General features: G+C 46.0%; 4 protein-coding genes and 4 pseudogenes across 18 annotated transcripts, besides 12 other annotated features; 1 reads left to right on the forward strand and 7 right to left on the reverse strand.

Moving 5' to 3' along the window:
- On the reverse strand, nucleotides 6375-7399 carry OR7E103P (olfactory receptor family 7 subfamily E member 103 pseudogene; annotated as a pseudogene).
- Nucleotides 22291-22904: an enhancer, noted in NCBI's record as "H3K4me1 hESC enhancer chr4:4144249-4144862 (GRCh37/hg19 assembly coordinates)". NCBI's record gives its function as "activates a minimal SCP1, AML or CMV promoter by ChIP-STARR-seq in naive H9 embryonic stem cells {active_cell/tissue: H9 hESC(naive)}" and the evidence as "EXISTENCE:reporter gene assay evidence [ECO:0000049][PMID:30033119]".
- Nucleotides 25342-27564, reverse strand: UNC93B4 (unc-93 homolog B4 (pseudogene); annotated as a pseudogene).
- Nucleotides 33457-33958: an enhancer, noted in NCBI's record as "H3K4me1 hESC enhancer chr4:4155415-4155916 (GRCh37/hg19 assembly coordinates)". NCBI's record gives its function as "activates a minimal SCP1, AML or CMV promoter by ChIP-STARR-seq in naive H9 embryonic stem cells {active_cell/tissue: H9 hESC(naive)}" and the evidence as "EXISTENCE:reporter gene assay evidence [ECO:0000049][PMID:30033119]".
- Nucleotides 33959-34458: an enhancer, noted in NCBI's record as "H3K4me1 hESC enhancer chr4:4155917-4156416 (GRCh37/hg19 assembly coordinates)". NCBI's record gives its function as "activates a minimal SCP1, AML or CMV promoter by ChIP-STARR-seq in naive H9 embryonic stem cells {active_cell/tissue: H9 hESC(naive)}" and the evidence as "EXISTENCE:reporter gene assay evidence [ECO:0000049][PMID:30033119]".
- On the reverse strand, nucleotides 36248-37272 carry OR7E99P (olfactory receptor family 7 subfamily E member 99 pseudogene; annotated as a pseudogene).
- On the reverse strand, nucleotides 54168-54820 carry OR7E43P (olfactory receptor family 7 subfamily E member 43 pseudogene; annotated as a pseudogene).
- Nucleotides 68495-106698, reverse strand: OTOP1 (otopetrin 1). Its single transcript, NM_177998.3, has 6 exons — nucleotides 106231-106698; nucleotides 92637-92773; nucleotides 85841-85899; nucleotides 82217-82347; nucleotides 76935-77872; nucleotides 68495-68742 (listed from the first exon to the last, which is right to left on the reverse strand). Exons 1-6 carry the CDS (start codon nucleotides 106631-106633, stop codon nucleotides 68572-68574), a joined length of 1839 nt encoding a protein of 612 aa, NP_819056.1. The 5' UTR covers nucleotides 106634-106698; the 3' UTR covers nucleotides 68495-68571.
- Nucleotides 105828-106448: an enhancer, noted in NCBI's record as "H3K27ac-H3K4me1 hESC enhancer chr4:4227786-4228406 (GRCh37/hg19 assembly coordinates)". NCBI's record gives its function as "activates a minimal SCP1, AML or CMV promoter by ChIP-STARR-seq in primed H9 embryonic stem cells {active_cell/tissue: H9 hESC(primed)}" and the evidence as "EXISTENCE:reporter gene assay evidence [ECO:0000049][PMID:30033119]".
- Nucleotides 107070-107690: an enhancer, noted in NCBI's record as "H3K27ac-H3K4me1 hESC enhancer chr4:4229028-4229648 (GRCh37/hg19 assembly coordinates)". NCBI's record gives its function as "activates a minimal SCP1, AML or CMV promoter by ChIP-STARR-seq in primed H9 embryonic stem cells {active_cell/tissue: H9 hESC(primed)}" and the evidence as "EXISTENCE:reporter gene assay evidence [ECO:0000049][PMID:30033119]".
- TMEM128 (transmembrane protein 128) lies at nucleotides 115311-127992 on the reverse strand. Of its 4 annotated transcripts, none has more exons than NM_001297552.2 (5): nucleotides 127875-127992; nucleotides 125971-126112; nucleotides 120090-120248; nucleotides 117596-117704; nucleotides 115311-116023 (listed from the first exon to the last, which is right to left on the reverse strand). In NM_001297552.2, exons 1-4 carry the CDS (start codon nucleotides 127969-127971, stop codon nucleotides 117605-117607), a joined length of 498 nt encoding a protein of 165 aa, NP_001284481.1. In that variant the 5' UTR covers nucleotides 127972-127992; the 3' UTR covers nucleotides 115311-116023; nucleotides 117596-117604. The 4 variants fall into 4 exon arrangements, with proteins under 4 accessions (NP_001284481.1, NP_001284480.1, XP_005248091.1 ...); NM_001297551.2 differs by having other exon boundaries at nucleotides 115311-116025; XM_005248034.4 differs by having other exon boundaries at nucleotides 115311-116846.
- Nucleotides 127334-127960: an enhancer, noted in NCBI's record as "H3K27ac hESC enhancer chr4:4249292-4249918 (GRCh37/hg19 assembly coordinates)". NCBI's record gives its function as "activates a minimal SCP1, AML or CMV promoter by ChIP-STARR-seq in primed H9 embryonic stem cells {active_cell/tissue: H9 hESC(primed)}" and the evidence as "EXISTENCE:reporter gene assay evidence [ECO:0000049][PMID:30033119]".
- Nucleotides 128263-128372: an enhancer, noted in NCBI's record as "active region_21227". NCBI's record gives its function as "activates an Ori minimal core promoter by ATAC-STARR-seq in GM12878 lymphoblastoid cells {active_cell/tissue: GM12878}" and the evidence as "EXISTENCE:reporter gene assay evidence [ECO:0000049][PMID:35858748]".
- Nucleotides 136809-137309: an enhancer, noted in NCBI's record as "H3K4me1 hESC enhancer chr4:4258767-4259267 (GRCh37/hg19 assembly coordinates)". NCBI's record gives its function as "activates a minimal SCP1, AML or CMV promoter by ChIP-STARR-seq in primed H9 embryonic stem cells {active_cell/tissue: H9 hESC(primed)}" and the evidence as "EXISTENCE:reporter gene assay evidence [ECO:0000049][PMID:30033119]".
- Nucleotides 139291-139585: an enhancer, noted in NCBI's record as "tiled region #9855; HepG2 Activating DNase matched - State 1:Tss". NCBI's record gives its function as "activates a minimal TATA promoter and a strong SV40 promoter by Sharpr-MPRA in HepG2 cells {active_cell/tissue: HepG2}" and the evidence as "EXISTENCE:reporter gene assay evidence [ECO:0000049][PMID:27701403]".
- On the reverse strand, nucleotides 147470-169923 carry LYAR (Ly1 antibody reactive). 4 transcript variants are annotated; one of them, NM_017816.3, is made up of 10 exons: nucleotides 169805-169923; nucleotides 166288-166341; nucleotides 163390-163564; nucleotides 161552-161666; nucleotides 159411-159518; nucleotides 159216-159299; nucleotides 154136-154538; nucleotides 153352-153438; nucleotides 148299-148384; nucleotides 147470-147792 (listed from the first exon to the last, which is right to left on the reverse strand). In NM_017816.3, the coding sequence occupies exons 3-10, from the start codon at nucleotides 163509-163511 to the stop codon at nucleotides 147658-147660; spliced, it is 1140 nt and encodes a 379-aa protein (NP_060286.1). In that variant the 5' UTR covers nucleotides 163512-163564; nucleotides 166288-166341; nucleotides 169805-169923; the 3' UTR covers nucleotides 147470-147657. The 4 variants fall into 4 exon arrangements, with proteins under 4 accessions (NP_060286.1, XP_011511807.1, NP_001139197.1 ...); XM_011513505.2 differs by having other exon boundaries at nucleotides 169372-169923; NM_001145725.2 differs by lacking the exon at nucleotides 169805-169923 and adding an exon at nucleotides 169755-169790.
- Nucleotides 149170-149347: a silencer, noted in NCBI's record as "fragment chr4:4271128-4271305 (GRCh37/hg19 assembly coordinates)". NCBI's record gives its function as "represses an EF-1alpha promoter that drives an FKBP-Casp9 reporter gene in an ReSE screen in K562 erythroleukemia cells {active_cell/tissue: K562}" and the evidence as "EXISTENCE:reporter gene assay evidence [ECO:0000049][PMID:32094911]".
- Nucleotides 167872-168410: an enhancer, noted in NCBI's record as "H3K4me1 hESC enhancer chr4:4289830-4290368 (GRCh37/hg19 assembly coordinates)". NCBI's record gives its function as "activates a minimal SCP1, AML or CMV promoter by ChIP-STARR-seq in naive H9 embryonic stem cells {active_cell/tissue: H9 hESC(naive)}" and the evidence as "EXISTENCE:reporter gene assay evidence [ECO:0000049][PMID:30033119]".
- Nucleotides 168411-168948: an enhancer, noted in NCBI's record as "H3K4me1 hESC enhancer chr4:4290369-4290906 (GRCh37/hg19 assembly coordinates)". NCBI's record gives its function as "activates a minimal SCP1, AML or CMV promoter by ChIP-STARR-seq in naive H9 embryonic stem cells {active_cell/tissue: H9 hESC(naive)}" and the evidence as "EXISTENCE:reporter gene assay evidence [ECO:0000049][PMID:30033119]".
- A 96-nt stretch (nucleotides 169924-170019) lies between the features above and the next one.
- Nucleotides 170020-201552, forward strand: ZBTB49 (zinc finger and BTB domain containing 49). Of its 9 annotated transcripts, none has more exons than NM_145291.4 (8): nucleotides 170020-170121; nucleotides 179696-179866; nucleotides 181758-182860; nucleotides 185907-185953; nucleotides 192810-192883; nucleotides 195405-195487; nucleotides 195578-195739; nucleotides 200409-201552. In NM_145291.4, the coding sequence occupies exons 2-8, from the start codon at nucleotides 179715-179717 to the stop codon at nucleotides 201083-201085; spliced, it is 2298 nt and encodes a 765-aa protein (NP_660334.3). In that variant the 5' UTR covers nucleotides 170020-170121; nucleotides 179696-179714; the 3' UTR covers nucleotides 201086-201552. The 9 variants fall into 9 exon arrangements, 7 of the variants coding, with proteins under 7 accessions (NP_660334.3, NP_001317554.1, XP_005248008.1 ...); NM_001330625.2 differs by having other exon boundaries at nucleotides 170020-170082; NR_138481.2 differs by lacking the exons at nucleotides 185907-185953; nucleotides 192810-192883.
- Nucleotides 201553-228612: the final 27060 nt, after the last annotated feature.

Genomic DNA, 228612 nt, shown 5'->3' on the forward strand with positions numbered 1-228612 from the left:
TCTGCCCAGCGCATTCTCCTGTTTGTCCTGAGGAGGAGAAAACAAACAAGGCTCCCGACCGTCCCTCAGCACTCACTTGAATGTGTGGCCTGCCCCTCCACACCTGTGGGTATTTCTAGTTGGGTGGGACGAGAGACTGAGAAAAGAAATAAGACACAGAGACAAAGTATGGAGAAACAACAATGGACCTAGGGGACCGGCGCTCAGCATACCAAGGATCTGAACCGGTAAAGGCCTCTGAGTTCCCTCAGCTTTTATTGATTATTATTTTTATTATTTTAGCAAAAAGGAATGTAGTAGGAGGGCAGGGTGATAATAAGGAGAAGGTCAGGAACGAACATGTGAGCAATACAATCTAAGTCATAAGGAAGTTCAAGGGAAGTTACTATGACTGGACGTGTCTCTAAGCAAGATTTATGTTTCTCTCCATGCAAACATCTCAGTGGAGTAAAGAATAACAAGGCAGCATTGCTGCAAACATGTCTCACCTCCCGCCATAGGGCGGTTTTTCTAGCATCTCAGAATTCAACAAATGTACAGTGGGGTTTTATACCGAGACATTCAGTTCCCAGGGGCAGGCAGGAGACAGCGGCCTTCCTCTCTCTCAACTGCAAGAGGCTTTCCTCTTTGACTAATCCACCTCAGCACAGACCCTTTACTGGTGTTGGGCTTGGAGACGGTCAGGTCTTTCTCCTCCCACGAGGCCACTTTTCAGACTATCACATGGGGAGAAACCTTGGACAATACACCGCTTTCAAGGGCACGGCTCCCTGAGGCTTTCCACAGTGTATTGTGCCCCTGGTTTATTGAGACTAGAGAATGGCGATGACTTTTACCAAGTATACTGCTTGGAAACATCTTGTAAACAAGGCACGTCCTGCACAGCCCTAGATCCCTTAAACCTTGATTTCATACAACACATGCTTTTGTGAGCTTCAGGTTGGGTCAAAGTGGTTTGTTCAAACTGACTGGGGAAAAGCTACAGATTAACAACATCTCAGCAAAGCAATTGTTGAAAGTACAGGTCTTTTTCAAAATGGAGTCTCTTATGTCTTTCCTTTCTACATAGACACAGTAAGAGTCTGATCGCTCTTTCTTTTGCCTACACTCACTGAACTGCCCTTCCCCTCTGCTGGGCCATGACCATGGACAACAGGTCCACTGTCCTCCCTGCGTGGTGCACCATGGAGGCTCAGACTCCGTCCTCGAGGCTGGCAAGAAGACAGGGTAAGACATGAGCCTCCTGATACAGGTGATGTCTGTGGAGCCCACAGGACTGCAAATTCACACTGCAGGGCTGGAGGCATAGACTGACTATTTACTATTCTGTGCCCTGGGGGTTCAAGGCACAGAGCTCCTCATTAGCCAAAGTCGCCCAAGTTCCCCAACCACGAAGGATTTCCTCATAATAATGCAAGAAAAAGAAGATAAAAGTGAGTGTCCATAGAAGTGTGGGGCTCTTCCTCTAATCAGGAGAAAGCTGATGTGTATTCTTCGCTTCTTTCTTTTCTTTTTAAACATCCAACTGCTTTAATTTTCATCTCTTATTATGGGAAAATATACCACGTATAAATATTAAAAATTATAAATATATATTAGTTCATATAGAATGGCCAGTATAAACATTTACAATTTCCACTCTTTTTCAGTTTGCAGTTTTATGACATTAAGTATTTCACTTTGTTTAGCAACCATCACCGTCATCGTCTCCGGAACAGTTTTATCTTTCAAAATGGAAATTGCACCCATTCACCAAGCTCTCCACTCCTCTCTCTCGCCCGCCCCTGGGGGTCACCTTTCTAGTTTGCAACTCTATGAGTTTAACTACTCTAGACACTTGATAGATAAGTGGAATCATACCGTGTTTAATTTTCTTGTTTTGGAGACAGAGTCTTTCTCTGTCACCCAGGCTGGAGTGCAGTGGCGTGATCTCGGCTCACTGTAACCTCCACATAGTGGTTTCAAGCGATTCTTCTGTCTCAGTCTCTGGAGTAGCTGGGATTACAGGCGTGCGCCACCACGCCCAGCTAATTTTTGTATTTTAAATAGAGACCATATTGGCCAGGCTGGTCTCGAACTCCTGACCTGAAGTGATCCCGCCTGGCTCAGCCTCCCAAAGTGCTGGGGTTACAGGTGCGAGCCACTGAGCCTGGGCGTGTTTATCCTTTTGGGATTCATTTATTTCACTGACGATAATGTTTGCAAGGTTCATCCATATTGCGGCCTGCGTCAGAAGTGCCTCTCTGTTTTTTTTTTTTTTTTGGTTTGTTTTTTGTTTGTTTGTTCGTTTGACTTTGTTTTGTTTTGTGTTTCCATGGAGTCTCACTCTGTCGCACAGGCTGGAGTGCAGCGCCACAATCTGGGCTCACTGCAACCTCCGCCTCCCGGGTTCCAGCGATTCTTGAGCCTCAGCCTCCTGAGTAGTTGGGAGTATAGGTACACGCCACCACGCTCGTCTCATTTTTTGCATTTTCAGTAGAGACAGGGTTTCACCAAGATGGCCAGGCTGGTCTTGAATTCCTGACCTCAGGTGATCCGCCCACCTCGGTCTTCCAAGACGCTGCGATTACAGGCGTGAGCCACCACACCGGCCAGAAGTGCCTGCCTTTTGAAGGCTGAATAGTCTTCCATTGTATGAAGGAACTGCAGTGTTCTTTTTCATTCATCTGTCCACGAACCCTTGGGTTGCTTCCACATTTTGGCTGTTGTGAATAATGCTGCTATGAACATGGGTGTACACAAATCTGTCTTCCACTCTTGGCTTCTAATTCTTTTTGGTAGGTACCCACAAATGAAACTGCGGGAACATCTGATCATTCTGTTTCTAATTTTTCCAGTAGACGCCATACTATTTTCCCCGTTCCTTCATGGTTTTACATTCCCTCCAAACATATTCGAGCATTCTTACTTCCCTCTAGTCTCACTAATGCTTGTTTGTTTATCATATCCATCCTAATGTGTGGTATGACATTCTTGGTTTGATTTGTGCTTCCCTATGACGAGTGACTTTGAACATCATTTTAGATGCTTATTGGCCATTGCTATATCTTCTTTAGGGACACCTCTACTCGAGTCTTCTGACCATTGTTGATGGGATACTTTGGGTTTCTTATTGTTTAGTTCTAGCTATTCTTTATATATGATGGATATCAGCTTCTTTTCAGATATATGCTTTGCAAATCTTTTTCCTAATCCATGGGTTATCTTTTCACTCAGTTCACAGTGTTTTTTTTTGCTGCACAAAAGTGTCTGTCATTTAGATGTAATCCAAGGAATCTAATTTTCTTTTGTTGCCTATGCTTTTGGTGTCATCCCAGAGAATATTGTCCAATCTGATGTCATGAAAGCGTGGCCAATGTTTTCTTTTAGGCGTATGATACTTTTAGCGCTTGGCGTGAGGTCTTTGATCCAGTTTGTGTTAATTTTTGTACCTGGTGTGACAAAGGGTCCACCTTCATTCTTCTGCATGTGGAAATCAAGTTTCTCCAACAACATTTCTTGAAAAGGCTGCTTTTCCACCAATGAGCTTTCTTAGCACTCATGTGAAAAATCATTTGAACATATAGGTGAGAAGTTATTTCTGGGCTCCAACAGAAACAAACAACAACAGACAACAGATAAAGATACAGCATGGGCCGGGCGGGGTCGCTCACGCCTGTAATCCCAGCACTTTGGGAGGCCGAGGCCCGTGGATCACCTGAGGTCAGGAGTTGAAGACCAGCCTGACCGACAGGGAAAAACCCCCATCTCTACTACAAATACAACATTAGCAGGGCGTGCTGGCACATGCCTGTAATCCCAGCTACTCGGGAGGTGGAGGCAGGAGAATCGCTTGAACCCAGGAGGCAGAGGTAGCGTTGAGCCAAGATTGCGCCTTGACACTCCAGCCTGGGCAAAAAGAGCGAAACTCCATCTCAAAACAAAAAACAAAAAACCAGCATGATTTCAAGAGCAAAGCTTAAAAACCAGCATAATGAGAAAGTTAGGAAGCTTCTTACCAAAGCATCTGGAAATATGCAAGCAATTCTTGTGAACTAAAATTTTCATACTGTACTATCAAACACTAGAACTCACTTATTCCATCTTTCTGTATTTTGGGACCCAATTATCCACTTGTCTTCATTCCCTATCCCAGCCCTTTTCTTCCTAGCGTCTGCTGATCACCTTTATACTTTCCATCTTCCTGAGATTCCTTTTGTGTGTAGATGTGTGATGCAGTCTCTTTCTGTTGCCCAGGTTGGAGTACGCAGGCACAATCAGTGCTCACTGCAAGCTCTGCCTCCCGAGTTCAAGCCCTTCTTGGGCCTCAGCCCTCCGAGTAGCTGAGACTACAGGCACGCGTCACCACGCCCGGCTCATTGCTTGTGTTTTCCATAGGGACGGGGTTTCACCATGTTGGCCAGGCGGGTCTCGAGCTCCTGGACTCAAGTGATCCGTGCGACTCGGCCTCCCGGAGTGCTGGGATTACAGGCCTGAGCCACCACACCTGGCAAAGGTGTCCTTCTTTCTTCCTACATAGAAGTGAGGACATGAGGTGGCTCACGCCTGTAATCCCAGCACTTTGGGAGGCCGAGGCGGGCAGATCACAAGGTCAGGAGATCGAGACCATCCAGGCTAACACGGTGAAACCCCGTCTCTACTAAAAATACAAAAAATTAGCCGGGCGTGGTAGCGGGCGCCTGTAGTCCCAGCTACTCGGGAGGCTGAGACAGGAGAATGGCGTGAACCCGGGAGGCGGAGCTTGCAGTGAGCCGAGATCGCGCCACTGCACTCCAGCCTGGGCGACAGAGCGAGACTCCGTCTCAAAAAAAAAAAAAAAAAAAAAAAAAAAAAAAAAAAAGAAGTGAGGCATGAAATATGTGTAATTCTGTGCCTGGCTTATTTCATTTAATATACAGACCTGCAATCTCATCCATTTTGTCTGCAGCGGAGAGGAGTTTCTTCCTTTTTAGGCTGAATAATACTTCACTGGGTGTGTATACCACAGTTTCTTCATTGAAACAAATTTCTGAAGAGTAAATATTTTTAAAATGTCTCGGAATCTGAAACCTCAGGGATACTGTGCCCATTTTATTCTTTTCTATTTCCCATCTTATGTATATGCAAGTGTATAACAAAGCAACAATCAATGTGTGTATAAATCTACAACTTCAACAAATGTAAAATGTAAATGCTGAGTGGTGGCTGGGAGCGGTCGCTCATGCCTGTAATCCCAGCACTTTGGGAGGCGGAAGCGGGCGGATCACCTGAGGTCGGGAGTTCAAGACCAGCCTGACCAAAATGGAGAAACACTGTCTCGATTAACAATACAAAAAAAAAAAAAAATTAGCCAGGCATGGTAGCGCATGCCTGTAATCCCAGCTACTTGGAAGGCTGAGACAGGAGAATTGCTTGAATACGGGAGGCAGAGGTTGCAGTGAGCCGAGACCGTGCCATTGAACTCCAGCCTGGGCAACAAGACGGAAACTCTGACTCAAAAAATAAGGAAAAGAAAGAAATAGAAAATGCGAAATGGTAAGAAAAAACAGCATAATAAACATTTGTATGGTGTTGATGGACAATGCATTTGAAGATAATAATTGAAGAAATCATATTACAATTAATTTCTGTTCTCACTCATTGGAGCTTGATGCCTCTAAAAACTTCGTCATTGGAACCACCTCTGGTGCTTTCAAAGAAAAAAAAAAATCCACATATTCACACAGGTGCAAGGAAATCAGAATCTCAGGTATTGAGACCCAGGCCTCATCATTTGTAACCTCCCCAGGTGAGTTGACTCAAAACCAAGATTGAGAACGGCGACATAGATCTCTCCACATAACCTGCCTAAATAGATTCTCTAGAACCAGTTTATAAAGAAATTCCACATGAACTGTGGAAGAGGATATGAATTTGATGTACAGTATGTCCTCACTTAACATCTTTGAAAGTCTCTTGGAAACTTCACCTTGAAGCAAAATTATGTATAGTGAAACCACTTATTTTTCATCAACAGTGTAACTACACAACTTTGAACAACCAATGGTGTTGGACGACCTCCTGTACATTGTTTCCATAAAGTCAGTTTTCAGGGAATTCCAAAACTAAGTGAGGACTTCATGTATATAAAAAGATGGTTGTGATTTCACCTGGATGGCAGGGTTATTGCTCAGAAACTAAAGGAGGCCACCTAGGTATAGAGGATTCTGTCACGAGGTTTCTGCTAAACAAAGGATCCCAGAATCCTCACCCATTCCAGTGAAAGTCATAACGAAGAAAGCAATATTCACAAAGGAAATGCGGAAAGGAATAAAAGCCATCAAGCCACAAAAATAATGTGACTAAGGGGCAGGATTTGCAGATGTAGAGATTTAATGCGGTTGCCCTTTCTCACCCACACAAGAAAAAGGATGGAACAGATCATGAGATTCGACTGTTCTGGGGCGCAGCCTCCGCAGGGCACTTTGTATGTCCCTGTTTCTCAGGCTGTAGATAAAAAGGTTCAGCATGGGGGTGACCACAGCGTACATCACTGATGCCACCACACCATTCCTGGGGGGTGGTGACACAGCTGAAGTCAGGTACATGCCAATGCCTGTTCCATAAAATCAGCAAGCAACTGCCAGGTGAGAGCCACAGGTGGCGAAGGCTTTATACTTCCCATCTGACGATGAAATCCTGAGAATGTAGGGGACGATTTTATAGTAAGACCAAAGGATCCCTGAAATGGGAAGAAAACCAAACATAGTATTATCGAAATATATGAATATGCTATTGATGACGCTGTCAGAACAGGCAAGTTTGAGAAGTTGAGAGGGGTCACAGACAAAATTAGAGACTTCCACATTCTTGATGATGGTGAATTGTAACACAATCCAGCTATGCAGCTGGGAATCCAACAGGCTAAGGAAAAAGGACACCAAAATGAAGAAGACACAGAGGTGAGGATTCACGATGACTGGGTAGTGCAGAGGATGACAGATGGCTATAAAGCAGTCATAGGCCATCACAGTCAGGAACATGTCTTCTATACATGCAAAAAGGACCAAGAAAGACATCTGCGTCAGGCAGCCCGCATGAGAGATGACTCTGCTATGCGACTGCATTCCACAATCATCTTGGGAACCGTGGCCGAGGTGAAACCGATGTCAGCCCAGCACAGGTTGGAGAGGAAGAAGTACATGGGGGTGTGGAGGGGGGAGTCAGAGCGGACAGCCAGGATGCTGAGCAGGTTCCTCAGCACCGTGACCAGATACATGGACAGGGACAGGGACAGCAAAGCGAGGACCGGCTGCAGTTCTGGATCCTCTGAGAGTCCCAGGAGGACGAATTCTCAGACATCTGTGAGATTCCGTGGCTCTGTGTCTCTTGGACAACTTAAGAAGGAAAGATGATTGGAAAAATAAAAGATAAAAACCAGCCCTTAATGCTGGATGCAATTCACAAGGAACATTTTCACACTTGCGGACCATACACCGCCAGCAATGTTTCTCAGTTGTGACAATTCCAAAAAATATCAGAACTATTACGTGATTTACTTTTTTGCTATGCAAGGCTTTCTGTACATACTACTTTAGAGAAAATCCACTGAAGAATATTAGAAGACCAAAACGTCATATATAACAAATCCGTGATCTCAGTAAAATACGGCCTACTCTTTTCAGACAAAATACAATGCAATGACCATGTCCTTCTCTCTTGAAGAAAAACACCTCAGTCTAATTGAAAGAAATTAAGAAGCCGTGAAATACACTCTACTTTATTCTGACACGGTGCTACAACTTCCATTGATGTAGAATATGCAAAAGGATGACACAAGAGCTAGGACCCCACTATCTGAAAACGAAATCAAACCTTATAGTTTTCAATCGGAAGACCTTTTCACATGCCTGTTACTTTTAGTATTTATTATCATCCTTCGGTTTTCTGACATCATTTCTTCATAAAAGTACATGCACACTCAAAGACGGGAGCTGTGTTTCCAAATGAATTGAATCTATAACTCTTGGCCCACCACCATGGCTCACACCTGTAATCCCAGCACTTTGGGCGGCCGAGGCTGACGGATCACCTGAGGTTAGGAGTTCCAGACCAGCCTCGCCAACGTGGTGAAACCCCGTCTCCAGTGAAAATAAAAAAAAATTAGCCGGGCGTGGTGGCTGGTAACCCTAGCTACTCGGGAGGCTGAAGCAGGAGAATCCCTTAGAACCTGGTAGGCAGAGTTTGGACACCCTGTGATAGGATTTTTGATATCCTAGGGAGATATTGCTCCTGACAGCAGAGTGGGCGTACACCCTGTGATATTATTTGTAATATCCTAGAAAGATATTGCTCCTAATATCACGGTGGCTGTACACCCTGTGATCTTAATTGTAGTATCCTACAGAGATATTACTCCTAGTAATACAGTGGGTGTACACCCTGTGATATTATTCATAATCTATTACAGAGATATGACTCCTGATATCACAGTGAGTGTACACCATGTTTGTACACCCTGTGATCTTATTTGTAACAACTTAGAAAAATATTACAGCTAATATCAAAGTGGGTCTACACACTGTGATGTTATTTGTTATCTACCAGGTAGATATTACTCCTAATATCACAGTGAGTGTACACCATGTGTGTACAGACTGTGAAATTATTCCTAATACCCTAGGAAGATATTACTCCTCATATCACAGTGGGTGTACACCGTGAGTAATATTTTTTCTAATATCCAGCGGGGGAGAGGATGATATTGCTTCCAATATCACAGAAGGTGTACACCCCTCTGTGATATTGTTCCTAATATCCAGGGAAGGAGAGGATGACATTATTCGCAATATCACTGGGGGTGTACCACCTCCCGTCGGGATATTGTTCTTAATATCCAGAGGTGGAGAGAATGATGTTACTCCCAATATCACAGCGGGTGCACACCACCCCTGTTTGTAAACACCCCCTGTGATATTGTTCCAAATGGCCTGTGAAAGAGTAACCATGACTCCCATTATCGCGGGGGGTGTTCAGCCCTTATGATATTGTTTTCTAACATCCAGGGAAGGAGAGTATGCTATTACTCCCAATATCGCAGGAGTTGTACACCCTTTTGTGTTTTTTGGTCCAATATCCAGGAAAATAGAGGATGATATTTCTCCCAATGTCGAAGTAATTCTAGAGCACCCCTGTGATATTCTCCCTAATATCCAGAAAGTAAGAGAATGACATTACTCCCAACAGCGTAGGAAACGTATCCCCGCGCTGTGGTATATTTCCCAGTATCCAGGTGGGGACAGGATCATATTACTTCCAATGTCGCAGGGTATGTACACCCCCTCTGTGATCTCGTTGCTAACATCCAGGTTTGGGGAGGACGACATTACTCCCAATATCGCAGGGGGAGTACACCCCCCCGTGACCTTGTTAGTCATTTCCTGGGTGGAGAGGATGATCTTACTCCCAATATCGCAGGGGGTGAACACACCCCTTCGAAAATCTTCCTATATTCAGAGGGAGAGAGGATGATATTACTCCCAGTACTGCAGGGGGTTTATACAGCCCTGTGATACTCTTCCTAATATCCGCAGGGAGAGAGGACGATATGACTCCCAATATCGCAGTGGGGGTACACAACCCTGTGATATTGTTCCTAATATCCAGAGCGAAAGAGGATGATATGACTGTCAATATCACAGAGGGTGTACACCCCTCCTGTAATATTGTTCTGAATACCCTGGGAGGGAGCGGATAAGGTTATGTTGAATATCACAGGGAATGTACACCCACCCCTGTAATACCCTTCCTAATGTCCAGGGGAAGAGAGGAAAATTTCACTCCCAATATCAGAGAGGCAGTACACCCCAACCGTGATGTTGTTCCCAAAATGCAAGGGGGAGAGGATGATACTACTCTCAATATCGCAGGGCTGTTCACATCCCCAGGGACAGTTTTTCCTAATATCTAGGAGAGAGACAATTATGTGACAGCAAAGGTCGCAGGGTCTGTACATCCCTTCCTGATATTGTTCCTAATATCCAGGGGGAAAGAGGATGTTATCAAACATGAAAGGGGGTGTACATCCCCCACCCCTACGATATTGTTCTTAATAATCGTGAGGGGAGAGGATAATATTACTCCAAATATCGCAGGGGTTGTTCACCCTTTTGTGTTTTTGTGCCCAATATCCAGGAAAATAGAGGATGATGCTACTCCCAATGTCAAAGTAATTGTACAGCACCCCTGTGATATTCTCCCTAATATCCAGAAAGGAAAAGAATGATATTACTCGCAACAGCGTAGGAAACGTATACCCGCGCTGTGGTATCTTTCCCAGTATCCAGGTGGGGACAGGATCATATTACCTCCAATGTCGCAGGGTGTGTACACCCCCTCTGTGATCTCGTTGCTAACATCCAGGTTTGGGGAGGAAGACCCAGTCCTCCACCCACCCAGAGTAGGTACGCCCAAGAACTAGTACATACTTGTTACCTCCACACTTTGACATCTCTGTGAAGTCCACCTGGAGACCTTCAAATGGGGCTGCTCCATAAGCTCATATGCCAGGTGGAACGGCTGGACCTTGCCTCGCATCATGCAGTCGGCAGGTAACACACCGCTGCCTCACAGTTTTGGCAAGGGCTGACAAAGGTGAGATGTAGAACAGCCAGTACAACTGCAGCTCCTAGCAGCTGTGGCGCAGCTACTCTCCCATCTGGTAACCGAATCCATCCTTCCTCCATCACTTGTCCTTCCCTCTACCTGGAGAAAGTCCTTTTCTTCTTTAGAAGAAGTAGGGCCAAGATCAGGTGCTTGAGGGAGCACTGATGCCCCGAAGGGGGCAGATGCTGCTTTTCCAGCCTCTGAGTCAGCGCGGGAATTCCCCAAACCCAGCAAGATGGAAGCTCGCTGGTGTCCTCTGCAATGCATAATTGCCACCTTGTGGGGTTTCCATACTGTTTCTAATCATTGCAAGATTTCTTGTTGATATTTTCTGTCTTTTTCCCCAGAGTTCAATAGGCCCTTTTCTTTCTATCATGCTCCATGCACTTGAACGGTTCAAAAGACATACGGAGAATCAGTGTAAATGTTGACAGTCTCACCCTCACTGAGTTCTAAGGCCCGAATGAAAGCAATGAGTTCAGCTTTCTGGGCTGACGTGGCCTGGGGCAATGATCTGGCTTCAACAACAGTGTCCAGGGTTATCACTGCTTACCCTGCACCTCTCTCTCCTTGGGGTTGAAGAAGCTGCTCCCATCCACGTATAGTTCCCAGTCTATGATGCCCAAGGCTGGCCCCGGAGGTCAGGTCTGCTAGAGTCAATTGTGTCCAACACTTCTACACAACCAGGCTCGACAGGGCTCTCTGATACCAGGAGCAAGGTGGCGGGGTGTAGGCTGTTACAAACTTCAATGGTTATACGGGGATTTTCACAGAGCAAAGTTTGGTACTTGGTGAGTTTGGCATTCATTAGCCAATGATGTCCTTCAGTATTCATTAAAGTCACCACAGCATGGGGGGCCTTTCTGTTCAGGTTCTGCCCAAGAGTCAGCTTATTTGCTTCTTGTACTCGCAGGGCAGTTGCTGCCAAAGCCCTCCAACAAGGGGGCCATCCTTTAGAAACCCTGTCTAGTTGTTGAGAGAGGTAGGCCACTGGCCTCTCCCTGGGCCACACAGTTTGGGTTCAAAGTCCAGCTGCCATCTTTTCTCTCTCTGATGCATACTATGGAGAAGGCTTTGTCATATCGGGTAGCCCCAGGGCTGGGGCTGACCTAAGTTTCTCCTTTAACTCATGAAAAACTTGCTATTGTTGGAATCCCCATTCAAAAAGTTCCCGGTCCCCGCCCCCTTGGTGACCTCATACAAAGTCTTGGCTAATACTGCAAAGTTTGGGATCTGCAGTCTACAAAACCCCGCAGCTCCTAAGAATTCTCTCACCTGCCTTCTGCTCTTAGGCTCTGCTAGATTGCAAATGACCTGCTTTCTTTCTGATCCCGGGCTGCGTTCCCCCTGTCGGATAGTATATCCCAAGGAACGTACCTGCTGTCGGCAGATCTGAGCTTTCTTCTTGGACACCTTACACCCACAGTCATCCAGGTGTCGACGTAGGGCAATCCGTTCCCTTGGCGCACCCGACTGCCGTGGGGTGTCCCAGCAAAAGCTCATCAACCTAGCGGAGCAACACGCAGCCTAGGTCTCTGGTGGGAAACTTCTGGAGGTCTCTAGCCAACGCCTCCCCGAAGATGGTGGGGGAGTTCTTGAACCCTTGGGGAAGACCTGTCCAAGTGTACTGAGTAGTGACACCTGACTCCGGATCTTCCCACTGAAAGGCAAACAGCTTCTGCCTCTCAGGGGCTAATCTGATAGGAAAGAAAGCGTCTCTCAAGTCCAAGCAGGTGAACCAGCTGTCCTCAGCTGGCAGCAACCCCACCAATGTGGAAGGGCTAGGTACTGTTGGATGGAAAGTCAGGGTAGCTAGACTAAGCAAGCGCGAATCCTGTCCCGGGCTGTAGTCCTTGGTCCATGGCTTGGGAACAGGCAGGAGGGGAGTATTCCGTGGAGACTGACAAGGAACTATCATACCAAAAGTTCTTAGGTGCTTAAGATGGACCTGGATACCTTGAAGAGCTTCTCTGGGGACCGGGTCCTGTTTTTGCCTAAGCGGCTGGGCCCCAGTCTTAACTGGCCAACCCTGGAGGGTTGTCTTCTGCCCATACTCTTGGCCACCGCTTAGCCAGAGCTGGTCTTCTCTCTTGGCCCGGCTCAGTTCACAAAAGTCTCCATTCCTCCTCTCGGGGGACCGTAAGTGTCATAATGACTCCCGTGGCGGGTAACTTTAGCAGCAAAGAGCTGTGTTCTGTCAAAGAGAGAGCAGCTCTCAGCTTGCTAAGCAAGTCCCTTCCCAACAAGGGCAAGGGACAGTCAGGCATGTACAAAAACTGATGAATCACTTGATGTCCTCCTACAGTGCAAGTCCCAGGCAAGCAGAAAGCTTGCTTTGCTGAAATCCCCGTGGCTCCGGTGACGTCAAGAGTCTTTCTGGATAAGGGGGCGACCGGGGCGGTTACTAGCGAATGTTCAGCACCGTTATCTACAAGAAAATCAATGTCTCTACCATCGACTGTCATTCTGACCAGAGGCTCTTTGGGGACACTTGGGCCCGGTCTCCCTCAGTCCAATAACCCTTCTGCCAGGTTGAGCCGGGCCCCTTCCTCCTTGTCCGGGGCCTCCTGCTCTGAGTCTCCTTGTTTTCTTTTGAGCTGAGGGCATTTGTTCTTCCACTGTCCTATTTCTTTACAATCAGCATACTGGTTATGCTGCAAACTCTGACAGCCAAGCTGAGTTTCTTTCCCAGGGCCCCCCTTCCCTTGCTTCTTTGGGGGGACAGCTCTGATTGCTGCAGCTAACAAACAGGTCGGCATTTCACCAGGCCTGACCTTCATTCTCTTTGCGCTTTCCCTCGCGGCTTACTGCATCCCTGTTTACAAACACCTGCTTAGCTATTTCTCATCAATGTGATGTATTCATCCCTGCAAGCCCAGCCTGCTTCTGCAGTTTTCTTCTAACGTCTTCCGCGCTTTGACGGACTAAAGCCATGTGAATCATGCGCTGATTTTCAGGGTTATCGTGATCAAGGGGAGTATACATACCATAGGCCTCTCACAGTCTCTGGTAGAATTGTGCTGGACTTTCTTCTTTTCCCTGAATGACCTCAGAGACCTTGTTAACGTTTGTGGCCTTCTGAGCTCCCCTCTTGAATCCTTCCAAGAGAGCTTCCCTGTCTCGGTTTAGCCTTTGCATATCCTCTCTTTCATGTGGGCCCAACTGGGGGTGGGTTCCTGGTAACGGGGTCCTTCCATACTCTTGGGGGTTTTGATAATCAGCTGGTGCATGTTCCTCTAGCCACTTAGTTGCTGCGTGGAGCCCTCTCTGCCTTTCGCCTTTCATCTCTCTTAAAGAGGAACATGAGCAACCGGTGGCGATCAGCCCAGGTGGGGTTGTGGGTCTGGATAACAGTTTGGAGTAAATCAATTAGGGCTTGCGGCTTTTCGCTCTAGGACAGGGTATTGTTTTCCCAGTTGAGAAGGTCGGCAGAGGTGAAGGGCTTTTACACAAAAACACGCTTCTCCACCACGTGACCATCCTCCTCTCTCCCAGTATACTGCTGCTCTCTCAGGGGCATTTGGATCCCCGTTTTGGGTCATAAACGAGCTGCCGAGGGAGGGGTGGAATGGCGCAATGTTACTCACCGCAATTAATAATCTCAATTATTAATTGATACTGATAATTATCAATATTAATAACTGATCATATAATTCTTAAAATCAATACCAATAATAATGATAATTCGTATTAAAGAGTTATACTGACGATAACAATAAATGATGAATATTAATGATTATTGACGCCTGGTTTTAAAGAGTGATATTGATATTATTCATTAGAAAACTGTCATATTAGCTCCTAATAATTAACATTAATATTAATAATCTGAACACTATTTTTAGCAATGATTTCTTAATATTTATATTAATATTGGTAATACATATTCATGTTAATAAATGAGGAAGAATTAATATGAATATTATCCCTAATACCGCAGTGGGTGTACACCCACCTGTGATATTGTTCCTAATGTCCAGGGAGGGAGAGAGCATGATATGACGTTCAGTATCGCAGTAGGTGTACACCCAACCGGTGATATTGATCCGAATATCATCTCCAGGGGGTGGCGTATGACGTTACTCCCAAGATAGCAGTGGGTGTGCATCCACCCGGTGATATTCCTCCTAATATTCCCGGAAGAAGAGAATGCTATTACTCCCAGTATCTCAGGAAGTGTACACCGCTTCTGTGACATTGTTCCTAATATCCGGAGGGGGAGAGGGTGATATTACTCGCAATATCGCAGGCTGTGTACACCCACCCTCTGATATTGTTCCTAGCAGCCAGGAAGTGAGAGGACGATATGACTCCCCATACAGCAGGAGGTGTACACCGATCCTGGGATATTATTCCTAATATCCACGGAGAGGAGAGGCTGATATGACTCCCAATATCGCAGGATGTACATCCAGTCTGTGATATTGTTCTTAATATTCAAAGGTGGAGAGGTTGATATTACTCCCAATATCACAGAAAGTGTACAAACCCGTGTACTATTGTTGCTATTATCCAGAAGAAGAGAAGATGATATCACCCCCCAATCGCAGGAGGTGTACACCTACTCTGTGATATTTTTTCCAACGTGCAGGGCAGGGGAGGATAATACTCTTCTTCACAGCACAGGGTGTGTACAGCCCCACTGTGATATGGTCCTTAATATTCCAAGGCGGAGAGGGTGATCTTACTCCCAATACCGCAGAAAGTGTACACAACCGCAGTGATATGGTTCCCATGATCCAGGAGAGAATAGGATGATGTTACTTTCAATATCGCACGGGGTGGACACGCCCTCAGTGATATTGTTTCTAATTTCAACGTGGGAGAGGATGATACTACACGGAATGCCCCTAGGGGTAAAAACACTCCTGTGATATTGTTCTTAATATCAAGGGGAAAGAGGATGCTATTACTCCAAAGAGCGCAGAGGATGTGCACCCGTCTGTGACATAGTTGGTAATTTCCAGAGGCGGAGAAGATATTACTGACAATAACGTGAACAAGCTGTGTGACCACCGTGGACCGTCATATCCAGGGGGGAGGGGGGGGTGATATGACTGCCCGCATCACGGGGGCCTCACCCCTTGCGATGGGGGTCCTAAGAGCCAGGGGGGGAAAGGGGCTGGCTCTTACTCCCCGTACGTTGGGGTGGGGCCTCACCCCCCTGCGATGGGGCTCCTAAGAGCCAGGGGGGGAGTGGGGCTGGCTCTTACTCCCCGTATCGCAGGAGGTGTGTACAACCCCTGCGATATTGGGAGTAATATCATCCTCTCCCCCTGAATATAAGAAACAATATCACATGAGGATGTACACCCCCTGCGATATTGGAAGTAACATCATTTTCTTCCCCTCCGGATATTTGGAACAATATCACAGTGGGTGTGTACAGCCCCTGCGACATTGCCGCTAGTATCTTCCTCTCCCTCCCAGGATAGAAGGAAGAATGTCACAAGGGGGTGTACCCCCCTGCGATATTGGCTGTAATATCTTCCTCTCCCCCGCAGCCCTTTAGGAGCAATGTCACACAAGGGGTGTACACCCCCTGCTATATTGGGAGTGATATCATCCTCTATGTCCCTGGATATTAGGAACAATATCCCTAGGGAGTGTACACATCCTGCAATATTCAGACTAATATCATCCTCTCGCCGCCTGAATATTAGGATCAATATCACAAGGGTGGTGTGCACCCCCGGCGAAATTGGAAGAAATATCATCCTCTCCACCTTTGGATGTTAGGGTCAGTATCACGGGGGAGGTCTCCGCCCCCTGCGATATTGGGAGTCATATCATCCGCTCCCACCCAGGATATTAGGAACAAGATAACCGAAGGGATGTACATCCGCTGCGCTATTTTCAATAATGTCATCCTCTACCCCTGGCTATTAGGAGTAACATCATAGAGGGGTGTACACTTTCTGCGATACTGGGAGTAATATCCTCTACCTCACGGATATCGGGAACAGTTCTATTAATTATTAATATTAATGGCTATAATAACAATTAATAGTAATCATCAATATTAATAATTACAGTAGAGACATTAAAACAGTACGGTTGAAAAATATTAATGGTTACTATTAATAATTAATAGCAATATCACTATTAATAATAAAATAATGATATCATTAATTAATGTTACTTCAATCAATCATAAGTGATGTTGGTAATAAAACAATTAATATTAAGATTAATAACTAATATTAAAAGTGACATAAATATTAATAATTAATTTTAATCATGTATAATCATATCTTGAAAATAATAATGATTAATAACATTATACTGTTAATTAATATTACCATTGATAATTATTAATAAGACTGATGTTTAATAATTCATAATATTATTACTGCTAATACCGCAGGGGGTGTACACCTACCTGTGATATTGTTCCTAATATCCAGGGATGGAGAGCATGATATTAGTTTTCATATCGCAGTAGGTGTACACTCACCCTGTGACACCGATCCTAATACCCAGCGGGTAGAGTATGACATGACTGCCAACATAGCAATCAATGTACAGCCACGCGGTTATATTGCTCCTAATATTCACGGAAGAAGCGTATGATATTACTCCCAATATCGCAGGGAGTGTACACCTCTTCTGTGATATTCTTCCTAGTATCCCGAGGGAGAGAGGGTGATAATAATTCCAGCATCACAGGCTGTGTTCACCCAGCCTGTGAAATTGTTATTAATATCCTGAAAGGGAGAGGATGATATTACTCCCCATAATAGATAGATATGACTCCCCATAATAGAGCAGGAGGTGTACAACCACCCTGTGATATTCTTTCTAATATTCAGAGGCCGAGAGGTTGATATTACTCCCAATATCGCAGGAAGTGTACACCCCCGTGTGAGATGGTCCTTCATAATATTCCAAGGCGGAGGGGATGATATGACTACATATATGGCAGAAAGTGGACACCCCCCAGGGATATTGTTCCCATGATCCTGGAGGGAAGAGGATGATATTACTTTCAATATCACAGAAGGTGGACACGCCCCCACTGATACTGTTTCTAATTGCAGCATGGGAGAGGAGGATATGACACGCGATATCCGAGAGAGTGGAAAAACCCCTGTGATACTCTTCTTAATATTCAGAGAGGAAGAGGATGATATTACTCCCAATACAGACGGGTGTACACCCTCTGTACACCGAGGGTATATAGCCGTCTCTGAAACAGTTCATAATCTCCAGAGGGGGAGATGATATTGCTCACAATATGGTAAAGAGGCTGTGAGTCCACCGCGGATCCTAAAAACCAGAGGGGGAAAAGGTGCTGGCTCTTACTCCCCGCATTGCGGGGGGTGCCTCACCCCCGTGCGATGGGGGTCCTAAGAGCCAGGGGGGGAGGCGGCTAGCTCTAACTCCCCTCATCGCGGGAGGTGCCTCACCCCCCTGCGATGGGGGTCCTAAGAGCCAGCGGGGGAGAGGGGCTGTTCCCTACGTTGGGGCACTGAGGTCCCTGTTTTCTTGCAAGCTGCCATCGGGGACCACTCTCGGCTTCCAGGGGCCCCCTTGTAGGTGGCACCATGGCCACTTGCCCTACTCCAAGCCTGCAGAAGAGCGCCTCTCTGCCGTGTCCCTTTCTTTTAAAAGACTTGCCTGACTTGTTCAGGTCCATTAGGTAGCGTCCCATTTGATTAGCTCAAAAGTACTGTAGCCCATCACATTCACTCACAGGAGGGCATTAGCGGGGTGTGGACACCAGAGAGTGAGAATGTCTCAGGCCAGTTTAGCATTCAGTTGGTTGGCCAGGTTCAGTGGCTCACGCCTGTAATCCCAGCACTTTGGGAGACCGAGGCGGGCAGATCACCTGAGGCCAGGAGTTCGAGACCAGCCTGGCCAACATGCTGAAACCCAGTCTCTACTAAAAATACAAAAATTAGCCAGGCGTGGTGGTAGGCGCCTGTAATCTCAGCTACTTGGAAGCCTGAGGTAGGAGAATCGCTTGAACCTGGGAGGTGCAGGTTGCAGTGAGCCAAGATCGTGCCATTGCACTCCAGCCTGGGCGATACGGCGAGTCTCAAAAATAAATAAATGCGAAGGCTGCTGAGCACAGTGGCTCATGCTTATAATCCTGGGACTTTGGGAGGCCGAGGCAGGAAGACTGCTTAAGGCCAGGAGTTTCAGTCTAGCATGGACAACACAGTGCAACTCTATCTCTAAGTAAAATAAAATAAAATAAGATAAAATAAAATAAAATAAAATAAAATAAAATAAAATAAAATAAAATAAGTAAAAAAGAATTCAGTTGGTTAAAAGAAACTCACTAGGTCCAGCCCACAATCAAGGGATGGAAATTACACAAAGTTGTGAAGAGTCGAGGGTGGGAGATTGCTGACAGCCCTTATAGCAGCTGCCTATCTCACATACCTGTTGGACAGCTTCTCTCTCCTAGCTGGGGGTATTTGGAGCGGGTGTCGAATCCTGCTCTTTTGTATGTCTGTTGCCTTTTCTCGCGGTGATGTGTTTCCTGTGTGTTCTGTAATTTTGGATCGTGAGCTGAGCTTCAGAGGGGCTTTATGTGGGGAATCCTGGGTGGCCAGGTTTGAGGGAGCCACCTAGAGAGGTTTTCTATTTGGCCTTTCCAGGGGCCCCAGGGTACCACTAAGCCAAGGCAACTTTTTTTTTTTGAGACAGAGTTTCACTCTTGTTGCCCAGGCTGGAGTGCAGTGGCGCAATCTCAGCTCACTGCAACCTCTGCCTCCCAGGTTCAAGCTATTTTCCTGCCTCAGCCTCCTGAGAAGCTGGGATTACACGCACACGAGGCGTGGCTAATTTTTTGTATTTTTAGTGGAGACGGGGTTTCACCACGTTGGCCAGGCTGGTCTCGAACTCCTGACCTCAGGTGATTCACCTGCCTCAGCTTCCCGAAGTGCTGGGATTACAGGCGTGAGCCACCACGCCCGGCCCAAAGCAACTTTTTAGTGTTAATTTCTCAACTCTGGCATTCCTAGACCACACAGGTAGCATGACTTCATTGTAGGAGTTCCACATTTACATAAGAGAGGCCTGAAAATGCAACGATCTCATGGGAAACTTGTCCACCACCTAAAGCTCAAATTTTCTCACCTCTCTCTGTTCCCCTGGGTGGAAATGTTTCTGTCCCTTTCTCTAAAGGTGTTGCATTTCTGTGGCCCCAACTTCATCATGCTTGACTGTAACCCTCACCCCCTGCCTTGTAAGGGCTTCCAACACTCAACCCAGCCCTGCCCTCAGGCAGTTGCAGCACCAGCTCCTCTGTCCCCACCTTGCTTCTCACTCCCCTCTTCACTTCTGCCCTTAGGGGACTTAACTTATTTTCTGAAGAACTCAGCTATATATTTATTTTATTTTATTTTATTTTATTTATATATTTTTTGAGATGTAGTTTCACTCTTTTGCCCAGGCTGGAGTGTAATGGCGTGATCTTGGCTCACTGCAACTTCTGCCTTCCGGGTTTAAGCGATTCTCCTGCTTCAGCCTCCTAAGTAGCTGAGACTACAAGCCCCTGCCACCCCTCCTGGCTGATTTTTGTATTTTTAGTAGAGATGGGGTTTCACCATTGGCCAGGCTGGTCTCGAACTCCTGGCCTCAGGTGATCCGCCCGCCTCAGCCTCCCAATGTGCTGGAATTACAGGCGTGAGCCACCATGCCCGGCCTCAGCTCTATAGTTAAAAGGACATTTGTTTCTTACCCAGCATTCCTAGGTGTTTTGAAGAGGGAGACTTCTCAGGTTATCTAACCTGCTACTGAGAACTTAAAGATAGGGAAAATCTTGGACTGGAGATTCTTGGAATCACATAAGTGAAAAATCCCAGCCGGGCGTGATGGCTAACGTCTGTAATCCCAGCACTTTGGGACGCCGAGGCAGGTGGATCACCTGAGGTCAGGAGTTTGAGACCAGCTTGGCCAACATGGTGAAACTTCGTCTCTACTAAAAATACAAAAAAATTAGCCTAGCTTGGTCGTGGGCGCCTGTAATCCCCGCTACTCGGGGGGCTGAGGTAGGAGAATTGCTTGAACCCAGGAGACGGAGGTTGCAGTGAGCTGAGATCACACCCTTGCACTCCAGCTTGGGCAACAAGAGTGAAACTCCGTTGCAAAAAAAAAAAAAAAGAAAAGAAAAAGAAAAATCCCCACAGTGCACATGGCCAAAATCACAGAGTTGCTTTGGGAGCGAGGGTGGCAATCAGACAAGGAGGCCATGACACTACCTGCTCGTCCACTCAGGGTTCCAGAACCTCCACCCAGTCACCTTATCCAGGGGTGATGGAGACAGGGGAGGTGCCACCTACGCCAGTGTCATCTCTTACAATGAGCTCTTCTCCTGCTCGAAAAGAGCCAGCCTGCTGAGCTTGCTGCCAGGGCCCGTCACACTGCCTGCGCTGTGTTTCCCGTCGCACAGCCTGTGATGTGTGTTTCACGTCGCACGGCCTGTGATATGTGTTTCCCATCATGTGTGCACGTGTGTTGTCATGTAGTGTCTGTCACAGGTGTTACCCATCATGTGTGTTTGCATGTTGCATGTGTGTGTCCTATCAGGTGTACATGTGTGTTGTCTGGCACATGTCAGCATCTGGGCATTCTCCGTGTGCCAGGAGCAGCCGGGTGGCCTGTGAAGCCTTCTGATGGGAAATGCCCAGATAGGAAGAGCACAGCCAGGAGCCAAGCCCCTGAGTGGCCACTCCATGTGCCTGGATCACCTTCAAGTCTGCTCAACATCAGAGCCTCTGTTCCTTGGCACCATGGACATTGGAATTGACTCGGAACTGGGAAGAGCTGTAGGCCCAGTATCCAGGCACCCGCTGCCCTTTTGCCCAGCATCCCAGGGGCCCACACCCTTCCAAATATCACCTTGCCCTCCATTCAGAGGTGAATCATCCCAGCGTCAGGTTGCCCAACTCCGACTGGTTTTGCTGGAGGCTGCCTGGAGGATGTCGCCAGCCACCTCCAGAGAACACTCAGTCTACAGATGCTGAGGGGGAACTGGAAGCACACAGTGCTGGCCTTCACCCAGCTTACAGTGACACCTTGGGACCGCTTCTGAGTCTGCTTTTCACTGAAGGTCGGCGTGAGGAAGGCAGCGTTCCCTCCCAGATTTAGAAAATGTCAAGTCTCCCGCCGCACCCTTTTGTGTTTCTTACAGGACCTGGGGCACTTGCTGCCGCCACACTAAGGGCTCCAACATGTTCCCTCACACACTCAACAGAGAAGGAACCTGTGGCTCAGATGGCAGACTCCCTGTCCAAGGCCACAGAGTCTGGCCCCAGGGACCACTAGAGGCTTCAAGAACCAAACTCACATGAGGGCAGAGAGGAGAGATGGGGCAAGTTTAGGGCTGGGAGAATCCATAGAGCGATGCTGAGGCAGGCATGGAGCCTGGAGGTATGGACGAGGGTCTCGCCAAAGTCAAGGGTAGAGAGGCTGTGGGGAGTGAGGAATGGTGTGGGCCAGCCCTGGGCCTGCTGGGGTGCAGCTGGGGGCTCCATGGCCCTCCCACGGCACCCACTTGTCCTCACCCAACCGTTCAGAGCTCTTCATGGCGGGGGTGTCCCTCTCCTCTGGCCACAAGAGGAGCGGGTGGAGGAACGGCACCTTCAGGCCTTGTAGGGGGTCTGCCCCTCCACCAGCCTGTTTCTCGTGGGCATCGCAGCTGAGGCTGTAGCCTGGAAAGGGTAGTAACCGAGCGTACCTGGCCTCCAACCACCACTTCCAAGGCCCCTACTGGGCACAGGGTGACCCCACCGTGGCTCGGAAGTGGACCCTGTCTGACGCGGGGGTGGTCGCTGGAGGGCCGAGGATGCCTACACAGGCCCCTGGAGGGTGTGCCTCGGGAGTCTGTCTCGCCCTCTGGACCCATGGGGGACCAGCAACGCCGTCACACCCTCCTCTGTCTCTGCCAGCCGCTCCCCCGCTCCCTTCTCCTGGCTGGGGCTGGCAAAGGCAGGCAGGTATGGGGGGGCGGGGCCTCAGGAGGGAGGAAGGGCTGGAGGGCGGGGCCTACGGACACCTCGCCCCGCCCCCACTGGGGCTACGCACTCCCCACACCCCGCGGTCCCCCTAGGTCAGGGCCTCCCACCACCGCACCCAGAGGCCGGGCCAGCCGGGCGTGCACCCCAGGGGCGCTCCGTCCCCGGCGGCCTGGGACTCCCCAGTCAGGACAGTACAAAATCTCTTCATTGCTCATTTTCTGTAAAAAATCGTGGCTCTCGGCGGACCCTGGGGATAGGAGGTGCAAAGCGCGCTCACACGCGGCCCGGGTCCGCGGCCGAGAGCTGGGGGGTCTGGAGCGGGGCCGGGTCGCAAGAAGACCCTGACCCTGCTCCGGGGCTGGGGCGCGTGCTAGGGGCCCGCGGGGTTTCAGCTGTATTTTCGAACCCCTGTGCTTGGCCGAGGGGTTCCCAAGGCTCCACTCCGCCTTGGAGGGGGCTGCGGAAGCCCGGAGGTGACACGGGCTCTGGGAGGGGCGTCCCCAACGTGGGGGAGGGGTGACAGGGGCCTTTGAAGACAGCGCGGGACTAGGAGGGGGTGCCCCCGACCTAAGTCGTGGTAAACTGAGGCCGGCGAGGAGGGAGGCTGAGTCCGGGGACCAGGCGGCCCCTCGCTGCTCCTCGGGCCAGTCGCCCCCCTGCGCCTGTTCGTACGGGCAGGGCCGGCGGCCGAGTCCAGCGGGCTCGGGGCCAGGCCGGGGTCCCGCGGGCGGCGCCTCCTCCTCCGCGGCGTCCCCATACTCGCCCTCCGCGTCGCTCTCGTCCGAGTTGTCCTCCTCCAAGTAGCGGTCACCGCGCACCTTGTGCTGGGGCCGCGGGATGTGGGGCTAGCGCGGGGCCATGCCCCGCCGCAGCTTCTGCTCCATCCGCAGGTAGGAGACCGCGGCCGCCACCAGCGTCACCAGCAGCACCGCCAGCTTAACCTGGGCGTAAAGAGAGGGATGCCAGGGACCCGCGGCCGCCTCGCCCCGCACCTTCCTCGCCTATGCCCCTCGCTGAGATAGGCCCTTCCCTCCTCCGGGAGCCTCCCCGGCCACGCGACCCTCAACTTCTCCAGCCGCTCCACCCACGCTTCCTGGACCGCCTCCTGCAGGCGAGGCTCACATCCAGCACTGTCCCTTACAGTCGCCATGCCCCTGGCGACCTCAGTGTCCCACGCTGTAAGGGGACAATGCAAATCCCTTTGCCTCATAGGGTGCATGTGCCAGTGTTGATAAAGTGCTGGCCACAGGCCCTGCCTTCCCAGGGCTCACAACACTGTGTCCCTGACACACCCGTGGGCTGTAGTGATGCTCTTCATGGGGTTTTGACTATAACCCGCAGTCAGGAATGATTTCACACCATAGCTCAGTACACACACACATATCTGTATGCATACTTCCTGCTCTTTTCTTTTCTCCAGACACGGTCGCTCCGTTTCCCCACCGCGCCCCCTCCCTCCCTTCCCCCACCCACTGCTGGAGCGCAGTGGCACGCTCACTTCAGCCTCAATCTTCCAGGCTCAAGCCATCCTCCCACCTCAGTCTCCCAAGCAGCTGGAACTACAGGCACGCGCCACCACCTCCAGCTAATTTTTAAATTTTTTGTAGAGACAGGGTCTCCTATGTTGCCCAGGCTGGTCTTGAACTCCTGGCCTCAAGCAATCCTCCTGCCTCAGCCTCCCAAAGTGTTGGGATTACAGGCGTGACATGCCCAGCCCACTCACTGCTTTTCTTTTTCCTTTTTTTTTTTTTTTTTGGGAGACAGAGTCTCGCTCTGTCCTCCAGGCTGAAGTGCGGTGGCGCGATCTTGGCTCACTGCAACCTCCGTCTCCCAGGTTCAAGCCATTCTTGTGCCTCAGCCTCCAGAGTAGCTGGGATCACAGGGACGTGCCACCATGCCCAGCTAATTTTTGTGTTTTTAGTAGAGACAGGGTTTCACAGCCTGTTACCCAGGCTGGTCTCGAACTCCAGACTTCAGGTGATACAGCCACCTCAGCGTCTCAAAATGCTGGGATTACAGGCATGAGCCACTGCTCCCAGCCCACTCCCTGCTATTTTTAGTTCTATTTTTATTTTCATTTTTTGAGACGGAGTTTCGCTCTTGTTGCTTAGGCTGGATGGAGTGCCAAGGCCCCGTCTCGGCTAACTGCAACCTCTGCCTCCCAGTTCAAGCGATTCTCCTGCCTCAGCCTCCCGAGTAGCTGTGATTACAGCCATCTGCCACCACGCCCGGATAATTTTTGTATTTTTAGAAGAGACGAGGTTTCACCATGTCGGTCATGCTGGTTTCAAACTCCCTACCTCAGGCAATCCACTCGCCTCGGCCTCCCAAAGTGCTGGGATTACAGGCGTGAGCCACCGTGCCCAGCCTTTAGTTCTATTTTTAAAAAATGTTTAGCAACTGGGACTTGCTAGACCGAGCCACCATCTTTTGGGAGCAGAGCATGAGGAGCCTGCTCCCCTTCAGGCCATGAAGGGAGACAGACCCAACATCTGGACAACAGGGTACCAAACAGCCCACAGGATGGCTGTGATGCACCCACAAATCCCCTCAGAGATGGGCAAACTGAGACTGGCTGGAGGTGGGCCAGTAAGTGGGGTGCTGAGTTGGGGGCCACCCAGTGGGCTGCAGGAATGGGGCCTTGGCCCAGAGACTGGCTTGGGAAGGGGTGGCGTTTAGGAAGCTGTGCAGCCAGGGCAGGGGCTAAGGAAGTACCTGTCACTGGGCATGGGGCCCCCAACCCTGCCCAGTCTCACCTTCATGTGCAGGCTCGAGCCCAGGTACACGGGGAAGATGGCCACAGCCTGCCACCAGTGGTAGATGTGAAGATGAAGTCCTGTCTCTCCTTGTCTTCTTACAAGATTCCCAGGAGTGCTGCAGGCAGGCAGTGCAGGGCAGTCAGGGGATAGGTGTCACCTGGGGCCTGGGGATGCCTAGCTACCATCTATGAACTTTATTAAGCCCTGTATGTGTCCCAGCCCGGGACCAGAGAGCACCTAGAAAGTGCTGTGAGCCGGTCCTGGCCTGCCCCCTGGTGGAGACCCTGGTCACCACACTGCTCATACGCTAAGCAGAAGTAGGAGCAGGTGCGCCGGGCTGTGTGGATGCAGGTGGTCCCGCTCCGCACCACATGCGTGGCCTCAAAAGAAGAAAGCTCTGTGCTTAGTCATGTCCTGTCCCCAACCCCAGGTGTGCAGTGCCAAGCTTGCAGGCGCTGTTTCTCCTTCTCAGCCGGGACTAGAGAGATCGAACTGTTTGCAGCTGCCAACTCTGCAAATCAAACCTGAAGCTAAGCATGGAAAGGGGGGCTTCCCTTCCAGTGAGTCCTCCCAGGGTGGGCAACAAGAGTAATGGATTGGGAGTCAGAAGATGCACACTCGTTCTCAGGACTGTAATGTTGTCTCCGTGGGTGATTTGGGTACTTAACTCCCCAGAGCTGCTTTTCCCAATGGTGACATGAGCCTATGCCTATTGTGTGCTGTGTTCTGAAGTTCTAAAGTGAGAAAGTGGGCATGGCACCTGCCAAATCATAGGGGCCACTATTAACACCTTCACCAGGCACTCAGGACATGAACACTCCTGTCTTGGGGCCCTGCAGGGTGACTTTACCCCCACAGTGCTGCTATGAAGAGATAAGGATCCCCCAGGGTTCACCAGAGGAGATGGGATATGGAGCTGGGCAGAGGGGATGCCATGACCAGAGAGGGCACAACATGGGTCCAAGATACCCAGGATGGACTCGGCCCAGAATTGGCTATCCTTGGGCAAAACGGCCAAGAGACTGTGGTGCAGTATGAGGCTCCAGCCCCTGCTACAGACAGAGACACCGAGCCACCCTCTGCCCTGCCAGGAGCAGGCATGACCTCTGCCACTCCACACCCCCAAGGATGACGTTCAAACCTGTTCTTAGATTCGGCCCATCAGAACAGACACTGACATGGATGTCCCGCAGGACTGTGCCTATGTGTGCTAGCTGTGTGTCACTGCGTGTGCCCATCTGTGGGCAGGGAGCATCCTGGAGCTGAACATGGGCCCACCCGCTGCCTTCTGCAAACAGGGCCCTGTTCCCCAGCAGCCCAGACCTGGTGCCTGGACTCTGGTACTGAGCAGACTGGGTTGGGGCTGCAGGCCTGCTCCTCTCTATGCAAAGGCCCATGTCTGTATCTATGCCGTGGATGTACAACAGGCCACTTGCTCCTACCACATGCTCCGTGAGGCAGAGACCAAAACATCTGCTCCAAGTGTCACGAAAACTATGCCAGGTAAGCCCTGTCCCCTGGTATGAAAAGGGAGAATCCCTGATGTGTTTTTCACACTATCCCTAAGGGGTGTCCACAGAGCCCCACACCTGCCCCCTGTAGCCAAGAGATTTCACACTGACCCTCCAGTGTTGATGGGGCCCTGTGCCCGCCCTGGGGTATTAACGGAATGTCCATGGCGTGGAACCCCCACACCTGTCTCCAGGCTGTCCACGCCCTACCCATCTGCCCCCAGTGTGTCCATGAAACTTCCCTTCCACCCCCGGAGTGTCCACAGGAAGCCCCACCTGCCTCTGCCATGTCCACAGGACCCTATGTGACCATGGGACCCCATATCTGTCCCTGGGATGTCTATGTCTAGCCAACCACCCACAGATAGCCATAAAGCATCCTGCCCCGCCCCCCCCCCCCCCCAGTGCCCACAGCTATACTCACTGCTGAGTTCAGTCTTGTTCAGGGTGCTGCCCACGCCCCAAAGGGCAGCTGCCACACAGAGGATCCAGCTGTGTTGCAGGACCCGAGGCACAGGGGCCCAGAAAAAGAGGATGAAGGTGAGCAGCAGGTGCACCCCTGCTGCAGCCACGAGGGGCACTGGGCGTGGCAGCCACAGGCCCAGCAGGCCCAGGAGTGAGGCGGCTGAGGCGCCCAGGCTGTAAGCCACGAAGACGTAAGCCAGCCGCTCCAGCCCCACCGAGCACACGCCATAGCCCTGCGGGGGGACAAGGGGTGAGTGTTGAAGTCCGGAACAGCCCAGACCCCAGTCTCAGCCCTCCCCACATCGCGGGGGGTGCCTCACCCCCCTGCGATGGGGGTCCTAAGAGCCAGGGGGGAGAGGGGCTGGCTTGTACTCCCCGCATCGCGGGGGGTGCCTCACCTCCCTGCGATGGGGGTCCTAAGAGCCAGTGGGGGGAAGAGGGACTGGCTCTTACTCCCCGCATGGCCGGGGGTGCCTCAACCCCCTGCAATGGGGGTCCTAAGAGCCAGGAGGGGAAGAGGGGCTGGCTCTTATTCCCCGCATCGCGGGAAGTGTGTACAACCCCTGCGATATTGGCAGTAATATCATCCTCTCCGCCTGAACCTAAGAAACAATATCTCAGGAACATGTACACCCCCTGCGATATTGGAAGTAACATCATTTTCTCCCCCTCCGGATATTCGGAACAATATCACAGTGGGTGTGTACAGCCCCTGCGACATTGCCGCTAGTTTCTTCCTCTCCCTCCCAGGATAGAAGGAAGAATGTCACAAGGGGGTGTACACCCCCTGCGATATTGGGGGTAATATCCTCCTCTCCCCCGCTGCCTATTAGGAACAATGTTACACAAGGGGTGTACACCCCCTGCTATATTGGGAGTGATATCATCCTCTCTGTCCCTGGATATAAGGAACAATAACCCTAGGGAGTGTACACCTCCTGCAATATTCAGACTAATATCATCCTCTCGCCCCCTGGATATTAGGATCAATATCACAGGGGTGGTGAGCACCCCCGGCGAAATTGGAAGAAATATCCTCTCCACCTTTGGATGTTCGGAACAGTATCACGGGGGAGGTCTCCGCCCACTGCGATTTTGGGAGTCGTAACATCCGCTCCCACCCAGGATATTAGGAACAAGATGACCGAAGGGATGTACACCCACTGCGATATTTTCCATAATGTCATTCTCTACCCCCTGGCTATTAGGAGTAACATCGTAGAGGAGTGTAACGCTTTCTGCGATATTGGGAGTCATATCCTCTCCCCCACAGATATCAGGAACAGTTTTATTAATTATTAATATTAATAAATATAATAACAATTAATAGTAATCATTGATATTAATAACTACAGTGGAGACAGTAAACCTTAATGTGGATAAAAATATTAATGATTACAATTAATAATTAACAGCAATATCAATATTAATAATAAAATAATGATATCACTAATTAATGTTACTTAAATCCATCATAAGTGATGTTGGTAATAAAACAATGATTAATATTAATATTAATAACTAATATTAAAAATGACATTCATAGTAAGAATTAATTTTAATCATGCATAATCATATCTTTAAAATAATCATTAATGACTAATAAAATTATACTATTAATTAATATTACCATTGATAATCATTAATGAGACTGATGTTTAATAATTCATAGTATTATTACTCCTAATACAGCAGGGGGTGTACACCTACCTGCGATATTGTTCCTAATATCCAGGGATGGAGAGCATGATATTAGTTTTCATATCGCAATAGGTGTACACTCACCCTGTGACACTGATCCTAATATCCAGCGGGTGGAGTATGACATGACTGCCAACATAGCAATGAATGTACAGCCACCCGGTGATATTGCTCCTAATATTCACGGAAGAAGCATATGATATTACTCCCAGTATCGCAGGGAGTGTACACCTCTTCTGTGATATTGTTCCTAGTATCCCGAGGAGGAGAGGGTGATAATAATTCCAGCATCGCAGGCTGTGTTCACCCACCCTGTGATATTGTTATTAATATCCTGAAAGGGAGAGGATGATATTACTCTCCATAACAGATAGATATGACTCCCCATAATAGAGCAGGAGGTGTACACCCACCCTGTGATTTTCTTCCTCATATTCAGAGGCCGAGAGGTTGATATTACTCCCAATATCGCAGGAAGTGTACACCCCCGTGTGAGATGGTCCTTCGTAATATTCAAAGGCGTAGGGGGTGATATGACTACATATATCGCAGAAAGTGGACACCCCCCAGGGATATTGTTCCCATGATCCTGGAGGGAAGAGGATGACATTACTTTAAATATCACAGAAGGTGGACACGCCCCCACTGATATTGTCTCTAATTGCAACGTGGGAGAGGAGGATATGACACCGAATAACGCAGGGAGTAGAAATACCCCTGTGATACTGTTCTTAATATTCAGGGAGGAAGAGGATGATATTACTCCCAATACAGACGGGTGTACACCCGTCTGTGAAATAGATCACAATTTCCAGAGGGGAGATGATATTACTCACAATGTGGTAAACAGGCTGTGAGTCCACCGCCGATCCTAAAAACCACGGGGGGAAGAGGGGCAGGCTCTTACTCCCCGCATCGCGATGGGTGCCTCACCCCCCTGCGATGGGGGTCCTAAGAGACAAGGGGGGAAGAGGGGCTGGCTTTTACTATTCCTGAGGGAATAGTTTAGAGGGACTCATTCCCTGCTACCGTGGGTGAGATGTCTATGAAAAGGACAACCAGTGGGGGAGGGTAGCAAAATTTTGAAGTAGATTTCTGAGATCCCCAGCACAACCAGGAACAGAAACTCCACACTCTGCTGAGCGGATAGTTTGCACATTGGTCTCCTCCCATCTGCCCACCGCACTCTCCTGTTTGTCCTGAGGAGGAAACAAAACAAGGCTCCCAACCGTCCCTCAGCACTCACTTGAAGGTGTGGCCCGTCCCTCCACACCTGTGGGTATTTCTAGTCGGGTGGGATGAGAGACTGAGAAAAGAAATAAGACACAGAGACAAAGTATGGAGAAACAACAGTGAGCCTAGGGGACCGGCGCTCAGCATACGAAGGACCTGCACTGGCACAGGCCTCTGAGTTCCCTCTGTTTTTATTGATTATTATTTTTATTATTTTAGCAAAAAGGAATGTAGTAGGAGGGCAGGGTGATAATAAGGACAAGGTCAGCAACGAAGAGGTGAGCAATAGAATCTATGTCATAAGGAAGTTCAAGGGAAGGTACTATGACTGGACGTGTACGTAAGCCAGATTGATGTTTCTCTCCACCCAAACATCTCAGTGGAGTAAAGAATAACAAGGCAGCATTGCTGCAAACATGTCTCACCTCCAGCCATAGGGCAGTTTTACCCCCATCTCAGAATTGAACAAATGTATAATCGGGTTTTATACCGAGACATTCAGTTCCCAGGGGCAGGCAGGAGACAGTGGCCTTTCTCTCTCTCAACTGCAAGAGGCTTTCCTCTTTGACTAATCCACCTCAGCACAGACCCTTTACTGGTGTCGGGCTCGGGGACGGTCAGGTCTTTCTCCTCCCACGAGGCCACTTTTCAGACTATCACATGGGGAGAAATCTTGGACAATACCCCTCTTTCAAGGGCAGGGCTCCCTGTGGCTTTCCACAGTGTATTGTGCCCCTGGTTTATTGAGACTAGAAAATGGCGATGACTTTTACCAAGTATACTGCTTGGAAACATCTTGTTAACAAGGCACGTCCTGCACAGCCCTAGATCCCTTAAACCTTGATTTCATACAACACATGCTTTTGTGAGCTTCAGGTTGGGTCAAAGTGGCTGGGGCAAAGCTACACATTAACAACATCTCAGCAAAGCAATTGTTGAAAGTACAGGTCTTTCTCAAAATGGAGTCTCTTATGTCTTTCCTTTCTACATAGACACAGTAACAGTCTGATTGCTCTTTCTTTTGCCTACACTCACTGAACTGCCCTTCCCATCTGCTGGGCCATGACCACGGAGAACAGGTCCACTGTCCTCCCTGTGTGGTGCACCATGGAGGCTCAGACTCCGGCCTCAAGGCTGGCAAGAAGACAGGTTGAGACATGAGCCTCCTGATACTGGTGACGGGAGTGGAGCCCACAGGACTGGAACCTCACACTGCAGGGCTGGAGGCACAGACTGACTATTTACTATTCTGTGGCCTGGGGTGCTCAAGGCACAGAGCTCCTTATTAGCCAAAGTCACCCAAGTTCCCCAACCTCTAAAGATTTCCTCATAATAATGCAAGAAGAAGAAGAGAAAAGTGAGTGTCCATAGAAGCTTTGGGGCTCTTCCTCTAATCAGGAGAAAGCTGGTGTGTATTCTTCACTTCTTTCTTTTCTTTTTAAACATCCAACTGCTTTAATTTTCATCTTTTATTATGGGAAAATATACCACATATAAATATTAAAAATTATAAATATATATTAGTTTATATAGAATGGCCAGTATAAACATTTAGTTTCCACGCTTTTTCAGTTTACAGTTTCATGACATTAAGTACGTTCACATTGTTTAGCAACCATCACCGCCATCGTCTCCGGAACAGTTTTATCTTTCAAAATGGAAATTGCACCCTTTCACCAAGCTCTCCACTCCTCTCTCTCACCCACCCCTGGGGGACACCTTTCTAGTTTGCAACTCTATGAGTTTAACTACTCTAGACACTTGATAGATAAGTGGAATCATACCGTGTTTAATTTTTTTGTTTTGGAGACAGAGTCTTTCTCTGTCACCCCGGCTGGAGTGCAGTGGCGTGATGTCGCCTCACTGCAACCTCCACATCGTGGGTTCAAGCGATTCTTGTGTCTCAGTCTCCCGAGTAGCTGGGATTACAGGCGTGCGCTACCACGCCCAGCTAATTTTTGTATTTTTAATAGAGACCATATTGGCCAGGATGGTCTCGAACTCCTGATCTGAAGTGATCCGCCTGGCTCAGCCTCCCCAAGTGCTGGGGTTACAGGTGCGAGCCACAGAGACTGGGCGTGTTTATCCTTTTGGGATTTATTTATTTCACTGACGATAATGTTTTCAAGGTTCATCCATGTTGCGGCCTGCGTCAGAAGTGCCTCTCTGTTTTTTGTTTGTTTGTTTGTTTGTTTGCTCATTTGACTTTGTTTTGTTTTGTGTTTCCATGGAGTCTCACTCTGTCGCACAGGCTGGAGTGCAGCGCCACAATCTGGGCTCACTGCAACCTCCGCCTCCCGGGTTCCAGCCATTCTTGTGCCTCAGCCTCCCGAGTGCTTGGTACTATAGGCACACCCCACCACACTCGTCTGATTTTTTGCATTTTCAGTAGAGACAGGGTTTCACCAGGATGGCCAGGTTGATCTTGAATTCCTGACCTCAGGTGATCCACTCACCTCGGTCTTCCAAGACGCTGCGATTTTAGGCGTGAGCCACCGCATTGGCCAGAAGTGCCTGCCTTTTTAAGGCTGAATAGTCTTCCATTATATGAAGGAACTGCAGTGTGCTTTTTCATTCATCAGTCCACGAACTCTTGGGTTGCTTCCACATTTTGGCTGTTGTGAATAATGCTGCTATGAATATGGGTGTACACAAATCTGTCTTCCACTCCTGGCTTCTAATTCTTTCTGGTAGGTACCCACGAATGCAACTTCGGGAACATCTGATCATTCTGTTTCTAATTTTTCCAGTACACGCCATACTATTTTCCCCGTTCCTTCATTGTTTTACATTCCCTCCGATCATATTCGAGCATTCCTACCTCCCTCTAGTCTCACCAATGCTTGTTTGTTTATCATATCCATCCTAATGTGTGGTATCACATTTTTGGTTTGATTTGGGCTTCCCTATGATGAGTGATTTTGAACATCATTTTAGATGCTTATTGGCCATTGCTATATCTTCTTCAGGAAGACGTCTACTCGAGTCTTCTGACCATTGTTGATGGGATGCTTTGGGTTTCTTGGTGTTTAGTTCTAGCTGTTCTTTATATATGATGGATATCAGCCTCTTTTCAGATATATGCTTTGCAAATATTTTTCCTAATCCATGGGTTATCTTTTCACTCAGTTCGCAGTGTTTTTTGCTGCACAAAAGTGTCTGTCATTTAGATGTAATCCAAGGAATCTAATTTTCTTTTGTTGCCTATGCTTTTGGTGTCATATCCCAGAGAACATTGATCAATCTGATGTCATGAAAGCGTGGCCAATGTTTTCTTCTAGGCGTATGATACTTTTAGCGCTTGGGGTGAGGTCTTTGATCCAGTTTGTGTTAATTTTTGCACCTGGTGTGACATAGGGTCCACCTTCATTCTTCTGCATGTGGAAATCAAGTTTCTCCAACACCTATTCTTGAAAAGATTGCTTTTCCACCAATGAGCTTTCTTAGCACTCATGTGAAAGATCATTTGAACACATAGGTGAGAAGTTATTTCTGGGCTCCAAAAGAAACAAACAACAACAGACAACAGATAAGGATACAGCATGGGCCGGGCGCGGTCGCTCATGCCTGTAATCTGAGCCTCTGGGAGGCCGAGGCAGGCGGATCACCTGAGGTCAGGAGTTGAAGACCAGCCTGACCGACAGGGAGAAACCCCCATCTCTGCTACAAATACAACATTAGCTGGGCGTGCTGGCACATGCCTGTAATGCCAGCTACTCGGGAGGTGGAGGCAGGAGAATCGCTTGGACCCAGGAGGCAGAGGTTGCGGTGAGCCAAGATTGCACCGTGACGCTCCAGCCTGGGCAACAAGAGCGAAACTCCATCTCAAAACAAACAAACAAAAAAAAAAAACAAAACAAAAAACCAGCATGATTTCAAGAGCAGAAAGAGAAGAGCTTAAAAACCAGCATAATGAGAAAGTTAGGAAGCTTCTTACCAAAGCATCTGGAAAGATGCAAGAAATTCTTGTGAACTAAAATTTTCATACTGTACTATCAAACACTAGAACTCACTTATTCCATCTTTCTGTATTTTGGGACCCAATTATCCACTTGTCTTCATTCCCTAACCCACCCCTTTTCTTCCCAGTGTCTGCTAACCACCTTTTTCCACCTTCCTGAGATTCCTTTTGTGTGTAGGTGTGTGATGGAGTCTCTTTCTGTTGCCCAGGTTGGAGTACGCAGGCACAATACGGCACACTGCAAGCTCCGCCTCCTGAGTTCAAGTGCTTCTTGGGCCTCAGCCCTCGGAGTAGCTGAGACTACAGGCACGCGTCACCACGCCCGGCTCATTGTTTGTGTTTTCCGTAGAGACGGGGTTTCACCATGTTGGCCAGGCAGGTCTCGAACTCCTGGACTCAAGTGATCCGTGCGACTCGGCCTCCCGGAGTGCTGGGATTACAGGCCTGAGCCACCACACCTGGCCAAGGTTTCCTTTTTTCTTCCTACATAGAAGTGAGGACTTGAAATATTTGTCATTCTGTGCATGGCTTATTTCATTTAATATACAGACCTGCAATCTCATCCATTTTGTCTGCAGCGGAGAGGAGTTTCTTCCTTTTTAGGCTGAATAATACTTCACTGGGTGTGTATACCACAGTTTCTTCATTGAAACAAATTTCTGAAGAGCAAATATTTTTAAAATGTCTCGGAATGTGAAACTTCAGGGATACTGTGCCCATTTTGTTCTTTTCTATTTCCCATCTTATGTATATGCAAGTGTATAACAAAGCAGCAATCAATGTGTGTATAAATCTATAACTTCAACAAATGTAAAATGTAAATGCTAAGTGGTGGCTGGGCGCGGTCGCTCATGCCTGTAATCCCAGCACTTTGCGAGGCGGAAACGGCCGGATCACCTGAGGTCGTGAGTTCAAGACGAGCCTGACCAAAATGGAGAAACACTGTCTCTATTAACAATACAAAAAAAAAAAAAAAATTAGCCAGGCATGTTAGCGCATGCCTGTAATCCCAGCTACTTGGAAGGCTGAGACAGGAGAATTGCTTGAATATGGGAGGCAGAGGTTGCAGTGAGCCGAGATCGTGTCATTGAACTTCAGCCTGGAAAACAAGAGTGAAACTCTGACCCAAAAAATAAGGAAAAGAAAGAAATGGAAAATGCGAAATGGTAAGAAAAAATGGCATAATAAACATTTGTGTGGTGTTGATGGACAATGCATTTGAAGATAATATTTGAGAAATCATATTACAATTATTTTCTGTTCTTACTCATTGGAGCTTGATGCCCCTAAAAACTTCATCATTGGAACCACCTCTGGTCCTTTAAAAGAAAAAAAAAATCCACATTCTCACACAGGTGCAAGAAAATGAGAATCTCAGGCATTGAGACCCAGGCCTCATCATTTGTAAGCTCCCAAGGTGAGTTGACTCAAAGCCAAGATTGAGGAACGGCGACATGGATCTCCACATAACCTGCCTAAACAGATTCTCTAGAAGCAGTTTATAAAGAAATTCCACATGAACTGTGGAAGAGGATATGAATATGATGAAGAATATGTCCTCACTTAACATCTTTGAAAGTCTCTTGGAAACTTCACCTTGAAGCAAAATTATATATAGTGAAACCACTTATTTTTCATCAACAGTATAACTACACAACTTTGAACAACCAATGGTGTTGGAGGACCTCCTGTACATTGTTTCCATAAAGTCAGTTTTCAGGGAATTCCAAAACGAAGTGAGGACTTCTTGTATATAAAAAGATGTTTGTGATTCCACCTGGATGACAGGTTATTGCTCAGAAAGTAAAAGAGGCCACCTAGGTATAGAGGATTCTGTCATGAGGTTTCTGCTAAACAAAGGATCCCAGAATCCTCACCCATTCCAGTAAAAGGCATAACGAAGAAAACAATATTCACAAAGGAAATGGGGAAAGGAATAAAAGCCATCAAGCCACAAAAAGAAAGTGACTAAGGGGCAGGGTTTGCAGATGTAGAGATTTAATGTGGTTGCCCTTTCTCACCCACACAAGAAAAAGAATGAAACAGATCATGAAATTCGACTGTTCTGCTGAGCAGCCTCCGCAGGGCACTTTGTATGTCCCTGTTTCTCAGGCTGTAGATGAAAAGGTTCAGCATGGGGGTGACCACAGCCTACATCACTGATGCCACCACTCCATTCCTAGGGGGTGGTGCCACAGCTGAAGTCAGGTACATACCAATGCCTGTTCCATCAAATCAGCAAACAACTGCTAGGTGAGAGCCACAGGTGGCGAAGGCTTTATACTTCCCATCTGATGATGAAATCCTTAGAATGGAGGGGACGATTTTATAGTAAGACCAAAGGATCCCTGAAATGGGAAGAAAACCAAACATAGTACTATCGAAATATATGAATATGCTATTGATGACGCTGTCAGAACAGGCAAGTTTGAGAAGATGAGAGGGGTCACAGACAAAATGAGAGATTTCCACATTCTTGATGATGGTGAATTGTAACACAATCGAACTGTGCAGCTGGGAATCCAACAGGCTAAGGAAAAAGGACACCAAAACGAAGAAGACACAGAGGTGAGGATTCACGATGACTGGGTAGTGCAGAGGACGACAGATGGCTACAAAGCAGTCATAGGCCATCACAGTCAGGAGCATGCCTTCTATACATGCAAAAAGGACCAAGAAAGACATCTGCGTCAGGCAGCCCGCATGAGAGATGACTCTGCTATGCGACTGCATTCCACAATCATCTTGGCAACCGTGGCCGAGGTGAAACCGATGTCAGCCCAGCACAGGTTGGAGAGGAAGAAGTACATGGGGTTGTGGAGGGGGGAGTCAGAGCGGACAGCCAGGATGCTGAGCAGGTTCCTCAGCACCGTGACCAGATACATGGACAGGGACAGGGACAGCAAAGCGAGGACCGGCTGCAGTTCTGGATCCTCTGAGAGTCCCAGGAGGAGAAATTCTCAGACCCCTGTGTGATTCCGTGGCTCTGTGTGTCTTGGACACCTTGAGAAGGAAAGAGGATTGGAAAAATAAAAGATAAAAACCAGCCCTTAATGCTGGATGCAAGCAATTCACAAGGAACATCTTCACTCTTGCGGACCATACACCGCCAGCAATGTTTCTCAGTTGTGACAATTCCAAAAATCTCAGAATTATTACGTGATTTCCTTTTTGGCTATACAAGGCTTTCTATACATACTACTTTAGAGAAAATCCACTGAAGAATATTAGAAGACCAAAACATCATATATAACAAATCCGTGATCTCAGTAAAATACGGCCTACTCTTTTCTGAAAAAATACAATGCAATGACAATGTCCTTCTCTCTTTAAGAAAAAGATCTCAGTCTAATTGAAAGGAATTAAGAAGCCATGAAATACACTCTACTTTATTCTGACACCGTGCTACAGCTTCCACTGATGTAGAATATGTAAAAGGACGACACAAGAGCTAGGACCCCATTATCTGAAAACGACATTGAACCTTATAGTTCTCAATCGGAGATCTTTTCACATGCCTGTTACTTTTCATATTTATTATCATCCTTCAGTTGTCTGACATCATTTCTTCATAAAAGTAGATGCACGCTCAAAGATGGGAGCTGTGTTTCCAAATGAATTGAATATTTAACTGTTGGCCCAGCACCATGGCTCACACCTGTAATCCCAGCACTTTGGGCTGCCGAGGCTGATGGATCACCTAAGGTCAGGAGTTCCAGACCAGCCTAGCCAATGTGGTGAAACCCCGCCTCCAGTGAAAATTAAAAAAAAATTAGCCGGGCCTTGTGGCGGCTAACCCTAGCTACTCGGGAGGCTGAAGCAGGAGAATCCCTTAGAACCTGGAAGGCAGAGATTGGACAACCTGTGATAGGATTTTTGATATCCTGGAGAGATATTGCTCCTGACAGCAGAGTGGGGGTACACCCTGTGATATTATTTGTAATATCCTAGAAAGATATTGCTCCTAATATCACAGTGGCTCTACACCCTGTGATATTAATTGTAATATCCTACAGAGATATTACTCCTAATAATACAGTGGGTGTACAGCCTGTGATATTATTCATAATATATTACAGAGATACGACTCCTGATATCACAGTGAGTGTACACCATGTTTGTACACTCTGTGATCTTATTTGTAACAACTTAGAAAAATATTACAGCTAATATCAAAGTGGGTGTACACCCTGCGATGTTATTTGTCATCCACTAGGTAGATGTTACTCCTAATATCACAGTGAGTGTACACCATGAGCGTACAGACTGTGAAATTATTCGTAATACCCTAGGAAGATATTACTCCTCATATCACAGTGGGTGTACACCGTGAGTGATATTTTTTTCTAATACCCAGCAGGGGAGAGGATGACATTGCTTTCAATATCACAGAAGGCGTACACCTCCCTGTGATATTGTTCCTAATATCCAGGAAAGGAGAGGATGACATTATTCGCAATATCACTGGGGGTGTACCACCTCCCGCCGGGATATTGTTCTTAATATCCGGAGGTGGAGAGAATGATGTTACTCCCAATATCACAGGGGGTGTACACCACCCCTGTTTGTAAACACCCCCTGTGATATTGTTCCAAATGGCCTGTGAAAGAGTAAACATGACTCCCATTATTGCGGGGGGTGTTCAGCCCTGATGATATTGTTTTCTAACATCCAGGGAAGGAGAGTATGCTATTACTTCCAATATCGCAGGGGTTGTACACCCTTTTGTGTTTTTGTGCCCAATATCCAGGAAAATAGAGGATGATATTACTCCCAATGTCGAAGTAATTGTACAGCACCCCTGTGATATTCTTCCTAATATCCCGAAAGGAAAAGAATGATATTACTCCCAACAGCGTAGCAAACGTATACCCACGCTGTGGTATCTTTCCCAGTATCCAGGTGGGGAGAGGATCATATTACTTCCAATGTCGCAGGGTGTGTACACCCCCTCTGTGATCTCGTTGCTAACATCCAGGTTTGGGGAGGACGACATTACTCCCAATATCGCAGGGGGAGTACACACCCCTGTGAAAATCTTCCTATTTTCAGAGGGAGAGAGGATAGTATTACTCCCAGTACCGCAGGGGGTATCCACAGCCCTGTGATACTCTTCCTAATATCCACAGGGAGAGAGGATGATATGACTCCCAATATCGCAGGGGGTGTACACAACCCTGTGATATTGTTCCTAACATCCAGAGCGAAAGAGGATGATATGACTCTCAATATCGCAGAGGGTGTACACCCCTCCTGTAATATTGTTCTGAATACCCTGGGAGGGAGAGAATAAGGTTACATTAAATATCGCAGGTAATGTACACCATCCGCCTCTGATACCCTTCCTAATGTCCAGGGGAAGAGAGGAAAGTTTCACTCCCAATATGACAGAGGCAGTACACCCCACCTGTGATGTTGTTCCCAATATCCAAGGGGGGAGATGATGATACTACTCTCAATATCGCAGGACTGTTCACATCCCCAGTGACATTTTTTCCTAATATCTAGGGGAGAGAGAATTATATGACAGCAAAGGTCGCAGGGTCTGTGCATCCCTTCCTGATATTGCTCCTAATATCCAGGGGGGAAGAGGATGATATCAAATATGAAAGCGGGTGTACATCCCCCACCCCTACGATATTGCTCTTAATAATCGTGAGGGGAGATGATGATATGACTCCAAATATCTCTGGGGTTGTTCACAACCCCCTGTGATATTGTGTCTGATGGGGGAGAGAAAATCATATTACTTCCAATATTGCAGGTGTTGTGTACCCCACCTGATATATGGCACCGAATATCCAAAGAGGGACAGGATGGTATTCATACCAATATCGAAGTGTGTGTACACGCCCCTTGTGATATGGTTTTTAATATCCAGTGGGCGGGAGGATGATATTAGTCCCAACATCCCAGAGGGTGTACACTACCCCTGTGATAATACTGTCCCTAACTTCCAGAGGGAAGAGGATGATATCACTCCCAATATCTCAGAAGTTGTACATCCCCCTTGATATTGTTCGTCATATCCACAGAGGAGCAGGATGACATTCCATTGAATTTCGCGACCGGCGTACACGCACAGTGTGATATTGTTCCTAATATCCAGGAAGGGAGAGGATGATATTACTCCCAATAAAGCAGTGGGTGTACATCACCCCAGTGTTATTGTCTCTAATATCCGGGGCCAGGGTAGGTGGGGAGAGGAGAACATTCCCTCAAATTTAGCAGTTGGTTTGACGCCCCTTCTGGTGTTGTTTTACATATCCAGCGGGGAAGACAATAGTACTATTTTTGATAGTCCGATTCGTCCACTGCACCTTTCCGGAATGCTGAGGTCGGGAGGCGGCATGCATTTTCCGTGTGATTCCCAATACCTTTGCCGTCTTCTGTAACAAGGCAGCCAAAAACGCAGGCCCCTTGTCTGAGCCGATCCGTAAGGGCGGTCGAAATCTAGGAATCAGGTCTCGAAGAAGCACACGGGTTACTTCACGAGCTTTCTCAGTTAGCGTTGGATAAGCCTCCACCCACCCAGAGTAGGTACACACAAGAACTAGTACATACTTGTTACCTCCACACTTTGGCATCTCTGTGAAGTCCACCTGGAGACCTTCAAAGGGGGCTGCTCCATAAGCTCCTATGCCAGGCAGAACGGCTGGACCTTGCCTCGCATCATGCTGTCGGCAGGTAACACACCGCTGCCTCACCGTTTTGGCAAGAGCTGACAAAGGCGAGATGTAGAAATACCGGCCTAACAACTTTTCCAGTGACTCCTGATGTCGATGGGTGGTTTCTTGCACAGCCAGTACAACTGCAGCTCCTAGCAGCTGTGGCACAGCTACTCTCCCATCCGGTAACCGAATCCATCCTTCCTCCATCACTTGTCCTTCCCTCTACCTGGAGAAAGTCCTTTTCTTCTTTAGAAGAAGTAGGTCCAAGATCAGGTGCTTGAGGGAACACTGCTGCCCCGAAGGGGGCAGATGCTGCTTTTCGAGCCTCTGAGTCAGCGCGGGAATTCCCCAAACCCAGCAAGGTGGAAGCTCGCTGGTGTCCCCTGCAATGCATAACTGCCACCTTGTGGGGTTTCCATACTGCTTCTAATCATTGCAAGATTTCTTGTTGACATTTTCTGTCTTTCCCCCAAGAGTTCAATAGGCCTTTTTCTTTCTATCACACTCCATGCACTTGAAGGGTTCAAAAGACATACCGAGAATCAGTGTAAATGTTGACAGTCTCACCCTCACTGAGTTCTAAGGCCCGAATGAAAGCAATGAGTTCAGCTTTCTGGGCTGATGTGGCCTGGGACAACGATCTGGCTTCAACAACAGTGTCCAGGGTTATCACTGCACACCCTGCACCTCTCTCTCCTTGGGGGTTGAAGAAGCTACTCCCATCCACGTATAGTTCCCAGTCTACTGATGCCCAAGGCTGGCCCCGGAGGTCAGGTCTGCTAGAGTCAATTGTGTCCAACACTTCTACACAACGAGGCTCGACGGGGCTCTCTGATACCGGGAGCAAGGTGGCGGGGTGTAGGCTGTTACAAACTTCAATGGTTATACGGGGATTTTCACAGAGCCAAGTCTGGTACTGGGTGAGTCTGGCATTCGTTAGCCAATGATGTCCTTTAGTATTCATTAAAGTCACCACAGCACGGGAGGCCTTTATGTTCAGGTTTTGCTCAAGAGTCAGCTTATTTGCTTCTTGTACTCGCAGGGCAGTTGCTGCCAAGGCCTTCCAACAGGGGGGCCATCCTTTAGAAACCCCGTCTAGTCGTTTAGAGAGGTAGGCCACCCGCCTAGGCCTGGGCCCCACAGTTTGGGTTCAAAGTCCAGCAGCCATCTTTTCTCTCTCTGATGCATACAGTGGAAAAGGCTTTGTCAGATCGGGTAGCCCCAGGGCTGGGGCTGCCAGAAGTTTTTCCTTTAACTCATGAAAGCCTTGCTGTTGTTGGGATCTGCATTCCAAAGGTTCCTCGTCCCCGCCCCCTTTGTGACCTCATACAAAGTCTTGGCTAATACTGCAAAGTTTGGGATCCACAGTTTACGAAACCCCACAGCTCCTAAGAATTCTCTCACCTGCCTTCTGCTCTTAGGCTCTGCTAGATTGCAAATGACCTGCTTTCATTCTGATCCCGGGCTGCGTTCCCACCCGTCAGATAGTCAATCCCAAGGAACGTACCTGCTGTCGGCAGATCTGAGCTTTCTTCTTGGACACCTTACACCCACAGTCCTCCAGGTGCCAATGTAGGGCATCTGTTCCCTTGGCACACCCGACTGCCGTGGGGTGTCCCAGCAGAAGGTCATCAACCTACTGGAGCAACACGCAGCCTAGGTCTCTGCTGGGAAACTTCTGGAGGTCTCGAGCCCACGCCTCCCCGAAGATGGTGGGGGAGTTCTTGAACCCTTGTGGAAGCCCGGTCCAAGTGTACTGAGTAGTGACACCTGGCTCCGGATCTTCCCACTGAAAGGCAAACAGCTTCTGCCTCTCTGGGGCTAATCTGATAGGAAAGAAAGCGTCTTTCGGGTCCAAGCAGGTGAACCCGCTGTCCTTAGCTGGCAGCAAACCCAACAATGTGGACGGGTTAGGTACTGTTGGATGGAAAGTCAGTGTAGCTTGATGAAGCAAGCGCAAATCCTGTACCTGACTGTAGTCCTTGGTCCGTGGCTTGGGAAAAGGCAGGAGGAGAGTGTTGCATGGAGACTGACAAGGAACAATAATTCCAAAAGTTCTTAGGTGCTTGAGACGGACCTGGATACCTTGAAGGGCTTCTCTGGGGACCGGGTCCCGCTTTTTCCTCACCGGCTGGGCCCCAATCTTAACTGGCCAATCCCGGAGGGTTGTCTTCTGCCCGTACTCTTGGCCACCGCTTAGTCAGAGCTGGTCTTCTCTCTTGGCCCGGCTCAGTTAAGAAAAGTCTCCATTCCTCCTCTCGGGGGAACATAAGGGTCACAATGACTCCCGCTCCGGGTAACTTTAGCAGCAAAGAGCTGTGCTCTGTCAAAGAGATAGTGGCTCTCAGCTTGCTGAGCAAGTCCTTTCCCAAAAAGGTCAAGGGACAGTCACGCATGTACCAAAACTGATGAATGACTGAATGTCCTCCTACAGTACAAGTCCAAGACAAGCAGAAAGCTTGCTTTGTTGAAACCCTCATTGCTCCGATGACGTCAATAGTCTTTTTGGATAAGGGGGCGACCGGGGCGGTTACTAGCGAATGTTCAGCACCGCTATCTACAAGAAAGTCAATGTCTCCACCCCCGACTGTCATTCTGACCACAGGCTCTTTGGGGACGCTTGAGCCCGGTCTCCCTCAGTCCAAGAACCCTTCTGCCAGGTTGAGCAGGGCCCCTTCCTCCTTGTCCGGGGCCTCCTGCTCTGAGTCACCTTGTTTTCTTTTGAGCTGAGGGCATTTGTTCTTCCACTGTCCTATTTCTTTACAATAAGCACACTGGTTACGCTGCAAACTCTGACAGCCAAGCTGAGTTTCCTTCCCAGGACCCCCCTTCCCTTGCCTCTTTGGGGGGGCCCCTCTGATTGCTGCAGCTGACAAACAGGTCGACGTGTCACCGGGCCTGACCTCCATTCTCTTTGCCATTTTCCTTAGGGCTTACTGCATCCCTGTTTACAAACACCTGGCTAGCTATTTCTAGTAATTGTGATGGATTCATCCCTGCAAGCCCAGCCTGTTTCTGCAGTTTTCTTCTCATGTCTTCTGCGCTTTGACGGACTAAAGCCATGTGAATCATACGCTGATTTTCAGGGCTATCGGGATCAAAGGGAGTATACATACGATAGGCCTCACACAGTCTCTCGTAGAATTGTGCCGGACTTTCTTCTTTTCCCTGAATGACCTCAGAGAGCTTGTTAACGTTCGTGGCCTTCTGAGCTCCCCTCATTAATCCTTCCAAGAGAGCTTCCCTGTCTCATTTAGCCTTTGCATATCCTCTCTTTCATGTGGGTCCAAATGGGGGTCTGTTCCTGGCAACTGGGTCCTTCCATGCTCTTGGGGGTTTTGATAATCAGCTGGTGCATGTTCCTCTAGCCACTTAGTTGCTGCTTGGAGGACTCTCCGCCTTTCTTCGCTGTTAAAGAGGAACACGAGCAACTGGTGCCAATCAGCCAAGGTGGGGCTGTGGGTCTGGATAACAGCTTGGAGAAAATCAATTAGGGCTTGTGGCTTTTCGGTATAGGGCGGTGTATTGTTTTTCCAGTTGAGAAGGTCGACACAGGTGAAGGGCTGGTAGCCAAAAGCACGCCTCTCCACCACGTGACCATCCTCATCTATCCCAGTATACCGCTGCTCTCTCAGGGGCATTTGTGTCCCCGTTTTGCGTCTCAAACGAGCTGCCAAGGGAGGGGTGGAATGGCGCAATGCGACTTACCGCAATTAATAATCTCACTTATTAATTGACACTACTAATTATCAATATTAATAACCGATAATATAATTTTAAAAATCAACACCGATAATAATGATAATTAATATTAGAGAGTTATACTAACGATAACAATAAATGATTAATATTAATGATTAATGATGCCTGATATTAATAACTGATATTGACCTTATTCATTAGAAAACAGTCATATTAGCCCCTAATAGTTAATATTAATATTGGGAAAACTTTTTATTAGCAATTATTTAATATGAATATTAATATCGGTCATTCATATTCATGTTAATAATAAATGAGGAATAATTCATAGTAATATTACTCCCTAATACCTCAGTGGGTGCACACCCACCTGTGATATTGCTCCTAATGTCCAGGGAGAGAGAGAGCATGATATTACGTTCAATATCGCAGTACGTGTACACCCACCGGTGATATTGATCCAAATATAATCTCCAGGGGGTGGAGTATGACGTTACTCACAATATAGCACTGGGTGTGCATCCACCCGGTGAATTTGCTCCTAATATTCACAGAAGAAGAGCATGCTATTACCCCCAACATCGCAGGAAGTGTACACCCCCGTATGAGATGGTCTTTAAAAATATTCCAAGGAGCAGGACATGATATGACAACATATATGGCAGAAAGTGGACACCCCCAAGGATATCGTTCCCATGATCCTGGAAAGTAGAGGATAATATTAGTTTCAATATCACAGAAGGTGGACACGCCCCCAATGATATTGTTTCTAATTGCAACGTGGAAGTGGAGGACATGACACCCGATATCCCAGGGAGTAGAAACACCCCTGTGATATTGTTCCTAATATTGAGGGAGGAAGAGGATGATATGACTCCCAATACAGACCGGTGTACAACCTCTGTACACAAAGGGTGTACACCGGTCTGTGAAACAGTTCAAAATCCCCAGAGCGGGAGATGATATTACTCACAATACGATAAACAGGCTGTGAGTCCATCGCGGGTCCTAAGAGCCAGGCGGGCAAGAGGGGCTGGCTCTCACTCTCCGCACCGGGAGTACATCCCCCCGTGACCTTGTTAGTCATTTCCTGGGTGGAGAGGATGATCTTACTGCCAATATTGCAGGGCTTGAACACACCCCTGTGAAAATCTTCCTATTTTCAGAGGGAGAGAGGATGATATTACTCCCAGGACCGCTGGGGGTTTCCACAGCCCTGTGATACTCTTCCTAATATCCACAGGGAGAGAGGATGATATGACTCCCAATATCGCAGGGGGGGTACAGAACCCTGTGATATTGTTCCTAATATCCCGAGCGAAAGAGGATTATATGACTCTCAATATCGCAGAGGGTGTACACCCCTCCTGTAATATTGTTCTGATTACCGTGGGAGGCAGAGGATAAGGTTACGTTGAATGTCGCAGGGAATGTACACCCTCCCCCTCTGATACCCTTCCTAATGTCCAGGGGAAGAGAGGAAAATTTCACTCCCAATATCACAGAGGCAGTACACCCCACCTGTGATATTTTTCCCAGTATGCAAGGGGAGAGGATGATACTACTCTCAATATCGCAGGGCTGTTCACATCCCCAGGGACATTTTTTCCTAATATCTATGGGAGAGAGAATTATATGACAGCAAAGGTCGCAGGGTCTGTACATCCCTTCCTGATATTGTTCCTAATATCCAGGGGGAAAGAGGATGATATCAAACATGAAAGGGGGTGTACATCCCCCACACCTACGATATTGTTCTTAATAATCGTGAGGGGAGAGGATAATATTACTCCAGATATCCCAGGGATTGTTCACCCTTTTGTGTTTTTGTGCCCAATATCCAGGAAAATAGAGGATGATGTTACTCCCAATGTCGAAGTAATTGTACAGCACCCCTGTGATATTCTCCCTAATATCCAGAAAGGAAAAGAATGATATTACTCGCAACAGCGTAGGAAATGTATACCCGCGCTGTGTTATCTTTCCCAGTATCCAGGTGGAGAGAGGATCATATTACTTCCCATGTCGCAGGGTGTGTACACCCCCTCTGTGATTTCGTTGCTAACTTCCAGGTTTGGGGAGGAAGACCCAGATCTCCACCCACCCAGAGTAGGTGCGCCCAAGAACTAGTACATACTTGTTACCTCCACACTTTGGCATCTCTGTGAAGTCCACCTGGAAACCTTCAAAGGGGGCTGCTCCGTAAGCTCGTATGCCGGGCGGAACGGCTGGACCTTGCCTCCCATCATGCTGTCGGCAGGTAACACACCGCTGCCTCACCGTTTTGGCAAGGGCTGACAAAGGTGAGATGTAGAAATACCGGCCTAACAACTTTTCCAGTGACTCCTGACCCCGATGGGTGGTTTCTTGCACAGCCAGTACAACTGCAGCTCCTAGCAGCTCTGGCGCAGCTACTCTCCCATCTGGTAACCGAATCCATCCTTCCTCCATCAGTTGTCCTTCCCTCTACCTGGAGAAAGTCCTTTTCTTCTTTAGAAGAAGTAGGTCCAAGATCAGGTGCTTGAGGGAGCACTGATGCCCCGAAGGGGGCAGATGCTGCTTTTCGAGCCTCTGAGTCAGCGCGGGAATTCCCCAAGCCCACCAAGGTGGAAGCTTGCTGGTGTCCCCTGCAATGCATAACTGCCACCTTGCGGGGTTTCCATACTGCTTCTAATCATTGCAAAATTTCTTGTTGATATTTTCTGTCTTTTCTGCCAGAGTTCAATAGGCTCTGTTCTTTCTATCATGCTCCATGCACTTGAAGGGTTCAAAAGACATACCGAGAATCAGTGTAAATGTTGACAGTCTCACCCTCACTGAGTTCTAAGGCCCGAATGAAAGCAATGAGTTCAGCTTTCTGGGCTGACGTGGCCTGGGGCAATGATCTGTCTTCATCAACAGTGTCCAGGGTTATCACTGCATACCCTGCACCTCTCTCTCCTTGGGGGTTGAAGAAGCTACTCCCATCCACGTATAGTTCCCAGTCTACTGATTCCTAAGGCTGGCCCCGGAGGTCAAGTCTGCTAGAGTCAACTGTGTCCAACACTTCTACACAACCAGGCTCGACAGGGCTCTCTGATACCGGGAGCAAGGTGGTGGGGTGTAGGCTGTTACAAACTTCAATGGTTATACGGGGATTTTCACAGAGCCAAGCATGGTACTGGGTGAGTGTGGCATTCATTAGCCAATGATGTCCTTTAGTATTCATTAAAGTCACCACAGCACAGGAGGCCTTCATTTTCAGGTTTTGCCCAAGAGTCAGCTTATTTGCTTCTTGTACTCGCAGGGCGGTTGCTGCCAAGGCCCTCCAACAGGGGGACCATCCTTTAGTAACCCCGTTTAGTTGTTGAGAGAGGTAGACCACCGGCCTCGGCCAGGGCCCCACAGTTTGTGTTCAAAGTCCAGCAGCCATCTTTTCTCTCTCTGATGCACACAATGGAGAAGGCTTTGTCAGATCGGGTAGCCCCAGGGCTGGGGCTGCCAGAAGTTTTTCCTTTAACTCATGAAAGCCTTGCTGTTGTTGGGATCCGCATTCCAAAGGTTCCCAGTCCCCGCCCCCTTGGTGACCTCATACAAAGTCTTGGCTAATACTGCAAAGTTTGGGATCCACAGTTTACAAAACCCCACAGCTCCTAAGAATTCTCTCACCTGCCTTCTGCTCTTAGGCTCCGCTAGATTGCAAATGACCTGCTTTCATTCTGATCCCGGGCTGCGTTCCCACCCCTATCGGATAGCAAATCCCAAGTAATGTACATGTTGTCGGCAGATCTGAGCTTTCTTCTTGGACACTTGATACCCACACTCCTCCAGGTGCCGGTGTAGGGCATCTGTTCCCTTGGCACACCCGACTGCCGTGGGGTGTCCCAGCAGAAGGTCATCAACCTACTGGAGCAACACGCAGCCTAGGTCTCTGCTGGGAAACCTCTGGAGGTCTCGAGCCCACGCCTCCCCGAAGATGGTGGGGGAGTTCTTGAACCCTTGGGGAAAGTTGGTCCAAGTGTACTGAGTAGTGACACCTGACTCCGGATCTTCCCACTGAAAGGCAAACAGCTTCTGCCTCTCTGGGGCTAATCTGATAGGAAAGAAAGGGTCTTTCGGGTCCAAGCAGGTGAACCCGCTGTCCTCAGCTGGCAGCAACCCCAACAATGTGGACGGGTTAGGTACTGTTGGATGTAAAGTCAGTGTAGCTTGATGAAGCAAGCGCAAATCCTGTACCGGCAGGTAGTCCTTGGTCGGTGGCTTGGTAACAGGCAGGAGGGGAGTGTTGCATGGAGACTGACAAGGAACAATAATTCCAAAAGTTCTTAGGTGCTTGAGACGGACCTGGATACCTTGAAGGGCTTCTCTGGGGATCGGGTCCTGTTTTTGCCTCACCGGCTGGGCCCCAGTCTTAACCGGCCAATCCTGGAGGGTTGTCTTCTGCCCGTACTCTTGGCCACCGCTTAGCCAGAGCTGGTCTTCTCTCTTGGCCCGGCTCAGTTAAGAAAAGTCTCCATTCCTCCTCTCGGGGGACCTTAAGCATCATAATGACTCCCGTTCCGGGTAACTTGAGCAGCAAAGAGCCGTGCTCTGTCAAAGAGATAGTGGCTCTCAGCTTGCTGAGCAAGTCCCTTCCCAAAAAGGTCGAGGGACAGTCACGCATGTACCAAAACTGTTGAATGACTCTGTGTCTTCCTACAGTACAAGTCCGGGACAAGCAGAAAGCTTGCTTTCCTGAAACCCCCGTGACTCCGATGATGTCAATAGTCTTTCTGCAAAAGGGGGTGACCGTGGCGGTTACTAGCGAATGTTCAGCACCGCTATCTACAAGAAAATCAATGTCTTTACCCCCGACTGTCATTCTGACCAGAGACTCTTTGGGGACAGTTGAGCCCGGTCTCCCTCAGTCCAATAACCCTTCTGCCAGGTTGAGCCGGGCCCCTTCCTTCTTTCTGGGGCCTCCTGCTCGGAGTCACCTTGTTTTCTTTTGAGCTCAGGGCATTTGTTCTTCCACTGTCCTATTTCTTTACAATGAGCACACTGGTTACGCTGCAAACTCTGACAGCCAAGCTGAGTTTCTTTCCCAGGACCCCCCTTCCCTTGCCTCTTTGGGGGGGCCCCTCTGATTGCTGCAGCTGACAAACAGGTCATCGTGTCGCCGGGCCTGACTTCCATTCTCTTTGCTGTTTTCCTTAGGGCTTACTGCATCCCTGTTTACAAACACCTGGCTAGCTATTTCTAGTAATTAGCTAGCAGTAACAGCTAATTCTAGCCTGTTTCTGCAGTTTTCTTCTCATGTCTTCTGCGCTTTGACGGACTAAAGCCATGTGAATCATACGCTGATTTTCAGGGCTATCGGGATCAAAGGGAGTATACATACGATAGGCCTCACACAGTCTCTCGTAGAATTGTGCTGGACTTTCCTCTTTTCCCTGAATGACCTCAGAGACCTTGTTAACGTTTGTGGCCTTCTGAGCTCCCCTCATTAATATTTCCAAGAGAGCTTCCTTGTCTCAGTTTAGCCTTTGAATCTCCTCTCTTTCATGTGGGTCCAAATGGGGTCGGTTCCTGACACCTGGGTCCTTCCATACTCTTGGGGGTTTTGATAATCAGCTGGTGCATGTTCTTCTAGCCACTTAGTTACTGCTTGGAGGACTCTCCGCCTTTCTTCGCTGTTAAAGAGGAACATGAGCAACTGGTGCCAATCAGCCAAGGTGGGGTTGTGGGTCTGGATAACAGCTTGGAGAAAATCAATTAGGGCTTGTGGCTTTTCGGTATAGTTCTGTGTATTGTTTTTCCAGTTGAGAAGGTTGACGCAGGTGATGGGCTGGTAGCCAAAAGCACGCCTCTCCACCAAGTGACCATCCTTATCTATCCCAGTATACCGCTGCTCTCTCAGGGGCATTTGTGTCCCCGTTTTGGGTCGTAAACGAGCTGCGGAGGGAGGGTGGAATGGTGCAACGTGACTTACCACAATTAATAATCTCAATTATTAATTGACACTAATTATCAATATTAATAACTGATAATATAATTTTTAAAATCAATACCGATAATAAGGATAATTAATATTAGTTATACTAATGATAACAGTAAATGATTAATATTAATGATTAATGATGCCTGATATTAATAACTGATATTGATCTTATTCATTAGAAATATTAGCTACAAATAATTAATATTAATATTAATAATCTGAAAATATTATATTAGCAATTATTTCTTAATATTAATATTAATACCTGTCATTCATATTCATGATAATAATAAATGAGGAATAATTCATACTAATATTACGCCTAATAACTCAGTGGGTGTACACCCACCTGTGTTATTGCTTCTAATGTCCAGGGAGGGAGAGAGCATGATATTACGTTCAATATCGCAGTAGGTGTACACCCAGCCGGTGATATTGATCAGAATATAATCTCCAGGGGGTGGAGTATGACGTTACTCCCAATATAGCACTGGGTCTGCATCTACCCCGTGATATTGCTCCTAATATTCACGGAAGAAGCATCTGATATTACTCCCAATATCGCAGGAAGTGTACATCCCCATGTGAGATGGTCCTTCAAAATATTCCAAGGCGTAGGGGGTCATATGACTACATATGTGGCACAAAGTGGACACCCCCCAGGGATATTGTTCCCATGATCCTGGAGGGAAGAGGATAATATTACTTTCAATATCACAGAAGGTGGACACGCCCCGACTGATATTGTTTCTAATTGCAACGTGGGAGAGGAGGATATGACACGCGATATCCCAGGGAGTAGAAACACCCCTGTGATACAGTTCTTAATATTCAGGGAGGAAGAGGAAGATACTACATTCAATACAGACGGGTGTACACCCTCTGTACACCGAGGGTGTACACCCATCTGTGAAACAGTTCATAATCTCCAGAGCGGGAGATGATATTACTCACAATAAGGTAAATAGGCTGTGAGTCCACCGCGGATCCTAAAATCCAGGGGGGCAAGAGGGGCTGGCTCTTACTCCTTGCATCGCGGGGGGTACCTCACCCCCCTGCGATTTGCATCGTCATATCCAGGGGGCGAGAGGGGGGTGATATTTCTCCCCGATTTTTCCTAGAATCCTGTTTATACTGCCACCCTCGGTTGACACCCTGGGACACTATCTTCCATATTCTAGCAAGATGCAGCTGCTAAAGTCGCAGGGGGTATACACCCTTCAATATTATTCGTAATTTTGTAGGGGAATGTTCAACCTGATGTCACAGGACTGTGTACACTGTGATATTATTCCCAATATTCTAGCTTTAGCTTCATAATAATGTCACTTTGTATGTCCATCTGGTGCTGGTATTCTTATTCTCCTAAGTGGAGGTTGCCTTTATTGTCACATGGGGTATGTTCCTTTTGATATTATTCATAATGTCCTAGATGGATGTCACCCCTTATGTCACAGGGGGTGTACATCTTGTCAAATTACTCGTATTATCCTCATAAAATGTCACTCCTCATATCACAGAGGGTGTACACTCTGTGATATTGTCGTCATATTCTAGGGAAATGTTACTGCTAATGTCACAGGGAGTGTAGACCCTGTCCTAAAATTCCTAATATCCTAGCGGGAGTTCACTGCTTATTTCACAATGCGTGTACACCCTTTGATATTATTCGTATTGTCCTGCATTGATGTCCCAATGCAGGTACATTCTCTGGTCGTATTCGTTATATCCTCGGGGTATGTTACTTCTAATGTCACACGAGGTGTATTCCCTGTGTTCTATTTGGTAATATCCTAGGGCAATTTTACTTTTAATGACACAGGGGGTGTACACATTGTGATGTTATTTGTGATATTCTAGAAAGATGTTACTCCTAATATCACAGGGCTTTACACCCTGTGATAGTATTCATAATTTCCCAGTGGTCTATACTCCTATTGGCACAGACGATAACACCCTGTGACATTATTCGTAATATTCTAGCGAGATGATACTCCTCATGTCACAGGGGGTGTACACCCCGTGTTATTATTCTTACTATTCTAGGGGGACGTTACTCCTAATGTCACAGGGATGTACACCCTGTGATATTATTCATAGTGTACCAGAGGGATATTAGCGCTAATGTCACGATGCGTGTACACCTTGTGATATTATTTGTCATATCCTAATGTCACAGGAGGTGTGTTCCGTGTGATATTCTTTCTAACATCCTAGACGGATGTTGCTCCTAACGTCACAGGGTGTGTACATCTTGTCACATCATTCACAATATCCTAAAACTATGTTATTCCTCAGGTCACAGGGGGTGTTCACCCTGTGATATTTTTCATCATTGTTTTGTGGGATGTTACTCCTAAAGTCACACGGGGTGTACACAGAGTCACACAGTGATATGAGTTGTAATATTCTATAGACATATTACTCGTAAATCACAGGGGCTGTACCTCCTGTGATATTATTCATAATATTCTAGGGAAATGTTGCTACTATTGTCATGGGGGTGTACACCCTGTGATATGACTCGTCATATCCCAGCGAGATGTTACTACTGATGTCCCAATGCCTGTACACCCTGTGATATTATTTGTAATATCCCAAAGAGACGTTACTACTAAGGTCACAATGCATGTGCACCCTCTGATGTTATTCGTTATATCCTCGGGGGATGTTACTCCTAATGTCACAAGGGGTGTACTCCCTGTCATATTATTCATAATATCCAAGGGGGATGTTATTTTTAATGTCACCTGGGGTGACATGATGCGTTAAGAATGCGTATTCAACCCCTGTGATACTATTCCTAATATCCTAGTGGCATGCTCTTCCGAATGTCACATGGGGTGTACACCATGTGTGTACACCTGCTCTGATATTATTCGTAATATCCTAGGGGAATGTTACTCCTGATGACACAGGTGGTGTACACCATGTGTGTACCCCTTCTGTGTTATTATTCATAATATCCTAGGGGGATGTTTCTCTTAATGTCACAAAGAGTGTACAAAATGTCACAGGAGGTGTACACGTTGTGACGTTATCTGTAATACCCTAGAAGGATGTTACTCGTAATATGTCACAGGGGTGTACATGCTTTGATGTTATTTATAATCTCATAGAGCGATATGACTTCAAATATCACAGTGGATGTTCACACATAGTGTATACCCTGTGACAGTATTCATAATATAGTAGGGAGACACAACTCCTGATATCACAGTGCGTGTACCCCGTGTGTGTACACCCTTGATATGAGTCGCGATATCCAGGGTAAATATGACTCCTCATATCACACAGTGTGCACACCCTGTGATATTTTTCATCCTACTTTAGGGAGATATTGCTTCTAATATCACAGTGGGTGTACCCCACGTGTGTGTACTCTGTGACAGTATATTCTATATCCTAGGGAGGTATTACTCGTAATGTCACAGTGGGTGTTCACCCTGTGATATCATTCTTGTTTGACCTTGCTGCCTTTTTTAACCCACACTACAAAAGGAATGGAACAGATAAGAAGGTCTTGAGATTAGACCGTGCTGCCGTGCGGCTGCCGCAGGACACTTTTAATATCCCTGTTTCTCAGGCTGTAGATGGAGGGGTTCAGCATGGGGGTGACCATCTTGTACATCAGTGAGGCCACTGCAGCCTTTCTCAGGGAAGATGACACATCTGAACTGAGGTACCCTCCAATGCCTGTTCCATAAAATCAGCAAAAAACTGACAGGTGAGACCCACAGGTGGAGAAGGTTTATACTTCCCACCTGATGACGAAACCCTCAGAATGGAGGAAACAATTTTAGAGTAAGAGAAAAGGGTCCCCGAGATGGGAAGGAAACCAAATACGGCAGCAGGGAAATACATGATGATGTTATTGGTGAAGGTGTCACAACATGCAAGATGGGGGAGTTGAGAAGGATCACAGAAGAAATTAGGAATTTCCACATCCTTGAAGCAGGTCATTTGTAAGGCAATCATGTTGTGCAGCTGGGCGTCTAAAAGACCGAGAAAAAAAAAAGACAACAAAAGTAAGAAGCCACAGAAACACGGGTTCATGATGGCTGAATGATATAGAGGGTGACAGATGGCTACAAACCGGACATAGGCCATCACATTCAGGAGCATGTGTCTCTTCCATGCCTCCAAAAATGGCAAAGAGAGACATCTGAGTCAGGCAGCCTGCATAGGAGATGACTGCTGTGAGATTGGATGTCCACAACCATCTTGGGGACCGTGGGGGAGGGGAAACCGATGTCAGGCAAGGACAGGTTGGAGAGGAAGAAGTACATGGAAGTGTGGAGGTGGGAGTCAGGGCTGACGGCCAGGATGATGAGCAGGTTCCCCAGCACCGTGACCAGGCACATGGACAGGAACAGCCCAGCAAGGACCGGCTGCAGTTCTGGATCCTCTGAGAGTTTGAGGAGGAGGAATCGAGAGACATCCGTTACATTCTGTGGGTCTGTAGAGTTTGGACACCTTTTGCCTAGAAAAGAGGGTTGAAAAATCGGAAACAAGTAAACCAACACCCAGCATTGTGTCTGCATTTTGGATAGAAGCAATTCACAAGTCATGTTTTCAGATTTCAGAGCAATCCACTCAGCAATATTTTGCAGTTCTGACAAACTCAATTGTCTTCTCATGCTTTCTTCATTGATTTCTGTGCTATTCACTTGCTGTACACACCTGCCTTAGAGACACTAGATTCAAGAATGTTCCAAGAACCAGATCATCATATCTAACAAATTCGTAATTGCTAGAAAATACAGCCTATGTTTTCCGAAGAAAAATATGTAATGAAACCGTTCTCTTCACTTTAAGAAAATGGTTATCCTAATTAAAGGAAATTAAGAACTCAAATATTTTATTTGATTCGAAAAGATTGATACAAATTCCCTTGATGTAGAACATTTGTAAACACTGTATAACAGCTGAGACCATGCCATCTGGAAATGAAATGAAAGTTGATAGTTCCTCAGCAGAAAATAGTTCCACATGCCAGTTAGGTCCTAGTGATTTCGTCATTACGTTTTCTGACTTTTCTCTTTCAAGAGAGTAATTGCTTCCTCCAATCTGTGGGTCTTGTTTTAAAATTCATGGAAGCTATAACTCCTGTCCTTAGCTTAGGTGGACTTGGAGTTCTCATCAGAAAGTTTGGCCGGACGCCGTGGCTCACGCCTGTGATCCCAGCACTTTGGGAGGCGGAAGAGGGCAGATCACGTGGTCAGGAGATCAAGACCATCCTGGCCAACATGGTGAAACCCTGCCTCTATTAAAAATACCAAAACGTCACCCGGTATGGTGGCATGCGCCTGTAGTCCCAGCTACTCAGGAGGCTGAGGCAAGAGAATGGCTTGAACCTGGGAGGCAGAGGCTACAGTGAGCCGACATCACACCACTGCACTCCAGCCTGGGCAACAAGAGCAAAACTCCGTCTCAAAAAACAAACAACAAAAAGAATCAAGTAAGTCGAAGTCACACGGATGACAGCCAATTTTTGTGAACCAAGGAAGCGTCAATTCAATAATTCACATCGATTGTTACTTTTGCTATCTCCTATGTGCCAAGCAAGATATCGGCTCTGGGGAATCAGAAACAAAAGAGACTCACTTGTTCCTCACAATACTCAGTACTTACTGAGATAAGGACAAAATAAAATGTCCTGTCTGGAATGCAGGGAAACCAGAACTTTGGCTCAGGGGATATTTCTGTTGAATTGTGTGGAGTTGAAGCTTAAAATATTAACGAATGTATCTAAAATTCACTTTGCCTTGACTTTATGCATCCATCACATAGAGATCACGCAGCGGGCACCCACGATCTGTTTAATCATCGCTCGCTTCCATTGGATCAACTAGAAATCAACTCAGATGAGAGTGCTGAGTCCAGGCTGGAGTGCAGTGCAGTGATCTCGGCTCACTGCAACCTCCGCATCCCAGGTTCAAGCTATTCTCTTGCCTCAGCCTGCCCAGTAGCTGAGAATACAGGCGCTCGCCACTACACCCAGCTCATTTTTTTCTGTTTTTAGTAGAGACGGGGTTTCACCATGTTGGCCAGGCTTGTCTTGAACACCTGACCTTGTGATTCGCCTGCCTCAGCCTCCCAAAGTGCTGGGATTACAGGCGTGAGCCACCGCGCCCAGCTTCAAAATGTTTTAAGCAGAGCTCAGAGGTCTTAACCACAGGCACATCAGAGGAGCATTTTTGAACTGGTTTCCAGCTTCCTCAATAGGAATGGAAGCCAAACTCCGAATTGATGACTCCTTTGAGGAAGTCGAGAGCTGTAAGGAAAGCCAGGAACAGGGGCAAGGGAGAGATGCGTCCCGAATGATCCTGTGCCAATTCTTTCTGGAATCTTTGACACAGTGATTGTGGCACCCACTGGTCTAGCTGTGGTCTCCAAGGAACCCCCAAAGGGAAGGGCACAGTGAGCAGGGGCATCGTCCTGAGTGACAAGGATTTGAGAGGGCAGGTTGGATGCAGGGAGAGGACTGGCCAAATGCCATGTGTCTGGCCTTAGACTGCCTGGTTCAAGTTGGACTTCACCCTTTTTGACTTCAAGATCTGGTGCAAGTTCTATGAAAATGCGTTGCTCCTTTTCTTGTCTGTAAAATCATCATGAAATGTGCACTCATAACTGGGAGACTACGCAGATGAAATGAAACAAGCTGCATAGAGCACAGAGCTCAGAGCCTGTCCTTTAGGAAGCCCTCAGTTAAGGGTTCATGATGCCATGGTGTCTGTCATGATCCTCTATCCTCATCATCACCTTCATCATCTTTTTGTTGTTCTGAGGGAACAGTTTAGAGGGACTCATTCCCTGCTATCATGGGTGAGATGTCTATGAAAAGGACAACCAGTGGGAGAGGAAAGCAAAATTTTAAAGAAGATTTCTGAGAGAGACCCCCCACCACAACCAAGAACAGAATCTCCACACTCTGCTGAGCTAACAGTTTGCACATTGGTCTCCTCCCATCTGCCCACCACACTCTCCTGTTTGTCCTGAGGAGGAGGAAACCAAACAAGGCTCCCGACCATCCCTCAGCACTCACTGAACCGCCCTTCCCCTCGGCTGGGCCATGACCACGGAGAACAGGTCCACTGTCCTCCCTGCGGGGTGCACGTTGGAGGCTCAGACTCCATCCTCAAGGCTGGCAAGAAGACAGGGTGAGACAGAAGCCTCCTGATACAGGTGATGGGTGTGGAGCCCACAGTACTGGAATCTCACACTGCAGGGCTGGAGGCACAGACTGACTATTTACTATTCTATGGCCTGGGGGGCTCAAGGCACAGAGCTCCTCATTAGCCAAAGTCACCCATGTTCCCCAAACTCTAAGGATTTCCTCAATATTGCATGAAGAACAAGAGAAAAGTGAGTGTCCATAGAAGCTTTGGGGTTCTTCCTCTCATCAGGAGAAAGTTTGTGTGGATTATTCGCTTCCTTCTTTTCTTTTTAAAGATCCAACTGCTTTCATTTTCAGCTTTTATGATGGGAAAATATACCACGTATAAATATTAAAAATTATAAATATATTTTATTTCATATAGAATGGCCAGTATCAACATTGACAATTTCCACTATTTCTCAGTTTACAGTTTAATCACATTAAGTACATTCACATTGTTTAGCAACCATCGCTGCCGTCATCTCCAGAACAGTTTTATCTTTCAAAATGGAAATTACGCCCATTAACCAAACTCTCCGTTCCTCTCTCTCGCCCACCCCTGGGGGCCACCATTCTATTTAGCAACTCTATGAGTTTAACTACTCTAGACCCTTGATATAAGTGGAATTATACTGTGTTTAATTTTTTTTGTTGCTGTTGTTTTGGAGACAGAGTCGTTCTCTGTCACCCAGGCTGGAGTGCAGTGGCCTGGTCTCGGCTCACTGCAACCTCCACATTGTGGGTTCAGGTGATTCTTGTGTCTCAGTCTCCCGAGTAGGTGGGATTACAGGCGTGTGCCACCACGCCTAGCTAATTTTTGTATTTTTAATAGAGATGAGCTTTCCCCATATTGGCCAGGCTGGTCGCGAAATCCTGACCTTAAGTGATCCGCCTGCCTCAGCCTCCCAAAGTGCTGGGGTTACAGGTGCAAGCCACTGAGCCTGGCTGTGTTTATCCTTTTGGGATTTATTTATTTCACTGACGATAATGTCTTCAAAGTTCATCCGTGTTGCAGCCTGTGTCAGAAGTGCCTGTCTGGTTTTTCGGGGGTTTTTTTGTTTGTTTGTTTGTTTGATTTTGTTTTGTTTTGTGCTTACATGGATTCTCACTCTGTCGCACAGGCTGGAGTGCAGTGGCACAATCTGGGCTCACTGCAACCTCCGCCTCCCGGGTTCAAGCGATTCTTGTGCCTCAGCCTCCCGAGTAGCAGGGACTATAGGCACACGCCACCACACTCGTCTAATTTTGTGCATTTTCAGTAGAGACAGGGTTTCACCAAGATGGCCAGGCTGGTCTTGAATTCCTGACCTCAGGTGATCCACCCACCTCGGTCTTCCAAGATGCTGGGATTCCAGGCGTGAGCCACCGCACCGGCCAGAAGTGCCTGCCTTTTGAAGGCCGAATAGTCTTCCACTGTATGAAGGAACTGCAGTGTGCTTTTTCATTCATCTGTCCACGAACCCTTGGGTTGCTTCCACATTTTGGCTGTCGTGAATAATGCTGCTATGAATATGGCTGTACAGATATCTCTTCCACTCCTGGCTTCTAATTCTTTTTGGTAGGTACCCACAAGTGCATCTGTGAGATCATCTGATAATTCTGTTTCTACTTTTTCCAGTACACGCCATACTCTTTTCCCTGTTCCTTCACGATTTTGCATTCCCTCCAGTCATATTCGAGCATTCCTACTTCCCTCTAGTTTCACCAATGCTTGTTTGTTTATCATATCCTTCCTAACTTGTGGTATCACATTCTTGGTTTGATTTGTGCTTCCCTATGATTAGTGATTTTGAACATCATTTTCGATGCTTATTGGCCATTGCTATATCTTCTTTAGGGACACGGCTACTCGAGTCTTCTGACCATGGTTAATGGGATGCTTTGGGTTTCTTGTTGTTTAGCTCTAGCTGTTCTTTACATAGGATGGATATCAGCCTCTTTCCAGATAGATGATTTGCAAATACTTTTCCTAATCCGTGGGTTATCTTTTCAATCAATTCACAGTGTTTTTTGATGCACAAAAGTTCCTGTCATTTAGATGTAATCCAAGGAATCTAATTTTCTCTTGTTGCCTATGCTTTTGGTGTCAGATCCCAGAAAGCATTGCCCAATCTGATGTCATGAAAGTGTGACCAATGTTTTCTTTTAGGCATAGTATACTTTTAGCGCTTGGGATTAGGTCTTTGATCCAGTTTGTGTTAATTTTTGCACCTGGTGTGACATAGGGTCCACCTTCATTCTTCTGCATGTGGAAATCAAGTTTCTCCAACACCATTTCTTGAAAAGGCTGCTTTTCCACCAATGAACTTTCTTAGCACTCAGGTTAAAAGTCATTTGAGCATATAGGTGAGAAGTTATTTCTGGGCTCCAAAACAAGCAAACAACGACAGATGACAGATAAGGATACAGCATGGGCCGGGCACGGTTGCTCATGCCTGTAATCCCAGCACTTTGGGAGGCCGAGGCGGGTGGATCACCTGAGGTCAGGAGTTCAAGACCAGCCTGACCAATAGGGTGAAACCCCCATCTCTACTAGAAATACAACATTAGCTGGGCGTGCTGGGGCATGCCTGTAATCCCAGCTGCTCGGGAGGTGCAGGCAGGAGAATCGCTTGAACCCAGGAGGCAGAGGTTGCGGTGAGCCAAGATTGCACCATTACACTCCAGCCTGGGCAACACGAGTGAAACTCCATCTCAAAAAAAAAAAAAAAAAAGAAAGAAAGCAGCACGATTTCAAGAACAGAAAGAGAATAGCTTACAAACCAGCATAATGAGAAAGTTAGGAAGCTTCTTACCAAAGCATCTGGAAATATGCAAGAAATTCTTGTGAACTAAAATTTTCATACTGTGCTATCAAACACTAGAACTCACTTATTCCATCTTTCTGTATTTTGGGACCCAATTATCCACTTCTCTTCCTTCCCCATCCCACCCGTTTTCTTCCTAGTGAAAAGCCTTTTCAAGTATAAAGGAAAACCACCTTTATACTTTCCGCCTTCTTGAGATTCCTTTTGTGTGTAGGTGTGTGATGGAGTCTCTTTCTGTTGCCCAGGTGGGAGTATACAGGCACAATCCGGGCTCAATGCAACTTCCACCTTCCGAGTTCAAGCACTTCTTGGGCCTCAGCCCTCTGAGTAGCTGAGACTACAGGCACCTGTCACCACGCCGGGTTAATTGTTTGTGTTTTCAGGAGAGACGGGGTTTCACCATGTTGGCCAGGTGGGTCTTGAACTCCTGGCCTCAAGTGATCCGTGTGACTCGGCCTCCCAAAGTGCTGGGATTACAGGCCTGAACCACCACACCTGGCCAAGATTTTCTTGTTTGTTCCTACATATAAGTGAGGACATGAAATATTTGTCATTCTGTGCCTGGCTTGTTTCACTTACAATACACACCTGCAATCTCATCCATTTTGTCTGCAGTGGAGAGGATTTTAATCGTTTTTAGGCTGAATAATACTTCATTGTGTGTGTATACCACAGTTTCTTAATTGAAACCAATTTCTAAAAAGCAAATATTTTTAAAATGTCCCGGAATGTGAAACTTCAGGGATACTGTGCCCATTTTATTCTTTTCTATTTCCCATTTTATGTATATGCAAGTGTAAAACAAAGCAGCAATCAATGTGTGTCTAAATGTATAACTTCGACAAACGTAAAATGAAAATGCTAAGTGGTGGCTGGGCGCGGTCTCTCACGCCTGTAATCCCACCACTTTGGGAGGTGGAAGTGGGCAGATCACCTGAGGTCGGGAGTTCAAGACCAGCCTGACCAATATGGAGAAACACTGTCTCTAGTAAAGATACAAAAAAAAAAAAAAAAATTAGCCGGGCGTGGTAGCCCATGCCTGTAATCCCAGCTACTTGGAAGGCTGACACAGGAGAATCGCTTGAATACGGGAGGCAGAGGTTGCAGTGAGCCGAGATCATGCCATTGCACTCCAGCCTGGGCAACAAGAGTGAAACTCTGCCTCAACACACACAAAAAGAAAAAAGAAAAGAAAAAGAAAAAAATAGGAAATGCTAAACGGTAAGAAAAAACAGCATAATAAACGTTTGTGTAGTGTTGATGGACAATGCATTTGAAAATCATATTTGAAGATATATTACTATTAACTTCTGTTCTTACTCATTGGAGCTTGATTCCTCTAAAAATTTCATCATTGGAACCACCTCTGGTGCTTAAAAACAAAAAACAAACAAAAAAAAAACCCACATACTCACACACGTGCAAGGAAATCAGAATTTCATGTAACGAGACCCAGGCCTCATCGTTTGTAAGCTCCGCAGGTGATTTCACTCAAAGCCAAGATTGAGGACGGGTGACGCGGATCTCTACACACAACCTGCCTAAACAGACTCTCTAGAAGCAGTTTATAAAGAAATTCCACGTGAACTCCGGGAGAGGATATGAATTTGATGTACAGTATGTCCTCACTTAACATCTTTGAAAGTCTCTTGGAAACTTGACCTTTCAGCAAAATTCTGTATACTGAAACGTTTTTAGCAGGTGACTTGATTTGATTTACATTTTTCAGACATGTAGCTTCACTATCATGGTTATGGTGGTCCGTGTGTTACTAACATTGCTGAAACCACCATGCCAGAATTACCCTCCCATTTGTGGGTTAAAACACTGTGCCCATCTCTCCCTCCCCAGAGTCCTCTTGGTGGCTACTCTTAGGAGGAACTAACATCGCCTACATTCCCCCATCACACCCAGCACAAGTGCCCTCCCAGCCAGCTTCCCCAGCCTCCCCCACCCAACTCAGTCCCACTCACACCCAGCATGCCAGGGACTCTCCCATCAGGGGAACACCCTGTAACCCCCAAGTTCCTCCAAAGCCTCTTGAGAGGGACCAGAGTGCCCTGCAGGGAGTGGGTCCTGGTGGGTCCGGTGGAGGGAACGTCCTTGCTGGAACTGGCTGGGTCTTAGCCGGGAAGTGGTGACAGGTATCTCTCACATACGCTACGGGAACCCAGCGCAGCCAATGGAGTCCAATCAGCACACCTTGCGCCCACCCATTCGTTTGGTACCTTGAGGCCACTGCCCACCCTCCAGGTACCCCGGTCTCAAGCTTGCCCTGAAGTTCAGGGAAAGGCGCTGGCGCCCCCTGCTGGTTGCGCTCTCCCATAGCAGGGCTCACATTTTTGGAGAAAGAAACCAGCTGTTAGCAGCTTTCACTCTTCACCATGTTAAGCAAAGTGCAGCATTTTATAACTGGATGAAAAGCCAGATATTCTGTCAGCTGACTAGATTGTTCTGTACGCATATCCCTGAGCTATTGTTTGAAGGATATTTTTACTGAGTTGACTTTCTTCATAAGATGATATGACTAATGAAAAGAAAAGGCAATGGAGTTTTTAAAACCGGCATGAGGAACCAAATGCTGCCACTGACTAGCTATGTACATGTGATCCAAAGGTTCCCTCTGTTCAAACAAAATAACAGTGCTTACCTAACCAGGTCATCTGTGAGCTGGGACTTCACAGGCAGGCGTGGAGGGAGATGGATGCGAGAAGGGCTTCGTTAGCTGAGAGGGTCGTGCAACTGGAAGGTAATAGCAAGCATTTTCCAGTTGGAACTTTTGGCCGACATTTGTGGTGGGGAGACAAACAGGTCTAATTTGCCTCCCGCGCATGGGCAGGTAGGAAGATGCTGGTGGGTTTGGTTCGACAGTCTTGTGGAAGGGGTGCTTTTTTAATGCACACTCAGGCACCATGGGAGCCTGTTGTCACCCTGGATATCTGGCTCCGTGCCCGTGCCCTTCCACCCTGCCTCGACAAGAGTCATGGCACCCAAAATAAATGAGTTCAAATCTGAGTTTCACAGGCTCAGGGAAGAACCCAAGCTACCAAATGCACAGGCCCCTCCTGTATACGGTTACAGCAGGTAAGGGAATAACTTACTCAGTGCAAGCTGCTACAATAAAACAGCACAAGCTGAGTGGCTAATCAACAACAGGCATTTATTTCTCACAGGTCTGGAGGCTGGAAGCCCAAGATCAGGGTGCCAGTGCTGGCATGGTCGGGTTCTGGTGAGGGCCCTCTTCCGGGTCACAGACAGCTGTCTTCTCATTGCATCCTCATATGACAGAAAAGAAGTGCACAAGCTCTCTGGCCCCCTCTTACAGGTGCTAATCCCATTCACAAGGGTCCTACCATCATGACCTCATTACCTCCCAAAGACCCCACCTCCAAATACCACCACATTGCCATTAAGCTTCAATATATGAATTTAAGGGGGAAACAAACATCCAGTCCATTGCAGGTTGTCCTGATAATATGTGTGCCCGGGGCATTGTCCCCACAGCAAATAGCGACATTGGAAGGCAAACCAATGTCAGGTTTCCTAATGTGCACAGAGGCGTCCGTGGAAGAGTGAGTCCGGTGATCTTACCAGCTAATTGCATTGAGCTACCCCACCTTGGGGATTTACCTGCCAAGGAGAACAGAACACCACTGGCTTTGACACCCATCTCTCAACAATGATGGATGAATGCTGGAAATTTACCTGCTTGGGTAGCTGTGTCTAAGTTCATCTTCCTTGTATGGACTTTCTTTTTTTCTTGCTCTCAAATACTTGTATTATGAAATATCTCATTTAAAGTTTCTTTAAAATACATTAAAAGTATATTTAAAGAGTACGTTTTAAGAGTGCAGAGAAAACATAATGAATACCTCTTTGCTTAAGAAAAAGTATTTCAGACACAGCATGAAATCAGTTGCTGGTTCCAAGCCCCTCCCCTTCTCACTACGCTGAACTTGGCGTGCATTCTTTCTTCAGGTGTGTTTGTAATCTTACTGCATATGGACATATCCCCCAGCAATATCAGGGATTGTTTTGCTTGTTCCTAGACATCATATTAATGGTATCATACCAATTATATGCCTGCGCTACTTAATGTTTCATTCAACATTGTTTTGGGGGACTATCCATGTTGATACCTGAATTCTCTTGTGTTCATTTTTTCCTTTTGTGAAATAGTCCATCATGGAAATAGTCCCTGGTGTGCCTATCTGCACTCCTAATTGACAGGCATTTAGGCTGTTTTCCATTTTCCTAATTACAAGTGATGCTGAGTGCACATTCCTGAACACAGGTGTGAGGCTGTCTCTGGAGCACATGCCAAGGAACAGAATTCTTAGCTCATAAGGAATGTGTACCTCCAGCCTTAGTCAATATTGCCAATTGCTGTCCAATCTGATTTTATTCATTTACGCTCCCACTAGCAGTATATATGGGTCTTTCTTTCACTTCTTGCCAACTCTTGCCAGTCTAATGAATGGGAAGTAGTAACTCATTATTATTTCAATTTGTATTCCGTGTATTAATCCCTGAGACCTTAACACTTGTGTATTGCACATTCTGGTTCCTCTTTGGCAAATTGCCTTGGCATTAAGATAGTAAATTTTCCTTGCCACCTAGGCTGGTTGAATCAGGATGCTTAATTACTTAGAGGTAAAAAGCACCTGGCTGAAATAGCCATCCCTGAGGCTGCCTGTTGAGGATAAGAGATGCTTCATCCATCTTTAGATCCTTTCTTGGAAACGCTGAGCGCAGCCAGCCATGCAGGCTTTTCCAAGCTCTGATGCTGCCATGTGTCCACAATAGCATCCCCACAACCTGGATCCATCATTCCCAGCATAATGATGGCTCCTTTTCTTCTCCTTGGCAGAGCCCAAAACCCAAAGCTGAGGCCTCAGGGCTGTTCTAATGTGCTTAGAATGGGGGTAAAGGTAATGCCAACCAAAATGAGGAAACCGGTATTCCCACTCAGTCACTGCTGAGTCAGCGTAAATCACTCCAGAGGACAGTTTGTCACTGACCTCAAAGACTCAATTACAAAGATGATCACCATAGCATTGTTTACAGTAGCACCAAAAAAAAGGAACCACCTAAATATCTCTAAATGTCCAACATCACGGTTTGAAAAAATAAGGAATGGTACATCCTTCCATGGAGTGTACTTTAAAGCCACCCAAAATCATACTGCACATGGATATACAATGTCAAGGAAACTTGCTCAGGAGTCCTAGCTTGTGGTCCATGGACTCCCAAGGAGATGCTTCTCAAAGGGAATTGGCATCCCCTGAGATACTCATGAAAGTGCAGACTTCCGGGCCCCCCTCCAGACTGAATCTGAACTTCCATATTGGAGGGCAGGAATCCTACCAAGTTCCCCAGATGAGTCTCAGGCACACTAAAGCCAGAGCGTCGATGCCTGGGACCCAAAACAGGGAAGAAGCACTCTGGTGTATCAAGAGGAAAAAAGCAAGTTACATACAAACGCAGTATATATAAAAACCACCCCCTTCATGTGGGTGTGGGTGTATGCATACTTTTGAAAAAAAAAAAAATTATCAGCTGGTTGCAGTGGCTCACGTCTGTAATCCCAGCACTTTGGGAGGCCAAGGTGGGTGGATCACCTGAGGTCAGGAGTTCGAGGCCAGCCTGGCCAACATGGTAAAACCCTGTCTGTACTAAAAATACAAAAATTAGCTGGGCGTGGTGGTAGGCATCTGTAATCCCAGTTACTTCGGAGGCTGAGGCAGGAGAGTCGCTTGAACCCAGGAGGCGGTGGTTACAGTGAACCAAGGTCATGCCATTGCACTCCAGCCTGGGCAACAAGAGTGAAAGTCCGTCTCAAAAAAATAAAAATAAATATATATATATAATTTTTTTTAATTTTTATTTTTTAGAGACAGGGTCCTGCTGTGTCACCCAAGCTAGAATGCAGTGGCACGATCTTGGCTCACTACCCAATCTCAAACTCCTGGGCTCAAGTGATCCTCTCCACTCAGCCTCATGAGTAGCTGGGACTACAGGCATACTCCACCGCAAATGGGTTTTTTGTTTTGTTTTGTTTTGTTTTTTGTACAGACAGGGTCTCACTATGTTTGTGTTCCCTGGCTGGTCTTAAACTCTTGGCCTCAAGCGATCCTTCCGCGTCAGCCTCCCAAAGTATTGGGATTACAGGTGTGAGCCACCACGCCCAGCCTGTGTGCATGTACTAATACTTAACAGCAGTTACCTCTAGATTACCTCAGCACCATTGACAATCAGCCCAAAGACTCTTTGTGGTGGGGCTGTCCTGTATGTTGTAGGGTGTTAGCCGTATCCATGGGTGCAGTAGTGTAACAATCAAAAATGTGTTTGGTAGCACGAAAGCGCAACTATAGTTAACAATAATTTATTGTATATTTTAGAGTAACAAACATAGTGAAATTACGTTGTTCCTAACACAAAAAAAGATATATACTTTAGGGTATGAATATCTCAGTCACCCTGATTTGATTATTACTTATTATATGTTTATATCAAAATATCACATGTACCCTGTAAGTATGTACAAATATTATGCATAATTTAGATTTATTTTAATTTTAATAAAAAATAAATATTAAAAAATGTCCTCAGATATTGCTAAATGTCCCCTCAAGGAACAAGGTCCCCAGGTGGAGAACCGATTCTCTAGATGGGACATGTATAGATGATGTTTTCCTTTGTTTTTTAGTATATATGCCTATTTTTTAGTTTTTTCTAAAATAAGTGTACTTTAGTCATATTAAAAAAAACTTTGTATTTATTACTGTCCCATTGCCTGCACTGTCTGAAAAAAATACACTCAAATGAAAACATATTCACTTTAATACTTACAGTAAGAAAATTAATTTTATTATTATTTTAAAATAGCTATGGAAAAACTATACAAAGTCCTCCCAAATGTCAATATTCCTTAGGCACCTTTGAAATATTTATAATCTTAATCTTTGGGCTAGGCATCCTAATTGTAATTTCATATCTTAAAGAAGCAATTCTAAATATAGGAAATGCTTCACAAATATGGTTGATTTTTCAGAGTTACTTATAAAAGCAAAAAGTTATAAACACTGTAAAACCAACCATAGGAAACTATGTTAATTAAGGTACATTCACTTGATAGACTATCATACAGCATTAAAATGATATTTATAAAGAATTTATAACAATATGGGGGCAAGGTTTATGCCATATTGTTAAGTGGGAAAATAACTGAATACAAAATCAAATATGTTACATCATCATTCAAAGGTATAATAATGACAATAAAAAGAATCTCATCAACATGGTTGGAAGAAATACACCAAGATATTAAAAGTAATTGTTAATTGAACAATGGCATCATAGGTGACTTTTTCTCTCTACTTTTCTGAAATATCCAAATTTTTTACAATAAACATGTAAGTGTTTACAGTGAAAGAGAGAATAGTGAAATTTCCTTTTAAAAATACTTGAAAATGATCACAAAAATGTGTCAACATTTCAGGTAAGAAATATGTTTTTATATTGGTCTGTACACAAATTTCTATCCAGATGATAAAAATAACTTCAAGAAATTAAACCTATTCAGAAACAATATAAACTCATTGTGATTGTGTCTAAATTCATAGGCTTTGAGAAGGATAAATTTTTAAAGTGTAAATTACTATGCAGGTGGTCAGGAAAAGGTTGTATGGAGTCACATGATAAATGACACAAAGAAAATGCTTTTTATGAAAAACAAACTGGATAGATTTTTTCCCAAGCCAGAATCACATTCTTCTAAATCATTTAGAAGGAAATAAAATAATTTGGGCTTGATTAGCATTTAACTAACCAAGGACAGATTCCAGCCACCTCATGGATTTTGATCTAACTTGTTTACATTCATCAGGGGTGATGGGCAGTTCCAGCCCACAGGAAGCACAATCTTTGCAGACAAAAGGTGGCCCTTCTCATATTTGTCAGGCAATATTTGCCCAACCTGGCCACTCCTAGTTGGCTCCAATGAACTCTTGTTAGCTCACTCCTAGGTCTCTTGTGGACCCAGACTATATCTTACAATAGACCTCAAAGAGGGAGGCAGCTGCGTGCATTCGATAGAAAATAGAAAAAGGCATGGCCAGGTTGACCACAATTATCCAGGGTTCAAAGCCAAAGACAATCTCCTCCAATCCATTGTCATACTCAGGTCGACAGCCAAAGGCGGGAGGTATCCAAAGCTGCAAGAGAAGAGAAAATGGCATGTGGTGGGGAGCAGCTTCCAAGCCACCACGGAGGCCCCACTCAAGTCCCAGGCCTCATGGGAGCTGAACCTAATGCACAGGGACTGAGTCACCCCTGACAGAACAATAAGGAGACCTCATGGCATTTCCCATCTCCACAGAAACCACCAAATCCATGTCTGCCATGATCCTGCTCACTTCCTCAACCACCCTTCCCTGCAATCCATCCTGAATGAGCACTTTCTGAACCCATCCAACTCTTTCCATCCCTACAGCCCTCGCCCAGCCTCGGTTTCCTCATTTGAAAGATGGGAATTCTAACACGTGTCTGAGAGGGCTTAGATGAGAATTAAGTTTGCAAAACTGAAAGCAATGACTTTTGTTTGTGTTGTTCACGGAACCTACACACTGTTCCCTGCTTCTCAGACTCTTTTGTGTCCCAGTTCTCTCCCCCTGTGCCACCTCTTGAGTTGTCAGGCTCCTCACTCCCGCTTCCGGCTGTAGCCTTCTTCAGCTTCCTCCACTCCCTGGCTGTGGCAGGCAGCCTCTAGGATGACCCTCACTGATCCCCAGCTCCTGCAGTCACCCCCTTGTGGAGTCCCCACCCCTTGAGTGTGGGATGCACCTAACGACTCACTTCCAACTCACAAAATTTGGCAAAAGACACAGGAAGTCACTTCTGAAATTAGGTTGCAAAAGGACCTGCTATCCCTCTTGCTCATCTTCTCCTGTAAGACAGGTGGCAGAGCTGCCATGCTGTGAAGCACCCTATGCGGCAAGGGGCCCAGGGAGTACTCCCGTCAACAGCCAGCAAGGAACTCAGACCCTCAGTCCAACAAGCCACAGCTGAATCCTGCCAACAGTCACATGAGTAGATTTGGAAACAAATCCTCTGCCACCTCTCGCAAAGTCAAGCCTTGAAATGAATGCAGCCCCAGCCAACAGTTTCAGCCTGGGAATGGCCCTGTGCAGAGACTCTCAGCTAAAACTGTAGTTGGATTCATAAGTCAGAGAAACTATGAAATCATAAATGTACTTTGTTTTAAGTTGCTGAGTATTGGGGTGGTCTCTTCCATAGCAATAAGTAACTGAGACACATAGCCTTCATTAGTATCCCATACAGAACACTCCCTGGTATATACAGCCGACCTCTGTATCCAGGGACCTGCGGCTGTGGATTGAACCAAGCACAGATCAAAAGTATTCAAAAAGTAGGCTGGGCACAGTGGCTCACACCTATAATCCCAGAACTTTGGGAGGCCAAGGCAGGTGGATCACCTGAGGTCAGGAGTTCAAGACCAGCCTGGCCAACATGGTGAAACCCCATCTCTACTAAAAATACAAAAAATTAGCCAGGTATGGCGGCATGTGCCTGTAATCCCAGCTACTCAGGGGGCTGAGGCAGGAGAATCCCTTGAACCCGGGAGGCGAAGCTTGCAGTAAGCCAAGATCATGCCACTGCACTCCAGCCTGGGCAAACAGTGAGGCTCTGTCTCAAAAAATAAAAATAAATAAATTCAAAAAATAAAATGGTTGGTTGTGTCTGTAGTGAATATGTACAAACTTTCTTCTTGTCATTATTCTCTAAACAATACAGTATAACAACTATTTACATAGCATTTAAATTGTATTAGGTATTCTAAGTAATCTAGAGATGTCTTAAAGTGTATGGGAGGATGGGTAGGTTACATGCAAATATTACCCCATTTTATATAGAGGACTTGAGCATCTGTGCATTTGGTATCCACCACGGGGACCCTGGAACCAAGACCCCTCTCTTTTACTTTGCTTACTGGCTGCTGTGACCCTTAGGGGCTCTCCTACCTGTTTGGCGGGTCCCTCCCAGTCTCCTTTGCCATTTCATCCTTTGCTGTGCCTCTTAATGTTGGCCAGCGTCCAGGGATCTTTCCTGGGTCCCTTTCTATTCTCTCTACACATGAGCCCTGGGGCTCTCTCCCAGTCCCTGGTTGTAAATGCCAGCTATAGGCCTATGACTTCCCAGTCTCAATCTCCAGCCTGGACCACATCCAAGAACCCCAGGCTCATAGTTTCCGGTGGCAACTTGAGTGTCTAAAACACACCTCAAACTCAACCCACCTTCCCCATTTCTCTATCTGCTCAGCTACGTCGTCCTCCCAGGTGGTCCATCGAGGCTCCAGGTGTCATCCTTATCTCCCTCCTACTCTCATAACCATGCCCCCTCCCATCCAGTCCATCAGCGCATCTCCACTCTGTGCCTCCAAAGCAGTATCTTCAGCCCACCTGTGGCTCTCTCTCTCCACCTGTCCATCCAGACTTTCTCACCTGGACCATGGCGGTGGCCCCCTGCCTGGTCTCCCAGCTCGCACTAGGGCTCTACTCGGCCACCAGATTTACATTTCATGGAAATCAGATCCTGTCCCTACCTTGATCAAACCCCCAAAGTCTTCCCAAAATATTTAAAGTAAAATCTACACTCCCGCATGGGGTGATAAAGCGCTCTGTTAGCTGATTTCTAACCACCCACGCTTCTCCCCACTCACCCCACCCACATGGCACGCAGCCCTTCTTCCTGTTTCTCAAACCAGAACCGCTCACTCCCACCGGGGGTTTTATACCAGCCATTGTTCCCTCTGCCCTGAACATGCGTGGCCAGCCCCTCCTTGTCTCACCTCACCCTTCAGCGAGGCCTTCTCACTAAGCTGGTCCCTCTGATCTACAATGGCTGCCCAAGAGCTATTTCCCACATCCTCCTTTTCCACTTCTCTGCTTAACACAGGTACACTATAAGGTGTCTTTCTTGCTCAGCTGATGGTTTTGCCTGCTGTTGCCTGGTTTGTAAGCCCCATAAGAGGAAGACCAGAGATCTTGGTCATTGCTGTACCCTCAACATGCATAGCAGTCCCTGAACCTCTGTAGGTACTCAAGGAACACCTTCTAAAAGAAGGGAGAGAGGAAGGGAGAGGGAGACAGGGAGGAAAAATGAGAAGAAAGGAAGGCAGGAAAATGGGACCTCTTTTCTGAAATCCACATCTTTATGTCTGCTGTTCAGTTGGCTATAAATTCTTGTTACTTATCCTATTGAGAAGTGGCCTATGAACTCTTTCCTTGAATCTAGATGGACTCTGTGACTACATGACTAATAAAATATGGCAGAAATGACACCATGCAGTTTCCAAGCCCAGGCCTTAGGAGACAGGCAGCTTCCAGTTCAATCTTTTGGAGGGTTGGCTCTGGGGCCCTGAACCACCAAGTACGGAGTCCGACCACCCTGAGACGTCATGCTGGAGACCCACCTGTGGGTGCCTCAGTCAAGAGTCCCGGCTGAGCCCAGCCTCCCAGCCACCCCCACCCAAGGCACCAGACCACGGAACTTCTGCCCAAGGCTTCACCAACTTCACCTGATGCTGTGAGGAACAGAACTGCCTATCCAAGCCCTGCCAGAATTTCTAACCCACAAAGCCATGAGTCACAATAAATCCCATGAGACAAAAACAGTCATGCATGTTGCTTTTGTCATACATTTGGGGTAGTTCATTGCATGGCAATAGAAAACCAAAATATCTGCCTACTGGGTTCATCCATTTGGATGCCACAGAGGCACCTGAAACAGAACACGTCCATTACTTAACTCTGGTCCTTCCTTCCACACTGACCTCCACCCACTGCTCCCAAGGTTGCCCCTCCTCCAGGGTCCTCCATCTCCAACATAGTATCACCATCTCCCCAGGAACTCAAGTGTGAAGGCAGGGGTCACACTTGGCACCTGTCACCCTTCGCGAGTTGCAACCTGGAGACCCTGGAGGGTGTTATGATGAGTGAAATAACCCAGTCACAAAAGGACTAATACTCCACAAATTCACTTATATGAGGAGTCTAGGAGTCAAATTCCTAGAGACTGAAAGAACGGTGGTTGTCAGGGGCTGGGGAGAATGGGGAGTTCATATTTAATGAGGGCAGGGTTTCAGTTTTGCCAGACGAGAATAACCTGGAAATGGATGGTGTGATGTTTGCACAATGTGAACGTACTTTACTTCACCACACACTTGAAAGTGGGTGCAATGGGAAAGTTTATGTGATGTGTTTTTTGCCACAATTAAAAATATAATAAAATAAGCATGTGTCAGATCCCGTCACTCTCAGTGTAGACCCTTCCATGGTTTTCTCTTGCGTTTAGGATAGAGTCTTGGCTCGCAGGCCCTGTGTGGTCTCCCCTCTGCCCTCTGCTCTGTGCTCCCAGGTCATATCCAGTGAGCCCTGCCTTGCCTTGCATCCATCCCTTCCCCACACCTGCAGCTCTGCCCTAATAGTCTCTCATCCCAGCCCCATCTACACCATTCCTTAGAAGAGGACTTCCCTGACCCATCTCCCACAGCACCCTGCCCTTCCCCATCACCACACCCACCGTCTGTTGTCTCCAGTGCCACAGCTCCTGGAAATTCAACTAACATTTCCATGTCCGTCTCTGAAGTGGAGCCCACCCCACCTGGACATGCACATCAGCACCTGCAGCTGGGGCCTCTGGACTGGCTCCCGATGCTGGAGAAGACAGCTCTTGCTCTCTGCCAGATGCCTTTGGCACCACCTGGGGTCAACCACAAGGTTTCAAAGTGCCACCCCATGAGCCAGCACGGGTATCCTAAGACTCCACCCTGCAATGATTTCCATCCTCTGCTTCAATCCCCCAGAACCCAACCAGTGCCTGGGGGCATCATAGACCAAGCACAGGGAGGAAGAGATGAAGCCCACCCTTCTCCTTGGACTGGGCCCTGGGTCTGGCTTTCGGGTCCTGACAGACCATCAGTTGCCACTTGATTCTGGTATTTCGGACAGTGCTATCTTTCTTCAAGTGGGTCCAAAAATTCAAGCCAAGTATTTCACCCAGTGGTCAACCAAAAAGGCAACCAGGGAAAAACAACTTTTCAGAACTTAGTTTTAAAAAATATATTAGGCCAGGAGCGGTGGCTCACACCCGTAATCCCAGCACTTTGGGAGGCCTAGGCAGGCAGCTCACCTGAGGTTAGGAGTTCGAGACCACCCTGACCAACCTAGTGAAACCCTGTCTCTACTAAAAATAGAAAAATTAGCTGGGCATGGTGGTTGCATGCCTGTAGTCCCACCTCCTCGGGATGCTGAGGCAGGAGAATCACTTGAACCTGGGAGGCGGAGGTTGCAATGAGCCAAGATCATGCCATTGCACTACAGCCTGGGCAACAGAGCAAGACTCCATCTCAAAATATATGTATATTAATATTAATCACAGGATATGTACAAAAAGCATATGCTTGAGGAAGATTCTAGAACTAGCTCTGACTATAAGAATTTGTGTTTTGGAACATGCACCTCAAAAAAATGCAGCCGAATAGTATCTATCTCTCTTGTTAACTCTTTCAATTCTTGGTTCACTGCTGTGCCCCTGACATAGCCCCTGGCATACAGCAGTTTCCTGGCAAATGTCTGTTAGATGGAGAAGAGGGTCTGCCTGCAGCCAAACTCTTCTGGGCCTTCCGCCTTCAGCGCCCCTCCTCACTGCCTAGCAAACTGAAGGAAGCCGGGTGATCCAAGGTTAGAGTGGACCAGGTTTGCTTGGCAGACACACAGCCATTCTGATTTCAGAAGGGACCTTCCCAACTTTGCGTTCTTAGGGTGATATCAAAAGCTGCAGGCCCTGTATGCACCATCTGAAATTCAGGGGAGGAAGCCCAAAAGCCTCTGAGCTGCTAGGGCAACAGAGAGCAGGCTTGATAACGGAGGCTGGTAGCAAAGAGCTGACTTCACCCAGAGTGATGGGCAGGCACCTCTGTGGACTGGGGCACTCCCCTCCAGCCACCAGTCACCATCACTGCAGAGACTCATGCGGTGGCAAAGGCTGCTTCCCCCTCCTCACCAACCCCCACCATCCTTCCTTTATGTGTCTTTAAAAAAATCCCAACTGCACACAATGCTTCTTATTCCTTTTTCTTCTCTCCATCCCTCCATCACTGCCCTGGTTCAAGCTCCTCCCCTTCCTGCCTGCTCTGTTGCAGGGCTTTCTCTCCCAGTCTTTCTGCTTCTGGCCCTATCTGTCTCCATCCTTGCTACATACAGCTACTGGGAGGATCATTCCAAAACACAAATCTGAGAGAGTCCTCCCTTGCCCTCAACATAAAGACTAGACTCTAGCCAGGCCTAGGAAGCCCTGCTCAAGCCAGAGTCCACCTAGCTGGGCCCTCTCTCCTATTTCCCATTCTGCTACTCTGCTTAACACATGTGGAATTTATGCCAAACTACTTGGTGCTCCCAAAACATGCCATGGTGTCTTTTGCCTCTGTGTCTTCACATATTGTGTACCTCTGCCTGAAATGCTTCTCCCTGCCTTGATAACCTGGTGAACTTCCAGTCATTCCTTGCTGATGCGGACAGATAGGTGAGTGACTGTACACCTTCCTCTCCCTTGCCACCTTCCATCAGAGAGGCTGGAAAGCAAACCATCCACTTCCCCAGCCTCCCTTGCAGTGAGGGGTGCCCATGTGAGAGACACTGCCTGGCACCAGCCCTTCCCCACTGCTTTCTGTCTTGAACCCAGATGTGATGCCTGGTGCAGCTGCAGCCATCTCATGACCATGCGGCAACAAGCACCACACCACCCAAGTGACAAGATGAACAGTGCCTGGATGCCTGGTGACACGGTTCAGCTGCCAGGCCAACCCCAAGAAGCCAACCTCTGGGATTCTCATGAGATAATTAAACATTGTTAAGACTGAAGACACTGCGAATCAAATTGCCTATCACTTGCAACCAAAAGCACTCCTGATTGACAGTGGGCCTCACGTCAAGCACCCACTACTCACTGAAGTCCTTCTGGATCCCTGCTCCTAGTACACCTTGCACAAACCCATCTCAGCACTTGTCCTGCTCACTGTATTAGATTTTCTCATTGTCTCCCTCCCCCATTATACTGAGACCTTTTAGAGGAAAGAGACTGAGTCTTTCCACTTTAATCTTTAGTACCCTGCCCAGCCCCTAGCACACAGCAAGTCTTCAGTAGGTAGATTTGTAGAATACAGGTCTATTTTCCAGCCTTATATTGTAATTTTGTACTTACAGTATTTTTATTACAAGCTGCCTCCATTCCTTATTTTAAAAAGGCAAGAGAAACCTAGATGTCCATCAATAATGGACTGGATAAAGAAAATGTATTATGGACGGTACAGTGGTTCACATCTGTAATCCCAGCACTTTGGGAGGCTGAGGCAGGAGGATTGTTTGAGCCCAGGAGTTCAAGACAAGCCTGGGCAGCACAGTGAGAACCTATCTCTACAAAAAAAAAGTTTTGGCCAGGCGTGGGAGCTCACACCTGTAATCCTAGCATTTTGGGAGGCCAAGGTAGGTGGATCACTTGAGGTCAGGAGTTCGAAACCAGCCTGGCCAACATGGTGAAACCCCCATCTCTACTAAAAATATTTTCAAAAATTAGCCAAGTGTGGTGGCAGGTGCCTGTAATCCCAGCTACTCTGGAGGCTGAGGCAGGAGAATCACTTCAACTCGGGAGGCAGAGGTTGCAGTGAGCCAAGATCGCACCATTGCACTGTAGCCTAGGCAACAAGAGTGAAACTCTGTCTCAAAAAAAGAGAGTTTTTTAAATTAGCCAGGTGTGGTGGCACATGCCTGTGGTCCCAGGTACTCAGGAGGCTGAGATGGGAGGATTGCTTGAGCCCAGGAGGTCGAAGCTGCAGTGAGCTGTGATCATGCCACTGCACTCCAGCCTGGGCAACAGGGCGCGACCCTGTCTCAAAAAATAAATAAATAGAAAATGTGTAGCTCTACACCGTGGAATATTATGCAGCCTTAAAAAAGAATGAAATCACACTATTTGCAGCAACCTGGATAGAACTGGAGGCCTTATCCTAAGTGAATTAACACACGAACAGAAAACCAAATACCACATGTCCTCTCTTATAAGTGGGAGCTTAACATTGGGTACTCATGAACACAAATATATGAACAGACACTACCAGGGACTACTAGGGGGAGAGGCCGGAAGCGGGGTGCAGGGTGAAAAACTACCTATCGGGCACTATGCTCATTACCTGGGTGATGGGATCATTTGTGCACCAAACCTCAGCAACACGCAATTTACCCATTTAACAAATCTGCATGTGTACCCCTTGAACCGAAAATGAAAGTTTAAAGTAAAATTAAAAGAATAAGAATAACTTGGTGCAGATTACCGAAATATTGCAGAGGAACAAGAAGGCTGCAATATTCCTCAGGACTTTTCTCTTGGCGTTGCCCTGTAAGAAACGGGGAAGGCGGACTGGGCTTGGGCTCCCTCCCCAGCTGCTCTCCTCCTGCTTCTCCTCCTCCTTGTCATGGCTTTCTCTCATGCACACATTTCCATTGGCTGCTGGTGGCATGTCCTTGCCCTGGGGAGCCACATCTCTGGCCACACCTCCACTCTTGGGGCAGGAAGAAGCAAGGGGCATGGTGTTGCCATTGCAGACTGTGACCACCCGAAGGGTTTGGATGTCCTCAGAGAGTTTTTCAGGCTCTCGGTGAATGGATTCAAAGATGAAGAGGTTCTGGATGTACTTCTCCACGATCGCCAGGATGGAGTAGGGCAGGTTGTACCAGGTGTAGCGGGGGTGGCCCTCAGCACAGAGGATGGCCAAGATTGAGCCCCAGGAGATAAGCCAGGAGCCCGAGGCAGTGCCCACCAAGAGGTCCGAGTCCAGTTTGCGGGCCGGATTTTTGGACTCATCCAGTGACTTCTCGTCTATCCTGTAAATCCGGATTCCAGCCAGCCCCGCAGCCCCCATAAGCATCAGCAGGGTGATGGCATACAGGTAGAACATGATGAGTGCCGACTCGCTCTTGGTCTTGGAGCGCCCAATATGAATCAGGTATACCACCACCACAGCAATGGTGGCGGCCAGCACGGTCAGGCCCAGGACTGCGCCCACCATGACCCCATCAGACTTGAACTGCATCTTCTGGTGCTGATGGCTGTCAACTTTGCGCCCGATGTTCTTCCACAGGACGTAGAGCATTGTGGAGGCCAGGATCTGATACTCTATGTTGAAGGGGTAGAGGTAGTAGATCCCGTGGGAGATGGCAGTGCACAGAGTTGGGGGCGTGCAGTTACACTGCGGTGTGTGGTCATCTAAAACTAGGGGAGACAGGTAGATCACACAGGAGGGCGATTAGCAGGTGCAAGGGGGAACAGAAAAGCACAGAAAACTGTTTCCACCGTGGATTCAGGCTTGGGTCTTCCCACTGGATTATGAGCTTTATCATGTCATAGCTTATTATCACGTTTAATATCATGGCTAAGTTGATAGCCCTGAGTATCCCCAAAGCATATTCATTACCTAAATCACATTCATTTGGTGAGTTGCCAAAGAGGATAGAGAAGATGACTCTATTGTTGTAAAAAATAGATATGTAGATGATAGATAGATAGATGGATACACACACACACAGACAGACGGAAAAAATCTGGAAGGACACAAACTAAAATGTCAACAATGGTTATCTCTGGGTGAAAAAATGACAGATGATTTTTGATCTCTTCTAGATTTTGCTTCCCTGTATTTTCTAAGTTTTCTCTGTGAAGATGATTTACATGTGTGATTTTTCAACATTATTTTGAAAAAATACTTTCTGGAGAAAATGCCCCTTTTAATTAGCAAAAGATGTGCCTCTTAAGACTCCAGTGCAAGCAGGCATGCAGGAGACAGGCGCCGTCCGATATCGGTGCGGGGAAAGTAAACGGGTACCACCTTCTGGAAGAGAAGCTGGCTGCGGTATGGAGGGCCTTCTCATCACAGGAGGGCAGATGCTGTAAGTAAATGATGAAACAGGTCACCAAAGCCCTAAAGGCGATGCAGTCTCTGACCCATAATTCTGTTCTTTCCATTCTACCCTTCTACTCAAAGGGACAAATAAAAAAATGTAATCAAAGAGTCAGGTAAGGCCAGGAGCGGTGACTCAGCCCTGTAATCCCAGCACTTTGGGAGGCCAAAGCAGGTGGATCACTTGAGGTCAGGAGTTCGAGACCAGCCTGGCCAACATGGCGAAACCTCGTCTCTATTAAAACTACAAAAATTAGCCAGGTGTGGTGGCAAGCCTGTAATACCAGCTGCTTGGGAGGCTGAGGCAGGAGAATCACTTGAACCTAGGAGGCAGAGGTTGCAGTGAGCTGAGATCGTGCCACTGCACTCCAGCCTAGGCGACAGAGCGAGACTCAGTCTCAAAATATAATTTAAAAAAAACTCAGGTAAAATTGTGTGTGTGTGTGAGAGAGAGAGAGAGAGAGAGAGAGAGAGAGAGAGAGAGAGAGGAACAGCTCAATGTCCAACAATTTAGAAATTGTTAAGTAAATTTTAGTGTATCACAACAATGAGATACTAAACAGCCACTGCACATTATAATTAAGATGTGCTTTATGGTTTGGGGTATTTTGGGGGTTTTTTTGTTTTGTGTTTTGTTTGTTTTGAGACAGAGCCTCCTTCTGTTGCCCAGGTTGGAGTGCTGTGGCAAAATCTTGGCTCACTGCAACCTCAGACTTCTGTGCTCAAGCATCCTCCTACTTCAGCCTGCTGAGTAGCTGGGACCACAGGCCCGTGCCACCACGCCCGGCTAATTTTTACATTTTTTGTAGAGACAGGGTTCCGCCACGTTGGCTAGGCTGGTCTTGAACTCCTGAGCTCATGAGATCCGCCTGCCTCCGCCTCCCAAAGTTCTGGGATTAAAAGCATGAGCCACCGCACCCGGCCAGGATGTGTTTTAATATTAAGAAAGTAATCTCGTTTCAAGGAAAATGGAAAAAAGTAAGAACAAACTGTGTATCTATTTTTTAATGCAAGTCACGACCCAGTACCAGGCTGTAAAATCAGGTAGCGACCAACTTTTTTGTAGCAGAAATAATTTTCAGTGGACTAGAATAGGACAGAATGGAGTGGAGTCAACTACAATAAAATTTGGAAGCGTCTCTGATATAGTAAAACTAAGTATTATTTCATCAAGCATACACACATAGGTACATGCGTGTTTGGATTACAATGTAAAATCTGTCTCTTGTCGAAGGTTGCAATAAAAAAAGATCAAATATATAGTATAAAATCAACTATAAGTAAATGGCACACTACAAAAAAATAACCAAACGTTCACAGCATTTACTGCATTTCTGGGTAAGTGTTGTGGATTTTTTTGCTTCACACTTTGTCATTGTTTTAGTTTATGATATGTATATATTACTTATAAAATCTGAGAAAAGCAGCTGGGCGTGGTGGCTCACGCCTGTAATCCCAGCACTTTGGAAGGCCGAGGCGGGCGGATCACAAGGTCAGGAGACTGAGACCATCCTGGCTCTACTAAAAATACAAAAAATTAGCCGGGCGTGGTGGCAGGTGCCTGTAGTCCCAGCTACTCGGGAGGCTGATGCAGGAGAATAGTGTGACTCCCGGGAGGCAGAGCTTGCAGTGATCCGAGACCATGCCACTGCACTCCAGCCTGGGCGACGAGCGAGACTCCGTCTAAAAAAAAAAAAAAATCTGAGAAAAACTATATCGTAGCATTAATTTTACTGTCACAGAACACTATGAAATTTTCTTTTTCTTTTTTTTTTTTCTTTTTTATATAGGGTCTCCCTCTGTTGCCCAGGCTGGAGTGCAGTGGCACAAACACAGCTCACTGCAGCCTTGACTTCTTGGGCTCAAGTGATCCACCTGCGTCAGTCTCCCATGTAGCTATAGCTGGGACCACAAGCCCATGCCAGCATGCCTGCCTTTTTTTTTTTTTTTTCAGAGCTGGGGTCTCCCTTTGTTGCCCAGGCTGGTCTCAAATTCCTAGGCTGAAGCAATGCTCCAGCCTCGGGATTACAAAGTGCTCAGATTACAGGCATGAGTCACTGCCCCCGATAATAATCTTCAATTCAAGCAGGGCTTCCCTAGCACTTACAATTCAATACGGTGTTATGCAGAAGACCAGGGAAGAAAGCAGGAGGAAAAGTTCAGAGTAACAGAATGTTAGAGCTGACAGAGTCCTTTTTTAGAAAATTAATCCAACCTCATCTTTCACAGAGGGCCTTGAAGCCAGATTGTTAGGATTCAAATCATGGCTCGATCACGTGTTCACTGTGTTACCCTGGGCTAACTTCTCCGTGGCTTGATGGCTTCATCCATATAATGAGGTTAATATTGTCTACCTGAGGCCAGGCGCAGTGGCTCATGCCTGTAATCCCAACACTTTGGGAGGCCAAGGCAGGTGGATCACAAGGCCAAGAGTTCGAGACCAGCTTGGCCAACATAGTGAAACCCCGTCTCTACTAAAAATATAAAAATTAGCCAGGTGTGGTGGCACGCACCTGTAGTCCCAGCTACTCAAGAAGCTGAGGCAGGAGAATCACTTGAACCTGGGAGGCAGAGGTTGCAGTGAGCCGAGGTCACGCCACTGTACTCCAGCTTAGGCAACAGAGTGAGACTCTGTCTCAAAAAAAATAAATAAAATAGAATAAATAAATAAATATATATATATACACACACACACACACACACACACACACATACACACACACATATATAGCCTACCAGAGAGATTGATACCAAGGAGGACATGAGGCCCAAACACCAAGAGTGGCTGCTGGTTGGGGGTGGTGACTTCGTTGTCTCCACCCCACTGATGATGAAACAGGTTCAAAGTGGCTCTCCAGGACAGCCTGGGTTTACAAAACTGCCACAGACTTGCTGCATGTTAAAGCCGGAAGGGATCTTTGCAAGTGCATGATTTGGATACCCTCACTTTACAAATGAGAAAAGAGAGGCTCAGAGAGATTAAATGTCTTCTAAAGGTCACACAGCTTGTACATGATGGGAACAAACCTGAGACACCCAGTTCCCTGCCCCACATTCCCCTCAGCCTGAATGTTCTCATATAGAAGTGACATATTGTAAATGCTAAAGGATTTTAGATGAAAATATAAAGATTAACCCAACAGGCTTTCAAATAGGAACAAGGTGGAACAGACATGAGCTAGAATTATAAGCCAATACAGTTAAATTAAAACTTTAAATGAACTACAGCCCATTAACCACAACCTACCATTAGACTCCTATGAATTTTTAAAAGCCATACTTTTACTAGAAAGAACTGGTAATAGAGGTTTAATTAAAAACACAAGCAGAGGCAACCATCAATCTTCTGTAGTTGAAAACAAAGACATTTATTTTTGCCGCAAACTGGACCATGAGAAATGGCCATCAGAATAATCACCGTGGGTCTTACAAGTCCCTGAGTCATGGAAGAAACCTTTAATTATGCTCAGTACACATCACTTATGAGAGATTCAGGTTTTGGAAGATTTTCAACAACAGCGGGCTGTCTGGCTGATGCTGAGTTGGGTGGCCCTGCAGTTCTTTGGAACCTGCACTCCATCTCTGAACTCTGTGGACTCTGCAGGTTTCCAAGACATTCCAACATGGCAGAAGGGCCACTCACCTCTCTCACCACTCACCTGTTGTTATGTTCCCAAAACCCAGAGTGATGAGCCGTTCCTTGTGCTCATTGAGTTGGTGCTTTGACTCATTGAGGACGCCATTGGCCCACAGAAGCAGGTTGGTGAACACCGAGTGGATCACTCCAAACCTGAAAAACACAAGGACTCAGTTCTCAAGCAGCCCTGGGAGAGCCTCAGGCACCATGGGGTGAGACAGACGTGTGCACACAAATACATGGCTCCTTCTCAGCCATGATTCTGGTTTCACCTGGCAGTTCAGGCTCTGGGTGGGCCCCCTGCCTGGCTGGGTGGGGCAGATCCATAGAACCTTCCAAAACCACAGAATCTTGGCATTCAGCCGTAGTCTTGAACTTGCCAGTACTCAACTCAATGCCTATAGGACATCAAAGAAGCTGGGTCTTGGAAGCAGAGCTAGAGGGATGAAAATTTACTAAAAGCAGACAACCCACCCCACCACACCCCAAATCTTTTTCCCAGAAAGGAAGAGGAGAGGAGAGAACAATGAGGGAAAGATGAAAGAGTACCACTGGAAATCTGGAGAGCAGGTCCACCCTTACTGCTGATTGGCCAACCCCAACCATCATCCACACCCTCTGCCATGCCACCTACTTCTAAGGACACTGAAACAAGCCAGAGACTACTTGGCAGCTAGGCATGGCCATTCTGGCCAGTGAGATATGAGCTTTAGTCTAATGGGCACTACAGAAATGCTTTTGCTTTCCTGACAAAAGAAACAAGAATAAGAAAAGTCTGCTATGGTCCCTTTCTCCTTTTTATCTAGCCTTGAATGTGGACATGAAGGCTGGAGTTGTGGTGGCCATCTTATGACCATGAGACAGCCAGCTTGGGCTACAGCTGCAGCCCACTGAGGATGGCAGAGTGGAAATCTAGAAAAAGCCTGCTCGGTAATGACATTGTTGAGCTGCGGGAGATCCAGATAGACTCAAGAATGAGCCCATGGTCATATATGGAGTAAGCAGCCACATGGGGGTTTGCAGAGTCGGTAAGGAGCAGAGGTCTTCCAGTCTGACTCCAGAGCCCTGCCCTTGGCTCTTTGCCATGCTGCCTCCTAAGGCAGAAGATAGAAAAGAGAACTAAGTGGAAGGTCGACACTGGACTCTGGGTAGCAGGCGAGAGATCCATGGGGAATGCGGTCCCCATAGGGTCACTGATTTCTTCAAATACTCCAAAGTCTTCCTACACCTGCAGGCTTAAGATGTATTCACATTGGTAGCTTTCAGGGTACTTAGCAATGTGCCTCACAGGTAGCACGTGCAGCAAACACTGGTGATTTGAGAGAGGTATTCTTTAAAACTTTCTATGGAATTGATCACTCCTAAATTGGAGAGCAGAGGCCCACAGGAAGCATGATTCTGGTTTCACCTGGCAGCTCAGGCTTTGGGTGGGTCCCCTGCCTGGCTGGGTGGGGCAGATCCATGGAACCTTCCAAAACCACAGAATCTTGGCATTCAGCCGTAGTCTTGAACTTGCCAGTACTCAACTCAATACCTATAGGACATCAAAGAAGCTGGGTCTTGGAAGCAGAGCTAGAGGGATGAAAATTTATTAAAAGCAGACAACCAGAGAACCCTCGTCCATGATCTGCCCACGGGGAAAATGGTGCAACCGCATCCTCAACCTTGACCCTGCCTCTCCTCTCGGTTTTAACCTCAGCTGATCTCTCTGGGTCTCTCTCGGGAAACTGCAGGCAAAACCTTGCCTCATTTGAATCCTGGCTTCCTTTGGCATAATGTCCAAGCACAATTGGAGAAGGAAACAGAATCCCAGGGTGTCTGAGTCAGGTGTTTGCCCATCTGTTTGCCCCTTGTGCTTGCCCAGTTGCTGTAGATCATGGCCAGCCTTCCCCGAGGTGCCTGGGAAGCATTATATAGAGCCTTTGACAAACGCAGACAATGCCGTTTGCCTCATACTGGCTGGCTTTTCTTTTACTCATAATGCACACAGCTCCCCTTTCTTCTCTCATTTTTCCTGGTCCAAATGGCACTGTCCAGTCCCAGGCCCACTGAACTCAAGGAGGTAGCACTGTTGCCACGCATGACTCTAAACTGTTCTGCCACGCAAGCTCCCTGCAAGCTGGCAGCCTCCTGTTGGCTTGATGTGGAAATGGTCCACAAACCAAGGGCAGACGTCATTTTCTCATGCCAGGCTGCCTTTCTCATCACTGGATTTGACAATCCCAGACTACAATAAAGGGAAGGCTCTCATGAGCCATTTCTAATCTCAGTGTATGTTTCCTTCATCTGTGTGTGTGTGTGTGTGTGTGTGTGTGTGTGTGTGTGCGTGTGCATGGTGCTTTCTTTCTTCTTTTTTTTCTTTTTGAGATGGAATCTCGCTCTGTTGCCCACGCTGGAGTGCAGTGGCGTGATCTCGGCTCACTGCAACCTCTGCCTCCCAGGTTCAAGGATTCTTCTGCCTGAGCCTCCGGAGTAGCTGGGACTACAGGCGCCCACCACCACACACAGCTAATTTTTTTTGTATTTTTAGTAGAGACGGGGTTTCACCACATTGGCCAGGCTGGTCTCAAACTCCTGACTTCGTGATCCGCCCACCTGGGCCTCCCAAAGTGCTGGGATTACAGGCGTGAGCCACCGCGCCCAGTCCTACATGGTGCTTTCTTACACGGTAACAACACCTTGCAGTTAGGAGATTCACTCCATTACCCTGTCGATTCTTTCCTTCCATCCTCACCATCCCCTGGGAGGGTGGTGGGTGGACCTAGTAACAGATCCTACACTTGCTGAGTGCCTGTTACACGGTGCTTTACATCAATTCCTTCCTTCAGTCCTTGAGGCAGGCTATGTTATTTTCTCTGAAAGAAACAAATAGATTCTTCTCTACAATACTGAAGATTATCAAGCGGCAGAAGGTTAAAAATGCAGGGGACATTGCCTCTCCCTGCGCCTGCCTGAAGGCAGGATGGCGATTCACAAAAACAAAAGATCTTGCTACCTCCCCTTCCTTTCCTGCATACAGAAAGAGATGTGAGTTTTGTTCTTACTGGGGACAGCTCTGGGCTCTTACCAGCTCAGAAAGGAGGCCAGCAGAGATAAGAAAATCTGGGAGCAAACTTAGCTTTGTTTTGTCTTTATAGGATTTATGGCTCTTTGTTAAAATACTGTCGAAGCAAGGCCCCTAAACCACTGCCTTAAGAGAAATATGTTAGAACTTAAGTCCCTCCCACATCATGGGCACACAGCAAGTGTCAATAAACTCCTGCTAGTTTTTCTCTTGTTAATCTGACCTTTGTTTTCAGGACAGCACCTCAACTGAGAACTTATGACGGTTAAAAAAAGAAATTACATTTTCTTCCCTTCATCTCCATTTTATAGATGAGGCAACTGAGGGTCATAACAGAAAAGTGTCTAAGATGCAGATTCGGCTTCAAAATTCAAGCCCACCCCATGCTACTTCTGGACCTGTCCCATGGAGAAGCCAAAAGCAGTGACCCTCTTCTCTCAGCCACAAGTGAGAGCTTAGCTTTCAGGACTGAGGGGAGAGTTGGTCTGTTTTTATAACCAAAGCAAGATGGCAGTGATGAGTTTTGAAAATTCTAAATGAATGCCAAATTCAACATATAAAGCAATTACCCACAATTTTTACCTTTCCAGTGTTTTGAAAGACTGGATAATATCCTTTGCATGCCCCCAAAGAAAATATACCTAGATGGAAATAAAGAAAGAAAAGAAAAATCGGTGAGACACTCATCTTTACACTTGCAAACTTGAGAAGCTATAAAACTCAAAGAAAATGTATGAGAAAATGCTGGGACATCAGTGACCTCCTACTCCATCTTAGGTGGCAGTGCCACTCCTCAATGGGGACAATGATCCAGGAGTACTGTGCAGAAAAATAAAGTGAGGCCTCTTGGTTCAGGAAGAAATGGTGCTGCAATTGATTAAGGATGTCTTCTGTGATATGGGGGTGATTGATTGAGGATGTCTGCTGTGGGACAGGGTATGGAAGTAGTAGCCTGCTTGACATTAATCCTATAACTGGTTTATATCACATGTTAGTTTTCATCTAAGAAATATTCACTGTACAGTTACTCCATGCCAGTGGCCAGAAAGGAAATGTTGAGAGCTTTAAATAAATAATGAAATTGATTTGGGCTGGTCTTTTGTTTCACTCTATTACATATGCTAGGCAGTCCCCTGGTTATGCAGTCACTAGCAGCATACGGGGAAGGGACTGAAATCATGGGTGCTATATAGTATCAGACCTGTGAAAATCCTGACTTCCTCACTGAATAGCCCATGGCCTTGGGCAAGTCAGGGAACCTTGCTGAATCTGTTTTCCCACAGGAACTTACCCTAGAGGATGTTGTGAGCAATTAAATGAAATGATCCATGTCAATCACTTAGACTAGCACCTGAAGAAGCGTGTATGTTTTCAATAAATATTCTCCACTGTTAACTCACTAATTTACTGAAATTGTCTGAGCTCCTCCTATATACCAGGCATTATTTGGGCTTCTAAAATGTTTTGGGCTTCATTTTAGAGATAAACACATATTGAGCACCTATAGCATGCCAAACACTGGTAGGCATTTTATAAATTTGTCTCATTTAATCTTTATTCTCTAGTTATAAAAATAAAATCAGAGAGTAAAAAATAAAATACACTTACACATATCACCTCTTTCACATTCTTTTACCTAAGATTTACTGTCTTACTCAGGAATACACATTCAGGGCATTAACTGTCTTGAAACAACCAATAATAAAAACAGACAGCAGTCAGTGACTCCTTGTTAAAGCATTCAGCCCAATAATAGGGAAACAGTTAACTAAATTAGCAATTATCAGTGATTTGAAATTAGACAGCCATTTAATTGATGCTTTTTATAAAAACTACCTACCAACATTGAAAACTTTTTTTAGTGAAAAACTTGTAATAGAAAATTCTACACCCACACACTTTGAGAAGACTGTACACTTTAAGTACAAGGAATGGAGGAAATACATAAAAACAATAGCAAATGCTGGTTTCAGTTGATTTCCTTACAGGTGCATTTTTATTATCTTTCCCATTTTTTCTCAGTAATGTTACATTATATTTTTTAAATAAATGCTTTTTGCTTTTTTTTTTAGAATTACCATACGGTCCAGCAATACCACTTCTGGGTATATATATATATATATATCCAAAAGAAGTGAAAGCAAGTTCTCACAAAGATATTTGTCCACCCATGTTCATAGCAGCATTATTCACAATAGCCAAGAGGTAGAAGCAACTGAAGTGCCCACTGATGGATGAGTGGATGATCAAAATGTAATATAAACCAAAAAGTACCTGATACAGGTCTCAATCAATTTAGAAGTTTATTTTGCCAAGATTAAGGACACGCATCTGGGAGACAGGTCTGTGCCTTTCATTACAGATGATTTTGAGGGCTTCAATATTTTAAAGAGAAAGGGCAAATACTGGGAAACAAGGAAGAAATTTTTTTATAAAGGTATGGGTAGATAAGAGGCAAATGGTTGCATTCTTTTGAGTCTTTGATCAGCGGTTCACATGTGAGAGGGGGTAGAGGAATAGTTGCTTATGCATCCGTCTAGCTCAGCGAACCTGCATTCCTACTAAGATAAAAAAACGTCGGGCACAGGAAGACATCAGGTATGCATTTGTCTCAGGTGCGCAGAGGGATGACTTTGAGCTCTGTCCTTTATCCTGTACCTGTGAGGATCAGCTATCCATTTACATTGTGAGGGTGAAATTCAACACAGCTATTTTAGGGTAAAGATCTTGGAGCCCACAAGGAATTTCCTAGTGGACAAATTGTGAGGGAGGTTTGTAGCTTTTTAAAATCTTTAAAATCTTTGTAGCAATCTTTTTTAGGAATAGAATGGGAGGCAGGTTTGCCTGACGCAGTTCCCAGCTTGACTTTTCCCTTTGGCTTAGTGATTTTGGGGCCCCAAGATTTATTTTCCTTTCACAGTGGTATAGACATACAATGGAATTTTACTCAACCTTAAAAAGGAAGAAAATTCTGATACATGCTACATCATGGATGACCCTTGAGAACGTTATGCTGTGAGAAATAAGCCAGACACAAGAAGACCAATACTGTATGATTCAATTTGTATGAGGCATCTAGAATATTCAAACTCATAAAGACAGAAAGTAGAACAGAGTTTGCCAAAAGCCGGAGGAGGAGGAAATAGAGAGTTGTTTAGTGGGCTCAGAGTTTCAGTTTTGCAAGATGAAAAAGGTCCTCAGATTGGTTGTACAACAAGTGAATGTACTTAACATTACTGAAACGTACGCTTAAAATAACTAAGATGGTAAGTGTTATGTGATTGTCAAACTAAAAAAAAAAAAAGACACTAGAAAAAATTATTGCTAAATATGTTGGATTTACTTGGAAATAGAAATAAGAATTACAATCCAGAACGCATGGAATGGCAGGCCACCAGCGCATTCGGTGAGGGAAGGGTAAGGAGGAGCTGTTATTAGAAAAGAGAAATTTACATAATCCACTGAGAAAAAGAGTTCATCGTTTCTAGAGGCTCAAAGCCAGAGTTGTCATCAGTTCATTGGTGGAGATGCCAGTGCTGGGCAAGTGTACTTCCAAGAGCATCTTACCTGCTTTACTGCAGTCCTAAAGAATGTCTAGTAATGTCTAGCCTCATCAAAGCAGGAGATGCATGAAGGGTTTTTAGAAAGTCCTTGGAAACACTTTGTATCTCAGACACGTAGGCAGGAGTCCCCTCTCCTTGGTGCTTTCCCAGGCCTATTTTGCCTGGGTCTGACAAAAGCAATTTCATCCTGATATCTACAGGTTTGGCAGTATTTGCCACAATTTTAAAATAAATACTCTGTTTTTTAGAACAGTGCCTAATTGTTATATATATATACACATATATATACTTTTTTCCATTCTCCAGTCATCTAATGTAGCAAAAGCACATGGTAAGTGTCCAACAGGTATAGAATGATTAATTCATTGACTTGCCTGGCCAATAAAATGCCTTAAATTAGAAAGCTAGGATCTCCAACCCACCAACTAAGAGGGATATTTTGAAAATTCACATCTGTCCCAGTCATTCTTCTGCCTAAAGCCTTCAGTGGCTCCCCACTGCCCTCGAGGTGAAGCCCAAGCCCCTAGGTGGTGGTCAGCCTTGACCAAGAATTTGCTGCACACCTAGCCCTCTGCCAAGTGCTTTTCATACATCTGTGCCTTTAATCTCTACAATGAGCCTATGAAATAGGTACTGTGATTGTCCCCACCTTGCAAGTAAGACCCACACGGCCCAGAGAAGTTAAGTAATTTGCCTGAAGTCACACAGCTGTGGTTGGAGCCAGAGTCATGCAATCTGACCAGAGTGCAAGCTTACAAGCCGTACACCAAACAGGGATCCAGCCTGTGCCCACACATCGCCCCCCTACCCTACCCCACTGTGAAGAAAGACTGCACATCCCAAAGACACCCTCTTCCAGTGGTCTCTGACCCACTACACCTGTGCTCCTCCCTCTCTCACAAACGGTTCTTGGACCTTCCCTGGCAGAAATCGACCCTCACCCCAAGCTGCCGAAATGCCCTCCTTTGTGCTGCCTCATTGCTCTGGGACACTCTGGTCAAAGCACTGAGCCCAGCGTTGTCACTGTTTTGGGGACTGTCTCTCACCTAACTGACACCCCTATGGTGTGTGCCATAGATTTTGCAGCCTTGTATTCCCCATGCTGAGAACAATATTCGTCCAGTATTTAAAGATGAACTGCAAGAAAAATGAATGAATGAACGAACGCAGTTCGTTCTGCCCTCATTAAAGCTTTCCACATTGTCGCTGTATCACTATAAGGCTCTGTCTTCATGGGATTTGGCTCCCCTGGAATGAGCAGCCAGTTATCTTTGATCAGCTTGGGCTGCCGTAACAAAGGACCACAGACCATCAGCTTCAATCACAGGAATTTCTCTTCTCAGCGTCCTGAGGCTAGAAATCCAAGATCAAGGTGTTGGTTCCTTTTGAGGCCTCTCTCTTTGGCTTGTAGATGGTCAATTTCCTCCAGTGTCTTTACATGGCTGTCTCTCTGTGTGTGTCTGTGTCCTTCTCTCCTCTTCTTATAAAGACACCAGGGCCAGACGCGGTGCCTCAGGCCTGTAATCCCAATACTTTGGGAGGCCGAGGCAGGTGGATTGCCTGAGGTCAGGAGTTCGAGACCAGCCTGGCCAACATGGTGAAACCTCATCTTTACTAAAAATACAAAAATTAGCTGGGCATGGTGGCAGGTGTCTGTCATCGGAGCTACTTGGGAGACTGAGGCAGGAGAATTGCTTCAACCCAGGAGACGGAAGTTGCAGTGAGCCAAGATTACGCCATTGCACTGCAGCCTGGGCGACAAGCAAAATTCTGTCTCAAAAAAATAAAAAACAAAGACACCAGGCATATTGAATTTGGGCCACCCTAACGATCTTATTTAACCTCAATTTCCTCTAAACGACCCCATCTCCAAATACAGTCACATGCTCAGGTACTGAGAATGAGGGTTTCGGCAAATGAATTTCACAGGGGATACAACTCAGTCCATAACAGCTTTCAAGTGCAAGGCAGCCCCTCCAAATGAGCCCCTCAGCAAGCTCCCCAGTGATCCCATCAAGCCACCATGGAGCTAAACTGTTTCCAGGCTCACTGGGCATGTTCTGTCTGTTAGCTTCACTGTTTGAGAATGTGTTTGATCTAGAGAAACACTCTAAGGTCATCCAGTGCTGTCTGCTAAGTCAGCTGGGGGTACAAGCTGAAGGTCACTTTGGATAAAAGATGAAGTTTTAAAAATGTCATCCCTGGTTTTCTAGAGGTAGAAAACTTTCCAAAGAACCTTCTCAAACTGGAAATCCAAAAATATTTCCAGCAATGGCAGTATCACTAGAACAAGTTCATGGTCTTCCAGGTGACTTGTCAGGAAGAAAATAATCATTGTGTCTCCGCAGTGACTCTGAGCAAGTCACTTGTCTTCTCTGAGCTCCAACTTCTTCGTTAGAAAAAAATGAGGGCAGAGCCTGCCATTTGCAACAACATGGGCAAATCTGGAGGACATTGTGCTCAGTGGAATAAGGCAGACACAGAAAGAAAAATACTGCATAATCTCACTTATATGTGGTATTTAGAAAAACGTTTCTAATCGAATGCACAAAAACAGACAGTAGAAGCTGGGCATGGTGATGTGGGCCTGTAGTCCTACCTGCTAGGGAGACTGAGGCAGGTGGATCACTTGAGCTGAATTCAAGGCTGCAGTGATCTGTGATGGCACCACTGCACTCCACCCTGGGCAACAGAGCAAGACCCTGTCTCTAAAATTAAATTAAATTAATAAATAAAAACAAAATAACCTAAAGAGTAGAATGGTGGTTGGAGAGGAAAAATTAGAAGATTTTGGTCAAAGGGTACAAAGTTGCAAATACGCAAGACGAATAATTCTAGAGACGTAATGGACAACGTGAAGACTATAGTTAATAATATTGTATTGTATACTGGAAATCTGCTAAGAGAATGGATTTTAGGTGCCTTACCATACCCAAAAAAAGAAAGGCAACTATGTGAGATGACAGACATAAATATGCTTGACTGTAGTAATCACTTCACTATGGATAGGAATATCAAAGAATCATGTTGTATATCTTAAACATATACATAAAAAAGAAAAAAAATGAGGCTGACAATTCAATAGTTCAGATCCTGACTCTGATAACATTACCATGGATTTCTGCCAAAGGCGAACACTACCCTGAAGACCCATCTAACATTCTTTTCAACCATGAGATTTTTCTGACCCTAAGCTGTGTATTTAAATTATATTTATCAAATCCTTACTTCTGAGCCACACCAAGTTTACCAGTGCTGTGGGAAACAATCCTCATACATTTCTAAAAGATTTTAATCCCCAAACGAGAAAACAAAAGTGTTTCCATGACCCAGAGGAGGCACTGCAATGGCACAAGGTTTCTATGAAGGAAGAATATTAAATTTTTTAGAAAAATAAAATTGATTTTGGCAACTGTTGCATAACTCTATGAACAGACTAAACCACTGAATTGCACACGTTAAATGGGTGAATTATACGCCACGTGAATTCTCTCAATAAACCTGTCACATACCCAGAAAATAAAATTCCCTCAAGCCTTTACTGTAGACTCTGGCTTGGCAGAATTTCCTGACTCTTCATCATTAGAAGTTCTGCCTCATAGGATCCCTGCAAAAATGGCCATGGGGACACAGAGTTTTATTTTGCAATGGAGGCAGCTGAAGAACTAAGCCTCAAAGACAGATTTCAGTTCACTGCAGTTCACAGCTGTGCACACTGTCTCCACCTGCCACACGTCTTGATGTTACAAGTTTCTACACAACCTGGGATACACTTCATAGGAATGAGACAATATAAATAAACATCAGTGGTTTACCTGCAACAAAGTATGCACTGAATGGGTGACTGGGAAAACTCCTTCAGTGGCTGATAAACATTCTGAAAATCCAATGAAGTATCCAATTTTAAGGCATCCCAGGATGACGGTAATGACTGCAAACAATGTGATACTACCTAAATGTGGGATGAAGGGGGAAGTGGAAACACACACATTGCATTAACATACATTGATGTCATTTCAAAATAAATTATATTGTGTATTAAACCCTTATGTATATGGTCAAATGATTTTTCACAAGGGTGCCGAGACCATTCAATGGGAAAAGGGCAGTCTTTTCAACAAATGTGGTGGGAAAACTGGATGTCCACATGCAAACGAATGAATTTGGACCCTCACCTTACACCATATACAAAAATTAACTCAAAACAGATAAAAGATCTAAATATAAAAGTATAAACCTTGTAAAAGAAGACATGGGAGAAAGCTTCATGACATTGGCTTTGGCAATAATTTCTTGGCTATGACACCAAAAATGCAAGCAACAAAAATTAAATAAGATGAACTACATGAAAATGAAAAATTTTTGCACATCACAGGACACTACCAACGAAGCGGAAAGACAGCCCACAGAACTGGAGAAAACATTAGCAAATTATATATCTAATAAGTCATTAATATCCACAATATACAGATTTGTTTACATTAAATACCTCATATAATGAAATCGTACAGTACTGTCCTTTGGTGGTTGAGTTTATTTTACTTCGCATAATGTCGTCATGGCTCATCCATACTGTATCGTGTGTCAGAATTTCCTTCCTTTTTAAGCCGAATAATATTTTGTTGTATGTCTATACCTCATTGTATTTATCCATCTATCTGTTGATGGATGCTGGGTCGCTTCCACCTTTTGGATACTGAAAATAATGCTGCTATGAGAGAATTTGTAGAGAATTCTTATATATTAACAACAATGGGTTGGGCACAGTGGCTCATACCTGTAATCCCAGCACTTTGGGAGGCCGAGGAGTGTGAATAACTTGAGGTCAGAAGTTGGAGACCAGCCCAGCCAACGTGGTGAAACCCGTCTCTACTAATAATACAAAAATTAGCCTTGGTATGGTGGTGCATGCCTATAATCCCAGCTACTTGGGATGCTGAGGCAGGAGAATCCCTTGAACCAGGGAGGCAGAGGTTGCAGTGAGCTGAGATCATGCCATTGCACTCCAGCCTGGGCAACAAGAGTGAAACTCTGTCTCCAAAAATCAATCAATCAACAATGACAAAAGCCAATTGAAAAATTGGCAAAGGACATGAATAAACATATCTCCAAAGAAGACATAAAGATGGCCAGCAAGTACATGAAAAGATGCTCACCATCACTAATTACTAGAGAGGTGCAAATCAAAACTACAAAATACCATCACACTATCAGGATGGCTACTATCAAAAAAAAAGAAAGAAAATAATAGAAAATAGCAAGCATTGGTGAGGATATAGAGAAATAGTGCTCTGTTGGTAGGAATGTAAAATGGTACAGCTACTATTGAAAACAGTAGGGAGGGCCTTCAAAAAATTCAAAATACTATTATGGCATGATCTGGCATTTTCACTTCTGAGTATATACCCAAAAGAATTGAAAGCAGGGACCCTAGGGGATATCTGTATTCTCCTGTTCATAGCAGCATTATTTTCAGTATCCAAAAGGTGGAAGCAACCCAGCATCCATCAACAGATGGATAGGTAAACACAATGAGGTATAGACATACAACAAAATATTATTCAGTTTAAAAAGGAAAGAAATTCTGACACACGATACAGTATGGATGAGCCATGAGGACATTATGCTAAGTAAAATAAACTCAACCACCAAAGGACAATACTGTAGGATTTCATTATATGAGGTATCAAATGTAAGCAAATTCATAGACAGAAGTAGAATGGTGGTTGCCAGGTGCTAGAGGGAGGAAAGAATGAGGAGTTAGTGTTTAATGAGGACAGAGTTTCAGTTTTGCAAGACGAAAAAGTTCTGGAGGTTGGTTGCACAAAAGTGTATATGTTCTTAACACCACTGAGCTGTACACTTAAAAACTGGTAAGTTGGTAAATTTTATGTATATAAGTGCATGTTTTACCACAATTAAAAATATATTAATAAAATAAATTCTAGCCCAGGCATGGTGGCTCATGCCTGTAATCCCAGCACTTTGGGAGTCCAAGGTGGGAGGATCACTTGAGGCCAAGAGCCTAAGCAACCCCATCTCTACCCAAAAATAACATAATAATTATTTCTAAATAAATAAATGAATTCTACTGTTGAGCTGCGAAGGTAAAACTAGAAGGCAGGTGCTGTGTCCTGTTCATCATTGTACTCACCCCATAGCCCAGAGTCTGACAAATGATACACAATCAACAAAGCCTGGTCCAATCAACAGAAGGCTTCTAGAAGCTTTTTCAAAAAGGAGCAATTTAAGAATGTCACTGCTCTACTCAAAAATCTCAGTTCTCTAATCCTAAAATCCTGTTCTCTAAAGAATAAGAGTGCAGCTGGCTGGGTGCAGTGGCTCACACCTGTAATCCCAGCACTTTGGGATGCTGAGGCGGGTGGATCACCTGAGGTTGGGAGTTCGAGAGCAGCCTGACCAATGTGGAGAAACCCCATCTCTACTAAAAAATACAAAATTAGCGGGTGTGGTGGTACATGCCTGTAATCCTGCTACATGGGAGGCTGAGGCAGGAGAATCACTTGAACCCAGGAAGTGGAGGTTGCAGTGAGCCGAGATCGCATGATTGCACTCCAGCCAGGGCAACAAGAGTGAAACTCTGTCTCAAAAAATATATATATTAATATGAAATATAAGAAATAAGAGTGCAGAGTGTGCAGGTCATACAGATATACAGGAATTCTCTGAACTGTCTTTGCAACTTTTCCATAAATCTAAAGCTTTTCTAAAATAGAAAGTTTATTTATTTATTTATTTGAGACAGGGTCTTGTTCTGTCACCCAGGCTGGAGTGCAGTGGCACGATCTTGGCTCACTGCAACTTCCACCTCCTGGGTTCAAGTGATTCTTGTGCCTCAACCTCAATCCCAAGTACCTGGGATTACAGGCGTGCACCACCATGCCCAGCTAATTTTTTGTATTTTTAGTAGAGATAGGTTTTTGCTATGCTGGCCAGGCTGGTCTTAAACTCCTGGCCTCAAGTGGTCCGCCTGCCTCAGCTTCCCAAAGTGCTGGGATTACAGGCATGAGTCACTGAGCCCGGCTGAAAGTATATTTAAAAAAAAAATAGATGGGTAAGGGCTCTATAGTAGTAGCTGAGGAAGGGCCTGTGCTAGGTGTACTGAAGAAAGGAAGCAATCTTTGATAATATAATGAGCATGGTTTTGCCCAAAATATAAAAACAAACTAATAAAAAATTTGCATATAAAAAAGACTGGAAAGGAATATACAAAATACATTAAAAAGACACTTGGTGACAAATGAAGAAATTAGTGAGAAAAAGGCAGTGATCACGAGGACTTGGTCAAGTCAGAGTTCCTCCTCTCTCTCCTGGGCTAGCATTGACCGCCATTTATACATTTGCTCCTACCGACAGGAGGAAACTGGATCGTGTATGACGTGCATTAAGGCACTGAGCAGAGAGGAGGGCATGAGCCATAACATTGGGCTATAACGTTACATCTCCAGCCTCAGAAGCCTCCTCTGAAAAGTAATGCAATCGCCTGGCGCTTTTCCACTGCTCAAAGCCTTATAGAAACAACTCTAACTCACATTTATTTTTTAATCCTGGAAACACCCCAATGAAATCAGAAACTTTGTAAGAGTGGAGATTCGATCCCAGTGCTTTGAAATGTTCTGACAAATACGTGGTTGGTTTTAATTACAAAAAAACATAGCAAGATGAGGCGAGGCAGCGTGGTTGAGTGGCAAGAGCACAGGCATGAAACTGTAGAGACCTGGACACTCACAGAATACATGAGTCACTTCCTGCTCCCAGCCTCAGGATTCCCATACAGAAAATGCGGATGGTCCACAGCAGTGGTTCTCAAACTGGAGACTGCATCAGAATCAGCTGCAGTGCTTGTTAAAACACAAATTCCTGGGCTCCGCCTCCAGAGTTTCTGATTCAGCAGGTGTGGACGGGGCCCCAAAATTTGCATCTCTAACAAATTTTCAAGTGGGGCTGCCACTGTTGATCTAGGCCCCACCTTGAAAACTACTGGTCTAGACCATCTCTGTGGTTGACTTGTCAAGGGTTCAGGAATAAATACTTTACATATTTTCTTATACTCTTTAAGTTCTCCCTTTCTTCCTGTGTTCATCCATTCATCCAGGGATTCATTCACCCGGTTATTTATACAACAAATATCTTGGGGACTCCTACTATGCATGAGGCATTGTGTCAAGGGCTCAAAGACAGACATAGGAGATTGCTGTAGAAACAAAAATATACAAGTATAATATTGCATAAATTGAGGTGTGCACAAAATATCAGAGAGATGAGCTGGCAACAGACTTTTTCTGTGCGGCCTGGGAAACCAGAAGACAGTGGAGGAATGTGCTGCAAGGAAAGGACTGCACCTCAAAAACCTTACTCCCAGCTAAGATGTCGCCCGCGTGTCAGGGCAAAAGGCAGAATGATGTTTGAAGATACACAAAATGTAATTTTTTCAACAACTATTTATTGAGCAGAAACCATGGGCCAGGCATTGTCCCAGGCATTGAAGATATAAAGGTCAATAAAATAGAGTATCTGCCCTTGAGGAGTTTCACATCTAGTGGGGAAGGCAAAAAATAAACCAGTAAATAGTAAACATATAAAGAATGTCAGGAAGTGCTAAGTGCATGAAGAAAAGTAAAGCAGAAAAGGGAACTGAGGTTGAAGGTACATGGGCAGGAAAGGAGGTGATTGTTGAACAGAGAACAGAGGGTGAGAGAAAACTGTCATCCACATAACTTGTCTGACAAAGGACTTTAATCAAGCAGCTTGTGAACTGGAAGAGAGTCCCCAAAAGAGGGGAAGATGAAAAGGAGAGCAAATTATAGTGACCAATCAACTTTGTGGAAAGCTGGAGGAGGGTGGAGGTATAATGGATGGAGAGACAGATGGAGATAGATAATTAGATTAATAGGAGAGAAAAGAAGAAAAGAACTTAAATTCAAATGGATAAACTGCCTGAGATGTGTAATTTACATGCCCTATAAAGACTTGTCATACAGAATAGACATTTTGAGGCGAAATTCTATTAACTATCTCTACAAAACCCCTAAGTTTGGCCAAGCACAGTGGCTCATACCTGTAATCCCAGTGCTTTGGGAGGCCGAGGCAGATGGATCACCTTAAGTCAGGAGTTCGAGACGAGCCTGGCCAACATGGTGAAACCCCGTCTTTACTAAAAATACAAAAATTAGTCAGGTGTGGTGGCAAGCACCTGTAGTCCCAGCTACTTGGGAGGCTGAGGCAGGAGAATGGTGTGAACCCGGGAGGCAGAGGTTGCAGTGAACCGAGATTGCGCCATTGCACTCCAGCATGGGTGACAGAGCGAGACTCCAACTCAAAAAAAAAAAAAACCTAAGTTGGAAAAGGACTGGATAGGGAACAAAGAAAAACCTTTGAAAGCCCTCATGGTAAATAAATGGAAAAGGAGAGGGAAGAAGGGAAAGGAATAGGGAGGCAAACGTACCCTAAAGGTCTCATCCCATTAGGTAGAGAGGAAGTGGAAGCAGCAAACATCTTGGAGTGGGACACAGTGTGGCTCACTGAGGGAAATGTTCAATATTTTGTTTTCAAATAAGAATGCAGTAATAGGCAGCTGAGCACGGTGACTCACACCTATAATCCTGGCACTTTGGGAGGCCAAGATGGGTGGAACACTTGAGGTCAGGAGTTCGAGACCAGCCGGGCCAACATGGTGAAACCCCGTCTCTACCAAAAACACAAAACATTTGCCCAGTGTGGTGATGGGCACCTGTAGTCCCAGCTACTTAGGAGGCTGAGGCAGGAGAATCGCTTGAACCTGGGAGGCAGAGATTGCAGTGAGCCAAGATCATGCCACTGCACTCCAGCCTGGGTAACAAAGCGAGACTCCGTCTCAAAAAAAAAAGAATGAAGTAATATGCATCTGATTATGAGAGTGAGGGAAGAAAAAAATGGCCATTAATGGAATAAAAAAATCACAATAAATTTTTCAAATGCTCAAAAAAGGCAAACATGTGGAAAAGGAAAAGGAGGAAATAGGAACGTAAAATGTATCATCATAAACATCGTAAAGAAAAATGGAAACAAAAAAGCCAACTGTATAAATTATTACTATAAATTAGAATGATGTAAATCCTCCCACTAAGTAGTAAGCAAGAATAGGAAGACTGAATTAAAAACAAAACCTAGTTACATGATCTTTACACAAATTGCACTTTTAACAAAGTAATAAAGGTTTAAAATAAAGTAGTGAACAAAGAGGAATGCAACAAAAAGAAAGTCAGAATGGCAATATTAATATCAGACCGTATGGGATTTAAAGTTAATGTAATAAGTAGGATAAAGAATCCTTCCTCCTTTATCGCTACATATGATAAAAGACAGATTGCCGGGCGCGGTGGCTCACGCCTGTAATCCCAGCACTTTGGGAGGCCGAGGCGGGCGGATCAGGATGTCGGGAGATCGAGACCATCCTGGCCAACACGGTGAAACCCCGTCTCTACTAAAAATACAAAAAAATTAGCCGGGCGTGGTGGCGGGTGCCTCCATGCTACTCGGTAGGCTGAAGCAGGAAAATGGCGTGAATCCAGGAGGCAGAGCTTACAGTGAGCCAAGATCGTGCCACTGCACTCCAGCCTGGGCGACAGAGCGAGACTCTGTCTCAAAAAAAAAAAAAGACATACTGTATGAGGAAGATATAACAGCCACATGTGTGCCCAAATAAAACAGTTTTTGCTTTATATATATGCACATATATATGTATAAATATATATACGTGTATATATGTATACATATGTGTATACATATATATACACATATACATGTATATATGTATACATATATGTATATATACACATATATGTATACACATATATGTGTGTATATACGTATACATGTATACATATATACACATATATACGTATACATGTATACATATATACACATATATACGTATATAGGTGTATATACATATATATGTATATACATGTATATACGTATATATGTATACATATATACATATACGTGTATATACATATATATGTATACATATATATATATATATATATATATATTTTTTTTTTTTTTGAGATGGAGTTTCACTCTTGTCGGCCAGGCTGGAGTGCAATGGCGCAAGCTCTGCCCACTGTGACCTCCACCTTCCAGATTCAAGGGATTCTCCTGCCTCAGCCTCCCTGCTTTATATATTTAACTGCTGGTAATAAAAAAACAGAACGGAAAATTTCAGAACTAGATAGATCAAGTAGACAAAATATAAGACATAGAAGAATTGAATCATACAATCAATGAACTTGCTTTGATATGTATATAAAATCTTCCATACCTCAAAACAGAGTATACAATGTTGGATGTCTGTGGAATATTGACAAAAAATATGCTCTAAAAGACAGTAGAACATAGAGTGGCAGAGGCCAGCTGCCCATTTCCTACCACTTATTAGTTGATGACCTTGGGCAATTACTTAACTTACCTTTGCCTCAGTTTCCCCATCTCTAAGATGTAATGACAGTAATAACACCTATCTCATAGGGGTGCTGAGGAGATTGAGTGAGTCATTACATGGAAGTCACCTAGAACAGTGTTCCTTACCTAGAAAGTTCTATAAGAGGGATGTTATTATCATCACTCAATCGCCAAGAAAAAGTTGATGCATTAGAACCAATTAGAAAGTTTACCAGCTACAATACTTGAGAATAATCCAAAGACTACCTAGGGTACCCATCCAGTGATGGCAGAGGGAACCCCCTCCTCTTTGTTAGGCACCCAAATCCCTCCTAGGAGTCTAGAATCTTGAACCCCCCTCTTAGAGGTGGAAAGTCCCACAGAATTAGTCTACATTCTATCCCATGCAAGAATGCTTTCCAATGCATCATGACCGGCAGCCATCTGACCTCTACTTGGACAAGCTCAGGGCTAGGAGGCTCAATATCTCTCAAAGCGTACCCTACCATCACCAGCTGGTACTTACTTTATTTATATATTATTTTATTCTATTTTATTTTATTTTATTTTATTTTATTTTATTTTATTTTATTTTATTTTATTGAGATGGAGTCTCACTCTGTTGTCCAGGCTGGAGTGCAGTGGCATGATCTTGGCTCACTGCAAACCCTGCCTCCTGGGTTCAAGCAATTCTCCTGCCTCAGCCTCCTGAGTAGCTGGGATTACAGGCACTCCACATAGCGAGACCCCTGTCTCTACAAAAATCAATTTTAAGAAAATGAGCCAGGCGTAGTAGCACACACCTGTAGTCCCAGCTATTCGGGTGGCTGAGGTGGGAGGAGCTCTTGAGCCCCAGAATTTGAGGCTGTAGTGAGCTATAATCACACCACTTCATTCCAGCCTGGGAGACATAGGGAGACCCTGTCCTTATTTAAAAATAAAAATAAAATAAAGAAAGAAAGAAGACTGTGCAGGTGTTGCCTCCTCCCTGAACCTCTCAGCCTTCCTGCAGACCTGGGCTCCTCCCAGGCCCCTGGTTGCAGCCCTGCTCAAGGATGCTGTACTGATTACTCTGTCCCCACCCCCAGGCTCCTAGAAGTTGAGGGCTAAGTCTCACAGGTCATGCTCCCCAGCTTCCCAGTGAGGGCTCATTAGTTGTTTGTTTATTGCTGTTTCTCTGCCTGAACATCAGCTCCACCTGAGCAGAGCCTTTCATAGCTGAAACCCCAGTGCCCAAAACAGAGAGCAGCAAATGATTCATAATTTGCTGTGTCCCACCACACCCAGCTTTTTGTATTTTTAGTAGAGACGGGGTTTCACCATGTTGGCCAGGCTGGTCTCAAACTCCTGACCCCAGGTGATCTGCCCTCCTCAGCCTCCCAAAGTGCTGGGACTACAGGTGTGAGCCACCACGCCTGGCCTGGTGCTTACTTTAGAATGCTTTTCTTTATATTGAAGTGCAGTTGACTTCCCAGAACCATCATCTTCTTCCCTGGAGCTTCTATCTTCACTTGTTCATCCACCCATCTAGTCATCCATCCATCCATCCAATCATTCAATCATTCAATTATTTAGTAGACACGAATTGGCATTTACTACATGTTAGGCACTGTGCCAGGAGCTCAGGATACAACGGTAAGCACAGACAGGGTCTCTGCCTTTAGGGGCTCAGTCTGGCTACCCCAACAGTCACTGAATAATACAATCTCCTGCTTGATTAGTGCTAGAAAGAAAATGAAGAGTGCTATGAGACCATACAACCTGGGGGCTGCCCCTGGTCTGAAACTATCGGGAGAGGCTTCCCAGAGGAAATGACTCTTGCTTGCTGAAAGACAGAGGATGGCCTGGAGCTGACAGGTGCAAGGCAGCAGCACTTTCTACCCTGTGACCTCCGCATCCTTCTCTCTTCTGGACTGACCCTCCTTTTGCTCCTCCTGCCGCCACTCTTTCCAGTGGCCTGTGAAATGCTCAAGGAGGATGAGACCCTCCACACACAGTCTGATTTCCTTTCCAATGAAAGCCAAGCCCGCATCTGATTTTTTGGCAGCCACATTCGCTTGTTTGTGTTGAAATCATGACACTATGTCTATATTTTCCACTGGACCAGAAATATCATCTAAGAAAACAAATATGTAAGAAAATGCATGGAGTTAAGCAAGACCCTCATAGTGGCCCCAGAATGGATCTTGGGGATCACTGCTCTTTTTCCTGAGGGACTTGCCCTCTGCCTATTGATCTAAGATTGTCACGAACACCAGGGCAGAGCTGAGTTCCTGAGTCAAACCTGTCTTTCTAGCTAGAATTCCAGAGGAAACCCCAGTCCCTGTTGGGGCTGAAGGTGCTTCCTTTTGGCACCAGGGCCTCCCAACACTAATAATTAGCTTCTTGCTTCTTTGAGGAACCCACAGGAATGGCCAGGGCTTTGCAAACTGCTTCTCTCAACATCCCCCAGCTCCTCCCAGAGAGGCAGCTGGGATTCTTATCTTACTGATGAGGAAAGCAGGACTCAGAAAGGTGACGGTGATAGAGCTGAGACCTCAAGCCAAACCTTCCAGAGCCAACACCATTTCCATGATACACACACCTCATTTGAATTACATTATTATGGGGCAACTCACTGAATGTCTAAACAGCTGTCATCTACTGAACACCTATCACGTGCTCTCTCTACCTTGCCCATTTATTCCCTCTCTACTTAGTGTCCCAAAGACACCTCAAACATAGCATGTCCATAGGAGAAATGTAACATGTCATTGGTTTTGTGTCCCCACCCTGCTCTTCCCTTTGGCTTCCCAATCTTGGGAAATGGTGCAACCATTCACCCATAGACTCAGGTGCCAATGCTCGGAGTCAACCTGAAAGGAGGCAGAGAGAGAGGAAGAACAAAAAAACATGGATGGATGGATGGACGGACAGATGGATGGATGGATGGATGGATGGATGGATGGATGATGAATAAGTGAATGATGATAGAAGCTCTGGGGAAGAGGATGATGGTTCTAGGAAGTTAACTGCACTTCAACATAAGGAAGAGCATTTCTTGGATAAGCACAGACTGAGTAGAAAAAAAGAAGAAGGAGGAGCAGAAGGAGAAGGAGAAGGAGGAACATTCTAAATGCACCAGGCCGGGCGTGGTGGCCCATGCCTGTAATCTCAGCACTTTGGGAGGCAAAGGCAGGCAGATAACCTGAGCTCAGGAGTTTGAGACCAACCTGGCCAACATGGTGAAACACTGTCTCTACTAAAAAATACAAAAATTAGCTGGGTGTGGTGGCATGTGCACCTGTAGTCCCAGCTACTCAGGAGGCTGAGGCAGGAGAATCACTTGAACCCAGGAAGTGGAGGTCGCAGTGACCCATGACTCCAGCCTTGGCAACAGAGTGAGATTCCATCTCAAAAACAAAAACAAAAACAAAAACAGCAGGGGAGAGAGGAAGAGAGGAAGGAAGAGAAAGAGAGGAGAGAGAGAGGGAAGAGGGACAGTGGAGAGAAGGATGGAGGAAGGAAGAGAGGAAGGAAAGATGAAGGAGGAGAAGAGAGAAAGAAAATGAGGAAAAAAATAAGGAAAGGGAGGCCAGGCATGGTGGCTCACACCTGTAATCCCAGCACTTTGGGAGGCTGAGGCAGGCAGATCACGAGGTCAGGAGTTTGAGACCAGTCTGGCCAACATGATGAAACCCCGTCTCTACTAAAGATACAAAAAATAGCTGGGCATAGTTGCAGGCGCCTATAATCCCAGCTACTTGGGAGGCTGAGGCAGGAGAATCGTTTGAACCCGGGAGGTGGAGGTTGCAGTGAGCCGAGATCGCACCATTGCACTCCAGCCTGGGCGACAGGGCAAGACTCCATCTCAAAAAAAAAAAATAAAGAAGGAAAGGCAGAGAGGAGGGAAGGCGAGGGAATAGGGAGGGAGGGAGGAGGAAGAAAGGAAAGGAGAAGGAGGGAAGGAAGAAGGGAGAAAAAAGGATGGAGGAGAGAAAGAAGGAACAAAAAAGGGGCTTTGACTATAGGAAAACACAGGTAAAGGCTCATGTGTATAATACTTTTTAGCCTGTGTAAGTCAATATCCTAAAATAACACTTTGTGCCTTGTTTTAAATAGCACCAGATTCACTGTCATTCACAGAGTCACAAAACCATTAACTTCCCTAAAACAACCATTTTCAGAACAGGAATTTGGGCCACGCTGCAATGGTGTCAAATTTCCCCAAAAGCAAGATGAACTAGATCCAGTCCCTGAGCCTAAGAAGTCTAAAATCTCTTCTGGATGGTAAGGCTAATATCCAACAGTCATAATACAAGGCAGAAACGGACAAGGACCAAAAGAGCTTTACAGAAAGGGGGCCATGGTGGCCCATAGAAGTGAGGAGTAATTCCTGCCAGGCATTTGTGAAGAAGGTGGCATCTGGCCAGGACCTTTGAAAGAAATGTGGAAAGGAGGCCTAGTGTGTGCTGGGCAGCCACCTCATCAGTCACTGGATCTTATCCAGTTTGAGATCCCCATTCTACAGATGCTGAAACCAGGGTTCAGGGTAAGGAAGGCAATCAGGTAACTTGCCCAAGGTCATGCATGCAAGGAACACGGAAGCCCCACTCTAATGGAGATTTAAATTCAGGTCTAATATGAGAGTCCAAGTGGCAATGTGTGATGTGCCTGGACCACGTGGTGTGAAATGCACTTGGCCTCTCCTGGGAAGGTTACTCAGACAGAAGCTTTCTTCACAAGCATGCTCCCCATGGCCTCCTCCCTTTCACCTGCACCATGTCTGTCTCCCATTCAAGACTGGCAGCCCCAGCCAGGCACAGTGGTTCATGCCTGTGATCCCAGCATTTTGGGAGGCCAAGGCAGGAGGATCCCTGGAGGCCAGGAGTTTGAGAAAAGGAGACAACACAACGAGGCCCTATCTGTACAAAATATAACAAAACTTAGCTGGGCAAGGCCATGTGTGTCTATAGTTCCAGCTATTCAGGAGGCTGAAGTGGGAGGATTGCTTGAGCCCAGGAGGAAGAGGCTGTAGTGAGCTGTGATTGTGCCACTGCACTCCAGCCTGGGAGATAGAGCAACATTGTCTCAAAAAAAAAAAAAAAAATGTGGCAGCCCCTTGAGGAAGAAAGAGCTCCTATCTTGACAATTTCAGCCAATGCCTGTGAGTACCAGCAGGAGCCTCTATCCCTCTTTGCCCCACCCTGCATCCACGCATTCATTATTTCATTCATACCCCCTCATTTTCTCAACACCCACTTCGTGCCAGGCCCTGAGGTGGCTCTAGGACCGAGAGACAGGGATCACAGAGCTCCCCAGTGGAGTGGAGGGTACAGACATGTTGACAAGAACACTGGAGCCCAGTGCGGGCTGGGGGCATGTGGTCAGACCTGCAAAGCCGGGAGGAGAAGGGGGTCGGAGAAGCTTCGCGGGGAGAATGGGGTGAGGCCTGAGCCCTGTCTCGGAAAGCAGAGGGGCAGGTGGGAAAGTGGAAAAGACATTCCTGGAGGAGAGAACCGAAGGTGCCGAATGTGCAGAGGCAGAGGTCCTGCGATGGGCGAGAAAGTTCGCGAGAATGACCCCAGCACAGGATGAGAACAAAGGAGGGGATCAAAGGAAACGGGCCCTCGGGGGCCGAGTGCTAGAAGGCTCTGAGTGTCAGGAGAGGGAGCGTGGCCTCCATCATGGGGTCAGTAGGGCCACTGCATGGCTTTAAGTCAGGGAAGGACAAGAGAGGTTTCTGTAACTGTGGCTGTAATGATGGAAGCGTCTGGAGGCGGAGAGGAGGCTCCTGCGGCGACCCAAGCTTCAGAGAGAGAGAGAGGAAAGGAAGGGCAGACAGGAAAGCTAGGAAAGATGCACAGAGAGACCAAGGCAGAAAAGGCTGAAGGGAAGACGGCAGCGGTAGGAAGGGCGCAGAGCAGCCTCAGGATGCAGCCAGCGGGCGAGGAGGCGGAGACCCGCTCGCCCGGCGCCTGGACTCACCGCGCAGCCAGCCGGCACCCGCGTGCGTGTCCTTGAGGCGGAAGAGGCGGCGGTGCGCGGAGCTGCGGCCCACGTACCACAGCATCCACAGCAGCTGCAGCAGCATGAGCGCCGTCAGGAAGCACAGCAGGTCGCTCTTGCTCACGCCCGCGGCGTGCACGGCCCAGGCCAGCAGCAGCAGCAGCCCCGCCACGAACACGATCAGCCCATACTGGCTGCTCAGCATCTCGGCCAGTTTCTGTGGGACGCTGGCGCGCACACCGCCCCGCCGGGGGGCCGGGGATTCCGGGGACCTCGGGGCCGAGGACGAGGGAGGCGAGCAGGCCGCTGGCCCCGACGACCCTGCGACCGAGGCGCTTGCAGCTGCCCGGGGCGAGGCGGGCGACCCCAGGCCCTCGAGCATCTTCGAGACACCCGCGCCAAGTCTGGTCCCGGGGGTGGCTGCCGTCGGGCCCCGCCTGCGCTCCTGGCTCCTGTCCTTGCCCCGACGCCTCTGCCAACCAGCACCTCCCTTTTCAACTCCCTTCCGATTCCTACCCCACGCCCCTGCCAACCTGCCCCCTCTCCTGTCACCTCCCGACGCCCGCCCTCCCCTCTTCTGCCCCTTCGTCCTCCGTCAAGGTACCACCCTGTCCACTTACCCAGCGCCCCACCCTGCTGACCTGGGATTCTACGAGCTCCCTTGCCCGCTGCCCCTCACTGGGCAACGCCCGGGGCAGCCATCTGCCCCCTCCGGGACCCACGCGGACAGCTCCCCGCTCCTGATCCCTGGGACACTGGCCAGCCCTGCCGCGACACTAGCGCGTCCTCCCGCACCTCCGCCCGCGCGCCCGGCCCCCGCCCGCCGTCTGCAGCCCTCACCCCTGAGCCGACGCCCGCCCACCCAGCCCCTGTCCGGGCGCCCCGGAAACGCTGGGTGACAAGAAGTGCCTGCCGGGGTCCCGGGGTTGCGGGACTGGGGAGAGGGGGTCTCCCGGAGCCAGCCCGAGGGGGGTGTGCGCGGGGGGCGTGGCTGCTGCCAAGCGGGGCGTCCGGGGCTCCACAGGGGCTTGCGATGCTCCGGGCCTTCCCCGAGGGTCTCCGTTGGGGAACCCAGAGGTCCAGGGGATCCTGCCTGCGTCCGTGTCCGAGCGTCCGACGGTCTGTACTCGTCCCTGCGTATTTCTGTATTGTCTTCTCTGTGCGGGTCACTCTGTGTCTGGCCGTCTGTTATCGGGTGTGTCTGGTTAGGGGTGGAGGAGCGCCCGTCACTGGCTCTCTGAATTGGGGGAGGGGCCGCCTTCTGTGGGTTTTTCTGTTTGTCCGTCTGGTGTGCCTGTGTGTCGGCTGCGAGATGCCCAGGCGCAGAATAAGACCTGAGCCACTTTCTAAGAAAAGAGACCATCCCGCACCCTCCCCCAAAGGAGCGGCAGCCGTTCTGGACCCAGAGGAGCTGGAATGAGGGACGCCCCGGGGTCTGCCCTGTTGCTACCGGCGCCCAAGCGTCTTCACTAGCCCCTTCCAAAGCCCCGGTGCCCGCCTGGCACCCGCCTGCTCCCGGAAGGGGACTGAGTCTGCCAGGGAGCCCCGCTCGGGTGCCGCTAAGTGGAGGTCTGGGAAGTTTCAGCTGAAGAGCGTTCTACGGGTCTGGCGTGGCTGACAGGAGGCGCCGGACCCCAGCCCCCCAGCCGCAGGTTGGAGAGGGGAGTTGGGAGCGAGCCTGGGGCAAGCCCACATCCCACCGTGCAGCAGCCCGGGGCTGGGCCCGGAAGACACCCTCTCGCTCTTGGTTTAAGGTTCTTGCCGTCTTGAAATTCTTAATTTTTGAACAAGAGGGCCCATGTTTTTGTTTTGCGCTAAGCGCAGCAAATTGCAATAGCAGGTCCTGACTAGTAAAGGAGGGGTGGGGAGTCCTGGGCTAGCAAGGAGTCAACCTGGGGGACCTTACCTTGCCACCATCATTCTTCCAATTCACGCATTCATGCATTTGATCAACACATATGTATGTGTTGACCTATGAATCATTTGCTGCTCTCTGTTCTAGCAGCTGGGTTTTCAGCTATGAAAGGCTCTGCTCAGGTGGAGCTGATGTTCAGGTAGAGAAACAGCAATAAACAAACAGCTAATGAGCCCTCACTGGGAAGCTGGGGATCATGACCTGTGAGACTTAGCCCTCAACTTCTAAGAGCTTGGGAGTGGGGACAGAGTAAGCAGCACAACACCCTTGAGCAGGGCTACAACCAGGGGCCTGGGAGGAGTCCAGGTCTGCAGGAAGGCTGAGAGGTTCAGGGAGGAGGCAACACCTGCACAGTCTTCTTTCTTTCTTTCTTTCTCTTATTTTTATCTTTTAATAAGGACAGGGTCTCCCTGTGTCTCCCAGGCTGGAATGAAGTGGTGTGATTATGGCTCACTACAGCCTCGAATTCTGGGGCTCAAGTGCTCCTCCCGCCTCAGCCTCCCGAATAGCTGGGACTACAGGTGTGTGCTACCACGCCTGGCTCATTTTTTTTAAATTGTTTTTTTGTAGAGACGGGTCTCACTATGTTGCTCAGGTTGATCTCAAACTCCTGGGCTCAAGCCATCCTCCTACCTCAGCCTCCCAAAGCACTGGGATCACAGGCTCCAGCTACCACGTCCAGCCTCCTGCACATTCTTTAGGCTTAGGAGTGGATGGTCAGGCGGAAGGGAGCAGGGGTCTGGAAAGGCAATCCAGAGAGAAGATCCAGCAAACCTACTAGGGACCCTCCACCTTCTCCCCTCCTCTTCCTACCAACAGCCAGAGCAACCTGGGAGCCTGAGCTGAAGATGGAAGAGCCTGTCTGCGTGTCTCCCCAGTGACTAGTGAGGCGGCTTTTCCTCCCGAAGCTGGACCTTACATCAGTGAGAAATAAACTTCCATTGTGCTAAGCCACCAAAGTCTGAAATGTTACAGCAGCTAGCAGTACCTTAACCCGTTGAGTACAAAGATAAATAAAGCTCAGTCACCATCTGAAAATCAAGTGGAATGCCTGTCTCTGGGCTACCTGCACTTTTTTGTTTGTTTGTTTGGTTGGTTGGTTGGTTTTTTGAGATGGAGTCTCACTCTGTTACCCAAGCTGGAGTGCAGTGGCACAATCATCTCAGCTCACTGCAACCTCTGCCTCCTGAGTTCAAGCGATTCTCCTGCCTCAGCCTCCCGAGTAGCTGGGATTACAGGCGCCTGCCACCATGCCCGGCTAATTTCTGTATTTTTAGTAGAGGTGCGGTTTCCCCATGCTGGCTAGCCTGGTCTTAACTCCTGACCTCGTGATCCACCCCTTGGCCTCCCAAAGTGCTGGAATTACCAGCATGAGCCACCCCACCTGGCCTGCATTTTTTTAAGAAGCAATGAAATGAAAGTTTCTGGAGGCTAAAGTCAGCCCCCTTTATTGTAATCTCAAGACAATGTTAAAACTCACTGAGAGCCTGTAATCCCAGCACTTTGGGAGGTCGAGGCAGATCACTTGAGGTCAGGAGTTCGAGACTAGCCTGGCCAACATGGTGAAACACCGTCTCTACTAAAAATACAAAAATTAGCCAGCGTGGTGGTGCGCACCTGTAATCCCAGCTACTTGAGAGGCTGAGGCAGGAGAATCTCTTGAACCCAGGAGGCAGAGGCAGAGGCAGAGGTTGCAGTGAGCCAAGATTGTGCCACTGGACTCCAGCCTGGATGACAGAGTGAGACTCCATCTCAATAAATACATAAAATAAAACTGAGAGATTTACCCACACTGTGTTCTATCTTCCACCGGTGAGATTTTTTTCAAAAGTCTGAGCTACACGGGGCCCCCAGTTTCTTACGACTGACCCCTGCTCCGTGGTGGGCAGATACAAGGGGTCAGAAACGATGCTCTGGTGGCATCCAGGCCTGCTGTTTTCACCACATTTGGCGCATCTTACCCCTGCCCACACTGTGTCCTGAGAGCTGTGTGGCATGGCTCAATCAGTGTAAAAGCTGGAAATGTCCTGACCAGGCAGCTGCCTCCCAGTGATGATTCAGTACCACGCAGATGGATGGGGAGGCATGCTGCCCTCGGACACAGGCTCCCTTCCTTTTTTTCTTTTTTTTTTTTTAATACTTTAAGTTCTAGGGTACATGTGCACAACGTGCAGATTTGTTACATATGTATACATGTGCCATGTTGGTGTGCTGCACCCATTAACTCGTCATCTACATTAGGTATTTCTCCTAATGCTATCCCTCCCCACCCCACCCCACAAGAGGCCCCAGTGTGTGATGTTCCCCTTCTTGTGTCCAAGTATTCTCATTGTTCAATTCCCACCTATGAGTGAGAACATGCGGTGTTTGGTTTTTTGTCCTTGCGATAGTTTGCTCAGAATGATGGTTTCCAGCTTCATCCATGTCCCTACAAAGGACATGAACTCATCCTTTTTATGGCTGCATAGTATTCCATGGAGTATATGTGCCATATTTTCTTTATCTAGTCTATCATTGATGGACATTTGGGTTGGTTCCAAGTCTTTGCTATTGTGAATAGTGCTGCAATAATCATACATGTGCAGGTGTCTTTATAGTAGCATGATTTATAATCCTTTGGGTATACCCAGTAATGAAACCACCAGGTCAAATGGTATTTCTAGTTCTAGATGTTTGAGGAATCGCCACACTGTCTTCCACAATGGTTGAACTAGTTTACGCTCCCACCAACAGGGTAAAAGTGTTCCTATTTCTCCACATCCTCTCCAGCGCCTGTTGTTTCCTTTTTAATGATCGCATGGGCTCCCTTCTTCCAGTGAAGATAATGGGATTTCACAGGGCCAGAGGCCCACTGGCACACTCAACTACCGGAGACAATAGAAGGTCCCAAGGGACAATTAGAACATTTTGCTCCCAGTCACCTTTGGTGGTAGCTATGTAATCCCAGTATTTTTAAGAACAAAAGAGTTAGTGTATTCGTTTCTGTTCTTTTCCTTTTTTGAGACAGAGTCTCAATCTATCGCCTAGGCTGGAATGCAGTGGCCTGATCTTGGCTCACTGCAACCTTTGCCTCGTGGGTTCAAGTGATTCTCCTGACTCAGCCTCCCGAGTAGCTGGGATTACAGGTGCACACCAGCATGCCTGGCTAATTTTTTGTATTTTTAGTAGAGATGGGGTTTCACCATGCTGGCCAGGCTGGTCTCGAACTCCTGACCTTGTGATCCACCCACCTCAGCCTCCCAAAGTGCTGGGATTACAGGTGTGAGCCACTGTGCACAGCCAAGTGTATTCATTTCTTAGGATGGGTGTAACAAAGTGCCACTAACTGGGTGGCTTTAAAACAATGAAAATTTATTCTGTCACAGTTTGGGAGGCCAGAAGTCCAAAATCTAGATGTCCGAAAAGCCAAGTTCCCTCTGAAGGCTCCAACGGGGGGTCCTCACCAGCCTCTTCCAGTTTCTGCTTGTTGCTGGCAACCCTTAGCATTCCTTGGCTTGTGGCTATATCACTCCAATCTTTGCCTCTGTTGTCACTTGACCATCTTTCCTCTGCATCTGTGCCTCTTTTCCTCTTCTTATAAAGACACCAGTCATAATGGGTTAAGGGCCCAACCTACTCCAGTATGACTTCACTATAATTTACATCTTAATTAAATCTACAAACACTGCATTTCCAAATAGGGCCACAATCAGAGGTACCAGGGGTTAGGATTTCAACAGATCTTCTGGTGAGCAAAAATTAAATCCATAACACACAAATGATAGTCAAGATATGGAATTAACCTATGCATCCATCAATGGATGAATGGACAAAGAAAATGTGTGTATGTATACACATTGTATACATACACAGCAGAATACTATTCAGCCTTAAAAAGAAGGAAATGGCCAGGCACAATGGCTCATGCTTGTAAACCCAACACTTTGGGAGGCCACGGTGGGTGGACCGCTTGGGCCCAGGAGTTCAAGACTAGCTGGGCAACATGGCAAAACCTCAACTCTACAAAAAAAAAAAAAAAAAAAAAAATGCTGAGTGCGGCGGCTCAAGCCTGTAATCCCAGCACTGTGGGAGGCTGAGGCGGGTGGATCACCTGAGGTCGGGAGTTTGAGACCAGCCTGACCAACATGCAGAAACCCCGTCTCTATTAAAAATGCCTGTAATCCCAACTACTCAGGAGGCTGAGGCAGGATAATCACTTGAACCCGGGAGGCAGAGGTTGTGGGTGAGCCAAGATCGCGCCATTGCACTCCAGCCTGGGCAACAAGAGTGAAACTCTGTCTCCAAAAAAAAAAAAAAAAAAAAAAAAATTAGCCAGACCCAGTGGGGCGCACCTGTAGTCCCAGCTACTTGGGAGGCTGAGGTAGGAGGATCATTTGAGCCTGGGAGGTCCAGGTTTCAGCGAGCTGAGATTGTGCCACTGCACTCCAGCCTCGGTGACTGAGCCAGACCCTGTCTCAAAAAAGAAAAAAAAAAGAAATCCTGACATTTGCAAAAATATGGATATGAACCTGGAAGATACTATGTTAAGTGACATAAGCCAAGCACAGAAAGACAAATGCCACATGATCTCATTTACATGTAGATCTAAAAAAGCTGAGGTCATATAGGTAGAGAGTAGAATAGTGGCTGCCAGGAGCTGGGCAGCAGGGGGAATTGGGGGTTTGGGAGATGTTGGTCAAAGGGTACAAAATTTCAGTTAAGTAAGAAGGGTATGTTCAAGAGATCTATTGTACAGCACAGTAACTATAGTTAATAACAATTTATAGCATTTTGAAAATTGTGAAGAATAGATTTTAAGAAATCTCACCACAAAAAATAAGTATGCAAAGTAATGCATTGATTAATGAACTCAATCTAGCCATTCCACATGTACCCTTGGACTTCAAAACTTGGAAAAAATGAATGGAAAATATACACTTTATGTCTCAACATAAGCTCCATCAAGTTCAAGACACTTCTATAAGTCAGGCTACAGCCATTTAGCCCACCCCTAAGGAACTGAAGGTCCTGAGAATTTCACCATACCAATGCAGTCTTTTACACATTAACTGAAGATAAAAGGGTACCCTCTACAGATTTTTTAAGATTAGGAAACAAAAAGAAGTTAGGAGGAGCCAAATCAGGACTGTAATGATTTCCCATCAAAATTCTCCCAAAATTGCCCTTGATGAGAGGAATAAGCAGAAGCACTGTCATGGTGGAGGAGGACTCTCCTGAAGCTTTCCCAAGAATTTTTTGCTAAAGCTTTGGCTTCCTCAAAACCCTCTCATAATAAGCAGATGTTACCATTCTTTGGTCCTCCTGAAAGTCAACAAGCAAAGTGCCTTGAGCCCCAAAATACTGTTGCCATGACCTGTGCTCTTGACTGGTCTCCTTTTGCTTTGACTGACCCGCTTCCACTTCTTGGTAGCCATTACTTTGATTGTGCTTTGTCTTCAGGATAGTACTAGGAAATCCATGTTTCATATCCTGTTGCAACTTTTTGAACAAATGCTTCAGGATCTTGATCCCACTTGTTTAAATTTCCATTGAAAGCTCTGCTGTTGTTTGCAACTGATCTGGGCACAACAGTTTTGGCGCCCATCAAGTGGAAAGTTTGCTTTCAGTCAGAATTGTGTAACCTGAACCAATTGAGACGTCTCTGACACTGTCTATTGTTTCTGCTATTGCTAACTGCTGTTAATCATCAGTCCTCTTTGATTAGGGCATAAACAAGATTAATTTTTTCCTCAAAGATTCATGTGTAGGGTCTCTCACTGAGGGCTTCCTCTTCAACATCATCTCATACCTTCTCAAAACAAGTTATTCATTTGTAAGCTGTTGATTTCTTTGGGGCATTGTTCCTATAAACTTTTCATGAAGCATTAGTGATTTCACCATTTTTTCACCCAAGCCTCACAATAAATTGATGTTTGTGCTTGCTTCGATTTTAGCAGAATTCATGTTGCACTGATGTGGTCTCTTCTCAAACTGATGTCTTATCCTTCTTAGTGTCTCAAACTAGATCCTGTTCAGACATGTTATGACAAGTTAAAGACTCTGTCTCAAAGTCTTTTTTTAAGTAATAGGATAATCTTCATACCATCCTAATTGGCCAGTTATTAGCTCTTGGGAAACTGGGTTTTAACTAATTGTTTTAAACACATCCCAGCCTTAGATTTCTATCCATGTTGTAAACATACTCTTCAAGAAAAAAAAAAAAAAAGATATAAAATGTGTGAAGGCTGACACTGGGGCACTCTCCACCCAAGCTCCCTCCAGGGAGTCTGATCCAAATGCCCTACCTTCCAGGGCTGCAGCCTCAGTTGTACCAGACCCTCACATCACTGCCTGATTAATCACTGCCTGACTAGGCTGCCTGATTGTGGCCTTTGCCTGGCCTTGCTCCCTATTTTAAATGACACTCTCGCCACACCTTCACATACCCATGACCACAAACTGGGTTTGCTTCTGTCTACTCATCATGCCTTTCCCCTTTGCAGACATCATGACCGGATGTGATATTCCTGATCCTAGATCCTGCTTTCCCTTTCTTTCCCTCTCCATTACCATTTATTGAGTGGACACCTACTGTGTCAGGCACTGTAATTGGTGTTTTACAAACATTATTACTATTACGCACAACCCTACAAGACAGATATCGTTCCCACTTCACAGCTGAAAAAAGATTACAGTCTGACTACCCCTTCTCTGAAATGCTTGGGACCAGAAGTGTTTTGGATTTTGGAATATTTGCATTATATTCCAAAACCCAAAATGCTCCAATGAGCATTTCCTTTGAGTGTCACGTCAGTCATCAAAAAGTTTCAGATTTTGAAATTAGGGATACTAAACCTGTACTACTGAAGGTCTTGCAGCTAGTAAATGGCAGGGTATGATCTGAACCAGACACAAGTGGTGATTAAGTCAGGTCATTATTAGAAGTCACCTTACAGAGAAAACAATCAACATGAGATACATTCTGTCACAATGCTTATGCTGCTTAGATTTAATGTAGACATATTGGCATTTGAAAGTGCAAATACTGTCTTTATAAGGTCTTTGAAGAACAGAGTTAGCCCTTGTTATTGCTACAGTTAATTCAAAGTGCTAATAGCTAAAAACCAGAAGTTATTCCAAAGTTCGCATGAACAAAACTCACAAGAAAGTTATAAAAATATTTTATTTAAATGATACAGAAAAAAATGTATACTTAAAAGTGATTAAAACTTCACATTAGGAAATGCTAAAAACCCAGTAATGTACATAATGATAAAATCTAAAGTGATGAGAAAACATAAAATATTTTCATTTGGTCCTGTCACCTAACAAAACTATCATAAATATGAGATTATAGTAATTACTAAAGCTGGTTAAAGGCACATGACAACATAATTCCTTTATACACATCCAGTCATTTTATACAAGGAACTGCTATCCCTTAAATGGAAGAGTGAACTACTTGTTTAAAATATTAACAGTGCACTATGTACCTACAATGAAACCACTTTCTCCAAAGACTCAAACAGATTAACATTGCAAAATAGTACTTCTGTATCACTGACTTCTGAAAATTTTAATAATTTATGCATATGCAAGTGAAATATAATTTATTCTGGTTTCAACAACAGTTATACAAAGTCACAATTTTCCCCAGGAAACCATTCACTTCATAGCTGCAAAAACACACTGTAGCTTTTCTGTTAGGGTCTGCCATGCTTTCAGCTAGCTGGATGTTTAACCATTCACTTCAAATTTACATGTCCAGCCAGGCACGGTGGCGTGGGCCTGTAGTCCCAACTACTTCGAAGGCTGAGGCAGGAGGATCACTTGATCCCAGGAGTTCAAAGACAGCCTGGGCAACATAGAAGACCCTGTCTCTTAAAAAAAAAAAAAAAAAAAAGTGTATGTCCTTAAATCTGAAAGAAAACCAGCATTTATGTACCAAGTAAAACATTGTATCTCAAGCTATTGCATTTAACACTAAAAAGCATAGTTCACTCTGTAATCTACAACATTGTCTGAGTCTCCATTACCAATTATAACTTCATGTCAGAGTAAGAGCTCCCAAACATCTGTAAAAACTCAAAATTCAAGAGTCAAAGAAGGGGCTGAGAACACGAGAAGGGGAGATGGGTGACAGGGTCAGGTGAGGAAGTGTTCTGAGATGTGTAGGATTCCTCCGGGCCCAAAGCCGCTTGTGGCACCACAGGTGTACAGGAATGAAGGGCCTCCTGTGAGGGTTCCCAGTGGTCCCAAGACACAGCAAGGTGCCTGAAGGAGGCTGGAGACATTGGCGTGGGCATGGAGGTGCTAGCAACTATTTTCAGACTGCTAACAATGAGAGTATGTCCATTTCTTCTTTACACAGTTACCACTGACCTTCCTTTAAAATCCCACAGGGAGAACATGCTGTTTTTAGCAGAAATGTCAGTTTTCATTAACTCCTTGAAAATTTAGCGTATTAACTTTTATTTCCATGAGCTTCAGTTTCCACACCTGTCAACTGCTGTATAAAGCAGGTTTCCTGCAAGTTCTGATGTAAGTGACCTGACAGGAGGCACTATCTTTGTCCTTCTCACCATGCCCCTAAGCATCTGGAGTGAGTATTCTCAATATACACTTATTTAATAACAGAGTTATCCGACACTCAGAAAACAGCCTCCACTGTGTAAGGCAGCAGATCTCAGGATGGGGTGATCTGTAGGGAGGCAGAAATTCTATAAATAACACCAAACGAAAGCTGATTGTGTCATCCAACACATTTTTATGAGGAAGTCAGAATAATTAGAAGATGGCAGAATTTTTTTTCCCAATTAGGTAAAATTGTTCATTCTTCCTGTATTCCCATTTCTTAAGAATGATCCAGCCAACAGTCACTGAATATAAGCTGACACAAATTAATATAATTTCAACATAAAATGGTCTAATGTGTGAATTCAACTATATTGGAAGGTACAAATCCTGTCTTTATGAGGTCTTTGAAAGGCAGGGTACCTTCTCTAAAAAGTAGTCACTTAGAACCAACTTTTACAAAAGAAAGAGTCTCAGCCCCCAACCCCCGCCAGCCTGGGCAACATAAGGAGACTCTGTTTCTACAAAAAAATTTTTAAAAATTAGCCAAGCATGGTAGCACATGCTTATAATACCAGCTACTTGGGAAACTGAGGTGGGAGGATTGCTTGAGCCCCCAAGTGGTCAAGGCTGCAGTGAGCTGTGATCATGCCACCGTACTCCAGCCTGGACAACAGAGTGAGAAGCTGTCTCAAAACAAAAAGGAGTCTATCTCAGAGTTCAATGAATGGATAATTCTAGTGTGGACAACTCTGGTGTAAACATGACTGAAAATAATTCACAAATAGTCTGTTACAGCTCCATCCACTGAAAATTGTCATAAAAGACATTTTTCAAACGAGTTCATTTTTAGAAAAACCACTCCAGATATCTTACCTTCGGAAATCATCCAAGGAGTGTGATAAACATGACAACCCCCATAAACTGGGTAAACAACAACAATGGAGTGAAAAACGACCACACATGCCATAAAGCAATGTTGAAGCTGAAAAGAACAAGACATAAACAGTTGACAACTCCAATATGCATCAATATATTTTATTCTAGAATCCAGATTTAAAGTATTCAATGTAGAAAAGTTCATCCAGTCAGCAACTTTCTCTATGTATCATATTTCTCAAGTATGTGACTTAGCCAATGCTGGAAAGGAAAACTCTAGATATACTTAAACAAGTATCACAATTTCTTCAAGAAGGCCCTGGAACTGGAACCACTAAAGGTCTCCTAATAGGGGTTGACATGGCTTAATAGAAACTGAAGTCTCTTAGTTTCTGACTTCAACAATAATTTAAATGGCTACAGCCCATTTTTATGACATCACACACTAAACTATCATGGTAAAAAAGACCAAAATATTGTCTCTTAAAAACAGAATGAAAACAGTTATCACTTATAAGCTGCTATTATATCTTTCATTGAGAAAAACACTATTCCTGTCATCAAAGTAAAATTAAAACACTAAGTATAAAGATTTTTAATGACTGAAATTTCTAAGAACAGAATAGGGAAAACTATATTCAAATAAGTTCAGATGGTTATTGGTTTTAATATATAATAGTTTGATAAGTATGAGTATTAAATAACTATAATCACAAATCACACTGTCTAAAAAATTAACATTTCTGGACATGATCTTACCCTCATGGGAAAAAGTAAAACAACGTATCTGCATGCCCCCACATACAGGTTAACAATAACCACATCACACTGTCAAACAACCTTGAACTTCAACTACAGAAAATAAGTCATAGAAAGAATATGTATAAAGGTATATGGTTCTTCCAAAATAAAAATTCAATTAGGCCGGGGGTGGTGGCGCACGCCTGTAATCCAGCACTTTGGGAGGCCAACACAAGCAGATGGCTTGAGGCCAGGAGTTTGAGACCTGCCTGAGCAGCACAGCGAAACCCCATCTCTACAAAAAATACAAAAAATAGCCAGATGTGGTGACACATGCCTGTGGTCCCAACTACTCGGGAGGCTGAGTGAGGCAGGAGGATCACTTAAGCCTGGGAAGTCGAGGCTGCAGTGAGCTGTGATCATGCCACTGCACTCCGGCCTGGGTGACACAGTGAGACCCTATCTCCAAAAAGAAAAAAAAATCCAATTGATATAAAGAAAGAAAAAACTAGAGAGCTGCACACAACATAGGAAAAGTAGTTTTCTTTCTGGTTGAATCATAGGATATATTTCCTTTGTGTTTTCATGTAATTTACAGATTTTTTTTCCTCAGTGAGCAAGTATTACTTTTATAAACCCAAAAAACCCTGTATTTTTCATTGAGTATTTAATTAACTTATGAAGAAGGTTATTCATTGTGGCATTGTTTGGGTATAAATATAACGAAGTCCAACAACAGAAGACAGGTTAAATAAATCATGTTATGTCCATGCTGTGAAAACTATGCAACTGTTTAAAAAAATGAGACACATCTATATGTACCATTATGGAAGAATCCCAAACTATAAGGATCCACTGAAAAACAAAAGGAGAAAAGGACAAACAACCACTTTGGAAAGCAGTTTGGCATGATTTACTGAAGTCAAAGGTACGTACATCCAACAATTTTACCCCTTGGGGTACATATATATACATATATACATACATCTCTACACCCAACAGAAATGTGTTCACTGTGCTACAAGAGCCATGTACAAGAATGCTCTTTATAGCATCCTTCATAGTAACCCCAAACTGAAAAAAATCTAAACACAATCAACAAGGGAAAAGAAAACTGGGATTCAATTAAACAATGGAATGCTAAAGAGCAATGAAGATGAGTCACTGTTCCCGGCGACAATATGAAAGAACTGCACACAATGCTGCACACAGCCAGCTCAATGTGAAGGAATACACCCTGTACAAATCCATTTCTATAAAGTTCAAAAGCGTAGCTGAAACAAAAATAGAATATCTAATGGAAGCAAAGCAAGTAGTTACCATGAAGGTCAGGGCAGTATTTACCTGTGGCAGGAGGGAAGGTGTAGTAACTGGGAGGGAGAATGAAGGGGGTTCCCAGTGTGCTGGCTCAGTTTACACCAATGCTCACTTCATGAGAATTCATTCACTAATTCATTCATCTCAGTTTTTTTCACTTTTCTATATGTACTGTATGTCATAATAAAATAGATTTAAAAAGCAAAATGCAGAATATGTACAGAATGTCACCATCTGTGCTTTAAATAACTAGATCCATAAATAGAAGGAGAAAGAGATACTAATCAAAAGGGAACCAGAGAGCATGAATGACCAGGAGACTATTTTTCTGTTTTAACTTTTTTTCTTTCGAAGTTTGGACCAAGCATATCACTATCTGATCAAAAAAAAAATTTGTTGTTCATTCCTGTTAGTCATTTCAAAGTTAACTTACCAAATTCCTGCTGCAATAAAGGAGGCAGTGGTAATGGGTATCAAGGCTGGATACTTGACATCATATTCTCCAATTCCACAATACCATTCCAGGTAGACTATGCAGTAAAATGCAATTGATAAACTGACAAGCAACAAGGCACTGCCACAGAGAAACCAGCTGTGGAGATAAAAACAGTAAGAGGTCTGACAGCACTTAATGAATCGTCACATATCTTAAAAGTTTTTACTAATAGCTTAAAAATCTGCTTCTAAGAATATCAAGTGTTGCAGAGGGAGCCATACTTAAACAATCCATGCTTTCAGAAAGTCTCAATCTATGGGAGATGGGGGTGAGAAAAAGAGATACACAACTCAGGAAAGAATGAAAAGTAAGACTTGAAATACATGCATTTATATATACACTCTCATCAGCCAACCAACCAAGGGAAAATTCTGGTCATGACAATGCATTTTCTTTAAAAATACAAGGAAGAGGCCGGGCGCAGTGGCTCATGCCTATAATCCCAACACTTTGGAAGGCCGAGGCAGGTGGATCACCTGAGGTCAGGAGTTCGAGACCAGCCTGACCAACACGGAGAAATCCTGTCTCTACTAAAAATACAAAATTAGCCAGGCGTGGTGGCGCAAGCCTGTAATCCAATCTTCTTGGGAGGATGAGGCAGGAGAATCGCCTGAACCCAGGAGGCAGAGATTGCAATGAGCTGAGATGGCGCCATTGCACTCCAGCCTGGAGTGCCTGGGCAACAAGAGTGAAACTCTGTCTCAAAAAATAAAATAAATAAAAACAAAAATACAAGGAAGATAGTGGCTTTCTGGTTGTTTCTGAAGTTTTGAGTGTGACAGGATTAAAGAAGTTTATCAGTGGGAAACTTCATTCCTCCAAGTTAAGTGGACTTTCTTGGAATACTGAAAGACAATTAGGAAGATCAATAATTCAAATTTTCTCTCATAAAAGATTTCTAAATGAAATCCTCCCATTTTCAAAATATCTTCTACTCACCACCTCACCCTCAATGCCAATGCCTTTTTACTCCCTTCCAATTCCACCTGTGACCTGATTCAGCAAGAGTGAGGCAACCTGGACAACCCCTTCCCTCCACCCCAGCTGGACTTGGGGACTGAAATGCCTTTCCCATTCTCCCAACTCAATCCAATATCCCATCATCATCTGCTTCTCTATGGGAAAAGCCTGACAATCCATGTGGAAGAGAGAGGGAGAACAGATGGCTACAACAGATAAGTTACAAAGGCACAAAGTGAACTTCCAATAATGGCAAGGTTCCGGATTCCATGAAGGCTTTTTACGATGATGCAATTCTGAGATTCGGAGTCATGAGAGGCTGTAGAGGGAAGGGGTTAAGAGCACAGCCTCTGAAATCTGTCTGTATGGGTTTGAATCTTAACTTGAGCAAGACTAGTTTTGTGACTCTAGGCAAATTACCTAACCTCCGTGTGTTTCAGAAATATTGACAGTACTTAACTCAGAATAGCTGTGAGAATTAAATCAAGTGGTCAGCAAAGTGCTCCTCACAGCTGACTCTCAATCATAATCATTATTATTCCACTCAAGTTATTTTTATTTTCATTCATTTATTTCTGAGCCGGAGTCTTGCTCTGTTGCCCAGGCTGGAGTGCAGTGCTGCAATCTCAGCTCACTGCAACCTCCGCCTCCCAGGTTCACCAATTCTCCTGCCTCAGCCTCCCAAGTAGCTGGAATTACAGGCACTGGCCACCACGCCCAGCTAATTTTTGTATTTTTAGTAGAGATGGGGTTTCACCATGTCCATATTGGCCAGGCTGGTCTCGAATTCCTGACCTCAAGTGATCCACCTGTCTCAGCCTTCCAAAGTGCTGGGATTATAGGGGTCAGCCACCATGCCCAGCCATCACTCAAGTTATATCTATGAGGAAAAAATGTCCATGTTCATCTTTAGGAGTCTTCAAAGACCTCTCTTCTGCTAGAGCATGCAATCTCACTGGGGGGAGTATCGCCCCCAAAGTGAAGAAAAAAATATGGCTCTAATTGTATGTATAAAGCATAGATATGCATGCAGTATATAAATGATATAGTTTATCTAATTCCACATTCCACAGGAATGATTAGGAAAAAAATGTCTAAAAAGGCCTTTTATCATTACCCCTAAGGAGTCTTTTTAGACATTTTTTTCCTTTGCCAACATGTGGATATGAGAAAAAAAAAATTTTTTTTTTTTGAGACGGAGTCTCGCTGTTGTTGCCCAGGCTGGAGTGCAATGGCACGATCTCGGCTCACTGCAACCTCCACTTCCCAGGTTCAAGCTATCCTCCTGCCTCAGCCTCCTGAGCAGCTGATATTACAGGTGCCCAACACCACACCCAGCTAATTTTTGTATTTTTAGTAGAGATGGGGTCTCACCATGTTGGCCAGGATGGTCTTGAACTCCTGACCTCAGGTGATCCATCCACCTTGGCCTCCCAAAGTGCTCGGATTACAGGCATGAGCCACCATGCCCGGCCTAAGAAAATTTTTTAAACTGCCTGAACAAAATATAATACTATCAGTCAGTGGTCCTCGGCCCTGGCTTTATATCACAGTCACCTTGCACCTTTCTAAGAGAAACTACCTAGTCCCCAGTTTCCAAAATTCTGGGCCTGAGCATCTAGGATTTTAATTTTACTTTCTGTCTTTAACTCCACTGTTGATTTTGATGCACACAAGCCGAGTATTTTAAACTGTGATTTCTAAAGCATCACAGTGTTGTTTTGTTATTATTTATTTACTTATTTAATTTTTTTAAGACGGAGTCTCGCTCTGTCGCCCAGGCTGGAGTGCAGTGGCGCGATCTCGGCTCACTGCAATCTCCACCTGCTGGGTTCACGCCATTCTTCTGCCTCAGCCTCCCAAGTAGCTGGGACTACAGGCGCCCGCCACCATGCCCAGCTAATTGTTTTTTGTATTTTTAGTAGAGACGGGGTTTCACCGCGTTAGCCAGGATGGTCTCGATCTCCTGACCTCGTGATCCGCCCGCCTCGGCCTCCCAAAGCGCTGGGATTACAGGCGTGAGCCACCGCGCCTGGCCTGTTTTGTTTTTAATATGGACCTGCTCTCCCATCTTTGAACAATATAAAGAACCTTAAGGCCTCAAGCTTCTAAACTTAGGCTAGAGCCAGAGGAAAAAGAAATCACCTCAGGCGTCAGAAGAACGAGCCATTTTAGCCATTTTCCAAAAGCAGAACTCAGCCGGCACTGTCTTTTGTGCAGCCCTCTCATTTCATGGCTGTTCAATACCCCCCAACTCCCCTTAATGAGTCCTTCCCAAGAAAACAATGCGACTCAAAATCCTCAGCCTTTGAGAATGCATTTCTGCCTTTTTCTCTCTAAGATGACACCTTGTTGAGGACAGATCTATGACTTCTACTTTCTTTCCAACCCCCACAGCCCTGGTCCCAGTGTCTGCGTCCCGGCTTTGCCACACAGCAGTTATGTGGTCCTGGGCACTCCACTTCACTGCAGTTGCCCCCAAATATCTTATGTGTGATCATTTCTTACTCTGCCATTTCTCTAAACTACTAAAAATACCCAATATAAGGACACAAATACAGAAGTTCTCTCACATCTCCTAAAACCTCAAAAAGGTCTCAGTCCTGAGGCTGACCTGGACTAGATATCCCTCCTAGATGCTCCCATGATACCCTGCGCCTACACTTACAAAGCACATACCATGCGGCCTGGTAACTTGTCTGCTGCAGCCTAGAATGAGCTGTTGGAGAGCTAGAAATGCACCTTCCACGTGTTTGGCACTGACAGCCAAACACATCTCAGCCTCCATAAAGTATCTGATGAAGGAAAGAGCAGCTGCTATTGGTGGTGGTTAAAGTACCCATCCCCTCCAGCCAGGTGCAGTGGCTCACACCTGTAATCGCAGTACTTTAGGAAGTCAAGGTGGGAGGATCACTGGAGCCCACAAGTTTGAGACCAGCCTGGGCAACATGAAGAGACCTCGTCTCTACAAAAAATAAACCAAATTAGCCAGGCATGGTGGTGTGCGCCTATAGTCCTAGCTACTTGGGAGGCTGAGGTGGGAGGATCACTTGAGCCTGGGAAGTCAAGGCAGCAAGCCATGATCGCACCACTACACTCCAGCCTGGGTGACAGAGTGCAGCGAGACCCTGTCTCAAAATAAAAATAAAAATAAAGTATCCATCCCTCTTTTCCCAGCCCAAGTTCTAAGAGAGATGACTGAGTCAAGCTGATGAAGATTAAATGTCTGTTATACTGATGCAGCCGTGGGAAGAATATGGCTTTGGTGAGTGATGACAAAGCACTTCCTAATACTGGGTCTCTGACACCCAGAAACAGCCTTACCCACTGGGTTCCAGGTCAAAATGAAAACCTAGAGACCTTTTCCTGTGGGGACTGCCCCTGTGGAATGACACCATGGGAAGGCAGACCAGACTCTGCGCTTCCTATGGGCAGCCGACTTGCAGCAGAAGAAGGTGCTGAGCTACCTTTGTCCAGTTCTTCATCACACACTCAATCAGTCACGCCACCTCCCACAAAGGAGTGAGTGACATGGAGGGGCAGAAGATGGGAGTGTTTAGGGAAAGTTTCTCCCCTAGAAAGTAGAGGACAGTTTAAATAAACTCCCCTCTGCCTACTTTCCCCTGTGGGCTTTTTCCTTGTGGCTCGACAGTCTCCTCCGCCAGAAGTCACTGCTCCTCCTGAAGGCCCTTGAGGAGAAATCATGTGTCCTGCCATGATACGAGGGGACCACAGTCCTGTCTGCATCTTCCTACCCCCACTGGTACTTCCAAATTATTACTCTTGACCCTAAGCACACCAGCCCTCCCAATGCCATGATGCTCACCAACATACCTCTCCCTTCCATTTCTTATCCAAGGGTCTCCACATCACTCTCCAATGTGCAGTAAGGACCCTAGGATATGATTCCAACCCTCTCCTCCATGTCAACTCTGGAGACTATACTGAAAGGATCTCAGTCCCTGTGAATGAGGAACTACTGGACATCTGGTCTGGCCACAAAGCTGTCACTCCTCCCACTGTGGACCTTCACCTCCACTCTAACACAGTTACACCCTGTAGTTACCTTGTCAGCTGTAACCACCCTCTGAAACCAACCCTGAGACCCAATTCCCACTGGCCACAGTTCTCGGCTCTTCCTCCCAGTACTCTTGTACTTGGTCTTTGAAGACCTTCAGTCAGTCTTTCTCCCTCTTTTCCCCAAATGGATTAGGTTCTTCTTAAATTTACTACCTTCCTCATCCTACAACACATTTATTTGCACACAAATAATTTCCAGTTCTATTCCACTCTACTGTATGTGCCCAGAGCACACACCCTCTCATTGGTTTTATTTTTTCCAGCTTTATTGAAGTACAATTGACAAATTAAAATTTTATATATTCAAGGTATACAGTGTGATGACTTGATATATATATACACACACACATGAATATATACATATATACATATATATGAATATATATATACGTGTATACATATACACACACACACATTGTGAAATTATTACCACAATCAAGTTAATTATCACACTCATCACCTCACATAGTTACCACTGGTGGGGTAACAGGGGGAGGACACAAGACCTACTCTTAGAAAATTTCAAGTATACAATACAGCCTTATTAACTATAGTCACTATACTGTATGTACATTAGATCTCCAGACCTTATTCATCTTATAACTAAAAATATGTACCCTTTGACCCCCATCTCATATTCATCTTCGTATCACCACACCTCCAACACAGGGCCTGGCAGAGAGTAGTAGGTGCTTACTGTTTGAAGAATTCAACTAACAAAATATAACACGAAAAATCAGACTTGGGTTTAATTTACAAAGCAATAAAATTTTCTTACCTGCTAGTGTGGAAGTTTTCTTTAAGGGTTTTAAAGAAGTCAACATAATAGGTCACAACAATGGATGCCAAAATCCAGAATCCAGAATGGATATTAAGTCTTGGAAGAGGTTTCTCCTTTTTCTCAACAGCTGTGGAGGTTTCTGCAAATAAGGGAGATTTCAACTTATTAAGTTACCACAATTTTGCGAGGAAAAATTACACTTAAGCCAAATAAAATCATTTCCTAGAGCTAAGAAACAGTCTCTCCCATGATAACAAATCCTTCTGTAAAACCCTTGAGATAGGTTTATATTTACAAAAAATAAGAGCCCACTATAAAATATGGTCAATACAGTCAATTTATTTCCTCTAAATACATTGTGAAATCAAATTTACACTTTCATCGTCTTTCGGAAATAACAATGTCACCTGGAAATGTAAGAATTTTAATATTATGTTTCACATTTCTTCTAGGAAAGTAATTAGTCTTGTTAATTAGGAAAAATGCCAAAGGCAAACATTAGCGCATGAACTGGACTTGTGGTCTTCCAAGAACACTTTTATAACTAAATTTTTTTTTTTTGAGTCGGAGTCTTCCTCTGTCGCCCGGGTTGGAGTGGAATGGTTTGATCTCGGCTCACTGCAACCACCGCCTCCCGGGTTCAAGCAATTCTCCTGCCTCAGCCTCCCGAGTACCTGGGATTACAGGCGCCTGCCACCACGCCGGGCTAATTTTTGTATTTTTAGTAGAGACGGGGTTTCACCATCTTGGCCAGGCTGCTCTATTTGGCCAGGTTGGTCTCGAACTCCTGACCTCGTGATCAGCCCGCCTCAGCCTCTCAAAGTGCTGGGATTACAGGCGTGAGCTACCCTGCCCAGCCTATAACTAAATATTTTAGTTACTTTAAACACAGCTCAAAAGTGGAAACGGCACACCAGAGCTCTAGTTCCAGCACAGCACTGTCTAGACAGGTGATGGACAAGACATTTTTCCTGTCTGGAACGCAATCTGAAAGAATGGGTGGATGGGGGTTGGGTCAGATGGATGATTTCTATTAAGTTTTCCGGGGATTCTGACATGCCCTCTAGGTTCACGTGAGAATCAATGGTCCACATCTGAGGTTTTGGGCCTTTAGATGACCATCGGAAACCCTGGGAAGCATGTTCGTAATATTCTGGGATATCCTCAAAATGTATACATCATCATGCCTGGGCATGAGGTTATTCGTGTTTTTAATTTTAAAAGGTAATAAATGGACGTGGTTTTAAAACATATGAGATAAAAAATATCCAAAATGAAGTATCTGTCTCCCATCCTTAACCTCAGATCTAATCCCCAGAAGCAACCACCACTTACAATTTCTACTGAATTCTTCCATATTCTATGCATTCACAGGTGAACATACATCACAAGTTACCTGTTTTGTACCCAAATGGCGGCATACCATAGTGTTCCACACTTCCCTTTGAAAATCATCCCCATTGGTACATACGAGTCGACCTGATGTGTCAGGTATACATATACCCAAATTTACTTAAACAGCTTTCTGCTGACGGGCAAGGCAGATATTTCCAGTAATTCGCTATTACAAGCAATCCTGAAGTGAAACACTGCGCACATCATTGTACACTGCGGTACACGCATGTTTCTGGTAAATCCTTAAGACTTAAAACTGGTGGGTATTTTTAATTTTAATCGCTATTTCCAAATAGGTGTCAAATCAGCTCTCCAGAGAATTCTGAAGCGCAGCTGAAATGACGATGCACAGCACTCCGCGATTCTAAGGATCTTCCCTGACATTAAATATTCGACTTGCAAAGCCGAAACTCAGTCCTTCCAGACTGGGCCAGGGCTGCCGGAGGCCGGCCGTTTTCCGACGCCTCGCCTCTGAGAACCTCGGGGCGGCTTGGTGCGCGCCTCACCCGGCCCGGCGTCACCCTCGCGGTCCAGCTGGGCCTCGGCGTCCGGCAGGAGGAGGAATCGCCGCCGGAGCTGCTGCCGGGCCCGCGAGGAGTCCATCTTGGTACCGCCCCGAAATGCGACGGAAGTGACGTCAGACACAGCGCTTCCGGCGTCCGCTCCGGGTCTGGACCTCCTGGCGTTTGGATTGGAGACTGTGTTCTCTTCGCTGTTTAGTTAGCGAGCAGCTAGGGTGGAGTCGGCCTCAAAGGTTCCGCTCTCATGTCGGCAAGTGTGATTTGAATTTTAAAACACTGAGCTTTGCCGGTGGAAGAGTTCCCAAGTTTATTCCGACCTACGGAAGCCCAGGAGGACCAGGATTACCGCTGCCGCTGGATGCGTCCAGGGCCGGGATGCGCGACCGTGAGACGCTGCGCTTCCGAAGCCCTCGCAGGCTTCCGGGTGCCAGAGCAGGAGACATACCCTCTGTCCAGCCTTCCACTCTCAGCCCCCAGTTTTTTTCCTACTTTTGCTTTTCAGGAGTCGTCCAGCAAGACTTGAAAGGAGGAGAAAGGCCTGCTGGACAGGATGCTAGAGCCTGGCAGTGACCACTTGGGGGCCCTGGGCATTAAATAAACTTCTTGGGGCCCGTTTCGTTATTACACTTGGCTCTAGATTTGTTGTGCGTTTCAGTGAGAAGTACCTGTATGTGGTTCATGTGAGCCTCCTCCTCGCCACTTGTGAAAAATCCTCCCAGCCTGAACCGAGGGAACTAAATTGCTTTCCCAGCAAACTGCGGTTTTCCACACTGCTCACGCCCACAAACTGTGTGTTACGAGTTCACAACTTTTTCTTCGTCAATAATCCCGCGTATTACTCTCCCAGCCGTTTCCCAGCGTGTCATGTGCTGAGAAATGGTGGGCTTAGCCACGCAAACGTTTACTGAGCATCTACTATTTGGTAGGAGCTGTTAGGCACCATGCTAGCAGTGGAGATAAAGATGAGTAAGACATGGCCTTGCACGTGAGGAGCTCCTTGTCCAAAGAAAACCACAGAGGTATATTACAAGAAAACTCTATTTGTAAATGTATGAAAGCATTTCATCAATGCAGCCAACATTTTCTGAGCAGCTGCATGTGATAAAATGGTGAGGACAGAAGAATCTAGTAGAGGAAGCAGCTTCAATACAGTGCCATAATAAAAACACTGTACATGGGGCATAATAGAAACACTGTACATATAAAGGGCAGTTTATTCTGCTGCAGTGTGGGAGAGCAGGGAGAGTGGTTTCAGGTGAGTTGAATACAGGGGTGGAGAGCCAGCTACATAGGAAGTAAAATTTGAATTAGTAGGCACTGTTTAATATCTTCGATGTGTTGGGGTGTTTGTAAAAGGAATGTAATAAGAAATACTCAAGAAAAGAGTGCCAGCCGCGCGCGGTGGCTCACGCCTGTAATCCCAACACTTTGCGAGGCCGAGGCGGGCGGATCACAAGGTCAGGCGTTTGAGACCAGCCTGGCCAACATGGCGAAACCCCGTCTCTACTAAAAATACAAAAGTTAGCCGGGAATGGTGGCCGGCACCTGTAATCCCAGCTACTCTGGAGGCTGAGGCAGGACAATCACTTGAACCTGGGAGAAGGAGGCTGCAGTGATCCTGCCACTGCACTCCAGCTTGGGCAACAGAGTGAGATTCCCTCTCAAAAATAAAAATAAAAAAAATTAAAAAAAAGAGAGAAATACCAAATCCCTACTGATTTATCATTTCTTCAGCCTTTCTTCCCCCTTCGGAGCACAGGATTTAACAGCTGGGTGGATCATATGGCCTTTCTAAACAATACCTCCTTTATCCTGTTTTTTTTTTTCTGTTTTTTTTTTCTTTCAAGACTCCTAAAGAACTGGATTCATTTATTCAAAGTCAACTGAAGTCTTTGCCCTCTCTTCTCTCTCGTACGGGGTTAGAAGCCTTGTTAACAGGAAGTGAATTTGTCCCATCAAATACAATCTTCTGTTGATTGTCTCCTCGAAAAAGGGTCAGTGCAGGGCCTCCGTGGTAACTGAATACTCCCAAGAGCATCGCCGCTATCCCAGGTTCCCATACATGGTATGTTCAGGTCAGATCAGGTTTCTCCTTTTGTGGTTTCGGGGCCTTTGAATTTGGATCTGAAATCCTTCCAGAGTTTTTTTCTCTGCAATTTTAAATGGCACTACTTGCACAGCATATTGATGATACTTAAAAGGAGGTTGGAAAAATTCCAGTATTTAATGACCACATCTTCATTTCTGAGGTCCATTAAAGAAGCCCTTTGGGCAGGTGCAGTGGCTCATGCCTGTAATCCCAGCACTTTGGGAGGCTGAGGCAGGTGGCACCTCAGCTCAAGAGTTTGAGACCAGCCTGGCCAACATGGTGAAACCCCGTCTCTACTAAAAATACAAAAAAAAAAAAAAAAATTAGCTGGGCATGGTAGCAAGCGCCTATAATCCCAGCTGCCTGGGAGGCTGAGGCAGGAGAATGGCTTGAACCCAGGAAGTGGAGGTTGCAGTAAGCCAAGACCACCCATTGCACTCCAGCCTGGGCAGCAAGAGTGAAACTCTGTCTCAAAAAAAAAAGAAAGAAAAGAAAAGAAACCCTTCAATGTGTGTACTGTGGCACCCTAATTATAGATAGATATGTGATACCAGATTTGCTACCAATTAAGAAATTTTCATTTTCAATGTGGATTACTTGTGGGGAACAAATGAATTTCATTGTGACCTTTACTGGCCCCCCCTTAGCAACATAGTTAAATCCAAGGTGTGTATAGACTGTCAAATCCTGCCTCCATCACTGTGGGTCTTTGGGCAAGTTATTTTATTGTTCTAAGTATCAGTTTGCTCATCTGTGAAACATCGGGTATTGGAGTGAAGATACATGTATACAGATTGTTTAGCTTAGTGCCTGGCATACATAGTTTGCCTCCAAACAGCAGTAGTTACTATTCTTAGTAATTTGGCTTGCCAGGCCTTCAAGATCCGGCACCTGTTCGCCCCTTGATCAGTGTTCCCTTGTCCCTGGGTTCCAGTGACTCTATTCATGTCTCTCTTCCAAGAATTACCAAGCTTTATTGTTATTTTCCTTTTGCCCTGTGTTTCCCCCAGTTGATTGGGAGAAACAACCATGTCTTGGTATCCCCCAGTACCTTGCAAACACCGAGCACACGGCAGGAACTCCATTAGCTGTGCTTACTTTGGTCCTTGAGCACAGCTAACTTGTCTTCAATATGGATATACATGTGTCTGCCTACCTCTGAGAAACCACTGCTGCTTTCTATAGTGGTCCTGCTCAGATCCCAGAGACTGACCCCGTCCTAGGGGAGGGCACAAGACCCAAAACAGACCTCTCATCCTCCACGTCTTAGGCTGGGAAGATGTTCACGGTTGCTTTGATATGGTGAGCTCTGAGGTCAGTTTGGGCTTGGGGCTGCTGTTCTGGAAATGGGAGCCCACGTGGGAAGGAAGCACTGAGAGGCAAGCTAAGAGGTCTTGGTAGCATTGCGCCGCCTCCCAGATCTAGCCAAGCCTTAGTTAATCCTGTTAAGGAACTGAGCTCTGGAGCTAGCTGCCTGCCTGGCTGTCATTGCCGGTCCTGTCATTACTGACTCTTTGAACCTTGAGAAAGCATCTTATCCACTCTTTGCCTTAGTTTCCTCACTTGCAAAATGGGGTTAAGAATAATACCCACCTCACAGGATTGGGTAAAGATTAAAAGTATTAATACATGCGAAGTCTTTAGAGCAGCCCATAGAAAACTCTCAGTAAATCTTAGCTGTTATTATCCATTGCTGAGACTTTACAGATGGTTAAATTTTCCCTTTTTTAAATTAATTTTAATTTCAGTTGTTTTCTGTTACTTGAAACTCTGAGGCCAGACCAGTACCACCCTGTTCTCTCACTGTGCTGTGTAGCTGCCCCATTGGTCCCCAGGTATTCTGTGAGCGCCTCCAGGAATGAGAATACAGGTAAAGCTCTTAGAAAAGTACCTGGCATATGGAAAGTGCTCAGTGAATGTTAATATCTATCATTTAGGATACTGTTCTTCATTCCAAGAAGAAAGCTAGTTTTAAAAAGTTCTTCCATTGATTGTATAAAAACACAATAAAATGTGTGCCTATTTCTACACAGCTGTGATTATTCCCCTGGTAAAAGCTATAGCATTGGAATCCCTAGATCAAAAGATACAAACGTTTTAAAGACTTTTTTTTTTTTTTTTTTAGATGGAGTCTTGCTCTGTCACCAGGCTGGAGTGCAGTGGCATGATCTCAGCTCACTGCAACCTCTGTCTCCTGGGTTCAAGCAATTCTCCTACCTCAGCCTGCCGAGTAGCTGGGACTACAGGCGCATGCCACCATGCCCGGCTAATTTCGGCTAATTTTTGTATTTTTAGTAGAGACGGGATTTTTTTTTTTTTTTTTTTTTTTTGTGAGACGGAGTCTCGCTCTGTTGCCCAGGCTGGAGTGCAGTGGCGCGATCTCTGCTCACTGCAAGCTCCGCCTCCCGAGTTCACGCCATTCTCCTGCCTCAGCCTCCTGAGTAGCTGGGACTACAGGCGCCCGCCACCACACCAGGCTAATTTTTTACATTTTTAGTAGAGACGGGGTTTCACTATGTTAGCCAGGATGATCTCGATCTCCTGACCTTGTGATCCGCCCGCCTCGGCCTCCCAAAGTGCTGGGATTACAGGAGTGAACCACGGCGCCTGGCCATTTTAAAGACTTTTGATTGATATTTTCAAAGAAGGTCCAGAAAGGACTTACCATACTACTGTAGTTTAAATTCCCACCAGCAGAGGGCAGGAGAGGCCATCTTCAATGTTTGCACCAACAGCGGGCTTTATCATTTTGATAAATTTTTCCCAAGTGATAGTTGTTGGCCGGGGCGAACTGCCATTTTAATTTGCTTTTCTTTGCTAACAGATTTTTTTATGTTAATCGACTATGCATATGTCTTTTTCCTTTTGGAATTTTCATTTTTGCATATTTTGATAGATCAAGGCTGTCTGTCTTTGAACCTCAAATATGTGGCAAGTCTACTTTTTTTCCAATTTGTTTACCTTTTAAGTTTGATCATATTCAATATACGTTCATACCTATGTTTTGTTTCTTACTTCTCATACCATGTGATGAAGAGAGTTGGAATGGGCTTGCCCTGTAGGGTCTAAATGGAAAAGCATGTTTCATGGAAAGTGTTCAGTCGATGTTAGTGTCTTTCACTTAGGGGACATACTATGTGGTAAAAATCACTTGAATCATCTTCAAGTGAGCCTAGTTATTCCTCACCCATTCATTACTCAAACTAGCTGTACTGTGAGAGGTTCTACCCACGACAGAAACCAACTTTAACCAGCCTGTGATGGTTAATACCGAGTGTCAACTTGATGGGATTGAAGGATGCAAAGCATTGATCCTGGGTGTGTCTGCGAGGGTGTGGCCAAAGGAGATTAACATTTGAGCCAGTGGGCTGGGAAAGGCAGACCCACCCTCAATCTGGGTGGGCACCATCTAATCAGCTGCCAGCACAGCTAGAATATAAAGCAGGCAGACAAATGTGAAAAGGCTAGACTGGCTTAGCATCCCAGCCTACATCTTTCCCCTGTGCAGGATGCTTCCTGCCCTTGAACATCGGACTCCAATTCTTTAGTTTTGGGACTCGGACTGGCTCTCCTTGCTCCTCAGCCTGCAGATGGCCTATTGTGTAACGTTGTGATCGTCTGAATTAATAATAAACTCTCCTTTATTTGTATATATGTGTGTGTGTATATATATATATATATATATATATATATATGTCCTGTTAGTTCTGTCCCTCTAGAGAACTCTAATACACAGCCTAAGCAAAATAGTAACAGTAATGACAACAGTAATAATGGGCTGTGCACAGTGGCTCACACCTGTAATACCAACACTTCAGGAGGCTGAGGCGGGAGGATCGCTTGAGCCCAGGAGTTGGACACCAGCCTGGGCAATATAATAAGACCTTGTCTCTATCTATAATAATAATGACAGTAATAATCATTATCATCATAAAATACACGTACAGTTTTTTAGAAAGAAACCTATTAGAATTCCTCTGAACTGTTTCATAAGATTGAAAGAAAAATAGGATTTCCATCAAGCCTGAGTGAGCGTGAAGCCCAGGAAGCTCATGATGCAGCTTTGAGGACACTGTGCGTCTGTCACATATGGTGTGCCCGCCGTCATCCCTGTGGAACTCACCACTTCAGTGCCTGCCAGCCCTACTTCTGACTCTCAGCACCTGCGCCGCTTTGCCTGGGGTTTTCTCTGGATGCATTCTATTTAAGCAGCGAGATGGAGGGGTTTCTCACAGAAGCGAAGTCAACGTGAGCACAACAGCTGTCTGCTGCACTGGCAGAAAAGGGCCGCGAGTGAGCCTCTAAGGACAGACAGTGTGTTGTTTTCTGAAATAGGATGTTGGGGAGAAGAACAGAGAATAGAGATGCTGGTCTCAACCAAAATATCAGGAACAGGGAAAAGGACAGTTCCTATAACCAGAAAGAAGAGGGGAGAGGTAGGAGGGAGCTGGCCTTGATTGAGAGGCCAGGTGGGCAGGACCCTTGACTATGTAAGTGTCCCCAAGCACTCCTGAAATTTCTGGCTGTGCGGCAACATTTGGGTTCCAGTTCTGTGGGAGGACAATTTCTTTTATTAAATTGCTGCCATTCAGGTTGAGGGCCACTACCAGGCTGGCAAACCTAGAGGACAATGGAGGCGGGTCCTGGCCGACTGCCCTTCCCAGGCGAACCCTGCAGCCTTGTCAGTCTTGTCACTGGCTGATTGTTCGGTGCCTGGAACTTGGTCTGTTACTGCTTTGCAGATGATCAAATAAAGCAGACTCATTTTTTTCTCTTTCAAAAAAAACCCTATATATTTGAATGATGGCCGTGCCTGATATTACCATCCATAAAACCATGATAAAGGCTTTCTGATCACATGGCCCATCACGGAACCCGCTTAGAAAACCCTGTTGTTTTTAATTAAAACCCTACTTGCAAGATCTTTTTAATAGTGATCTAATCAGTACTGAGAAAGGGAAGGGGGAAACAAGAAGGGGGTCCTGACCAATGGAAAATGCTGGCCAGGAGAATACAAAGAAATCAAGGAGACACCTGTTGTGCCAAAACCCTATTGACTCCAATGTAGATACCGCCAGGTTCAACAAGCTAAAGAAGAGACCCAGAGCCAGAGCAAACGAGACATGGAGTGTTACATACAAGAGAGAGTCTGCTGGTGCAGGGCTGGCCTGGATAACTGCACCTGCTTTCGAAAGGCATGCAGCTTATATAGCATCTTCTTTTGACACCCACCCCTAACAACCTCCACGCTATCCCTAGCAACCTTCATGCAACCCAAAACTCAGGGCTTCAATATCCCCTGTACAGCTCGTGTTTCACAGGACAGGACAGGACAGGGGCTCAGATGACAAGGAAAGAATCTCTGGTTGGCCAGTCCCGGATTCCCTAATCTGGAACACACATTCAGGTGCATCTGCCATAAAGGTCATTCCCAGGGTCTGCTTAAGTTATTGCTATCAGATGCATTTACCATACAGCACCTGAGTTCAAATCAGTCCTGATTCTGCTACTTACCATGTGGCCTGGGACAAGTCACGTAAGCTCTCGGCACCTGCTCATCTATGAAGGGGGAGCAATAACGCCTCCCTCCTAGAGATTTTGAAAAGCTTAATGATACATGTAAAGGGCTTATTACTATGCCTGGCATATAGGAAGTACCCATGAAAGGGAACAATTCATATTAAAGTGGAATCCAGGCAGTGGGGAAAGGCTGCCCACGAAGGCCTCATGGTCACTCCCAGGGGAGCAGCAGCAGGTCATTGCAACGCGGCCTTGAAGGGGTGAGGCTGGTGGCCATGCCAGGAGAAAGAGGGCAGGAAGCAGTGGAAGAAAGGATGACTGTGGTGCAAACTGGCCATCATTTACCATGCCCCTCACGTGTTAACTACGCCATCCTCACAGCAGCTGGATGAGGCAGTTACTGTTATAATTCCTATTTCATACATGAGAAAATGGAGGCACCAGCCTTTTTTGTTATGAGATTCAAAGGAGCTTCTTTCAAGTATTCCTTTGCTATGAATGATTAAACTCTCCGTTTGGTAGTTTAATTACAATTACTGAGAAAATACCTACTTTGTCGGAGTTCAAAAGTCAGCCATCCCTCAGGTCTTTGCTCCGTAGGCTCAAAGCTAGGAAAGTGGGGGAGCTAGGATACTAACCCAAGCTTTCGGCTGCCAGGCTAAACTGCGTCTCATGACTCAAAGCACCTCAGGACATAAGCTATTTGTCAGTGTCAGAAGCCGGGTGTGGTGGCTCACACCTGTTATCATGGCACTTTGGGAGGCCGAGGTGGGCAGATCACCTGAGGTCAGGAGTTTGAGACCAGCCTGGCCAACATGGTGAAACCCCATCTCTACTAAAAATACAAAAATTAGCCAGGTGTGCTGGTGCACACCTGTAGTCCCAGCTACTCTGGAGGCTGAGGCAGGAGAATCGCTTGAACCTGGGAAGCGGAGGTTGCAGTGAGCCGAGATCGTACCACTGCACTCCAGCCTGGGCAACAGAGCTAGACTCCACCTCACAGAAAAGAAAGAAAGTCAGTGTCAGCTTCCAACCCAAGCTGGGGTCCGAGGGGAGTAGGTGGACCGGTGGCGGGTAGCTGAAAGAACACTCGAGGGATCTTATACAGGTGGGATATGGCTTTATTCTCTGTGTCAGCCTTTGTCTTGGCTGCCTGCTCAGCAGCCCCACTCAGTGCCAGCTCCACAGTCTGCAGCTGCACTCCCCAGTGTGCTCACCATTTCCTGGCTCCACCCACCCACCCCCACCTGCAAGGCAGCCAACTCCATTATGCATGCCTTCTCACAGTGTTCGTGATACATTTGTGCGCTTCACAGACAATAGCGGCTCAGAGCCAGGGGATGAGCCCACCCATAACATGGTTACATAACTGATTATATGCTGCACGGGATTGTGCACCTGCACTCCAATCCCACTGCGTCATGCTGCACCGGATATTTACCTCGGCCCACTCTTGATGGCAGCGCAGCCATTTCCTTTTCCCTTCCCTGGGGCCATTCTTGCTGAATGCTGGCTCCATGGTGCTGGCCATCTCCATAGATGAGAAGCCAGGAGGGAAGATGTGGCAACCTGGGTGCCCCTTTCCACCCAGACCCGTGGCAGATGTTGCTGATCAAATGCAGCATTTATTTCCCTTTGACAGCCAGGTGGAAGCCTCAAAATCCTGAAGAGCACCGGAAAATCACTGCCAGTTGACTAGAGTTAGTTGTAGTGTCAGATAGAATCTATTTGCCATCCCTTGCTTGAGGGCTTAGGACATGCCCAATAATAGTACAGAAATTCAATAAGGTATTCGCCAACTGAGGGTCACTTTTATGCCAGTAAGAATCTGCATGTCATCCCCTTGAGAGACTCCACACCTCCTCATCAAGAAGTAGTGAAAATGACATCCGGGTGTGATTTCTCACAAAAGAGAAAGGAACGAAAGAAATTTTTTTTAATGTAAAAAGGAAAATCATACCATTTGACCCAGCAATCCCATTACTGGGTATATACTCAGGAATATAAATCATTGTATTATAAAGATACATGCACACATATGTTCATTGCAGCATTATTCAAAATAGCAAAGACTTGGAACCAACCCAAATGCCCATCAATGATAGACTGGAAAAAGAAAATGTGGTACATATACACCATGGAATACTATGCAGCCATCAAAAGGAACAAGAGAATATCCTCTGCAGGGACATGGATGAAGCTGAAAGCCATTATCCTCAGCAAACTAATGCAGAAACAGAAAACCAAACACCACATGTTCTCACTTACAAGTGGAAGCCGAACAATGAGAACACACGGACACAGAGAGGGGAACAACACACACTGGGGCCTACTGGAGGGCAGCGGTGGGGTTGGGGAGAACATTAGGGAAAGGAGCTAATGCATGCTGGGCTTCATACTTAGGTGATGGGATGATCTGTGCAGCAAACCACATGGCACATGTTTACCTATGCAACAAACGTACACATCCTGCACATGTACCCCAGAACGTATAAAAATAATTAAAAAAAAGAAAATCACAAACGTCAATGTGCAAACACATGTTTGAACACAGCGTATGAGGAAATCCCTCTGCCAACCTTAGAAAAATCAAAGTGTTGCCAGGAGCAGTGGCTCACGCCTGTAATCCCAGCACTTTGGGAGGCCAAGGCAGGTGGATCACCTGAGGTCAGGAGTTCGAGACCAGCCTGAACAACATGGAGAACCCCATCTCTACTAAAAATACAAAATTAGCCGGGCATGGTGGTGCATGCCGGTAATCCCAGCTACTCAGGAGCCTGAGGCAGAAGAACTGCTTGAACCCGGGAGGCAGGGGTTGTGGCTAGCCGAGACCGCGCCATTGCACTCCAGCCTCGGCAACAAGAGCAAAACTCTTTCTCAAAAAAAAAAGAAAGAAAGAAAGAAAGAAAGAAAGAAAAGAATAGACAAAGGAGAGAAACTGTCAGCCTTTCAAGACTGGCAACCGTGAGCAGAATGCCCAGCTGTGAGGGAAAGGACAACCATATTAGAATCCCAGCCTGGGTGCTGTGATGCGGCAAGAAGCAGACCTGACATTCAGGAACCGACACAGCACCTGGCACAAAGAGCCCCCAAGATACAGTAGCTAGGCCGGGCGCGGTGGCTCACGCCTGTAATCCCAGCAATTTGGGAGGCCGACGCGGGCAGATCACCTGAGGTCAGGAGTTCAAGACCAGCCTGGCCAACATGGCAAAACCCCGTCTCTACAAAACATACAAAAATTAGCCGGGCGTGGTGATGTGCCCTTGTAGTCCCAGCTACTCGGGAGTCTGAGTTACAAGAATCACTTGAACCTGGGAGGCAGAGGTTGCAGTGAGCTGATATCATGCCACTGTACTCCAGCCTGGGTGACAGTGAGACTCTGTCTCAAAAAAAAAAAAAAAAAAAAAAAAAAAAAAGATACAGTAGCTGCCATCATTACAATTGTCTTGAAGTTACTGCCTATCCCTATAGACCCACAACTCTCAAACTCATTCACACAGTAGAGTGCCAGGCACACTTTTGTAGAACATCATGAAATCTGGATAAATTAAGCAAAAAATAGCCAAGTGCTATAAATGTTTATGCCAGCTCTCCTAGCATCTAAATTAGAATCTCATGGCCACAGATGCCAAAAGGCTTAAGAGGTGTTACGCAGGGACACTAAAACTGAGAAATTCTATGACCTTAACTTTTTTCTGAAACCTGCAAGAGAGACTACCGTTTCAAGTTCAGCTGTATAATACCTCCCTGTTCAGTATAAAATCAGTCTGAGCGGGGCTATCCTATGACATTACTACTATAGTATCCTGATTCAAATTTGCTGCCAAATCCCCAAAGCCATGCTGTTAGCAACTGCTCAGTGGAACCGAATCTTTCCCTACCTTTGATCTACAATGGACAGAAGTCGGCCTGAGGTCACCGGGAAGGGAGGAGGGCAGCAAAGGTGGTATTTCAACAGCTCACAATACCCGCTCTGTGGCCAAACAAAGGCCTGACCTCCTGAGCGATGTGTGACCTTTAAACTCTGACAAACATATGTATTTACTCAGCAATTACAATTTAAACTACCCAAGGGGCAGTTTAATCACTTGTATCAGAGGGAATAAATTAAAGCTTCCCTAGATCCCATAACAGCAACAAGAAATGAAAGTAGCATTTGCACTCAAAAGAAAACAAAGAAACTTCTCTTTTCACCAGTACATACCATTTTTCTTTTTCTCAGAAATCGTCTGTGTTGTAATCGAGACAGACAGTGAGAAGCAGGGTCCAACCCCAAATTACAGAAGCTGTTAAATCTAATGATAAGTGAGCCGAGAGCAAGATCTCAAGTTTCTTAAATATGAAAAGGACAGGGGAAGGCAGATGCTATTCTTTAAGCTGGAAGAAATTACTGTTCCGTTTTATTTTTAACATCATCCAAGACTGAAATCCGCTGGGAAAATGGAGTCACCATTTTCCACAGTTTTATCATCCAGTGGTACCCGGTGACTTTGGTTGACAGCATCCAATAAGAGAGCTATTTTGAAAAGATAAACACAGAGATGGAAATGGGAGTAATACTAAATTTCGGTGCATTTTTTGGCAAAATAAATGCATATACCCTCAAATACTGAGGGTGGCAGTATAAACTGCTAAAAAGCCCTCTCAAAACTGGCTACATCTGTTAAAGCTGAAATATACCCTATGACTTAGTACTGCCACCTGTGGGCATATACTCAGTAGCAATGAGAAAGTGTATGTACACACTAGGAGATGAGGAGAAGATGTCATCGATTTCATGAGAAACCTAGCCACCCTGAAACAGCTGAACATTTTATTGATTGATTGATTGATTGATTGAGACAGAGTCTTGCTCTGTTGCCCAGGCTGGAGTACAGTGGCGTAATCTCTGCTCACTGCAACCTCTGCCTCCCTGATTCAAGCGATTCTCCAGCCTCAGCCTCCCAAGTAGCTGGGATTACAGGTGCGTGCCACCACACCCAGCTAATTTTTGTAATTTTAGTAGAGATGGGGTTTCATTATGTTGGCCAGGCTGGTCTTGAATTCCTGACCTCAAGTGATCCACCCGCCTCGGCCTCCCAGAGTGCTGGGATTACAGGCGTGAGCCACCGAGCCCTGCCTTTATTTTTATTTTTTGAGACAGGGTCTCACTCTCTCATTTAGGCTGGAATGCAGTGACATGATTAATGCTCACTGCAACCTCCAACTCCTGGGCTGAAACAATCCTCCCGCCTCAGCCTCTGGAGTTGCTGGGACTACAGGTGCTTATAGGCATGTGCCACCACACCTGGCTAATTTTTTTATTTTTTATTTTTTGTAGAGATGGGGTCTCGCTATGTTGCCCAGATTGCTTTTGAACTCCCGGGCTCAAGTGATTCTCCCGCCTCTGCCTCCCATAGCACTGGGATTACAGGCATGGGCCACCACACCAGTCTGTAAAATCCAACATTTCATCAAGAGATGAATCTCATGGAATGTTGGGTGAAAGAAGCAAGACACAAACAGATACATGCTGTGTGGTTTCATTTACATCAAGTTCAAAACCAGGCAAAACCAACCCATGCAGACAGAAGTAAGGTGGGCCGAATAGTCTGTTTCTTGATTTAGGTGTGGGCACTCTGTGAAACTCATGAAGCAGTACATTTACATTTTACATATGTATACTTCAATAGAAACCTGCATTAAAATATTAACTCATATAGGTTTGGCAGTCGTAGGATTGTGTCTTTGTTCAGAAAAATAGTTACACAGTAACTGTAAACTAGAGTGCTACTTCAAAAATTGAAGTGGATTTCTTCATTTAAATGCTGTATGGTTTGGCCTCGCTGATTCTTCTTTGCTGCAGTCCAGTCACTTAGAGAGCTTTGTGCATGAAAAAGTAAGGCGTCAGATCCTGTCTGTTGGGCCAGTGCCTCGGACAACCAATGGTAGACACTGCTCGGTCTGTGTACTTCCTGTACTTTAAGAGGAGATATTTTCAGACACCTACTATGTGCTACTTTGTGTACAGTATATCAATTTCACTCTATCTACCATAGAAAGTTGGTGTAAGAGAAAAACCCCTGAGGTTTAGAGATGCTAAGTAACCTGCCCACGCAGGGACCTTTGGCGAGTGAGATACAAAGCTCAGATTCAACCTTGAGTCTCATTCTGGCACATGGACCCTGTTTAGAACATGTCACCTCATACAGCCTGGGTGAAAATAGAGTGGCAGGAATATGGAAAGTGTCTTAAAACATCAAGCAGTTAATAGATAACAATTTAAATTCCAAGAATCAATCCGGGGGCCTTTAATAACCTTGTGCCCTCCATCCCCACCCAGGCAAAATTAAGCAGTCCTTCTCAGGCCCACGTTCTAACCAGCACACCTCATAACACTCCTTGTGTTGGCCTCAGTATTGTCTCTTCCTTCCTGAAGACCTCAGTGCCCGAGTACCCAGCCTAGATCTCAGCCCGGGTGGGCAATCTGGAATGATTTTATTAGTCCTTGTGACTTAGAATGGGTTCGATGATACAAGGGCTTGGTACAGAATTGCAGGCACAAAGGGCACTAGAGGACTGAGATCTCAACAAGTTTGTGAGGGAAGCAAAACTCAAGACACGTAAGACAATTTCCCAACACTATTCTTTATTTTATTTATTATTTATTTATTTATTTATTTTATTTTTTTGAGACAGAGTCTCACTCTGCTGCCCAGGCTGGAGTGCAGTGGCATGATCTTGGGTCACTGCAGCCTCTGCCTCCCAGGCTCAAGTGATCCTCCCAAGTAGCTGGGAGGACTACAGGCGTGAGCCACCACACCAGGCAGATTTTTGTATATTTTTGTAGAGTCGGCGTCTTGCTACATTGCCCAGGCTAGTCTTGAACTCCTGGGCTCAAGCGATCCACCCGCCTCAGCCTTCCAAAGTGTTGAGATTATAGTAATAGGTGTGAGCCACTGCCAGCCTACCATGTGAAATCCCACCACATGCTTATGACCAGTACTTCCTCTTACAAAATGGAAAAGGCCGGGCGGGCGCGGTGGCTCATGCCTGTAATCCCGGCACTTTGGAAGGCCGAGGCAGGTGGATCACGAGGTCAGGAGATCGAGACCATCCTGGCTAACACAGTGAAACCCCGTCTCTACTAAAAATACAAAAAAATTAGCCGGGCATGGTGCCGAGCACCTGTAGTCTCAGCTACTCGGGAGGCTGAGGCAGGAGAACGGCGTGAACCCGGGAGGCAGAGCTTGCAGTGAGCTGAGATCGCGCCACTGCACTCCAGCCTGGGTGACAGAGCGAGACTCTGTCTCAAAAACAAACAAACAAACAAAAAGAAAGAAAGAAATTGAAAAGGGCGAGCTTTCTCCTACCTTCCAACTCTTTTGCTAAAATCCAGTTTACTGGAATGAGAACAAGGATTAACTACACAAACAACCTCCCGCCCACATGTAATTCAGGAATCACTATAAGGTAACACTTTCTGTACTTAGTAAATGAGAAACATAATACGCTCCCTGAGTGAAAAAGAAATTTAGAAGGCCTATTTTAGCCATTTCTTGAAAGCTTAATTTGGAGAAGGGATAAAGGCTGAATATATTCTGAGATCAACCACAAAGAACAGGTAAATATATAGGATATGCCTTTCTCTTATCTTGGATGATGATAATAATTGATCTCCAATTTTCTTCAACAAGGGAAGGAGTTACAAGCTTGAGCGCTATGGTGTCCTGGTTCTAAATCCAGGCAAATTCAACAACATACAATTATCTGCTTTATGCTGGAGTCCCGGTTCGTCATTGAGCCAAAAAAAGAATAACACCCGCTAGGAGGATCAGTTTTCAATGGTGGAGTAAAGAACTATGATATACTCTCAATAGCTTTCACTAATGGAGATGAATTGGATAAAACTACTTGATCTCTTAAAACTTTCTTTATTCGACTGCAAAAGTGCTATCTAAAAGACAGCAATCTATACCAAAGACTGCCTTTTTAAAACAATGTTTTATTCCTAGAAATCTCTTTTTGGACAAGAGAGGCAATTCAAGGGTAGTGAGATTACCAAAGTATATTGTTTAAGAGGACCTGGTCAGCTCAAGTTTTAACTTTCTTTCTTTCTTTCTTTCTTTCGAGACAGAGTTTCGCTCTGGTTGCCCAGGCTGGAGTGCAGTGGTGCGATCTTGGCTCAGCACAACCTCTGCCTCCCGGGTTCAAGAGATACTTCTACCTCAGCCTCCCGAGTAGCTGGGATTACAGGCATGCACCACCAAGCCCAGCTAATTTTGTATTTTTAGTAGAGATGGGGTTTCCCCATGTTGGTCAGGCTGGTTCTCGAACTCCCGACCTCCGGTGATCCGCCCACCTCAGCCTCCCAAAGTGTTGGGATTACAGGCGTGAGCCACCACACCCAGCCCAAGTTTTAACTTTCAAAGAAAATTTAGATGCTTAGAAGGATAATGTGAGAGCTTTTCACAGATATTCACAAAAACCTACAGAACTGTAAAAAATGCTGTTGATTAATCTTGACTTTTATTTTTTCATTTTTCTCCTAACCACCCTGAGGGGGTTTTAAACAGAGAACTAGAAATGGGATTCTGGAAAAGCCTTAGTTCCTCAGAGCAGAGGGGTCATCTTACTTCACCAAGGGAAAACTTGAGTGATTTTACAATTTTTAAGCCTTCGTATAAATGCTTCTCTGCCATCAACCCATTTTTTTTCTTTCTTTTTTTTTTTTTTTTTGACAGAGTCTCACTCTGTCACCCAGGCTGAAGTGCAGTGGTGCAATCTCGCTCACTGCAACCTCCGCCTCCTGGGCTCAAGTGATTCTCTTGCCTCAGCCTCCCGAGTAGCTGGGATTACAGGCATGCACCTCCATGCATGGCTAATGTTTGTATTTTTAATAGAGATGGGGTTTCACCATGTTGGCCAGGCTGGTCGCAAACTCCTGACTTCAAGTGATCCAACCTCCTCAATCTCCCAGAGTGCTGGGATTACAGGTGTGAGCCACCGCACCCAGCCTCATTTGCGTTCTTTTGACTTCTTCTGCATCAGTCTGGGTCTAGCTGCCTCGTCCAGGTGCAAAAAGAAGGGAAACCTTGGTTCACTTCCTGGCTTCCCACTCGTTCTGAGCCTGTTTCCTTGCTGGAGTGCTAAGCACCTACTGTGTCCCAAATTAAGGGCATGCAACAGTCCCACATTTTAAGTTTTGGGAGGTTGACAGAGTCCATCTTCTCCCAAATCCTGCTTGTTCAGCATCATCACAGGAAATGGCCGGTACACACAGTTGACAAACACCAGGAATCCCCAGAAAATAGAACATCAAGGTAAGACAACCACAGTATGTCAAAATGCATGGCTGTCAGGGTTGGAGATACCCAAGTGTCAGGCTCATCAGACCAGGCTGAGGACAGGCAGAACATGGTAGAATTCAACCATATACCCAACTTAGACAAAATGAAGCTGAAAAGCCTTACAGGAATATCATCAGATCACTTTCTAAAGTCTCTAGGAACTTCAATATCATGTGTGTTTTGAGTCCAAGTCAGGCAGGCAGCTAGCTGCCCAAACTGAAACGGGTGGTCTCTGCAAGGACATTGGGAATGACCCCTGGACCATGCTTTGCAGCCAGACCCCTGGAGCAACTGCACTTACAGCTAGTCCTTCCTGCCACTGACTGCAGACCCTTCCATGACACGGACCATCAGAGTCACCATCATTAGCTTTGCTTTTTTGTCCTTGTAGAGTTGAGGGAGCTAAAGCCACCTCCAGCCCCTGTGGGATGGATGCTCTGCTGAAATTCCTGAGCAGCACAGCCAGCCCCAGAAGTTCTAACTCTCGAGAACCTGGGGTAATGGATGGCAAGGACAGAAATGAAGACTCTGCTGCAGTGCTAAGGACACCTTTTAACTGTGTCACATTTGCCAAACTTTGCCTTAAATGTATCACGGTAACTGATAGTTTTGACGGAAAAATAAAGATCCCTGATATGGCTTGGCTGTGTCCCCACCCAAATCTCATCTTAAATTGTAGCTCCCACAATTCCCATGTGTTGTGGGAGGTACCCGGTGGGAGGTAATTGAATCATGGGTACGGGTCTTTCCTGTGCTGTTCTTGTAATAGTGAATAGGTCTCACGAGACCTGATGGTTTCATAAAGAGTTTTCCTGCACAAATTCTCTCTCGTCTCTCGTCTGCCGCCATGGAAGACATGCCTTTTGCCTTCCGCCATGATTGTGAGGCCTCCCCAGCCACGTGGAACTGTGAGTCCATTAAACTTCTTCTTCTTTATAAATTACCCCATCTCAGGTATATCTTTATCAGCAGAGTGAAAACAAACTAATACAATCACAAACTGAAATTCCATGGCGCTTGTAGAACATCATGTGACTCTCACGGGGTGGCCCTGCATCTCCCCTGTGCCCGGGTGATAACTGCAGAGCACACCTCCCTCTGCTCCCTGGAGTGCTGGCATAGGAAGACTTCGGGACTGGACTGCGGAGTCACAGCTCTGTTCTGCTTTTGTCCCTAATTAGGTATGTGGTCTGGGTTGTTTCACTTTCTCAGTTTTCTTTTGCTTTCCAGAATGTCTAAAGCTTCTCATGGCCCAAAAATTGTTACTGGTAACGGTAAGAGTAGTGACAGCACCCACTGAGGGGATCTATTGTGTCTAATAAGGGAACATGCTGTGTCCTTTACGTGAATTAGTTCATTCACTCACAACCTTTACTATCCCCATTGTCCAGCTGAGAAAAGTGAGGTTCAGAGGTTAGCCAATAAGGGACAGAGTCAGGACCTGACTCTGGGCCTGATTCTGAAGCCTGAGTCCTACTCATTCTGACAGTGCCACTCAATGCCGTCACTACACTTATATGTGGCACATCGCCTAATAAGCACTGAACTCAAGATGCTGCTTGGCTTGGCTGGCAAGTCCCAGAGTGAAGCTGCTCCGTGGGCTTCTGGGCACTCAGAGGCTCAGACAGGGCCTCTGTCCTCCCTCTCATCCCTCCTCTCCGTCCTAACCCTTTAAACTACTTGTTCCATGTCCCAGACTTGCTTTTGTGGGGAATTGATGAGATATTAATGAAACTGGCTAAGGGGTGATCTGTACCAGAGGACCAGCTTTTAAGGGTCTTGTGGGCAAAACCTACTGAACCATCCAAGAGGTGGCAAAAAGGCTGTCCTACAGCACAATCAACCAGGACTTCAAACACTGTTTCTGAAAGCATTCAGTCCAATCAGAGCACTGGAGCAGCCACACAGCTGCACAAGAGATTCAGTCTCCAATGAGCTATTTCCCTGTGCCTCTCGCTTCCAGTCACAGGCCATGCTCCTGAATCCAGCCACTGACAAACTCGTCTCTTTGGCTGAAGGTAGATGGGGCCAGTGTGGATGGGTGAACCTGTTACAGAGAAGCCTCCTCTATAGCACCATACTTCTGGCTACAGAAGGATTAACACATACAAGACTCTTGTCATGACCATTCCCGCAGTTCACATACACATTCCAACAACACAAAAAACAAACGCACAAAACATCTCTAATCAAAAATGTGTAGAAATAGCTGGGCACAGTGGCTCATGCCTGTAATCCCAGAACTTTGGGTGGCCGAGGCAGGCGGATCACTTGAGGTCAGTTTGGGACTAGCCTGGCCAACATGGTGAAACCCTGGCTCTACTAAAAATATAAAAATTAGCCAGGTGTGGTGGCGGATGCCTGTAATCCCAGCTACTCAGGAGGCTGAGGCAGAATTGCTTGAACCTGGGAGATGGAGGTTGCAGTGAGCTGAGATTGTGCCACTGCACTCCAGGCTGGGCGACAGAGACCCTTTCTCAAACAACAATAACAACAAAGTGTAGAAATGATGTGGTTAAAATGAATACTTTTTAGTCTGATCAAAAGAGGAATTACTTTTTTACTTGTTGCTGCACTACATTGAAAAAAATTTTTTCACACAAAACTATTTTGTAAAGTTCAGTAATTTTTGCCACAACAAATTTAGAAGTTTGGACCAGAATATATTTTATTTTTCTCATAAAAGTTATACCAAAAATATATTTTCTTAACTTAAAAATACAGCTTCAAAAAGCAAAATTTGAGTTGTTAGAATTCATTACACATTTTATAAACAGCAGTGAAAGGAAGAAGTCAGCAGAATGGATTCAATTTTTAAATACACAAATGTTCATTTCACAAGCTTGACTTTGTCCTTTAATAACTTAAAGGTAGGGTTCTTGCTGATTTTCTTGTTAAAGATGACCAGGAGTTCCTCTTCGGATCTGTGATGCTCATCTGTCACTGTGTAGTACTGAGCTAAAACCTTCACAAAGAAAAACATCAAATGAGTGTATTTGACCTGGAAAATTATCTTAAAATGTTCTGTCTTTAACCCAGAAATAGAACAACAGGAAAAAATAAAAGAAACCCAGGAGCAAGCGACACCGGCGTGCTCTCCTTGGAAAACCCAGGCGGCAGCCACGTGCAGGGGTTTGGCCATGTGTGAGTCATCCTGAGAAACAAAGTGAAATAAAGGAGAAGAAACCACTGCTCTGGGATAGGCAAAAGAGAGCAAATATCTAGAAAATAATTTCCAAACAATAAAAATTAAATAAATGGAGCCTCTCTTCAAAGTCTTATAAACAAGCCCAAAATCTAGGCACCACCCTGGCTGAGGCTGTGTGGGGCTTTGGAGCAGCTTGAAAATCACTGAGACACACACACAGATTTTCAGTGTTTTAGGTGAAAAAAGAAAAAAACAAACAATTGTACATTTAGAAATAAGTTCTCCCCAGCTGTTAGACACGTGGGTTTGTTCATATGCCATACCTTTTTCCTTAGCTTTTTGATGGTTATTTCATTGTCTGGGGCCTGTTTCAGAATTGCTTTAATAGTTCCCTTCCAGTTGAATTTACCTACAATATAAATAATAATATTTAAGACATTTCGTTTTGTTGTACTACGAGAAGGGTAAAGAAACAACTTCTGCAACACCTATTTGCTTCCCAGGAAATGAGCTAACCCTCTAATGAACCAGACTCCATAGCACCAAGCATCTGTTCAATTCCAATGTCCTAGAAGCACTCACTACCCTTCAAAGGACTGGCTCTTAAGAGTGAGCAGGTGCCCATGTGCTATTGGCATGACAAACTCCTAGATAGAGTTGTATGTAATGAACTCAACACAGATTTCCTAAGCATCCACTAAGATCATGGGGCTGTCCATGCACAGTAGGGAGGACAAAGATGAGCAAAACAGCTTGACCTGAAATGAGAGAGAGGACAACCACAAACTATTATAGAGGAACTAAAAATACTCATCTAGGGAACTTCTGCTTCTGGGAAGATGGAGTGGACACACTTTCCCCTTCCTCCTGCCCACTACAACTGAGAACCCTGAAACTATATAGGCAAGAAATGTAAGAAGACTCTGAAAGGTAGAGACCAGCTGGGACCTCGGGGCCTGCAGAGCAACACGGGGTGAGCTTCTTGCTGCCTGTACCCCAGATCTGGAGTTGAAGAACCCAGCAACCTGAACACCAACAGCACAGACAAAACAGTCCCAACAGAAGCCTGCTCTCTTGGCAAAGGACCGGGAAACGGCAGCCTAGCAAGACAGAAAACTTTTGTATAATAACAACCCTACTGCAGCCACACATCACAGAAAAAACGGTGGCTCCACCCCCACCCGCACCAGCAAAAGCCGAGTGGCGAGCCTGAGTTCTCTACCCTCGCAAGGCTGTAATGAGGGACGGTGTCACAGAAGGCCAAGCAGGAATTCAGGGGTCTCATCCACACAGGCCGGTCATGAGGCTGCCCCTGCTGTGATGTCAGTGGAACCTGCACCAGGAGCCCTGCCCGGCAGGAGCAAGAAGTGGCCATCCTCAGGTGTGGATGGAGGCTGAGTAGAGAGCCTGGACTTCCGCCCCCACCTGACAGCAACAAGGCCGTGCCCCTCCACAACCACCAAAGTCATGTGAGAGAAAGCCAGTTAAAACAGAAAGCGTAAACAGGATCTCACACCTTACAAAAACAACTAACTCAAAATGGATCATGGACTTCAATAAAAAATGTAAGACTAGGAGGCATTTAACATAGACCTGAAATTTGCTGTGAGGATATATCTTAAGTGTTCTCAACACACACACACGTAAACTATGTGAGGTGATAAATGTGTTAATCAGCTTGATTGTAGTCACTATTTCACAATGTACATGTATAATAAAACATTAAGTTGAGCTGGGCATGGTGGCTCATGCTTGTAATCCAGGCACTTTGGGAGGCTGAGGCAGAAGGATTGCTTGAGCCCAGGAGTTCAAGACAGGCCTGGGCAACACTGCAAGACCTCCGTCACAAAATTTTAAAACTTCGCTGGGTGTGGTGGTGTGTACTCGTAGTCCTAACTACCCAGGAAGATTGCTTGAGCTCAGGAAGTTGAGGCTGCAGTGAGTCATGATCACACCAATGCACTCCACCCTGGGCAACAGTGAGACCCTGTCTCGAAAAATAAAAATAAAATACAGTAACACATTAAATTGTACACCTGAACTACATAAAATGTTGATTTGTAAAAAAAAAAAAAAAAAAAGTTATCCATTAAGATAATTTAGAAAACAAAAAAATCTTTAGGCTCTAGGGCTAGGTAAAGAGTTGTTAGCACAATCCATAAGATAAATTGATAAATTGAACTTTATCAAAATAAAAACCATTTGCCCTAAAAAGACTCTGTTATGATGAAAAAACAAGCAAAAAGACTGAAAAAAAATTCACAAACTGTTATGTCCCACAAAGGAGTACTATTTAGAATAAATTTAAAAACTAAAATCTCAACAGTTAAAAAAAAAAAAAACCCACAAAAACAACAACCAAAAAAACCCCAAACAACTCAAATTAGAAAATAGGGGAAAAAAATTTAAAAAAAGAGAGCAGACATTTCAACAAAAACATATACAGATAGCAAATATGCACAGAAGAAGGTGCTCAACAACATTAGTCATTAGGGCCACACAAATTCAAACCACAATGAGCGGTTACCACACATCTATCAGAATGGCGAAAATACAACACAGTGGCAACGCCTAATATTGACCATGATGTGGAGAAACTAGATCCTTTACACACTGCTACTGGGAATATAAAATGTGTACAGAGACTCCTGAAACAGCTGACAGTTTTTTCCTTTTTAAATTTTTGTGGGTACACAGCAGGTGTATATGGGGCACGTGAGATATTTTGATACAGACATGCAATGTATGATACTTACATCAGAGTAAATGGGGTATCCATCACCTCAAGCATTTATCCTTTTGTGTTACAAACAATCCAATTATACTCTAGTTATTTTAAAATGTACAATTAAATTATTATTGACTACAGCCACCCTGTTGTGTTATGAAATACTAGATCTTATTCATTCTATTTTCTTGATACCCATTAACCATCCCCACCTCTCCCACAGCCTCCCACCACCCTTTCCAGTCTCTGGTAACCATCCTTTTACTCTCTATCTCCATGAGTTGGCAACTGTTTTGATTTTTAGATCCCACAAATAAGTGAAAACATGCTATGCTTGTCTTCCTGTGCTTGGCTTATTTCACTTAGCATAATGACTTCCAGTTCCATCCACGTTGCTGCAAACGACAGGATCTCATTCTTTTTATGGCTGAATAGTACTCCGCTGTGTACATGCACCACATTTTCTTTACCCATTCATCTGCTGCTGGACACATAGGTTGCTCCAATCTTGGTTATTGTAAATAGTGCTGCAACAAACACGGGAGTGCAGGTATCTCTTCAACACAGGGATTTCCTTTCTTCTGAATATATACCCAAACAGTGGGGCTGCTGGATTGGACGGGAGCTCTATTCTTAGGTTTCTGAGGAACCTCCAAGCGGTTCTCCATAGTGGTTGTACTAATTTACATTCCCACCAACAGTGCACCAGCGTTCCTTTTTCTCCACATCCTCGCCAGCATTAGTTATTGAGCTGGTGGTTTCTTAGAAAAGAAAGAATATGCAACTACTGTATGACACAGCATTGAACATTCGCTTCAGAAAAACTGACTTAGTTCACACAGAAACCTGCACATCAATGTTTACTGCAGCTTTATTCATTAATAACCAGAGACTAGAAACCACCCAGGTGTCCCTCCACAGGTGAATGATGAAAGGACTGTGATGCACGCACAGCACGGGATACTCCTCACCAATAAGATGAATATTGGTCAGTTCAGCAACCTGGGTGAATCTCCAGAGAAAAACGCTGAGCGAAGAGTCAGTCTCAAAAGGTTACATACTGTATGATTCCATTCATAGAACATTCGGAGATTCCAGAAATGAAGAACAGATTAGTGATTGCCAGAGGCTAAGGAGGGGGTGGGGGTGAGAGGGAAGTGGCTGTGGCTACAAGAGGGCAGCAGGAGGCAGCCTTGCGCAATGGCGATGGAAATGGAAGCGTATCCATGTCAACATCCCGGCTGAGATGCTGTACTACAGTTGTGTAAAGTGTTATCCTGGGTGGCAACAAGGTAAAGGGTACGCGGATACATAAGGACGCCTGAGTCTCCATTATTTCTTACAACTGCATGTGAGTCTACAAGGATCTCAAAACAAAAAATGTAACAACAACAACAAAAATAACCATTCCAGTTGTCCCCCTTGATCTGCAGGGGACAGTTCCCAGACCCCCAGTGGATGCCTGAAATCACAATGGTACTGAACCCCTATATATACTGTCTTTCCCTAAATATTCATTCATGCCTATGACAATGCTCCACTTATAAATGAGGCACAGTAAAAGATTATCAATAACTAATAATAAAATAGAACAATTTTACAATACACTATAATAAAAGTTATGTGAATGTGGTCTCTCTGTGTCTCTCTAAATATCTTATTGTCCTATCCTCACCCTTCTTGTGGTGAAGAAGGCATACAGCAGGACAGCAAGAGATCTCGCCATGCTGCTCAGAACAGCATGCAATGGAAAACTTATCAATTGTTTATTTCTGGAATTTTCCATCCCACAGATATGGGGACACTACTGTTTACTAAGTTGAGAAGGGGGTTTTAAGCTTAGAGATCTAACCCAATGCTGGCAGTCACTGAACTCTGCTAATAAAGCTGCAGGCCCATTTGAGTCTTTGGACCTGTTCTGAACTGCAGGATCCTGGGGGTTGGGGGAGGTGGCAGAGAGATGACGACTTGCCACCTCCCGACAGGTATGAGTGCTTCAGGCCTGAAGAAGCAGGAGAGAAGCTTTGTGTAAGAGACAGCATTTCAGAGGGCCCGTGAAGGCCAGGGACTGGATTCTGAGGTTGAGGATACAAGCAAGGAGACCCCAGAAACAGGCCCAGAGATGGGCAGGGGCACAGTTCAGGGGACTTCTAAGAGAACAGTGAAAGGCAGGGGCAAGAGAGTTGGGGAGGAGCGAAAGGGAACCGGGTCTCAGAAAGCTATATTGGGCTTATTTAAATTTCAAAGATAACATACATTTCCAAACCAGACTGCTTTACTTTTCTCCTTAAAGACAGTGGGTGAGAGGCACTGTAAGACTGACTCACACACCCTAGAGAACTGATTTTACTTTCAAATTCTTATATATACCTCTGGAGGGTAAGACCCTACTAGAAGTGCCCACATTACACCTTCCTTCCCCAGAAGGGGGCATCTCTCGGCCCCTCTCCCAACCTACAAGGGACCGTGTATTTCTCTCTTTTCTTTTCTCTCTCTCTCGCTTTTTGAAAGTGGTACGCCCATGGCTCACTACAGCCTCACACTCCTGAGCTCAAGTGACCCTCCTGCCCCTGCCTCTGAAGTAGCTGGGACTATCAGCGAGAGCCGCTGTGCCCAGCCGTGCTCCTCAAATGACAGCAGTGATATACCTTTTGCAGGAGCCTCATCGTCTTCTGGTTCTCCGCCCTCAGGATGCTCTGGGAGCTTCATCTTTTTCTTCTTAGAATCTGTTTCAACTAAGTATTTGGAAAGATTTTTTTTAAAGAAGATTTTGCATTTACGCTAGCAGCTACCATTTAATGAGACCTTATGCGAGCTAGGCAAACTCCACGTATCATCTCATTTCTTCTCCAAGCTGCCCAGCCCCGGTTTATAAAACCCCAGGAGGGTTTTATCCTCCTCCATGCTGGAGATGGGATGAAAGGAGTTGAGAAGTGAGGTCATTTGCCTGGGCAGGGCCCACCTCTGCCTGGCCACAAAGCTTATGCTCGTTCCCTTACTTGGTTCAAAACATAAGGTCTAGCTAGGTGCGGTAGCTCATGCCTGTAACCCCAGCACTTTGGGAGGCCGAGGGGGGCGGATCACCAGAGGTCAGGAGTCCGAGACCAGCCAGGCTAACATGGCGAAACCCCATCTCTACTAAAAATACAAAAATTAGCTGGGTCTGGTGACACACGTCTGTAATCTCAGCTACTCAGGAGGCTGAGACAGAAGAATCGCTTGAACCTGGGAGGTGGAGGTTGCAGTGAGCTGAGATCGTGCCACTGCACTCCAGCCTGGGCAACAGAGCAAGACTCCGTCTCAAAAAAAACAAAAAAAAAAAAAACCACACACACACGCACACAAAACGCTAGGTCTAACAGGCTTAAATATCCCAAATTCACAGCTTTCCCGGTTTTCAGATGAATCCCAGAGCGTGAGCTAGCCACTTACCTTCCGAGTGCCTCCGCTTCCTCTTCCCTGCGCCCACGCGTGCCTCTTCCTCACTGGCGCTGTCCTTGCGCTGCTTCTTCTTCTTGCTCCTCTTCCCTGCAGAGCCATTGGCCTCAGGGACTTCCTCCCCACCAGCCTCAAGGTCAGCCTCCTGTCCCTTTTTGCGCTTCTTAGGCTTCTGATTCCTTGAGTTTTCCTGGTGGTTTTCTAACTTTAGTTCTTTCTTTTCTCTTTTCCTTTTCTTCTGCCGTTCTTCCTTTCTTTCTCTTTTATTCTTCTTCACCTCCCCTTGCTGTTCCACGGCGTCTTTCACTTTGGAGGCTGGAACCTTGGTGGAGATTTCTGCATGTGGATTTGCCACTGGGTGGAGTGGCCGTTGATCCTGTTCCTTATTGACTGGTTCCTTATCATTAAGCAAAAGCAAGAAACACATATTCATTTTAAATGTGTAAATAGAGTTGTCACGTTATTGCCTGGGCCTACTACATAAACTGTTCAAGAAAAACGGTTGGTTTAATCCCTTATCGTTTTATAACTGTGACCCCCACCAACAGCTAAAATGTAGCAGTAAATATACAAAATGGGAAACCACTTCCCCCAGTCCACACCCCTCTGTCTGCACAGAACAGACATTTTCATTCCACTGGAAAAGTGAAGAATCCTTATGTCGCTGAAGATAAGACCTTTCATTCCAGCTCACTATTCACCTTTTAGATAAGAGAAGAGTACTTAGGGGTGGTAGAAACCACTGGATGTTATGTGTCTGCAGACCTGGGTTCAAGCTCCAGTTCTATTAATTCCTAGTCAGGTGACTAAGGGCAAGTCATTTATCTTTTCCAAACCTATTTCCTCATCTGTAAAATGAAAGGTAGTAATACCTACCTCACACACGGACGGATGAAACGAGGAAAGATCCGTCATGTGCTTATTAGCATAACACATGCCCAATAAACCAGCCCATTGTGTGTGAAGAGTTTTGTAAATTATCAGCCTTAGAAAATGGTACTGTTATTATCATCATTATTCAGACTGGAAAGTTACCATTAGAAGAATGGTCACCATTCTCATCATTCTTTTTTTTTTTTTAATGGGGACAGGGGTCTTGCTTTGTTCTGTTGCACAGGCTGAAATGTAGTGGCACAATCTCAGCTCACTGCAACCTCCAGCTCCCAGACTCAGGCAACACGCCTGCCTCAGACTCCCAAGTAGCTGGGACCACAGGCGCAAGCTATCAAAACCGGAAAATTGTTTATTTTCTGTAGAGACGGGGTCACCATTCTTTACGTATGGAGGTGTCTCTCTAATGGTTACCCCTGTTAAATACATTACCTCATTTATGTATTTTTTTTGGGACAGAGTCTCACTGTCACCCAGGCTGGAGTGCAGTGGTGCAATCTCAGCTCACTGCAACCTCCACCTCCCAGATTCAAGTGATTCTCCTGTCTCAGCCTTCTGAGTAGCTGGGATTACAGGCATGCACCACCACACCTGGCTAATTTTTGTATTTTTAGTAGAGACAGGGTTTCACCATGTTGGCCAGGCTGATCTTGAACTCCCAACCTCAGGTGATCCGCCCGACCTGGCCTCCCAAAGTGGTGGGATTACAGGTGTGTGCCACAGCGCCAGGCCTTGCATTACCTTATTAAAATCAGCACATAGAGCCTACTTTAAACAGTGACATCAGCAAGTTCAGTCCCATTCCTTCCTGAACTCCCTCCCTGAGCCCCTTTCTCAAGAGATGACCTGGAGCAATTCATTGAACTGTTCCATGTTCCCTGATGCCTCTGGAGGGAAAGAGAGTGGCCAGTGGCTGCTTCCAGGTGTGAGAAACCACTGAGCTGATGCACCTGCAGGCGGGGGTTCAAATTCCGTCTCTGTTAGTCTAGCCAAAGGACAGGGTAAGTTACCTACAGTCTTCCTCCTTTGGGAGATTGTGGGTAGCAAGGACTATGTCCTCAAAACTGGACCAAATAAAAAAGGACAAGCTTTCACTAGAGTGCAAGGACTCAGGACTCAGACCTTAAGGCTCGATCCTTGGCTACAAGAGCAGCATTAGAAAATGGATACTGGGGAGGCTGAGGCAGGAGAATCACTTGAACCCGGAAGGTGGAGGTTGCAGTGAGCCAAGATCACGCCACTGCACTCCAGCCTGGGTGACAAGAATGAAACTCTGTCTCAAAAAAAAAAAAAAAGAAAACGGATACTGTAGGCCGGGTGCGGTGGCTCATGCTTGTAATCCCAGCACTTTGGGAGGCCGAGGTAGGGAGATCACCTGAGGTCAGGAGTTTGAGACCAGCCTGGCCAACATGGTGAAACCCTGTCTCTACTAAAAATACAACAATTAGCCAGGCGTGGTGGCAAGCGCCTGTAATCCTAGCTACTCGGGGGGCTGGGACAGGAGAATCACTTGAACCCAGGAGGCAGAGGTTGCTGTGAGCCAAGATCGTGCCACTGTACTCCAGCCTGGGTGACAGAGTGAGACTCCGTCTCAAAAGAAAAGAAAATGGATACTGATGTAACCACCTGGTTTTCTCAGTAGCAGTGGCTTAGCAGCATCAGGTTGTCAAGGCTCATGGGGTAAAGGGCAGAGGAGGATTTCAGAAATAGACTTAGGAAGAAGGGGACAAAGAAACTTCACATCTGTCCTACAATTCTGTCGATATCTTCTAGTAAAATATTATTATCATTATGATTTTTTGAGACTGAGTCTCGCTCTATCACCCAGGCTGGAGTGCAGTGGCACAATATCAGCTCACTGCAACCTCCGCCTCCCAGGTTCAAATGATTCTTGTGCCTCAACCTCCCGAGTAGCTGGGATTCTAGGCGCCTGCCACCACACCCAGCTAATTTTTGTATTTTTAGTAAAGACAGGGTTTCACCATGTTGGTCAGGCTGGTCTCAAACTCCTGACCTCAACTGATCTGCCTGCCTCAGCCTCCCAAAGTGCTGGGATTATAGGCATGAGCCACTGTGCCCGCCATAAAATATTATTTTAACCACTGAGAGCCTGAGACCCTGGCATCCCTTCTACACAATCCAGACCAGATTTTCAGCTGGTGCCTTGCCTCTTTGTCTAAACCAACTCCTCGGCCACAGGGAGAGAGGGAGGGAGGCACACATTTACCCATCTGGTAGCTGCTCAATAAATAGGTGAACCAATTCTTCCCCATCTTCTTTTTACCTCATTACACACTCTCCTCAAATGTGGTCTCCTCTGTGATGCCCTGACTCTTTCCTAATCGAGCACCTCCTTCAGTCCTGGCCTCCCAATGCCTCTGGCTTCTTCCCAGTGCTGATCAGGACCTGACATTACACCATGGACCCGCACGTGGTGCCTATCTCCCCCACTAGAACACAGCTCCAACCAGCCAGGACCTTGGCCTAATTACAGTTGCATCCACAGTGATCAGGTGAACTGTGATGGGGTAGAGGACAGAAAAGCATCCGACCTGACATCTGGCAGAGTTACAGGAGGATAAACAACCAAGGTACGGAGGACAAGGCCTCAGGACCCTCTGCTCTGCACTACAAACACAGGGTATGCTGGGAGGGCCGTGGTGCAAAGGCAGAGGTAAGGGATGACAAGCTGCGTTTCGCAGAGCTCAGGGTTTACCAGGGGCTGTTTACTCCTTATTTTATTTAATGTTTAATATGTTCACACTTCAAAAGGGAAACTGGAAAAAACTTTCTAAAACCCTGCAGTTGAAGCAATTTCAAATCTTTGATTCTTAGTTAAAACAGAAATAACCTTAAAAAATAGATGCCACATAAAGGCCAATCTAATGATCGGTTATACGGTTTCAAAGGGCCAATTTGTACCTTCTGAAAGAGACAAACGCTAGGTGTACTACCGAGATAAATTTTCATCTTGATGCCCACTTGTTGCCGAAAGTATTCTCTCTACATAAGTGAATCAACTCCCGATAATTTGATAAGAATGAAAGACCAGTGGGGTTCTGACCCCACTGTTTTTTGAAACTGATATTTACACAAAAATAAACAATGTAATCAACAATGTGGCTGAAAGATAGCAAACCAAGATTTTCTACATATATAGTCCACATTTAGGGTCTCTATTCAACCATTTTGACTAACAGGTGGCTGATTTAATTACTTGAAGGGAATTCTCCTTCTACCAGAAGGAAGGCGCTTCAAGCACACTGCTCATCTACCTTAACCGTAACCTTCAGAGGCTGCTGTGACCCCCTCACCCCTTATCCAGAGGAACACCTAGTCACTACGTCCTCACCCTGTTTTATTTTCCCTCATGCACCACCACCTGGGATACTTTAGATTTTTTTGTTCAGGTCCTGGCACAGATCAGACACTCAGTTAAGTATTAAATAAATGAATGAATATTACTATCCACATTTTTTTTAGATAAGGAAACTGAGGCTCAGAGGCTAAATAATGTGCCTAAGATCAAACGTCAGGCAAACTGCACAGCAGGGATTTGAACCAGGTCTGTCAGAAATCCAAAGCTCCTGTTCTTTCTTTCCCATGTATCTATCTCCCTGCCTGATTACTAAGCAAATCATTACATACTGGGCTGGCACCAGCATCAAACATTGGGATGAAACATCTTGCTCTTCACAATAAGGAAGTCTCTGCAGTGCATTCAGTTTCTTCCTTTCCATAAATGAAGGCACTAAGAGGTTCTCTAAAAAAGAAGGCTGGGCCAGGTGCGGAGGCTCATGCCTGTAATTCCAGCACTTTGGGAGGCCAACGCAGGCAGGTCACCTGAGGTCAGGAATTCGAGACCAGCCTGCTTAACATGGTGAAACTCTGTCTCTGCTAAAAAAAAAAAATACAAAAAATTAGCTGGGCATGATGGCTCGTGCCTACAGTCCCAGCTACTTGGGAGGCTGAGACACGAGAATTGCTTGAACCCAGAGGCAGAAGTTGCAGTGAGCCACGATCGCACCACTGCACTGCAGCCTGGGCAACAGAGTAAGACTCCATCTCAAAAAAATAAAAATAAAAAAGAAGGCTGCCTTGACTTCCAAAAATAAGAAATTCCCATTTCATTATTACTAATTATTTTTGCCACAATGCAAATCTAAAATCAGATCTGACTTACGCTGTTGGAAGCTTCAGAAAAGATATTCCACACCTGGTCCAGAATGGATTCATTATGAACTTTTAAACTGTTCTTCATCCAATTCTGTAAGAAAGAAAAAGAAAAAGAACTATTGATCCCACTTGGACAGGTACACACAAGCTCAGTCACTGATGGGCCACACGGCCCCCTCCATTCAAGAAAGTCAATTCATACCTGAAATTTTGCCTTTTTCCTGGGAACGTTGTCAAAAGCACTAATTTGCTCTAAAAGTTCTCTCACTTTGGGGCTGACATTGGGTCTCTTTATTAATTCACTAATTTTCTACAAAAAGGGAAGAAAAAAGAAAAACTATTAATAAACAACCAACATGAGTTTCATGAAAGCCAATTGAAAAAGTCCTTGCCATGGCTAAAGCGTTCACGTTTTAAGCCCAGATTCTGTATTTATGTCTATGCTTAAAAATATATAGGTTAACTTCTATTAACATAGTACTGGAGTCCTAGCCAGAGCAGTTAGGCAAGAAAACAAAATAAAAGGCATCCTAACTGCAAAGGATGAAGTAAAATTATCTCTGTTCACAGATGATGTGGTCTTATATGTCAAAAGTCCTAAAGAGTCCACACAAAAATTGTTAGAATAAACAAATCCAGCAAAGTTGCAGGATACAAAATCCACATTCAAAAATCAAGTTGCATTTTATATAACAACCAGAAAGAGAAATTAAGAAAACAATTCCATTTGCAACAGCATCAAAAAGAATAATCAGGAATAAACTTAACTGAAGAGGCAAAAGACTTGTTTACTGAAAACCAAAAAACACTGCTGAAAGAAATTAAAGTAGACACAAATAAATGAAAAACATTCCGTACTCATGGACTGGGAGACTTAAAGTTGTTAAGATGTTAATACTACCCAAGCAATCTACAGATTCAATACAATTCCTATCAAAATCCAATGTGTGTGTATATATACGTTTTTACAGAAACAGAAAAATCCATCCTAAAACTCACAGGGAATCTCAAAAGATACCAAATAGCCAAAACAATCTTGAAAAGAACAACAAAAATGCAGATCTCATATTTTCTGATTTCAAAACTTATTACAAAGCTGTAATAAGTTTCTGTAGTTTGCTGACCCCTGCTTCAGAGGATTTCATCGAGTGTGACAGCAGCAGAGACGGAACTCACAGACCCATGCACCTCAACCTTAGGGTCTAGGAACGTCATCTGGTTTTTAGAGAATTACAGAGAGTGCTCAAAAGTGTGGCTGCTGGTCACCAGTGCAAACAGGATTTCATTAGCTTCTCAATCTGCTCTAGTAAGTCCTTTGTGAACAGAAATACCCTCCCAGTAGTATGCTCATTCAGTAAGCTAGTTAATGTCTGAAAAATTCACGTTCCAACTCTATTATCAAATGGAACGATTACTTTTTATTGGTTTTTAGAAAAACACAGAATTTTCAATAGATGACATCCGTCTTTTCATTATCCCACCTTCCTTTCTGAATCCTTCCTCCTGCTACCTATTCTGTAAATGATCAGTAGCATTCTGAGAGTTATACTTCCCAGTGAATTAGGGAGTCAATGTTTCTGCCATTTCTACTGTGCATGTTTTCATGCTGTTTTAGTTAAGTAGAAAATTCTCTGCATTGACGAAAGTATCTTTATTTTGCCTAATTCTAATGACTGGCAGATGTGACAGATTAACATGGCTTGAGTTATAAAAGCTCCATTATCACTAGAAGCAGGGAGAGATTAGAAGCTTCCATTTAGTTTTACAGCCAAGGGAAAGCTAATGAGAATTCTAAAACTTTTTTTTCAAGAAATTAACAAAACACATGGATTAAAGGTATAATGCACCGCAACTGTTTTAACAGCTAGAAGAATAAAGAACTTTTTTTCTTTCTTTTCTTTTTCTTTTTTTTTGAGACGGAGTCTCACTCTGTCACCCAGTACAACCTCGGCTCACTGCAACCTCTGCCTCCTGGCTTCAAGCGATTCTCCTGCCTCAGCCTCCTGAGTAGCTGGGATTACAGGCACCCGCCACTATGCCCGGCTAATTTTTTGTATTTTTAGTAGAGATGGGGTTTCACCACGTTGTCTAGGCAGGTCTTGAACTCCTGACCTCGTGACTCGCCTGCCTTGGCCTCCCAAAGTGCTGGGATTACAGGCGTGAGCCACCATGCCCAGCCAAAGAATTCTTTTTCAAGAGGTTTTAGTTCAACCTGTCTATCCTAGGACATGAGGTTTCCAGAGCTTGTCTGCAGGGATGACACATTTACTCTTAGTCTCTTGGGCTTCCAAAGAAAGCGGAAGCTGTCAGAGGAAGCTACTCAATGAGTTAGAGAGACGTTACCTGAATCCACGCCTGCTGTTTGATGTCGCCTTTGTGGGTTTTACCTTCATAGCCTTTGCCACCATACTTCTGATCTTCACTTATGCATTTCACGTGGTTTTTATAGTCATCGCCCCTTTAAAGTGATCAAAAGTTCTGCCATTAGACTGATACCCAAGTTGGAGGCGCTAATACCAGCATGCTGCCACTATCTTCTGTGGTCTACACTGTATATTTTCACATGTGTCTATCACACAAGCACCCCATCTATTTCACTTATTATGTTTACAGCCTCCTGGTCAGAACCACATCCCCCTTCCTCCAAAGTCGTCAATATAAAACCCATCACCAAACTTTTCCCCCATTTTTATAAACACCTTAAGCTAAATTGATAGGCAGTATTTTTTTAAGTCATAAGTGTACATATACTGAATAAACAAGAAAATAGTTCTATGCAATAGGGTAGTTTTTTTAAATTATAAAAATCTCAATGTCTAATAGACAGTCAATAATTAGTTGTAGAATAAATCAAAAACAGATATAAAATGGCAGCATGAGGTTACCAACAGTTCTGGATCCCTTAGGGTCCTGAGAAAAAAGAAAACTAAATTCTCTCTCATATAATCTTTGTAAAGCTCTATGGGGTTCTTCAGGGAAATGTTGGGGACAAGGTCCAGGGCAAAGTCCCCTAATGAAAACTCAATTTTAACCTACTTTATATATCAAGCTTCCTCCTAGGATTACGTCTGAACAGAGGTTAGCAGTTTCCAAAAAAAATCACTGCTCCAGAATGAATTAAAAGAGAGTATTAGCCAGTACCATCCGAATGCCTCAGAGGACACTGGGGCAGATGCAGCCAGAAGCCAGCTTCTCGCCTGGACCTTCTGAGGCTGAAGGGGAATCAACATGAAATTCAAGAGGGGAGCCCTCTGCAAACGACCCACCTGAAGAACCGGTGTCTAAGGCAGGATCTGTCCTGTCCCTCCCCGCTAACTCCTCACATTCACAGAGGCCTCCTCAGTGGAAGTGTCTCCTGACACACCCGTGGGGCCAGGAAGAGCCTCACTTCCACCAGCACCTCTGATTTTCTAGGGAGGACATAGTTTCCTCTGCTACCAGTCATCTGCCCCACTGTGAGCTCATAAATTCACTTTCTGGTTCATAAGTCCATCTCTCCACTGTGATGGGCATGTGATACCCATGGTCTAATGAAACTGGCTCTAAACCCCTGGAGCCATCTTCCACGCAGTTAGTTCCCTGGGTCTGTAAACAGTGGCAATGCAATAGCAACCAGTGTCACCAACTGACTGAACACTCTAATCATCATAATTCCCCTTCCCCTAGTCTTTTCTTTAACATATCCTCAAAAAGCAAATTGTTTCGTAAAGCACATTTCTCCCCCCCAAGAAGGGGTTAACTTGCTCTGTTGCCCAGGCTGGAGTGCAGTGGTGAAATCTCGGCTCACCGCAACCTCTGCCTCCTGGGTTCAAGCGATTCTCCTGCCTCAGCCTCCCGAGTAGCTGGGATTACAGGCGCCCACCACCACGCCTGACTAATTTTTGTATTTTTAGTAGAGACAGGGTTTCACTATGTTGGCCAGGCTGGTCTTCAACTCCTGACCTCATGAGCCACCCACCTTGGCCTCCCAAAGTGCTGGGATTACAGGCCTGAGCCACTGCGCCCGGCCTAGTAAAGCACATTTGAAAGAATCACACCAGTTTTAATCAATGGAACATACCAGTTTTTAGTCTTAATTTCATTCTTCAAATTTGCCACTATTTTTCCAAGCTTTGTGGCGCCAAGGCTTCCAAAACTGATCTGGATTTACTATGGATCTACATGAATTCTGTGAAGCTTACCAGAAATCTTTACCGCAGTCAATGCAAGAAAGGCATTCACAGTTTCTGCAAACAGACACATGCTTTTCCACTTGTATTTTCTTCACTGATTCACCACATGCATTGCATGTAAAAAATACCATTTTTAGGTAAATGGCTAAATATTCTCTATCCAAGACAGGTTTTAAGTCTTGTCCTAAGGAAAAAAAGACAATTATAATTATAAACTGAAACTTCTCATTTCAATAAATGGCTCATGCCCCTAACTTTTCAACCATAATTTCACATGAAAATAACAGAGTCAAAGTTGATTAGCAATCTACATAAAATTCCACCATTCATATAAGTAAAACTAACATTAACAATGAGAATGGCTAACATTTATTGTGTCCTTACCACGTGCCAGGCACTATTCTAGAGGCTTTACATTTATTCACTTATTCAATCCCCGCAGTAACCCTATGAGGGAAGGACTATTATTGTTCAAAATTTATATGAGGTAACTGAGACACAGAGATTACATAACTTGCCCAAGGATACACGGTTAACAGAACCAGGATTTAAACCTGGCAGATTGGCTCTCAAGATGAAGAGCTTTGAGGGTGTTAAATCTTACTTTCCATAATACCTTAAACTCTCTCTCTGTATATGAAACTTATAGAAGGCATTGCAATTTAGGTGTACACTACAAACTATTTCAGGTCCTCAAATATACTAAGAACACAGCAAGAGGAAAACTGAGTGAAGTTTAGAAAGTGAAGAAGAGGCAATTCTATGGGCACAATTTCTATGGCACTAAAAGCATTCATATCAATATTACTATATATCTACAAAGGTTAAAATGAGGACATGCGCCTCAGCTGTAATGGACAGGGGCCTTCTTCATGTGGCAGCTTGTCAGACAAGTCAGAAAGAAACGGAACCAAGTCCAGGTGTCCCAACTGCTGGGTGCTGAATTACTGGAGTTCACAAACCCAGGTGTCCCGAGCACTGCCCCAAAAAGAAGTATGTCTGCACACGCACATAAACATCATTGTAAAATTTCACAGAAATGCTACCGTGCTCAGGAAAACACAAATTCGTCTAGAAGTGTTAGAGAAGTCACAGTAATTTTCCATACTTACATAATTTTTAATCACTAGATTTTAAAACAGCATTGTTGTTTTACATTATAAGTTTTACAGCAAAAATACTGAGAACTGTTTAACCCAGAGCTTTCTTCCTCATTAGGAAAATAAAGGTGAGGGTCAAGTAAACCGATGCAATTTACTTCAGGGTAGGACTTCATCCAACAAGCTTTCAGTACAAATGATCTACCCTTGGTTTGCAGAGAATTCCCATGCATGAAATCACCGTTGCTCCTCCACCAGCATGTTTTGGATCACTGCCAGTGAGGCCACACCCAAGCAACGACCAAGGTTATTCATGTCCATTCAGCCTTGAATGGAAATGTACATCCTGGCTGCATCTCCAGGGTTCACAAAGGTCCAGCTGGTCTCTTGTGGAGGCCTCTTGCCCTGTGGGACACTATCAGACATCAGCTCAGCTTCTACGCTACATACAAACCACAGACCCCTGATTCCGCGGTCCCAGGCCCCGCTCCTCAGCTCACTATCAGTGTATGTTAGTAAACGGACAGCATGTGGTCAGCTACAACCTAGCACCAAATCCTCAGGAAGGAAAACATGACTACCCTCGATGTGCTGCAGCAACTGTCATCTTCTCATCTGCTTACTGTAAAGATGTGTGATATTGTCAAGCTCCTGGGAGCTGGAATCACGTTTCCCACAACCCAGCTCCCTCAAAGCTTACCATTCTAAAAAAAGGCAGAGGGATGATCAACATGTCAGGCAACAAGAGCAGCTATCCTGCCTGACAAGGGAGAACAAAGGCTGGAATAAGAGCCAACATCACATTCTCAAAGAGCATGGAGGTGCACTTTGGTGTAAGAGCAGGAATAACTTATTAGTCACCAAGAAATAGATTGTCATCACAGGCACAAGGTGAAAGCAGCCGTGATATGCCAAATTATCTGCTGAAAAACGTTAAAGCACTTTTCTAATAAGATACAACAACAAAAAACAGTCTCTGAAACTTAGATACGGCTTAGAGCTTGCCAACCTCTGTTGCTGAGGACAATTCTATTTCTGGATGGAGTGGGAGATGGGAGGAAGAAAGGTTTCGACAAGGCTTAAGAGTGAATTGAGAGATTCCTGTCCCAGCAGGAATTAAAGGCCTAGGAAGGAAGCTGGAAACAAAATATATTGACTGAAAGAAGCAGTGAAAGCAGTGATGTTGACAAAAAGATACTCAAGAGTAACTGTGCCAAACATTCTATCTCTCTGGAGATCGGCTACACACTACAGTGTAATTAAATATCAATTCAGAAGGTGATTAGAATCTGGTTACATGTCCAGCTAAAAAATAACTCTCACATCATTTTCATTTGGTCTTTACTTGTTTAAGGCCAAATGGGTGGATTGCACAGGAAGTCAGAACTGTCTCTTCCTGCCTTCCTCCGGATTTTTACACTTGCCATGAAATGGGAACAGCTCTGTGTCCACTTGCTTGGCTAATGAGCTAATGTCTGTAAGGAGCTTACCTCTCCTTTATTCAGAGCCTGGAGGACAGTCCAGCACCTTGATTACACCTCAAACCCAACCTAGCCCCAGGCGAAAATACCTGTAATTTATGCCATAAACACTTGCTTGGGCTTCAAAGAAAAGCTCAAAACCATCAGAAGCTTCAAAGTCAGCCTAACTGCACAGCAGACAGGGTGTCCCAGGTCTTAGTGCAGGCTTAATATTCGTAAGCGTAAATGCTACAAACTTACAAAAAGCCGTCAGGTGGAAATTCAGTCCCTCTAATGGAAGACAGCAAACATTGCCTAAAACAAAAATGTAAATACTACAAACTTACAAAAAGCCGTCATGTAGAAATTCAGTCACTCCAATGGAAGACAGCAAACATTGCCTAAAACAAAAAAGTAAAACGGTATTGTTCAAATTCCACAAGACTAGATAAGCATGAAGGAAATTTAATTAAACTTTTTTTTTTTTTTTTTGAGAAAGGAGTCTCGCTTTGTCGCCCAGGCTGGAGTGCAGTGGTGCATTCTTGGCTCACTGCAAGCTCCGCCTCCCGGGTTCATGCCATTCTCTTGCCTCAGCCTCCCGAGTAGCTGGGATTACAGGCATCCGCCACCACGCCCAGCTTATTTTTTGTATTTTTTAGTAGAGATAGATGGGGTTTCACCGTGTTAGCCAGGATGGTCTCAATCTCCTGACCTCGTGATCCGCCTGCCTCGGCCTCCCAAAGTGCTGGGATTACAGGCGTGAGCCACCGCGCCCGGCCTTAATTAAATTTTAAATGATGTTTTGGCAAGTTTGGATCATTTATGCTTCTGAAATTATGAAAGCTTAAAACTGCATTAAGATTTTGAGGACACCCAGTCTGCCGGGCTCAGATGTGACAGATTTCAACATCTAGCCCTAAGTGTAAAAAGACAGCAGTTTTTTCATGGGGCTGGATCTAAATAGAGTCCTCTTTTCCTTCCCTGGCTCCCCAACTCCCTCTGCCCAATGTCCAGTCCCAGCGCAGCCAGAGAGATTCTACATGCTTTCCTTCTGGCCACATGCGCATGTTAAAAGAGAAAGGCAGGCAGAAGGCAGTGTTCTTGGACTGGTTGAGAGCATACTTCGGTTCTTGCTCAGTCACTTTAACTCAATTCGGCAGACATTTCCTGAATGCTGACACTATCCTATCCACCCAGATACACCTGGGGCCCTCACGCAGGTCCTCTGCGTGTGCTCCTGGCTGCGTCTTCGTCTGTCTGTATGGTCAGTTTACTGAGCTCTCATCACATGCCATACCCATGAAAAAGATGACGGGGTCTGCACCATAGAACACATGATCATTAGCTCTCTACAAAGCCGTGTCCCATTTATGAACACAACTGCCCCCAATACCACTAAGACTGCTATGATCATACTACCTCCATCTGGAGAGAAAACCTAAGGCTCAGGAGGGTAAGTGAACTGCCCGAAGTCACAGTAAGTGGCAGAGGTGGCCTGAAAGACCAGGCAGCAAGCCCAGGCTCCCACCCTGCCTCCATCTTGACCTGCCATGTCCTAGCCGTTTGCTTGGTGGTTACTCAGCACCTGGGACCTTGAGGTCCTCATCCAAAGAGAAAAAAAATTAAGGTCTCTATAAGATGACTTTCCATGTATAAATATTAGAACCCTAAGTCTTAATTATAAAACCTCTGTGCAGTGGGCAAGGAGACCACCCATGTCACAGGAGAGGCTGTCAGGGTCTGGACAGCAAAGCTAGCTGAGGGGCAGCAGCCAGTGGTCACTAAGGGGCTGGGAACTTGTTAGTCTTCTCTTAACAAGATGGTTGCCAGCTTTTGTTGGACAGGGCCCTGACTCAGGTGTAGAGGATCTGAGCTGGAGCCTACATCTGCTAATGTCAAAAAAGTCATTAAAAACTAAATGACCTCAAAGCACCTTAACTTCCCAGAATCTGTTTATCTGTAAAATGGATCTAATACCTAACTCAAAGCATTGGGTGGAAAGTTAAATAAGACACCAGATATGAAAGCTTCATCCCTGCCCAATTGTAGAAAGGTTTCTCTGTGACCTACTAATTTGCACATCAATGCTATTATACCCAGCCCCCTCCTAAACCCATGCTCCTTTAAATATGACCATCAACCCACCCATTTATGTTCATAAATTCACTCCAACCTTCTCTGGCTCCTCACCCCATGGCTGCCTACTTTACCAAGTTCCCTGATAACATGCCCTTAGGTTTGGTTCTGAGATTGGAATGATTTTTTTTAAATCTTCTTCCCTCTATATTTTTGTATTACTTATTCAATTTTTTTTCTTTTTTTTTTTTTTTTTGAGACGGAGTCTCATTCTGTTGCCCAGGCTGGAGTACAATGGCGCAATCTCGGCTCACTGCAGCCTTTGCCTCCCAGGTTCAAGTGATTCTCCGGCCTCAGCCTCCCCAGTAGCTGGGATTACAGGCACATGCCACCATGCCCGGCTAATTTTTGTATTTTTAGTAGAGACGGAGTTTCACCATGTTGGCCAGGCTGGTTGTGAACTCTTGACCTCAGGTGATCCACCCTCCTCGGCCTCCCAAAGTGCTCGGATGACAGGCACGGGCCACTGCGCTTGGCCTTGACTATTCTTAAAATATTCTTGCATGCACATGCAGACACTGACCTACACATCATTACCACCACTACCACTCAAACAGCCCACCTGAGGGGCCTAGCTGGCAACCCCAGGATATCCCCCACTGAACACTGTGACCCTGAGCATGCCACTGCCTCTATAAACTTCAAGTTATCTCATCTGTGAAACAAGAAGTCAGGCCAACTTGACAAGACTCAAGCCCCTTCCACGGGTAGCATTCTGAGAAACCATGGGTATGGTGCAAGAGAAGGACAGACAAACATACTCTGTCCACCATCCTGCCTAAACCTTTGTGTATGAGGCTGACAAGGGTTACAATGGGTGACATTCACAAGGAGAGAATCTCTCCCTTGTTCCTTGCAAAAGCCCTGGGAAGTAGGTGCACCTATCTCCACTAAACAGATGAGCAAACTGAGGCACAGAAGCCATTTCTCTCTGCCTCCTACCCCACCCACGGCATCACCAGCACTGTTTTAAACACCATCCCTTCACTCGAGTAACTACCATGTGTCAGGCACTATGCTAGACCCTGGGAGCCTCGGGCACAGTGTGAGTAAGTCCCAAGTGGGCCCTCTCTGCTAGAAATCAGGGTTGCAAATACAGACCCCACCTCATCCTCCTCCCTCTCTCCTCAGAGGTAGGTGCTTCAGAGAATCCTAACATTCATGGAGCACCCAAGCCCTCTCATAGGAGGTTAACACATTTCTACTCATGTAATCCTCATCACAGTTCTCCGAGTTAGATTCTATATGTTATGACAGATGAGGAAAGTGAGGCGCAAAGAGGTTAAAAAACTTACACCAGGTCATCCCACATCCAGGTAGTGGCAACCCAGATTCACACGCAGTAGTTATTCTGATCCTAAGTATGTGCTCTGGACCGCTACATCCTAAGGCCTCCTCTTTAGGGACTGATCTCCCAAGGCTCAGAGAAGAGCCCTGTCTCCAACATGCAGCAAGCCTGAAGCCCAGTCGGGCGGTGACCAATCGTCCTGGTTTGGCCAGGCCCGAGGGAGTTCCCAGGACGCCGGACCTTAAGTTTTAAAACTAAAACGAGTTGGTCACCCTAAGTCCAGGACTCCTGCCACTTCCCCAGAGCAGGAGTGAGATCTGAATGGAACTCCTTCCTCCATGCGTAACCCAGAGGGGCTGACGGTGGAAATCCCGTCCCTCCCCTACTCACTCTCTGAGCCCCAGCCTCCCAGGTCGGACCTCTGGGCCACCACCCCTCACCTCTCAGCCAGCGCCCGCCAACGGTTTCAACCGGCCGCGGGGAGCACGTGGACTCGCCGCCGCCAGCCCAGCGCCGCAGCTACCTGCCTCTCAGGCTTCGCGGTGCAGAATTCGCTTCTGAACCACCCAGCGCGCCTGCGCACCGCGGCCACGCCCCCCCCAGTGGAAGTGACGCCAACGGAAGCAGGAAGGCGGTTCCGGCAAGCCAAGGGGGCGTTGTCGTGATGATTCCGCGGCCAGCGGATCGCTGCGAGTGGCCTTGAAGGCAGCTGCTGCAGGTGAAGAGTAGGCGGCGGGGCAGAGAGCGGCCTCCGAGGGTAAGGTGGCCGGCCTTGCGAAGGCGTGCGGGGCTGGCGCTGGTGGGAATGGCCCGGAAGGGAAGGGAGGCCGGGCGCCCGAAGGTGGCCCAGAAGGGCATGGACCCACCGCTCCTTCCCGTCTCTGGGCACTCGAGGATACCCGGGGGGTTGGCGGCTCCTGCGAGAGTCAGCGAGCATTTGCTCTGTGCCGGGCATCACAGGGGACGCGGACTGAGACCCAGACGGCCAGGTTCCGGGCCTGGGAGCCGGGCCTTCTCCCTGGTGCAGCTTCCTCGGCCTGGAAACCCCACCCGCGCCCTCTCATCTCCAGGCTTTGCCCGCTGGAAGCCAGCCCGGCCCGCCTCCGCTACGCGCTGCCCATCTCTCGGCTTCTGTTTCCTTCCACGCTGTAGTTGAGAGTAGCGCTTAAGACGACAGAGCCCACAGCCTAGCTCAGTTTCATTACGGTGTGGCCTCTTTGTGCCTCAGCCCCGCATCTGTAAAGCGAATGTCATAGCGGCACCTGCGTCCCTGGAACCTTGTCGTATTTCATGAGTTGGTGCATGTAAATCGCTTAGACTAGTGGCTGCCACTTAGTAAGTACTCAATAAACGTTAGCTCTTCTCAGCCCTTAAAACAGGGTCTGGCACACAGTGGTGGTCACTAGGTGTTTGTTGCTTAAATGAATGAATGAAAGTTGAGTGGAGGATGCACAGAGTATTGTGAGAAACCTTCACTCCCAAGGTGTGTGTATATGGGTGATAAGGTTTCACTCTGAAAGTGAGCAGTGTTGGGCCTGGAATAGAAGGTGTATTAGTTTGCTAGGACTGCAAACAAAATACTGGGTGGCTTAAACAACAGAAATTTATTATTTTCTCACAGTTCTGGAGGTTAGAAGTCCAAGATCAAGGTGTCTTCAGGTTTGGTTTCTTCTGAGACATTTCTCCTTGGCTTGCACGTGGCTGCTTTCTTGCTGTGTCCTCGCATGGTCTTTCCTCTGTGTTTTCACATCTCTGGCGTCTCTCTTTGCATCCAGATTTCCTCTTTATGAGAACGTCAGTCAGGTTGTATTAGGGCCCACCTTAATGGCCTCATTTTAACTTAATTACCTTCTTACAAGCCTGATCTCCAAATACAATCACATTCTGGAGTGCTGGGGGAACAGTTTAACCATAACAGAAGGAATTCACAGAAATGGACAAGGAGGGAAATACTTTCCAACAGAAGTGACAGAATGGCCAGGAGGCTTAAAAGCAGGGTGCTCAAGATGTTTTTTGTGTTCAGGGCACATATGTGTACTTCAGTCTTGTTTGTGCTCTCGTACTGTTTTTGGGTTTGGTTGTTGTTGTTTGTTTGTTTGTCCTCCTGAATACTCAAAGAAAGTGAGCCCTCTCATTTTTTTAGTCTGGCAAACTTAACTCACATTTCAGCATAGATGTGTCTTCCAGGAAGTTTTCCCTGACCCTCCCTCCCAAATTAATTTCTGCTTCCTCCATTTAATAACTTTGGTACAGGGCTGGGTGCGGTGGCTCACGCCTGTAATCCCAGCGCTTTGGGAGGCCGAGGCAGGCAGCTCCTGAGGTCAAGAGATAGAGACCAGCCTGGCCAACATGGTGAAACCCTGTAAACCCCATCTCTACTAAGAGTACCAAAATTAGGCGGGTGTGGTGGCGCATGCCTGTAATCCCAGCACTTTGGGAGGCTGAGGCGAGTGGATCATTTGAGGTCAGGAGTTTGACACCAGCCTGGCCAACATGGTGAGACCCCCACCCCTCGTCCTTACTAAAAATACAAAAATTAGCTGGGTGTGGTGGTGCATGCCTGTAATCCCAGCTACTCGGGAGGCTGAGGCAGAAGAATCGCTTGAACCCAGGAGGTGGAGGTTGCACTGAGCCGAAAGCACACCACTCCACTCCAGCCTGGTCAACTGAGCAAGACTGCGTCTCGGAAAAAAATAAAAAATAACTCTGGTACAGTGCAACGATACTTGTTTTTCCCACTAGACTGATGCTTCATGAAGACATGGATGACCGTATCTGATGTGTTTGCCATCGTACCTTCAGTGCCTAGCGCATAATGGGCATTGTGTAAAGTTAAGTGAATGATGGAAAACTGAGACACAGAGCCTGTGAAGAGTAGGGAACACATCTGTTCCGTTTGTCAGCATTCCATCCTCGCGACAATCTGTTGCACATGTTAGGCACACAGTATCTGTTTAACCCAATTGGCCTTCCCAGTATGATAAGAGTCAGCATAAAGCTAAGACAAGATTCCAGGTTTGTTGCTTCAAGCCAGTGCTTTTATGAGTAGGGTGGAGGTGAGGAGCTACAAGTAAGCCATTTGGAAAGTATGATGATGGGCAGACTCCTTAGGAGCCCTCTGAGGTAAGCTTGACTTTAAGGTGCGTGAACTGTGGGCCCTTGGAGAAGTAATCTATTAATGGCACTGCTGAAAAAACATCCACAAATTCTATCCAGTAGTATTTGACCTGTTGGTAGAATTGAGGGGCCTTTGCTCTAGGAGTCCTCTCTGCAGGTTGAAATTCCATTCTGGCTGTTGTTTTCTTTAGAAGCATTTCTTCATTCACATTGATCTAAACTTTTTCTTGTTTCTTTTCCCCCCATATTTTCATTTTTTGACGCCATTCATACCATCTTTCCACCATCACATTCCTTGTATAGATTTGTAGCTTTTAGAACTAGGAAAAAACCTCTAAAAGAGATCATCTAGTCCAATAGGGGACCTCTCCATTTTTATAGATGAAAAACTGAGGCCCAGAGTCTCATCCATCCAGAAATATGTATTGAGTGCCTATTATGTCAAAGACACTCTGCTAGGCACCAGAGATACATTGTTCAATAAGACAGATGGAGTCCATGTCTTCACCACAGAAAATTTTTACTGCTTGTCACTAGGTGAGTTAGTCGCAAAGATGGAAGAGAACCTTCTGCTCCTTCTCTCACGCTATAACACCTTGTGTAGCACATCTTAGTCCTGAATTGTGCAGTTCCTTAATGCAAAGCTTGTCTGTGGGATTACCTGGACAATCAGGCATAGGCAGTAGACTGAAGAGGCAGCTGATTCCGATCAAAGGAAACAGTGGTTATGAATGCGGCTTTGGTGTCAGATTCCCTGGCTCTGAATCCCACCTCTGTCCCTTATTACTTACCTATTTTTAGCTGTGTGACCATCTTCTCTGTATATGGTCAGGTTTTCTGTTGCTGTGTAACACTCTACCCCCAAATTTAGTGACTCAAAAACTATTTTATCTCATAATTCTGCAGGTTAGGTATTCAGGCAGGTGTCAGCTGAGAAATTCTTCAATTCTATGTGGTGTCAACTGGGATCACTCAGTGGCATTCAGTTGGAGGAGGGGCCAGCCTGGAGAGGTCAGGATGGCTTTCCTGGGAGCCAGCTGAACCCTTCTCTGTCTCCATGTGTTCTCTCTAGCTGGGCATCTTACAGGTGGCTCAGGCCTTCCATAGCCACTGTTCTGAAAGATGGGAAGTGGAAGCTGTTAGCTCTTTAAAGGCCTGGGCCTGGGAAATGAGCACAGCTTTGTAGCACAGAATCTGATTAAGGCAGAGCCTGTGCAGGAGGGAAGGAGACCTAGACTCCACTACCCCATGGGAGAATCATCGGAGAATTTGTGGCCATCTTAAATCTGACAAATTCCTCATTGTCCTCACCTGTAAAATGTGGATAATAGTAGCACCTATCTTATGGTAAATGAGTTAATAAGTGTAAAGGGCTTAGAATAGTGCCTGGCATCTAGGAAACATAAGTATTTGTCATAATCATTACTATTATTAGGTATAAGATACATTTTTGTTTATAATTGACAGAACACATAAGAAATGTAAGATACAATTTTTTTTCCAGACCTTTTTATAACCTCATTGGGGTTTCCAGACCTTTTAATAACCTTATTGGGGTTTCCAGACCTTTTTATAACCTTACTGGGGAGGTACAGGATTGACATCATGAAGTAATTTAGAGAACTATACAAAATGATATGGAATAATAATAATTATTATTTTGAGATGGAGTCTCGTTCTGTTGCCCAGGCTGGAGTGCAGTGGTGCAATCTCGGCTCACTGGAACCTCGGCCTTCTGGGTTCAAGCGATTCTCCTGCCTCAGCCTCCAGAGTAGCTGGTATTATAGGCATGCGTCACCACGCCTGGCTAATTTTTGTATTTTTAGTGGAGATGGTTTCTTCGTGTTGGCTAGACTGGTCTCGAACTCGTAGCCTTAGGTGATCCGCCTGCCTCGGCCTCCCAAAGTGGTAGAATTACAAGCATGAGCCACCGCACCCAGCCTCTAATTCCTATAGTAAAAGTAAATTGTGTAACAGTTAATAACTGCCTAGCATCATAACTCTGGGGGTCATTCCAAATAACTTTTTCCTTTATCACTTCTATAGAGCTAGAAAATGTCTAATTTTCTAATTAGACATTTACCTAATATACCTAGACATTTACATTTGTATAATTAGACATTTTTACCTAATTTTAACAGGTCTGTGGAGGAGGGTTTCGTGTGTGTGTGTGTGTGTGTGTGTGTGTGTGTGTGTGTGTGTGTTTAATGTCTTTTTTCCCGTGGGCGATAGCATAGCATAAAAGCATAGACTCCAGTGTTTGGGGGCCAGGATTCAAATCCTGCCTTTGGCACATAATAGTTGTATGATCTTGGATAAGTGACTTAAAGTCTCCATATCTTAATTGTTTCTCTTGTGAATGGTGGTAATTGGGTTCTTAGAGACTTGCTTCAGTTAATGGATGTTGTATTGATCCATTATCACACTGCTATAAAGTTGCTACCTGAGACTGAGTAATTTATAAAGGAAAGAGGTTTAACTGACTCACAGTTCTTCATTGCTGAGGAGGCCTTGGGAAACTTAAAATCATGGCAGAAGGCGAAGGGGAAGCAAGGCACATCTTACATGGCAGCAGGGGAGAGAGAACCGGGTGGGGGGAGCAGGGACTGCCAAACATTTTTAAACCATCAGATCTACTGAGAACTCACTCACTATCACAAGAACAGCATGGGGGAAACTGCTCCCATGATCCAGTCACCTCCCAACAGGTCCCTCCCCTGACATGTGGGGATTATAATTTGGATGAGAACACAGAGCCAAGCCATATCAGATATGATATGCTTAGCACAGGTCTGTGGTAAATAGTCAGTAAATGATAGTTTAAAAGAATGATAAACTTAGAAGCCTTTTCAGGCAACCAGCTTGGCAGGGGTGGGTAACTGATTACTCACTTGGCTGTTACTAGCCTTGAGGATTCAGCACTGGGAACAGTGTTCGCCGCCTACCATCGTGCCTTTCTTTCTGTACTCTCTTTTGGGGCAGTACCTCAGTGTTGCTCTTTGTCCCAGTTTTCTCTGAGTCTCACTTTGATCTCAAACCAGGAGATCTCAAACCAGGAGATCATGCCAATACCCCAAACCCTACACGTTAGAAACAAAGCTTTCCATAAAGAGATGAGGGGAATCAGAATAAGGTCTCGATTTGATAGGTGAGGTGATGGGGGATGAAATTTAGAGATTCTACATTGAAGGGGCATGCCATTGAAGAAGTTTAGCAGAGAGTTGGAGATTAGAACTGGTAGCTGAAGCTAAAGTTTCAAATTTAGGAATTGTGTTAGAACATGTAAAAGCCAAGAATGAAAGTGATTGTCAAGGGAAAGAGGAGAGGGCTATGGTGCTGCACCTTAAGGAACATCAATGTTTGCAAGGCTTGAGGGAGACAGGTACAGGATAGGGATGGGACAGATCAGGGACATAGGAAGAGAACCAGAAGAGTTCTGGGACAGGAGGGATTTCAGGATGGGAGTTGGCAGACCACATTGCCATGTGTGGCAGGAAAGCTGGAGAGGATGGTTGAGGACTGAGGAAAAGTCACTGTCGGGAAAGTCTGTTTCAGTGGAGTGAGTGGCAGCAAGGTTGCAAGGTGATATATGGTTTGACTGTGTCACCACCCAAATCTCATTTTGAATTGTAACTCCCACAATCCCTGCATGTCATGGGAGGAACCTGGTGGGAGGTGATTGAATTATGGGGGTGGGTCTTTCCCACGCTGTTCTCATGACAGTGAATGAGATCTGATAGTTTTAAAAACGGGAGTTTCCCTGCACAAGCGCTCTCTTTGCCTGCTGCCATCCATGTAGGACATGACTTGCTCCTCCTTGCCTTTCACCTTCTGCCAAGATTGTGAGGCCTCTCCAGGCATGTGGAACTGTAAGTCTAATAAACCTCTTTCTTTTGTAAATTGCCCAGTCTTGGGTATGTCCTTATCAGCAGCATGAAAACGGACTAATACACAAGGTGAGAAAGGAGTCATGAGAAAGTAAAGTGGGGCATGTAGATAGCTATTTTGAAAAGTATGAAAGAGAGACCTGTGATGACTAGAGGAACCTAGGGGGAGGGCTTTGTCGTTACCCTGTTTTGCTTTGTTTTCAACATGGGGCAATGTCAGTGTGTTTGTGTGGAGGAGCCACCAAAGGACAGGGTGAAGCAATGAAAGCTTCGCTGATGGAACCAGGTTCTAGGGGAGGCAGGAAGGCTCAAGGGGAGAGGGAAGGTTCATCTTGGGAAGGAGGAGGCATGTTTCATCCCATGAAGCCTAAGGGAATGAGGGAGGGGTGAGTGGGAAATTTGGAACTGAGAAAAATTTAAGGCACTATGGTTATCAAGTTATACATCGGTTCAACCTTCTTTTATTTTATTTATTTATTTTTATTTTTTGAGACAGAGTCTCGCTTTGTCGCCTAGGCTAGAGTGCAATGGCGCGATCTCAGCTCACTGCAACCTCCCCCGCCTGGGTTCAAGTGAATCGCCTGCCTCAGCCTCCCCAGTAGCTGGGATTATAGGCACTCGCCATCATGCCTGGCTAATTTTTGTATTTTTGTAGAAACAGGGTTTCACCATGTTGGCCAGGCTGGTCTCGAACTCCTGACCTCAGGTGATCCCCCCACCTCAGCCTCCTAAAATGCTGGGATTACAGGAGTGAGCCACTGCGCCCGACTGGGTTCAGCCTTCTTAGTGAAGTTTAAGTCACAGCCATTTTTATGAGTGAGGGAAAGAGACGTGATGGGAATGAAGACACTGGGAAGATCACAGAGGAGCAACCCCAAACCCAGAGCGGGTTAAGAATCATGGGGCTGGGTGCAGTGGCTCATGCCTTTAATCCCAGCACTTTGGGAGGCTGAGGTAGGCAGATTGCTTAAGCCCAGGAGTTCAAGGCCAGCCTGGGCAATGTAGCAAAACCCCATCTCTGCAAAAAATTTTTTAAATTAGCCAGGTATGGTGGCACATGCCTGTAGTCACAGTTGTGGTGGGAGGATCACCTGAGCCCAGGAGGTTAAGACTGCAGTGGGCTCTAATCACATCACTGCACTGTAGCCTGGGTGGCAGAGCTAGATCCTGTTTCAAAAAAAAAAAAAAAAAAGAATGGTGGGAAAGTAGGTGACAGCTCACCTAAGCCCTGATCTGGAAGGTGGGAGGGTCAGGTATAAGTAAAGTATTCTCAGGACAGAACCAAAGGCTTTCAGAGGAGAGCGCAGGCAGAGATCTGCAGTCCGCCTGCTCAGAATCACCGGAATGCCTGTGATGCGGTTACCAGGCTCCCCTGTAGACTGACAGAACAAAACCCTGGGATGTACCCAGGAATCTGCATTTTTAACAAGCTCCCCAGGTGATCCTTACGGATTATTACAGAATCCTTCCATATGCCAGATACTAGTCTAAATGTTTACACAGGTAACCACAATAACCTGTGAGATAGGGTGAGGACAGTGGGTCACAGAGAAGTCATTTGCCCAAAGTCATATAGCCAGTGAGTGGTGGAACTAGGTCTCCAACCCACTGGCCAAGAACATAGGTGGTTTGGGGAGCTGCTAGTAGTTCACTTTGGCTGCCACATACTTGGAGTAATGGGAGATAAGTCTAAGTGAGAAGTAAGGGGTGTGTTGAAAAGCTTAGATTTGGGATTAGTATTGTAGTGACTTTTTCAGCCATGCTTGAGTACTGAGAATGAAGGCAAAAAAAGCAGATGATGCCTTTTTAGATTTTTAGTACCATACTGCCTTTTTTTTTGAGATGGGGTCTCTCTCTGTCACCCAGGCTGGAGGGCGAGGGCAGTGGTGCCATCATGACTCACTACAGCCTCAACCTTCTGGCCTCAAGCAGTCCTCCTCCCTCAGCCTCTCAAGTAGCTGGGACTACAGGCATGTGCCACCATGCCTAGCTAATTTTTGTTTTTATTTTTCATAGAGACAGGGTCTCACTGTGTTGCCAGACTGATCTCGAACTCCTGGACTCAAGTGATCCTCCTGCCTCAACCTCCCAAAGTGTTAGGATTACAGGTGTGAACCACCACGCCTAGTGCAGACTGCCTAACCTTCATAGTCTTGTCCCAAACTGGTTCCATTTCTTCCAACTATTTCTCTTCCATAAATCATCCCCTACTAGACTGCGCCCTAGACATCCAAGACCGTGGCTTACTGGCCTGTGTATACCAGTGTCTAGCTCTTAACTGTTTTGTTTAGTCGTGCATCAGGCACTTTCGTGTGTGTGTTTCCCTCACTAGAATTTCAGCTGCATGAGAGTGGCGACCTGGCGTGTTTTGTTCATTGCTGTGACCCTACAGCCTGGCACACAGTAGTCAGTTGGAGAACAGAGGCTGAAGGTTGAAGCTTGCAGTGTCTACACAATGGCTTCCCATCTCATTTGGAATCAGAGTCAGGGTTCATAACAAGTCCCGCAGGCCTGGGCATGACCTGACCCTCTGTCCCCTCTAGGATGTCATCTCCTGCCACTCACTCAGCCACACCTGAGCCCAGCAAGCTCCTGCCTCAGAGACTTGGTGCTTGCTGTTCTTTCTGGCCCAGGTACCTGCACAGCTCCTTCCCTTCCTTCAGGCATCTGACCAAGTAGCCTCTTAGGGAGGCACAAAGGCACGAGTGAGGGGACCTGCTTCTTTGCGATGTCTCTTATATCATTGTCTGGTGATGTTAGGTATTTTGACCTGTACCTTATCTCCCAAAATAGGCTCCTAATTTCCCCGACTTCTAATTCAGTGACCTGTGTACAGGTGTTTGATAAATATGGATTTGATCTTAACCAGCTGGCTTTTCTTTCACCTTATACATTTTTATGTATGTGTATATTATTTTAATTTTTATTTGACATATTCCTAAGTAGATACCGAGAAGTACATACAATATTAACATGGTCATATTCTAGATTTGTACTGTTTAAATTCTGTGGCTTTTAAAATATAAATTACAATTTCAATCCCTCAGCCACATTTCAAGTTCTCAGTGACCATGTGTGGCCAGTGGCTACTGTATTGAGCAGTGCAGATAGAGAGCATTTCCATCATGACAGGTAATTCTGTTGAACAGCAGCGGTCTAGATGCCTCAGAAACAGAGGTGTGTGTGTGTGTGTGTGTGTGTGTGTGTGTGTGAGAGAGAAACTGTGATGAGAGAGTGAAGCACAGATCAATCAGTAAGTTTCAGTCCCATTTAGTTTCCAGTGAGGTCCTTAAGAATATCTGTCGTATCTGTGATTTTTTGCTGTAGGTCACCTGAATGGTTGAGCATGGACCCTGTTGCTACCCACAGCTGCCATCTGCTCCAGCAACTGCATGAGCAGCGAATCCAAGGCCTGCTTTGTGACTGTATGTTGGTGGTAAAAGGAGTCTGCTTTAAAGCGCATAAGAATGTCCTGGCAGCATTCAGCCAGTATTTTAGGTGGGTATTTTAGACTTCATTCTCCTAGCTGTGAATTAAGGGTAAAGCTCTTTTAGTATGGAAGTATTCATATTTTGTTCTCCTTGGATTTCACTATCTTTATCTTTTATAGCACATTGGATTTTGTAGGAGTTGTTTTAATTTTTAAGTTTGTTAACCATTTTTATTATTTTTGCTTTTGTGTTTAGAGTAACCTGAAAAGAAAAGAGGCTCTTAAGTAAAATGAATTTGGGATGATTGAAAGTATTTTGGTTGTTTGTCTTTCATTTTACTAATTCTGGCTAATGTCAGTCTTCTACATATATTTCTTATCCTTTCAAGATAAAATGATGGAGGAATTAAGTTCCCGGTCAGAATTTTTCTGTGATAAGAAATCAGGGGAAAAACATATTTGGTGTTGGATTTTTCTTTTCTTTTTTTTCTTAATTAAAGCATTTTAGTTTTTGTTTCTCATTTGAATATTCTAAGAAAACCTTATAATCATTTTGGCTTATATGAAATATTTATTTATAAATAATAATACTAAGAAGTTGTGTTTCAGCTTATTTAAACATTATTCTGTATTCCCAGCTACTCAGGAGGCTGAGGTGGAAGGATCCCTTGAGCACAGGAGTTGGAGGCTGCAGTGAGCCGTGGTCATGCCACTGTACTCCAGCCTGAGCAACAGAGGGAGACTCTGTCTCTTAAAAAAAAAAAAAAATTGTTAGAGTTAAGTGATTCTGCATAAGTTCATTTTGTTGTTAGCAGGTTTCTCTCTCTTTAAATACAAAGTCTTTTTTTTTTAAAGTACTTTTTGTTTCCAAAATGCATACCGTTTTACTGCTCTAGTAGACAACGTGGGACATGATTTGCTCTTTCCTTGATAATCCTGAATCATCAAATTGAGTCTCAGTTATTGTATAGACCACATTACACATTGTAATGAATCAGCTTCTTAAGGTAGGTAGCAGGTTTTGTTCCTAGGAAAAATGGTCGCAAACTCTTGGGTTTGCTATCACCTGTTTTTTCTGTCTTCCCAGGACAGTTAAATTTTGATATTGTGATACACAGGCTGTTTTGCGCTTAAAAACAGAACTGAAGGCTGTTTGGGGGAAATAGGTGATTGTATTTGACAAAATGTCTTCAACTTACTTACCTGAGCTTATTATTTCATACATAATACAAATTTGTTCACCTGTGACCTTGGCTTGTACCCAGAATAAAGTGCCTGGGCTTTAGAGTGCATTTTGGTCTTCACTAACTCTTAGGGTTTTTCTCACTGTTGGTTTTTGAACCACTGGCTGGCTGAAAAACCTAACAGCCAAATAAATTACTGGTTACAAAGGAATGTATGTGGAGGGTTGGTTTATTCTAGCTATTTTTTTTTAAGTTTTCTAGGCACTTAGATGTGGAAATATTTGTGTATATGGTTTATGGCCTAAAATATAATACTTGTCAGACTATGAAATAGTGAAAAGTATATATTATTTAATTTTGTGTACTCTATTAGTATGTATTTAATATATATGGATAATTACCTTTCGAAAAAATATTTAGAGCAATCTTTTATTTCTTAGATCATATTGGGAATTATCTTAGAAACTTCTTGATTTGTGGTTTATCAGTCATATAAATGTATGTAATTTTTTATTGTGTAAATTTGAGTATATTTCAAAATTTACTTTGAGATATATTTTGAAGTCTGCATACCCAATCCACCAATTTAATTCATCTGAATTATTTAGTTGGATGGTTTGCCAGGTTGTTTTAAAGGATTAAAATGTACTTATGTTAAAAGTTTTGACATTCACAGAAGGATAGTATTTTTTAATATTAATATATGAATGTTATTTATAAGAAAAAGATGGTGTGAATTTTTGGCACTGTAAACAGATATTCTTTCTTTTACCAGGAGCCTCTTTCAGAATTCTTCAAGCCAGAAGAATGATGTTTTTCACTTGGATGTTAAAAATGTCAGTGGCATAGGGCAGATCCTGGACTTCATGTACACTTCTCATCTAGATCTTAACCAGGACAATATACAAGTAATGCTGGACACAGCACAGTGTTTGCAAGTTCAAAATGTTCTGAGTCTGTGTCACACATTTTTAAAATCAGCCACTGTAGTACAGCCACCTGGCATGCCTTGTAATAGTACATTGTCTCTACAAAGCACCCTGACCCCAGATGCCACTTGTGTTATCAGTGAAAACTACCCCCCTCATTTACTGCAGGAATGTTCAGCAGATGCACAGCAGAACAAAACGTTGGATGAATCGCATCCGCATGCTTCACCATCAGTTAATCGTCATCACTCCGCAGGTGAAATCTCAAAACAAGCTCCTGATACTTCAGATGGCAGCTGCACAGAACTGCCTTTCAAACAGCCAAATTACTATTACAAACTCAGAAACTTTTACAGTAAGCAGTACCATAAACACGCAGCTGGTCCCAGTCAGGAGAGAGTTGTTGAGCAGCCTTTTGCTTTCAGCACCTCTACAGACCTTACCACGGTAGAGAGCCAGCCTTGTGCCGTCAGTCATTCTGAATGCATCCTGGAGTCTCCCGAGCACTTACCTTCCAACTTCCTGGCCCAGCCTGTGAATGACTCTGCCCCACACCCTGAGTCAGACGCCACATGCCAACAACCTGTCAAGCAGATGAGGCTCAAAAAGGCCATTCATCTGAAGAAGCTCAATTTCCTGAAGTCACAGAAATACGCAGAGCAAGTATCTGAACCCAAGTCAGATGATGGTTTGACAAAGAGGTTGGAATCTGCTAGTAAAAATACCCTAGAGAAAGCTAGCAGCCAAAGTGCTGAAGAAAAAGAAAGTGAAGAAGTCGTCAGTTGTGAGAATTTTAATTGCATTAGTGAGACGGAGAGGCCTGAAGACCCGGCTGCCCTGGAAGACCAGTCCCAGACACTTCAGTCCCAGAGACAATACGCGTGTGAATTATGCGGGAAACCTTTTAAACACCCAAGCAACTTGGAGCTTCACAAACGGTCTCATACAGGTAACTGATTCAGTACCCACAGGCAGAAGGGAAGGACGTAATGCGGATGCTCAGACACCACTGGCTCTTCTTGTTTTTGTAAGAAGTTTTGCTGTTGTTTGATGTCATTGATGATTTTAAACAAAATAAGGGGGATTAACTACTTTTTGTTTTATATTTTTGGTGATGCATCTGACTTAAAGTTTTGTAAATGGTTTTATAAAGTCACTTTAAAAAGGTGCATACTTTTAATTTTTATTTCAACTACATTTTTATATGACAAGCCATCTGTCTCTAAAGAAAGTATAGTAATTTTGGTGCACCCAGAATTTCAAATTAATTCTAAAATGGATAAGCTATATTTAGTTGTCTTTTTAGAATTAGATTAAGCTTATTTTTTGAAAGCATCATATAGGTTAATTTAGACTAACCTAATATACTTTGAATGATTCTACAAGTTCTCTTGGAAGGAATTTGAGTGTCTAATTTTTAAAATTCTAATTTGGGAGTCAGGAAGTAAACTTTTTAATAAGAATCAGCTTTAACCATTTGATATTCTCAAAAGAAAATTCTTCCAATTTAAACATTGAATTTTCAAAGTTTTGTTATCTTAATTCATGCCTCTTTCTCTTTCCCAAAAGATTTTTTTAAGGTATTCTCTCTCTCTCTCTCTCTCTCTCTCTCTCTCTCTGTGTGTGTGTCTCTCTCTCTCTCTATATATATATCTCCACACACACACATTATGTTATACAATACATATATATTACTTTTCTTCCTATAATTAAACATGAGTTTAATAGCACATTACAGATGAACAACAATTACCTTATAGGCATGAGAAGTAACATGCAACAGGATGCTTCCACAGCAGCTGCTTTTACGGTGTTTGTGTAATTGTGTTTGTTGATGTGACCTTCTGTTATCACTATGGATTCACAGTTTGCATTTTACGACCTTGTATTATTGGGAGATTTCTTTGATAATTGTGAAGGCCCTTTATACATTTTAGTGCATTTGAATATAAAGTACTGTTATTATCACTAGTAGTTCAAAATTATTCCACGTGAAGGCAATATCACAGACTTAGTTTTGCCCTGAAAAAACTTTAGATGATTCTGTTTGCCTAAATCTCCTACAGCCTAATGATTACTGCAATTTTTTTTTTTTTTTTTTGAGACAGAGTTTCGCTCTGTTGCCCAGACTGGAGTGCAGTGGCACAATCTCGGCTCACTGCAACCTCTGCCTCCTGGGTTCAATTGATTCTCCTGCCTGAGCCTCCCGAGTAGCTGGGACTACAGGCATGCGCCACCAATTTTTTTGTATTTTTAGTAGAGACAGGGTTTCACCATGTTGGTCAGGCTCATCTTGAACTCCTAACCTCAAGTGATCTGCCCACCTCGGCCTCCCAAAGTGCTGGGATTACAGGCATGAGCCACAACGCTTGGCCCGATGGCTGTAATTTTTTATTGTGAAACTTACCTGCTTAGCTTTTAAAGGAATCAAAAATTGTTTATTCTGGGAGAACCTCTTTGAATGACAGATACAGTCATGGCAAAGATGCTTACTGGCACATAAATATTCTACCGAGAAGGGCAGCAATTCTCAAAGTATGGTCTGGGGAACCCTTTTTGGGGGTCTGTGAGGCCAACACTATTTTCAAAATTGTCTAAGATGTTAGTTGTTTTTTCCTCCTCTTATGAGTGTACAGTTAGTCTGCCCAAAGCTACATGATGTGTGATGAAGTCCTCACCCTGGTGGCCTGTGAAGTGTGTATTTACCTGTTCTAAAGGTCACTCTGTTTTCATTTCCAGTATGGTAGATATCAATAGCTATAGCCCATATTAACAAAAGCTCTTTAGGACCTCAATTTTAAGGTGAAGGGGTCCTGAGGCCAAAAAGTCTGAGGCCTACTGGAGTAGGATTGTTAACCTTGGTCATTTATTAGTCTTAGTAACTGGTGACCTCTCTCTCTTTTCAAATTCTTATATTTCTTATGGGGGCTTTAACTTATTATCTGTCACCCCCAATAATTTCAGACATAAATGTAGTTTCATTTATTGCAATACAGAATTAATGTAATTATTAATTTATTATTAATATAAATATAATTATTCAGGGTCAAGGAAGCCATTAGACATTTTCAGGATAAAATAAAATTAAAATATCCTAGAATGAGCCCAGAAAGCTAGCAAGCTGCTTTCTTCAAGGTAGCAAGCCCCAACGATATAGTAGGAAGGGAAAACATTATTGTTACTTTTTAAAGAAGATCTTAATGAAACCATTTGATTTCAGGGAAATGGAGAAAATGAGAGGTTCTTAGTGTTCAAAGTCTATTCATTAGCGTTATATAGATTAAAGGCAGTACCATGGAGTGTGCTTTTAAATTCAGATCATGTTCTGTAGGCCACATTTCAGAACAGCTGTGGTTTTTTTGTAGTAGAGTACCATTCTTAGAATCTGTTCTGTCCCCAAGCGCAGTTACTTAGTTATTGAAATTAGAGGTGATAAAGAAGTCCGCAGAGGAGCACATCTCCCAAAATGAAATCTTACTTTCTCTCGTGAGAACCAAGGCAGGAAGACTGTGGTGAGGGGCTCTTTCCTTTTCACACTCATGCTTCAGGACGACCCACTGTGTTTGGGGCTCTCTGTGCTCATACCTTGTGTGGTGTGAACCAGTGACCCTGTGTCTGTTAGGATTGGTGGTTGGGTGGCATCAGGCTGAAGAATAGGTGAGCGGGATCGTGCTGTTCAGCAGGAAAACTCAACCACAGGAAAAGACCACTTCCAGAACGTGGGTCTGCTCTGGATGCAAATAAATACATTGATTTTAACATAAGTTTTGTTTGGAGAACAGTTTAAGTTTTTAGAGGAAAATATTACTTTTATCATCTCTGTGTAGAAATAAAGGCAAGAGAGAAATATAAGGAAGTAGACACTCCCTATTTTCATACTGTTAGGATGCAGAATGTAATGCCATTTTGAAAGTACATAGGAGGTCATTTAAACAAAAAATTATTGAACAAATACTAGTAATGATTTTACAAGTTGTTGTTTTGTTTTGTTTTAGGTGAGAAACCTTTTGAATGTAACATTTGTGGGAAACATTTCTCTCAGGTGGGAATACTCTTATTTATTGTTAATAATTGGAAACCTGCAACACAGTGTTTTTTTATTGGAAATAAGACATACTTTTGTACTTGTGAGAGAAGCCTCTAATGATGTCTGTAACTTAAAGACTTCAGAATAAATTAGGATAAATCGTTTTCAAGAAAACAGATTTCTAGTTCTTTGAGAGAAAAATAGCATTTTCATGTGTGAATTCTTACAATACTTTTTTCGCCTTGCTAAGGATGAGTCCAAACTTAGCATATGTCTTCCGTTTCATGAATGAAGTTCACAGTGAACCACCTTGAGCTTGGCGTACCTGGAGGCTGCACATTGTGCTGGGTTAGGCTGAAGACAACTAGGTCTCCTCATTCTTGTTGGGACTGTAGATTGTAGGATGTTGGAAAAAAAGATGAAACAAGTTTTGTTCCCTGTGTTGACTGCTACCTTTAGCTGACCTCCATTAAGGTCATTTGGACACATAGGCATTCAGTCCTTGAGGAAACGTTTGTTTTACCCTCCCATGGGCCAGGTGCTGTGCTGGGCATGGGACACAAAGAAACCTAGAGACCTAATGTTTTCTAGAAAATGGCTTGTGGGAACCTATTCTTTCTGAAACAGAAGGTAACTATTCACCGCCATGTGCAGTGCCCTGGGCTTCCAGAGGTAGATCAGATGGAAGCTGCTCCAGGGCGTGAGGGCGCAGCTCTTCAGGGCACAGTCACTGGCACGACTGTCTCACACAGCATGGTAGATCCTGTGGCAGCAGTGCATGCCTCTGGAGCTGGGAGGCAGGCCCCGCAGAGCTTGGAAATGGCAAGCGCCGTGTTTGCTCGCATTCCCCCTAGAGCAGACTCTTCCAGTTTCTCTTCATCTGTTGAGGGTGTCAGTTCCATTTGCTCACACACCCAAACCTGCCATCTTAATGACTCTTCACCCTCCCACTCTCTGAGTCCCTGCCTGCTGGGATTCACCAAGTCCTCGCCGTCTCTCATCGCGTACTCGGTCGGGTCATGTCCTCCTGAGCACTTCATTTCTCTGGGCCTGGGGCCATGTCTTCTCTCCCATCCAGGAGAACACCCAGCAGCCAGCAGATGCTCAGGAAGGATTTGATAAGCTGAGCTGAGTGCTCGTCCCTCCAGCCGCCATTCTTGATGAGCCTCCGCTTCTTCCTGCCAGCCTGGCCTGGGGTTCAGAGCTTGGCCTCTGGGGCTGGACAGTCTAGAACTGAGCTCTGCCTCTGTCAGGGCGTCACTACCCTGTGACTTTGGGCAGTCTCACCTTTTGCCCCTTCAGTTTCCTTATCTGTGAAACACGGATAACAAGATTAGTTAACCTCATAGAGTGTGAGGAGTAAATGAGGTAATAACGGAAAGTCCTTAGAGCAGGGCCTGGCACATAGTAAGCGCTCAAGAAACGCCAGCATTCCCTACCTTGTTGCCATCCGCTTTCTCCTCTCCTGTCCATCCTCATGACCCCCAGATGCCGGTCTTTCTGAGGCACCTCCCCGCCCCCACCGTTTTCATCTCAGCAGCTGTGGTTTGATGGGAAAAGCATGAGACTCGGACTAATGACCATGAATAATTAGCAATTGCGACTTCTCTGGGCCTCATTTTTCTAATTCTTAAAATAGGGATAATACTACTTCGTGGAACTAGTGGGAAAATGAAATGAAAAACTAGAGCTGAAAGCCCTTTATACATTTAAATTATGTTGAGAGTAGAAGTTCCATCCTTCTCATGCTTTCTCTGACTCTCCATAGCTGACCATATAAGTTAAAACCCGACATTCAGTCAGGCTGCAGTCCACCTCCACTCCTCTCTCCTGGCACGGATCCTTGGTGCCCACATCAGAGATTCTGATTCTGTGATTTGGAGTGGGGCTTAGGTATTGATGTTTTATTTATTTATTTATTTATTTTTGATGGAGCATCGCTCTGTCGCCCAGGCTGGAGTACAGTGGCGCAATCTGGGCTCACTGCAACCTCTGCCTCCCAGGTTCAAACGATTGTCTTGCCTTAGCCTCCCAAGTAGCTGGGACTACAGGTGCGTTCCACCACGCCCAGCTCAGTTTTTATATTTTTAGTAGAGATGGGGTTTCACCATGTTGGCCAGGATGGTCTCAAACTCCAGACCTCATGATCCACCAGGCTCAGCCTCCCAAAGTGCTGGGATTACAGGCGTGAGCCACCGTGCCCAGCCACGTATCAGTATTTTTAAAAATTCAGCAATTTTGGTGTGCAGCCAAGGTTGAGAACCACCACTATAGCTCTTGACCTGCACTTGCTCTCTTAAATCTTACCAAGGGTAGCCCTGCCCGATCCAGAAACCCTTCCCTTCTGTATTGGTCTGTGTACTTTTGTTAGGTTTCTGTGATTGTAGAGTCATACATAGTGATAGTTTTCAGATGTATATTGCTGCTTTATTTTCATAGTAAAGTATGAATTTTGATGAACAAGGAACTGTTTTAATGTTTGTTGCAAGCCTACAGTGTCCATGTGCTGTCCATGAGCTCTGCTGTGTGCCGGGAAGGGGGACAGAAATGGCCATGGCCTCCAGGAGCTTATTGTTTAGAGGAAGCAACAGACGTGTAAATGATCGAGTACAGTGAAATGTTGGAACTGCTGACAGTTATCTACGGGAACAGTGTGGGCAAAGAAAAGGCAGTAGTCCTTTCTACCTGAAAGGTGTGTTTGGGACAGCATGAGGCCATGAAATGCTTGAGAGATTGCTTAGGTGAGCCCTGCAGACAAGCAGGCACTGGGCAAGCCTGGCATCCCTGGCATGCTGGGGCAAGAAAGCAGTCAGATTGTCTGCATAGGGATGCGTGGTAAAGAATGCCCACCGGCCCATCCTCCACCGTATGCCTAACATTATTTTCTTGTAATGAACTAGAATAAATGTTTGTGGTTACATGGAATTGGAATGCTGTTGTATAAAAACATTTACAAATAAGAATCCCTCATCCTGCTTACTGAGAATTTAGTATTTAGTAGGTTAGTCTTTTTAAAATAGTTAACCGCAGCCTGCATTATGAGGATGGCATGCCAGCATAAGGAAGTTAGCATCATCTTAGAGTGACCACAGAAGCTGCATCTGTCCGTGTGACTGGACACTGTATGTGTCCAGATCTCTGCAGGGAAGAGTCATGTCATACTTTAACGGAAGAGTCATGTCCTACTTTAGAGTATGACTGAGTCGCAGTCAGAGGGAAGTGTTTCCTCTGTGGCGTAGAACATGGACTGTTTGGAGGGCACTGGAGAGAACCAAAAGAGTGACAAGTTTTGAGCGCTTGTCATTTGAGAAACGGGAAAGAAAATGCGGCGTAATTACCTGTCTTTGGGGAGAGGAGTAGGATTGCTTTTGTTCCTCCAAGTAGGCAGAAACAGAAACACTGGGCAGCTGGTACAGAGAGACGGGTTTTGAGAGGCAGTACTCTGCCAGCAGCGCCGTCTAGCCAGCTGTCTGCCCGAGTCCGGGGGTCCTAGTGCCTTCTGCAGGATTACCCTATAGGAGGCATTTCCAGGGTGCTGATGTGGACTCATGCCAGAGGTGACAGTGTCAGCCATCCATGGTGGAAACACAAAAATAAGGACACTTAGTGAGCTTGGCCCAAGCTATTACATTGTCATCTCTGAGGTTATATTTGCCACACCTTTACCGTTGAATGTCCTTTTATCAAAATAGCAGTCATTGTTTAAGTGATATCTCTATGTTAAACCTTACATTTTTTTCTTTTTAATTTTATCGCTGTGTGAAATCCTAAAGTCTTGAAACTCCTGAGCTAGCTGACTTTTAATATCTGGGATCTCTTTTATCTCTAAATGATTACGATTCCTGACTTTTTTTTGATATAAACACTCAACTGCCGTTAAGAGTGCTCATGATAGGGAATAGATGCTGGGTTTGTTCATGTTTAAATACTGAGGTTCAAGTACCTGTCAGAAGGAGTTTATTATAAAAATTGCTGAAGGCAGATGTTAATTCTTCTCTACAGCATAGTTTTTCTGTTAAAAATTCTAACTCCATTTGAAGGTAAAATGGTATTAGAAAGGATCAAAGTTCCTTTACTGCTAATATCGTTAACATAGGTTTAACAGTCCAAACTTTGGAGTCACTAGGCAAACCTGAATTAGTGAATTCAGTCCCCATTTTATGACCCAAGGCTGGTTACTAACCTCTCAGAGCCTCTGTTGACTTCTCTGTAAAACATGGATAATACTGCTTTACAAGACATTGTGATGACTAAGTTAAATACTCTTCGCAACGGTTTAGCAAAGAGCTTCATTCATAGTAAGTTCTTAATAAACGAGAGCTATTATTACCACTTGCTAGAATTTTTTTTTTTTTTTTGAGATGGAGTCTTGCTCTGTTGCCCAGGCTGGAGTGCAGTGGCATGATCTCGGCTCACTGCAAGCTCCACCTCCTGGGTTCACGCCATTCTCCTGCCTCAGCCTCCTGAGTAGCTGGGACTACAGGCGCCCGCCACCATGCCTGGCTAATTTTTTTTTTTTTTTTGTATTTTTAGTAGAGACGGGGTTTCACCATGTTAGCCAGGATGGTCTCGATCTCCTGATCTCATGATCCACCTGCCTCAGCCTCCCAAAGTGCTGGGATTACGGGCATGAGCCACTGCGCCCGGCCTACTTGCTAGAATTTTTATGGACACAACTATAGGTGATTTCTAAGACATGGTCTGTGCACCTAAGATATCCTTAGTACTAGAATATATCAAAAGTTTACCAAAAATAAAAATATTGACTAAAGCTCTAATAATCTGGGCCTGAGTTTGCTGTGTAACCTGGAATAAATTATCTGAATGTACTATTGGATTTTTTGCATGGCCCATTCCATTAGTTTTATTTAATCTGCTTTTATATTATTTATCAGAAATATGCATTCCTGTATCAGGGAGAAAGATTGTTTTCATTATCTATTTCTAGTACAAAATAGGTAAAGAACACTTTAAAGATTTTTCTACCACTTAAAATATTAAATGGAAGATCATTTGATTATATTTCTTTTGAAAACAAGTAATCGTTATGCCATTTTTAAAAAGGAAAAATGCAACATTGCTAAGAATTAACCCAGAATGCATTTCATTCAGAATACATAGTTTACAAAATAACCGAAAAAAGAGGGCTCTAATTTAACAGTTCAGCAGATGGTGCTATTCCGATTATTATGCAACTGATCAGCTTTTCTGAAATTTGCAAGTGACTAATTTAAAACACTGGTGTATTATTTTTAACTCTCCAGTATGTGTTTCCTGAGTGGCAAAGTTACCGTCATATTGAATATTCAAAACACACTATTTCATTCATAGAAACTTGTGTTTCCTCAAGGTTTCCCCACAAGTAGAGGAGTTTAGATTCACAGCAACCAGTATTAATTTCTGGCCCCACCATGTAACTGAGACAACTCCTTTATTTATCTGAATACAATGGTAATTGTACAGTTTATCTGAATACAGTGTTAGTTGTATTATTATCTCAAGAAAATAGGTGGTAAAGGCCTAATTTGAAGTTCAGCAAATGTATATTGCTGTTGATATTTGTTTTATTGTTATTAGGAGCCATTCTATTAAAAGCTGGACATTTTCCAAAGTTTTGTCAAACTCTTTCTCTTTGGTTGTTGAAAATAAACTTGAGTTTTTTCGAAGCCACATTTATCATATTCTTAAATGTAATGTCTAACTCTGTTTCCCAGAATTTGATAGACATGATGAATCTTTCATGTTATATAGTCCGCAGATGGCATTTTTAATACTTGTGAATTCTAGTTTTCATTCACAAGTCAATATCAAACTCATCTTCAAATCTTAACCATGAATCTTAATCTTTGCATTTTATTTAAAATGCAATTTGCAAATTAAAAAAAGCCCCGTGTGTTAGTTGGCTAGTATTCATTCTCGTTTTTCACTTATCTTGTGCATGACACCTGCTCATTTTTACCGCTGGGTATATTACCTCATTTCAGTAGGTTTTCCTTTTTTTTCTTTTTCTTTTTTTTGCCACAGAACACTGTACAAAATTAAAATGAGGAAAATAAAGGTTGAGACTATTAACTTAATTACAGCAATGGAAGATTTTCCAAACCTAATTCGAAACATTAGCAATTAGCTTTTTAAATATCTGAGGCATTTGCAGTTTTAATTTCGCTGTACTTTAGGTAATTTAATATTGATTTCCTGTTGATTAGTACATAGAAATCCATCTGATGATCTCCGTTTCAGTGTTATTCTTCGCAAAGCCTTGCTAGTTTCAGAAATTAGGAACACAATGGCCCTGCACCTGAGAGGCTGCTGTGATTCTCCTGATTTGCCCTTTTGCACAAAGGTAAAATTGAGAAACCTGTCAGAAAGAACCAAGTGTACTTGCCAGAGGAAGTACTTTTTGGAAATGTCTTCCCTTCTTTATGAACAGAAGTATGTTTTTTAGAAAGAAACAATACTGAAATAAGGACGTATGGTGCTTTTGTTTGTTTTAAGTGATGTTTTAAATACATGGCCCAAATAAAATACATCAAGGCCTATTTAAAGTCCAGGCTTGGCGACCACCAAAGCAGCCTCCACAGGGTGCTGTTAAGAGGGAAGCACTGCATAGGGCCTGCCTGAACTAGGACACAGCCAAGGGCTCACATGGAGGACGGGGTGGAGACACATCTCGTGTACAGCAGGTGGCCAGGCACTCTGGCTGCTCTTCACGCTCTTGCCCATGGCTTCTTTTGAGTTGTGTGTAGCTCATCTTCATCTGGAATTTGAATTGGAACCTGGCTAAATGTGTCAGTTTTCCTTTTGAATTTATATAATTTAAAAAACCAAAAACTTTCATTATTGGTGTGTTTTTCTTTTCCTCTTTTTGCAGGCAGGTAACTTGCAGACTCACTTACGACGGCATTCTGGTGAAAAACCATACATCTGCGAGATCTGTGGAAAGAGGTCAGTGCTGGGCGTGTTCTTCCGTGTGGAAGGGAGCATGTCTAGTCTCAGTGTCTTTGGTAGTCAGTGTCTTCTGAAGTGGTGGCTCACAGATGAGCCACAGGTGGGCTCACCCTGCCACTGCAGAACACAGGTAAATTCAAACCTTCTGGCTTTGCATGTGACACACGAGAGAATAATAAAAAGAAAAGTTAATTCAAAGAAAGAAAAGCTGGGACAGGAGTCCCAAAAAGGAAATGGGGTTTTAAATGCAACAAAATTATTTTATACTAATATTTTCATTCATTCTAAAAATGTCTCTGAAAATATAATAGATTAATGCCCCCAAGGAGGTGACTGTCTAGTAGGGGAAATGGGACTTGGCAGCTGAGTGACTAGATTTCAGGAGAGAAGGAGGTGGTGGAAGGTGCCACAAGCCGTGGGTCTGTAACAGCCTGTGAGAGCTCCACCCCAGGGAGGAGGAAACTAAGTCTTGATGGGTGGGTAGGATTTTGACCTGGCAAAAGAGAATCTGACTCTTGACGTGGAATAAAGTGTGTGGCAGCTCGATTCCTCTGCAGCGTGGTATAAATGAGGAGCTCTTCCCCTGCTGTGTGTGCAGGCTGGCACCCTCGACCCTCCTTCCTGTCCTTGGGCTGTACGTCAATCAGGCCACGTACTCCATCATCTGGTGGTTGTGCCAGGACAACAGGCATCAGCCAGGACTATGCCAGTCACGAAGCTCTGTACGCACCTTGGTTACGTAGCTTTTATATTCATTTATTTAATCATTCATTGATTCAACATTTTTTAGACACCTGCTGTATGCCAAGTGCTATATGGGTCCATAAAAATAAACAGTACAGAGTCTCTGCCTGTCACAGATTCATACCGAAGTGCCTTGAGGCAAGAGATAGTCACGGGGTCAGTTAGAAGTCAGTGTCCTCATATTCAGTCTCAGCACATGCTGGGGAAAGCCGAGGAGGAAGCGACTCTCGATTCAGTTTCAGGAAAACCATTTCTCTGCCAATGGTAGAAAACAAACAAAAGCTGCGGCGGGCAGCGCATCTCCCTTTCTGCTGTAGCTACCTGAACGCTGAAAGTCAAGTTCAGGGCCCAGTGTCATCTGCCGCTCCTTCCAGATGCCTGGGAGCATAGCCCTCCTGCTGCCTCTGATGGCATCACTTCACTGTTGGCCCCTGCATGTCTTGTTTTGCATGGTGTTTGAAATCTGAACTTTCTGAATTCCATTTCAAAGTGAGGCATGTGTTTATTTTTTATTTATTTATTTTTTTGAGACAGAGTTTTTGCTCTTTTGCCCAGGCTGTAGTGAAGTGGCTGAATCTCGGCTCACTGCAACCTCCACCCCCTGGGTTCAAGCGATTCTCCTGCCTCTGCCTCCCAAGTAGCTGGGATTGTAGGCATGTGCCACCATACCCGGTTAATTTTTGTATTTTTAGTAGAGACGGGGTTTCGCCATGCTGGCCAGGCCAGTCTCAAACTCCTGACCTCAGGTGATACACCCGCCTCTGCCTCCCAAAGTGCTAAGATTACAGACGTGAGCCACCGTGCCCAGCCAAGGCGTGTGTTTGAAACCAGACCTATATGCAGCGTCTTCCTTAGAATATAACATACTCTGCTATCAAGCGTAGTGGAAAGGAAAGAACATAGATTTCCACATCTGAGGGCTTGGGTTGGAATTATTGTCTAAGGCAAGTTAGTAACCGCCTCTGAACTTGGTTTTCCCATCTGGAAAGTGGAGGTGAAAATGCCTGCCTGGCAGTGTTGTGGAATGACTAGATGGGATAATGGTTGTTAAACATGTAACCGATCACCTGCACACAGCATCTGCTCAGTGAATGCTGGTTCCCTTTCTTCCATTAGTTCCCTTGTTCTCAATGTTAGGACTGATAGGCGTAAGTCTCTGTTGTGGCTCAGAAAGAGGAGAGCTTATTCTCTGGGGATATTCACAGTGGAGGGTGACAGCCATACCTCTTGGTCCCTGAGACTCTGAGCTCCTGTTTGCATTTTACTTTATAGTGAAAAGAGCGAGAGTCGCACCTGGCTAGACCAGGGCAGAACTCACTCTGGGCCCTCTCAAGGTCATCCTCCTTGGGTTGGCACCACCCAGCTAGGGTCTGTCCCGTGAGACCCCAGGAACCTTGGCAGGACTGCAAGGGTGGAAGGGGCATTTGGCTCTGAACTGGGGAGACTCCTTTTTCACTCTCTTTGTGGCCCCTAAGGTAGTGATGCTGAACCGTACGGTATCTGATCTTGTGCTCTGTAAAACTGAGGAAGAAAGTGTGATGAAATCAGGTAGAAAAAAATGCTTTAAAAACAAGACACTTGCATCATGTTCTGCTTTTCTTAAAAAAATAGAAAAGGGTTTTTTCCATGCACGTTTCAGATGAAACCAGTCCAGTTCACGTTCCTTTCTGCAGCAGTGTCAGGAGCAGGTATCTCCTCCCTCAGAGAGTTGCAGTTATAAAGACCCACAGTAATGTGGAAAGGCTCTTAATTGAATTTTCAAATTACATTCTAGGTTTGCAGCCTCTGGCGACGTCCAGCGTCACATTATTATTCACTCAGGAGAAAAACCACACTTGTGTGACATCTGTGGTCGAGGTACAGCTGAGTGTTTTCCTATTCTTCTTGAAGATTTCTGATTAAAATGTTCTCTGTCCTTCAGCTTAACACCTGTTATGGTCTCTCTAGGGTTTAGTAACTTCAGTAATTTGAAGGAGCACAAAAAGACACACACGGCTGATAAAGTCTTCACCTGTGATGAGTGTGGAAAGTCTTTTAATATGCAAAGGAAGTTAGTAAAGCACAGAATTCGGCACACGGGGGAGCGGCCTTACAGCTGCTCTGCCTGCGGTGAGTTTGGGTTTCTGGCTGTCCCCTAGTCATCTGTGTGTGGGAAGGGCTTTGTCCCCCAGCCCTCATTAGCTGAGTGCGTGTCTGGGATGAGCCCTTTGTTTCCTCCTGTTTTTTTATTGCCTCACATGATCTCTCATTCATTCCTGCATTTGTGTGTCAGGCATTTGCTGCTTGTCTTTGAGGTATTAGGAACTGTCCTAAACGCTCCGAATACAAAGATGACTAAGACAGAGTCCCAGGTGCTGAGGGCTCTTGGTCCAGATGGGAAGAGGGAGGGTGGCTGGGAAAGTAGGGGACAGCAGGACGTGTGGCTGCACATGAAGGAGAGCAGCGGTCCCGCCAGAGCATTAGGAGCACGTGCTGGGATCAGAGGGTCGGCTTCTATAGATCACAAACTTCAGAGCAGACTTTATTCTCGTGGGCACTTGATGCTTCGTTTGAGAGCGGAAAGCTGGCAGCCCTCGGTTTCAGGGCACCTGACTGCTCCGATGAGGACACGGAGGCTCAGGGTAAGGTAGCTCATGACCTGTGATCACAGCGTTGGAGCCAGGATTCCTATACACATGGCCTCTAAAGAGGGAGAGTGTGTACCCGTGACAAGTAATTGAGATGCCTATTGAATCATGGGCAAAACTATGAGTGACAGCAACTTTTATGAACTGTTTAGACCAAATAAGAAATGCACAGAGTCCAGCTGTAGGGAGCCTGGATTCAGGGCACCATTCAGAGAGGCACATTCTAATTGTAATTGGAATCTGAAACCAGCAGGACTTCTGCATATAACCAGAGGAAACTCGGTTTTTGTCCCTGCATTTAAATTGTACACGGATCTTCTGGATACAGATTTAGGCAACTCCATGACCATTCTGATCACTCTTAGAAAGTGAAGTTTCATCACTTTAAATCACTAACGTAGGAGCCTACTGTGGTGGCGTTCGCCTGTAATCTTAGCTACTTGGGAGGTTGAAGCTGGAGGATCTCTTGAGCCCAGGAGGCCGAGGCTGCAGTGAGCCGAGATTGCACCACTGCCTGGGTGACAGCGAGAGCTTCATCTCAAAGCATCAGTAGTGTAGTCTCAAATCACTAATTTAAAATGTCAGTTCCAAATAATTATCACAACTGTGAACTTGATTTAATGGTAAATTTTGTCCTCCTTCCCCAGCTAGGACTTGCTGCTGCTCAGACCCTGCAGTGGAGGAAGTGGGGCCTTCCGTCCCCTCTGCCCCACTTTGGGTTCTGCCCTTTCCCTGCCTCACTAACCCTGGTTTCACACTCTGATGAGGTCAGCTTCTGGGGGATGGGGGAGCGCTGAAGAGAGGAGGAATGTTATGTGACAGGGTCAGTTTTTTAACAGCTTTGAGACAATATTCCCATACCATAAAATTTACCAATTTAAAGTGAACAATTCATTGGTTTTTGGTAGATTCACAAAGTTGTATAATTCTCAACACAATCTAATTTTAGAACATTTTCATCACCCCAGAAGGAAGCCTTATACCCATTAGCAACCCCCTTCCCAGCCCTGGCCCCTGGCTGCCACTCATCTAGGTTCTGTCTCTGTGGACTTGCCCGTTCTAGACATTTACTATGCATGGACTCATACAACACGGGGTATTTTGTAGTCGACTTCTTGCACTAAGCAAATCAGCTATGAACATCCGTGTACCAAGGCTTGTGTGGGGGTGTGTTTCCATTTTCTTGGATATATAGACAGTTCTCTTTTAAGAGGGTTTCACATGCTGAGCTTCTCGGTGTTTCAAACTGCTCGCAGGCTCGTGTGCTCTCGCTGTCTTATGCGTGCTGGGCTTCGTAGTTCTCAAGTCTGCCTTCCCTGTCTTCCCCCAGCATTTCACTGCGCTTTCCGAGATGCAGGCCTGCACTGCACAGCCATGCATTTCCGTTCAGCTGGCGTCTTTCCTGGCTCTCTGGTTTTAGTGGCAGCTTCCTATAGGGAGGCTTCGTTGGGGTTTCACTGCTCTCCGGGCAGCCTCCCCTGCTGATTGAGAGCAGCTCCAGCATGCCTCTGTACAGTGGGTGGCAGCCCTCAGGCCTGTATTCAGGGGCCTGCAGGCCCACAGCAGTGTGGCGCCCACCCGCCTGTCCCCTACTAGACCTACTGTGCAGGAGGTGGGCGTCATTCCCCTGTGCCCTCCTCGCGATGGGACACAGGTGGAGCCAAGCTCCTCTCGACTCGAAAGATGAAGGACAGGCACCCATATTCCTCTTTCTTGGTGGAAACTCTGTCATGACTAAAAATTTTACATATTAAGGATGCTAAAAGTGGTTGTCCCATCTTGTTCAGTAATTCAACTATTGAGAATTTATCTTGAAGAAATGATGTAAAGAAAGATTAAAAACTTGGCCAGGTGTGGTGGCTCACGCCTGTAATCCCAACACTTTGGGAGGCCGAGGCAGGTGGATCACTTGACGTCAGGAGTTTGAGACCAGCCTGGCCGACATGGCGAAACCCCGTCTCTACTAAAAATACCAAAATTAGCTGGGCATGGTGGTGTGTTCCAGCTACTCAGGAGGCTGAGGCACAAGAATTAACTTGAACCCGGGAGACGGAGGTTGCAGTGAGCCGAGATCGTGCCACTGCATTCCAGCCTGGGCAACAAAGTGAGACTCCATCTCAAAAACAAAAACAAAAAAACAAAAAAGATAAAAACTTTATGCTAGAGCAGCAAACAGTTGGAAGCAGCCACCGTGTGCAGCAGTGAAGCTTCTAATTCACAAAATTCCGCATGTCTGAGTAAAGTGTGTGTTATAAGGACAACACAGAAACTAAATATGCTTTCACTCTAGTGTTCTGTGAAGGAGCCTGAGCCTTACATTGTGGACAAAACACAGACATGAAAGCACAAAGGCAAAGGTCACTGTGATGTGTTGTTGCAGTGTTTTGGTTTTTGTTTTTTTTAATCTTTTTTTTTTTTTTTTTTGAGATGGGTTCTTTGTTGCTCATGCTGCAGTGCAGTGGTGCGATCACAGCTCACTGCAGCCTCGACCTCCTGGACACAGGCAGTCCTCTCGCCTCAGTCTTCCAAATACTGGGACCACAGGCATGCACCACCACACCCAGCTAATTTTTATTTTATTTTTTGTAGAGACAGGGTCTCACTATGTTGCCTAGGCTGGTCTTGAACTCCTGAGCTCAAGCAATCCTCCCTCCTTAGACTCCCAAAGTGCTGGAACTACAGGTGTGAGCCACCTCACCTGGCCTACAGTATTTTTTATGTGGAAAATGTGCCCAAAGTTTAGGCATGTAAGCTCACATCCAGTTTGATTATTCAAAGGCTTTAAAAAAAAAATAGCCTAGCCATTGCTTGACTGGAGCTAGATAGCTGAGAATTCAGATGTAAAGTGAAAAGTTCTAAATATTTGTCCATGTGAGTTGTGCAGCTCATTCTTGGCTAGTCTGTGGCCTTTGTAAGGTTATGTGCTGAGTTCCTTCTCATCTTACCTATTCCAGTGGTGGAGCTAGATCCCTTACCTTTACCATATTCACAGAGAAAGAAAATAGAACCTGGACAGGAATGCATAACATTTTGTTAAAAGCTGAATACAGGGCCAGGCGCCATGGCTCATGCCTGTAACCCCAGCACTTTGGGAGGCTGAGATGAGCTGATCACTTAAGGCCAGGAGTTCAAGACTAGCTAGGCCAACATGGCAAAACCCCATCTCTACAAAAAATATAAAAATTAGCCTGGTGTGTTGGCACACCTTGTAAATCCCAGCTACTCGGGAGGCTGTGACATGAGAATCGCTTGAACCCAGGAGGTGGAGGTTGCTGTGATCCGAGATTGCACCTCACTCCAGCCTGGGCGCCTCACTCCCAGCACTTTGGGAGGCTGAGGTGGGCAGATCACTTGAGGTCAGGAGTTCAAGACCAGCCTGGCCAACATGGTGAAATGCCATTTCTACTAAAAATATTAATACAAAAATTAGCCTGGCGTGGTGTCAGGCATCTGTAATCCCAGCCACTCAGGAGGCTGAGGCAGGAGAACCACCTGAACCTCGGAGGCAGAGGTTGCACTGAGCCGAGACAATGCCACTTCACTCCAGCCTGGGCGATTTTTTTCTTTTTTTCGAGACAAACACCCGAATACACAAACACCTTTAGAAAAGATGTTTCTAAATTATAGATTGGCTGTGTTAGATTTATGAACATGTAGTGAAACTGATGAGGAGAGCTGTGGTTTCTCAGCATGGGCTTGGCAGGTGCCTACGGCACCCATGTGCAGGGAGACTCAGTGAGAATCGAAGGACTGACACTGAGATACTCAAAACCCAAAGGCTGTCTGCTGGAGGGGTCCGCAGCTGGAGAAGCACCTCCCACAGGAATGGAAAGCCTTCCAGAGTGAGCAGAAGCTGTGAGGTGACCCCCTCTCCTCAGATCAGGGTTGTTCAGTGTCTTGGGAGGGGAGGGGAGAATCCTTCCAGAATGGCCACTGTAAAAGCATCTTTTTCCAGCCTGGGCATCATAGCAAGACCCTGTCTCTACAAAATGTATATGTATATTAGCCAGGCGTGGTGTCATGCGCCTGTCGTCCCAGCTACTTGAGAGGCTGAGGAAGAAGGATTGTTTGAGGCTAGGAGTTCACGACCAGCCTGGGCCACATAGTGAGACCCTGTTTAAGTAAATAAATAACTGTTTTTCTTTTTCCAGGGAAATGTTTTGGGGGATCAGGTGACCTCCGCAGGCATGTCCGCACTCACACTGGGGAGAAGCCGTACACATGTGAGATCTGTAACAAGTGCTTTACCCGCTCTGCGGTGCTCCGGCGGCACAAGAAGATGCACTGCAAAGCTGGTGACGAGAGCCCAGATGTGCTGGAGGAGCTCAGCCAAGCCATCGAGACCTCCGACCTCGAGAAATCTCAGAGCTCAGACTCTTTCTCCCAAGACACGTCTGTGACGCTGATGCCAGTGTCGGTTAAACTCCCTGTCCACCCAGTGGAAAATTCTGTGGCAGAATTTGATAGCCACTCTGGCGGCTCCTATTGTAAGTTACGGTCCATGATCCAACCTCATGGAGTTAGTGACCAGGAGAAGCTGAGTTTGGATCCTGGTAAACTTGCCAAGCCCCAGATGCAGCAGACACAGCCTCAGGCCTATGCTTACTCGGATGTGGACACCCCAGCCGGTGGCGAACCACTGCAGGCCGATGGCATGGCCATGATCCGTTCCTCTCTGGCTGCTTTGGACAACCACGGCGGTGACCCCCTGGGCAGTCGAGCATCTTCCACCACTTATAGGAACTCAGAGGGTCAGTTTTTCTCCAGCATGACTCTCTGGGGGCTAGCGATGAAGACGCTGCAGAATGAAAACGAGTTAGACCAGTGATGTACCGCGCTTCTCCACGGTAGAGGCGTGTTCTCAGTTTAGCAGGCTGGTGTTAAGGCTGTAGGAGGACCCAGTTTCCCCATGACAGTGCCTTCTAACTAGCCAGAGAATAGGTAGCTTCCCTCCTGATGATGGCTCATAATCTGAAGCATCTTGAGCTGGGGGTGTGAGGGGGAGGGCCTGCTGGCTCACCGTGAGGCAGCCGCGGGAGGGAGCGCTGACGTCACAGAAGCGAAGGCTTGATGCTGTCTCAGCAGCCTCAGCTGTGGGGGGGAAGCGCGTGTGCATCGTGTCAACTACTGTACATGTTGGTCATGTGAAAGGAATTATATATGTATAGTATTACAAGTATTTTTGCATTTTTACAAGATTGAAATTTGTAGCATTTTGTATTATTTACACAGAATTTATTTGTATATGAAACTCATACCATAATTTAATTCGAATAAATGAAACTTTTCTATATATTATATGTTTCCTCTAGCATTTTTATTAATCTAAAGACTATAGGGGTATAAAAATAAATAGCAGCGAGGACTCACTCTGCAAGGATAAGAACCTCATTGGTCAGTCTCCCTCCTGGTACAGCGGGTTTCTCAGTGGTCAGAACTGCCTGACTCCTGGCTGCCACTTACTGGCAAGGTCATGGGTGAGCTGTTCACCCTCTCAGGATCTTCTCTGGAGTTTCTTTTTTGCAGTATGAGAGGAACATCTTCCAGTATTTTCACAAGGCTTGTCTGATCTGAGCACTCACTTGAAAATACCTGCCCGGCGCCTGGCCCTTGACAGGGCGTTCTAAATATTTACTTCCCCTTCCCAGCGGGCTTGACAGCCTCTGCAGGAAGGAGATGTGCCCGTGGCTCTGTCGCTGGAATATCAAGGTGAGACTGGGGATGTGGCACGTCACAGGTGATCTGCTTATAGCACTGCCTGCACGGAAGACTGGAGAGCACCCTACACGGAGGACTGTGTGGAGAGCACCCTCGAATACTCGTGAGCAGCTCTAACTCAGAAGTACAAGATACTCAACGAGAGACCAGTGAGGAGGAGAGGATTTTCATAGAAAAACAGCACAGTTGCAGAGTAGGGCATCAGCTCTGAAGTCCATTACAGGTGCATTTCGTGTTTTCCCATCCATCAGCTGCACTACGCTTCTGCCAGGCTGGCTCAGCGAGCATCTGTTGTCCCCATTGCACACATGGAGTGAACTTGGAACACAATGGCCGCACGTGAGTGCAGATCTTCCTCCTTCCTCCCCATGTCCTCTCCTCTCATGGCCTCCTCTGGCTCCTCCCTCATCCCAACTCGTGTAGCTCTTCAGCCTCCCAGCACCTACAGTGCATCCATCCCCTTAGCTGTCCCTGTGGACCCTCCTTGGCCATGGTTCACCCACCAACCCCTTTATCCATTCCACCTGGTGAACCTCCAGCACTACACACAGGGAGCCCAGCCAGGCTGGTGAGAAACAGCCATTCTCTAGTTTCTACAGCTCTCCTGAGCCCCCGCCGTATCCTACAATCCCCTCTCCTTGATCCAGGCGACGTGCTGCCCTAGGCACTTGTGTCACATCTTCTCAGACCTCTGCAGCTCGCCTGTCCTCCTCCTTATGGCCTTGCTTCCTATTTCTCTCAGAACCTAGAAGCAAATAGGGGCCAGGCGTGGTGGCTCACACCTGTAATCTCAACACGTTGGGAGGCTGAGGCAGGTGGGTCACTTGAGGTCAGGAGTTCGAGACCAGCCTGGCCAACATGGTGAAACCTCATCTCTACTAAAAATACAAAAATTAGGTATACTGCCACATGCCTGTAGTCCCAGCTACTCAGGAGGCTGAGGCACGAGAATCGCTTGAACCTGGGAAGCGGAGGTTGCAGTGAGATCGCACCTCTGCACTCCAGCCTGGGCAACCGAGCAAGGCTGTCTCAAAAAAAAAAAAAAAAAAAAAGGAAAAGAAAAAAGAAACAAATAGGAAAGAACATTCCTCAAGCTCCCATAACACCTCCCTACCTCCCCACATCTGTGCCCGTGGACTCTGCACTTTCCCATCTAAAACCAACCTGCCCCCAACCCCTTGATTTCCCACCTCTGCTTTTTCTCACTAAGTCTTATTATCACCATCTGACCTACTATATAATCTTCCCCTATTACGATGTAACCTCTTCTTTTTTTTTTTTTAAATAGATACAGAGTCTCACTATGTTGCCCAGGCTGGTCTCAAACTCCTGAGCTCAAGTAATCCTCCCGCTTAGGCCTCCCAAAGTGCTAGGATTACGGGCATGAGCCACCGAGCCTGGCCAGGATATAAACTCTTTGTGTCTCTTTTGTTCACTGCTTTATCCTCAGTGCCCAGAACAGTGCCTGACCCTAAATGCTCAGTAACAAATAGTCAAATGAATGTCTTTGGAATACTTTTTAGTCAAAATACTGGACCTCCTAGATTGATTGATTTTTTTCTCCTGAACCTTGTTCATCAGACTCCACTGAAATACTTTTTGCCCAGGTGGCCCACGACCTCCCCATTGCTAAACCGAGTGAGAATTCTCAGTCCCCTTCCTAATGACTCTGAGGCAGGATATGACACGTCGGCAGCAAGTGCATTCCTTTTTTCTCCTTGAAACAACAACCAAGAGGACCACTCCTGCTAGGATTCCCCTTCATGCACGGGTGGCTCTGTCTTGGACTCCTTCCCCTACCCCAACACACATCTTAAAGTTGGGGTGCCCCAACTTTAAGAACACAGGCCCTGGACCTCCTCTCCGGCCTTGGCTCTGTCCCTAGGCCATCTCCTCAATGACAGAGCAGGAGCACTGTCATCTTGGACAAACAACTCCAAAAGTTCCAGCTCCCTTTCTAACCTCATGCGTTTCAAGGAAATGCAGCCAGGAAGAGCAGACAATGAAACACAGATAAGACAGCTTGAGCACAGAGGGAGGAGGGAAAGTCTCTTCGTAACCACCAAACTTCACCCTCATACAATGGGCCCCAGTAAAACAGTGGGCCCTAATAAGCACATTTCTTTCCCTTTAGGCATGCTGAGATAGGGAAGCTAAAAGCAAACTCGGGTGGTATGCCTGCAGCTGCAGGAAGATGTGTGGGAACAGATGCAAAAACTCTCCCTCCCAGATAAGCAAGACAAAGAGACACAGAAACATTCCGAGCCTGTGATAAGCTCTCCCACCCTGAACCCTTAAATACTCTTATTTTGTAAGAGAGAGGGCCTCTGACCTAAGTCGGCCAGAAGCCCCTCTCAGGTTTATTTTCCAAAATAACCTATCTTTGACTGTTGAGTGGCTTTTCATGTTTCTTTCCTCTTTATTTAACTCTTACACTCACATCTCATGACCTTAAATACTGTCTGCCCATGACTCCTCCCAAAACTCTGGATTCCTGTCCTGAGCTGCCTACCAGCGTCTTCACAGACACCCCAGACTAAGAGCTTTCAAGACCAAGCTCCTTGTCTTCTCAATTCATGGCCACCTTATTAAATGGCAATCCTGTTCCTCCAGGATTTTACTCAGACTAAAAACCTTAAGAGTTATCTTACTTCATCAGTATAAGTATGGAGGTGCCTCCTGTATGCCAGGTGCTGGATTTGCCAAAGGCTCAGAAAACAAGACCCCTAGGCCAAGTCACATTTTTGAATAAATCTGCTTGATGAGGACAATAATTTGCTCTTGTAGAATAAAACTTTAGGGAATAGCATTAAAACCAAAGCTCTCAGCTGGGCTCAATGGCTCATGCCTGTAATTCCAGCACTTTGGGAGGCTGAGGTGGGTAGATGTCAAGAGTTCAAGACCAGCCTGGCCAACATGGTGAAACCCCATCTCTACTAAAAATACAAAAATCAGCTGGGTGTGGTGGCAGGTGCCTGTGATCCCAGCTACTCAGGAGGCTGAGACAGGAGAATCGCTTGAACCAGGAGGCGGAGGTTGCAGTGAGCTGAGATAGTGCCACTGCGCCCCAGCCTGGGCAACAGAATGAGGCTCTGTCTCCAAAAACAAACAAACCAAAACCCCAAAGCCCTTTTCATTCACATTTCCTGTCTCTTCCTTTTCTGTTCTTGTTACCCTGGCCCCAAAGCCTTATCCTAAAGAAAGAAAATCTCAGAAGAGGTGAAAAGGCTTGCATATGCATGAGTGCAAACTTGGACAGCAAATTATCTGACAGCGGACCAGACCTTGACCTTGTGCTGTAGACACAGCATGGGCCATCCACAGCAAGAATAACAGTGTGTGTGTGCGTGTGTGTTCCCGCATGTGTGCACACACCTTTTATCCCAGTCAGGACACCAGGACTGTGTTCTTGGCTCCATCGCTAGCTGACTGTGCGACAAATGCCCTCTTCTCACTGGTCTTCAGTGTCCTGACATGCAATGGCTACAGAATTTCCATTTTAGAGCTCTATGATTTTCTAAGAATGGCCCATGGCTAGGTTTCTGTAGAACCTTCCAGCGTCAAGACCTGGCTTCCATTACCAAGTTGGAAGCAGAGGCCAAGAGGCTGGGCAGATCATCAGAAAACCCCCAGCATCTCAAAATGTCTGAGTGGAAAGGGACCTTAGCAACTGTACCCTATTCCATGGGCTTCAACCTTTTGTGACTCAGCTGGAAGACTTGTTGACAATGCAGATGTTTGGAAATGATTCTATAGGTTGGGGCAAGGCCTAGGAATCTGCAGTTAACTGGTTTTCTAGATGATTCTGAGGCAGGGAGTGCAAGGACAGTACTTGAAGGCATGCTGATCTAGTGTGAATCCCGCATTGTACAGACACCCTGAAATGTGAAGTGACTTGCTGGATAATAACAGTAGCTAGGACATATTGTGTCTATCATGTGCCAGCACAATGGTAAACGCTCTGCAAGTCAACTCAAGCTTCATAAGAGCCCTGTAAGGTGTATCTCATAATTACCCCACGGACAGTTGGGGAAAGTGACTCCCTGAGAGGTCAAGGAACTTGCCCAATACCACCTAGCCAGGAGAGTTGGGTCCCAAAGTTCCAGGATGACCTGGTGGCAAGCCCCAAGCCAGGATCAGATGCAGCCTGGAATGGAGCGCAGGGTTCACCTGCCGGGTTGTGATGGATCTGGAGAGACACCTACTGCTATTGTATTCATGATACTCATCACCCATCCTGCTCCAGGAGCATCTTGCATTCTTCCCTATTATTTTAACTACTTTTTGAGACAGGGTCTCACTTTGTTGCCCAGGCTGGAGTGCAGTGGTGATCACGGCTCATGGCAACCTCAACCTCCCATGCTCATGTGATCTTCCCACCTCAGCCTCCCAAATAGTCTGGGACCACAGGGAAGTACCACCATGCCTGACTAAATTTTTTTTTTTACTTTTTGTAGAGATGGAGTCTCACTATGTTGCCCAGGCTGGTCTGGAACTCCTGGCCTCAAGTGATCCTCCCACCTCAATTTCCCGAGTATCTGGGACCACAGGCATGCACCACCATGGCCGGCTAATTTTTAAATTTTTTTTTGTAGAGACGGGGTCTCACTATGTTGCCCAGGCTGATCTCAAACACCTCAACTCGAGAAATTCTCACACCTCGGCCTCCCAAAGTGCTGGGATTACAGGCGTGAGCCACAGTGCCCAGCCACTTCTTTTTTCTTAAATTACTCAAGTAATAATACATGGACAACAGGAAAATATATCAGAAAATACAAAGAAGTAAAAAGGAAAAAAGGCCTTCATGCATCGCATGCGTTCTCTCGTGAAGTCCCTTGACAATCCGATACGGCGGCACACTGTTCACATCTCAGTTTATTTCCTATCAGACATTTCCCTCTGCAATCAGACAAAAAGAAATATAGACTCTTGAAGGTTTTTATTTTATTTTATTTTATTTTTTTGACAGAGTCTCACTCAGTCCCCCAGGCTGGAGGGCAGTGGCGCTATCTCGGCTCACTGCAAGCTCTGCCTCCCAGGTTCACGCCATTCTCCTGCCTCAGCCTCCCGAGTAGCTAGGACTACAGGCGCCCGCCACCACGCCTGGCTATTTTTCTTTTCTTTTTTCTTTTTTTTTTTTTCTGTATTTTTAGTAGAGACGGGGTTTCACAGTGTTAGCCAGGATGGTCTCGATCTCCTGACCTCGTGATCCGCCCGCCTCGGCCTCCAAAGTGCTGGGATTACAGGCGTGAGCCACCTCTCCCTGCGAACGCTTTTCAAAGTAGCTTATACCGTACAACCTACTTTGTAATCCGCCTTTCATGTAGCAAATTGCCATAAACACCTTCCCTTGTCAGAAAACGTGTGTTTCGACACTGACTCTGAATCCCTGTGAAACTCCGGTCACTTTCCTTCAGCTCAGGACGTCTGTGAAGGCCCCACATGGTTCTGAGCAGGCGGGAGGAACTCGGTCCAAGCCCCTCTTCCCTGAACTCCCAGGGCTACAGCGTTTCCTTCCAGCCGCCAGATGACAACATAGCCACTGGCAACAGGCAGAGACGTGGCCCGGCTGTTCCCCGTGTTAAGGCCACCAGCAGGGGCAGCATTTCTGCAACCCTGGGCAGCTGACCAAGCACACTGGGGACCTTCCCCTTCGACCCCCAGGGGCCCGTTGGAGAGTGGCACTCTCTCTTGCCCCGGTTTGGAGGCGCGTGTCCTGAGAAGGGAAGTCGGTCAAGTATTTTTCACCCTGTTGAGCTGACTGTGGCCTGGACTTTAGCGTTCAGGCTGGAGCTGCCCTAGGAGCAACCCAGCCCGGGGCCCCACCTCCCAGCTCCCAACAGGCGCCGCATCTGACAGCAGCGTGAACTTGGCCAAGCTCCCGGGGGGGCCTCGGTGACCACGCCCGGCCTATTATCCCATTTTTATGAAATGTCCAGAGCAGACAAATCCACAGAGACAGAAAGTAAGTTAGTGGTGACCAGGGTCTGGGGGAGAGGGAATGGGGAGTGACTGACTGCTCACTGGGTTTCTGTGAGGGTTGATGAAAAAGTTCTGGAACTAGAGACTGGTTGTTATGGACTGGACTGTTTCCCCCTCCCCCTAAAATTCACATGTTGAACCCCCTAATCCCAAAGGTGACTGTATTTGGAGCTGGGGCAGTTAAGGAAGTAATAAGGGTTAAATTAGGTCATAAGGATGGGGCCCTGACTCCATAGGATTGGAGTCCTTAGAAGAAAAGGAAGAGACACCAGATTCTCTGCCTCTCTCTGCACATGCGGAAAGACCATGTGGGAATACAGAGAGAAGGCTGGGCTGTCTGCAAGCCAGGAAGAGAGGCCTCACCAGAAATCAATGCTGCTGACACCTTTTTTTCCTTTTTTTTTTTAAAAAAACCAAAAAAAACAAAGAGACAAGGTCTTGCTCTGTCAACCAGGCTGGAGTACAGTGATGCACTCCTGGCTCACCATAGCCTCCCCCTAGGCTCAAGCAATCCTCCTGCCTCAGCCTCCTTAGTAAACTATAGGCACATGCCATCATGTCTGGCTAATTTTTATTTTTTGTAGAGATGGGATCTCACTTTGTTGCCCTGGCTGATCTCAAACTCTTGGCCTCAAGCGATTCTCCCTTCTGGGCCTCCTAAAGTACTGGGGTTACCAGTGTGAGCCACTACAGCCAGCCTGCTGGCACCTTAAACCTTAGACTTCCAACCTCCAGAACTGTGAGAAAAAAACCGTAATCCCCCCAGCGTGCGGTATCTTGTTATATCAGCCAGAGCAGACTAATACAGTGGGGGTGGTTGCACAACCTTGTACACACACTAAATGCCACTGAATTGTACACTTTAAAATGGTGAAAATAGTAAATTTCATGTTGTGTGTATTTTACCACAATAAATAATATTAACAGCCAAGTAGCCCTATCCCACAGGACTGCTGTGAGGATGACATGAGTTTAGCTGGTGTCCAGGTGGCTGCTTCCAGAGTCTACACCCACGGGCTGAAGCTGAATCCAGCTCCCCTGTAGAGCAGAGTTCAAAATGGAACACAGTCTCCTTCATGCCGCTTCTTGCCACAGAAGTGGGAGCAGCAACTACAGAGCCTGGTGTTCTGGGGCTGCTGCTTCAGTTCAGCTGCTTCTTTTTTTTTTTTTTTTTTTTGAGATGGAGTCTCATTCTGTCGCCCAGGCTGGAGCGCAGTGGTGCAATCTCAGCTCACTGCAACCTCCACTTCCTGGGTTCAAGCAATTCTCTCGCCTCAGCCTCCCGAGTAGCTGGGATTACAGGCGCGTGCTCCCACGCGAAGCTAATGAGTTCAGCTGCTTCTTAAATATACTCATGCTGGGGGGCCTGATTTTTGTTTGGAAAATTCTGTCACCATAAAGTATCAACTTAAATCGAGGTCCAATATTGTTGACCGGCACCTGGAGGGATAAGAGAGGCACCTCAGAGAAACCGGGCCGTGACCTTGGGCCTGCGACTCAGTTTTCCCCTCTGTGAAGTGGGAGAGTAATAACCATGCCCACCTTCTAGGGCTGCTGTGAGGAACAGAGGAAATGGCCCATTAAGGGCCAGATCACAGCCTGGGGTGGGAATAAATCCACAATTCACGTGGGCCTTCGTGGTTGTTCTCTCTTGCAGGTGCCAAGGGAACAGGATTCCCGTCCTTCTCATTCACTGCATCTCCTCCAATCCCAGCAAAGCACCAGGTACATCACAGGCACTCGGCAATTATTTAATGAATGGATGGTGGAGGTGGAGTTTGTATTAGACAAAATAATTTCATTATGCTTGTGTCAAAATGACCACTAATAATTTTACCTAAAATCCAAGCAAGTTAGTTACTGTTATGGGTTGCATTGCACCCCCTCCCAAGTTCACATCTTGGAGTCCAAACCTCCAGAACCTTAGAATGTGACCTTATTTAGAAATAGAGTCAGTGCAGATGTAATTAGTTCAGATAAGGTCCTGCTAGAGTGGGGAAGGCCCCTGATGTGACAGGTGTCCTTGTGAAAAGGAGAAATTGGGACATAGACATGCACTCAGGGGGAGCACCCTGTGAACACGAAGGCAGAGGTCAGGGTGAGGCCCCCACAGGCCAGGGAGCACCAAAGATTTCATCAAAGCACCTGAAGCCAGGAGAGGGCCTGGTGCAGATTCCCTGTCACAGCCTCAGAAGGAAGCAACCCTGCAGACACCTTGATCCTGGCCTTCCAGCCTCCAGAACTGTGAGAGCAGAAATGTCCTTTTTTTTTTTTTGAGATGAAGTCTTGCTCTGTCACCCAGGTTGGTGTGCAGTGGCGCGATCTCGGCTCACTGCAAGCTCCGCCTCCTGGGTTCACACCATTCTCATGCCTCAGCCTCCTAAGTAGCTGGGACCATAGGCGCCTACCACCACGCCTGGCTAATTTTTTGTATTTTTAGTAGAGACGAGGTTTCACCGTGTTAGCCAGGATGGTCTCGATCTCCTGACCTGGTGGTCTGCCTGCCTCGGCCTCCCAAAGTGCTGGGATTACAGGCATGAGCCACCGCGCCCGGCCAGAAATGTCTATTTTTAAGCCACTGAGCTCCTGATACTTTGCCACTGCAGCCCTAGCAAACTAATGAAGTTACTCAGGTTTGAAGGCTTCAAATGCAATATATCAAGACCGTACAATTTAATTCACCCTATTCCTGGGTCTGCAGACAGAGCCAGACATAGGTGTGGCTGCATCTTGTTCCTCACCACCTCCTGCAGGCCTTAAAGCTGGCCATGCCCGCCACCACCGCCTGGCCTGTTGTAACCCTGCACACATACCCAACCTCTGTCCAGCAGCAGACCCACCTGCCCAGGGGGCTGTCATCTCAGCACCCGTGGGGCAGTGGCCCTAGTGACCCCAATGCCTGGCACCAGTAGTGAGTGCTGAGTGGCCCAGTAAACGAAGCTGCCTGTAATTCTCAAATCCTAGAGTCCAGGGCAGTGAGGCCCATGACAGACAGGTCCTATTGCTAATGAAAGCTGGTCATTTTATTTTTCATCTCCCAGATTCTCAAATTACAAGGTAATTTTATCAGGGCCCTTTGCTGTAGACTGCCTGCCCACTGACTGTAAGAAAGAAGAGAAAGAGAGAGAGAGAACTCTCAGCTTTGAGGAGAGACACTTTTTCCTTCTGGCTGAGCTGGTGGTTCTGGCTGGGCTGCAGGCTTTTCAAACACGTATTCATGACATGTTACGTGGAAGCCCAGTCCACAGGACAGAAAAACTGGATGCTCCGGTTGACAGGAGGATGGGAACCCAGAGCCCTGTGTGCCTGGCCCCTTATCCTTTTATCCCCCTCCAGCCTTGAGCTCCAGGAGACCCCCAGAAACTTCGAAGGACAACAGTGAAACCACTGACCTCGGGGACAGAAGAGACTCCAGGAAATGACCAGTCAATCATGGGGGGTGCTGTCCTTCTGGCTTCCATATATCAACTCTGGACAGTTCCACTATTTTGTGTTTATAAACATGTGCCTTGCTCCAAGAAGACTATGGAAATACCAAGGGAAAATAGAGGTGCAGGATGAGATGAAGCCAGGGGGTATGGTTCCTACATGGAAATGCATAACATGCTGTTATGAGCTGAATGCCTATGTCCCCCAGAATTCATATGGTGAGGCTCTAGCTCCCAGTATGGCTGCATTTGGAGAAAGGCCCTCTAAGGAAGTAATTAAGGTTAAATGAGGGCATAAGGGTGGGACCCTGATCCGGTAGGATTCATGCCTTTGTAGGAAGAGACACCAGAGACCTCACTCACTCGCCTTCCATGAGCACATACCAAGGAAAGGCCATGTGAGGACATGGCGAGAAGGTGGCCATGTCCCACAAAAATTCATATGTTGAAGTCACAAACCCCAGGACCTCAGAATGTGACCCTGTTTGGAAATAGAGTCATCTATATATCATGAGTCAAGTTAAGATGAGGTCACACTGGAATAGGATGGACACCTAATCCAATATGGCTGGCATCCTTATTATTTTATTTATTTATTTATTGAGACAGGATCTTGCTCTGTCATCCAGGTTGGAGTGTAGTGGTGCGATCATAGCTCACTGCAACCTTGGCTCAAGTGATCCTCCCAACTTGGCCTCTTAAGTAGCTACGACTATAGGCACATGCCACCACACCCTGCTAATTTTTAATTTTAGAGGAGACAGAGTCTCACTATGTTTCCCAGGCTGGTCTCAAACTCCTAGGCTCAAGTGATCCTCCTGCCTTGGCCTCCCTAAGCTCTGGGATTACAGGCATGAGCCACTGCTCCCAGTTTGGTGTCCTTATTAAAAGGGGAATTTGGGCACAGACGCATACAGAGCGAACATCATGTGAGGATTAGAACAGTGCTGCCACAAGCCGAGAAACTACCAGGAGCTAGAAGAGAGGTCCCTCCCAGAACCTTCAGAGGGAACCCTGTAATATCTTAATCTCATACTTCTGGCCTCTAGAACTGTAAGAATATCAATTTCTGTTGTTTAAGTCCCCCAGTTTGTGGTATGTTGTCATGGCAACCCCAGAAACTGACATACATACAGTCCTAACAATACCTGTGAGTTCCACCTTCAGTTATGAGATTCCTAGTGGGCAAGGCAAAGAAGGAAATCTGTTATTGGAATCTCAGCATTTCATGCAGGCTAAGCTGGCGACCTCATCAAAATGAACAGACCCAGAGTGATGAATGCAGTGTCTGGCACCCAGGTGGTACTTAAAAATAAATGTTACCTGGCATTTTTCTCATTTTAAAGTTTTTAATATTTTTTAACCACTGACTTTTTTTCCCCACGAAGTCAGGCATGTTAGAAAACAGTAGACTAGAGGCTGGACACAGTGGCTCACGCCTGTAATTCCAGCACTTTGGGAGGCCGAGGTGAGTGGATCACCTGAAGTCAGGAGTTCGAGATCAGCCTGGCCAACATGGTGAAACCCCGTCTCTACTAAAAACACAAAAATTAGCTGGGCATGGTGGCGGACGCCTGTAGTCCCAGCTATTCGGGGGGCTGAGGTGGGAGAATCACCTGAATCTAGGAGGCAGAGGTTGCACTGGGCCGAGATAGTGCCACCGCACTACAGTCTTGGCAAGACTCCCTCTGGGGGAAAAAAAAAATGCAGTAGACTGGAAACTGTCTAAAGTTTCCCTTCAGCCCTGTGGTTTTAAGGTTTTACAATTCTCTTTCAGCAGCTAGTGTTGGTTTTCATTCCAGAGAAGTAGCTGATATGGGAATGCAGAGGATATGGGCTCCGGCCAAACCACAGGACTGGGGCCAGCCTTGTTTCCCAGATGCGTGCTACAGAGACTGTCCCTGGCGTTGGCAGATGTGACTGGTGACGGCAGCCACAAAGCAGGAAGAAGACACTTAGTGCTTCGTATTTATCTGCCCGTTTGGCTGACAGAAGAGCCATCGGGCGATTTGTGTTCCGCCATTCCTGCTGTGCAAGCTTGGGGAAAGCACGTGACCTCTCTGGGCCTTGCTTTTTTTTTTTTTTTCTTTTGTAAAAACATTTCTGGCTTAGTGCAATGGCTCACACCTATCATCCCAGCACTTTGGGAGGTTGAGGAGGGAGGATCACTTGAGCTCAGTAGTTCAAGACTAGCCTGGGCAACATGGCGAAACCCCGTCTCTACAAAAATACAAAAATTAGCCAGGCGTGGTGGTGTGCACCAGTAGTCCCAGCTACTTGGGAGGCTGAGGTGGGAGGGTTGCATGAGCCCAGGAGGTCAAGGCTGCAGTGAGCCAAGATTGCCCCACTGCATTCCAGCCTAGGCGATGGGTGACAGAGGAGACCCCTTCTAAAAAACTAATAATAAACAAATAATAATGAAGACATTTCCTGCTCACCCACAACCCATGCCCCTGGCCTGCCTTGCTTGCTGATTGCAGTATTTTCTCACTGAGCTCAGGTTGACTCTAGGGTCCTCCTCAACACTGTGCTGCCACAGATGTTTTCAGCCTGACCAACTGCACCAACGAGGAAGGTCTCCAGCATCCCCAGACTCAATCATCTCAAAAGCCCCTTCAGGAGGGAGTGTTCTGGAATGCCTCTGTGCTGGGTCTTTGGGTTGGTCGCTGTGCCTCTGTGCCTCTCACTAGGTTGTGGTGCATGCGTGGTGGAAGTCCGAGCCTCTGACACCCAGCACTCGCTCACTCACGCACCTGTTGCAGGGTTACGCTCACTGGGCCCCGGGGCTCTCAGGGCAGAAGCCCCAAGAAGGTGGCACCTTCCCGCCCTCATAGCAAAGCCCTGTATAGCCTTCACCTTCTCATCCTGCCTGCCTGCACATCTGTTGTGGCTTTGCACTTAGTGCTCAGTAATATGTATTGATTTTGTCAAATAAGAAGCAAATATGACTTTGCTCCTATTACAATGGCTACTATTAAAAAAAAAGTAAAAATAGAAAATAACAAGTGTTGGTGAAAATGTGGAGAAATCGGGACCACCATGCACCATTGGTGGGAATGGAAAGTGCTGCAGCCACTGCAGAAAATGGTTCGGAGATTCCTCAGAATGTTTGACAAGTTCTATAGGGTCCAACCCTATGGGGTCTGTGGGTTTTTCTCCTCGTGTGCAGAGACGAGAGATTGTAGAAATAAAGACACAAGACAAAGAGGTAGAAGAAAAGACAGCTGGGCCCGAGGGCCACTACCACCTAGACGTGGAGACCAGTAGTGGCCCCGAATGCCTGGCTGCACAGTTATTTATTGGATACAAGACAAGGGGGCAGGGTAAGGAGTGTGAGTCATCTCCAATGATAGGTAAGGTCACGCGAGTCACGTGTCCACTGGACAGGGGGCCCTTCCCGGTTTGGCAGCCGAGGCAGAGGGAGAGAGAGGACAGCTTACTCCATTATTTCTTCTATGCATTTCAAAGACTTTTAGTACTTTCACTAATTCTGCTACTGTTATCTAGAAGGCAGAGCCAGGTGTACAGGGTGGAATATGAAAGCGGACCAGGAGTGTGACCGCTGAAGCACAGCATCACAGGGAGACGGTTAGGCCTCTGGATGGCTGCAGGCAGGCCTGACTGATGTCAAGCCTTCCACAAGAGGTGGTGGAACAGAGTCTTCTCTAACTCACCCAGGGAAAGGGAGACTTCCTTTCCCGGTCTACTAAGTAATGGGTGCCTTCCCCAGGCACTGACGCTACCGCTAAACCGAGGTCCGCTAGGTAACAGGTGCCTTCCCAGGCGCTGGTGTTACCGCGAGACCAGGGAGCCCTCTAGTGGCCCTGTCTGGGCGTGACAGAGGGCTCACACTCTTCTGATCACTTCTCACCATGTCCCTTCGGCTCCTATCTCTGTATGGCCTGGTTTTTCCTAGGTTATAATTGTAGAACAAAGATTATTATAACATTGGAAAGAAGAGTAATACTACAAACTAATGGTTAATGATATTCATATGTAATCATATTTATAATCTATTTCTAGTATAACTATTTTTATTCTATATATTTTCTTTATTATACTGGAACAGCTTGTGTCCCTCAGTCTCTTGCCTTGGCACCTGGGTGGCTTGCCACCCACAAAATTCGAATTAAAAAACCATGTCAGGCCAGGTGCAGTGGCTCATGCCTGTAATCCCAGCACTTTGGGAGGCTGAGGCGGGCAGATCATCTGAGGTCAGGATTTCAAGACCAGCCTGGCCAACATGGTGAAACCCCATCTCTACTAAAAATACAAAGATTAGCTGGGCATGATGGCGCAGGCCTGTAGCCCCAGCTACTTGGGAGGCTTAGGCAGGAGAATCACTTGAACCCAGGAGGCGGAGGTTGCAGTGAGCTTAGATCGCGCCATTGTACTCTAGCCTGGGCAACAGACTAAGAATCAGTCTCAAAAAAAAAAAAGAAAGAAAGAAAGAAAAGAAAAGAAAAGAAAACTATATTAAAAAATTGAAATGAAGGTCAGGTGCGGTGGCTCACTCCTGTAATCCCAGCACTTTGGGAGGCCGAGGTGGGAGGATCACTTGAGGTCAGGAGTTCGAGACCAGCCTGGCCAACATGATGAAACACGATCTCTACGAAAAATACAAAAATCAGCCGGGTGGCGGGTGCCTGTAATCTCAGCTACTTGGGAGGTTGAGGCAGGAAATCACTCCATCTCAAAAATAAATAAATAAATACTGAAATTAAAAATTAAAAACAGAACCAGCAATCCAAAAGAATTGACAGCAAGGTCTTTTTTTGTTTTTTGAGATGGAGTCTTGCTCTGTTGTCCAGGCTAGAGTACAGTGTCTTGATGTCGGCTCACTATAACCTCCACCTCCCGGGTTGAAGCAATTCTCCTGCCTCAGCCTCCCGAGTAGCTGGGATTACAGGTTCATACCACCATGTCCAGCTAATTTTTATATTTTTAGTAGTGATGAGGTTTTATCATATTGGCCAGGCTGGTCTCGAACTCCTGACCTCGTGATCCACCCACCTTGGCCTCCCAAAGTGCTGGGATTACAGGCGTGTGTCACCGCGCCCGGCCAGACAGCAGGGTCTTGAAGAGAAGCTGCACTCCCGATTCACAGCAGCCTCATTCACAATAGCCAGGAGGTGGAAGCAACACGAGTGTCAATTTTCAGACGAATGAATCAGTGAACTCTGGTGCATACATGCAGGGGAATTTTATCCAGCCGGAAAAAAGAGGGAAATTTCAACACATGCCACAGTACGGAGGAGTCTTGAAGACATTAGGTGAAGTGAAATAAGTCAGTAGGAAGGGTCAAATACTGGGATTCCACTAGATAGAAAGTAGAATGGTGTGTGCCAGGGGCTGGGGTCAGGGGGCAGGGAGTGAGTGTTTACTGGGGACAGAGGAGAAAGCTCTGGAGATGGATGGTGGTGATGGCCGTGCAACAAAGTGAATGTGCTTTATTCAACTATACTTGAAAATGGTTCACATGGCTCATTCGATGTTATGTTTTTTACCACAAGTTTAGGAAAAAGAAAAACAAGCACATATATTAAAAACAACAACAAACCAGGCCAGGCGTGGTGGCTCATGTCTGTAATCCCAGCACTTTGGGAGGCCGAGGTGGGCGGATCACGAGGTCAGGAGTTCAAAACCAGCCTGACCAACATGGTGAAACCCCGTTTCTACTAAAAATACAAAAGTTAGACAGGTGTGGTGGTGAGCTCCTGTAATCCCAGCTACTCAGGAGGCTGAGGCAGGAGAATCGCTTGAACCCGGGAGGCAGAAGTTGCAGTGAGCTGAGATCACGCCATTGCACTCCAGCCTGGGCAACAAGAGCAAAACTCCATCTCAAAAAAAAAAAAAGTCTGGACTTGGGTAAGCAGAGACTTTATTAGAAAGAATTGTTGCAAGAGGAGGGAAGGGATGATTGAATAGGGAGAAGGCTATGCAATGCCACCTGCAAGCATCTTGAAGCCCAGGCACAGCTTTTCTTCTCCAGGGAGGAGCAGACAAGGCTTAGACAGAACCAGGTGTGGGGAGTGGGATGGACGGGATTGGGGGAGTGATTAATCAGCAGATGAGAGAATGTCTTTCCTGTGGCCAGCCAAGGGTTTTGGGAGGTGCCACTAGGAGGGGGTATCCACTGGCCCAGGCAGAGGGTAGATCAAAGTTTGGGAACCTGGGGAGAGGAGAGAAGCTGAACTAAACTTGAGTCAATCAGATGAATGAACAAGTCCAGATTGATGAGTGGTGACACACAGTTTAGCTAATCTTTGACGAGGCAAAGAACGAGAATTTGGAAGTTCTGTGCCTGGCCTTGTCTCAAACAAACAAGTCGTGGATGGGCATCTGTGGGTCTCGCCCACGTCCACTGGGAAACGTTGATTCTTTGCGGTAAGCTGCTTCCTGGAACACGAAAGGGGTGAGGGTATTTCCTAATCCTCGCTGTTTTCCGGGAGCACAGCCTCAAGTCAAATTCAGCACTGTCCTTTCAAATAGGATGGAACTGAGAGGTATTATGGAGTATCTGATTTTTTTTTTCTGGCACAGAGGGGGCCACTAATAAACATCCATTGAAGAATGAATGAATGAATGAGTTGGCAGAAGGGAGCAACCACTAGGAGCTGGAGTGATCTGAGAAGGCTTCATGGAGGAAGGTGGTGTTTGAGGTGGACCTTAAAGGAAGGGTACATTCAACGAACAACACATTAAGGATCCCAATAAAACAGTTCCGAGGGTGGGGAGGAAGGAGAACGCTTATGTACTGGGTACACATTACACAAGAGACCTTGACTGGGTCCTTCAGGAAAACAGAAACCACTCTAGTTTTTTCAAGCAGAAAGGGGTTAAGACAAGGAGAAATTCATTGCTGACAGAGCTGTTGGAAGGTGGGGAGGAGCGAATGTCAGGCCCCGCTTTGATGTCTATTCTTCCAGGAACCGTTTCTCTCCTTTTCCCTCCTCTCTGTTTTTGCCATCCTTGGTCATGAGCAAGTGAGCCTCTGGGACTCAGCCTCCTCAAAAGCAAAGCCAGAGTCCTAGCCTCTGCCAGCCCAGGGCCAAGATGCCCAGCAGGGGCCTTCTGTATTTGAGATGGATTGAAGCTCTCCAATCGCTATCTTGATGCATTCCCTGCCAATACCCCAGGGATACAATTATGCAACCGCGCTTTTCAAACAGACCTCCCAGCTGTGCAAGCAAAATCAAGGGGAGCAGGGCTCTGATCCAGCTCACCCTCACGGCCCCACTCCTCTCATCAGCCTGGCAACGTACAGGGCTCAGGAGGAGGAGGAGGTGATCTAGAGCTGGTCAGAGACACTAGGCCCTTCCTGGAGCCAGTGATAGGCCAGTGGGCAGGACAATGCCTCAGATTTCAGAACAATGCTCTGCTCTGAGCAGGTCAAGGTGATGGGTGGGACATCAGAAGCAACTCAGGATGCCCACAGGTTGTTCCCAGGCGATAGTATCCCCAAGGCCCAGGGTCAAGCAACAGCAATGTGGCTGAACAGGAAGTAGAAGCTGGGTCCCTCAGACCCCACTACACCTGTGCTGAGCCCTGGACCTAGTTCCCAACACCCCTCCCTCCGGCCAGACAGAATCTCTGCAGATCCCACCATCCATGCACCCCCCCCATACCCCTACCACCATGCCTCTGCTCAAGTCCCTCCTCCAGGGCATCCCTGCCTTCTTCCCATCCCCTCTACCTTTCTCGGCAGTTACTGTACAATAAGCCCTCCTCACCTCCACCCAGGGGACGGGGTCACATCTAGGCAGAACAGCATCATGGTCAACCTGAAAAAAGACACCAGAGAAAATGATCTCTAAATATGTGGAGCTTACTCGCGAGTAAGAAATAAGGATGGTAATCCGGAATGCATGCAAGCCATCAGTGCATTCGGCGAGGGAAGGGTAAAGAGCCACTTTTATTGGGAAAAAGAGATTTACATAAGCTGCTTAGAAACAGAGTTCATTGGTTCCCGAGGTCGAAGCCAGAGTTGTTGTCAGTGCTTTGGTGGAGACGCCAGTGCTGGGCGAATGTTCTTCCGAGAGCGCCTTATCTGCGTTGCTGCAGTCCTGCAGAATGTCGAGTGGTAAGTCTCATCAAAGCAGGAGCTGTGTGAAGGACGCGCAAGGGTTTCTGATGGGGTTTTAGAAAGTCCTTGGAAACAGTTCTTATCTCAGATATGGAAGTGCGAGCCTCTCCTTCACGCCTTCCCAGCCCTATTTTGTCTAAGTCTGACAAAAGTGATTTTATCCTGGTATCTGCAACTTTCACAGTGTTTATGGGTGTGACTGACAGTTGCCCAGGTTCACATAGCCGCCCTCGCCGTTGCCACGTGATGGGAGGCACGTTCCTCTGAGCCTCAGTTTTCTCCTCCATGCACTGGGGGAGTCACACTCCTACCTCATAGGGTTAGTCTGGGGATGGGCGTAGGATGATCAAGCCCACGTTCCCCTGGGGCCTGGCTCAAGTATGTGCGCCGGACTTGCCGGCATTGCCACCCATCCCTGCACCCCTCCCTCCAGCAGGGACCTGACCTCCTTGATTACCTTGCTTGTCTCACCCACTGGACTGTGAGACCCCTCACTGCAGGGGCTGCATGTTGGCCACCGTTGTCCTCAGCCCCTTTAGCGCTAAGCCTGGCATTGGGTCCCTGTTCATGCTTACAGATACAAATGTACCAGGACAAAAGGCAGAAGAATAGCCACTCCGAGGGACACAGCCTCAGCCTCACAAATGGCCTGCGTTCATGCTAAGTGTGAACAGGATGGTGGGGGGAGCTGGAAAGATACCCGGCAGAGGTCCCCGTCCCCTGGCCAAGGTTCTGGTTTCAAAATACCCGAGAGAGGTCCCAGAAACTGACACATTGACCATGAGGTCCAGCTGTTGACAAACACGTTCACTCCTTCTTTGTATAAAAGCCTGGTTAGGCTGGACGCAGTGGCTCACGCCTGTAATCCCAGCACTTTGGGAGGCTGAGGAGGGAGGATCATCTGAAGTCAGGAGTTCGAGACCAGCCTGGCCAACATGCTGAAACCCTGTCTCTACTAAAAATACAAAAATTAGCTGGGTGTGGTGGCATGTGTCTGTAATCCCAGCTACTCGGGAGGCTGAGGCAGGAGAATCGCTTGAACTTGGGAGGCAGAGGTGGCAGTGAGCTGAGATCACGCCACTGCACATTCCAGCCTGGATGACAGAGTGAAACTCAGTCTCAAAAACAACAACAAAAAAAAGACTGGTTACGGTCAGGCTGGTGAGAATCCATGGCCATGTGGCTGCTGCCAAGTAGGCCAGATTTCCCAGGCTCAGCTGGCACGTCATGCATGCCCAGGGAGAATCCTCTCGTAAAGGAAGGAATTGCTGCTCTCCTATGGGGTGTGTGTAGTGGCGGGGGTGGGTGGTTGGTGTTATTATCAGCTTTCTCTTTTTCTTTCTTTCTTTCTTTTTTTTTTTTTTTGATACAGAGTCTCACTCTGTCACACAGGCTGGCGGTGGCACAATCTCGGCTCACTGCAACCTCAGCCTCCCGGGTTCACGCCACTCTTCTGCCTCAGCCTCCTGAGTAGCTGGGACTACAGGCGCCCATCACCACACCCAGCTAATTTTTGTATTTTTAGTAGAGACGGGGTTTCACCATGTTGGCCAGGCTGGTCTCGAACTCCTGACCTCAGGTGATCCACCCGCCTCAGCCTCCCAAAGTGCTGGGATTATAGGCATGGGCCATCGGGCCTGGCCTCAGCTTTTTCTTAAAGTGAGGCCTGCTCAAGCCCCCCAGGAGGGAGGATGAGAGCAAAGTCAGTTTATTGAACAATGGCCACAGTGAAGGGTCATGGAAGCAAGTTCTTTCTCATCTTTGTCCCTTTCAACCCATCTCAGGATGAAATCCTGCAGATCCCTTAGCCCTTCCAGCCATGCTCCGGAGAGACAGTGTGAAATGTGCCATTATCTGGGGATTCAAAGTCAGGTCCAGTTGGCTCTCAAGCCTGAGAGCTCTCGTCTGATTTAAAACTTCTCCCCTGCCCCAGGTCTTGGGCATGGAGGAGTGGGCTGGACTTTTCCTCTCTCCTGCTCACCCTGTGCAGGCCTCTCTCCTGCACTAGGCTCTTCTTGGCTCCCCCAGTGTGTTTGTGATTTAGAAGGGTGCTATGGTTTGAATATTTGTCCCCTCCAAAACTCATGTTTAAACTTAATCCTGTCCAAGTGCGGTGGTTCACACCTGTAATCCCAACACTTTGGGAAGCTGAGGCAAGAGGATGGCTTGAGCAGGAGTTTGAGGCCAGCCTGGGCAATATAGCAAGACCCCATCTCTAAAAAAATAAAAATAAAAAATAAAGAAAGGAAACATAATCCCTAATGTGGCGGTATTGAGAGGTGGGACTTTAAGAAGAGGGGTCATGAGGCTTCTGCCCTCATGAATGAATTACTGCATTCATGAGTTAATGGATGAATGGGTTGTCATGAGACTGGTGGTTTCACAAGAGGAAGAGAGACCTGAGCTAGCACGCTCAGCCCCCTCACCATGGGATGCCCTGTGCCACCTTGAGGCTCTGCAGAGTCCCCACCAGCAAGAAGGCCATCACCAGATGCAGTCCCTTGACTGTGGAATTCTCAGCCTCCAGAACTGTAAGAAATTAATTCTTTTCTTTATAAATTTCCCAGTTTCTGGCATTCTGTTATAAGGATCAGAATATGGATGAAGACAGGGGGTGCTGTAAAGAAAGCAAAACAGTCTTCCATAGCTGGCAGCGCTGAAGTTCACTACTAGCTGTGCAATGGCCCTGGTAGGCAGACACCTGGCCCTCCATCCTTCAGTGGTTTCCTTGCAGCCCGCTGCATCCCCACTGCCCGAGTCACCGGAGGCTCCCTTTTGCAGCTCCTTCGGCAGGCAATAGCTGCGGATAACACCCTTCAGGACCTGGCTTCCAGCAGGCACCATGAAGGATGCCTTCTGTGAGGTCCTGTGTTGTCATCTGGACATGGCTCTGGAGCTTTCTGGGACCTGATCCCTGGAATCCGTGAAGGGAACCTTGTATGGCAAGAGGGACTTTGTAGATGTGAAGGAGTAAGAGTCTTGAAATAGGGAGTTTATCCTGGATTATCCGGGTGGGTCCTAAATACAATCACAAAGGTCCTTATAAACAGGAGGCAGAGGAAGATTTGACACAAAGAAGAGGGCAGTGTGATGATGGAAACAGAGAGATAGATGAAGATGCCAGAGCTACGGACCCAGCCGTGTCACCAGGACACTGATCTCACAGAGTTTATGTTCTACTAGAGGAGACAAGGAGGCAAACAATGAATACGGTAATTTCAGAGAACAGACTATGCTACAAAGGTAATAAACAGGGAGGCAGGAGGGTACCTCTTGTAGATGAGGATTATTTACCTCGGGGAGGGCTGTGGTGGGGCTTAGGAGCTTGAACGCGATGACAGATGCCATGGTGTGTAGTTCAGAGCCTGGTGTGTGTTAGGTACTCACATGCCTATTAGCTAAATTTGGGCAGGAAATGCAGGCCGAGAGATGAAGCACAGGCTTTGGCTGTGCAGATACTGTTGCCCCAAGGGGCTAGGACACTCTTAGAGGAATCCTGAGAGGTTTCCATCCTTTTCTAGGGTTCTGTTGCCATTTGATCATTCATTCATTCATTCTTTACTCACTCGCTAATTCATTCATTCAGCACATCTCTGGGGAACTACTCTTCCTCCCTCTGTGTGCTGGACATTTTGCCACCGGATCTCTTTATCCCTCTCCCAGGCCACATGCCCTCCCAATTGGCCAGACGACCGTGATCAACAAAATGCCTGCTGTGTGTGAGGCCAGCTGTACTGTATAATCCAGACAAAACCGGCAGTTTTTGCTTTTTTTTTTTTTTTTTTTTTTTTTTTTGAGACAGAGTCTCACTCTGTCACCCCAGGCTGGAGTGCAGTGGCGTGATCTGGGCTCACTGCAACCTTTGCCTTCCAAGTTCCAGCAATTCGTGTGCCTCAGCCTCCCAAGTAGCTGGGATTACAGGTGTGCACCACTATGCCCAGCTAATTTGTCATACTTTTTGTAGAAACGGGGTTTCACCAGGCTGGCTTGAACGAGGCCTGGCACGAGGCCAGGCTGGTCTCGAACTCCTGGCCTCAAGTGATGCACCTGCCTCAGCCTCCCAAAGTGCTGAGATTACAGGCATGAGCCACCGCACCAGGCCCTACTTTTGCTCTGGATTGGTTCACCGTCCTTCATCCTTTCTTGAATTTCCCCTCCAGGACTTTCGCCCTCATCAGTGGCTCCTAGCTTCCTAGCTGTACTGTACTTTTTTTTTCTTTTTCTTTTTTTTTGAGACAGAGTCCCGCTCTGTCATCCAGGCTGCAGTGCAGTGGCACAATCTCAGCTCACTGCAACCTCTGCTTCCTGGGTTCAAGTGATTCTCCTGTCTCAGCCTCCCTAGTAGCTGGGATTACAGGCACGTGCCACCATGCCCAGCTAAATTTTTTTGTATTTTTAGTAGAGATGAGGTTTCACCTTGTTGGCCAGGCTAGTTTCGAATTCCTGACCTCAGGCAATCCGCCTGCCTCGGCCTCCCAAAGTGTTGGGATTACAGGCATAAGCCACCACACCTGGCTTTTTGTGTGTGTGTTTTTTTTGTTTGTTTTTGAAACAGGGTCTCACTCTGTTGCCCAGGCTAGAGTGCAGTGGTGCAATCGCGGCTCACTGCAGCCTTGATCTCCAAGGATCAAGCGTTCTCATCTGGTCTCTTTAACCCTTCCCTAGGCCACATGCCCACCCAATTGGCCAGGCTACCATGATCAACAAAACTCCTGGCCAGGCTATCCAGCCTCCTCCTGCTGGTTCATTGCTAGGTGTTTCCCAGGCGTCCAGGTAAGAAGAATCACCTCGGGAGCTTGTTGAGCACGCAGCTTCCCAGGCTCTGTCCCTAGTGAATCCACATTACCTCGTCCTAGGTGGAGGTCTGAGACTTTGTGATCAAAGCACTTTCCTGGGTGCATCTGAGAGCGGTGAGAGGTTGGAAACGCCGAATCCTGTGCATACAGCTCACCTGGGGGTCTCATTACGGGCACACTCTGATTCATCTGCTCTAAGGCGGGCCAAGATTCTGCGCTTCCATCCAGGATCCAGGCAGTGCCCATGCCGTGGTTCATGGACCCCGCTTTGAAGGGCAAAGTGTTACAGGTCTATAGTCCTTCAACATATAGTAGTTTCAATGTGCTTAACCGCTTTCTTTTTTTGTCTGTTTTTGGTTTTTTTGAGATGGAGTCTCCCTTTGTCGCCCAGGCTGGAGTGAAGTGGCACGATCTCAGCTCACTGCAACCTCAGCCTCCGGGGTTCAAGCAATTCTCCTGCCCCAGTCTCCTGAGCAGCTGGGGTTACAGGTGCGTGCCACCAAGCCCAGCTAATTTTAGTAGAGACGGGATTTCACCGTGTTGATCAGGCTGGTCTCTAACTCCTGATCTCGTGATCCGCCTGCCTTGGCCTCCCAAAGCAGGTGTGAGCCGCCGCGCCTGGCCGCTTGCTTAACCACTTTTAAATGAGATCCGGTGCGTTCAGTGTGGTATGGCCATAGACTGCTTAACCACTTTCAGATGAGATCTTCCTATGAGCTGGGGAACAGGTGAAGGACTTTGAATGCAATGTCTCATTTGATCTCTTAATAGCGCCCTTTTACAAATGAGGAAACTGAGGCTTTGAGAGGTTTGTGATTTGCTGAGTCATATAGCTGAGGTGGGCAGAGTTGGCCTTGAACCCAGGCTGTTATGAGGCTGGGGCCCAGGCAATGGAGAAGAAAAGGAATGACAATATCTGGGCATCTACTGTGTGTGAGGCCGGTGTTGCAGGCATTCATCATCTCCTCCCATTTTTTTTTCTTCTTCTTTTTTATTATACTTTTTTATTATACTGGGGTACATGTGCAGAACGTGCAGGTTTGTTACATAGGTATACATGTGCCATGGTGGTTTGCCGCACCCATCAACTCATCTTCTACATTAGGTATTTCTCCTAATGCTCTCCTTCCCCTAAACCCCCACCCCCAACAGGCCCCGGTGTGTGATGTTCCCCTCCCTGTGTCCACATGTTCTCGTTGTTCACCTCCCACTTATGAGTGAGAACATGCGGTGTTTGTTTTTCTGTTCCTGTGTTAGTTTGCTGCATCATCTCCTTCAACTCTTATAGCAGCCTCACGGGGCACTTATTAGTATCCTCAACTTACAGAAAGGGAAACTGAGGCACAGAGAGGCTACATAGCTGATCCAAAGCCAGTCAGCTCCGGGTGGCAGAGCTGGGGTTGAGTCCAGTCTCCCTGATGCCCACATGTACCCAGCTCTGCTGCATCTCAGCCACCTGGCCAACACCGTCCTGCCTGCCCTGACAGCCATAAGCCCTGTGTCAGTGTCCTGGGGCTTCCAGAACAAATGACCCCAAGCTGGGTGGCCTTCAGCAGCAGACATGTATTCTCTCCCAGTGCTGGAGGCCAGAAGTCCAAAGTCAAGGTGTTGGCAGGGCCGTCCTCTCTCTGATGACTTTAAGGCAGGACCCTTCCTCTTCTCTTCCCACTTCTGGTGGTCCTGGCCCACCTTGGCTTGTAGCTGCATCGCTCCAGTCTCTGCCTCCGTTGTCACATGGCCTTCCTTCCTCTGGGTCTGTCTCTGCATCTTTCTTTTTTTCTTTTGAAAAATTTAATCTATTTATTTATTTTGAGACCAGGTTATTAGACTGGCTAATTTTTGTATTTTGGTAGAGATGGGTTTTGCCATTTTGTCCAAACTGGTCTCGAACTCCTGGGCTCAAGCTATCTACCTGCCTCGGCCTCCGAAAGTGCTGCATTACAGGCATGAGCCGTCGCACCTGGCCTCTGCATCTCTGTTCTTTTCTTTGAGACAGAGATTCGCTCTGTTGCCCAGGCTGGAGTGCAGTGGCGCAATCTCGTCTCACTGCAACCTCTGCCTCCTGGGTTCAAGCAATTCTCGTGCCTCAGCCTCCCAAGCAGCTGGGATTACAGGCATGCACTACCATGCCCGGCTATTTTTGTATTTTTAGTAGAGATGGGGTTTCACCATGTTGGCCAGGTTGGTCTCGAACTCCCGACCTCAGGTGATCCGCCTGCCTCAGCCTCCCGAAGTGCTGGGATTACAGGCGTGAGTCATCACGCCAGGCCTTTTGTTGTACTTTTAAGAAGTCAAAAGCTGGGGCAGGGATCGGGGGAGGTTGGGAGGTGGATGAGGGATAAAAGACAACATATTGGGTACAGTGTACACTGCTGGGGTGATGGGTGCACTAAAATCTCAGAATTCGCCACTAAAGAACTCAGTGATGTAACCAAAATCCACCTGTACTCCCAAAAACTATTGAAATAATAAAATAAATAAAAGGTCAGAAGCAAAGAGAATTAACAGGCAACCCACAGAAGAAAATATTACTAGTTAACATGCCTGCAAATGTTTTCACCCCCTGGTGATCAAATAAATACTAACTGATGTAAGATGCCATTTCTTGGCCTTCATTAGTGAAAGTTTTTGTAAATGGTAATTGTGAATGCTGGAAACTGTTTCTTGAACAGTCACTTTCCTACATTGCTGTGGCCTCTTTTCGGGAAGCAATTGGACAGTGTTTCCCAGGGGCGGCCAAAAGATCCATTCCATTTGATTCCATGATTCCACTTCTAAAACTCTCTCCCAAGGAAATAATCAGAGATGTGGTCACAATTTCTATACAAAGATGCTGTTACAACATCTGAAAAAAAAAAAAAAAAACAGTGGCAGAAACAAATTAAAACTAGCTTAAATGTCTAACCATAGGCATTGATAAAATAAAAGGGTTTTTGCTAACTTAGAAGAATGCTTATGCTAAGTGAGAAGGGATGCAAAATTGTATATCCAGTGGGACCACAAATGTGTACAAAATTGTGCAGAATAAAAGGACTTGAGATACTCATGACAAGAGTCATAAAGAGAAAAATTTCCAAGTATGACAAGGGCCTCTCTCTGGGACAGATATGGGGCCATGTCATATACTATTGTTGGAGCACAGAAAACAATTCCCCACAATATGACACTTCCCATGCAGACCTGAAGAAGCAGCCTCAAGGTCTCTCTGATCCCTCTCCTCCTGCCTGTCAACCTTCTGTCTCTCTCAAAGCACTGGAGGAGGCTATTCTCTGACGCTCCCCTATCTACCTAGAAAACAGACCCCTAGTGAGGAACACAGCTGCCTCTGTTGACTTAAAAGGAAGAAGCTGAGGCAACATTCATTTAAGTACAAAGTTTATTTGGGCCAAGCTTGAGGATTGCATCCCAGGAGCATAGATTCAAATTGCTCTGAATATACACTCCAATTAGCAGCAGTTAAAAGTAAATTTTTAAAGGAAAAGAAGAGGCAGTTCCTGAGTTGTTTATCAAGAACGTGTAGTAAAATAACAAGTTTTGATTGGGTATAGGTTGTTCTTTTTATCACACATTTCAGGAACATGAAGATAATGAGTGAGGCAGCTAGGCAGGAACAAAATAACTTTTTTTTTCTTTTCTTTTTTTGTTTTTTGAGACAGAGTCTTGTTCTGTGGCCCAGGCTGGAGTGCAATGGTGTAATCTCAGCTCGCCACAACCTCCACCTCCTGAGTTCAAGCGATTCTCCTGCCTCAGCCTCCTAAGTAGCTGGGATTACAGGCATGCGCCACCACGCCCGGCTAATTTTTGTATTTTTAGTAGAGATGGGGTTTCACCATGTTGGTCAGGCTGGTTTTGAACTCCTGACCTTGTGATCTGCTGGTCTTGGCCTCCCAAAGTGCTGGTGTGTCTGGAATTGGTTACTTCTGGTGCGTTCTTCGTCTCGCTGACTTCAAGAATGAAGCCACGGACCCTCGCGGTGAGTGTTACAGTTCTTAAAGATGGTGTGTCCAGAGTTTGCTCCTTCAGATGTTCAGATGTGTCCCGAGTTTCTTCTTCCAGTGGGTTCGTGGTCTCGCTAACTTCAGGAGTGAAGCTGCAGACCTTAGCAGTGAGTGTTACAACTCTTAAAGGTGGCGCGTCCAGAGTTGTTTGTTCCTCCCGATGGGTTTGTGGTCTCGCTGACTTCAGGAGTGAAGCCACAGACCTTCACAGTGAGTGTTACAATAAAGCTAGTGGGGACCCAAAGAGTGAGCAGCAGCAAGATTTATTGTGAAGAGCCAAAGATCAAAGCTTCCACATCCTGCAAGGGGACCCCAACGGTTTGCAGCTGCTGGCTCAGGTGGCCAGC

This window comes from Homo sapiens, chromosome 4 (genome assembly GCF_000001405.40).
Source record: "Homo sapiens chromosome 4, GRCh38.p14 Primary Assembly".
In the NCBI taxonomy this organism is placed as follows: Eukaryota; Metazoa; Chordata; class Mammalia; order Primates; family Hominidae; genus Homo; species Homo sapiens.

What these genes read in the sequence shown, in the direction of transcription:
- TMEM128 (NM_001297552.2), bottom strand. Translation starts at nt 127,971, where the DNA reads ATGGACTCCTCGCGGGCCCGGCAGCAGCTCCGGCGGCGATTCCTCCTC. An exon ending in CGAGGGTGACGCCGGGCCGG is followed by an intron (nt 126,113 to 127,874) that starts GTGAGGCGCGCA and finishes CCTTATTTGCAG; the next exon opens with AAACCTCCACAGCTGTTGAG. An exon ending in GAAAACTTCCACACTAGCAG is followed by an intron (nt 120,249 to 125,970) that starts GTAAGAAAATTT and finishes TTATCTCCACAG; the next exon opens with CTGGTTTCTCTGTGGCAGTG.
- LYAR (XM_011513506.4), bottom strand. Translation starts at nt 163,511, where the DNA reads ATGGTATTTTTTACATGCAATGCATGTGGTGAATCAGTGAAGAAAATA. An exon ending in TTTCTGAAGCTTCCAACAGC is followed by an intron (nt 154,539 to 159,215) that starts GTAAGTCAGATC and finishes CTTAATGATAAG; the next exon opens with GAACCAGTCAATAAGGAACA. An exon ending in GAAGCGGAGGCACTCGGAAG is followed by an intron (nt 153,439 to 154,135) that starts GTAAGTGGCTAG and finishes CCAAATACTTAG; the next exon opens with TTGAAACAGATTCTAAGAAG.
- OTOP1 (NM_177998.3), bottom strand. Translation starts at nt 106,633, where the DNA reads ATGCTCGAGGGCCTGGGGTCGCCCGCCTCGCCCCGGGCAGCTGCAAGC. An exon ending in GGGTGCCGGCTGGCTGCGCG is followed by an intron (nt 92,774 to 106,230) that starts GTGAGTCCAGGC and finishes TCCCACATTTAG; the next exon opens with GTAGTATCACATTGTTTGCA. An exon ending in TTTTGGGAACATAACAACAG is followed by an intron (nt 77,873 to 82,216) that starts GTGAGTGGTGAG and finishes TGTCTCCCCTAG; the next exon opens with TTTTAGATGACCACACACCG.
- ZBTB49 (NM_145291.4), top strand. Translation starts at nt 179,715, where the DNA reads ATGGACCCTGTTGCTACCCACAGCTGCCATCTGCTCCAGCAACTGCAT. An exon ending in TGCGAGATCTGTGGAAAGAG is followed by an intron (nt 192,884 to 195,404) that starts GTCAGTGCTGGG and finishes ATTACATTCTAG; the next exon opens with GTTTGCAGCCTCTGGCGACG. An exon ending in TTACAGCTGCTCTGCCTGCG is followed by an intron (nt 195,740 to 200,408) that starts GTGAGTTTGGGT and finishes TTCTTTTTCCAG; the next exon opens with GGAAATGTTTTGGGGGATCA.